At 46.6% G+C, this 288358-nt stretch overlaps 3 protein-coding genes, 1 long non-coding RNA gene and 1 other non-coding gene across 17 annotated transcripts; 2 read left to right on the top strand and 3 right to left on the bottom strand.

The window, feature by feature from the left end:
* Positions 1 to 72205: 72205 nt before the first annotated feature.
* CMPK2 (cytidine/uridine monophosphate kinase 2) lies at positions 72206 to 89476 on the bottom strand. Its single transcript, XM_002691489.6, has 5 exons — positions 88220 to 89476; positions 86553 to 86667; positions 85032 to 85233; positions 75626 to 75859; positions 72206 to 74220 (listed from the first exon to the last, which is right to left on the bottom strand). Exons 1-5 carry the CDS (start codon positions 89282 to 89284, stop codon positions 74097 to 74099), a joined length of 1740 nt encoding a protein of 579 aa, XP_002691535.4. The 5' UTR covers positions 89285 to 89476; the 3' UTR covers positions 72206 to 74096.
* Positions 89477 to 101317: 11841 nt separating this feature from the next.
* RSAD2 (radical S-adenosyl methionine domain containing 2) lies at positions 101318 to 118622 on the top strand. The gene is given in 6 exon segments (NM_001045941.1): positions 101318 to 101717; positions 105840 to 106001; positions 110055 to 110284; positions 112769 to 112918; positions 115080 to 115112; positions 117029 to 118622. Coding segments are annotated over 6 exon segments (1092 nt in total). The 5' UTR covers positions 101318 to 101365; the 3' UTR covers positions 117194 to 118622.
* A 12299-nt stretch (positions 118623 to 130921) lies between these two features.
* Positions 130922 to 260012, top strand: RNF144A (ring finger protein 144A). 13 transcript variants are annotated; one of them, XM_059891838.1, is made up of 11 exons: positions 131791 to 132767; positions 133654 to 137061; positions 140781 to 140990; positions 163415 to 163603; positions 222203 to 222351; positions 231673 to 231777; positions 231920 to 231980; positions 240179 to 240386; positions 241901 to 242048; positions 248991 to 249080; positions 255755 to 260012. In XM_059891838.1, exons 5-11 carry the CDS (start codon positions 222214 to 222216, stop codon positions 255884 to 255886), a joined length of 882 nt encoding a protein of 293 aa, XP_059747821.1. In that variant the 5' UTR covers positions 131791 to 132767; positions 133654 to 137061; positions 140781 to 140990; positions 163415 to 163603; positions 222203 to 222213; the 3' UTR covers positions 255887 to 260012. The 13 variants fall into 13 exon arrangements, with proteins under 13 accessions (XP_010808612.1, XP_015329060.1, XP_005213164.1 ...); XM_059891836.1 differs by adding an exon at positions 147857 to 149395 and having other exon boundaries at positions 131791 to 134153; XM_059891835.1 differs by adding an exon at positions 147857 to 149395 and having other exon boundaries at positions 131791 to 137061.
* On the bottom strand, positions 173898 to 173969 carry TRNAC-GCA (transfer RNA cysteine (anticodon GCA)). The gene has a single exon. It is a non-coding gene; the product is annotated as a tRNA-Cys (tRNA).
* Positions 260013 to 268710: 8698 nt separating the features above from the next.
* On the bottom strand, positions 268711 to 269710 carry LOC132346627 (uncharacterized). The gene is made up of 2 exons (XR_009496538.1): positions 269396 to 269710; positions 268711 to 268952 (listed from the first exon to the last, which is right to left on the bottom strand). It is a non-coding gene; the product is annotated as an uncharacterized lncRNA (long non-coding RNA).
* Between the last annotated feature and the right edge of the window lie 18648 nt (positions 269711 to 288358).

Raw genomic sequence — 288358 nt, 5'->3', positions numbered from 1 at the left:
ATTACTATATACACATAATATATATAATATATACATAATATATATAATAAAACTACCAAAAAATAGTAGAAATGAAAAGGAATAAAAGGGAAATAAATGTGGAGGCTGAAGTCAAATCCTTTCATCCTGTATAAAAACCATAAGCAACTTTGACCTCCTACTACTACCTCCCTTCCTGAGTGCCCTGAAATGATCTGCTCACACCAGCCTCCTGTCATGACCCACAAGACCACACTTCCTTCCCATCTCTTTTCCTTTGTAGACATTCTTCCCTCTGCCTCCATGGTCTATCTGTTCAAACTTCTCATCTTTTGAGATCCAGATTAATTATAAACAATGAAAATCACATACTCAGACAATAGGAAAACTTGCTACATTCTTCCAGAGCTTGAATAGATAACACTATACTGTTCTTTAAAATTAAAGGCATGTTTTAATGGCAAGATAAAAATACAAAGTAAGGGCTCAAGGATGGAAAAGTAAAACAATAAGAATTTTTATGAACATTGAGGATAGTTAAATATAAATCTAAGAGTTCTGGATCTGATTAAGTCACTGTAATTGTCCAGAATACTTAGAAAATATATTTCAAATTGTGATGCTGAGTAAGACTCTTGAGAGTCCCTTGGACAGTGAGGAGATCAAACCAGTCAATTCTAAAGGAAATCAACCCTGAGTATTCATTGGAAGGACTGATGCTGAAGCTGAAGCTGAAGCTCCAATGCTTTGGCCACCTGATGCAAAGAGCCAACTCAATGGAAAAAACCCTGATGTATCTCTTTATGGAAACTCCTGCCCTGAGAAAGCCCCCTCATTTTTTCCTGTGGGTATAGGATGCTCGGAGAAGGCAATGGCACCCCACTCCAGTACTCTTGCCTGGAAAATCCCATGGGCGGAGGAGCCTGGTAGGCTGCAGTCCATGGGGTTGCTAAGAGTCGGACATGACTGAGCGACTTCACTTTCACTTTTTCACTTTCATGCATTGGAGAAGGAAATGGCAACCCACTCCAGTGTTCTTGCCTGGAGAATCCCAGGGGCAGGAAAGCCTGGTGGGCTGACGTCTATGGGGTCACACAGAGTCGGACACGACTGAAGTGGCTTAGCAGCAGCAGCAGCATAGGATGCTAGTAATCAGATTGATTTTTAGGAAATACAACAACTGCTATTGGTCAAGATCATTATTAGGGTAAATGTTAATGCCAGTTTCATTAGCCATTCCCATCTTTACACCAAGATTAAAAAAAAATGTTTACTGTAGTAGAATTTATGGCATATAATCAATTGATAACTACATAACCAAAGACATATAAAAACTGGAAGAGAAAGTCGCTCAGTTGTGTCTGACTCTTTGTGACCCCATGGTCTGTACACAGTTCATGGAATTCTCCAGGCCAGAATATTAGAGTGGGTAACCTTTCCCTTCTGTAGGGGATCTTCCCAATCCAGGGATCAAACCCAGGTTTCCTGCATTGCAGGAGGATTCTCTACCAGCTGAGCCACAAGGGAAGCCCAAGAATACTGGAGTGGGTAGCCTATTCCTTCTCCAGTGGATCTTCCTGACCCAAAAATCGAACTGGGGTCTCCTGCATTGCAGGCGGATTCCTTACCAACTGGCTATCAGGGAAGCCCAAAGACATAAGTTGACATTTTTTTAAATGTTAAACATTTTGCACAACTGACTTCCAAAATCTTCAGAGTTAGAAAAATTGTAGAACAAAAATCAAAAGCAGATCATCTCCAGGAGGTCACAGATATGTTAACACCTTAGAACCCAAGGACCACAGATTCCCTAGGAGACTGGATCAAGATGAGAGGGAAATACCTATGGCCAAACTCTTTCCCATCCCAAACCTTTTGAAATGACAAAAATGTGGTACTTTAAAAGAACAGATTAGTGCTAGATAGTAAGAAAGAATGGTCCCTAAATTTGGATTGCCTGAAAGTTTGAAGAACTCTACAAACTCAAAAAAGAGTGGGGGCTGGATTTACGAGAAATTAGAGGCAGAAAGGGGCTTCCCTGGTGGTTCAGTGGTAAAGAATCCACTTGAAATGCAAGAGACAAATTTTCGATCCCTGTGTCAGGAAGATCCCCTGGAGAAGGGCATGGCAACCTACTCCAGTTTTCTTGCCTGGAGAATCCAAAGGACAGAGGAGCCGGGCGGGCTATAGTCCATGGGGTTACAAAGAGTTGGACACGACAGAGGAGCCGGGCGGGCTATAGTCCATGGGGTTACAAAGAGCTGGACATGACAGAGGAGCTGGGTGGGCTATAGTCCATGGGGTTACAAAGAGTTGGACATGACTGAAAGACTAACACAAGTGGCATAAAACCACAGTCCGTAACACAGCAGGGGACAGCTCGCTTGACTTATTGCAGACGCCATGGATAGAGATGCTTCCAGGGCTGCAGTGTGAGCTCCCAGTGTGGGTCGTATGGGACCTGGTGTCTCCTCTCCAGTTCTGAACCCCTCACCTGGTGCCTGCAGTAAGGCAGGGCCCCAAACACTTCTTCACATATTGCTCAAAGCTTCCCTGAGGACTAGCCTCTCCCCACTGGAAACTAACTTTCCAGTTTTCCCCATGGTCCATCCTAGGTCTACAGGGATCTCCTCCTGAGTCTGTACTTCCTAAGTACTCACTAACCTTGTCCCTGGCCTGGCTGCTGGAACTTTGGGTGTGAGATGTCTTGGAATCTAAAAGCTAATGAGAAAGTACAGTAGAGAGGTCAGCTCCCATCTCACAGGGGGGAAACCGTGGCACAGCCTCATTCAAGGCCACCAAACTCATGTGTGCCAAAGCCAGTGGTAGCCCACAGCTCCTCTGGCTCCCTGCCCTACTCTCTTTGCCTCCCCAATATTGTGCATTTCTCTCCATTTCCCTCTCATTCAGCATGCTTAGGAAAACCCTTAACCAGTTCATTCACGTGACAAAAGCCAGGAAGTCTAATGGAGTCTGTATCACTTTGTGGCTACTAAAACAAATAAAAGATGGAGTGCACAGATGAGAAGCCAGCCAGCAAAGAGAAAATATGCGTTTTGACTTCCCCCACACAGGACCATTTCCCCAGGGAGTGCAGGAGCTGGCTCCTGGACAGGATGCTGGCCCTTCCCATTGATGGATTCCTCCCATAGGCAATAAATAATCTTTCCAAGACATCCTGATAATATTTGAAGCGTGTGGCATGTCATTATGCATATTGTCACTGGTCTCCAAATGCTGGGATGGAAAGCAATGTGTAATTCCATTAATCGGAGATTTGCTGGTGCCTGTGGTTTGGTGTCATTTATTATCTGAGCAGGATTAGAACTGAGAAAAATGAATTTTTTACCCATAATCAAAAAGCACTGAATTGAAGGCCAAGCTATGCATAGAGCTAGACCAAGAACAGAATGGAAGTGAAAGAATATCTATGATCTTTAGCTTAGAAATTGTTCGGGATAAGCATCACTAATCCAAGTGACTGAAGAGAGGATTCATCAAGAACAAACACACATTTTGAATGCCAAACACAGTAGATAGTGACTCTGGATTCACTATACAACTAGGCGCATGTACAACAGATTGGGGAATGTCCCATAAATGTTTAATGGAGATGCCAAGTTCAGCCTTGGAAACAAATGTGTCCCCATGGCAGTGTCCATCGCTGGCCCAGCATATCTTAGCTCTACAGGGTACCTCTACATGTATTCCCCTGCTGGACTCTCATAACAGTCTTATCAACTTACTTGGCTGTGTTGGGTCTTATTGCAGGATCTTTTCAACGTGGGGCACCCACTCTCTAGCTATGGCATGTGGGCTCAGGAGCTGCGGTCTCTCTAGTTGTGGTGTGGACTCCACAACTCTCAGGCGTCAGTAGTTGCAGCACTTGGGCTGGGTAGTTGCAGAACACAGGCTTAGTTGATCCCTGGCCTGTGGGATCTTAGTTCCTTGACCAGGGATTGAACCTGTGTCCCTTGCACTGCAAGGCAGATTCTTTACCACTGGGCCACCAGGGAGGTCTCCATAACAGTCTTAAGATATAGGCAGCTAGAAAATAAATGCCAACCTGCTATTTTCAAGACCTGATGATAAAGCAGTGGAGGAAAAAAAAAGAAGAAGAAAAAGAAGACAGTAAATAAGAAAAAAAAGGAAGTGTTCTCTATCTCTATAGAGACAACCTGCTGGAAGGCTAATCTGAACTTCAAAGGGCATCACCAACCATTCATTAACTGTAAGGCTCTAGAGTCCAGGGCAGAACAGTAGAGCAGGAGAAAAAATGAATTCAAGTGAAATGCTCAGTGTGTATAACAATGGACAAGGAATAGTTGTCTGACCAGCAAATTCACAAGTCACTAAAGTTCTCCCCATGGAGAATTATTATGCCCGTGGGGAAGGTGTTGGGGATGGGTGATCCAGGAACGCCCACCTGCCTCCTGTCACCCCCACAGGTCTTGCTCACACTTACAGATTCACCAGCTCACCCATATCTGCCCTCATGTTCTCCACTGTTTGTTCAGAGTCAAGGCTTTAGACTCCGGCTTTCCTTTCACTCTGCTCAGACTTTGAACATCACCTGTCTCAACCCCCCGCATAACCGTAACTGTGAGTCCCGCCCTGCACGGCATTTCCTGAGCACTTTTGGGGAATGCACTTCGGGGAACTGAAAGGAGAAATGGGGATGGGGAACCTGTTTTCTTGAAAGAAACTTGAAAGAGAATATGCAAGTGCAAAAAGGAAAGAGAAGAAGGTTCAAGCTACCACCCGCCAGGTATAAGCCAGGGCTGTCTGCAGAAGCTACCTGGCTGGCTCTCCCAATCTGTATCCTCAGAACAAACCATGCCTCTTTGACAGATAAGGAAAATGAGGTTTAAAATGATTAACTGACTGCCCGTAAAGACACACAGCCAGAAAGTCAGGAGCCAGGGTTTGAGGTCATGGTTTATTCCTGGCTTCAAGTTCAGTGGCATTTCTAGAAGGATTTGGAGCCGATTCAGCATTAAGACATGTCTCCATCCAGCGCAGACTCCAACAGGAAAGGCCTCTGCACACAAGCAATGACGATTTCAGATCCATGCTGCTTCAACTACAGCAGCTAATTAGATCAAGACTGAAATCCTGACACAAGCCATAGTTCAAATCAGCTAATTAGATTAAGATCAATATAAAATCTTCTTTAGACAAAAAAGCCACTGGACATTTCTGGCGGATACATCTGCAGGTTGAGTCAATAAGATAAGGACAAAAAACACATGTTAAAGGGTGCTCGGGTGCCAGCATCTGTCCTCCGATCTCTAATGAAGTGAGCAGAAGTTCCCAGGGAAACAAAGACGAATCCAATAAGCAGGGGAGGCCGGGGGTTGGCTGCCAGGACCAGGGCTTCTAGAGGTGGAGGGCACAGGGCCTGGTGACAGAGCCTCTGACTCCAGTTTCCTCAAATCTAAATGGAAATTGAAAACCAAGACGATCCATAAGGTGATTCTTTCTTTGAGAGTTTGAAGCTCCGTGTTGGTTTTCACAGATCAGATCAGTCGCTCAGTCGTGTCCGACTCTTTGCGACCCCATGAATCACAGCACGCCAGGCCTCCCCGTCCATCACCAACTCCCAGAGTTCACTCAGACTCATGTCCATTGAGTCAGTGATGCCATCCAGCCATCTCATCCTCTGTCGTCCCCTTCTCCTCCTGCCCCCAATCCCTCCCAGCATCAGAGTCTTTTCCAATGAGTCAACTCTTCGCATCAGGTGGCCAAAGTACTGGAGTTTCAGCTTCAGCATCATTCCTTCCAAAGAAATCCTAGGGCTGATCTCCTTCAGAATGGACTGGTTGGATCTCCTTGCAGTCCAAGGGACTCTCAAGAGTCTTCTCCAACACCACAGTTCAAAAGCATCAATTCTTCAGCACTCAGCCTTCTTCACAGTCCAACTCTCACATCCATACATGACCACAGGAAAAACCATAGCCTTGACTAGATGGACCTTTGTTGGCAAAGTAATGTCTCTGCTTTTGAATATGCTATCTAGGTTTGTCATAACTTTCCTTCCAAGGAGTAAGCATCTTTTAATTTCATGGCTGCAGTCACCATCTGCAGTGATTTTTGAGCCCAGAAAAATAAAGTCTGACACTGTTTCCACTGTTTCCCCATCTATTTCCCATGAAGTGGTGGGACCAGATGCCATGATCTTCGTTTTCTGAATGTTGAGCTTTAAGCCAACTTCTTCACTCTCCACTTTCACTTTCATCAAGAGGCTTTTGAGTTCCTCTTCACTTTCTGCCATAAGGGTGGTGTCATCTGCATATCTGAGGTTATTGATATTTCTCCCAGCAATCTTGATTCCAGCTTGTGTTTCTTCCAGTCCAGCATTTCTCATGATGTACTCTGCATATAAGTTAAATAAACAGGGTGACAATATACAGCCTTGACGAACTCCTTTTCCTATTTGGAACCAGTTTGTTGTTCCATGTCCAGTTCTAACTGTTGCTTCCTGACCTGCATACAAATTTCTCAAGAGGCAGGTCAGGTGGTCTGGTATTCCCATCTTTTTCAGAATTTTCCACAGTTTCTTGTGATCCACACAGTCAAAGGCTTTGGCATAGTCAATAAAGCAGAAATAGATGTTTTTCTGGGACTCTCTTGCTTTTTCCATGATCCAGTGGATGTTGGCAATTTGATCTCTGGTTCCTCTGCCTTTTCTAAAACCAGCTTGAACATCAGAAAGTTCACGGTTCACATATTGCTGAAGCATGGCTTGGAGAATTTTGAGCATTACTTTACTAGCGTGTGAGATGAGTGCAATTGTGGGGTAGTTTGAGCATTCTTTGGCATTGCCTTGCTTTGGGATTGGAATGAAAACTGACCTTTTCCAGTCCTGTGGCCACTGCTGAGTTTTCCAAATTTGCTGGAATATTGAGTGCGGCACTTTCACAGCATCTTCTTTCAGGATTTGGAATAGCACAGACAGTATCTTTTTTATTTTCAGGATGGCTCTTTAAAAGGGATGTTATCATTATACCCTCATTTACAAAGTAAAGAGACTTGGGCTAAGGCTTTTGAATGAATTTGCCCAACATTGTGCACTTAAAATGGAAAGACTGAGCACAGATGGTTCTGCCTCCCGATGCTGTAGTTTTGCCCGTGGAGCACAGGTCCCTGGATCGATCGCATATTAACAAGCCCAGCCAGAGACCCCGGTCCTATCTCCACTTTACAGCTTCTGTGTCCCCAGAGACCTTGTCTGCAAGGACACAATTTTAGATCAGTGTACTTTTTAACTCTGTGGGTCACAGGTTGCTCTGAAATGCCAGTGAAAGTTGCGGATTTGACACCTGATGTGGGTAGGGGTTGCAGGGGCCTCTTACTCACACAACACATAACATCAGAGCATCGCTGATTCCCATGAACCTCTGGTGAGGGGTCTACCCTGGAGCTTGGCCCTTGGCATGGCTGTTCTAAGGCTGTTCTCACACTCAACATCTCAGGGTCCTAGGCAGTACTTTTCTCCTATGGAAGAAGAGCTTATGTCTTATTTAACTCTTCACTGTTAGGAAAACTGATGGTTAAATAAAAAGATATAAAGCAAAAATGAAGTAGTAAAATGTGCAAAAATGTACAGTAGATGTTTCCACATGTATGGATTGAAATTCAAATTTTCTTCCGTTTTTCCCCGCTCAATCTCTAAGCCCCAGTCTAGCCCTCCCGCCAAAAAAAAATAATACTGGGGTGGCCAAAAAGATTTTTCATCTTTTTCATGTTTTTCTGGACTGTTCGGCCAGTCCAATAGAGCTAAGCCTTGTGAAAGAGCTTATTAAAACAGAGATGAGAATATAAGGCTCAGTCTTAAGTTGATTTTGCTTTCCATCTTCCTGAATAACTTACTTGAAGGAAATGGACCCCAATCTCAAAGGGGAGCATAGCCAGAGAGTTCAAATAAGCTTAGCTTGTGAAAGGTGTTATCCAAGAACCAACATCTTCAAAAAGGTGATGGCATCCACCTGACTGAAGGATGTTGCCGTGAAGGGAGAGATTACATCACTTCCTATTTCACCTCCCTGTATACTTTCCACCCTCTGCTCGTCCTCTTGGGGCCAGCAAGGTCCCTGTCGAGAATCAAGAGATGAGTACTGTGGCTTAAAGGATATCCGTTCATCCATAGGGTAAAGCAAGCCAGAGCCTGGTTGATCAGGCTGAATTTCGAATCCTGGAAAAATGAGGTGCTGACAGTTACAGTGGTGGGAGAAGGAGCTGCAGGACCAGCGTCCCGAATCAGAAGGACACAGCAAGGGGGGCGAGAGCAGGACAAGGGTGAGAGGCTCCTCGGGTGCCCAGGAGGAGGTCTGAAGCCTGCCTCTAAAAGCTCAGGATGCCTGGTCAGGAGACTGGATGCTGTCAAAAACAGAGAATCGAGGTTGTACAATGGGGGTGGGAATGAGGAAGGGCAGTCAGATTTGGTTTCACCAGATCCTTCTGGCACCCCATGCTGGATCTCAGGTTATCTTCTCTGTGTCCTCATACAGAATCTCTTGCACATTTTTTCTGGAAGATCATACTTTGACTCAAGACAGGTGCAAGCCAGATGGTTTGCCCTCAAGCCCTCAATAACTTGATGTCTTTGCATTTCCAGTTAACCCGAAGGGATCCATGAGGCCCTGAATAGAATTACAATGCAAATTCCACATCAGCTTTTACAGGTGAAGTCTTAGGCAGAAACACTGTACAGTGGTTAGCCTCTATAGCAGAACAGGATTCAGTTCAGTTCAGTCACTCAGTCGTGTCCGACTCTTTGCAACCCCATGGACTGCAGCAAACCAGGCCTCCCTGTCCATCACCAACTCCCGGACATACTCAAACTCATGTCCACTGAGTCAGTGATGCCATCCAGCCATCTCGTCCTCTGTCGTCCCCTTCTCCTCCTGCCTTCAATCTTTCCCAGCATCAGAGTCTTTCAAATGAGTCAGTTCTTCGCATCAGGTGGCCAAAGTATTGGAGTTTCAGCTTCAGCATCAGTCCTTCCAATGAATATTCAGGACTGATTTTCTTTAGGATGGACTGGTTGGATCTCCTTGCAGTCCAAGGATTACTGAAATAAAATACGTGACTTACCTTTTAAGTTTGGATTTATCCTCTTTTCTAAAGCGAACTCTGAAATGCAAGTTTCCAGCCTCTTTACACTTTTGCTACTAACCTCTGCCTTTAAATTCTAACATGTTCCCCAGAGGGTTAAACCTCACAGTCATGACCCACCACCAAGAAGGGAGGGAAGTCTTAAATGGTGAAGAATATAAGGCAAAAATCAACGTGATACTTAAAGATGAAAAATAATTATAGGGACTGTTTGCCAAGACATTTCAATATTTCAAACATGCTTCAACTGAATGAAGTCACCATGTTCGTAGTTCAGAGGTAGCTGAGGGCAGGCAATTTCCTGCAGTTGAGAGAACAGAAGTTGCTGAGGAACGAACGAGTTGCCCCAGAAAGGTTCTGCACACCTGCCAGTATTGCTTCAAACAGTACATCCCCAGCATCCTGGGTGGGTGTCCAGATCTCCATGATAAGAACCTTTCCACACACATTCCACTTCCTGTCTTAATGCTCAAGTGAGGAGTTAAACCCCCTTAGAGACAGACGTCACTTGGACTGCCCCTCCTCTTATATCAGGCTTTCCATTCTGAGCTGGGGGCACCCCTGGAATGACACCCCTGAGATGACAGTCTGGGATCACGTCTATGACCTGGTAAGGATGAGACACAGGTGGGGCTGGCATCTCTCTTACCTCTTGGCTGTTCCCCTTCGCAGTGAGTGAGTAATTCCTTCCTGATCTTCCAGGACTCTGAGAGCCTTCTTGAGGTGCATTGTCACGGGGTGGGGAGGTGATCCCCGGAGAGCAGGACCCTCTGCAGGGCTGGCCCCGAACAAAGGGTCTCACATATGTGCCCCATCAACCCTCTAAGCAGCTCTAACTGCTCGTGTTCCATTAATTCAGAGACCGAGGCTTGAAAAAGCTAAATAACATCCCCAGGGGCGTAGAGCTTGGGAAGGTAGAACGGGGATGTGACCCAGCCATGTCTGATCCCACCAGCCCTCCCCTCACGTTTCCTGTCCCCTCCCTGACCCCTCGGCCACAAGCACGTGCACTGTCCTCAATCTCTACTTTGTCAGCTCGGAGCAGTTTGACCATTGGATCCATGCCTCTGGCATTTGAAATTCACTTAATGGTTGGTGGTACTTTAATAAACACGAAATGCATAAAAGTAGGACTTTTTCCTTATTTATGGAGGTGAGATGTTTTCAACCTTTAAACCAGAGAGTGTTGTCAACTGTTAATTAACTGTTGCTCAAGTAGCTTAACCTGAAAAGGGTGGGGGGGAAACACAGATAAGAGATAAACAACAGGGCCCTATTGTAGAGTGCAGGGAAATATACTCAGTATCCTGTGATAAACCATAATGGAAAAGAATCTGAAAAAGAATACACACACACACACACACACACATATATACACATATATATATGTAACTGAATCACTTTGCTGTATGCCAGAAACTAATACAGCATTGTAAATTAATTATACTTCAATTATTCAAAAAAGAGTGAAAAGGCAACCTGGAGAATGGGAAAAAAATATTTGGCAAACCATGATATATCTAAGAAGAGATCAATGAATAGCCAGAATACTTTTTTTAAAAATTCCTGCAATGGACAAAAATAAAAAACAAACAACCCAGCTTGAACATAGACAGAGGACTTGGATAAACATTTCTGCAAAGAAGATCTACAAATGGTCAATAAGCACATGAAAAAGATGTTCATTGTCACTAGTCTGTAGGGGAATGCAAATTAAAAAAGAAAATAGATAATATAGAGAGATTCCTTTCTCAGGGTATGATCGTGTTAATGACCAAGAGCAAACACGCTCTAAGTTCCGTATCCTAACTTTCACATAATAAATGCTCATTAGGTTACTATGTGCGAAACAGACGACTGGAAAATTTACATATTTTAGCAATCTCAATTGCACCTGTATTCATTTAACTTATCATTTAAGCCCCACGCTCTGTGACATGAACCACTCAGTTTCACAGATAGACAGGTAGCTTCTACAACCAGGTTGGTTCTATAAAGGGATGTTTCAAACCAGTCGGAGGCAGCGCTTTCCCCATCATCTTTTCTCTGCCCATCCTCTATCCCTGATTATTAATTTACTGTATCCTAAAGCCAGAAATAAACTGTTTCATGTTGAAGTCACCAATTAAGCTTGATTGTTTTATTGGTGCCAGGGAGAGAAAGGTCCTCAGCTACCCCATCTGTCATAAAACCCTTGCTTAAAAACTGCTTGGTGGAGACGTCATCCTCCAATACAGAGATAAAAGAAAGATTTAACATGCATGACATGAATCTGTGCTAGAGGCTAATCGCTTGCCGTGGGAGGGAGAGAAGCCTGGTCTGTTGGTGTTATCAGCTCTGTATTATCTCTCTCATCTATTTATCGTCAGGGCTATCATTAGGAAGATTAAACACCAGTGTCTACAAATAGTCCTGAAATTTTTGTCTTTCATTAGTGACTTATTATTATTATTACTCAAGACCTCCCTTTTTCCAGCAAAGACAATGATTTCTTAGTCTGTGTCAGGATTCAATCCACAGAGAATTCATCAGGACTGAGGAAATATTAAACGCTTTTTCCAACTACCGCATCCTATTGTCAGGGGCCATCTTGGATAATAATGGCCTTAATTTATAGAAATATAAATAATACAGCAGTGACACCAGATCTACGATCATATAAATCTGTCACAGAACAGTACAAATGAGCCTAGTAAAGTGAAACCGAACTATAAATATATCCATGCGTTAGCTTGTGATGGAAAAAAGTTTACCAAAAATAAAAGAAAGAAAAAAAAAAGCAAGAACCTCCACTGCAATAAAATGGGATCATCTGTATTCAACAGAGGACTTTCACCTTGAAATATGAGCCATTTTTGCATTTTATTCTTCTGAAATCTTAAGATATATTGAAAGTGTTTTTTTCTTTTTTTAAAGAAAACAGATGTCATGCATCTCATAGTTTCAGGCAATCCCCATGCATGATGGCCCATGCACCCTTTTATAACTTAAGTAGCAATAACACTTTATATTAGATTTCATGATGCTCAGTGGAATAACTAGAATTACTATCTTATGAATACCCTAGTGCTGTAGTGTTGTTGGCTTGGGTGGGTAATGTTATTTTTTTTTTTCCTTTTAAAAAATACCGCATTTGCTGTTTGAAATGAATGAAATCTGCTTCCAGGAATGTTCTCTTTACATAAGAAAAGTCATCTGCCTATAGCAGCTGAACAAAGAGATCTTCATAATTCATTTCTCTTATTTTTAGAGATTTCATTTTATCAATTACTCTGGGAAAATACCTAAATTGCTTTCTACAGTAAGAGAGAGAGCAGGCATGTATTAATAGAACTTTAATGCAGAAGGTAAGTTGGTTTGATCCTTTCCAGTATTCATATCAAATATTCATATCAAATTCATGACTTAATAGAAACACCTTCCATCAAAACAAACAGGCTCAAGAAGGAAATAAAATACACAGAAAAATAATGTTGTTCTGGGAGCATGGCATTTTCTTTTCATTATGGAATGTACATTCATACCGTGAGGTGGAAGAAGAAAGTACTCCACAGTTTTAAAATGTTACCTTGTGGATCTGCAATGTTGAGATTTTTAATTTGACATCCATGACAGAAATACAAGATTTTAAATAATTAAGTTCTGATTGTATCAAGATGGAAGTGAAGACGCAGGAGCTGGAGGTGATATTTACCCAGACAAATCACAGCTGGTAATTTCACAATGAATCAGGCCATGTTGAAAAATTATTCAGAGCTCTTCAATCAAAACTCATCTTTAATTGGTAAGCAGGATGCAATTTTATTAACATGGTGTGTGGTTGGAGGAGGTTGGTTGGGAACTTTAAATCTGTTTAGAGAAACATTGAAATATCCCCAAATTATCATAAGCGATTCGTACATTGCTACCGGGCTTCCCAGGTGGCACTAGTGGTAAAGAAACCACCTGTCAAGGCAGGAGACATAAGAGATGTAGATTGGATCCTTGGGTGAGGAAGATCCCCTGAAGGAAGACATGGCAGCCCACCCCAGTATTCTTGCCTGGAGAACCCCATGGACAGAGGAGCCCGGCGGGCTACAGTCCGTGGAGCTGCAGAGAACCGTCCTGAGCCATGAACACTATGGCTCAGAGCCGCAAACTGCCCCCAGTGATGCCTGGGCTGGTGGTTGCCCCATAGAGCCATTGAACTGGTTCCCCTTCTCACCATTTTTTCCCTTGGCCACTGCCACTGCACTGGAAATGGGAGCATTACATCCTTCCTATGCCTCTGAAAGTGAAAGTGAAGTCGCTCAGTCGTGTCCGACTCTTTGCGACCCCATGGACTGTAACCTACCAGGCTCCTCCATCCATGGGATTCTCCAGGCAAGAATACTGGAGTGGGGTGCCATTTCCTTCTCCAGGGGATCTTCCCTGGGTCTTCCAGCTTGCAGGCAGACGCTTTAACCTCTGAGCCACCAGGGAAGCCCTCTTCCTTTGCCTCTATCACACTCCAGATACTCTAACTGCACAAGAAGTGACCTTTCTCACACATTGACCATCTCATCCCACATCTCTGGGTCTGGCCATCACTCAGCATCTGTCTGTCTGCCTCAGGGCACTAGGTCTAGTGCTGGCAGCCTCCTTCTCTGTGTTAGCATAGTTGGCCGAGAGGACACACATGCCATGGCTACTAAGATGCAACCTGAATAAAGCTCTAGAATTCAGCTGCCTGGATTCCAACCGCAGCTCCAGAGCTCCTTAGTTAGTGAGCATGAACAGGTGCTCGGTCCCTCACCCGTGAGCGCAGGATGTCCTCCAGGTCCCTACCTGTGTCCCTCTGAGGTCCTCCGTGCCCCTGGCTCCTGGTAGGACTTGGCAGATCAGAGAGAAAGAGGGACAGAGATGTCTGGTTATTTGTTTCTCTAGCTCTTTCCAGAAGAAACTCAGGTCTCATTGGGTTAGATCATCTCTCCACAGAAAGTCCTTGTTGGACTCAACCCCTCTGTTGTAGTAAGACTTTCTGTCCTTACAACATTCAGTAGTCTGTCCCGAGCCCCACCACTTTTGAAAAAAAAATTACTGAAATACAGCTTGTTTACAATGTTTGTTAATTTCTGCTGTATAGCAAAGTGAATTATTTATATACATACATATACATATATATATATATATCCATTCTTTTTTAGATTCTTTCCCCACATAGGTCATTATAGAGTACTGAGAAGAGTTCCCTGTGCTGTTCAGTAGGCCCTTTTAGTTATCTAGTTTATATATAGGAGTGTGTGTATGTCACCTTTCAGGCGGTGCGTCAGGCTAGCTGCTTCTTGACCTGCAAGCTTCCACGCAACAGCAAATGTATGATCATTCCCTTTGTAAACATAAACTCACCTCAGAGATATCTCTGGTTCTGTGTCTCGGTTCCAGATCTCTGCAACAAAGTAAACAACACAATAAAAATATTCACACAAATATTTTGGTTTCCCAATGCATATAAAAGTTGTGTCTACGCTATATACATAAGTAGTCTCTAGTAAGTGTGCAATAGCATTGTGTCTAAAAAGACAATGTGCATACCTCTATTTAAAAATACTTTATTGTTGACAAATGCTAACCATCATCTGAGCCTTCAGTGAGTTATAATCTTCTTGAAACGTTAATAGTAGCAGCAAAGATCACTGATCACAGGTCACCCTAACAAATACAATGATAATGGAAAAGCTTGAAATATTGCGAGAATTATCAAAATGTGACACAAAGACAGCCATGCTGTTGGAAAAATGACACCAACAGACGCTCCACACAGGGTTGCCACATACCTTCAATCTGAAAAAACCCCAAAATGCAATAAACTTAAGCACAAAGAAATGAGAGCTGCTGTAAGTTCTCCTAATTTAAGCATCTCCATGTTTCCTCTGGGACCCTGACAAATAACCACTGCCTCATAGTTTGCTTTCTTGTGTTCTGTTTGTTTTTGCTTTGTTTTGTGTGTGTGAATGGGTGTCTGAAATAAAGTAGTAGAATGTACGCAAATTCTTGAGCACTGTGGCTGGCATATGGCGCTCAAATGCACCCCAGATGGTCCAAAGTGGAACCAGTCACTGGAAAAGCCAGTGTGGAGCTCGGGAAGGACGCCCTTCAGCTTCTGCTTCCCCACCCCCTCCCTGTAGACCAGCATCGTGTGTGGTCACCAGAAACCCACCCAAACACCCCACGTCAAGACTCCCAGAACCTGTCATCAAGCTGTGATCACATGGCAAAGCAGAAACACTGCTGCCGTTGGAATCAGGGGTGCTCATCAGATGACCTGAAAACCAGGGGATCTCGCCTGGATTATCTAAACGACTCCATTGTCATCACAAAGGCCCGTAAAAGTGAAAGAGGGAGACAGAAGAGAGGAATTAGAGGGAGATGAGCCCCCTCAAGAAAGGCAAGAGAGAGCAACTTTGTTGCTGAGGATCCCATGAGACAAGGGATGTGGGAAGCCTGGAGCAGCTGGAAAAGTCAGGAAAAAGGGTTCCCACCTCTCGAACTCCAGAAAGGAATGCTGCCCTGCCCACCCAATACTCAGTCCAGTGAGACTGGTGCCATGTTTCTGCCTACAGACTTGAAGATAATAAAGTTGTGTTGTTAACCTTCTAAATTTGTGGTAATCTGTTACAGTAGCAATAATGTATGCTATGTATGTATATACATATGTATGTATGCTATGTACAATATGTATGTGTATATATTGTATACACATTGTATATACACAATGTGTATACAATTCATATATATACACACACACATACATATATGTATGTGTGCGTGTGTGTGTGTATTCCTTTTACACGCATGCATCCTCAGTCACTTCAGTTGTGTCTGACTTTGCAACCCTATGGACTATAGCCCACCAAGCTCCTCTGTCCTGGGATTCTCCAGGCAAGAATACTAGAGTGGGTTGCCATTCCCTTCTCTAGGGGATCTTCCTGATCCAAGGATTGAACCCATGTTTTCTGCATTGCAGGCAAATTCTTTACCACTGAGCCACCAGGGAAGCCCATATACCTTGTATACACATATACAAACAATATATAATATCACATATGTGTATAGATATAAATATATATATATATATATGAAAATGGAGAAACTACATATTCACACTTCATCCCCTGAAAAACTTTATTTAATCTGAACTTGGGATCATTTATGCTGACTTTGAGCTTCATATAAATTTGAGTTTGAGCTGGACAATTGTTAAGGAATGGAACATACAAGCTGATGACAAGCCTAATTCTCATGTTTTCTCTGGGAGCATCTCCTGTCCAGTGATACAGGGACCACCATGCCAGGCCCAGAAGGACAATTCCCCAGCCCACAATCAAGGTTCTGTTCAACCTCTCATCTAATGACAAATCCAAGCACAGAGCTAGATAATTCGTCTCTGTTCATTTTTCAAATCTCACACAGTATCTCCTGCCTATGCTTCACGGTGCTCTAGGCAAGCTGGATGCATTTAGTATGTGTAATTTGGCTCATAAATCAATCTCTTTGGTCCCTTCATCCTGTGTCCTTCCTTAAGCCCTCTCCAACCTGTCAACAGATTGTGTGGTGCTGAGAAGCCCCTGGCTAGATGTATCACACCAGCAGTGGGACAAGAAAACAGTACAAAGACACAACTTCTCATTCTGATGAAGAAACGACAGATCCGTGTGAGTGTGTGTGCGTACACACACGTGTGTGTAATGTGTCGGTTTTTAGAGATCATTCAACTCCACAACTTCATTCCTTCCACTCATCCATCCATCCGCTCATTCACCTGTGCGTGTGAAAGCCAACCTCGTATCAGGCGGGGTTCCGAGATACAACACTGAGCAAGACAGACATGGATTCTGTGTTGACAGACCTTATATTTCTGTGAGAGAACAGAAAATGAACTCATACAGAAATAAATCAAGAAGGTTATTTCTTACATTGACAAATGAAAGCGTAACAAGTGGGGGTGGAGAAGACAGCATTAGACTGAATTAGAAATCGGGGTGGGGCATAGAGAACAAGGGAATCCTCTTGGCATTGGATTCTTTACCTGAGAACTGAAAAAAAAAATGTTGGTGTGGAGTTTGTTGGGCCAGCAGAACGTCTCCTCTAAAGGCCTGAGATGCTAACAAGCTTGGCCACTAAGGGCTTCCCTGATGACTCAGACAGTAAATAATCTTTCTGCAATACAGGAGATGTCGGTTCAATCCTGGGGTCAGGAAGATCCCCTGGAGGAGGAGATGCAACCCACTTCAGTATTCTTGCCTGGAGAATTCCATTGCCAGTGGAGCTTGGTGGGCTACAGTCTATGAGATCGCAAAGAGTAAGACATGACTAAGCCACTGACACTTTCACACTTTGGCCTATAAAGGGGTCCTGGAGGCAAGCAGGAGACCAGGAAGGAGGCAGAGGGTGGCCAAGAAGGCAGAAGGCAGAGTGTCCCTGGACCATGGCCAAGCATTCAGCTTTCAGTCAGACCGCAATGGAAGCCACCAGAGGGCTTGGACGGAAGTGGTGTCCGATGATTCTTTACATTGAAAAGAGATTATTTCATCTCATGTATCCAGGACAGTGAGGTCCAGAGGTTGGGAGTGAGAAAGAGTAGATACAAAGTAAAAATAGGGACAACTATGGGCTTCCCACATGGCTCAGCAGTAACGAATCTGCCTGCCGATTCAGGAGACCCGGGTTCGACCCCTGGGTTGAGAAGATCCCCTGGAGGAGGAAATGGCAAAACTCTCCAGCATTCTTGCCTGGGAAACCCAATGGGCAGAGGAGCTTGGCGGGCTACAGATCACCAGGTCGCAGCAAGTTGGACACGACTGAGCGGCTAAACTAGCACCTCCAGTTACGTGTGATTGCGGTCACCAGGCAGGAAATGACAGTGCCTTTGACTGGGATGCCTGCAGCAGACGTAGAGACGTGTTTATGATCTGAGATTCATTTCGATGGTGGAAGCAGCAGACCTTGGTTCTGAACTGGAGAAGATAATGACAAAAGAGAAATTCCAAGGAAGGTAACCGTCAAGTCTGGGGCCTGGGAAACTACAGCGTGCTGACCTTAGAGGCCCAAGGGGAGGAAGAGGTGTCAAGAAGGCAGCTGGAGGCGGTTGCCTGGAGTTCAAAGTGAGGTCTGGAGATGGGAGTGTGGGAGTTGTCATTTCAGCCCACTTAAAGGTTCAGTCTTGCGTGTGAATCACCAAACAGAAAGCAAGGGAGGAAGCTGCAGGGCCAATCTTGAGTGACTCCATCCTTTTTTTTTCCTACTTGGAGAAGTTTCTTTTTTTTTTATTATTGAGATATAACCGACATATAATATTAGGTTCAGGTGTACAACATAAAGATTTGATATTTGTTTACACTGAAAAATGATCACCACCACAAAGTCCAAGTTATCTTTTTTGGCCATACAAAGTTTCAAAGGATGCAATGCAATATTACTGACTATAGTCACCCTGCTGTATATTACATCTCCATGACTTCTATATTTTATGACTGGAAGTTTCTACCTCTTGAGCCCCTTCACTCATACCTACTGTCCCTCCCCTCTGGCAACTACCAATTTGTTCTCTGTATATATGAGTTTGGATTTATTTTATTTTGTTTGTTGTTTGTTTTGCTTTTTATATTCCACATATTAAGTGAAATCATATGGCATTTGTCTGCATCTGACTTATTTCACTTAGCATAATACTCTCAGGGTCCATCTGCATTGTTACAAATGTCAAGATGTCATTCTTTTTATGGTTGAGTATTCTTTCAATGTGTGTATGTGCGTATATATATATATATCACATCTTCTGTATCCATTCATCCACCTAAGAACACATTGGTTGTTTCCATATCTTGGCTATTGTGACTAATGCTGCAGTGAACATAGGAATGCATATTTCTTTTTGATTTTTTAAACTATTGCTTATTTAAATTAGTGTTTTTGTTTTCTTCATATAAATACCCATAAAAGTACTTGCTAGATGATACAGTAGCTCTATTTAGTTTTTTGAGGAACTTGCATACTGTTTTCCATGATAGCTGCACCAATTTATATTCCCACCGACAGTGTAAGAGGGTTCCTTTTTCTCCACAGCTTTGTCAATTGTTTTCCTTTTGATAATGAATGACTTCATCCTTTAAGAATGAGAGATGGAAGACAAAATAGCAAAGGAGGTGAAGAAGACCTTCCATGGAAAGGAAAGGACTGTCTGGAAAAAACGCTGTAAAAATAAAAAATTAGGGCCCCAGGAGAAAGGAAATAATGTCATCAAAGTAAAGAAGTAAAGTTTTGAAAGATTTAGGACTCACATTCAGTTGTAGGGCTTCCTTCAGGAGCAAAAGTGTGGGGGAACATTGCTATGGATCGCTTTTAAAGGTTTCCAGAAATTTCCATAATGTTTTAGAACTAAATAGGATTTAGCAATAATTAGGATCATAAATACTATATTCACGAAGATAATTGCCACTGTAAAGTAGATGATTGTTTCACACTATTTCAGTAACAAGTGACTGGCACATTTCAAAGTCACTTGTGCAAAAACTGGAATTTGTTCACTCATTTTCAGTGAGAAGTTTGGTGCTGAGTCCAGAATCCCAACAACTCAAGTTCAGATGCAGTCAGAATTCTCTCCCTTTGTCTCTCAGCATTAGTCCTTCCATCGGTCGATATAATTCCCTGGTAATGTACACTGTCATCCTCTCTCCTCCCTGTGGCAGGGTTCAGCGATGTACCACCCCAATAAGATGCAGGTTTCCAATATCTCAGCCTCGGGAGTCCAGAACAGGGACAAAATCTTTCTCCTGGAGCCCACATAGGAATCACAGGATTATCTCCCTGGGACCTATGCCATCTCTGTGTTGATCACAGAAAGGAGAACAAGGAGTGACCCATGTTGGACTCCTACAGAAAGGAGGAGATCATTGTTGTTGTTCACTCAGTCACGTCCAACTCTTTGCAACCCCATGGACTGCAGCACGCCAGGCTTCCCTGTCTTTCACCATCTCCCGGAGTTTGCTCAAACTCATGTCCGTTGAGTCGGTGATGCCATCCAACCAACTCATCCTCTGTCGTCCCCTACTCATTTTGTCTGATACCTTTCCTAGCATCAGGGTCTTTTCCACTGAGTAGGCTCTTTGCATGAGGTGGCCAAAGTATTGGAGCTTCAGCATCAGTCCTTCCAATGAATATTCAGGGTTGATTTCCTTTAAGATTGACTGGTTTGATCTCTTTGCAGTATGAGAGATGCTCTAGAATCTTCTCCAGCACCACAATTTGAAAGCATCAATTCTTCAGTGCTCAACTTTCTTTATGGTTAAACTCTCAGATGACTACTGGAAAAACCATAGCTTTGACTATACAGGCCTTTGTTGGCAAAATGATGTCTCTGCTTTTTAATAAGCTGTCCAGGTTTGCCATAGCTTTTCATATACTTCTTATAGGAAGGAGGCCCTCTTTCTGGGAAAAGATGGGAGGGATGGTGAGCAGAGGAAAGCACAAGCTGTCCACAGTAGACTGCCAGTAGACGCATTATCCTGTCAACAAATGCATGTCCAATTAAAGGACAGTTCAGTTTCCTCACTTGCTACTACATAAACTTTAATAGTGACAACTATTCCAGCTAAAAAATAGGTTCTCTTCTCCCGGGGCATTAATATGCGAAGACAGCATCTGATAGAGGCTGTTCGTGAGTTCATTTTGTTAGATGGAGGCAATGGGAGATAAGATTTGACTTAAAAAGTACCAAGGCTGATGAAGTAGTTTTGATATTTTCCTTCAGAACTGATAAATACAATTTAAGACATTCTACCAGAGGCCTCAGAGACAATATTGTTCATTAGTTCCCATTGCTATCCAAATGGGAAACCATTATTACAGTTACTACTGCATAAAGTGCATGATAAAATAAGAATTCCAGAATGTCATATTATTACATGACACACAGATACATACACATACACAAGTGAACAAAAGAGATTCTAGATCTTTGAAGAAAGTGGGGAAAACCACTAGACCATTCAGGTATGACCTGAATCAAATCCCTTATGATTATACAGTGGAAGTGAGAAATAGATTTAGGGGACTAGATCTGATAGAATCCCTGATGAACTATGGATGGAGGTTCGTGACATTGTACAGGAGACAGGGATCGAGACCATCTCCATGGAAAAGAAATGCAAAAAAACTACAATGGCTGTCTGGGGAGGCCTTACAAATAGCTGTGAAAAGAAGAGAAGAGAAAAGCAAAGGAGAAAAGGAAAGATATAAGCATCTGAATGCAGAGTTCCAAAGAATAGCAAGGAGAGATAAGAAAGCCTTCCTCAGTGATCAGTGCAAAGAAATAGAGGAAAACAACAGAATGGGAAAGACTAGAGATCTCTTCAAGAAAATTAGAGATACCAAGGGAACATTTCATGCAAAGATGGGCTCGATAAAGGACAGAAATGGTATGGACCTAACAGAAGCAGAAGATATTAAGAAGAGGTGGCAAGAATACACAGAGGAACTGTACAAAAAAAGAGCTTCACGACCCAGATAATCACGATGGTGTGATCACTCACCTAGAACCAGACATCCTGGAATGTGAAGTCAAGTGGGCCTTAGAAAGCATCACTACGAACAAAGCTAGTGGAGGTGATGGAATTCCAGTTGAGCTATTTCAAATCCTGGAAGATGATGCTGTGAAAGTGCTGCACTCAATATGTCAGCACATTTGGAAAACTCAGAAGTGGCCACAGGACTGGAAAAGGTCAGTTTTCATTCCAATCCCAAAGCAAGGCAATGCCAAAGAATGCTCAAACTACTGCACAATTGTACTCATCTCACAGGCTAGTAAAGTAATGCTCAAAGTTCTCCAAGCCAGGCTTCAGCAATACGTGAACCGTGAACTTCCTGATGTTCAAGCTGGTTTTAGAAAAGGCAGAGGAACCAGAGATCAAATTGCCAACATCCACTGGATCATGGAAAAAGCAAGAGAGTCCCAGAAAAACATCTATTTCTGCTTTATTGACTATGTCAAAGCCTTTGACTGTGTGGATCACAATAAACTGTGGAAAATTCTGAAAGAGATGGGAATACCAGACCACCTGACCTGCCTCTTGAGAAACCTATATGCAGGTCAGGAAGCAACAGTTCGAACTGGACATGGAACAAGAGACTGGTTCCAAATAGGAAAAGGAGTTCGTCAAGGCTGTATATTGTCACCCTGCTTATTTAACTTATATGCAGAGTACATCATGAGAAACGCTGGGCTAGAAGAAACAGAAGCTGGAATCAAGATTGCTGGGAGAAATATCAATAACCTCAGATATGCAGATGACACCACCCTTATGGCAGAAAGTGAAGAGCAACTAAAAAGCCTCTTGATGAAAGTGAAAGAGGAGAGTGAAAGAGTTGGCTTAAAGCTCGACATTCAGAAAACGAAGATCATGGCATCCAGTCCCATCACTTCACAGGAAATAGATGGGGAAACAGTGGAAACAGTGTCAGACTTAATTTTGGGGGCTCCAAAATCACTGCAGGTGGTGATTTCAGCCATGAAATTAAAAGATGCTTACTCCTTGGAAGGAAAGTTATGACCAACCTAGATAGTATATTGAAAAGAGGAGATATTACTTTGCCAACAAAGGTCCATCTAGTTGAGGCTATTGTTTTTCCAGTGGTCATGTATGGATGTGAGAGTTGGACTGTGAAGAAGGCTGAGTGCTGAAGAATTGATGCTTTTGAACTGTGGTGTTGGAGAAGACTCTTGAGAGTCCCTTGGACTGCAAGGAGATCCAACCAGTCCATTCTGAAGGAGATCAGCCCTAGGATTTCTTTGGAAGGAATGATGCTGAAGCTGAAACTCCAGTACTTTGGCCACCTGATGCGAAGAGTTGACTCATTGGAAAAGACCCTGATGCTGGGAGGGATTGGGGGCAGGAGGAGAAGGGGACGACAGAGGATGAAATGGCTGGATGGCATCACCGACTCAATGGACATGAGTTTGAGTGAACTCCGGGAGTTGGTGATGGACAGGGAGGCCTTGCATGGTGTGATTCATGAGGTGGCAAAGAGTCGTTCACGACTGAGCAGCTGAACTGAACTGAATACGTCTCTCTGTTTTTATTTGTTTGGGAGTTCAGACAAGAGCAAAGTGATCAAAGAGCCCTGGCCTGGCATTGACATGTAAATGAGCCAGCGATGGAACTGGATTGACTTCATCCCTGATCCATATGTCAATACTGGACTATTCTGTAATTGATGTACAGAGAAGGCACAAGTCTTATCACATGAACACATGTTAAAATTTTACTCCCTGAAATAGGCATGCTCAAATCCAACTTAGCAATATAGGCTAATGTACTTCACAAGTTTTTTCACATGCAAAGTATATTTTGAAGTTATGTATCTTTCCTTATAAAAAGAAATAACTCACTTAAAGACATCTTTGGAGTCCAGAGCCTCTGATTTCTGCATTCAATGGTCCAGCTGTGTGTCAGGGAGCAGAATCCATCAAGCCAACATGCACACCTGTAGACAAGGTTCCCCGGCATCCTGTTCATTCCCAGACACCCAAATATCACTGTTTATGTGCTGCTCAGATGACTGATATGTGAAGATCTGTGTTTCATGGCTTATACATTAGACCCGTTATGATGACAAATTCTGTTCCACAATGGCAATAAGGCTGTGCCCATCACAACTCCTGTCACTTCATAAAGGTCTGTCCCAAGAAGGCGTGGACCATTTTTCCTTCCAGGGCTAAGCCTTGGGCAGGCAGAGCAGCCCCTAAGCTCTCTTAAAATGCCTGCAAGTTCATGGCCTCTGCCCATCAAGGGTGCCTGCCTTTCCTGTTTCTCCATCACCTCCCGCAAGGGCAGGATCTAATAGAACCCAGTGGCTTCAGACTTCCTGTTGAAATGTTACAAAGCCTATTTTATTAGAGTCAGTTTTCAAACATCTATTCAAATTGGTGGTCCAAGGGTTAAGAATCTCCCTTGCAGTACAGGGATACACATTTGGTCCCTGGTCGGGGAAACACCTGCATTATTGTTAATAAATAGGCTTTTTCTTACTGATTGACAATAGTGGTATTTGCAGTCTGGCTATAATCACTCATGTTCATATATCCTCTGATGTGTAAATCAGCAGATTTAGTGCTGGACACCTCCAACCCCACCCCACCCAACTCCACCCCAGGGAAAGAAAAGGTTTCCAGAAAATCGGAAACAGAGAGTAGATTGTGCTCCCTAACTGCCCAACCTCAATTTCCCTTTCTTTTAAAAGAGCTGACGTGGTAATAAGAATCTTAATATGAGGGCTTCCCTGGAGGCTCAGTGGTAAAGAATCTGCTGGATCACTCATCTGGGAAGATCCCACGTGCTGTGGAGCAATGAAGCCCGATTGCCACAACTCCTGAGCCTGCGCTCTAGAGCCCCAGGATCTCAACTCCTGAGCCTGTGCTCTGGAGCCCCAGGGTCCCAACTCTGAGCCTGCACTCTAGAGCCTGTGTTCCACACCAAGAGAAGTCATCAACATGAGAAGACGGCTCGCCACAGTTAGAGAGTAGCCCCTGCTCACTGCAATTAGAGAAAAGCCTGCACAGTATTGAAGACCCATCACAGCCAAAAATAAAGACAGACAATTTTTTTTAAGAATACTAATTTGATCATAGTAAGATCTTCCTCCCAAGTTCTCAGGGAGGGATAAGTGAGTTCTTACACGTGTGATGCTGAGCACAGTCTGCTTGTTGTAAAGGCTGAGACTTTGGCTGCTCCAGTATTATTCTTACTATCCCTACTTTCACTCTTGTTATAAGAAGAGAGGGATTATATGGAGAAGGGTGGAAAACTGGGTTTGAATTCCAACTCTGAGATCTCCTCAGCCATTTAACAACAAAAAGTGAAAGATCACCTCCAGTCCTCTTTTCCCGTTGCAAATGGAGACAATGATGAATTCGTTCTCTAAGCACCAGGGTTGCATGCTTGTGTGCGCTCAGTCCTGTCTGACTCTTTGTGACCCCATGGACTGTAGCCCCCCAGGCTCCTGTCCATAGGATGTTCCAGACAAGAAGACTGGAGTGGGTTGCCATTTCCTACTCCGGGGGATCTTTCCGATGCTGGGATCGAACCCTCAGCTCTTGCATCTCCTGCATTTGTCAGGCAGGTTCTTTACCACTAGCGCCACCAGGGAAGCCCAAGCATCCGGAAGCCAGGGTCCCAACCCCAGCCTACTGGACCCCACAACTCCTGCTGCTTCACACCCGTAAAATCCAAGTGTTGGTGAATCTAGTCTTCAAGGCCACCTTGGAATTTAGAAGACACACAGATGACAAGACCATGTGGCAACACCTCTGAGTGATGAATTACGGAGTCCTGGAGTCCTAGATTTTCACACACAAAACAACTCAGGATGAACGTGGATTTGTATTCATTTGTATCTCCTTTCAGGGAGCTGACACCACTCCCAGAAAACTCCTCCTGAGCAGTGCCTGACCCACCATCTGCAGATCTGCCATCTACCTAGACAAACCTTCCTGTAGCAGGAAACGCAGGGCCGGGCAAGCATGACTCAGAGCTCCAATTAAAAGAGGAAATTTACATTAGGCGCTCTAACTGCCTGTACCAATTGAGACCAGCAGCTCTCTTCTCCTTTCTTCCTAAGGAGAGAGGAGTCTCAGGAGTGTGGGCCTAAATTTTTTTTTTTTGGGGGGGGGGCGGTGTATCCACATTCAACTGCTTACCCGTCGGGGAGGATGAGAGACCTGGCGAGGTTGGGCGGCGCCCACGTGGCAAAGACGGGCGGCCCTGCCCGTGGGCTCGGGCTGTCTCTTGAACTCCTCTCCAGCCGTTCTCCGTTCTCCGTGAGCCCCTGGCAGCCCCTCTCAGCTGTGACCTCTCTAAGCTGTCAACCTCAGATTAACCGATACTTCATCAATTTCGCCTGAACTGCATTTGCAGCCGGTTCTCAGGAGGATGGCCAAGTGCATCAAGTACCATGCATTAGCCCCCCCAGGGCCAGATTTCCTTCGGAACGGAGTGGGGCACTCCTCGGTATTCTTGCGGAGGCCTGGGCGACAAGCTGGGGCGGGGCGGGCGCTTTGCCCGGGGCGGGGAGAGGGGAGGACAGGAGCCTCTGCTGATTCCTTGTGAATTTTTCATGAGTACATCTGCTGATGCTCCGCTCCTCTGGGGCTGCACCCCCTACCCGCGCCCCCCTCTGCGTTCAGACCTCCTGACAAGGTATGAAAAACAAGGACTGGGCTCCGTCCCCCCCTAAACCCCCTCCACCCACCCAGCCAGGAAGTGGCTGTGGGAGCCTGGGATTTCAGTCTCTCTGGAGGGGCCCAGGCTGCTGGAAAGAGGTCTTTGAAACAAAAGATCAATGGGCGATGGATGATTCTAAGGTGAGTCGACAGGTCAAGGCCGCTGCTGGTCAGCGGGTAGGTGGCCTTGGGGCACAGGGGGTCCTGTGGACCCCACCGATCTGGACCTGGGGAACTGGGTCCTTACTCCCACCCTCCTTGCACTTCTTGGGGCACGCTCCAGGGATGGGGTGGACTGGGAGATTCCCTAAGCCCCATGTGTTCCTATCACCCAGATCACACCAGGAAGAACTGAAGTATAGGGAGGAGAAGGGGAGGGAGGTGCTTCCTTATTTAAGTCAGAAAAGGCATCTAACCATTGTTTTTGGAAGTAACCAGCAGCTCCAAGCTTCTAAATCTTCTCTCTGTCCAGACCGTTCAAGTCAGGAAGCCAGCAGCTCTTTCTCATTAACGCATCAAATCACGCCGATGTCCTTTCTGGGCTCCCTTTGAAGTGGCATGTGCTTCAATTTATTTTTAATCTTCTAAGTGATGTCGTCAGGGCCGCCGCCCCGGTGACACGTGAAGTCGGTTCTCGCGGGCTGCGGAGCTGGGCAGGCGGTTTGGACCCGCAGATGGACCCGTGTGCGCCACCGCGGCCAAGGTCGGAAATCGACCCCCAGCACCCGGGGCGGCGGGGCGGGGGGCTGGGAAGAGGAGATTGATGCAGAGCCCGCGCACGCCTTGGAAAGGCTACCTTTTGTGCGGGGCGGCGCTGGGCCAGGCCTCCGGGGGCCGGGCGGCCCCTCCGTGGAGCGACAGTGCCCCCCAGCGCCCGCCCCTCGCCATTCCCGCCCTTCGCTCCGGTCCCCGCCAACTGGGAGCTGACAGAGAGAGAAGAGGTTGTGCGAACTGCGCCCCTGAGCATCGCATCTTTAAATAGTTACCCACATGAAAGAAGGCCTGGGAGGGGTCCAAAGCCACCTTGATGGGAAAATATGAGAATGCTCATAAAAGGCAGTACTCACAGAACTGGGGGATTTTTAAAATTAATTTAATTGGAGATTAATTACTTTACCATATTGTGATGGTTTGGGACATACATTGACATGAGTCAGCCCTGGGTATCCATGTGTCCCCCATCCTGAACCCCCCCATTTCCATCCTCAGCCCATCTCTCAGGGTCCTCCCAGTGCACTGGCTTTGAATGCCCTGTTTCATGCATGGAACTTGGACTGTCATCTATTTCACATATGGTAATATACACATTTCAATGCTATTCTCTCAAATCATCCCACCCTCACCTTCTCCCACAGAGTCTTTCAAAAGTCTGTACTTTACATCTGTGTCTCTTTTGCTGTCTCACATATAGGGTCATCGTTACCATCTTTCTAAATTCCATATATACGAGTTAATATACTGTATTGATGTTTTTCTTTCTGACTTACTTTGCTCGTATAATAGGCTCTAGTTTCATCACCTCATTAGAACTGATTCAAATGCATTCTTTTTTAATAGCTGAGTAATATTCCATTGTGCATATGTACCACCACTTTCTTATCCATTCATCTGCTGATGGACATCTAGGTTGCTTCCATATCCTAGCTATTGTAAACAGTGCTGTGATGAACATTGGGGTACACGTGTCTCTTTAAATTCTGGTTTCCTCGGTGTATATACCCAGCAGTGGGATTGCAGTTGTTTTGTTTTGCATTTTTTCCCTCTGAGTAGCTATCCTGGTGATTACATATCCCACCAGAAAATTAAATACATTTACTTATTTGCTTAATTACTTTGTGGATAGCTAGCAAGATCCACGGAGAAGGCAATGGCACCCCACTCCAGTACTCTTACCTGGAAAATCCCATGGATGGAGGAGCCTGGTGTGCTGCAGTCCATGGGGTCGCTGAGGGTCGGACACGACTGAGCGACTTCACTTTCATGCATTGGAGAAGGAAATGGCAACCCACTCCAGTGTTCTTGCCTGGAGAATCCCAGGGATGGGGGAGCCTGGTGGGCTGCTGCCTATGGGGTCTCACAGAGTCGGTCACAACTGAAGTGACTTAGCAATAGCAGCAGCATGATGCAATCTAGGGCTTCCCTGGTGACTCAGCTGGCAAAGAATCCACCTGCAAGGCGGGAGACCTGGGTTTGATCCCTGGGTTGGGAAGATCCACTGGAGAAGGGAAAGCCTACCCATTCCAGTATTCTGGCCTGGAAAATTCCATGGACTGTATAGTCCATTGGGTCACAAAGAGTCGGACACGACTGAACCACTTTCACTTTGAGCATGATCCAATTCAAAGGTCTAAACAATGGAAGCTTCAGTGGATGGAGGTGGGGGGACCTCCTTCACCCCAAAGCAGGAAATGCAGACAGAAATGTCAGCGAACTGGGAGTTGGACAGATAGAGATGCAATTCCTAATGTGGATGGTACATGCTGATGACTTTCAGTTTGTTCCTTTACCGTTGGTGTCTTGGTTTTCTCATCTGTGAAATGAAATGGTTCAAAAAATCTAAATGATGCTCTCAGTACAAATGGGGGTTATCATTATGATGAAGCTTCCTTTTGTGTGGGGGGTTTTAATCATTGCCATTTTTTTTTTCATATTTATTTACTTGGCTGTGTTGGGGCTTCATCATGTCATGCCGAATCCTTCCTTTGGGCGAGCAGATCCTCTAATTGTGACCCACAGGCTTAGTTGCTCTGCCACCTGTTGGATCCTGGTTCCCTGACCAGGGATTGAACCTGCATCCCTTGCATTGCAAGGCAGATTCCTAACCACTGGGCCACCAGGGAGGTCTGCAAGCTTCCTTTGGAGTCCCTGCCGTGTTCCTGACATCCTTCTTCCTGCTCTGCCTCTCCTCCCACCTCGTCCTTTCTCTTCTTCACCTGAAGTCTCCAATCCTGCCCTTCTGCCAGGAAGCCCTTTCCAGCTCATCCCACAAGTGTTCATGATTCAGTTCATTTCTGATCATCTATGTCCTTGGGTCTGTCTCCTCTAACGTTCTCTTTGTTTTCCATCTCTTGGCTCCTCAACCACACCATGGATGCTTAAAAATCCTTATTGGTGGACAGATTGGTTCTCAAGTTAGAAGTGCCTGAATTTTGAGGCAGAAGGCACAATGACAAAATCTTTAGATCCAGAATCTAACTCCATGGCTGGTTTTATCTCTTTGTATCAATAAGCAATCACAACTTTTGAGCATGTTTTTCCATCTACAGAAGAAAAGTTTGCACTGGAAAAAAAAATTATAGTATTTTTTTCTTGGAAGTTTTCAACTAATTGGTGGTGGTGGTTTAGTTGCTAAGTTATGTCCAACTGTTCTGAGATTCCATGGACTGTAACCCGCCAGGCTCCTTTGTCCATGGGATTTCCCAGGCAAGAATACAGGAGTGGGTTGTTATTTCCATCTCCAGGGGAATCTTCCCAACCCAGGGGTCCAACCTGGGTGTCCTGCGTTTCAGGCAGATTATTTACCAACTGAGCCACCAGAGAAGCCCTTTCAGCTAATCACTTACTGATAATTATTTACCCATGCTGAGTGGTTTCAGGACTTAATGATTGCCAGGAATTGCTAGAATAAATCATGTAAAGTTGCAACTTTAATGGGCTAAAACCATCAAATATGGGAAATTTTTTAAGATATGCATAAAATGTCTTCTCCCAGAGAGTTAGATCACACTGTATTTCTACACTGTCAGGCAGTTTAGTACCAAGGCAACTGAGAAAACAGCCTTCCATAGTCTAATTTCTTGGATTATCAGGGTCTCTGAGGATTGAACAACGTCATCTCATTATTTGCCAGGCACATGAAACCATTTTAATTTTAAAATGCATTGAGAACAGAAAGGTAACAATGTTAGGCAAAGTTTTAACAAATGCTGGAGGTCAGAATTTGAGGCAGTGCAAATGTAATCTTCTCTAAGTACACACCTCAAAGGTTTCTTGGAAGCATCTGGCAGACAGCTAACACTTCCTGATTATTTCGTAGGGGTTTGTATGTTCAGAAAATCAGATTCATTAGTGGTGAGAATGTCCTGTGTCCTTCTGTGTTCTTCCCTCTTGACTGGCTCATTTTCCTCTCAATCTCCTGCTGTGTTCAGAGGTATTGTGCGAGCTCTCATACTGGAATGGGTTGCCATGCCCTCCTCCAGGGGATCTTCCCAATCCAAAGATCGAACCAGCATCTCTTGTGTCTCCTGCACTGACAAGCAGGTTCTTCACCACTAGCTCCACCTGTAGCCCCTCTTATCTGGAGCAGCATTGTGCAATTTTATTTTCCCTGATCATGCATCTGTGGGGTTGGCAAAAAAGTTCGTTCAGGTTTTTCCACAATCTGTAATGAAAAATCCAAATGATCTTTTCAGTCAACCCAATATTTAGTAAATCAGTTTGAGAAACTAAAAGCATTGTGTATATTTATGTACTCATTCATTATATTCACATACTTCTAAGAAGATGTGTGTAGTACAGGGTTAGATAAGAGAAAACGAATAATATTTTGGGTTAATTTTAATTTTTCATTTAAAAATAAACAGAAAATTTTGTACCACCATGAGAACTGTTTTATTAATAATATTTTAGGGAAAGAAATATGATTAAATAGGATTTTTTATGTTGGTTTGATACTTTATGATAAAGCTCTATGTTCAATTTACCTTTTATATTAAATTACTGTCATAGTTGAAAAATCTGTTTCACAGAAGTACATAAATCCAAATAGAAATGAAACATGAGCTGTGCTTTCTAAATGTGGATACCACGTTTCAATTCCATTCACCAATTATCTGGAGATTTGTAGCCGTTCTTAGAATCCAGGTACTAAATTTCCACTTTCCTGAATGTCAGTCAGTTGTTCTTTCAAGCTTACATTTTATCATTTTTATATTTTTATCCAAGGGGTTCAAAGCAATATACCTCATTTTAGAAAATATTTTAATGTATTTTTGTTAAGTTTTTATAACATATATATTTAGGAGTTTTGTTGTCATTGTTAGCATATAATATAACAAAAAAATCACACGAGGGTAGTAGCATCACTTCCAAATATCTAGTTCCAAGTTCCTCTCTCTCCGTAGCGTAAATTTCCCTCAGAAAGCAGTTACTTTCTCATCACTGTTTAAAAATTACCTATGGGTTGAAGTAAATACTTAAGATTACTCATTTAATTATTTATTTTCAATTTATTCATTAAAAGTATCTGATTGGTAGCAATGATGACAGCTATTTCTTATCACATACTCTTTCAAAGCATAACTTTTGAACAAATAATTCTCATAACTGTTTCATATTTGACACCTCTTAAGAACTTTGCAATGTAAGAAATATTAAACGTGTGTGGACTAAAGATTTTTATATTTACCTCCCATATCTTCAGGCTTCCCTTGTGGTTCAGATAGTAAAGAATCAGCCTGCAATGCAGGAGACCCTGGTTCGATTCCTGAGTGGGGAAGATCTGCTGGAGAAGGGATAGGCTACCCACTCCAGTATTCTTGGGCTTCCGTTGTGGCTCAACTGGTAAAGAATCCGCCTGCAATGTGGGAGACCTGAGTTCGATCCTGAGTTGAGAAGATAACCTGAAGAAGGGAAGGGAAAGGCTACCCATTCCAGTATTCTGGGCCTGGAGAATTCCATGGACCGTATAGTCCACGGGGTTGCAAAGAGTCGGACATGACTGAGCGACTTTCACTCACTCTCAAGTAAATTGTAGTCACCCCCTAAAAAGTGGGGGTTGGTGTGGTGTTGTCTTTGACCTTCTGCCCTGGAGACCAGCCCCTCCTCCATTGAGAAGACTGCCTGATGCCCACAGAGCCAGAGCCCTAGGGTCCCTGTACAGTCGTGGATGTGGGCACAGTCACTTCCCCTCCAATGTTTGTTCTGACATGCACATTTGTTTCAATGAGGCTGATACATTAGGAAACAATTTGAGAATCCAGCAGATGTTGTGTTTGCAAACACGTGATTTCATCTGCAAGAAACTCTAGGTGAGGGCAGTAAGCTGCATCCAGCTGGTGCAAGCCTGGAAACACGCACACACACACACACGGACACACACCTCCCTCCCTCGCCTCCCAGGTACCACCCATCACCAAGTGTGTCACGAGCCACACCCACTGTTTGTTAGAGCTTTCCTTCCACTTCCACCTCTTGTTCCTTCCTCCAAGTCACCAGAGCTCACAAGAGGACCCCTCAGCACGCACATCCTCAAGCAAGTTTCAGGCTTATCTCGAGGCTAAAGGCTATATTTCCTGCAGTACTGCTGTGTGTCTTCATCATTTAACAAGTGTAAAATTGTATGACTGTTTTTGTGAGGTTCTTATCCTTTTATATGTCACAGACGAAGATTTTGTTTGAGTGTTTTGCCCTTAGGTCCATTTTCCCCGTAATTGATTGATTGCCCAATTTTGCACAGTTCAGTGATTTTTTAGGGAGCTATGCTCAACATTCAGAAAACTAGGATCATGGCATTTGGTCCCATTACATCATGGCAAATAGATGGGGAAACAGTGGAAACAGCAGCAGATTTTATTTTTGGGGGCTCCAAAATCACTGCAGATGGTGACTGTGGCCATGAAATTAAAAGATGCTTACTCCCTGGAAGGAAAGTTATGACTAACCTAGACACCATATTAAAAAGCAGAGACGTTACTTTACCAACAAAGGTCCGTCTAGTCAAAGTATGGTTTTTCCAGTAGTCATGTATGGATATGAGAGTTGGACTATAAAGAAAGCTGAGCACCAAAGAATTGATGCTTTTGAACTGTAGTGCTGGAGAAGACTCTTGAGAGTCCCTTGGAGTGCAAAGAAATACAACCCTTCCATCCTAAAGGAAATCAGTCCTGAGTGTTCATTGGAAGGACTGATGCTGAAGCTGAAACTCCAATACTTTGGCCACCTCGTGCGAAGGACTGACTCATTTGAAAAGACCCTGATGCTGGGAAAGATTGAAGGCAGGAGAAGGGGACGACAGAGGATGAGATGGTTGGATGGCATCACTGACTCAATGGACATGAGTTTGGGTGGAGTCCGGGAGTTAGTGATTGGTGATGGACAGGGAGGCCTGGTGTGCTGTTGTCAATGGGATAGCAAAGAGTCAGACATGACTAAGCAACTGAACTGAACTGCTGCATCCTGTTACAGCAGAACTGATTGAATAACTTAGCTTCCTTCTTTCTTGTCTCTTCCATCCCTTGCAGCCAAAAACACCCCTAACACCTCCAGGCACCTAACCTGGATATAAGGAGCTAGGAGAGCTTAGTGTCATCCAAGTGGAAGGCAGGATTGGTAGGAAGAAGGTGCCAGACCAAGTGAACAGAAACTCTACTGATGGTCTCAGACACTTTACGTGCATCATTTCAGTTAGTCCTCACAACAGTCCTGTGAGCCGATATTCATATTCCCATTTTAGACACAGGGAGAGGAGCCTTGAGTTATCAAAGATCTACTGAAGGTCGTGCATCTTTTGCAGCTGATGGACACCAATACCCTCAACCTTTTCCATCACGGTTCCCCTCTGAGTGTCCTGGTCCTAACTCTGATTCACCAGATGTCCTAATGGGAATCCAGAGTCCTGGCTCCTCAGAGAAAAGCAGGACCAGTGAGCTGTCACCTCGTCCAGAGAGAGAAAGACCCACCAACAAAATCAAGGAAGGTGACGAAATGAAAACGTGTGAGCCATCTGGTCTACCCACCCTGCTGTCTTCCTCTCTGTGGCCAGTGGTGACCGTGAGGAGCTTGTGCCCTCACAGTGGGGAAGCTCCTGGTGGAGGCCCTTGTGTTTCACAGGCAACAGCTCCTGGCAGCCGCTCTTCCCGCTGTGGCTGTCTGGTGGCCACTATCAGAGTAGCTTCCATCAGAAGCAGCTCCTGAGGATGCTCAAGAGAGGCAGCGACACCTGGAAACAGCTGTTTCCAAGACGTGGCCCTGACAAGGACCCTCCGGCCCTGGCACTTGCCTGAAGCAGATGTCTGTCTCTGGCTGCCAGCCAGCTTGGGGTCATCTTCCCACTTGGAGGCAGGCACTGGCTTGTGCATTTGAAGAAGTCACTTCCACTTTCTCAGTTTTGGTTTCCTCTTGCATAAAATGAACTCAAAGCTTCTTGACATGGTTGTGAAGATGAATTGGGATAAGATACATAAAGGATGTAGCCATATCACCTCCTTCTCCTCCTTTCATGTTTGAGTGTGCATAGCGTGAGTCTTCTTATGGTATGTGGTATGGGTATCAGTGTGTGTGTTGTGTGTACAGCATGTGTATGTAGTGTGTGTATGGATGGTGTGTGGTGTGCAGTTGTGGGTGTGTATGTTGTGTGTATGCATGGTGTATAGTGTATGTATGGTGTATGCATGGTGTGTGGCGTGTATGGTGTGTGTGTGGTGTGTGGTGTGTAGGTATGGTATATGTATCTATGGTGTGGGTGTATCATGTGTGTGTGAAGGGTGTGTGTGTGGTGTGTGGTGTGTGTGTGGTGTGTGGTGTGTGTGTATGGTGTATGCATGGTGTATGGTGTGTGTGGTACATAACCTGTGTGTGCGCTGCACATCCTGTGTGCAGCACTCGTGTGCCTGTGCTCTCCCCTCTCCAGCACAGACATTGGAGGGTCCCAGTGGCATTGCTCTGCTTCACTGCAGCTCATAGACTAGGAGCCCTTTTCAGAACTGAGGATCACGGGCTGTGACAGAAGGGAAATACAGAGACAAGAGGAAAAGTCAGAAACAGGAAGAAAAATCAGAACCAGGGAGCCACTTGCCCAAACCAGGCCCTCGGTTTCTGCACCAGGGCAGAGACAAGAGCAGAGTCTGGAATCCTCTCAACCTGATCGGAGGTGCCCCTCCGCCGTCTCCCAGCCAGGTGACAGCAGCCTCAGCGTCCTTGCAGCCCACGACGAGGGACAGGCCGGAGGGCCTGATGGCAGCTCTGAGGGCTCTGGCTTCCTGGCAGCGGGCTGACCTGACCTGGTGCCTGGGCGGGAGCGGCAGCCCTGAGCTCAGGGCCCCACAGGATCAGGCAGGGGAGCAGGTAGGGGTGCGGTCTGAGCCCCATCTCAGAGGTCGGACTGCCCAGATCCCGAGCGCCCGTGATGCCAGCACCTTCCACCATGACCCCTGGACAGACCATGTGCAGGGCAGGCCACTCCCCAGGGCAGGTGACTGAGGCTGGTCTCTACTTCTTCCTTGCTCCTGCCTCTTGTACAGTTGCGGCAGGTCCCACACCGTTTGCTATGCTTTCTTCTCTTTGCTTGTTCCTTGGTGAATAAACACGTGGACACACTGATCTGATGGCAGGAACGTGCTGTGCATCACTGGACGTCTACACGGCCGGCACACTCCCCACCGGCCACAGGCCCCTGCACTCCCCACTCAGAAGCCACCTGAAATTACTCTCCTTGGCCAAAGGCCCAGCCAGGTCTTCCATCTCCAGGAAACTGTGGGCAGAGGATCAATAAGAGGGCAGAGAGTTTGCTGCATTCTTTGGTCAAAATTTTTAATAAAATTGCATCTTCTTGTATATTTAATTTTGCATACCTCATGAGGATATAATTCACGTCTTTCCATTTAAAAAATAAGACAAAAGGATTTATGGTACTTGTTTCTGCATATCTGAAGGAATCCCCAAAAGGTTAAGCATTTCATAAGTATCATTCAGTAGCAGGCAGCTTTTTAGAATGAAAATCGCACTGTAAGTCATCCTAGAGAGAAGTCTCTCTAGGAGGAACTTTATAGAGCACTTCCTTCCCCTCGTTTCCTGACCAAGGCCATCTCTGCCCTCTAACCAGCTTCATTCAGCCTCCTGGGCACCAGGGAGCACCACACAGGGAGCCAGAGACCCCAGCCGTGACCTTGAGTGAGACTCTGGGTTCTGGCCTCCTCCCTTGCAGAGGAAAAGTCCTCAGGGTGACACTTTAGAAGATGTCACCAGATCAAATCAGAACAGGAGAGCCAGACATGAAATATCTGTTGGATGAACAGTGAACTAATAGTAACCAACAGGAAAGTGATTTCTAAATGGTACGATATTTAACAAATGGAAGAAATCAGTAAGAACTGATTTTCTGTCTTTATATTTGGAATTAAGAACTGATTTTCTGTCTTTATGTTTGGATGAAACAGTAGCCCACGCTACTGGAAGAACTGATTTTTCTGTCTTTACCTTTGGATGAAATGGTAGCCCACACTACCATTATTCCTCAGATATGCAGAAGGAAGCTAATACAAACTGCAGAGAGAAAACAGTGAGGAAGTCTGCTGAACTCACGTCAGAGATAGGAGGTCAGCAGGTTCATGGACGGAGGTGGTGCCTGAATGAGTGCAACTTCACTTGGAGTTTGATGTTTAGCATCTCAGTTGAGATTGTGACTACAGATGAGGGCAGCAGAACTGTCTTACTTTAATTTTATACAGTTCTACTGCCCTCAACTGTAACCACCATCTCGACTGAGATGCTAAACATCAAACCCCAAGAGAAGTTACAGGGGGCTTCCCAGGTGGCTCAGTGGTACAGAACCTGCCTGCCAGTGCAGGAGACATAAGAGACGTGAGTTCAGTCCCTGGGTCAGGAAGACCCCCTGGAGAAGGGCATAGCAACCCACTCCAGTATTCTTGCCTGGAGAATCCCTCAGACAGGGGAGCCTGGAGGGCTACGGTCCATAGGGTTGCAAAGAGTTGGACATGACTGAAGCGACTTAGCATGCATGCAATTTGACACAGGAGGAAGGTGAAACCCAATCATGCCTGCACATTCACACAGATAGAGAAGCAAACAGAGCCCCCTGCCACAAGGCTCTCCCCACCCCCTTCAAAAAGCCCCTGCCCCAATTCTGTGTCCACCTCCATCCACCTCCACATCCCGCTTCCCAGGGAGAATTCTGTCACACTGACACGCACAGATGCTATGGGGTCCTTCCTCCCAGGCTGCAGTACCAGTAGGACCAGAGGAAGCTCGAAAGAGGGGCAAGGAATCACCTCCCCACGGGAACTCAACTCTAAAATGCAGACAAGGACTTACGGAAATGGCCTAAACCGCAAGGGGAATGGTCACCTTTGGAGAAGAAAATGAAGCCAGTGAGGTTGTGAATGTTTCCTCTGAAGAAACCTCCTGTAACAGAAAAGCTTATGAAACCACCCTTGAGGCACTAAGGAAAAAATGAGGAAGGAAGTTCAGAAGTCGTGGTCCTTGAACTTTGACAAATGCGGAGACCTGGACAGACGCCTGGTGATTACAAGGGTTCGCACTGGCTGAGCCCAGAGTGTCAGAAAGGGTGATTCTGGAAGTGGGGCAAGGTGGAGAGGAAAAGAGGGGCCCAAGTCTTGGGGTACAGGGCAAAGGCGTCTGCTCTTCCACAGCCTCTGCCCGGGATTCCCTCAGCCAGCACCGTCTGGCTGCCACCCCTCCAGGGTCTTTCTTCCCCAGGGACCAGCCCTGGGAGCACAGGCCAAACCCCGAGGGGCTCTGAAGCCAGGATGCCCCCACACCCACCCCCTACACACCCCACACCTGCTGCTCGTCCAGAAGCCTGAAGACCCTCCCTCGGGGAAGACTGTGTTTTCAGGAGACGCCGAGGGTGAAGCAAAACAGAAAATGGGAGAAAGGAGAGGCCAACTCCACCCACCACCACCTCTCGGGACCCCGACCCCCTCAACTGACCCCCAGGTGTCTGCAGACCCCCACCTGCCTCTGAGCTTTGCCACGACCGCCCCCAGCAGGGCCCAGTCCCCTCTCTCCACCCACCTCCCTGCTCGGCCAGACACTAAGGGGGCTGCAAGGCCAGATTCAAACGCTGCCTCTACCTCAAAGCTGAAGCCTTTCCCAAAAGAAAAGAGAGTGTGGGCTTTGACTCCCTCAGGGCATGGGTGCTTCCATCTGCTCCCTGAGCTCTCCAAGGTCAGCTCCTTCTCCATAGAGTTGCAGAGTGCAAGCTTGCCCTGTTCTCCACAAGACTCGTCGATGACTCCAAAAGACAAGGGGTTGAGGCAACGAAGAGACTTTATTTGGGGAGCTGGCTGACGGAGAAGACAGCAGGTTAGCACCTCAAAATAACCATCTTGTCAGAGTCTGGATGCCAGGTTCTTTTAGAGATCCCAGACAGGGGGAGGTGAGGAAGCCAAAGGCCATTAGTCTTGCAAACATCTCCTAGAATGGCAAGACACAGGCAGGGCATGTGTTCGTTTCTTCCTTCCTGCCATCCCCAGGTGGACAGGGTTCTGAACAAGGTACTAGTTTAACAGTCAAGCAGAGGGAGAGGATTCTCTGAGGCAGGCTATTCTGCATGATTATAATAAAAGCAAGTCAAAGAAACATTTCCAACTTGGAGTCAGAATTGGCTTCTTCTGTGCAGCAGTAAGATTGAAGGGACATGTGGAATGCCCCCTCCAAGGTTGAGGAGTGAAGGAGACCCGTGCCCAGCAGGGGGGAGCCCTCATATGTGCTGGCCCCTGATCTTTGTCATGAGAAGGGCCATTGGCCTGTCTTCCCTCTCATGGGGCAGACTAGGTGCAGACCTCCCTCCCCACCCTGCCCCCTCTTCCCTGGCACCCACATATCTCCTTCTGCCTTCAAGGGTGGTAGGGGCTATTTAGCTAACCACATATATGTCTATCTCTTTCTCCAGATCAAGTACCATCTGGATTTAATGAGGGGATAGGTATTTATACTGCTTCAAGAATCTCATGGGGACTTCCCTGGTGGTCCACTGGCTGAGACTCCACGCTCCCAATTCAGGTGGCCTGGTTGAGAAACCAGATCCCACATTTGTTGTTCATTTGCTCAATTCAGTTCAGTTCAGTTCAGTCGCTCAATCGTGTTCGACTCTTTGTGATCCCATGAATTGCAGCACGCCAAGCCTCCCTGTCCATCACCAACTCCCGGAGTTCACTCAGACTCACGTCCATTGAGTCAGTGATGCTATCCAGCCATCTCAGCCTCTGTTGTCCCCTTTTTCTCCTGCCCCCAATCCCTCCCAGCATCAGAGTCTTTTCCAATGAGTCAACTCTTGGCATGAGGTGGCCAAAGTACTGGAGTTTCAGCTTCAGCATCATTCCTTCCAAGGAACACCCAGGACTGATCTCCTTCAGAATGGACTGGTTGGATCTCCTTGCAGTCCAAGGAACTCTCAAGAGTCTTCTCCAACACCACAGTTTAAAAGCATCAATTTTTCGGCACTCAGCTTTCTTCACAGTCCAACTCTCACATCCATACATGACTACTGGAAAAACCATAGCCTTGACTAGACGGACCTTTGTTGGCAAAGTAATGTCTCTGCTTTTGAATATGCTATCTAGGTTGGTCATAACTTTCCTTCCAAGGAGTAGCATCTTTTAATTTCATGGCTGCAATCACCATCTGCAGTGATTTTGGAACCCCCCAAAATAAAGTCTGACACTGCTCAGTCATATCCACCTCTTTGCTACCCCATGGACTGCAGCATGCCAGGCTTCCCTGTCCTTTACCATTTTCGGAGTTTGCTGAAACTCATATCCATCCAACCATCTCATCCTATGTTGTCCCCTTCTCCTCCTGTCTTCAGTCTTTCCCAGCATCAGGGTCTTTTCCAGTGAGTCACCTCTTCGCATCAGGTGGCCAAAGTATTGGAGCTTCAGTTTCAGCATCAGTCCTTTCAATGAATATTCAGGGTTGATTTCCTTTAGGGTTGACTGGTTTGATCTCCTTGCAGTCCAAAGGACTCTCCCACATTCTGCAACTAAAGATCTCACCGGCCACAATGAAGATGGAAGATCCTGTGTCCTCAACTAAGACCTAGCATGCCAAATAAATAAATAAAAAAATTAAAAAAACAAAGAGTCTCATGAAAGCAACAGACTGTCTGCAGAAAAATGGATCCATTGATAACCAACATATGTAGTGATTACTAGGTGCCATCTTATCAACTCATTCACAATGATCTCAATAACACAATGAGGAAAGGATTGTTTAGACTTTGATTTAAAGATGAGGATATTAAGTCAGGAGGTTAAGTGAGTTATCCAGGATCACGTAGCCATGAAGAGACAGAGCCAGGAAGAGCATAGCTGTACCACCTCACAGGTCAGGCTCTTAATACACACATTATGCTACCCCAAAGCCCACTTGGAGTTCCAAGGGATTTTTGACCCCCTATTAAGAAATGTTGTTCTAGCTTATGTGACCTAAGATACTATTCCTTGAATGCACTGGGTTTCGAGAGCTATATGAAATCTTGCACGCAGAAATAGGTTGAAAATTATTACTGTTCTCCATCATAGCTTTTTTCCTACTGCCAGGCCCTCATGCAGCACCTTCATACCAAGTGTTCCCCAGAGGCTCATTCACTACCTTCACTCTTGACCTTGAACCACTCTCCCTGGTGGGTAGGGCATCTTGTGCTGCATGCTAAGTCACTTCAGTCATGTCCTACCCTTTGCAACCCCATGGACTATAGCATGCCAGGCTCCTCTATCCATGGGATTCTCCAAGCAAGAATACTGGAGTTGATTGCCATGCCCTTCTCCAGGTGATCTTCCCAACCCAGGGCTTGAACCCTCGTCTCTTATGTCTTGAGCAATGGCAGGTGGGTTCCTTACCACTAGCACCACCTGGCAAAAAGGCATCTTGGTGCCTCCTTTCTCCAACCCTGTCCTCCCCCATCCCTGCCCTGTGTTCTTTCAGCCTCACCCTGACTTACTGCCAGCCTTCACAGGAGCTTCTAGCTTGTACCTTGCCTCCTCCTGACAATGATCTTGGACCTGTTATAAAGCAACATGGTCCTGGCATGCTGCAGTCCATGGAGTCACAAAGAGTTGGACACAACTTAGTGAGCGAACAATACTGTGGCAAAAAAAAAGAAGGGGGCGGAGGGGTGGCTCTTAATAATGAATTAGATTAGATCGGGTGATCTGCTGAAGTGTGAATGCCTAGCTCATGGTTTCTTATCATTAATATAAATCTCATCACTAATAAAAACCCATTTTGAAAATGACACCATGGTATGATGACTGGGGAATGTCAATCTCCACTGATCACACTTCATCCCAGGAAGGCCCTTGGAGTGGTGGTCTTCACAGGCAGGATGGGAGTCCAGCAGTAGGCAGTGCTGTCAGGGAGCAGAGCATTCTAATACCATCTGAGAAGCTGGTGGACCCCACAGCACCCTCCGTTTCTCCACTGGCTTCAGTCTTTAGAGGGATCCCATTGAGAGCATCCTGCAGGGAAGTCAATGCAGACAAACCCATCAAACCATCCTGCACGTTAACTGGAGCCTGGAATTCCATGTTGCTTTCTCATGACATTAGCAGAGCACTCAGGCATCTCTCCGTGGAATTACAACCCTATTATGTACAATTGAGTATACATTACTCCTTATTTTCATGTCATTAGCTCGGATAAAGCTATTTCTAAAGCACTGAAGTATGTAAGAATTACTTAGGGGCAGAAAAGGCTGAACCAGGGAAGAAAGACACAAAACATCAGGCCATAGCGGCTATAGTTTTAGCGACACATTCACATGTTGACTGGAGCAATTAAACATAAACCGAGACAGATCGTTGTATTTATTCCCACTTTCACTATTTTTCCAGTCAATTCTGGACCTGAACTCACCTGTAAAAAAATATGTGTCACAACGGTCCCATACCTGAGAAGTGCTCTAAACATGACTCTGCCTCTTCTAATCCATGTCTACACAGATTTCCTTACAAGAAAGATACAAGCCCTGGGGCCAGATTAGGGGGAGGAGTGGAGTTCTTCCCAATACCCAGAACCCCCTTTTTTTTAAATGATGACAACTGCCAGTTATACTGAACCGTTTCAGTAGAATGTCTAGGAAGATGGATGATGCAGTGAGGTGAGCAGTTGTACGGTTGTCAAGAAGGTTCAAATCCTGACTTCACTGCAAGGTCATCGGCTCTTCTCTTTTGGCCTCACACTTCTCATCTGAAAAATGGGGCTAAAATTGTTCCTATTGCATGGATTTTCTCAAGAATTAACTGAGATAAAATACATAAGAATTAGCTCAGTGTAGCGTATATAGTGGGCTCCATTGATAGCATTAGTGGTAGAGAACCTGCTTGCCTGCCAATACAGGAGACATAGAGACTCAAGTTCGATCCCTGGGTCGGGAAGGTCCCCTGGCATGGCATGGCAACCCACTCTAGTATTCTTGCTTGGAGAATCCCATGGACAGAGGAGCCTGGCGGGCTACAGTTCATGGGGTCCCAAAGAGTCAGATGCGACTGAAGCAACTTAGCATACATGCAGGATGGATAGTAGACATTTGATGAATGCTTGCTATTTTTTATTATTACCAGGTTATAAATGTAGGCAACTCCTAACCATTTTGAGTTCAATCTTCTTATCCAGAGTAGAAGTAATAACAATGCCTGTGTCACAGCATTACTCTGAGGATGGAAAATGGTGATGGCTGTTGCTGTTGTTACCACTGTAGGTTAAGAGGTCCAGGCAGGCTTCTGGTGGATGGAAGATTCCAGTCTCACCTTGAAGAATGAGGAGGGTAATGAGGTTCATCCTGCAGGAGAGCAAAGCATAAGGGAGGACTTTGGATGCATCCATGTGATGCCATCCCCTGAGGGCAGAGAGAGCGCAGGGCCCGGGTGGTCAGCAGGGTAGGGCGTATGATGATATCCTCAGAGCAGCTTGGCAGGAGCAAGGAGATGTGGCCAGATGGAAGAGGACTTGACCTACAGGTGGCAGTCTACATGGACCCCTGTGCCAGCCACGTGCTCAGGTGTGAGCTGATCAGAAGAAAGGCAGTTGGAGGAAGAAAAGTGAGGCAGTCAGCTCTCCCTGAGGTTCTGCAAAGAAAATGCAGAGTGAGATGAGAACGACTCTCCCAGTGACTGTCACAGCTCCTCTTCTGCACCATCACTCCACTTGGTGACCTTGGAGAGAGAGTCATCAATGACTATCTTTGCCCATGAGGTCATTGACCCTTGGGTTATCCATAGACCTATGTCCTCCTGGCAGATCAAAGGCTCCAACTGAAGAACAAAGTCGTGTAGCTGCTGAGTCAACCTCCCAACCAAGGTCAAGACCAAACCTAGCATGGTGAAGAGGAACTGGCTGGCGGCCCCTGGTAGAGCCTGTGTGTGGGGTCCAGGGGTGTTGCGTGGGATCAAGGGAGTGGTATGCACCACCCGAGGGGTTGCTGTGGTTTCCAGGGTGGAATGAAGCCTTACGCTTTTGTGTTTCAATGATCTGAAAGGCCAAAATAAAACAGAATACAGTTACCTTAAGTTTCCATCATGGATCAAATCTTTGGATGACCAGCTAGCCAACTAAAAACTCGACTGGGGACATCTCTGCAAGCCCAGGACATGTGTCCTGCTTTTGGCTTGGCAATCACTACCCACACAGGGAAGGTCTGTGGATTTGGGAAGCATAGACTCCTCATGAGCCTGCTAAGAATGCTGCAGGGTGCAAACGAGAAACTGCATCCTCAGAAAACACCTGATCAAAGCGCAATCATCTGTTCCTCTCACCATCCTGCTAGCAGACCGACCACCTTGAAAGGATAGAAGGGGGAAAAAGAAAGCAAGAAAGATGGGGAAAGAGATCATGTTACATTGACACAAGCTTCCACGAAAATTACCTGATAATTTACCCTGGCAGTTAAAGAAAAGTGTCTGTTTTATGATCATCCTATCAAAATCCCCCCTGAGGTTCGTCAGCATGATTTCAGGAGATGAAAACAGGATACCCAGTTGAGGTTTCCATCAGCTGTCAGTCAAATGCTGTACATCGCCCACTTTGCACCCTGTAATTAAATCCGCAAGCCCTTCAGACGGTCTCTGCTTCTAAATTAAATGAGATGAGGATCTTTCCCATTGCTGCTGTCACTGTCTGCCTTGACGAATGGTGGGAAAAAAGTAGTCAGGTCCATCTGGGAATTGTCGTCAACCTGGGATACCATAGGTATGAGCCATAAGCAGCTAGGAGCAAGGTTTATAAATAGAGTCTCCTCTTGTGTCAAGTCCTACAGAGATTATTGATAGAAAGGCTTTGGCATGGCTCTTTAGAGCTCATATTTGTAATGAATGGGCTCCTAATTTACTTCTCATGTGGCAGATGTATCAGGAGACCATGAAGATTTGAGACTATTGATACCATGTATAAAACAGGTGACTAAAGGGAATCTACTGTAGAGTACAGGGACTGTGCTTAATGCTCTGTGGTGACCTGAATGGGAAAGAGTTCCAGAAAAGAGGGGACATGTGTACATGTACAGCTGATTCACTTTGCTGTGCAGTAGAAAGCAGCACAACGTCATAAAGCGACTATAATGGAGTGAAGTCGCTCAGTCGTGTCTGACTGTTTGCGACCCCCTGGACTATAGCCCACCAGGCTCCTCTGTCCATGGAATTTTCCAGGCAAGAATACTGGAGTGGGTTGCCATTTCCTTCTCCAGGGGATCTTCCCAACCCAGGGATCAAACTTGGGTCTCCCACATTGCAGCAGATGCTTTACCATCTGAGCCACCAGGAAAGCCCTATACTCCAAAGAAATTAATTTGAAAAGAAAAAAATCAAAGAAAAATCAAGAACTCCATAGCATCACAGTTAAAAAGATGAACCCATTCCCTGTTTCAAATGCTGACTTCCCCTCTGCTGAGCTGCTGTCTCAAGCAAGTTACTTAACTCAGCAACGGGCATCGTTCCATTATTGGTAAATAGGCATCACATTAGCGGTTTAGAAACCCTCCCTTGTGAGATTATCGAGGGACTGAAGTATACACAGAGAGTACAGGATGAAAACTCAATAAATAGTATCTATTCTTAGCATTTGCTTGCTTGTGAGCCAACGAGCAGGGTTTCACAGCCTGTGGAAAGGCTTTGCTGTGTGATGAATGAAGCACAGCATTTAAATGTCTCTCCCACCTCCTGACCTGTGTCTCTGGACCAGTCAAGTTTCTGAGTCTTAGTTTTCTCCGGGTCAGGTGCTGAGAATCATAATACCAGCCTCGTAGGAGCCGTTGTGGCAGCTGGACAGACTGATGAGAGTCTCCATGAGTGCCCACGGATGGTGCCACTCTGCTTCCTCCGCCATCGCAGAGCAAAGTGGGGAGAGTGAAAGCCCAGCTCAGTGAGTGGAGGGTGTGCGGTGTGTCCTTCCTGAAAGGCTCTGAGAAGCTTGGACTCCAGTCTGGATGCAGTGGCGCTTAAGGGGAACACTAATGAAAACACTCCAAACTCTCCTCCAGGGAAAACAATACCACGGACACTCTTGTCAAATCTTCTATATAATTTCAAGTGGTTTGCAGTCCCTCTGAGGCCCAGCCATGGACCCCTCATCCATAAAAATATGCAGTCGATAACATAAGACCAAAATTGACTGTGAGCAGGAAACAGACACATCTAAAGAGAAACAGCATTTATTCATAACTGTGTGAACAGAATTCCGTTATTGATATATGTTTATTAATACATGTCATGATTTTAAGTGGGCTTCCCCAGTGACTCAGGGGTAAAAAATCTGCCTCCGATGCAGGAGATGCTGGAGACATGGGTTCAATCCTTGGGTTGGGAAGATCCCCTGGAGAAGGAAATGGCAACCAGCTCCAGTATTCTTGCCTGGGAAATCCCATGGACAGAGAAGCCTGGAGGCCTAAAGTCCATGGAGTCTCAGAGAGTCAGACACAATTTAGTGACTGAGCACGCGCGCACACACACACACACAAACATGATTTTAAATATTATTAGTTCCCACATAAAATGAAACTAAGGAAGAATTCTATTCCTAATCATCTGAAGGGAAGGTCAAAAAAAAATGATTTTTTTTAATCTCACCCTCTCCTCCCCTCTCCCCATAAAAACTTGATTTTTACTTAATCTTCTATGTTCCATGATAACAACTGCACAAACATCATTAACCCTGAAAATCATGATTTCCGTGACTATAAAGCAATGAAAACAGTTATTACAGGAAGATGATGGGGTTATAGGAGATTTTAAAATCTTTATTCAGGGTATGAATTATTATACCACCAACTCAATGGACATGAATTTGAGCAAACTCTGGGAGATAGTGAAAGACAGGTAAGCCTCGAGTGTTGCAGTCCATGGGGTCACAAAGAGTCAGACAGCACTTGGCGACTGAACAACACACAGAATGAATTATTAGCTGTATACATAATATTTTAAATTGTGTTTCTCCCTAACTCAGAGTGGCTCTGTTTTCCTTGATAAAAATTAATAGAAAATGAAATAAATCTCCTGACACCTTGCCCTTTGACTGCTTCTCTTCCACTGAATGCTTCTAGAAAATAGTCATGGGATCTCAGAGTTCAAAGTAACATCTGAGGTCATCTTATCCAAAGACAACCACCCACAACGTACTTAGGACGTGATAGTCCAGTGATTGGTAACTCACTTCAAAACAGAATTCCCCGGTGTTGGATGAAATTTATACTGAGCTGAAGGTTGTACTCGCCTCAGTGCAAAACTAAGGTTGAGTTCTTCCCTTTAGAGCCACAGAGAACATGAGCATTCCCTGTATTTTTCTTAAAATAATAATCTATCAGCTCATTACAAACTGCTCTCAAAATACCTCTACCACACCATCTCAGAGCCCCCAATCCAGCACATGCCAAGGTTGATTCAAAGCCCAGCCATAGCGTCCTTCTGTCTTATCAGGCCATCCTTCTGTTTCCACCACATTGATTTTGCTATACTAATTACCACAATGGGTGTATGGAGGCAGGTACTCCGTAGGTAAAGATGATTGTCTTACTTACCGCTTGAAATTTCAAGAGGAGAACCTCCAGGCACATTTAACAAATAGCCCTGTATGAGTAGGAGCCAGACATCGCCAGGGGGAGTTCAGCCACTCATGGAGGTGAATCAGACAGCACTGGATAGAAGAAGACAAACGTGTCCTCCAGGGAGAGATCTGATGGAGAAGATAAACATACATTCAAAGCTGGGAAAACCTGGAAACTCAAGATGAGATCCCAATTTAAAAAGGTGAGATCAGTCAGCAACCCTGCTGTGAGGAGGGCTAGTATATCTGGAGCTGGTTCTTGTTGGATACAGACCACGCGGTCCTTAGAAGGGATGACCTGGACCAGGAATGGAACCAGGATGGCTCCCCACTCAGTAATGGTGTGACACGGGCCGGCTCTGTAACCCTCTCAAGCAGTCAGAGTGCTGCTTATCAGTTCCATCTGAAGACGATCACCCTTAGGCAATGAAGATCAGGTAACATACATGAGCCCCTTCGTATGCAAGTAGCATCTGGCACGGAGTGAGATGTTTGCATCTTGTCCATGTCATTGGCATTGTCTGAGAGCTTCTGGTGCCCAAACTTAGCCTGTTTTCTGAGTGTGTTTTAACCCACTTCCCTCCCGAGAGCAGAGTTCTCAGCTGCATCAACCCAGATTTCAGGATTTCTCAGGAGACCTCTAATTACAAACAGCCTGTCCCTTTGTCCCATCAGTAAATTCATCTGTCCAGGTTTCCTGATGGTTTGTTCAGAAAACAACTTGTTCATCTTCAAGGAACTCAGAGGACTCTGGAGCGCTGGGATCTTCAGAGCCTCCCAGATGCTGTAGTGTAGACAACACAGCATCCTGGGGACTTGTCTGCGGGTGCTGAGGCAGAGGGGAGACCCTGGGCGGTGATGCAGAGGACAGAGAGGAGTCTCGGCTGAGCTGAGAGCTGGGAGTGAAGCCGTAGCAGAGAGAGATGGTCACAAGTCTGCTCCCCGTCATGGTCAGGGGAAGAGCCAGGGAAAGATATAGATCTGTGCTTGACACTCCACGAGTCTGGACACAAGCAAAAGCCAGCACAGTATCAGTTAATCAAGGTTTGCACTCAGCAGGGGCAGGGTCATTCTTTAGCTTTGGGCTGGTTCCAGCACCTCACTGGCACACCCTCCATCTGGTGGGCTTTGGGACCACTGCACATGAGCCCAGGCTCTGGACTCCTCTCCACGGGGACTTGATATTTAAGGCAGCAACAGGGGTCCTCCAGACTGCTCTATGGTGGCAGATATCGCCCGTATGAGGCAAGCAGGCTAGAGGGACCGGGCACTTGGTCCTCCAGCAGTCCGAGCGGTTGGCTCGGTGGTCCAGTGGCCATGTGGGGAGAGGCGGCTGCAGTCACAGACTGCTGGAGAAGCAGATGGCAGAGACAGGAAGGAGACAGAGGAGGAGGAGGGTTGGTGACGCAGAGCACAGGGAGGCTCAGTGTCACAGACGGAGCATCCTGTTCACCCACTAGTCACAGGCTCTGCAAGATTTTACTCTTCATTCTACACAGACTATGTTTGAGCCCGTCTTCATGGCGTTCTATTGCTCCAGGGTCCAGGGACAGGGTTTGTGGAAATGGGAGGCAGGGGCTGACGCGGAGGACACTGTTCCTGCAAAGGGACAGAGAGAACAACAAGCCAAGCTCCATCCTGGAGGGAACACGGGGGGAACAGCCTGACCCAGGCCTCAGCCTAGCCCTGGACCACATGGAGACTCAGCTAGGCAGTGGAGTGGGGGAGAGAGGAGACCGCAACCAAGAGGGAGGAGGAGCATTTTAAGGAAGCTGGGGGGACACGGGGCCAGCTCACCCCCAGCATCCCATCACACTGCCCTCCCCTCACCCATGTTATATATATTGAGTATTTCATTACAGCCTAAACTGCTTGAGGCCCTGTGTTAAGATAACTCTAACCCAAAGAGGAAAGGCTAAAAAGCACGGACGTAAAAACTCCTCGTGGATCTCAGCACATGTGCTAGGAGCAGGGAGACCAGAACACACCCTGAGCCACGCTGCTGGGGCAGCCAGAGCACAGGTAAGAGGCAGCCAGTGTCTGGGAGCCTGCGAGCTGAAAATGGAAGGCAACGCAGAAGGGCCAGTACACACGGTGAAGAAGCCACACTCCTCGCTGATGAACACAAGCCATGTTTTAAGCAAAAAGAAAGATCTTCAGGTAAGAAAGTAGTATTGAATCCTGGCTCTCTCTCTTAATCTCTTGGCCTTGTCCAACTCTTCTGTGACCCCAGGGACTGCAGCCTGCCAGGCTCCTCTGTCCATCGGATTTCCCAGGCGGGAATACTGGAGTGGGTTGCCATTTTCTCTTCCAGAGCATCTTCCTGATCCAGGGATCAAACCTGCGTCTCCTGCACTGGCAGGCAGATTCTTTACCACTGAGCCATTGGGAAAGCCCATTGAATCTTTAGGAATTTAAAACAAAACATGGGATCTATGGTTAACCACTAGATAACTAAGGATTGACATGGAAAGGAAAAAAGTTATTAAAGAATGGAACTTGAGAGCTGTCAGGGTACAATAGGCAAGAATCTGATAAATTTTGTTCAGATGGCTGAGAACCAAATAATATATTTCTCAAATCACCTATCATTTGCCCCAAAATATAGGAAATATCACTGCCATTTACCAATTGACTTAACACTGCATCAGGTGACATAATGAATGGGGACTTCTTAGCCAAAAAGATGTCTTGTATTTCTCAGCAATGCTTTCAGACACTGCAAACTAACTAATTCAAAATCTGTTTTGTCTGGTCCCTTGTGTTCTCAATTAATGAGAGTTTCATGCAGTCCATCCAGGTAACAACTTCACATATCCTCTTCATTTCCTCCAGTGCTCAGAGCCAAAGGGCTTCCAACTAAAAAAAAAAAAAATATATATATATATATATATATATATATATATAAAATATTCATTTTTGAAAAAATATTAGATATACACATCCAAATATCATCAGAAAAAAATCTGAGAATGGGCTGCCACAAACCATTTCAACTCCAAAGGTCTCTTCATTTCTCCTTCAGTTATCAGACCAGGTCTCTGAATTTTAGTGTAGAAAAATTCAAGGTCTCAGAATGGGAGGAGAGAGTCGCAGAGCTTACCTGGGATGGAATGGGTTTCAGAACCAGGAAGTCCAACAGACTGGCTTTGCAGGACAAGAAACGCCAATCCAGACCAGAACTGGTGTCCAAAACCAGGGGAGACATGAATGATGGTTCTGGAGCTCACATTCAGGGGATGTCAATGTCTGACTTCTGCTCGATTTGGAAAGGTTTTGTGGGAAGGCTGGAATTTGGGTGGGAAAAGATAGTGAGAAAGGATGAGAATTTGAAGGTAGATGACTGCCTTTTCAGACAAACACCTCTATTAACTTTTTCTCCGTATTTGTTTTCTTTGACCTTTTTTAAGCAGCCCAGGAAAATGACAAGCTGACATGGCACCACATGTCTGTGGTGAGTTCTGTCTTTCTGGGAGGAACAGAGCACAATAAAATCATGATCACAGGGCCACACAGGTGAAGACAACGTCAGCGTTATTATGATCATTATGTTATGTTAACAGCGTTAACATCTATGTTAACCTATGCACCATTACAGCCACCATCTAGGAGCACGTTTTGGAAAGGTTAGACTAAGCAGGTTCTTTTCTAATAATTCTCAAAATAAATCTGCAAAGTAGATACTACTATTAGCTTTAGGAATCTAAAATTAATCTAAATCCCTGTGTAACAGTTGTGGAACATGACATTCAGACAGGCTAAGTCATTTGCTGATTTCCCACTAGCTCGTAAAAGATAGAAATGAGATTCCCATGGATTTTTCTGAGTTCATCAGTCCTTTCTCTCCCTCTCTGTCTTCCTCTCCCTGCTTCTCGTTCTCTATCTCTCTTCCTCTCCCTGGTCTGCCTCTCCTATAAAGTCCAGCTCTTTCAATCTTGTGGATTTCAGTCTGGCCCCAAGACAGTGAAATTCACAGTAGTAATATCAAGACTTCTTATGCAATTTTACTATGATTGGTGTGGAAATCTTAAGATCCCTGGGGTAATGAAAATCACATCTCAGTAGAACAGAGATGAGAGAGAGAGAGAGAGAGAAAGCGGGGTGGGGTGAGACTGAGACATGCAGAGAGATGAACTCATTGACATTTTAAGAAAGCAAAGGCTCAAGGTGCCAGTCTTTCTGAAAGTTTCATTTCACCTCTGTTTCTGGACTGTCTTGTATTCCTTTTCCTCGAGGCTCCTGGCCTGCTCTACCAGGCATCAGATGTCCTCCAGCCCAGGACAGTTGCCCCTGACTGCAGTTGGCATGGCCTGAAGCCGGCCAGCTGGGCCGGGCAGGTGGGCGCTCCACATGTCCTCAGCTCCTGCCAGCCCTGGGAGCACCTCATGGGGACACAGATGCCACAAGCCGCCCTCTGCTCCTCTCACAGGGATGGGCTGGCAGTGGCAGGCATCCGTCCCCCTGCTCCCTGGGGGCCGAGACTGACCCTGGTTACTTCCACTCTCTTTGTTGCCACCCTCCCTGCCCTCTCTTTGGCCCTGCCTGGTGCAGGGGTTCCTGGGAAACCACACAGGCAGTGTAGCAGGCTCTGTGCCTGCCACGCCAGCCTGCATCAGAGCACGAACACTGGAACAGAGTGGGGCTGTGGGAGGCGGGAGGGAAAAAATAAGATCTCAGGTTGTCAGCGCCAGAGCCTTCCCAGGGCAGCCTCGCTTCCCATGGTTGGAACGTTGCTCGCCTTGGAAACTTAAGATGTAAAAAGGGTGAAGCAGAGAGGCACAGGGCTGAGCGGAGCAGAGGATTCATCCATTCTAGCTCTAAGACCCCAGAGAAACTCTGCAGAGCACAGTTTGAAATGGCAGGTGTAACCAAGCTTCTCTGTTTTACTTATAAAAAAATTTTGTGCCTGTGGAGACGGAAGACTAGCCCAGGAGACACACTGACTTTGGCCCCAACCTTGCCTCTTCTGTTGGCCTCTGATTCCCAACGCCTGTTCTCCTAGCCATCCTTCCTCATCCAAAAAAGACTTCGTGGAAGGCGGGGGTCCACAGGCCACCTACTGCCCACTCAGTCACATCCTTCACCCCACCTGCCTCTCACCATGCCGTTTCTAGCATGAGTAAATGTGCATTTAGGTGGAGACCATGGTCCATTTGCTAAGGTACATTTCTGTAAGTGACAAATTCCAGAATGGTGGTGTATTAGTTACAACCAATTAGCAGGAAATTACCACTGTAAAGTGCATTCCCTGCACTGGGACAGAAGCCAACGCGTAGCATTTACCAAGTCTTACCTCATCGGGCTCAGTCGACAGTGAAGAGGTCTAAATCCAATTCAATAAAATATTTGATGCTGAGACGGAAGCTTTAGAACTATAAATTCCAGTTAGTGGACCAGAAAGAGGTTCCTCCATCCTTCCAAGCATCATTCGCCTCCCCTCTCCACTGTTACCGACAGGACTGGGAGCTGGAAGCTCTTGGCATTTTGAAGATATGCTGACTTGTGTTCAGGTCACAGCTTTGCCACTTTTAAGCTGTGTGATCTCAAAATCATCCATTCTCTTATGTATAAAATAGAGACAATAGTACATACCTTGCAGGATTGTTGGATTTTAAATGTGGGGGCTTCCCTGGTGGCTCAGTGGTAAAGATCCACTTGCCAAGCAGGAGATTTGGGCTTGATCCCTGGGTCAGGAAAATCCCCTGAAGTAGGAAGTGGCAACCCACTTCAGTATTCTTGCCTGGGAAATATCAGGGACAGAGGAGCCTGGCAGGCTACACTCCATGAGGTTGCAAAAGAGTTGGACAGGACTGAGCAACTAAAAAACAAAAACAACAAAGTTTATAGATTGACCCAGCCCATAAATCAGAGAAGGCGATGGCACCCCACTCCAGTACTCTTGCCTACAAAATCCCATGGACAGAGGAGCCTGGTAGGCTGCAGTCCATGGGGTCGCAAAGAGTCGGACACGACTGAGCGACTTCCCTTTCACTTTTCACTTTCATGCATTGGAGAAGGAAATGGCAACCCACTCCAGTGTTCTTGCCTGGAGAATCCCAGGGACAGGGGAGCCTGGTGGGCTGCCGTCTATGGGGTCTCACAGAGTCGGACACGACTGAAGCAACTTAGCAGCAGCAGCAGCAGTAGCAGCAGCCCATAAATGGTAGCTATTATTACTGTTAGCACTCCCAACATGTTAGCGGTACTGCTTAACATTTTTTAAAGCAAACAAGCATCATGACAGTAAGTACATACTCTCATGCGCATGCCAAACATTTTGCTACCTCTTAGGCAGAGTTCAAAGAAGGGCAAAATGTAACACTTGCCATTAAAAAAATCACTCAATAGACAGGTGGAGAAAAACATCACTATACATTCTAACACTAAAATAATTTCAAATGGGTTATAAAACAGAAGCAAAAAGTAAAATCCCAAACTAGAAGAAAATTGCAATATTAAATTTTGGAAATTTATCTTGGAAATAAAGAAAACTTTCAAAGCAAAACAAGAAAGGCAGAAGCACACAGATGTTTATAGCAACTTTATTCGTAATCGCAAAACCCTGGAAGCCACCAAGATGTCCTTTAGCAAGTAAGTAGATAAATAAACTGTGGTATATCCAGACAGTGAAATTTTCTTCAGCACTAAAAAGATATAATCTATCAAGCCATGAAAATACATGAAGGAAACTTAAATGCATTTTACCAAGTGAGAGAAGCCAATATGAACAGACCACACACTGTTTGATTCCAACTAGATGACATTCTGGAAAAGGCAAAACCATGGAGACAGAAAAAAACTGAGCAGTAGTTGTCAGGGGTTGAGGTAGAAGCTGGGTGGGGGTAATGAATAGGCAGAACACAGAGGATTTTTGTAAAACTGCAACTATTCTGATCGATACTATGATGGTTTATATGTGTCATTATACATTCATCCAAACCCACAGAATGTGTCTCCGAGAATGGAGCTGAATGTGGACTGTGGACTTCGGGTGGTTAAGAGATGTTGATGTAGGTCCATTGACTGTCATCCATGGACCACTCTGGTGAGGGATGTTGGTCAGGGAGAGGCTGTGAATGTCTGGGGACAAGAGGATTATGTGAGAAATCTCTGTACTTACCTCTCAATTTTGCTGTGAACCAAAAAATTCCCTGAAAATATAACATCTTAAAACAAACAAACAAAAAACAGAAGCCAGTAAGGAACAGATTTCAATACACTAAAATGTTAACAGTTTCAGGAAAAAAAAAAGCGTAAGACAAAACATATAACATAAGACACTTGCCTAAATATATAAAGAAATCTTATAAATCAATATTCTAAAAAGACAAAGACCCAGTAAAGTACCCAGCATTGTATGTGAACAGGCAGGAAAAGATAGAAAAGGCTTAGAAATACAAAGTGATCCTCAGACTCACTGATATTTTAAAAATACAAATTAAAACAATGTGATAGGATTGTTTAGCTATGCAACCTGAAAACATTAAAATGAGGGAATATTAAACATTGTTGGTGTGGCTAAACTGATGCAACATTTTTGGATGCCAAATTAACTGATTTTGAGCAAATTAAAAATGAATTAAATGAATGTATTCTTTGACTCAGTGACTACTTGTTATGCATTTATTCCACAGATATACTCACAGATATGCACAAATACATGTAAGTATTCACATATATTCACACACATATGTACATGCATATACACACTCACATACACATATACACATATGAAAACACACCCACTTATACACCCACTGGTGTTCATTTGAATCATCAGTTCGTATGGCTAATAACTGGGAACATCTGTCCATAAATCAACAGTTCATTAAATAAACTATGATATGTATATACATATATATATATGCATTGTGTGTATATATGGTGGCTCAGATGGTAAAGTGTCTGCCTACATTGTGGGAGACCCAGGTTCGATCCCTGGGTCAGGAAGATTTTCTGGAGAAGGCAATGGCAACCCACTCCAGTACTCTTGCCTAGAAAATCCCATGGACAGAGGAACATGGTAGGCTACAGACCATGGGGTCGCAAAGAGCTGGACACAACTGAGCGACTTCACTTTCTTTTCATATATTTATATATAAAATACAACACAATACAAACATGAAAAAGAAGCAACTAGATACCTGTGTCTTCATGTGAAAAAATTACCAGATGTAATTTTAAGTGAAAAGCAAGGTTAAAAAATATGCATTGTACACTGCTTTGTGTTTTAGCAAAAACAAAAAACACACAAACAGAAAACAGAATACAAATCTATGTTACTTAAGCCCGGAAAAAGAAAAGCAATTCGATGAGAGCTCTTAACTAGTGAGGTTTCTTCGGAGAGATTTACTCCAATAACTGAGATGAGGCTGCAGCAGCTTCGAGGACCAGCGTCACTGACAGGACCACAAAGGGGACAGACAGGGAGACACACCGCCGGGGTCACTTCCGAGGAGGGACGTCCGGCACCAGGGTCACGGAGATCCAGGACCACTCGGGCAGACCACCCGCATCCAAGGACTGGGGAGCCATTGACCACATGGACCCGAGTCGACCTGAGAGGAGGCGGGGATGTGAATTTCTCATGTCAGATCTGGGAGTGAAAGAGGCCGGCAGCACACAGCAAACTCAAAACCCACACCAGCTGCTTGGGAATAAGATGTATTTTTGTCTGAAAAAAAAAAATCTTAGAAGCCCAAGCATGGCCTCCAGAGGTGGCCCAGAGGAGGGTCAGAGTCTCCCGTGAACCCTTGAGAGGTGAACTGAAACAAGGGGTGGAGAGGAGCCCAAGCTAGCTCCTGCCTCCTGGTAGGGCCCAGCCTTCTGCACAGGGGCCCCTACTTCTTTATGGCAAGGGGGGTGCTGTGGGAAGTTTCCAACTTCCAGGGGACGTGAGAGGCCCAGTAGGCGGGCAGGGGAGGGGGTGTGATTGTGGCTCCTCCTTAACCTACTTAACTTTTCTATTCTTGCATACTCAGTCATGTCCAATTCTTTGCAACCCCATGGACTGCTGCCCACTCAGGATCCTCTGTCCATGGATTCTCCAGGCAAGAATACTGGAGTGGGTTGCCATGCCCTCCTCCAGCGGATCTTCCCAACCCAGGGATCAGATCCTCATCTCCTGCATTGCAGGTGGATTCTTCACCCACTGAGCCACTTAACCTTGAGGGGCATGGCTAAGGACAGTTTAGGGTCATCTCAGCAGAAGTCACTGGAACCCTCAGGGGAGCAAGTGACCTCAGGAGAAGGGAGAGGGCCCCCAGTCAGCCACCCCACTTACATCAGCATCTAGTTTTCCAATTTAAGAAGAGAGATCATTGGTGATGTCAGTGGACACCGAGGCCCTGAGTTCTCACCTCTTTGGAAGTGGCATCCAGGCCGATTCCCGCGGTGGATGCTCCCCAGGGCAGTGTCCCCCAGGTGAAGGCAGAATAAGAGACCAGAGCGTGCACCGCGATTTAACAGATTAGCACAAGAGCTCCCCATACGGGCTGAAATCTCGCCTCATACAATTACACTCATCAGATGTGAGGGCTGGGAGCGAACGTACAAACCCTGCACTGAGAGGCAGGGGGCTGGAGAGCTGAAAGCCGGACGACAGAGTCTGCCTGCGTGGGACTGAATCCCAGCTATGCCAGACACTCGCCGGTGGCCCTGAGCAGCCACTTCACCTTCCTGCGGCTTCCAATCAGTAAACTGGGGATAAGAGTAGGGCCGACCTCAGAGGACAGGCCTGCAGAATTAGAGTCAATGTCTCTAAAGTGCTCAGCAACAAGCCTGGCAGGAAATAAGAGCTATATAGAGATGCTACTTGGATAAATGAAACGTTCACTCCTATCCTTTACAGATGCGAGAAGGACAGGCTGGAGAGATGAGTGATTTCCCCATGGTTTGTTCAGCTAGCCAGTGACCCTCCCAGTCCTGATCCAGAACTCCAGATTCTTCCCCCACCCACCCATGGGTCCTGGTAGCCAACAGGGCCCCTCAGAGGGTCCTGCAGATCCAAGAAGTCGTCCCACCCCACGCCGTCACAGTCTGACCTGGTGCCCTGTCTCTTTCTGGTGAGATCTGACCAGACCACACAGAAGAATCTGCCGAGGTCTCTGGAGCTCCAGCACTTTCTATCACATCAAACACTGTGTGACTTCCCATCTCATCAAGGAAGGAAGGACAGAAGGGAGGGACAGAGAGAGAAAGAGACAGAGAAAGACATGATACTCTTCCACCCAACTACATCACAATTGTGCTGTGACAATAAAAAAGGATACTTTATGCAGAAAAGAGGGCTACAGAAATGTCAAGGAGGGAAAAAATGGGCTTGAGTGCTGCCTTTCCAGCAAGCACTTAGGCACCCTATTAATTAAACAGGCTCGTGTTGTGTGACTTTGCCACATTTGACTGCATGCTAGATCATTCATATATGCGGACCCAGAAGCCTGAGTTCTTCTGGGAAATGTGATACAAAAATGTGTGGTCTCTGCCAGGAAGGTTCCAGTCCATGGAGAGAGCTGGTCATGTCCTGCTGAGGGCTTTTCCTCCAAGCTCAGCAGGGATGCTCTTCTGACAGGTCTTCACCATCCTCAAGGGACGCTGCTCATGTTTACGAAACAGAATTGGCTCCTTCTAAGGCTGTAAATAAGCTGAATCACTTTTTTTTTTTTTGCTTCATTTTTATTGACTGATTTAAATATATTCATTGTATCTTCCAGTTGCTAAGACTTTTTTTTAATTTTTATTGGACTATAGTTGATTAACAATGTTTTGTTCATTTCAGGTGTACCACAAAGTGGTCTGGGTATGTAAATACATGTATCTATTCTTTTTCAAATTCTTTTCCCATTTAGGTTATTACAGAATGTTGAGCAGAGTTCCCTGTGCTATACAGTAGGTCCTTGTTAATTATCTATTTTAAATTTGTCAATAGCAAAGTCTCAATTTATCCCCTTCCCACCACCTTTTTCCCTTTGGTAATGATAAGTTTGTTTTCTAAGTCTGTGAGCCCACTTCTACTTTGTAAATACATTCATTTGTATTATTTAGTTTAGATTCTTCATCTAAGTGATGTCACGTGGTATTTGTCTTTTTCTGTGTGACTTGCTTCACTTATTGGAGAAGGCAATGGCACCCCACTCCAGTGTTCTTGCCTGGAAAATCCCATGGACGGAGGAGCCTGGTAGGCTGCAGTCCATGGGGTCGCTAAGAGTTGGACACGACTGAGCGACTTCACTTTCACTTTTCACTTTCATGCACTGGAGAAGGAAATGGCAACCCACTTCAGTGTTCTTGCCTGGAGAATCCCAGGGACGGAGGAGCTTGGTGGGCTGCCGTCTATGGGGTCGCACAGAGTCGGACACGACTGAAGCGACTTGGCAGCAGTAGCAGCAGTGTGCTAATCTCTAGGTCCATGTGTGTTGCTGAACGTGGCATTATTTCACTCTTTTCCATGGCTGAGTAATATTCCATTGTATATATTTACCACATCTCTTTATCCATTCCTCTATCAATGGACATGGAGGTTGTTTCCATGTCTTGGCTGGGGCTTCTCAGATGGCTCAGTGGCTAAAGAATCTGCCTGCAATGCAGGAGATGCAGGAGGCCCATGTTCAACCCCTAGGTTGGGAAGATCTCCCTGGAGGAGGGCATGGCAACCCTCTCCAGTATCCTTGCTTGGAGAATACCATGGACAGAGGAGACTGGTGGGCTATAGTCCACAGGGTCACAAAGAGTCAAACACAGCAAAAATGACTGAGCATGCATGCATGTTTCAGCTATTGTAAATAGTGCTGCAGTGAATCTTGGGGCACATGTATCCTTTTAAACCATGGTTTTCTCCTGATATGTGCCCAGGAGTGGGATTACTGGGTCATTTGATGGCTCTGTTTTTAGTTTTTGAGGGAACCTCCACACTGATCTCCATAGTTCTGCACCAATTTACATTCCCACCAACAGTGTAGGAGGGTTCCCTTTTCTCCACACTGTCTCCAGCATTTATTGTCTGTAGGCTTTTTGATGATGGACATTCTGATTGTGTGAGGTGATGTCTCATTGTAGTTTTGATCAGCATTTCTCTAATAATTATTGATGTTGAATATCTTCTCATGTGCCTCTTGGCCACCTGTATGTCTTCTTTGGAGAGATGTCTATTTAGGTCTTCTACCCATTTTTTGATTGGGTTCCTTGCTTTTTTGATATTGAGCTGCATGAGTTGTTTGTGCATTTTGGAGGTTAATCCTTTTCTGGTTGCATTGTTTACAAATATTTTCTCCCATTCTGTGGGTTGTCTTTTCATTTTGTTTATGATTTCCTTTGCTGTGCAGAAGCTTTTGAGTTTAATTAAGTCCCGTTTGTTTATTTTTCTTTTTATTTCCATGACTGTAGGAGACAGAAAATGATATTGTTGTGATTTATGTCAGAGTGTTCTGCCTAGGTTTTCCTCTGATTTCTCGCTACCTTAGGGCTCTTCTTTGCCTGCAGTGGGTGGTTCCCTCCACAGGCCTGTTGGCACCAAACCTTCAGATGCTGAACCTATAGGTCCTTGCCCTCCACGGCAGAAGACACAGCCCTCAGGATTGTAGACTCATCTGCTCCCTGGTTGATACAGCCCCTGTGTCCTCCTCCCTGTTCCTTGTATACATCAAGAGTCCTCCCATCACCTCAGGACCTTTGCACATGCAGTGGTGTCTGCCTATCCCTCCAGATAACCACGTGCTGGCTTTCTCCCCTCTTTTAGGTGCTAAAATATCTCTTTAGCAGAGCAGCCTCCCCACACAACCCAAGTTCAAATCTCAATCCTTTCCCCAACCTGGTTCTCCCAATCCCCTTCACGTATTTTAATTTTGTCTGTGGCACAAACACCACCATGGACCTAACATCGTCTGCATTTATATGCTTATTATCTGTCTCTCCCCCAAAGAGGAGGGATTATGTCTGTGTCTATCTAAGCCCTGTGTGCTCGTGACAGCTCCTAGAGTCACCGACACTTGGAAGATACTCTGTCAATGACTAAGTCTCTAAGGGTAGAAGAGGAATTTTCTCCTGGAAAGTCAAGGAGAGCAGGGGAAAGGACAAGGATCTACAATCAGAAGGTAGAGTCTAGGCTCTACCCCTTATTACCTGGGGGCATCAATGAAGTTCTATAACTTCTCCTCCTTCATCTATAAAGTGATATAAAATCTCACCCCATACTACATAGGATGGATTGTGATGACTTACAGAGGATGCGTACGCGTTCAGTTGCTCAGTCCTGTCTGACTCTTTGCAACACCATCGACTGTACCCTGCCAGGCTCCTCTGTCCATGGGATTTCCTGGCAAGAATACTGGAGTAGGTTGCCATTTTCTTCTCCAGGGGATCTTCCTGATCCAAAGATTGAACCAGCATCTCCTGCATCTCCTATACTGGCCAGCGGATTCCTTACCACTGAGCCACCCAGGAAGCCCAACTTGTAAATAGACCATTTGTAAACAACAAATAAAAACTTGATGTATTTGTTTTCCTTAGTTTTCATTTTTTTGGTGCTGATATATTTTTAGTTAGATGAAACTCTCACTGGGACCACTTTGCTGTCATCTCCGGGTGTAATAGCCAGGGACTCTTACTGGCTCCAGGGTCAGACAAATATAAGATGATTCCAGGCTCCATGGTTAACTAGCCTTGTGACCTTGGGCTGGTTAACTCACTTCGAAACAGATCGAAGATAATAATAGTAGCTGATTCATAGGTTTAATGTGAACAATGTGTGCAATAATGCATGTGAAACTCTTAACAGATGTTTAAGGTTAATATTTTTATTGACTAAAGTGGTTTCTCTTTCTAAAGGAGGTATTTCTCTGTTGGAAACCTATTTGTTTTTTTTTTTTTAAATACAAATGGAAAGAGGCCTTCTTGAAAGTGTTTTTCATATTTGAAACATGATCTCTTGTGTTGGGTGATGGGGTAAATGCTTAAGTTCATGTTACAAGATACTAATAGCAAAAGTATAGCTCTTAACTCAATTTTTGTCTTTTAATAAAATTTAAAAATAAGCTACCATTGCTCTTGACTTTATATATGTATATACATTTACCATCGCCTTGCTTGAACTTGTAGGCACACCAGCTCAGTGTTCTGTAATCTCTCCTGTGGAATACAGTGTTATAGTGTTTATGTTTATAATCTTCCTGAGCCGGGAAGTCTCATTTTGCCAACTCTAGATATGACTCAACAGTGGATACTAATCAACATGTTTCTCTTTGAGCTCAGATACTGGTGAATGTCAAGATGTGCTCAACAAGACAGAAGGAGGAAGAAGGGAACTAATCTTAACTTCATGCCTTTTCTGGGCCAGGCCTGGCAGCTTCTCTTCATTACAGCATCTAATCTCATTCTGACACCAGATCTTTGAGAGAAACGAGAAAATAAAGTCACGCTAAAGTAAGTGGTCCACAGAGCTAGTAAAACCCAGAACCCATATCCTGACAAGTGGGAGATTGGCTCATCCATTTGACAACACCTATTTTGTATGCATCAAACACCAGGCACTGTTCTAGACAGTGGGATTACAGCAACAAGAAAACACAGCATTTGCCTTCATGGAAGGTGTATTCTAGTGCAGAAGTACAGATAAACACACCCGCATACTGTAGACAGAGGTATAGCTCTAGGTGTCGACATGGACCTAGATAGCTAGCTGATTATGGGTACAGGCATACAGCTGTGGGTATGGACATAAATAGGGCTTCCCTGGTGGCTCAGACAGTAAAAAACCCACCTACAAGCAGGAGACCAGGGTTCCATCCCTGAGTTGGGAAGATCCCCTAGCAGAAGGGAATGGCAATCCACTCCGGTATTCTTGCCTGGAGAATCCCAGGGACAGAGGAGGCTGGTGGGCTTCAGTCCATGGGATCACAAAGAATCAGACGTGAACGACTAACACTTTCACTTTGGCTATAAATATGACCTGGAGAGAGACAGGCAGTCGTGAGTTAGCACTCAGGGGAAGAGAATGATGAAACGTGTTTCAGACTGTGTAATGGGGAAGGCCTTTCAGGAGAAATGCCAAAAAGAGAGTTGAAGGGAGACCCCTGAGTGTGATGAACAAGGGTGACTGTTAAGAATCAGGCTGGGTGCTGCACACAGAGCGGACTGTAGGGGGCGGTAGTGCCAGCAGTGTGGAGGTTACTGCCTGGGTCTCAGGAGGAGAGCAGGTCCCACTGAGTGGGAGTCACACCAGCAGCAAGAAGCGGCCCCTCATTAGTCACACTAAAAGTCACACCAGAGTCCCCTAAGGAACTTAAAGGCAGTTATTGTACAGAAGATTCATTTACCTAAAGGGTTTGTAGACACCAACATAGAATGTAACCCAACACCTGGCTTTCCCAAGTTATCACAACAGTGATAAAATGGTATAAAAACAACAGATCCCATGTTACAATCCACTCAAAAATTATAAGGGATCTAAGGGTCTCAGGCGAATTGCATTCATTACACAATCATGAAAGCGTGGCCACTGAAAGTGCAGGCCCTTTTTCCTCTCCAAGCCTGGTGGTCATCCTGTTTTGCAAACAGAGAGGATCTTACCCCGGATCACTGAGCCATCCAGCTGGGAATGACACCCACACCTACTTACAGCCAGAAGTGCTTTCGTTTGTTATTTCGTATTTATGCCCATAAAAGCGGAAGATGATTGGTCTCTTCATTGAAAGAATGGCCATGATCAGCTTTGTGGTTTCGGGGGCGGGGATGGGAGGGTAAGATAAAAGTGTTTTGGCACAAACTCCTAGTTATAAGATAAATACAGACGAAGTACGTGATGTACAACATGATAAATATAATTAACACTGCTATATGTTATGGGTGAACATTGTTTAAAGGGTAAATCCTAAGAGTTCTCATCACAAGGAAAAAAATCTATTTCTTTAATTTTAGATCTACGTAAGATGACGGATGGTCGCTCAACTCCTTGTGATAATCATTTCATGTTGTGTGTAAGTCCGGTTATTACGCTGTCCGCCTTAAATGTATAGTGCGGTGTGTCCACTGTTGTGTGCTCAGTTATGCCTGACTCTTTGTGACCCCGTGGACTGTAGCCCACCAGGCTCCTCTGTCCATGGGGCTCTCTAGGCAAGAATACTAAAGTGGGTTGACATTTCCTATTCCAGGGGATCTTCCTGACTCAGGGATTGAATGCACATCTCCCTTGTCTCCTGCATCAGCAAGCTAATTCTTTACCACTGGGTCACCTGGGAAGTGTATCCATTGTATCTCAACAAAAGTGGAAGGGAGAAAAATAGATGACCACAGTTCTTAAACATGTATCTCCACCTTCCATAACACTAAGCCTAACTTTTTTTTTTTCCCCCTACAAAATGTGAGCCCTTAGTTCTCTGACCAGGGATCAAACCCCTGCCCCTTACAGCAAAAGGGAGTCCTAACCACCGGACCATTAGGCAAGTCCTTTACCACTCACTTTTGATGAAGTTCCTCTCAGGTGGACACAGACCAGAGCGGCTAGTCAGAGTATTCAGAGGCAGAGAGAAAACTCCTTATCGGAGGTTCTGACTACAGAAAATGTAGAAATAAATCTTCTTTAATGACTTCCGAAAGCACACCCTGGTAATTTACTTTGGTCTTGCTGTGTTCTTGCTTTTTTGTTGTTGTTGTTGTTGTTTTTTTTAACAACTTCAGACTAGAAGATTTGGGTATTTGGAGGTTTGTTTGCTTTTCAGTTAGAACTCAGAAAATCATCTGTCTTACCTCAAAGATGAGCATAGAATGCATTACAGACCGAGTTTAGCCAGAAGTGAAATTTGAGAGCATCCTCAAATGCTTTGTTATGTTCTATGGAAACGAGACACCCTCAGTTATGGCAAAATAAGCACAACCTCTAATGTCATGCATGTTAATAAAAATTTTGGAGAGTTCACAGGAAAGTTTATGGTGTGTTCTTTAAACTAGGGGTATTTTGCTGATTGGTCAGTAATTACAAGATCTTGGACCTTGCTGGATTCATCAGCCATGTCCTACATAAGTACTGTCTTTTGCATCTAGAGTAATACGGAGAGGGGAGTTGGGATGGGGGGAGGATTAAGAGCAAACAAACAAGGTTGCATAAAAGCCCCAGAATGTTTCTTAATGCCAGACCCCAAAAGTCAGAGGGCAGAAAATACATGCATTCATATATGTGTACAAAAGCATATACATAGGTGTGTGTCTAAAATAGCCACAGCATTAGATTAGATATGCTGACCCCATCGACTGCATTCTAAAGAGCAGTAGAAAAAGAACTGGGCAGCATTTCTATTTTTGCATCTGCTATTAGAAAATTCTCCGATCTCAGGCAGGGCAACCCTCTCTCTGGGCCCCATTTTCCACAACCATTAAAGAAAGAGATGGCTTTCTCTGATCACTAAGATCTTCCTTTGAAAATGTTTTTGACCCCAGGGCTGTGTTTAGAACTCATGAAGCAAGAAATCAGCCACTTTTAAAGAACTGCTACTCTGACCTAGAAATGTTCCACGGTTTGTCCTCTGTTCTCCCTTTGGAGCAGACATTTAAATAAAAATGAAAGGAACCGCCACTGTTTTTCTAAGCACAGTGTGTAATGAAGGGAGTGATTATCTGGGCAAAAAGAACAGCTCATTCCTCAATTTTTAAAATTAGCACTTCTTCTCCCTCTAGTGGAAATGTGATGCATTTGCTGTAAATCAAATGGATATCCTTGTGATGGACAGGGAAGCCTGGCATGCTGCAGTCCATGGGGTCGCAGAGAGTCTGGACATGACTGAGCGACTGAACTGAACTGAAAAGTTAAGTGTTCATCAAACAAAATAGAGAAGAGTTAGCATGAATGAGTCGTAATATGGGATCAAACTAAACTCAATTTGTTACAATGTTTTCCTACATGAATATCTTAAATATTCTACTTGTTTAAAAACTTCAAGGTTAAAAATGAAAACCTGCAAAATAGATTTAGACACATAATCTGCAAATGAAATAAGCAGGTCCAAATGAGATGTTTTGTACTTAATTTATACTTTGTATTTAATTTTCTGGTAGTCATGTATGGATGGGAGAGTTGGACCATAAAGAAGACTGAGCACCAAAGAATTGATGCTTTTGAACTGTAGTGCTGGAGAAGACTCTTGAGAGTCCTTTGGACAGCAAGGAGATCAAACCAGTCAATCAACCCTGAATATTCATTGGAAGGACTGATGCTGAATACTTTGGCCACCTGAGACAAAGAGCTGACTCATGGAAAAGACCTTGATGCTGGGAAAGATTGAAGGCAAGAGGAGAAGGGGGTGACAGAGAATGAGATGGCTGGATGGCATCACCGACTCAATGGACATGAGTTTGGATGGCATCACTGACTCAATGGACATGAGTTTGCGCAAACTCAGGGAGATGGTGACGGACAGGGAAGCCTGGCATGCTGCAGTCAGTCCATGGGATCACAAAGAGTCCGACATAGCTGGGCGACTGAACAACGACGATTTAATTTATACCCTCAAAAATGCTACAATCAGTTCACTTATGAAAAGTACTGAGTCAAAGCAGTCACTGAATGGGACAAGACCGAAGGAAGGAGAGTTATAAGACAGAGTGTTTGGGCAAGAATTGTCCATTTCAACTCAGTTTAATGCATAGGTACTTATTCCATGTATCTTCTATCTTTCTGAAAACTTTCTTGACTCCCCAGGCAAAGTAAACTGTCCCCTGACTTGTAAGCACCTCCTGTGGCCATAGGACATATGTCAACAGTGGTTTGTGGGCACGTTCAAATTTCCACCTGGAGAATGCACTCCTTATGTGCCTCCTTCTCATGGCTGAAGAGTGGCATCGCTGGAGAGACTACGACTTCAAAAAGTGAAAGTGAAAGTCGCTCAGTCGTGTCTGACTCTTTGCGACCCCATGGACTATATAGTCCATGGAATTCTCCATGCCAGAATACTGGAGTGGGTAGCCTTTCCCTTCTCCAGGGGATCTTCCCAATCCAGGAATCAAACCCAGGTCTCCCACATTGCAGATGGATTCTTGGCCAGCTAAGCCACCAGGGAAGCCCAAGAATACTGGAGTGGGTAGCCTAACCCTTCTCTAGAGGATCCTCCCAACCCAGGAATTGAACCAGGGTCTCCTACATTGCAGGCAGATTCTTTAGCAACTGAGCTATGAGGGAAGCCCACAACTTCAAAGGCACCCACATTCAATTGCCTCAAAACCACTGTGCTGAAAAGTTCATTTTTCTTTAAAGTAAAATCAACTAACACTGTGCTTGCTGAATTCAGCCTGCAAGTCAGTCTGACCAGAGCCCTGGTTGGTCCTCTTTCTCCAGGGAAGAGTTGTAATAAGGTCTACACCTTAAAGAGTGCACAAGGTGAAGGCCGATCGCTCAGGAGTTTGGTTGAGGATCTAAAGCAATAACTCAGAAGAAGGAAGCTTCGCTCAATGAGACCAATGGCTACACACACAGTTGCTAACCTTTCACACCAGTCAGGAGCACTGCCAGGCATTACCAGAATCTAAGGGGAGCCTCCTACCTGGAAAGGGCAAATAAAACAAGCAAAGCAAGTCCAATGTCCATCAGCAGATGAACAGATAAAGCTGTGGTCTATACAGACAGTGGAATACTACTCAGTCACAGAAAATAATGAAATAAGGCAATTTGCAGCAACACGGACGGTCTTGTGGATGATCGTACTAAGTGAAGAAAGACAGAGAAGGAAAATACCATGTGATATCATTTACGTGTGGAATCTTAAAAAACGACACAAATGAACTTATTTACAAAACGAAAACAGACTCAGAGACATTGAACACCAAGGGAAGGTTACCAAAGCTGGAAAGGGTGGGGAAGGGACGAATTAGGAATTTGGGGTTAACAGATGCATACTACTGTACACTACTGTGTATAAAGTAGATAACCAACAAGGATCTACTGCAAGCACAGGGAACTATTTTCAGTATCTTGTAACAACTGATAATGGATAAGAATCTGAAATATATATATATATATGTATATATGTAGAGTAGTAGTTTAGTTGCTAAGTCATGTCCAACTCTGATTCCATGAACGGTAGCCCACCAGGCTCTTCTGTCCATGGGGACTGTCCAGGCAAGAATACTGGAATGGGTTGCCATTCCTTTCTCCAGAGGATGTTTCCAACCCATGGTTTGAACCCGGGTCTCCTGCATTGCAGGCAGATGCTTTACCAACTGAGCTATGAGGGCAGCCATATATATATCAGTTCAGTTCAGTTCAGTCACTCAGTCGTGTGTGACTTTTTGCGACCCCATGAACCGCAGCACGCCAGGCCTCACTGTCCATCACCAACTCCCAGAGTTTACTCAAACTCATGTCCATTGAGTTGGTGATGCCATCCATCCATCTCATCTTCTGTTGTCCCCTTCTCCTCCTGCCCTCAATCTTTCCCAGCATCAGAGTCTTTTCAAATGAGTCAGTTCTTCGCATCAGGTGGCCAAAGTTTCAGCTTTAGCATCAGTCCTTCCAATGAACACCCAGGACTGATCTCCTTTAGGATGGACTGGTTGGATCTCCTTGCAGTCCAAGGGACTCTCAAGAGTCTTCTCCAACACCACAATTCAAAAGCATCAATTCTCTGGTGCTCAGCTTTCTTTATAGTCCATACACACATATAAAATATATATATCTGAGAGATGGACAATTTCCTGCCCTATCAGTGTCAAGGGTGTCAGAGTCATCAGTGACTACAGCCCTCCAGTGTGAGCTGGTGAGCCTAAGGGCACTCAGGAAGGATGCTCAGACTTCAGCCACTCCCCTCGGGGAGCCCCAAGGGAGACAAGATGTGAAAATCGAGGAAGGAATACTGGCCCCTGACAGCTGAGATGCAAATAAAAGAAATGATTGCAGTGAACCCAGACTCTTGCATCTTCCCAGACATAGGAGAGCACTGAATTTTTGGCTGCTTTCAGGTACTCCCATTCATTCGTGACTCTGAAGACACCCTGAGAGGATATGGGCCCTGGGGAGGGAGCTCCAAGGCCTTTAACCAGAGCTAGAAGAGGACTGCAGGGCTGGATGGGAGACAAAGGCTCCAGAGACCTGAGCACTAAGGAGACCTACACCGAGGCCAGGTTCCTTAGAAACAGCCACAAAAGACAAATCTCAATTGCCTCCATGGGTGGGGCAATCCTCTTCCAACTAGAGAGAGGATGCTGTGACCCTCACCTACCCTTCCCCTGCCCCAGCTTTGCTGAAATGACACTTCTGGCCCCAGGCACCCAGATGCCATCCTGGGGAGAGGCCAGTGTGGGTCTTTGAAGACAGAAATCGGAGCTCCTGAGCTCCTCTCTAAAAAAGAGCCCACATTACCTAAGGGGGAGATCAAATACTAAGGAGGTTGAAACTCAATAGGACTAAAGACTTTTATGTCTAGTAACCAGTTATGCTGCTGGTGAAAAAGACCAGATTATTTTTAGGCATCATAAAGAAACAATATCTCCTCTTAGTTGTAGATCTCAGCGGCAGACTGAATGATTTTCATAAAGTTACTATGCTTAAGTGAGAGACAGGAGGAAAAAAAAGCTTTCCCGGGGCAGGGGGTGGGGTGGTGGTGGTGGGAAGGCCAACAACCATTTCTCCTCTCCCTGTTCATTCTAAGAAAATAAGTATATGAACAACACTGCATTTGCAGAGGTCTTCCCAGGTGGCTCACTGGTAAAGAATCCACCTGCCAATGCAGGAAACCCAGGTTCAATCCCTTGGGTTGGGAAGATCCCCTGGAGAAGGAAATGGCCACCCTACTCCAGTATTCTTGCCTGGAGAATCCCATGGACAGAGGAGCCTGGTGGGCTACAGTCCATAGGGTCACAGAGTCGGACACAACTGAGTGACTGAGCATGCATTTACAGAGCCCTGAAGATTAAATCAATTTGCTTGGGGATATATACGTCCATGTGAGGTACAGCTTAGTGTCTGACTCCTGGGTTCAAAATTTAAAGAAAAACAAGTTTGAATGGGAAGCAAACCAAAGACATAAAGACCCTTATCTCCTAGCATCCATGAAGCCATACTGCTGCTCAGCATGGAATTTCCATTCTGAATCAGCCAACCTTGCTTATAATTAAAAGGGTTTTAGCTATACCTTCATTTTTGCTGAAATTTAAATCATGGGCTATCTCTGGGGGGGAAAAAAAGTATTTTTGATATTTACATCTTAGGTGCAAGAAAATTTTTTTAAGATTTTTTAAAATATTTTTTAAGTCTTTTAAAAAGACTTAAAAAAATTTAAAGTCTTTATTAAATTTGTTACAATGTTGCCTCTATTTTATATTTTGTTTTTTTGGCCAGAGGTATGTGGGATCTTAGCTTACCAAGCAGGGATCAAACCCACACCTCCCGCATCGGAGGGCAAAGTCTTAACCACTGGACCACCAGAGAAGCCCCTTAGTGCATCCTGCTTAGCATTTCAGTAAAGGATTTACCCTAGTGTACTTAATCAATACCAGGACTTCCCAGGTGGCTCAGAGATAAAGAATCTGCCTCCCAATGCAGGAGACCTGGGTTCAATCCCTGGGTTGGGAAGATCCCCTGGAGAAGGAAATGGCAACCCCCTCCCAGTGTTCTTGCGTGGAGAATCCCATGGACAGAGGAGCCTGGTGGGCTGCAGTCGGACATGACTGAGCGACTAAACAATTTAATCAATGCACATTATACCTAAGCACACATTATGCATACAGGCACCCAAATGTTTGATAGCATTCCACCCACAGTAGAACTTCTCTCAAAATTGTAGTCGAGCCTCTCAAACCCTGCCACTGTTTTATCAGCTAACTTTATGTAATATTCTAAATCCTTGGTTGTCATTTCAACAATCTTTACAGCATCTTCACCGGGAGTAGAGTCCATCTCAAAAGCCACTTCCTTTGCTCGCCCATTAGAAGAAGCTCTTAATCCATTAAAGTTTTATCATAAGAGTGCAGTCATTCAGCCACATCTTCAAGCTTCACTTCTGATTATAGTTCTTTTTCTGTTTCCACCACACTGCAGTTCCTTCCTCCTCATGAATGTTCTTCTTAAAAAATATTTTTTTTTCTTTATATATTTGGGTACATCTGGCCTTAGCTGTGGCATGCAGGATCTTCATTGCACCACACAGGCTCTTTCATTGTGGCTCTCGGGAATGACAGAGGATGAGATGGTTGGATGGCATCACCGACTCAGTGGTGAGCAAGCTCTGGGAGATCATGAAGGACAGGGAAGCCTGGCGTGCTGCAGCCCATGGGGTCGCAAAGAGTCAGATACAACTTAGCAACTGAACAACCAGGACTCTCTAGTTGTGGTGCTATGGCTCAGTGCTAGCAGCACTCAGGCCCAGCTATTCTGTGGCAGGTAGGGTCTTAGTTCCCTGACCAGGGATCAGACCTGTGTCCCCAAAACTGCAAGGTGGACTCTCAACCACCAGGGAAGTTCCATGAATGTTCTTAATGCCATCTAGAATGGTGAGTCCCTTCCAGAAGATTCTCAGTTGACTTTGTCCAGATCCATCAGAGGAATCACAGTCTATGGCAGCTAAAGCTTGATGAAAGGTGAAGGTGAAGGTGAAGTTGCTCAGTCGTGTCCGACTCTGCAACCCCGTGGACTGTAGCCTACCAGATTTCTCCGTCATGGGATTCTCCAGGCAAGAATACTGGAGTGGGTTACCATTTCCTTCTCCAGGGGATCTTCCCGACCCAGGGATCAAACCCAGGTCTCCCACATTAGAGGCAGATGCTTTAACCTCTGAGCCACCAGGGAAGCCCAAGCTTTATGAAATGCATTCCTTAAATAATGACTTGAAAGTCTTCTTGACCCATGGGCTACAGTATGGGTGCCGTGTTAGCAGGCGTGACAACAGAATTCATCTCATCGTACATCCCCATCAGGCTCTCAGATAACCAGGTTTATGTGGGTTATCCCTGGTGAGGGAACTAAGATCCTGCATGCCAGCTCATTTGTCAATGAGCAGCACCAATAGACTTGCTCAACATAGGGTTGCCTCCAACCTTCAACTTGTAAGTAACACAGTATCTGTGAAGCACATTAAAGCAGAGGGCAATAAAACAAGTGTGCCCCTTAAGTAAATACATTCCACTTCCTTAAAGTACATTATGCAGATACAATGAAAAATTTTTATGTGAGTTACTGATCATTTCCTCGGTATATATTCCAAAAAGATAGCAGGGTCTAAACATTTTTTAAATGCTTCACAACTGTTGCTAGAGGAGAGAGACATTTCACAGAGAGAAGCGTCAGCAAAAAACGAGGATTCTAATGTAGAAAACAGAACAAAACAAGCAAAAAAACCCAGACACCTGCCTCTAAGAAGGGAAGCAAACGGAGAAGGTGGGCACTGAGGTTGTGTGCAGAAGCTGTGTCCCCAGATGGACACACCCTCCAGGTTGGCGCCCCAGACGCACACTCATACCCAGAGCTTACCCGTTCTCGTAAGTGACAGCCGCCCCACTCATTCTGCTTCCCCAGCTGTGTAGGGTCACTGTCCTGGCTGACCCCCAAATGCCTTACCACCATCCTGAAAAGCAAGTGGTGTGCAGGGTTAAAAGGGGAGGGGGGCCACCCTCCCCCTGACATTCCTAATCCCCTTCTGCTCATGGAAAGGACCTGTCACAGAGTGGTCACTTGGCCGCTCCAGGGGTAAGAAAGACTTGGAAATTCCTGGCAGTGACGATGAAGAATAAATATTTGCGACACTCGAGGTCTATTTCAGGAACAGAAACAAAAATGGTAACAAAACAAAGCCAAACAGATGATTCCTTGTCATCGTTTTCCAGGCAGGAGGTACTATCTCATACTCAGTGATCTTATCCCTTTCAGCATATAAAGACAAGTGGATGAAGAATTATTAGATTAGAGGACTAAATCTCTTTAACATCTGCAATGAGGAAGGGATCGCACTTTCTTGAAATGATGTTTAAAATGAAACAAAAATGCCTTCCTCTTCCTCTGAAAGCATTTTGACCACAAATTCACATCTTTTCACTTCTTTAACCCCAAATCCCCTCCCTTACAAGAGGCATACTAGGGGATCACCTTTAAGAAAACCCACACATTCTGTGACAACAGAATAGATTAGAAAACCACAGCAAGTTTATTCATTGGCAAGGTACATACAGAAAGCATTAAAGGTTTGTTTTTAGGTGCCACCATATGCTTTTGAAAATGTTTGAAGTCAATAACACCAACAGCATAATTAGATACCACATCTTCGCCCAAGCGTGATTTATCAGCTTTAAAAAATATTTACCTAAAATTAAATATTTATATACTTACATGTGTGCATGCTCAGTGACTTTAGTCCTGCCCAACTCTTCTTGACCCTATGGACTAGAGCCTGCCAGGCTCCTCTGTCCACAGGATTCTCCGAGCAAGAAGACTGGAGTGGGTTGTCATTTTTTCCTCCAGGGGATCTTTCTGACCCAGGGACTTAACTCGCATCTTCTGTGGCTTCTGTATTGCAGATGGAATCTTTACCACTGAGCCACTGAGGAAGCCCATATATGTATATATACTATGCATAAAATACCTACAGTTCTTTTGAAAAATAATATGATATAGCTAATATAAAGTTTATTAAAATTTAAGAGTGCATGTGATAAACCTAATAATGCCTTAAATTTTTCTGAGGAGATGTCTTCTTGAGCCATTCCCCTAAAGTAATTCACAGATTCAATCTATCTTAGAACTGGAAGGAATTTTAAGTAATCACCTAGTTCACCCAATGCCTTAAGAAAAATAAAGAATTACTGTCACTTTTTACATCAAGTTACATGATGTTAAATGACTCACCCAAGGCCACAAGACTATTAAGTTTCTGTTTTCTCAGCTATTTTTTTTTTCTTCTAGCCAAACAAATCTCAATACCATTGCATGTGCACTCATAAGACATTCAAGTGCAAGATAATTCATTGAGAAATCCCATTCCAGGATCCCATATCCTACTGCTTACTCAGTAGGATAAATTGCATCTGTCTAATAAAAACATATAGCAAGTGTTACATTCAGCTTCTTGGCTTCGATTCTGATTAGTAAAATGCATCCCCTATGCTGAGGACAGACAAGATGTAAACTTCAGTATAAATGCATGACTGGATTGGCTCTGTTTAATGCATCCGTCGCTTCAGTTGTGTCCGACTCTTGCAACCCCATGGACTGTAGCCCTCCAGGCTCCTCTGTCCATGGGATTCTCCAGGCAAGAATATAGGAGTGGGTTGCCATGCTCTCCTCCACAGGATCTTCCAGACCCAGGGACTGAACCAGCATCTTTTAAGTCTCCTGCATTGGCAGGTGAGTTCTTTACCACTAGCACCACTAGGGAAGCCCTTAATGCATCTAGCTCCATGCAGACCACTCCTTCCATCCAAAGCCATGTTTTCGGAGGAAGGGAGAGGAACATAAATCAGCAGAACAGAATCCAAGGACTCTCGGTGTGTTTGTATTCAGAGCCTCTCAGGCTGGCCTCCTCTGCGTATGACTTTGCAGTGCTAACCAAGAGGACCTGTTTAGGGGCCAGAAGCCTCAGACACAAGCCAGACGTTTCTTGCTCAGAGTTCGCCACACCAAGATGGGTCCTGACAGCTGGGACATGCAGACACGTTCTTCGGGACGCAAGCCTGCACAGACACAGGGAGCGCTGGGCGGGGGGGCTTCCATGGATCTGGATGACCTTCTCGGTTGCTTCTGTCCACCTTACGCTTTCTAGAGGAGACACACCTTGGAAGGACTCGGTGAGGGTGTAGTTTAAGAACTCGTTCCAACCAAACATTCGTTATACTTGGCAGATGGCAGCCACATGGGTCCTTTGGTCAGGAGAACAACAGTTTAGATAAAACTGAAATGTCCACTCTTCTGACACACAACACGCTCTATGCACCTGAAATCTGGGACTGCACGAGTCGTGGGCTTAGATGGATCAAACAGCATCAGGTTTAGTAAAATGTGTCGCCTGGCCCGGAGTAACTACAAGTAATTGCAATTATTTTGGATTACACTTAACACCATCTGGAGGACCTTTTCTCGTGACGGGCTGGCATCCACCACGTGGCAGCCGGGGTTCTCCATCCGCTGGTAGCACACTTCTACCCTGGAGACAGGCAGAATGAAAGAGTCAGCCCATGTGTTAACACAGCCCTTCGTGCAAATGTTGTTTTCCTACCATAATACAAACAGCTTGAAGCCAGGTCCCCATCTGGTTGAGCTCACTCCCCCCACCCCAGGCAACTTGCTGTGCACAGGAAACATTTGACACCTCTAGTTTAATAAATGAAAAATTAATAATATTTTATAACTAGCCTTTATTGAACGCCTAGTACTGCCAAGCCTTAGCATTCTGCATATTCTTCTCATTTTATACTCAAGAGTAACTTTAGGAGTAGAACCATTGTCATTTATCCCCATTTGGCAAAGAAAGGTGCCAACGCTCAAAGAGATTAAGTTTCCCAGTGGCAATTTTCTCAGGAGTCTGTACCCTGAAGGATTCTGCACAAGCCAGAGGTCCTTGGCGTGAGCACTGTTTTCACTTAGGACTCTTCTGCAATTGCACAGAATACCACCTCCCCTTCTGGTGTTAACCAGCCTCTGCATGTGCAGAATGCCCAGGGACAATCATGTGACCAAAACTCTAGAGCTTTGTGGTTAAAATGAGTACCCAGACTCAGTCATAAAAAGGAACGAAACAATGCCATCTGCAGTGACATGGACGGAGGGACCTAGAGACTGTCACACTGAGTGAAGCAAGTCAGACAGGGAAAGACAAATATCATATATCGCTTATATGTTGGATCTTAAAAAAAAAAAGTTCAAAGGAACCTATTTACAAAACAAAGAATCAGAGATGTGGAAAACAAACTTATGGTTAAGAAGGGAGTAACTGTTAGTCGCTCAGTTGTGCCCGACTTTTTGTGACCCCACAGACTTCGGCCTGCCTGCCAGGCTCCTCCATCCATGGGGATTCTCCAAGCAAGAATACTGGAGTGGGTTGCCATGCCCTCCTCCAGGGGATCTTCGCAACCCAGGGATTGAACCCATGTCTCTTATGCCTCCCATGCTAGACAAATCACTTAACGTTTTGAGCATCAGTTTCGGAAGCTGTAAAACATGGCTAATATTGTCCCTGCAAGGGTTTCAGAGCATCAGACGTAAACGCCCGACACACAGGGAGCCCCTAGCAGGTAAGACTCAGTGTGGTCATCATACAGAGCTCATGCGCATACGACGGCCCAGAAAGGCGTGTTGTCTCACTCAGATTCACCCTGCCGCTGACACAGCCAGGACTAGCAGGAAGGTATCCCCTGGCTACAGAACAACCTCGCTGGAGCCCCAGGGAACAGACCCAGGAGAAGGGGTGACTCTAACTAGGAGGATACTGCCTCGCTGGTTTGGAAAATGGGAGCCATGTCATCTCCTCCATTCTCCTGGAGTCAGTGCTGTTTCTGGGTCATCACCACAGCCAGAGACCCCTGTCCCTCACATCACATCAGGACACCTACTTTTGACGAAATATGCTGTTGGTCTCCAGCTCAGCCTCCTCTCTGGTCTTCTCCATGCCTCGGCCCTCAATCCTCTGCATCCTCTCCTCGGGGCTCACGGTGAGCAGCAGAATCAGGTCGGGTTTGAGCAGGTCCCTGGGCCACTGGTATATAGGGTGATGGATGGGGGGCAGGTGCTGGAGGCCCCCACTCACCTCAGTGGCTATGGCATAGGTGGCCGTGCTATGCCAGTACCTGAGAAGGAAAGAGGTAGTGAGTTCTCCATCTGCAGAGGAAATCAAGGCAGTACCTAAAAATCAGCCACTGAGGATGTCAAAATCAGGGATGGCTCTGCTGAACTTGTCCTAGTACTGTACCCATTAAAGAGATAAAACAAAATCTTATTTTTTAACATATTTATAACATATAAAAACTAGAATCAGTAACCACAATAAGAATCTGGTGCACACTTCTCAGAGCTCCATTTTCTCAGTTGAAATTGCATGTATAGCAAGATTACTCTATTGCTTTGGCCCTGCAGGATGCTTTCTTTTTTGAAGGCATGATGGCAGAGGATGTAGATCTATTTGGTTCAGTTCAGTCGCTCAGTCATGTCTGACTCTGCAACCCCATGGACTGCAGCATGCCAGGCTTCCTTGTTCATCACCAATTCCCAGAGCTTGCTCAAACTCAAGTCCATTGAGTTGGTGATGCCATCCAAGCATCTCATCCTCTGTTGTCCCCTTCTCCTCTCGCCTTCAATCTTTCCCAGCATTAGGGTCTTTTCAAGTCAGTCAGTTCTTCACATGAGGTAGCCAAAGTATTAGAGTTTCAGCTTTAGCATCAGTCCTTCCAGTGAGTATTCAGGACTGATTTCCTTTAGGATGGATTGGTTGGATCTCCCTGCAGTTCAAGGGACTCTCAAGAGTCTTCTCCAACACCACAGTTCAAAAACATCAATTCTTCAGGGCTCAGCTCTCTTTATAGTCCAACTCTCACATCCATACATGACTACTGGAAAAACCATAGCTTTGACTAAATAGACCTTTGTCAGTAAGGTAATGTCTCTGCTTTTTAATATGCTGTCTAGGATGGTCATAACTTTTCTTCCAAGGAGCAAGTGTCTTTTAATTTCATGGCTGCAGCCACCATCTGCAGTGATTTTGGAGCCCAAGAAAATAAAGTCTGTCACTGTTTCTATTGTTTCAGTAGATTTATTTGGTAGTCTGTTGGTATTTAATACTGTGTGCTGATCAAATAAAAATACACAGGCCCATTCGGTTCCTATGGTGTTTTAAAACAGAACTTGTTGAGAAGACATGGAAGCAACCTAAGTGTCCATCAACAGAGAAATGTATAAAGAAGATGGGGGTCCATATACATGATGGAATATTACTCAGCCATGAAAAAGAATGAAATAACGTCATTTGCAGCAACACGGATAACCTAGAGATTATTATACTAAGTGACACAAGTCAGAGATACACAAATGCGTATGATGTCACTTACTTTGTAGCATCTAAAATATGACACAACTGAATTGAAGATACTGAAACAAACACAGAGAACAGACTAGTGATTGCCAAGGGGGAGGGCAGTTGAGGGATGAATGGAGTGGGAGGTCGAGGTTAACAGATGTAAGCTATTATATATAGAATAGATAAACAACAATGTCCTGCTATATAGCGCAGAGAACTATATTCAACACCCTGCGATAAACCGTAACAGAAAAGGGAATCTCACTCCGAGGAGACCCTGAACAGAATTCACTGTTCCTCCCCTCCGGGCTATCAACCCTTTCCTACTCGACCCTGTTGAAGGATTCATTTCAAGTCAGACCTAGCCGTTTACAAGCTCTTTTTTGTCTCCTCCATTAGAGAATTCATTTTTTAGTCATCTCTACATCCTGAAGCCTGAAACGAGTGTCTGGCACACAATAAGTATGCAATGAATAATGTTTTATTGGATGTATGAAAGACTGTATTAGGATTAAATGAATCAATGCTAAAGAAAACCACCCCCTGGATATTCATTGGAAGGGCTGATTCTGATGCTGAAGCTCCAATACTCCAGCCACCTGATCTGAAGAGCTGACTCACTGGAAAAAGACCTTGATGCTGGGAAAGACTGAAGGCAGGAGGAGAAGGGGTCAGCAGAGGATGAGATTGGTTAGACAGCATCATCAACTCATTGGACATGAATCTGAGTAAACTCTGGGAGACAGTGAAAGTGTTAGTCACTCAGTTATGTCCAACTCTTTGAGAACCCATGAACTGTAGCCCACCAGTCTCCTCTGTCCATGGAATTCTCCTGGCAAGAATACTGGAATAGGTAGCCACGCCCTCCTCCAGGGGATCTTCCCAACCCAGGGACTGAACCCAGGTCTCCCGCATTGCAGGCAGATTCTTTACTGTCTAAGACACCAGGGAAGCCACTGCGAGATAGTGAAGGACGGGGAACTCTGGCATGCTGCAGTCCATGGGGCCGCAAAGAGTCAAACACAACTTAAAGGCTGAAAAACAACAATTAGAATCATTTTATTAATTGGCATCCTGTATTACACTCTTGCCCTGTTTTTGTCATATTCCAGTTTTAAGTGACAAAATGCAAAATTCCAAATCCAGTATCAAAGGACTACAAAAACATTTACACCTTTACAAATATTTATGAAACAGTTAATACACATCCCACTGTACAGAGCCCCACGGCCCCATCCTTGTCTGGGCTGTCCACTCACTGTATGCGATGTTTTAAAATCCCAGATTGTGAATCACTTTAGATCTGAACTACATTTCACAATGCAAAGGACGTGCTTGTCTTTTATCTACAAAATAGTCCACAGAGCTATCAAAGCTGTGTGTTGTTTTACTCTCCGCCACCTACTTGGTTTGTGGATGTAGATGAGTCTTAAATTCCTTGTCTGGAAAATGAAAATGAAAGCTTTGTTTTTTTCCCCATAGTTCTTACAAAAATAGTCAAGTGCTTATAAAAAATATATCACACTGTCATTATAAGAAAATATTTAATTCTTACTGGGCACCAGTTTAAACAAAAGCTGCATAATTTCAAATTATGACAATACCAAGAGTACTGAAAAGAATAAATGTAAAAAAATTAATTTGGGAGTTGATTAATTCTAATGTCATTCATCCTTCAGAGTCCCTTTCCACCTCCAAAAAGCTTGGCCACTGTAGCTGCTGCATGCTTGAATTCTGCCTGGGGCCATTCACGTGTGTCATTTTTTGTTGTTGTTGTTTAGTTGCCAAGTCACGTCTGACTCTTTGCAACCCCACTGATTTCCCAGGCAAGAATACTGGAGTGAGTTGCCATTTCCTCCTCCAGGGGATCTCGACCCAGGGATAGGACTCATGTATCTTATGTCTCCTCCATTGGCAGGAGGATTCTTTACCTTTGAGACACCAGTGAAGCCCTGTGTATCACTTACCAGACTCCTAATCACGTACAAACTTGTATTCTCACTTTTTCTATCAGATACATCTTGTCTCCCCAGCTGAATAAATCCACGCAGGTCCAGGTTTTCTCCTTCTTGGCAACAGAACTACAATTTGCACTGCATTTTGCACATTCTCCCTGTTCACCAAATTAAATACTCAGCTATGAATATAGAGGCTGATACCATCTAAATGTAAAAAGCCTTCTTTATTCTAGCAAAACCATCAGCAAGAATAGATTTTTAAAGGTAATAAGGGTGATTAAGTTGCCAACCTTAACCACAGTCACCATCAAAAATTACTCTGTCTCCCTTATTTTTTCAGCTAGATGATGGTATTGTCTAAAATGGATTTAGTTAAAATCTTTAAACATGAACAAAACCCACTCAGACAACAACTAACTGCTCTTTTCTTCTCATCTGACAAGGTGATCTAGTATTATCTCTTTAAAGACCAAAATTGCCCACAATTCACAGACACAAAGAAGAAAAATCAGGGAAGAATGGGGGCCCTGTTTTGCAAAGACAGAGGCCTCTCACTGACAACACTGCAGCTCATTTTAAATAATCAGCCTCTGGCCATCGATTTCAGACTCTTTATTATTTAGTTTTCTCCATTCCTGCCATCAGGGAAACCACATTAGTTCAAATCAAATGCAATTTGCTGACGTCTTATACATGTTTATATAATAATGCTTTATATTTTAAGAGCAATTTGTTGTTTGCAATGCGTGTCCGCCTACATCAACTCATTGGATATTCATCACGAGTCTTTTTTTTTTTTTATTTTATATTGGAGTAGAGTTAGTTAACTATGCTATGTTAGTTTCAGAAGTACAGCAAGGTGATTCAGTCACATGTATCTATTCTTTTTCAGATTCTGGTCAGCAGGGAACGGATAAGGAATTAGGGTGTCAAGAATAAGTGTCTGCCTCCATGCAGGAGCCAGTGCTGCTCGTTTGGGGACATCTCAGGAAATATTACACCTCGTGGAGCCACACTTCATTAGGAAAAGCCTAGTATTTCTCCACAAGATAAAGGGGACTGTATCACAAAAAAGATATCAGTGCGATAAATCCAGACACTTTAACAATAGGCCGAAAATATCTCACAGGTGGTGAAGTCCCACAATAGAAAGCAAAGCCTTACCCTTCCTCTAGGATCCTTTGTGACTTGCCAACTCTGCAATAACTATCTTGCTATCCCCACAGTCAAAAGTACCCATCGGTAATAGGGCTGAGATGACAGTGAAGGCCTTCTAACTAATTTCTACTGTTTTTATCTCTCCCCCTCAATCATCATGTCACACTTCATTCTCAGTGTACAGTGATCTCTTTATGAAATTTCAGATATGCAGGTATCTGTCTCTTTTGCATGCAGAAAGACATGTGAAGAGGTAGAAGTCCTATTTCTGGGTGTGGCGATTCGCTTTTATTTAAAATTACAGAACAGTTGTTTCAGAATACTATGCTAGCTTCTGCTGTACAAGGATGTGAATCAACTATACATATATAGACATATGTCCCCTCCCTTTTGGACCTCTCCCCCGTCTCACCCCTCTAGGTCATCACAGAGCACCGAGCTGAGCTCCCTGAGCTATAAAGCAGCTTCCCACTAGGCATCCGTTTTACACATGGTCGTGTTCACATGTACATGTCAATCGCAATTTCCCAATTCCTTCCACCCTTCTTCCCCCACTTTTTGTCCACACATCCATTCTCCACATCTGCAGGCCCTGCAAATTGGGCCGTCTGTACCATTTTTCTAGATGCATTAACATACAACATTTGTTTTTCTCTTTCTGACTTACTTCACTCTTTAGGTCCATCCACGTCTCTACAAATGACCCAATTCCGTTCCTTTTTATGGCTAAGTAATACTCTATTGTATATATGTGCTCATTTTCTTTATCTTTATGGTATCACCGACTCAACAGACCTGAGTTTGAGCAAGCTCCAGGAGTCAGTGATGGACAGGGAAGCCTAGCGTGCTACAGTCCATAGGGTCTCAAAGAGTTAGACGTGGCTGTGTGACTGAACTGAACTTCTTCATCCATTCCTCTGTTTGATGGACATTTGGGTCGCTTCCATGCTCTGGCTATAGCTTTTAAATGACTAACGTTCCCACCAAGAACAGTAGAAAAGTTGGACTAGTTACAGTGGAAGACCAGCAATGCTAAATGTTGACCAGGATGTGGGTCAAAGGGAATTCTTGGACACCACTGTGGGGGGTGGGTGGGGAGGGTGCTGTGAAGTTTCAACCACTTAAGCACTTTTTTGTGGCACCTCCTCCAGGTGAGTACATGTGAGCCCCCTGCATCCTTGCAATCCCACTCCTGGGATTCTAGGCAACAGAGGCATACACAGGAAACTGAGGCCCAGCATCAGTTAGGTCCCTTCAACTGTAACTTGCTTAACAAATAATAAACTGTAACCTGCCATGACTCATCAAGCCTGATTTAACTGTTTTCACAAACCCCTGCATATTCTACAAGCGTCACATAGCCTAAAGAGTAAGTAGCAAGATCCTTCTCCACCCCTATCGATAGTATCTTGGTCCTAAGAGTCTTAAGATGTTTACCCAAGTTGGAGTTCTTTCAGGAACTTGGAGTCAGTGGTGTGCATTTCAAGCTCCAGGCTTAGGACTGGCTGGGATCACTGACCCTCCCAGGGAGTGACGGGTCAGCTACCTTTTGGTGTCAGAGGGCCAAAAACGTCAACTGTGTAGCCCTTCTCCAGACGTGCTTGGCCGCACCTGCACTGTAGGATCACCTCACCTTTCCCCTACTTGCTACCACCTTTTCCCAGGCTGCCCACACCTCAAGACCACAGGGGCTTCCCTGGTGGCTCAGCTAGTAAAGAATCTGCCTGCAATGCGGGAGACCTGGGTTCGATCCCTGGGTTGGGAAGATCCCCTGGAGAAAGGAAAGGCTACCCACTCCAGTATTCTGGCCTGGAGAAGTCCATGGACTGTATAGTCCATGGGATCACAGAGTCGGACACGACTGAGTGACTTTCACTTCACTTCACTCACCACACCTCGACTACCATGCGTCTTTATCCCATAAATATCCAAGCCCCTCGCTTTGGAGAAGGTGGACCTGAGATGTTCTCCCATCTCCTAGCTTGGTGACCTTGTGAAAACAGCCTTTCTTTGCTGCAAACAGAGGCTCAGGGTTTGGCTTGGGGAGCTCTGGGCAAACCAACCAGGATTAGTAACACACGCGGGCAAACAAAGCTGTATGAAAGAATGGTTGTGGTAATAGCGACAAAGCTCACAGGTGGCATGAAGTCAGATGCAAATGGCACTTGAAGTCTATCTGCCTGGGTAGACTGTTCAAGAACAAGCAGAACAAATAAGATCCAGGAATGGATAATCAAGGCTGTGGTTCCCACCAGGGGAAGGACGGGTCGTGACTGAAAGGGAAGGACTTACAAGGTGAGTAAGGTTCTAAGTCACGATGTGGGTGCAGGTTGTCCTCGAATGTGTTCACTTTTTGAAATTCCTGGAGACCTCCATTTATAATAACTTCTCTCCCCTTAACACTTGTCAGACTTTAATGCAATCGCTCATCTTTCCAAAAATAAGAAAAATTGCAGCAGGAACAGTAAGATGTACATGGGAGAAAAGCTTAGGACGAATTCAGCTGCAATCGAAGTCTTGTGGCCCTCCCTGTCAATTGTATCTCTCTCCCTCCCAGGGGACAGCATTCTCCTAAATTGAATGGTCAACACCTTTCCAGCCCTTTTTAAATTTTTAATTGGAGGATAATTGCTTTACCATGTTGTGTTGGTTTCTGCCATACAACAGTGTGACTCAGCCATAAGTATTCATATATCCAGAACTTCCCAGTTGGCGCTAGTGGTAAAGAACCCTCTTGCCAATGTAGGAGACATAAGAGATGCAGGTCCTATCCCTGGGTCAGGAAGATCACACTGGAGGAGGGCATGGCAACTCACTCCAGTATTCTTGCCTGAAGAATCCCAGGGACAGAGGAGCCTGGCGGGTACAGTCCACAAGGTTGCCAAGAGTCAGACATGGCTGAAGCAACTTAGCATGCATGCATGCATACATGTGTCCCCTCCCTCTTGAACTTTCCTCCCACCCTCCACCCCTTTTTATGGTATGTTTTTCTATTATTTTGCATGTAGTCTACTAAACATCTTTCTGTAACAATTTCTTTCATTTGAAATGATGGTTTTGTAACTTAGGCACACTGACACATCGTACTCATGTACACAGCTACAGGACGCTCCATTCTATATCTACACCAGTATTTATGTACTTTCTTCTGCTGATGCCTATTGCTTTTTCAAGTTTTTCAGTATTATGAACAAAGCTGAAATAGACTCTCTTGGTCCAGGAGATACAAGAATCTGCTCAAATCTTCCACTTTGCTGCTGCTGCTGCTGCTGCTAAGTCGCTTCAGTCGTGTCCGACTCTGTGCAACCCAGAGACGGCAGTCCACCAGGCTCCTCCGTCCCTGGGATTCTCCAGGAAAGAACACTGGAGTGGGTCGCCATTTCCCTCTCCAATGTGTGAAAGTGAAAAGTGAAAGTGAAGTCGCTCAGTTGTGTCCGACTCCTAGCGACCCCATGGATTGCAGCCCACCAGGCTCCTCCGTCCATGGGATTTTTCAGGCAAGAGTACTGGAGTGGGGTGTCATTGCCTTCTCCATTTTGCTATGCTATGCTAAGTTACTTCAGTCGTGTCTGACTCTGTGTGACCCCATAGACGGCAGCCCACCAGGCTCCCCCGTCCCTGGGATTCTACATCTTCTCAAATTGCTCCCCAAGTCACCAGGCAGGTATGCACTCCCACCAGCACCACAAGGGTTTCTATTGATCCATAACATCTCTAGCTCAGACCTTCTCAATCAGGGCTTACTACCCCGATGAGAGGAAATTTGGACCTCATCATTGTTTTAATTTTCATTTCACCGATTCCTGGTGACTTTAACCCTAGTACGACTTGCTTGTCGTACCCGTTGTCTATTTTTGTGGCACTTTAAAGCCATTTTTTTAATTTATGGAATTTTAAAATATAACTCACCTTATGTCACTCTATTATCTGAAACCTTCCCAAGGCTCCCCTCTGCACTCAAAATAAAATCCGCACACTTTATCACAGCCACAGACACTGCCGATCTCTGTCTTTTTATCCATCCAGATAGCAGACACTTGTCCAGAAGTTTTCCTGGCCTGTTTCCAGCCCTGGAACATGTTCCCTTCTTCCTGTCTCTACACTTTACTCTTGCATCCCCCTCCAGCAAAGCTTTTGCTCCACAATTTTCCATGTCTGTCCTTCTAGGGTCATTCACAGCTCAGGCCAATGGCACCTCCTCGCACAGGCCTTATAAAACCACATCTAGTGGGGGGTCAGCCATCCTCCACCACACGACCTTGCACTCTCCTTCTCACGGTCCTTACCATTCTCTGATTATTATCTTATGTATCCATGTGCTTGACTATCATCTTCTCCTTCAGCACAACGTTTGCTCCACGAAAGCAAGGCGTTTTCTAGCTCATTCCCCTCTGAATCCCCTAAATCAAGAAGTCTTTGGCAAACAGTAAATGCCCAATATATGTTTGGTGAACAAACCAATAAACAAATGAGTCACTGAAAGCTCGATTTGTGAAGTAGGGACTTTTGTTAATATTCCCAACATGGTATTTCTAACTTTCTCACTTTGGCAAGCGACTTAACTTTTCTAAGACCTGTGTTTCTCATTAGCAATTTCAGGATCCAAGTAGTAGTAATTGTTCCAGAGGTTAGGATAGTCTGTGGAATGTTCTTGGCAAAATGCCAGCCAATGGTATAGGCTAATAAATCATAGACATTATTCCTATTATTATCATAATAGTTTGGCTTAAACACAATTGTACAATTGCATATACGTATGTACACTACATAGACACACACATACACTCATGCGTTAGGAAGAAAACGCCAAATTCAAGGCAACATTACACCTACCTGTCGACAACCACAGGCGATTTGGTAGATTCTTTAGCTATTTCAGAAGCCACGATATAATTGCCCAAAGAGTAAAAAGCTCTTCTAATGATAGTTGGTTCATCATCAAAGATTTTCCTCCACTGGCTGATGCAAGAGGGTGGTGACTTCAAGAGAACAGCCTTGAGTGAATCTGAAACTGACTGGGTCACGGTGGTTTTACCTGCAGGTCACACACAAAATACAGCAGATCTTAACCAAGGCCACAGTATCTCTCCCCAACAGTAACTCAGAAAGAGCAAAGGCAATTTTTCTACCTATAAAACTTACGAGTTGATTAAATAATATGATTCTTTATTTTTAAAAAAGTTGCTGACCCTTAGGAACTTGGGATTCCTCTATTGGTGTTATTAATAGTATCCTACCTCTGTCCTAAGTCACTTCAGTCGTGTCTGGCTCTAGAGACCCCAAAAACAGTAGCCCACCAGGCTCCTCTGTCCATGGCATTCTCCAAGCAAGAATACTGGGGTGGGTTCGATTCAGGGGATCTTACCGACCCACAGATTGAGCCCATGTCTCTCATGTCTCCTGTACTGGCAGGCGGATCCTTTACCACTAGCGCCACCTGGGAAGCACTATTAATAGAATGTATGTTGTGTTCAGTTGCTCAGTCCTATCCAACTCTTTTCAACCCCTTGGACTGTAGCCCGCCAGGCTCCTCTGACCATGGGGATTCTCCAGGCCAGAATACTGGAGTGGGTAGCCTTTCCCTCCTCCAGGGCATCTTCCCGACCCAGGGATGGAACCCAGGTCTCCCGCATTGCAGGCAAATTCTTTACAGTCTGAGCCAAAACAAAATGGTCACCTCGTTGGTTTATAAACTAACGATAAACTCTGGCATCAGCTCCCAGGGCCTCATTCCCCTCCTCAGTCAGCTGACACAGAAGGAGACAGCCTCCCATGGAGCCTCATGACACTGTGGCTGTCCCGGGTCTGCCCTGCCCTTGGGCCACCCTCCTCCTGTTGCTACGTTTTGGGCCAAGTGTGGGCGCATCTCTTGCATTCTGACACCTTGTGGCAGCTTTGAAGGCTTCTGCCCTCCACTCCCCAGTTTTCCCAAACTTTGCTCCTGTGGTTCCTGGCCACACGGGCCGCTTCAAGTCTCCAACTGCCTGCACGCTGCCATTTCTTCTGGAGGATCTGGAGGATCTCTCCCACCTTCCTCACCCGACCAGCGCCTGTCCCGCTGAAAACCCAATCCAGGGATCCACCCCTCCAAGCTCTGCCAGACCATGACCCACCCCTTCTCTCACACCAAGGGGGCTGCATTGCCTCGTGTTCACAGGGCCACCCAAGGCTCAGCTACCCCAGAAGTTATCCATTTTTCATCCCAAACCAGCTTCACTTCGTCCCTGGCACACAACAGAGGCTCATAGGAGGTTTAGGAGTTGAACCCTCAATACGTCTTGCTTGCAAGACCCGTCTATTTCTGCAACTGATGTTAATCTCATTGCCTAGAACCAGCAGGCGACAGTTTCTTACCTGTGGCATCCAGGCCCTCAATGACAATGACGGGGAACCTCCCCTTCTGGACCTGCTCTGGGCACTGGTCCACGAGGTCGAGCACCTCTCGGGCTTCAGGAATGAAGGACGTGCACTGGAAAGCAACATCCGCACATCAGCAGCGGAGCCACAGGGCCGGGGCAGAAGCTATGTCTAACTGCTGAGAAGACTGCATGGGGCTGATAAGGCAGAGTTGTGTTTGGCAGCAGGCCAAAGTGCAAAGCATTCTGAACCTCAGAAAGGGCAGGATTGGTTTATTTTAGGATGCAGCGGAGGCTCAAACAGGCAGTAAGTGTCAGGACTACTCAGCCTACAATTCTCACAGACCAGCTTCCCCCAGAGGAGGAAGGACGGGAGAGATGCCTGAGTGCAGAGCAGTGTCACGCGGCGGCAGCAGACCTGTGGACCGTGGGTCACAAACATGGGGAGTCAGCCCCACTGGAGGCTCCAAGGAAAGCAGTCAGCACCCTGTCCTTCCCTGAGCTCTCAGGGCTCAGCAGAGTGCCAACTACTGCGGGTCTCCTGGCTTCAAGGTTGTGAACTGTTCCTGACCTTGCTGTGTACTCACAGAATCTCTACAGAGAGGCCCGAACGTGATCTTTTCTTATGTACTTTCTCAGAGCAAGGCAATATTCTAAGTGCCGTTGGGAGTATCAACTTGGCCCCTCTTCAAGATAACTCTACGAGAGTGTTATTGTTATTAACCCCATCTACGGATTAGGGAAACCAAGGCAAAGAAACGCTTAAGAAATTCACTGAAAGTGACACAGGTCATAAATACCAGTGCCTGCTAAGTTGCTTCAGTGGTGTGCGACTCTGCGACCCTGTGGACTGTAGCCAGTCAGGCTCCTCTGTCCATGGGATTCTCCAGGTAAGAATACTGGAGTGGGTTGCTAAGCCCTCCTCCAGGGAATCTTCCCGACCCAGGGATCCAATCCGAGTCTCTCAAGTCTCCTGCATTGGCAGGTGAGTTCTTTACCAGCAGCACCACCTGGGAAGTTCAATAAATACCAGTGTCTGGATCCAAATCCAGGTTTTGCAATTGTAAGTGTTCAGAAATAAGCCCAAGTTCCTAAAATGTATCTAAGATACAAGAGTCCAGCCTCAGGACCTGCCTATAGGCTGGGGTCAGAATGTCAGCCATCCCGCACCAAGCACCTCTGTGTGTCACCTGATTCCTTGTCCTAACACAGGGAGGCAGGTGTGTTACACACGAAATAAGTAGCTGCCAGTAAGCAGGTGGGCACCACTTAAGTCTAAGTTTATCCAACCCCCAAACTCAAGCCCTCTTCTCCACACTCCAACCTCCCAGAACCAGATAACTGCTTCTGAGATGGCACAGCTCTTGCACACACCCAGCGGCCCCTCCCCTCCCCTCCCGGGGCACCCCACCGCTCCTGCTGGGATGTCAGCCTCCCATGTGGGGTTGGGGGTCCTGGCGGGCAAGAATCCGGAAAGAGCCCGGGGTCTAAACAGCGGCTGACACAGAGGCCGCCTTCACCACCCGATTTGCTAACAGGAGTAAGGAGGCAAAAGACATCGGGACAGGCCAGCACCACCCCACCACCCGCCCCGGGAAAGCCCACTGCCTCCACGTCCCTGCTCTGGGGGGTACCTGAGCGCTGGGAAGGGACCTGACTTCTTACCGCCTCCAAGACGGCGCAGGCGGCCTCCCGGTGCGGGAAGACCCCCGCGCTGGGCAGGTCGGGCACCACCGGGTGCAGCGCGGGCTCCGGCGCGGGCCCCACGCGCTCGCCGCCCAGCTGCCGCCAGCCCCGGCCGTCCCGCCGCTCCCAGGGGCGCTGCCACAGCTGGCAGAGCCGGTCCCCGGAGAACTCGGCCAGGAGCGGGCGCGGGGCCTCGGGGCAGGCGTCCAGCAGCTCCAGCAGCGCTTGCCGGGTGTCGGGGCTGTCGCGGGGGTCGCGGAGCAGGAAGCCGTGCTGCAGGGCCCCGGCGCCGCCGTCCGGGCGGTAGCCCAGCAGCCGGCGCAGCTCGCACCGCTGGAAGGGGCCGCGCCGCAGCTGCTGCCGCAGGTGCTGATGAAGCCGGGCCGCACGCACCCGGGCCCCCACGCCCCCGGTCTCCGGCACGCTCAGCGAGTAGCTGCGGCCTGGGGGGCCCAGGAGGGCGGCCACGCGGGGGTCGGGGCGCGCGCCCGGGGCCAGCTCGCCCACCGCGAAGTGCGCCAAGGTGCAGCCCGGCAGCTCCAGCGCGAAGCAGCGCGGCGGCTCCATGGCCCGAGCGCAGGCCCCGCGCCGCCGGCCCGATAGGCGCGCGAGCAGACGCCGCGCTCGCGGGTGGCGGCCGAAGGTCATGGGCGCCTCCCGGTGCCGCCCCGGACGCTGGGGAAACGAAACCTGGGAACCGGCGGGCGGCACCCCGGTGGAAACGAAAACGAAGCGGCGGCGGCGGCGGCGGCGGCGGCGGCGGCGGCGGCGGCGGCGGGAAGTGGGCGGGGCCCGGGTTGGGGCGACCTCCTCGGTTTCGCCTCCGCCTCCGCCCGACCGCGAGGTCGCGCCGCGAGCAGGCTGCCTCCAGGAGGGGCCGGAGGGGCAACCGCAGAGGCCCGGGCGCCGGGCCGCCTCCGATAGGGACCCACGATGGGAGGCGGGCCGGTGGCCCCAGGCCCCCGGTTGAATAATTCCTCCTGTGTTGCTTGTGCCCGGGTACGGAACGCGCGCGTGTGCGCGAGCGCGTGTGTATCTTTTCATCAGGGTCCCCCCCGCCGCGCGCCCCGCGCCACCACCCTCACCGGCTCTTCCCCGCCCGGCTGCAGCGCCGACGCCTCCCCCGGGCTCGCCCCGCAGACCCGGCGCTGCGCTCCGACCTCCTTCCCCCGCCGCGGCCGCGCCCAGACGCCGGTGCTGGGAGCTGCTGAGCGCTTTCCGTCCGCTATACACATGCTTTACCCTGTTTCAGGATTATCTCCCTCCTTTAGTTGCCTCTCAGACTGAGAGGTGTCTCCAGGTTGGCCCCTCCAAATTGCCTTACAGACGCCCAAGTCTTGCACGCAGGTCCAATGAGACAGCAGTGAGGTGACCTGACAGCGCCTTCTTCAGCCAGCACTGATTTCCATAGAAAAGCAGCAATTACCAGATTATTTGGATGTTTTCGTTTGTTTGTACGCCTTCGCTGGTATCTTTGAAAATAATTGCTAAGCAGACCCCAAAATTAGAAACAAAGATGGAAAACGGTAGATAAACAGAAAGCAAATAATTATGATTTAATCCGTGTGCATTTAGAGTGGGATTAGGTTTAATTCTGAAAGCAAACCCCTTTTTAATAAGTATGAGCTATTTCATGTGAAGTATGGGTTAATAGGGAAGGAATAATTCTGAGATTAAGATATTTTTAGTTCTGTATGAACAATTTGACTTTTGGACTTTGAGAGCAGGTTGTCAAGAGTGTGGAGGATAAGAAAACAGGAAAAGTACAAAGTTCTTTCTGTTCTTCAGGACTGTAGTGCATCCTCCAGAGAACCTCTCTGTTACCTCTTTCCCATGACCCGCCGCCGCCCCCCACCCGCCCCGACCCCGTCATATCTGCTCTTCACTCCGGTTTTCCTCTCCACTTTCCTACCAGGAGACTGTGACCTCAGTGACACTGTAGGATCTGGGCTCAGTCAGTGGTAACCTTGTGTTGAAGACCGGAGACACAATGTCTTCATTGATAAAGGGAAAAAAATCTTATTGTTTAGCTCAATTTCAAATGCCTAGGACAGAGAATGATGGATCCAGCTTGGGTGGATGTTTGACTGAATACACTTGCCTGCAGTGACCTGTCCCGTGACTGTAGAGAAGCTGGGAGCTGGGAAGACACCTCAGAGGGCTTTGAATAAACCAATATGCTCAGTCACTTCAGTGCTGTTGGATTCTGCCGCCCTATGGACTGTAGCCCACCAGGCTCTGTCCATGGGATTCTCTCTCAATCTCTCTGTCCATGGGATTCTCTGGGTAGGAATACTGGAGTGGGTTGCCATTTCCTACTCCAGAGTAAACAAATAGCATGGCCTTATTCATTTAAATAGTCAGATGATTTTATGGCTTCTTCTGTGACTTCAATATCTTTAGACCAAGAAATTTTGCACCTTGTTTTATGTCCCTGGATAAGTTTTAGTGTCTCCTAGTTTATGGGACGGAGAAGGCACTGGCACCCCACTCCAGTACTCTTGCCTGGAAAATCCCGTGGACGGAGGGGCCTGGTAGGCTGTGGTCCATGGGGTTGCTAGGAGTCGGACACGACTGAGCAACTTTACTTTCACTTTTCACTTTCATGCATTGGAGAAGGAAATGGCAACCCACTCCAGTGTTCTTGCCTGGAGAATCCCAGGGACAGGGGAGCCTAGTGGGCTGCCATCTATGGGGTTGCACAGAGTCGGTTACGACTGAAGCGACTTAGCAGCAGCAGCAGCAGCAGCGGCAGTTTATGGGAACCAGAATAGAATTTGTATCTTAAAAAAAAAAAAAAAAAGAATTTGTATCTTACAGTTGTGTGAAAATTGTATAAATCTTAATTATGTTGAATTGGTTCATGGTGTTTTTCAGGTCTACTATATCCTACATTGCTGTATATCATTCTGTTGTTAATTTTTGACAGTTTGATATTGAAACTCCAACTAAAAATCTTAATTTATCCACTTAATAATTGTAATATATAGTGGAACTAAATGTACCTTTGTTCTATATTTTCCAAGCCTCTTGTAAATGTGATATACTTTCATAATTTAAAAAACAAAAAAGAAAAATGAATAAGAAATAAAATTTTATGAGTTGTATAAATCAGAAAAAAATAAAAAGCCAGAGTCTTCAACGCAGCATCAATCAGGAAAACATTAAATATGAAATATTCTAGTCATTCTGTTAATAGGGGGAAAGCAGAGAGAATTAACTAACATAAATGCAGTAATTATTAATAATAATTAATAAAATGAAAAAATAGCTTTTATTTTGAAGAACAGATTGGTTTTTGAAAACCTGTTTAAACAGATTTGCTTCTAGGTAGACCATTCAAGTGCATAAAAAGAAAATGAAATCAGCATAATATTAATAGTAACACAAGAGAGGAAAGAACCACAGACTATAAAGGACACAAAAAAGACACATACAATCCTACGTCAATAAATCCAAATGTCACAAAATAAATAATGAACTGGGAAAATAAAATATATCAAAATAAATCCAAGAGAGTGGTGCTTCTATAATCCCAATCCCAGAAAAGTAGCTGAAGGTTCTGAGAAACACTGGGCCAGGTTTATAGGCAGCTGCTTTGTCAAGAAACAGGTAAACCCTCTAGTACATAAGCCATTAGTTTCTGGTTCATAAAAGTTCTTTGGGGCACATTTGTGGGCTTCTGGCCTTGAAGGGCATGCTATTATGTGGAGTTGATTTTCCCGCTAAGAAGGACAGTTTAGATAGATCTCTGTGAAAAGAAAGTTAACACGGCAAAGGCAGATACTTACTCCTGGCATCTTTCCAGGGAAGTCTAGAACCATGATTGATACTGCCCAAATCCTAGAAATATGCCCTCAACTCTTCTCAGTATTCCGTAATAACATGAATGGGAAAAGAATTTGAAAAAGAATAGATATTAATACATGTGTGCGTATAACTGAATCACTTTGTTGTACACGTGAAACTAACACAACATCATTAAGCAACTATAGTCCAGTATAAAATTAAAGATTTTTTAAAATAGTATTTTTGCTCTATGATGGATAAAATACAAATTAACTTAGAAACTTAAAAAAAAAAAAGTTTCTTGCTTCTCTTATCAATCACTGATGGTTCTGTTTTGTCTGAGTATCTTTGCACAACCATCAACATGGTGCCTCATTCCCAGGTGGGGTCCTGAGATTAGGCGGCTAAGGATGGACACAGGAGAATGTGTCTACAGGTCCAGCCCAGCACCATGTCACTGTAACAAAATCTGACTACATGTCAGATCCTTCCTGTTGCTTTTGTTCATTAATACGACGCTGTCCACCCATAATGGCCTCCCTCGGGGGACCCTGCCCCTCTGCCTGAATGTTAAACCGAAGTACATTTGTTCGGGGAAACACCCTGACCCTGTCCATCTGTGGATGGCTGTAAGAAAAAAGAAATATACACATTTTCTCTGAGGCTGGCATTCTAGGGATATTTGTAAGATTAATGGCCTTTTTACTTGCCTTCCTCCTCTCCTCCTGCTCTCTGTTCTATAGAAGAAAGTGGCCTCCAGTCCCTGAAAAGGTGGTTACTCTGAGACATTAGTTTGCCATCTTCTCTCAATATGCCACCTCATCTCTCAACGTGGCCTGTTGTGCAGTGAGCAGAGCGAGCTTGGACTGAACTCAGCAACATCAAGGCAGACCTGGGAGACTCCTCAGGCATCCCTGACCTGCTTTCTCACACCTGTCTTGGGCCGGGGAGGAAAAGGACATCTATCTGTGCAGCCCAGAAGGGAAAGACTCAGAAGCTGCGCCCACCTCTCCAAACTCCTCTGATGTCCCTCTTTGCTTTGTTGTCCTTGCTCTGCACCTCTTCCCTGGAATAAACCTCAGCTGTGAGTGTGACCTGCTCCAAAGACCTGCAAGTCCTTGTGGCCAATTAGCAAACATGTGGGTGGTCCTAAGACTCCTAAACACAATCCAACACACACACACACACACACACACACACACACATACAGAACTTAAAAGTTCAAGAACTCTTATTCTGAAGCACTTTCATATTCCTTTTTGTTTATTGAAATACTCATATGCACAAATACGGCTCTGCAAATTAGTGAAATGACACTCATCAGATGATCTAAATTACAACCAGTAAATCAGTGAACAGGAACGACAAAGAGTTAAATAAGTTTGCAATACATATAACCAAGAAAGCACATGGTACATGACTTCCTACGAATCAATAATAAAAATGCAGAAAACCTAACACAAAAAAAAACCAGGAATTTGAACAGGCACCTCACAAAACAGAATAACCGAATAGCTAACAAACATGTTGTTGTTGTTATTTAGTTGCTAAGTCATATCCAACTCTTTCATGACCCCATGGACTGTAGCCCGCCAAGCTCCTCTGACCATGGGATTTCCCAGGCAAGAATACTAGAGTGGGTTGCCATTTCCGTCTCCAAATAAACATATTAAAAAGATGCTTAACATCATTAGTCATCAGGAAACTGGGGACTAAAACCACAATGAGACACCACTCCACACCCACTGAGATGGCTAACATTAAACCAGGCAAAACAAAACTTTTACAATGACGATACCAAGTGAGAAGGAAGATAAGGAACAATGGGAACCCTTCTATTATTCTGGTTGGAGTGTAAATAGGTCCAGCACTCTGGAAAACTCTATGGAAATAAGTACTAAAGGGAAACATGTGCATATTGCATGAACCAACGAGCCCACTCCTGGGTGTATACCTAACACACATGCATACTGATGTCGACCGAAAGACAAGTACAAGAAAATTCATAGCATAATGAGAAAACAGTCCAAACGCTCCTCATAATGATGACGTGGTTTGTGATATATTAAGTGGATTGTGGTAAATCCGAGCAACGGAATCCTAGACAGCTACAAAAATGAACAGAGTACTCTAGACACAACCAAGTGGATAAATCTACAAAGATAACCTCAAGTGAAAGAAACTACACAGAAAAGAGTATGTATGGCGTGATTCCATTCATAACAACTCCAAAAGCAGGCTCACCTAGGATGTGGTCTTAGAAAACAGGACAGGGTTATCTTTGGGGCAGAGGTAGGGTTTAGGACCCTGGGGGGAGGTCCTGGACGTCTGAAGGTCTGGGAAAAGTTCTATCTCTTGATCAAGACGGTTGTTACACACATGTGTTCAGAGCATCCAAAATTTGTTCAGCTGCACATGTGTGAATTGTGCACTTTTCTTTATCCAGAAGATGCTCAACACAAGATTTACCAGAGAAATAATATGAAGACTTCAAGTAGCTAAATGGATTCCATAGTCTAACGTGTGGCAGTAGCTGTTTGATGTTGCTTCAAGGATGATGCACGTCTGGGAGCAGGGGCTACCTTAGGGACGTGCAGGTGTTCAAAGGGAAAAGTGCCTGGCTAAAGAAAAATGGCGGTGACATTTGGCTGTTACTCAGGCATTTAGAATCTGCCTGCCGATGCAGGGGACACAGGTTTGATCTCTCAGGTTTGATGTCCGCGAACATCACATGTGCTGTGGAGCAACTAAGCCCGTGCTCTTAAGCAACTAATCTGTACTCCACAACAGAAGAAGCCACTGCAATGAAAAGCCCACACACCATAACTAGACAGTAGCCACCGACCCGCTCGCCGCAACTAGAAAAACCCTGCATGCAACAACGAAGACCCAGTACAGCCAAAATAAAATAGATAAAATTAAAAAAAAAAAAAAGGAAGGAAATAAACAATCCCTGAATGATTCTCGAATGAATCATGAATCCCTGAATGAATGATTGAATGAGCAAATGAATGAATAAAAGAAACTGCCTTGAATAGGACAGACTAAAGAAGAAATCATAAAATAATTTGATAGTAATTATCAATTATTGAGCAGTATTGCAGGTGTTTAAGTCCTGGTTCAAACCCTCACTCCCTATGTGACATAGGTTTTACCAGCTGTAAGATAAGTTGGCTCAGTAGTAAAGAATCTGCCTGCCAGTGTAGGAGAAGTGAGTTCGATTCCTGGGCTGGGAAGATCCTTGGAGGAGGAAATGGCTCCCCACTACAGTATTCTTGCCTGGAAAATCCCATGGACAGTGGAGCCTGGTGGGCTGTAGTCCACAGGGTTGTAACAGTCAAATATGATTTTACAATAAAACAACAAGGTAAGTTAGTGACTTCAAAATATAACCCAGTGCCTGGTACACAATGTTAAATGTGCTGCTGCTGCTAAGTCGCTTCAGCCGTGTTTGACTCCGTGCAACCCCATAGACAGCAACCCACAAGGCTCCCCTGTCCCCGGGATTCTCCAGGCAAGAACACTGGAGTGGGTTGCCATTTCTTTCTCCAATGTATGAAAGTGAAAAGTGAAAGGGAAGTCACTCAGTCGTGTCCGACTCCCAGCGACCCCAAGGACTGCAGCCTACCAGGCTCCCCCGTCCGTGGGACTTTACAGGCTAGATATTTCTAATTGATTCTCTCTAGCTCTTTCTTCTGTGCTTAATAAACATCGTGTCATCTAATCCTTAAAATGCTCTAGGTGAGACAGACATTAACACCCATATTTCCCAGATGTGTTAACAATATCAGGCAGGTAAAGAAAGTTAGCCTGAACAAAACAATACTGACTGAACTGAGATTCAAACCTCTAAATGTTTGGCTTCAAAAGCCTGTATGGTTACCTTCTATTACATTACTCAATATTTGATTTGAAATGGAAACAGACTTGGTTTTTGTTTCTCCGTGCACACGTGACAGGCTTGATAATTTACTTTCAGTTTCAGTCACAGTGAATTTAGTTTCAGTTTCCTTCCCAATGAAATGAAAATCATCTCTGTTTCCACTCAAAATACAACACAAGTATGATAACAAAAGCTAACCCTAACTGAATGTTCTAAGTGATTCACACAAATTAGAATTTTCAGTCTCCTCAAGGATCCCTTGAGATATCTGGTCTTGCAGATGAGGAATTAAAGATCCAGAGAGATAAAGTAACCCAGTCAGCTCAGCTAGTAAGAGATGAGCTAGGCTGGTGGTTTCACAAACTTAACCACGAGGACTATCCCAACTTCCTACAAGTCTCTTGAAAGCCAGACCACACAGGAGCAATCAAACGCTATTCTGATCAAAGAGGGTTCAAGGAGAGAAAATCCCAATACACAGTTGAACAACATTTTCTAGGAAAAATGTGAAAAGGAAAAACCACAGTAATTCTTGACAACTAAGAAGCATGTTAGTTATTAGAAAAATGCATTTCAAAACTATAGTGAGGTACCACCTCACACCAGTCACACTGGTCACTTTTTAATGGCCATCATTAAAAAGTCTACAAATAATAAATGCTGGAGAGAATGTGGAGACAATTCCAACACCATTGGTGGGAAGGTAGGTTGGCACAGCCACTATGGAGAACATGTATTTGGTTCCTTAGAAAACTAAAAGTAGAACTACTATATGATCCAGCAACCCCACTCCTGAACATATATCCAAAGAAAACCATAATTTGTAAAGAAATATGCACCCCGATGCTCATAGCAGCACTATTCATAATAAATAAGACATAGGAGCAGCCTAAATATCCTTGACAGATGAATGGATAAAAAAGATGTGGTGTCCTTTCAGTTCAATCAGTGGTGTCCAGTTCATTTCAGTCAATCAGTCGTGTCTGACTCTTTGCAACCCCATGGACTGCAGCACACCAGGCTTCCCTGGCCATCACCAACTCTCAGAGCTTGTTCAAACTCATGTCCATCAAGTCAGTGATGCCATCCAATCACCTCATCCTCTGTTGCCCTCTTCTCCTCCCTTCAATACACACTGCTGCTGCTGCTGCTGCTGCTGCTGCGGCTAAGTCGCTTCAGTCGTGTCCGACTCTTTGCGACCCCATGGACTGCAGCCTACCAGGCTCCTTCATCCATGGGATTTTCTAGGCAAGAGTACTGGAGTGGGGTGCCATCGCCTTCTCTGTCAATACACACTACTATGTGTAAAACAGATAATCAACAAGGAGCTACTGAACAGCACAAAGAACCATATTCAATATCTTGTAATTACTTATAATGGAAAAGAATTATAAGAGAATAGATATATATGTATAAGTGAATCTATTTCTCACTTCCACTGTATAATCATAAAGAATTTGATTAGGGTCATACCTGAATGGTCTAGTGGTTTTCCCTCCTTTCTTCAATTTAAGTCTGAATTTGGTAATAAGGAGTTCATGATCTGAGCCACAGTCAGCTCCCGGTCTTGTTTTTGCTGACTGTATAGAGCTTCTCCATCTCTGGCTGCAAAGAATCTAATCTATCTGATTTCAGTATTGACCATCTGGTGATGTCCATGTGTAGACTTGTCTCTTGTGTTGTTGGAAGAGGGTGTTTGCTATGACCAGTGCGTTCTCTTGGCAAAACTCTGTTAGCTTTGGCCCTGCGTCATTCTGTACTCCAAAGCAAAACTTGCCTCTTACTCCAGGTATTTCTTGACCTCCTACTTTTGCATTCCAGTCCCCTATAATGAAAACAACATCTTTTTGAGGTGTTAGTTCTAGAAGGTCTTGTAGGTCTTCGTAGAACCATTCAACTCAGCTTCTTCAGCATTGCGTTCAGGGCATAGACTTACATTATTGTGGTATTGAATGGTTTGCCTTGGAAGGGAACAAAGATCATTCTGTCATTTTTGAGATTGCATTCAAGTAATGCATTTCAGACTCTTGTTGACTATTATGGCTACTCCTTTTTTTTTTTTTTTAGGGATTCTTGCCCACAGTAGTAAACATAATGGTCATCTGAGTTAAATTCACCCATTCCAGTCCATTTAGTTCACCAATTCCTAAAATGTTCATGTTCACTCATGCCATCTCCTGTTTGACCACTTCCAGTTTGGGAGAAGGAAATGGCAACCCACTCCAGTACTCTTGCCTGGAAAATCCCATGGATGGAGGAGCCTGGTAGGCTGCCATCCATGGGATCACACAGAGTCGGACATGACTGAAGCAACTTAGTAGCAGCAGTTTGCCTTGATTCATGAAACTAACATTCCAGGTTCCTATGCAATATTGCTCTTTACGGCATCGGACTTTACTTCTATCACCAGTCATATCCACAACTGGGTGTTGTTTTTCCTTTGGTTCTGTCTCTTCACTCTTTCTGGAGTTATTTCTCTACTGATCTCCAGTAGCATATTGGGCACCTACTGACCTGGGGAGTTCATCGTTCAGTATCCTATCTTTTTGCCTTTTCATACTGTTCATGGGGTTCTCAAGGCAAGAATGCTGAAGTGGTTTGCCATTCCCTTCTCCAGTGGACCACGTTTTGTCAGAACTCTCCACCATGACCCATCCTTTTTGGGTTCTTGAAGAACTATGGATGGAAGTTCATGACATTGTACAGGAGGCAGTGATCAAGACCATCCCCAAGAAAAAGAAATGCAAAAAGGCAAAATGGTTGTCTGAGGAGGCCTTACAAATAGCTGTGAAAAGAAGAGAAGTGAAAGGCAAAGGAGAAAAGGAAGGAGATACCCATTTGAATTCAGAGTTCCAAGAATAGTAAGGAGAGATAAGAAAGCCTTCCTCAGTGATCAATGCAAAGAAACAGAGGAAAACAATAGAATGGGAAAGACTAGAGATTGCCTCAAGAAAATTAGAGATGCCAAGGGAATATTTCATGCAAGGATAGGCGCAATAAAGGACAGAAATGGTATGACCTAACAGAAGCAGAAGATATTAAAAAGAGGTGGCAAGACTACACAGAAGAACTATACAAAAAAGATCTTCACGACCCAGATAATCATGATGGTGTGATCACTCACCTAGAGCCAGACATCCTGAAATGTGAAATCAAGTGGGCCTTAGGAAGCATCACTACGAACAAAGCTAGTGGAGGTGATGGAATTCCAGTTGAGCTATTTCAAATCCTGGAAGATGATGCTGTGAAAGTGCTGCACTCAATATGTCAGCACATTTGGAAAACTCAGAAGTGGCCACAGGACTGGAAAAGGTCAGTTTTCATTCCAATCCCAAAGAAAAGCAATGCCAAGGAATGTACAAACTACCGCACAATTGCACTCATCTCACACGCTAGTAAAGTAATCCTCAAAATTCTCCAAAGAGGCTTTAGCAATACGTGAACTGTGAACTTTCATATGATCAAGCTGGTTTTAGAAAAGGCAGAGGAACCAGAGATCAAATTGCCAACATCCATTGGATCATCAAAAAAGCAAGAGAGTTCCAGAAAAACATCTATTTCTGCTTTATTGACTATGCCAAAGCCTTTGACTGTGTGGATCACAATAAACTGTGGAAAATTCTGAAAGAGATGGGAATACCAGACCACCTCACCTGCTTCTTGAGAAATCTGCATGCTGGTCAGGAAGCAACAGTTAGCACTGGACATGGAACAACAGACTGGTTCCAAATAGGAAAAGGAGTACATCAAGGCTGTATACTGTCACCCTGCTTATTTAAATTATATGCAAAGAACACCATGAGAAATGCTGGGCTGGAGGAAGCGCAAGCTGGAATCAAGATATCCGGGAGAAATATCAATAACCTCAGATATGCAGATGACATGACCCTTATGACAGAAAGTGAAGAACTAAAGAGCCTCTTGATGAAAGTGAAAGAGGAGAGTGAAAAGGTTAGTTTAAAACTCAACATCCAGAAAGCTAAGATTATGGCATCTGGTCTCATCACTTCATGGCAAATAGATGGGGAAACAGTGGAAACAGTGAGAGAATTTATTTTGGGGGGCCCCAAAATCACTGCAGATGGTGATTGCAGCCATGAAATTAAGAGACGCTTGCTCCTTGGAAGAAAAGCTATGACCAACCTTGACAGCATATTAAAAAGCAGAGACATTATTACTTTGCCAACAAAGCTTGGTCTAGTCAAAGCTATGGTTTTTCTAGTAGTCATGTATGGATGTCAGAGTTGAACTATAAAGAAAGCTGAGTACCACAGCTTTTGAACTGTGGTGTTGCAGAAGACTCTTGAGAGTCCCTTGGACTGCAAGGACATCAAACCAGTCCATTCTAAAGAAGATCAGTCCTGAATATTAATTGGAAGGACTGATGCTAAAGCTGAAACTCCAATACTTTGGACACCTTATGCGAAGAAATGACTCATTGGAAAAGACCCTGATGCTGGGAAAGATTGAAGGTGGGAAGAGAAGGGGACAACAGAGGATAAGATGGTTGGATAGCATCACGGACTCAAAGGACATGAGTTTGAGTTAAATCCAGGAGTTGGTGATGGACACAGAGGCCTGGCGTGCTGCAGTCCATGCGGTCGCAAAGAGTCAGACATGACTGAGTGACTGAACTGTACTGATAAGTGAATCACTTTTTTGTACACCTGAAACTAATACAACCTTGTAAATTAACCATACTTCAATTTTTTTTTAAAAAAAAGAAGGATCTTAGAAAAGCATCTGATTCTTCTCTTGTCTTTTAAAAATGGTATAGACAAGCATAAACCTGCAGGCAAAGATAAATGGCTTAATTTCAACATTTGAAACTTTTCACCATGTGAAAATACATTCATTAAGATGAATCACTAAAGGAAGATTCAGGCATTGATGTTTTTATGTGCCTATACATTTCAACTGAGATCTGAAAGGGGTCCTGAGCTGATAGAGTCTGCTCTCATCGTTTACCAGGCAATCAGTCTTCACTGTTTGGCTCTCCAGACAAACTCTCACTGAGCCCTCGCAAGTAAAGGGCACTGGGGCAGATGCTTCTACAGGTTATGTCCTGCACTAGTAATGCAGCAGCTGTAGAGGTGGCTATGTCTCTGCCTAGTTCTATCACTACCTGCTGGATCCAAATAGAGATTCGAGAGCAGCATGTCCATCTACATCCAGTCTGAACTAGTACTGATTCCAGGAGACGGAGCTATGCCATGGGGCAGAGAAAACCAGATGTTGGTCCTACTCCTGAGACTTTAGTCTTGGCCCTGTTCCAACTTTCATTTTCACGAAGAAGGAAATCGAAACTTAACACTCAGCTGAGCGTTAGTCAAGGAAGGTGTGTTCCTCCTCCCGTATGACAGGGGGCCAGGCATGTATAAAAGCCAGCCTGCAGCTGCAACGCAGTCTCAGGGCACTTGCCACCACAGCGCAGCCTCAGGGCACCTGCCACCATGTGGATGCTGGTACCCATTGCGTTTGCTCTCAAGCTGCTGAATGTCTTCCTGCAGCCCCTGGGCTCTGTGTGGAGCAGCTTGGGGCCCCTGTTCCTCCAGCTCCGTGCAGCATCTTGGCTGGCAGGGGGCGAGAGGAGCCGGCCGCTCCAGGACAGGAGGGAAGCGGGGGAGCCCGGCAGGGCGGAGGGAGAGGACGGCGGCGACCTGCCCACCACCCCCACCAGCGTCAATTACCACTTCACCCGCCAGTGCAACTACAAGTGTGGCTTCTGCTTCCACACAGCCAAAACGTCCTTCGTGCTGCCGCTGGAGGAGGCCAAGAAAGGTCTGCTGATGCTGAAAGAAGCAGGTGAGTCCCCAGACCCAGGAAAACCCTCAGGTGCTCAGTCACTTCAAGAAGGGCGAAGAGGCTGGGTCAGGGAGCAGTCCCGGTCGGAGAGGTTCCCCAGGAACTCAGTCCTTCCCAGGACACAGTGGGGATGCACTCCGGCCAGAGGAGGTGGGGGTGAGCTGTGGATGGGTGCCGAGATCTTCCCAACTTGCAGAGTGGGCTGCATCAGGGAGCAAAGCATCACCGCTTCTTCTAAGTGAGCAGCATGGGGAAGGAGGCAGGTTGGGAAGTTGTGCCTCTCTCTGAGTTGATGTACTGAGTTCCCCAGAAACAGCTGATAAGAGCTACCAACAAATACAAAAACTTTTGACTTAAGAAATGCAATGTTTGGGTTTGTTGTTTGGGATTATTTACGTGCTCTTATCATGAATATTTAGAGAAGCTGTGTACCATTCAAGTAAGGCAGTGCTTTTGCTCTGGAGACTTGCTCACTGAGTGTCACCGTATCAGTAACAGGCAGGTATCTCAGAGACAGCCCAGCCAGTCCAGGTCTAAGGTGATCTGCCCTCCTCCTCTCCCATCTGCCTGTCTTCCCTAGAGCACTTCCTAAGCCAGCAACCTCAGCCACATCACCAGAGTCTTTCTCAACTTGCTTAACTCTGCTGCAGACATATAACACGTACTTGTCTTGCACACATACTGCACGTCACAGTGACCACATCCTGATAAAGAGCAGGCAGATCTGCACAGAGAACAGCAGGGTGCCCATAGCTCCTGCCACCTTCAGCCCCTGCCCTTTCTGCCTGAGGTAACCACTAGCTCCTATTCTGACACCAGCCTTGCCAAATTTGGTAATTTATATGCTGAGAATGCAGAGAAGGCAATGGCCCCCCACTCCACTACTCTTGCCTGGAAAATCCCATGGACAGAGGAGCCTGGTAGGCTGCAGTCCATGGGGTCTCTAGGAGTCGGACATGACTGAGTGACTTCCCTTTCACTTTTCACTTTCATACATTGGAGAAAGAAATGGCAACCCACTCCAGTGTTCTTGCCTGGAGAATCCCAGGCAAGATGGGGGAGCCTGGTGGGCTGCCGTCTCTGGGGTTGCACAGAGTCGGACACGACTGAAGCGACTTAGCAGCAGCAGCAGCAGCAGCATGCTGAGAATGTGCACCTGACCGTTACTGGATCTGACGTATTTCACTCCCCATATGTCTGCCCGGTCATCCGAAGCTCATCCAGCGTCTGACCCACCTCACCGCCGTTCCCAGTGGCGTCTAGTTCAGCATCTTGGTATTTCTCACCAGGACTGTTGCAGTTCATCTCATTGTCCCTTTGTCCCCACGGAAAGCACGTGATCATACGGAAATATATGTTGGATGCATAACTGCCCCTACTGAACTTTCTTCCCTGGCTTCCAAGCCCAAACTTATGAGCACAGGCTTCAAGTACCATGCTGCCGTCCTCACCCCACTTCCTGAAGGACCCCGTGCTATGGGCACATCACGTGACACAATTCTCCCCCAACACCTTCCTCGTGGACCCTGATCACACTGTTCTCTCTTTCTGGAATGCCAGGCACCCCAGGCTCTGTTAGTGAACTTTCAAAGCTCCTTAGAAATATTCCTGGTCTTCTTCATGCAAGATACTTTCCCAGGTGGCACTAGAGGTAAAGAACCCGCCTGCCAATTCAGGAAACCCAAGAGGCTGGGGTTCGATCCCTGGGTCAGGAAGATCCCCTGGAGAAAGGAATGGCAACCCACTCCAGTATTCGTGCCTGGAGACTTCCATGGACAGAGGAGCCTGGTGGGCCAAAATCCATGAGGTCGCAGAGGCAGACATGAATGAGCACCTAAGCACATGGCACAGTGCTATGTTCACAGCACACTACTTACATTGCCAAGGAATGGAAGCAGCCTAACTGCTTGTTATAGCATGTTTAAAATTGTGCTCTTTTGTTTTACTGTTCTGTTTTTAATACTTGGGTCCCCCCAAGAGTTTGAGTTCTAAGACTGAAACTTGACATTCTGTTAATCATTTTATCTAGCAAAATATCTAGCAGGTAATAGGAATCTAATGAATTTTTTGAATAGATGAATTAATGCATGAATGAACAAATGAGGAGAGGACTGAGGTGGTGGAAAGAACTTAGACTCTTGATTCATAAGGCCAGTATTTGAGCTCCTGCTCCAGCACTCATTAGATGTGCCAAGAAATTTGACTTTCTGACTATCAGTTTAATATTCTTTAAAATATAGAGCAAAATGATAGCTCATATATCAATCTTACAAAGTTTCTACAAGCCACAAATAAATGAATGCTCTTGTTTTTTCAGTAGAGCATAAACTATTATAGTTATGATTAATACATATTGTGACCTCTCAGTTTTAAGTAAAGAAAACCAAAGTTAGTTAAGATGGTTAGGGTATAGTATGGGCGGCATGTCCTATAAGTGAAATTTCTGGTAAATGAAGGAAAATCTATTTTGGTGACTGTTAAAATTTAAATTTCCTTTTAAATTTAAATTAAGAAAATAAATGTAAATATACATTACATTTAAAATTAAAATTGCTACACTGGAGGAAGAGGCTTCCTTCGTAGCTCAGTGGGTAAAGAATCTGCCTGCAATGCAGGAGACCTGGGTTTGACTCCTGGGTCAGGAAGGAATTCCCTGGAGAAGGAAATGGCAACCCACTCCAGAGTTCTTAGAGAATCCCATGGATGGAGGAGCCTGGCAGGCTACAGTCCATGAGGTCGAAAGAGTCTGACATGACTGAAGCAACGAAACCACCACCACTCTGGATGAAGATGCTTCCAAAATATATTATTTACTCCTCTGATTTTTACACAGCAGGTTGAATAGAACACAGCCATTATGAGCATCGTCACAGCTCTTGACCTGAGCTGTGACAGGATGGATTGTGTGTTGCCGCCACTGTGAATGAATGGCTCCTTTTCTAAGCTCTTAGCTGCATCTCTACATCCCGTTCCTTCAGTCTTCTCGTTCACTCATCCCCTCTGGCCTGCTCCTCAAACTCATCACGGGCTACACCACTGGCCAACACACTGTTTCACTTTCCCCAGTTACCTGTCCCTGCTTAATCACACTTTTAGGGAACAATATTTTATTTGGAATAATAATGCTTGTCACACAAGCTGCCTCCTAGCATGTTAGCTTATGAAGAGTGAGATGATATAATTTATCACTGTCCTACTGCAGAAACATTTGAGAGCAAAACAGGTCCTGGGAAGAACAACTGATGAGATGTGGTCTCTGTAAACCAGGACTGTCCTGGGAAAGCCAGGATGGAGGGCAAACTCACTTTAGAAAGATCAAAGGCTTTGGAGCTTGGACCTATGTCCTTGGATCTATGTCCTAGCTCCATTTCTCTCTGTTCAGTTCAGTTCAGTCCCTCAGTCGTGTCTGACTCTTTGCAACCCCATGGACTGTGGCACGCCAGGCCTCCCTGTCCATCACCGACTCCCGGAGTTTACCCAAACCCATGTCCATTGAGTCAGTGATACCATCCAACCATCTCACCCTCTGTTGTCCCCTTCTCCTCCTGCCCTCAATCTTTCCCAGCATCAGGGTCTTTTCAAATGAGTCAGTCCTTCACACGAGGTGGCCAAAGTATTGGAGTTTCAGCTTCAGCATCAGTCCTTCCAATTAATATTTAGGACTGATTTCCTTTAGAATGGACTGGTTGAATCTCCTCGCAGTCCAAAGGACTCTCAAGAGTCTTCTGCAACACCACAGTTCAAAAGCATCAATTCTTTGGTGCTCAGCTTTCTTTATAGTCCAATTCTCACATCCATACATGACTATTGGAAAAACCATAGCCTTGACTAGACCGACCTTTGTTGGCAAAGTAATGTCACTGCTTTTTAATATGCTGTCTAGGTTGGTCATAGCTCTTCTTCTAAGGAGCAAGCGTCTTTTAATTTCATGGCTGCAGTCATCATCTGTGGTGATTTTGGAGCCCCCCAACATAAAGTCTGTCACTGTTTCCCTATCTATTTGCCATTTCTCTCCAGTCTCATTCTATTACCTTGAGAAAACTCTACTTTTGCCATTAAAATGATAATGGATGTTAATGAAGTGCTAAAATAGAAGGAAACTCCATGTGCTGTCTGTCCCAGGTATGGAGAAGATCAACTTCTCAGGCGGGGAGCCATTCCTCCAGGACCGGGGCGAGTACCTGGGCAGGCTGGTGAAGTTCTGTAAGCAGGAGCTGCAGCTGCCCAGCGTCAGCATTGTCAGCAACGGGAGCCTGATCCGCGAGAGGTGGTTCCAGAAGTACGGTAAGCAGCCCCCACGGCATGTGACTCTGGCCTCTGTCACTGTTGGTCACTGTATTTCCTTCCATCCTGGGCCTCTGGCCTGGCCTGCTGGGGATCCGAAGGGAGGAAAAAAGCAAGTATGCTTGTTGTAATCTCTCTTCAGGCTGCACGCCAAGTTTCAGTAGGGCTCTCATAAACAAGTATGGCAAAGCAGATAGCAGGACCCACCAGCAGATGCTCCCGTCCATTATCAAAGTAGCTTTAGTTGAGTCATTAGTGGGGAAGATGAACACAGTGGACAGTTTGGCAAGCCCTGACCTTATTGTTTCCTATTCATGTTTAATTTTTAGAGTATTTATGTAAATGACTCTATTTTAGTAGTGTCCTGTATAAATTGAGGGATTGGACTAAAATAGTCATTCTCCCCTCTGGCTATGTATTTTTTGGCTACTGAGGAACTTTAAATAAGACATCACTGCTGGGACTGGCCTCCAGACTATTTATTTCAGAGCCTTGTGGTGTGTGGACATTCCAACTTGGGGTGCTCCAAAGGGATTCCACTCTGCAATCAGGGTTACGAACGCCTGGTCTTAAGACTGTTGATATTTTGCCACTAAGTCGTGTCCTACTCTTTTGTGACCTCATGAATAGTAACCTGCCAGGCTCCTCTGTCCATGGGATTCTCCAGGCAAAAATACTGGAGTAGGTTGCCATTTCCTTCTCCAGGGGCTCTTCCTGACTCAGGGATCAAACCTGTGTCTCCTACATTGGCAGGTGGATTCTTTACCACTAAGCCACCAGAGAAGCCTAAGACTGTAGAGGTCCCTTAGTGCTAATTTTTACATAGATATTAATATTCTTGGAGAAGTAAATGGCAACCCACTCCAGTATCCTTGCCTAGAAAATCTCTTGGACACAGGAGCCTGGTGGGCTGCAGTCCATGGGGTTGCAAAGAGTTGGGCATGACTGAGTGACTAACACTTACACTTATTAATATTCTTAGAGCATTACCTGGAATTTAGGAAGCATGTGAAAAATGTTAGCTATTATTACACTTTATTTGACTTATTTATTTAGTCTATTCTATTTATTTTGTTTTTTAACAGTTTTTTAAAATTAATTCTTATTGGAGTATAGCTGTTTACAATATTGTGTTAGTTTCTGCCGTACAGCAGAGTGGATCAGCTGTTTGTTTACATGTATCCCCTCTTTTTTTTGATTTCCACCCCATTTAGGTCAGCACAGAGCACTACTACCATTTTAGTAAACAGTTCTGATTGGACTCTTTGGGTAAATGTTCTGTGTTTGCTTTCTGTGAGTTGTTTGAGTCTTGAAATCACTCAAAGGGTAGTTGCATGTATGATTTATTGAGGATGTTCACGGGAATCTCTGATGAAACCCTCTTTCCTAAACAATGAAGAAATATGGACGTGGGGGAGGGGAGGGTGGGGTGTGGGGGAGGGTTGTACTTCCCATCTGGGAAAGGTTAACAGGAGGAGCACAGGGCCACAAGTCAGCAACAAAACACCCGTGAAGGTAGTCACTCAGTCAAAGGTGACCATCAGAAATTCAAAAGTAAGCTTTGGGAACTGGATTTAGAGAGATAAGACAGGGTTAGGGAGCCATGTAAGCAGAGAAGACTGAGTTGGGTTTGCTGGCTGTGTCCTGGGCAGTGCGTTCCCTCCAAGAGGTGTGGTGTGAGGAGTAAGGACCACGAGCAGTGTTGCACCTTAGGGCAAAAGCTCAGAAGCTGGTCTGGAAAGGCAGTGCAAAGTAGCAAATTTGGAAGTGTCTAAGAATGGCACCCCACTCCAGTACTCTTGCCTGGAAAATCCCATGGACGGAGGAGCCTGGTAGGCCGAAGTCCATGGGGTTGTGAAGAGTTGGACATGACTGAGCGACTTAACTTTCACTTTTTACTTTCATGAGTTAGAGAAGGAAATGGCAACCCACTCCAATGTTCTTGCCTGGAGAATCCCAGGTGCAGCGGAGCCTGGTGGGCTGCCGTCTATGGGGTCGGTCACACAGAGTCGGACACGACTGAAGTGACTTAGCAGTAGCAGCAAGAAAAAGGATGATGCTGAAGATCCAATACTTTGACCACCTGATGCGAAAAGTCGACTCAATGGAAAAGACCCTGATGCTGGGAAAGACTGAAGGCAGGAGGAGAAGTGGGAGGCAGAGGATGAGATGGTTAGATAGCATCACCAACTCAATGGACATGAATTTGACCAAACTCCTGGAGTTAGTGGAGGACAGGAGAGCCTGGCATGCTGCTGTCCATGGGGTCACAAAGAATCAGACATGAATGACTTAGTGACTGAAAAACAGCAAAGAAAAAAGATCACTGGAGAAAACAAGAAAGTGCAAGGACTATTCATAGCAGACACTTTGACAGCCAATTGTGAACAGCCATTGATTTTTGTCCTATATCAGAGATCAGGGTTAGTGTTGCCATACCCTCAGACTATTAAAGATACATCCTAAATCTACACTCTATTTTTTTACACCTTTTATTTTGTATTAGAGTGTGTTCCACGTGCTCAGTCGCTCAGTCGTGTCAGACTCTGCAACCCCATGGACTATATAGCCGGCCAAGCCCCTCTGTCCATAGAATTTCCCAGGCAAGAATACTGGAGTGGGTTGCCATTTCCTCCTCCAATTTAGTTATACATAAATCTACTCTTTCTCAAATTCTTTTTCCCATTAAGGTTATTAAAGAGTATTGAGCAGAGTTCCCTTTGCTCCATAGTAGGTGCTTGTTGGTTGTCTGTTTTAAACATAACAGTTTAGACCGCTATGGTCAGTCTATGGTCATAGACTGTCCAGGTCAGTCCCAAGTGCTTCCACTTGGTTAGTCGCAGACCCGAGGCTGTCACTGCCCTGCTCCCTCCCGGTGATCATGCATTCATTCTCTAAGTCAGAGAGTCTGTTTCCATTTGTAAATAAGTTCCTGTGTATCATTTTTAAGATTCTGCAATACAAGCCCTATCATTCCATGTTTCTCTTTTTCTGCCCAACTTCACTCAATATGACAATTTCCTGGTCCATCCATATTGCTGTGGTTGCATTATTTCATTCTTTTTAATGACTATGTTCAATCTCCCAAATAAAACTCTTTGAAAACAGCATGAAATATTTTTGTTACCAAGTCGAAGCTGGCTCTGCTCACCACACGACAAGCCTTAAAACTGGGAGAGGAGGTGTTGAGACAAGGAATAAGGACTTGACTCCAAAAGCTGGCAGAAGGACCAGATCGCAGACTGTCTCAAAAAAAGCATCTCATTGGGGTCTGGAGCAGATGAGGAATAAAGTAAAAAGGCCCCAGGTTTTGCAATTATTCCCTCAAGGGCCCTCAGGAAGGATATGTATGTTTCTTTTCTCTTGCAGGTGGACAAGTTCAGGGTGTTTCTCTGAACAAAAGCATTTTGGTTTAACATTCAGGCAGAGGGCCAGGGTTCTCTGAGGCAGGCCATTGTGTATGGACAGTATTCTTTTAGTGAACAATAGCAAAGGGAAGCAAAGGTCAAAGTAACAGACACAGAGCTGACATGTAGTCAGATTTAGCTCCTGTAACATTTTTAAATGTCTGGAGGAACAAACAAAACGTTTTTGCCTACTTCTGTGGTCCTTAAGGCTCCAGTTCTCCACCTCTGGCTTGAAAGCCTATGCTCTTTTATATATATATATAATTTTATTTCTTTGTTTTTGGCTGTGCTGACTTCCCTGCTGTGAGGGCTTTTCTCTAGTTTTGGGCACAAGAGGCAACTCTTCCTTGTAGAGGCTTCTCGTGTTGCGAAGCACAGGCTCAGGGGCATGTAGGCTTCTGTCGCTGTGGCTCCTGGGCTTGGAGCCCAAGCTCAGTAGTGGTACTCGGGCTTGGTTGCTCTGAGGCATGTGGGCATCTTCCTAGATCAGGGAGTGAACCCGTGTCTCCTGCGTTGGCAGGCCGATTTTTTCCCCGTCAGCCACCAGGGAAGCCCCAAATCCTATGCTTTCATCCTTGGATGGAAAAGCTTAACCTAAGTTTTCCTCCTTGGACAGAAAAGCCTAACGGTGATCGTTTTCCCTCAGGTGAATATTTGGACATTCTCGCCATCTCCTGTGACAGCTTTGACGAGCAGGTCAATGTCCTTATTGGCCGTGGTCAAGGAAAGAAGAACCACGTGGAAAATCTCCAGAAACTGAGGACATGGTGTAAGGAATACAGAGTGGCCTTCAAGATAAACTCAGTCATCAATCGATTCAACGTGGACGAGGATATGAAGGAACAGATAACCGCGCTCAACCCCGTCCGCTGGAAGGTACCAACCGCATTGCTTTTGTGATTGTAATGCAGTGAGCGTTCAGGAGAGATTTGCTTCAGGGACACCAAAAATGATAAGGATACAGAGAGCTCTGGACTCAGAGAGCCAGCTGGGTTTGGTCCTTCTTGCTGCTAGACTTAGAATTGACTTCTGGGGACTCATCCCATACGCACTGTCCTGAAACAGATTAGCAGGAGGACTTGTGTGAATATGTCGGTTTTTGTTTTGTTTTGTTTTTGGTAAAGATTTATTCATTTTTGACTGTGCTGGGTCTTCACTGCCACATGAACTTTTTTCTAATTGCAGCAATGAGGGTCTATTCTCTAGGTGCAGGGTGTGAGCTTCTCATTATGGTGACTTCTCTTGATGCAGAGCACAAGCTTTAGACTTCAGTAGTTAACAGCATGTGGACTCAGGATTTGCAGCTCCTGGGCTCAGTAGTTGTGGTGCATGGGCTTAGTGGCTCCGAGGCATGTGGGATCTTCCCAGTTCAGGGATTGAACTTGTGTCCTTTGCATTGCAAGGAGATTTCTTAATCACTGGACCGCCAAGGAAGCCCCTGAATATGTATTCTTAACAATTTGCCCTGGTCATTGTCATGCAAGAATCCATCAAAGTCTGTGGCTGGATCCCAGACTAATACAACTGAAGATAGTATGTAGAATTCAATTCTAGGAAGGAAAAGAGAGGAAGAAAACTCATGGAATATGAAGCTATGTCTGCTGGGATAAAGTGGGAAGGCAAAATGGGAAAGGTTTAATTCTGCCAAAAAACCAGGAAGACTTCATGTAGGAGGCGGTATTTGACTCCTTCTCTAGCAGATGAGTCTTCCTTGACTCAGATGGTAAAAAATCCTCCTGCAGTGGATTAAATCCAGTGCAGGTGACCTGGATTTGATCCCTAGGTCTGGAAGATCCTCTGGAGAAGGAATGACAACCCACTCCATATTCTTGCCTGGAGAATCCCATGGACAGAGGAGCCTGGCGGGCTATGGTTCATGGGGTCTCAAAGAGTCGGACATGACTGAAGCAACTTAGCAGGCATGCATGCACATAATGGCTTAAAACCTAAAGGGACTACCTCAAAATTAAAGTGTTAAATATTTTAGGAAGCCTATTTCAACTGGTATATTTCATCACTTAAATCTAAAATGTAGTAAGAAACAATATGCATTTCTATAAAGGTTTAAAAACTACTTTTAAAAATACCACAGTATAAATACTAACAATAAAATGCTGATCTAAAAAATTGAAAATTTATAGGCAGATGTATTATAAATGGCTTCCCAGGTGGCACTAGTTATAAAGAATGTGCCTGCCAATGCAGGAGATGCAGGAGGTGTGCATCTCAGGAAGATTCCTGGGTCAGGAAGAGCCCCTGTTAAGAGGGCATGGCAACCCACTCCCCACTCCAGTATTCTTATCTGGAGAAACCCATGGACAGAGGAGCCTGGTGGGCTACAGTCCATGGAGTCGCAAAGAGTTGGACACAACTGAGTGACTGAGCACGCGTATTATAAACCTGATTATTTTGTATCAAAGAACTATGACATAGATATATACATAAAAATCACTTCTATTCCTCAAGTCCCCCAAAACTGTTCATCTCAATAGGTATAACTAGCTGATGTTCCAAACCCAAAGGCTAGAGATGACCCCAAAAGTAATAGTAAAGGAGTTCCTCTCCTATACTTTCCAATTCCAATTCTGTTCATCTCATGAAGATTATTTTCAGAACACTAAGAGAGATTTCTAGATATATAAAATATTCTTATGAATTTACATTGATTTCAGCTGAAGTTTCTAATTTTGTAAAAGATGCCCAATTACCCAATGTTGATCCCCTGGAGAAGGAAATAGCAACCTACTCCAGTATCCTTGCCTGGAAAATTCCATGGATGGAGAAGCCTGGCAGACTACAGTCCACAGGGTTGAAAATAGTTGGACACGACTGAGCAACTTCAATTCATTTAACTCATATTATGAAAAAAAAAAAAAAAAGACTAAATCAAATATAACCTAGATCAGTTTTTTAAAACATTATATTTTGGGAATATTTGGGCTTTTAGTACCATATTCCTAAATTTCAGGTCACATTTTCATTTTGCCAGAGCAGTGTCTTTCTAGAATGTTCCTCAGTTGAACAAGTTTTCTCTGCTGAGCTTCCCTGGTGACGCAGATGGTAAAGAATCCGCCTGCAATGCGGGAGACGTGGGTTCGATCCCTGGGTCAGGAAGATCTCCTGGAGAAGGAAATGTGTGCTCACTCCAGTATGCTTGCCTGGGAAATCCCATGGACAGAGGAGCATGGTGGGCTGCAGTCCACAGTCCACGGGGTCGCAAAGAGCCGGACACAACTGAGCGACTAACAATTTCACTTTCTCTGCTCAGGAGGGATGAAGCTTGGTTCAGAGGGAAATGCAATTTGGGATAAAAAGTGGTGGAAAGCTCGTTAGGAGGCCAACACCACCCTTGTGTTTCAGGTCTTCCAGTGTCTCATAATTGAGGGTGAGAACTCTGGAGAAGATGCTCTGAGAGAAGCGGAACGGTTCGTGATCAGCGACGAGGAGTTTGAAGCGTTCTTGGATCGCCACAAGGATGTGTCCTGCTTGGTGCCCGAGTCTAACCAGAAGGTCAGAAAGTGAACTTTCTAAGTGTATTAAAGTGTATTAATAGAAAGTGAACATCATTTTGTTTCCCATCACACACGTAGCTCCAAAGAGAAAAGTGTCTCCACCAAGGGCTGCCCATGCTGGGATGTGGGAGGGTTTCGTGGAGAAAGGGGAGGAGTCTCATGGTAGATATAGAAGCTGTACTAAATCTTTAGGTTTCCAGTGAGAACAGTGGATATGTCTTGTTAGCACAAATGCGTATGTCCTGTAGATTAAACCATGTCAGCCAAAGCATGTCTACCCTGCAGAGATTCCACAGAGTAAATAATCAGAGTGTTCTCTGAAGCCAAAGGAAAAAAGAACTTCTTGTTCAAAGCTATGTTCCTGCAGTGTTAAGGAGAGGAGTAAAAAAAAAAAAAATTGAAGGTAGTCTGATACTCAGCATACAGAGAACAGGTAAACTCATGTTGTCAGTATGGAATGTTATACTGACTAAGTACATTAGGGAGCCAGGATAAATTTGCATGATATGATATTGGGTGGAAATAAAGAACAACAGGCAAAATCCATTCTACCTTTAATCCTAGTGTGCACGGGTGTGTATGTACGCATCCTGTGGTCGTCTTGGGGTAATGGATTATCAATCATTTTTGTCTACCTTGATAACTCTTCAGACTTTAAATTTTTCTAAAATAGGTAGTTTTATTATTTTTCAATTATTTAAAAATCAAAAGCTTTCCCCATCTTCCCCCGAAGAATAAACATGCAGCAAAATCTCTCCCTCACATGCTTATATCATATTGGAAATTCCAGAACAAGGACTCATTCCTTATGCTTTAGACTCCTAAGTCATGTTGACCAGAGCATGAATAAGAAAATTCCCAGATGGGGTCAGAGCAGCTTTCAAAAAGAGGACAGAAAACAGAGGAGAATACTCATATGTCCACACTGTTGTATTTGACTTTATAAAAGTTGTCTTAATTATGCAGTTAATGTGAGATCAAAGAACATATAAGTTATAATAAGCATTACTATTAATACTTGGGTGAGTTCTTCACAGAGGGACCATGAACCAGAAATCACTCCCCCATTTCAGAAACACAGGGGCCTGAGTCATAGAATTAACTGACCTCACCATGTCAGAGGCAGGATTAACTGACCTCACCTACATCAGAAAAAGGGTTAACTGACCTCACCCACATCAGAGATAAAGTTAGCTGACCTCAGCTGTGTGAGAGGCAAGGTTGGGCTGACTTCACCTATGTCAAAGGTAAAGAAAGGTGAACTAAAGTTGCCGTAGAGACCAACAGCCTACAAGACTGAAAAATATTTACAATCTGGCCTTTATGCAAACACATGTGCAGACCCCAACCTCTGTGGGTACGTAGGGAGGGTACAACTTCCTACAGAAGTACAGATACACCCTCCGCCTACCTCTGAAAGACGTCACTAGTTACGAGGAATGAAAGCAATGTTCAAGTCCTCAGTAAGCTCCCAGGTAATAGCATTAAAGGGCTTCCCAGGTGGCTCTAGTGGTAAAGTACCCGCCTGACAATCCAGGAGACATAAGAGACACAGGTTCGATCCCTGGGTTGGGAAGATCCCCTGGAGAAAGAACTGGCAACCCACTCCAGTATTCATGCCTGGAGAATCCCATAGACAGAGGAGCCTGGGGGACTACAGTCCACGGGGTGGCGAAGAGTTGGACACGGCTGAAGCAACTTAGTACACAGGCAGTAGCATTAGAGATTCTGCTTTATTCACTGAAAAGGGGGTCCGTTAGAGGCATGTCACACACATGAGGAACACTGAACAGGGAAGGACGGGGCACTCCAAGATCTGGAGGGCATGGAGAGTTAGCCTGGGTGTTTCCTTGTCAGAGGCGCTTTCAGAGCGCCCTGTGACCCTTCCAGCAGGACGCAGAGGCCAGCTTGCTGGAATCTGTTAGAATCTGAATGGACACAGACAGCTTGCCCGGGTGGGGGGCATTTTGGGTGGGGGCGGGGTCCTGGCAGGTGGCTTACCTTGTGGAGATGAATCCAAAGATGCTCAGGAGATTTGAGAAATGGTGACTCCAGAGATAAGGTGAAGCAAACACACGAACATTGTAAGGCAGACAGCTGAGTGTACGTACTGAAAAATATGCCTGAAACTAAATTTGTCTGTAATTTCTCCTTTGCAGATGAGAGATTCCTACCTTATTCTGGATGAATATGTGAGTATTTCTAGTGCATCATAAAATGATCCCTTAAAAATAAGCTAAGCAGCAAGGCCAGAGTTGAGTTACAATCAGCATAACCGTTTAACCCATATTCGTTCTTTTTAGCCAGCATTTCCTATTTTTATTGTCACTGATTAGCATCAACACTATAGAGCCCTGACTTCATCCACTGTGCCCACATTGGAGCTAAGGCGTTGGGCAGGTGTTGGCTTGAACCCAGTGCCCATGTTTGCATGACCACCCTGCCCCCTCCGCCACTACACGGTGTCTTCTCCGTGGCCATGGATCCACGGAGGTTGTGTGGAGCTGACATCACACAAAGCAGACTCCCTCTGTTATGCCATCTTTGGCTGGCTTCTCTGGTCATGGGGTACCAGGGGTTCTTTGCAGGAAGGATGTGTCACAAGTCACATTATTGCCTTTAATTCCTCAGATGCTGCCGGCTTATCTCTAACAGATTGCCGTCAGCTTTGGGGTGAAGAGGTTGCAGAGTCCCCTAAAGCCACCAATACATTCCTATGCCACTGCCTTCCGAGGGAAAAGATAACCCAGCATTCTCAAAACTGAAAAATCACTTTCCCTTTCTCTCTCTGTCTCTTCTGTTTTTGTCCCAATTCAGAAACGTTTGCCAATATTTCTAGCACAGGACAAATACTTCCATTCAAAGACCTGTGTTTAAGAAATGAGTTCCAAGAACAGTGGCTTTTCCATATTTAAGTTGGATTTGGTGTTTCAAGAAATGCTTACTGTGACTTTTGACACTTTATTATTTTCAAGTTAATCAGTGATACTTCACAGTCATTCACTTTTTTGTCAATATGAGCTTTCTTTACAGAGCAGAGGGGTGAGGGTGATAACACAAGTGTTTAGTTTATGGGTTCAAGGTAGAGAGGAAAAGTCAAACGGAATTTATTTTTGGAGTATCCTTACTGCCTGGGGATTTTTACCAATGTTCCTTCAAAATTCTCTGGTATCTGCATAGTTGGAATAAACAGAGTGGGAACAAAATTTACTTTTGACAATTTAAGAGCATTTTGATTCAGTAAGAATTACTATAAAATGCTCTGTGCCATGGTAGGTCATAAGGTATGAAGATCTGGTTCCTCGCTCCAGGATGCTTAATTTAGGATAAAAACCAAGACCCCTGGACTTCCCTGGTGGCTCAGTGGCAAAGAACCTGACTGCCAATGCAGGAGATGTGGGTTCAATCCCTGATCCAGGAAGATCCCCTGGAGGAGGAAATGGCAACCCACTCCAGTGTTCCTGCCTGGGAAATCCCAGGGACAGAGGAGCTTGGCGGGCTACAGTCCATGGGGGTAGCAAAGAGTCGGACAGGCTGAGTGAGTGAATACCACCACCAAGACCCTTAACAGGGCACGTGACACTTCTTGATGTGGGACCTGCCTGGCTTTGAAGTGCCTTTTCGTACAACCTTCTCTCCCTTTCTTAAAAGAACATTTTATTATTCTTCACTTGCTTGTGCACACACAGTTTTCACACCAGCAATATCATCTACCTGAAATTTCGCAAATTTACTGTATTGTTTCTGGGCTTTAACAATACTACTCTCTCCGGCTTACAATTTCAAAACACAACTCAGATGTCAGCATCTTTTGGAAGACTTTCCAAATTATCCTACCCTCCAATGGAGGGATACGTACATGTATACAATTCTGGTTATCCTGCACTTACCTGGCCTAACGTGTTCAGGTGGGTGAAGAGAGCTGGTTGAGAGCAGAAATGCTGTCCAATGGGCTCAGCATCCCCAGGGGAGCATCTCACTTATAGGTCTCCACAAACATTTGTTGGAATGATTGGAATATCCAGAATCATTTTGAGTTGATCCCTCTAGTTGAGTTTTATAGGAAAATTATATGGAAATATTCTAACTTTTGTCCTGAATTTCCTAGATGCGCTTCCTGAACTGTAGAAATGGGCGGAAGGATCCTTCCAAGTCCATCTTGGACGTGGGTGTAGAAGAAGCTATAAAATTCAGTGGCTTTGATGAGAAGATGTTTCTAAAGCGAGGAGGGAAATATGTATGGAGCAAAGCAGACCTGAAGTTAGACTGGTGAAGTTGAACTGGTGAAGCTGGAAGCTGGACCACCCTCTGCCCACCCGTGGGGACCACCTTGGGACTCTGTGTGTGGCTGCCCCCCTTCTGATGGGCACTTCTCAGGGGCCCCAAATCCTGTTTTCATCGCATGTGGAATCTGCTTGTCTGTGGTAACTGAACCCACACAAATAACATAGATAATTGAAATCCGTAGCTCATACAAGACAATTAACCTTAGTTAAGTAGCTCATTTTGCATTTAATGCTCAAGTAGTGTCTACTGTGGCTCCTGTGCTTCCGTTTTGGAGTTGTTTTCCCAGTCCTTTCAGTTTATAGTTATTTTCCCATCTGGAAAAATTAGGAAGTCTCTCCACCTGTGGGGAGGCTTTTTATTTCTCAGCCTTTATATCATTGCAACCTTGGATACTTAACTAGACGTTGATAAATAGTCCATACATATTTCAAAAAATAAGAAATGTTCATCTTATCAGGCTTTGGTGAGACCCAGAAAGAGAAAATCTGCAGCCCATACTGACTATGCCAGGAATGTGAGCCATCTCCCTTTTGTTTTCCAAGAGTCTTAACAAAACCCAGGTATGCTTTACGTTTCATGATGGAGTTGACACGGGGTCGGGGCTTGGGTTGCCGTGCGGATCTTCTGAGCCTGCAGGCAACAACATTGTTTATTTGCTCGGTTGTCTGCACATCACCAGGAAGTGACAGTTTCCTGGATCGGCACGATCCCGTTGGCAAAAGCACCAGGTGACAGCGGAGCAGGGGGCTGCGACTGGACCTGGCTTTTCTGTGAATAAGGCTGTGGCACAAAGCTACTCTTTCCCATTTAACTCTGAACCACTTGAAATAAGGATGTAATCTAGGGCAACGTGAGAAAGTTCCAGAGCCTTCTCTTACTGCTAAGAAAGAGCTCGAAGAAAAACGTCATTTGAATTGGGTCAAGGAACAAAACCCTCTTCTGGTGGAAATACCACCTGAACTTTATTCGTGTAATTTTATTCATGTAACACTATCCCATTGCCTGGGAAGTAATAGTTTCCTATCATTGCTCTAAAACAGCAAAATCACAGACAATTTTTTGCTCAAAGAACTCTTTAATTAATAATCCAGCTGCCGTTTTGGCCACTAGATGGCATCTAAATGTTGCCTGATTCTGTTAAGCCTCCACGTAGATATTCTACTTCAGAATCTTTTTTTCAAGACTTGCAGATTTTAAAAGTTCGGTTTAAGTGATTTTTTTTTTCCTCAGAAAAGATATCCTTACTTCAAATGTTAAGTCACTGTGATTCAAATGAAATATGAAGTGAATTTCTCTCAACCTGAGGGAAACTACATTTCTCTTTCCCCAAAGAGAAATAATATAAAGTAAAACATTGCACTTAGAAAAATGAAAAAAATATGTATATAAAGATAAAAACAATAAAATTAAAAAAATGAAAAAAAAGAAAAATGAAAAATAAGCTATTTTAAATACACTTTCCAGCTGTTTTTACACCACCACCCACTTCCTTATGCACTGACAGAATTTTCAATTCCTTAATGTTTAAAATATTCAAGTGTTCATTTTTCTTTAGCTGAAGAAGTAGCATTACAGTAAATTTCAAGTTTGGATTATATAACATTTTGCTTTATATTTTGTTTTTAAATATTTGGGTCTATTTTGTGAGATGTATTTCTTTTTATTAGGAAAATAAAAGATAATTTCAGTGAGGTATCGCCATTAAAGTATTAAAGGCAAGTATTTTTGTGGTGCTTTCAATTACTTCTTGGTTAGGTTGTGACAATAGGAATGGAATTTTGTCTTAGGAAACCTGGAAAGACTGGGCATTAGTAACAGCATGCTGGTATACAAAGTATGAATCTGAAACATCTGATATGTCAGCTCCTCTTCTATGACAATCTGGAGTTTGGAGTCTAGTTCTTCGATCAATAAAGAGAATCATGATAAAAAACAGGTGGACAAATTCTCCATGAGGTTCTATCAGAAAGTAATTCATTGCACAGGCCGCTCTCTTGTTGAAAGGACTAATTCATTCCTCGTGATTAGATGAAGGCTACTCACGCCATAAGCTTTTAAGACTTTGTCTTGAGTGTGTTTTGGACATCTCAGTTTTAGGGAAATATATGTATATATGTTTATTTTTTTCTATATGTGGGATGCTCTTGACTGCTGGTCTGTTGTTTTGTAAGATGTTGTAATAAAGTAATTTTTGTACACTACCTTCATTCTCAGTGGGTCAATGTAATGAAGTCTCTCCTTGGTGTGTGTTTAAGTAATTGCGGGCTTTTACAAACCACTATTGCTAAGGCAAGTACGCTTTAAAAATCAACAAAGTTACCAACAATTAATGAGCACATTTCAGACAGCCCCACTGGCAACAAGATGGAGCAGAGAAGAGCCACTGGGGAAAGGACTCCTCTTGTTTTAAATGAAAGCCAGCATCTGGGGGGCCTGGTGTCCTGAACTTGATCCCTTTGGAAGGAATGAATTCCTGTAGACAGGCAGCAGGAATAGCAGCAGCCCAGGATTAGCGTGGTCGCAGAGCAGCTGTTTCGCTGTTCTGAATATCACAGGGTCTGCAGTCTGCAGAGCGGGAGCCTGGCACCCAGAGTCCCAGGTGGCACGGAACCGTTCGGAGCACCCGGTTCTGAGCTGCCCATTCAGTCCCTGCCCCTCAGATGCCTCAGGCCAGGCCTGCCTTTCCCAGCCCTTGGAGTCAAGAGTTCTACAACCCCAGCTCCAATGCCCACCCCATACCCTCCAGACTCAGACTGGCCCTTCTTGGACATGGGGCATTTTCTCAGACATTTCATTGCATTTAATCTTCAGTTGTAAATACTCACTTCCTGAGCTTCCCTGGTGGCTCAGATGGTAAAGGTGTCTTCTTGCAATGTGGGAGACCTGGGTTCGATCCCTGGGTGGGGAAGATCCTCTGGAGAAGGAAATGGCAACTCACTCCAGTACTCTTGCCTGGAAAATTCCATGGACAGAGGAGCTTCGTAGGCTACAGTCCATGGGGTTGCAAAGAGTTGGACACGACTGAATGACTTTACTTTCACTTTACTCACTTCTTCAGGAAGGATATGGCCTCATTATTTTTGCCCACACTGGACTAGTCAGGCCAACCCTGGGCTCTAGCCCCCAGGACAGGGATCAGATCCAGGGGCTTGAGGACAGTGAAGGGGACTCAGAAGGCAGCCCAGGTTGTCTAGCCTTGTGGCCGGGACACAGGCAGCCATGTCTGGGGTGCATAACCCAGCGTCAAGTCTCTGCTGGCGTCTGCTGTTCCAGTCAGTGGCAAAGAATGGGAAATTCCACAGAAAGCCCACATAGCAAGTTCAACTCAGATGCCATTGAGTTGGGTTTGAAAGATGAGAAAGGCTTTTTAACCACATGCTCCCCCCATGATTCTAAGACAAATAAGCATTTGGAGAATATTTGAGAAACAGAACACAGCAAAATGAAGAAAATAAAAATTACCCATAATTACAGTGGCCCAGAGGCAACTGCTAGTTCATTTCATGCATATTTCCAGGAGTGCATATTTTTAATAGAATTGAGTTCTTACTCAATTTTATTTTCCACATAGCTTCTGAAGGATTTTAAAACCAACGGGCATTCTTATACTTTAATGAGAACAGCCAGTTCTTGACAATTCACATGAAAAGATGAGAAGAGATTCAATGGTATCCTAAAAGCCTCAGTTAATTTGGAAAAAAAAAAACACACCAGATTTGGGTTTTGAATTGTTTACAAATTTGATTACGAATGTGAGTACAACTCGTGTTCTGGGAATTCACTTTATCTAGAAAATATACATATAATAATAAAAACAAAAGTTCTCTGGGCAAACTCATTCCTGGAGGATCTGGGGAAATGAACAAAAAAGTGATTTATTATTTTAATCCGGGCCATCTCGGCTTGTCCTTGTCTGATTCTACCCTCAATTCCCATGTGTGAGTTTTTTCCACCCCAGCAAGCAATTTTCCCATATCAGCGTGATGTCCTGCTGCTGCTGCTGCTGCTAAGTCACTTCAGTCATGTCCGACTCTGTGTGACCCCATAGACAGCAGCCCTTCTGCTTCAGCTCAGTTCTGACACTCTTTACTTGGAGGTAGCATCAGACCCAAGTGGCACTAGTGGTAAAGAACTCGCCTGCCAATACAAGAGATATAAGAGACTCAGGTTCAATTCCTGGGTCAGGAAGATCCCCTGGAGGAAAGCATTGCAACCCACTCCAGTATTTCTGCCTGGAGAATCCAACGGACAGAGGAGCCTGGTGGGCTACAGTCCATGGGGTAGTAAAGAGTCAGATACGATAGCACAGCACACACCCAGCATCAGATCCTATGGGTTAGGGGCTCAGTACCACCAGAGGGCACCTTACTTCCCCATCCCCAGTACAGATGCCCATCACAACTGCAGGTTATCATCTGTGCTTCTCACTGACTGACCAGCTATGTCGAAGGGTCCAAGAACTCCCTCCTAGGGTTGGATTAATCTGCTAGATGAGCTCACAGAACTCAGAGAAACACCGTACTTACTAGGTTACCTGTTTATTATGAAAGGATGCAGTTTAGGAATAGCCGCTGGAAGAAAGAATTGCAGAGGGCGAGGTGTGGGGGAAGGGTACAAAGCATTCATGCCCTGTGGAGGGGCACCAGTCACTCTGAATCTGCACCTGTTCACCAACCCAGAGGCACTTTGAACCTGGTCCCTTTGGGTTTTATGGAGGACTCATTCTGTAGCATGACATCACTGGTCACTGGTGATTGCACTCCCCCTTCTGGAGGTCTGAGGTTGGGACTGAAAGTTCTAACGCTCCAATCTCATGCCCTGGCAATCACCCTCCACCATAGGTGGCCTAGAGCCTGCCCAAAGTCTGCTTTGTATCATAGTAAAAGACCTCTGTATTCATGTCACTGAGAGAGGCTGGGACCTGGGACCAGGAACCCTTTGTCCCCCTCCTGGAGGGCTTGCACTCGGACCAATGTCTCCTAGGGCAACAGGATGTGAAGAAACTAGAAGGGGCTAAAAGCAACTGTGACTTGCACAACTGGGGCAAACGACGGACACAATACACAAAGGCCAAAGTCCAGCTGCTGCTTCCGTAGCTGGGAGAAAACAGGAGTGTCCTGTGCGTGACCCCTGCAGGCAGCACCCCCAAGGGGTGCACTGCCCATCCAAGCCACCCCCTCCTTCCTGACCCACCCGTCTGCCCCCATCCTCATCCTATTTAAGAGACCAGCTCATCCCCTTTGGGGAGTGAACGAGGGAACTTGTTACTTGTCTTCACTCCCTCCTGCTGCAGCATGAGTCCCCGTAAAGCCCCACCTGAATTCCTCATCTGGCCTCTCAGCAATTTTTATCGACTAGAATCTTGGAACCCAGGGCAGTACCATCATCACTTAGGAAATTCCATGGGTTTTTGGAGCTCTGTACTAGGAAGGAGGGTGAAGACCAAATAATCATTTCTTATAAGAGTGCCAGAGAATTGATGCTTTTGAACTGTGGTGTTGGAGAAGACTCTTTGAGAGTCCCTTGGACAGCAAGGAGATCCAACCAGTCCATCCTAAAGGAAATCAGTCCTGAATATTCATTGGAAGGACTGATGCTGAAGCTGAAGCTCCAATACTTTGGCTACCTGATGTGAAGAGCTGACTCATTAGAAAAGACCCTGATGCTGGGAAAGATTGAAGGCAGGAGGAGACGGGGATGACAGAGGATAAGATGGTTGGATGGCATCACTGACTTGATGGACATGAGTTTGAGCAAGCTCCAGGAGTTGGTGATGGACAGGGAGGCCTGGCATGCTGCAGTCCATGGGGTTGCAAAGAGTCAGACATGACTGAAAGATTGAACTGAATTGATAAAGCATAATATCTCACCTTGAATCCCCATTTGTTCTGTGTCTGAGTAGACTGGCCTCTACTAGTCAATTCTTTCTTGGGGTTTGCTTTGTAGTGAACTTTGCTAGAACTCCTTCCCATAAGATGTTACAAGACATGTGTGTGTGTGTGTGTGTGTGTGTGTGTGTATGTGTGTGCGTGAAGGGGGAGCTGTGTATTTTTACAAGGTAAAAAATACACCTTGTCACTCCTTCCAGCATAACTCAGATGTCACTTGACTGCAGTCTTGTCTGCACCGCCCTGACCTGTGGCATGTCAGCTCTGGTGGCCTTATTAATTCACCACTGACTGGGGGCCCCGCAAACAACAGGCATTCATTTCTGAAGGCTGGAAGCCCAAGATCAAGGTGACAGCTGAGCCAGCTCCAGGTAATGAGTTCCTGCTGGCCTGCCCTCACGTGGCAGAGAGACTGCCAGTCAGTAACACTGGGGAGGGTGCCCAGGGCTCCAGGCTCTGAGAGGGGCTGCTCCCCATGCCTCTCCACTCCCAGGAGACCCCGACTCTGCATCTTTGGGTTTTGCTCGGTTGGTGTGTGCTTGTTTGCTGGAGTCTGTGGCACCTTCTCTTGATAAGATGTTGTGATTGTGTGTCTTCTTTCGGGGAAATGAGACAAGGCCTTACCCCGAGATCCTGTGATAACACGAGATTCTCAGAAATACAGCCTGATATCTAACATTCATCAACACATATGACATGGGAGAGGAAGGAAAAGGGGAGATAGAGAATTGATACAGATCTTCATACACATGCCAGAGGGCAGAAGAGGGAGAAGGAAGCTGAGTTCTTCCATCCTAACTTGGCGATCAGTCCTGGTGCCAGGGCCACAGACATGGAGAGTGCGGGGAGTTTGAGAGCTCAGGTCAGGCACCCACCCTGATCCAGACGGAGTCATGGAGGAGACACCAAAGCAACAGCCGGGAACCGAGTTCCAAAATATTAGAAGAGGACCCCAGACTGTCCAGGGATAGAGCACTTCACGGGATTGAATAAGCTCCTTAAAATAAAGTAGCTTTAAAAATCATAGCAGAGTAAGAGTTAAATACGAGGAGGTCAGGGCTTTTCAGGATGCACAGTGGTAAAGAACCCACCTGCCAATGCAGGAAACATGGGTTTGATCCTGGGTCGGGAAGATCCCCTGGAGAGGAGGGCAAGACAACCCACTCCAGTATCCTTGCCTGGAGAATCCCATGGACAGAAGAGCCTGGTGGGCTACAGAGAGTCCATGGGGTCACAAAGAGTCAGGCACGACTGAGCGACTAAGCATGCACGCACAAAGAAGTCAAATGGTTCTTGCTGCTGCTGCTGCTAAGTCGCTTCAGTCGTGTCCGACTCTGTGCGACCCCATAGACAGCAGCTCACCAGGCTCTCCGTCCCTGGGATTCTCCAGGCAAGAACACTGGAGTGGGTTTCCATTTCCTTCTCCAGTGCATGAAAGTGAAAAGTGAAAGTGAAGTCCCTCGGTCATGTCCGACTCTGTGCGACCCCACGACCCCATGGACTGCAGCCTACCAGGCCCCTCTGTCCATGGGATTTTCCAGGCAAGAGTACTGGAGTGGGTTGCCATTGCCTTCTCCGAAATGGTTCTTAGAAGCAAACAAACAAAAGTCTCCAAAGGTCTCTCACCAGTGACATTACTGGTCACTGGTGATTGTACTGCCCCTTCTGGAGGTCTGAGGTTGGGACTGAAAGTTCTAACGCTCCAATCACATGACTGGGCGCCCTGGCAATCACCCTCCACCATAGGGGCCTTCCCACCTCCCACCAGTTCTATTCTTACTCCCAGGTTCCCCAGAACTGTCCATCCACAGGTGGTACCCAAGGCCCCGTGGATCCTGGCTCCCGGGACCCACTTCCACCCTCATTTCCAGTCCTCACCAAACCAGATGAACCTCCTGATGAGCCCTGGCTCCGTCGGTGTGGCTGTGCTGGGCTCCTCCCGCACGGCCCTGTGTCCAGGGGTCAGCCCCCCAGGGAAGCAGATCTGACACCTGGTGTTTGCTGGCAGGATGCTCTCCAAGGGGTTCCCAGGGAGAGTGGGGAGTAGAGGGCCTGGGATGAGGCTGAAGAGAGCTGCAGCTGCTGGGACTCTTCAGGACTGTCTGGAGTTAAGGCAGCTGGGCAGGCCTTTAATTCCCAGTGGACCAATGATCAGAAGCACTGCCTCCAGAAATCTGGCTGAGGTAGCCTCCTCTGGCAAAAGATGATTCCCAGGAAGTGAACTGTTGGTACCTGGCATGCCAGCAGCCCGGGGTGAGCCTCTGGTTCTGTAGGCAGGTCTGGTCAACAAACCACAGCATCAATCTGCCGAACCTCACCCAAGCCCTGTGCAGAGGACGGAGCAGCCATTCCGTGCACCCTCAGCCTATATTTTAATGACCTGTAAGACTTTACAGATGGCTTTCCTGGTGGTTCAGCTGGCAAAGAATCTGCCTGCCATGCAGGAGACCTGGGTTCAATCCCTGGGTTGGGAAGATCCCCTGGAGAAGGGAAAGGCTACCCACTCCAGTATTCTGGCCTGGAGAATTCAATGGACTGTATAGTCCATGGGGTCACAAACAGAATGGACATGTGGACACAACTGAGTGACTTACACAACAAAAAAAAAGACGTTACAGCACATGGTCACACCCCAGATAAAGGAGCTCCTCCTAATGTTGCCTTCTGCCTCTCTGATCCTCAGTTCCTTTCAGGTTTTCATGTTCACCGACAGCTGGCCATTTGCTTCAAACAGAGGTTCATCTAAGACTTGATGACTTACTTTCCTTCCCTGACACTGCGTTTTGACTTTCCCTAAGACCCAGGAGAGTGACTGTGACTCGACAGCTCAGTGGGTCCAGAAGCTGCCTATCAACGCAGGAGACGTAGGTTTGATCCCTGGGTGGGGAAGATCCCCTGGAGGAGGAAATGGCAACCCACTCCAGTATTCTTGCCTGGAGAATCCCCATGGACAGAGGAACCTGGTGGGCTACAGTCCATGGGGTCGTAAAGAGTTGGACATGACTTAGGGCTTCCCTCATAGCTGAGTTGGTAAAGAACCTGCCTGCAATGCAGGAGACTTGGTTTTGATTCCTGGGTCAGGAAGATCCCCTGGAGAAGGAAATGGCAACCCACTCCAGTATTCTTTCCTGGAGAATCCCCATGGACTGAGGAGCCTGGCAGGCTATAGTCCATGGGGTTGCAAGAGTTGGACACAACTGAGTGACTTTCACTACACGTCACTAGTGACTAAACAACAGCAAAAGCAGTATGGAGCAAATGCATGAGTAAGTATAGATTAGACTCCCATAGCTTAACACGGGCGTGTATGTCTCCTGGGAATTGTCCCCACAGGAGACAATCCAAGGACTCAGGCTGACCTCGCTGTAGAGTCCAACCATCGCAGTGGGTGGCTGTGTGGTTACTGTAATGGGGACCGGCCAGGCCAGTTAGAGGTCTTGAAATTCCTCTCTCTGTCTCAGCCCAGAAGTGACAGTCTTGCTGATTGTCTAGTGAACAAAACGAGTCACATGCCCCTTCCTAACTGCAAGGGGCTGGGACCTGTGCAGTAGCACATGGGTGTTCAGTGAGCATCAACTTTCTGCCCATAGTTAAGTTCATCTAATGTTGAATATAACTTAATCACTCCTTGAGAGTTGGGGAAACCTTTTAAAATTCTGTCAAGCCACAAGGGTCATATCCTATTGATTATTCCAGAAAAGCAATATAGTAAAACTGAATTGGCCAAGAACCTGGAGTAACAGCAAGTAACAGCACCGTGTATGTCACTAGTTGGCAGTGAACTTGGGAACTTCAAGGACCACTTTCAACCTCAGTGTTTCTATGTGTGACATGAAAAGATGAGATGAAACTTTCTCTCTGGTCTAAATGTTTATGTAGCATCCATGGCCTTTGCATCGGAGCCACGTAGAAGGACAAGTTAGCAGAGAACACTAGAAGACAAGATACACCTATTTTATTCAACAAATATGTATTAAGTGCCCAGAACCTGTTCTTACTGTGCTGGGCTTAGTGGTGAATAAGAGAGAAAATGTCTCTATTTCCTGAGAGGTGTCTGGAAAATATTTTTGCTCTTTTACTAGCATGGAAATCTTATGAGCACATACTCTACGAACTTTAAAGAAGGCAATGGCAACCCACTCTAGTACTCTTGCCTGGAGAATCCCAGGGACAGAGCAGCCTGTTGGGTTGCTGTCTACGGGGTTGTACAGAGTCGGACATGGCTGACGTGACTTAGCAGCAGCAGCAGCAGCAGCTATGACCTTTGATGATGTTTTTATTTTTGTTATGAAATTATTCTCTAAATTGTAGTCACACATGGGCACTGCCTAGCTGTTTGTTTAGTGAGCTGGGGGGTGCTGAAACAAAATACTATTGGCCCAGTGGCTTAAACGATGGAAGTTTACTATCTCACAGTTATGGAGGCTAGAAGTCTGAGATTAGGGCGCCAGCAAGGTTTGTTCCTCCTGAGGGCTGAGAGGAACCTGAAAGCTGTTCCAGGTCTTCTCCTAGCTTCCAGGGGTCAGGTGGAATCTTCAGTGATGCTTAATTTATCTCCATAAATTAATTTATCTCCATCCCTTCATGTTCCCAGAGTGCCCCCTTTATGTATCTGTTTTGAAATTTACCCTTTGTTTTTTTAATATTTGTTTCTAACTTATTTATTCAGCTATGCCAGTTCTTAGTTGCACAACTCAGGATGAGTTGTGGCATGAAAACTCTTATTTATTTTTTTTTATGAAAACTCTTTGTTGTGGCTTGTGGTACCTAGTTCCCTGACCAGAGGTGGAACCCAGGCTCCCTGCATTGGGAGCATGGAGTCTTAGCCTCTGGACCCCCAGGGAAGTCCCTTGAAATTTACCCTTTGTGTGAAGACACCCGTCATAGTGGATTAGGGCCCACTCTTCTCCAGTACGTCCTCAGTTCAGTTCAGTTCAGTTGCTCGGTCGTGTCCGACTCTTTGCAACCCCGTGGACTGCAGCAAGCCAGGCCTCCCTGTCCATCACCAACTCCCAGAGTTTCTCAAACTGATGTTCATTGAGTCTATGTCCTCACTGAGTCAGAATGTCCTCATCTGAACTAATTCCATCTGCGAGGACCCTATTTCCATACAAGTTCATGTCAGGAGGTGGGGTAGGCTAACACTTTAACCTGTGAATCTGGAGACAATTCACCCCTGAAAGTGAAAGTCGTTCAGTCGTGTCCAACTCTTTGCAACCCCATGGACTATACAGTCCATGGAATTCTCCAGGCCAGAATACTGGAGTGGATAGCCTTTCCCTTCTCCAGGGGATCTTCCCAACCCAGGGATTGAACCCAGGTCTCCTGCATTGCAGGCAGATTCTTTACCAGCTGAGCCACCAGGGAAGCCCAAGAATACTGGAGTGGGTAGCCTATCCCTTCTCCAGGGGATCTTCCCAACCTAGGAATTGAACCAGGGTCTCATGCACTGCAGGTGGATTCTTTACTGAATGAGCTATGAGGGAAGCCCAATTCACCCCTAGCAGCGCTCTTTCTACGTGTTTATAAGGATGAATTTCCCCCTTTCCATGTGTTATCTTTCCTAAATTTTATTTTTTCTTCCTTAAGAATTGTGGGCAGATTCTTTACCATCTGAGCCCACCAGCGAAGTCCTATGAAAGGCTGAGGGCAGGAGGAGAAGGGGGCAGTGGAGGATGAGATTGTTGGATGGCATCACCGACTCAATGGATATGTTACAGCAGACTTCGGGAGACAGTGAAGGACAGGGAAACCTGGCATGCTGCAGTCCATAGAATCACAAAGAGTCAGACTCGACTTAGCAACTGAACAACAACAAGGCTGGGAAAGAAAGAGGGGAGGTGTTTGTGGGAATGGAGGCAGGGGTTGGACAAGAAAAGCTTTCCCAAGAGTCCCTGAGAGCAGCAGAGACTTTGCATCACTCTGAGAGGTGAGGAAACTTGCAGCTTTCTAGCCCACCTGGGAAGCTGGGCCCCTGGAAGAGAAACTGAGCGTAGCCTGCTTGGAAGGGACCCAGGACTCAGGGAAGGAGCTGCTAGATATATAGGGAGATGGGCTGAGCATGAAGGGTTACACCCTGGATCCCAACACCGTAAAACCCCCAGGGACCTGTGGGCCTCCAGGGAGAGACAATCAGAGCAATAGTTGACATTTAATTGCCTGCTTCTCTCCAGAAATAAGGAACTGAATTTAAGGCAATTTTAAAAATTAAAGAAATGTGAATGTTTTGGACTTTCAGAATGTGTGATTATGAACCCATGCAAACTCCACTGCCTGAAAAGGTTTAAACTTAAGCCACCGAATGAATCTTGATCTTCACTCAGTTTTGTAGCTAGAGAAGGAACTTCCTGATGGACTTCCATTTCTCCAGCCTCTGGACCATTTGCTGGGGCATTGATTCCCTGGCAACAACCTAGCACAAAACCTTGCCCTCAGTAGATAATCAACAAGGGGCTTCTTCAGAACGATGAGTCATGTTGCCTACAGGCACAAGCGCTTAGCAACAGTGGGTATTTTTAAAAATGAGCTTGACACAACAAACGTCTGGGTGAGACGGTTGACAGCCATGAGAGGAATGGACTGAAAATCAATCAGTGATGGGTGGATGTGACCTTGAGAGATGCAGGCAGCTCATTGGAGAGAACTAGGAAGGACACAGCTCAGGGCAGAGGACTCATCTACATTTACTGAGCACTTACTATGCCCAAGACCCTCTGGAAACTCAATAGAAAATTTACTTCATTTCTCATCTACAGACTCTTATGACCTAATAATCAGACAGTAAATATCCAAAACATGAAGTCTAACAGATGCCATGGAGACAAATGAACTATTTACACAACTCCAGACATCTGGAGATGGGGAGCAGTGATGGGTTAGGAAGACTTCATAGAGAAAAGTCTTGAGACATGAAATTCAGGGCATGGCCTGCTGCAAACTGTGTTATCAATGATGATGTCGTCTTTCCCCGTCGCCCCAACAACAAGCAGGTTAACAAAGACAAACAAACATGGGAATGACCTCACACACACAGTCACACACAGTCACATCACTGCTTAAGCACTTGCAAGAGACACAAAGGCTCAATGACACAACTGGATAAGAGGTTGGTTTTGTACATCAACCCTCTCCTTGCCAACCTCCCCCCTTCCCCCTCCCCCAGGCTTGATTCCCACGCCCCTGGTAATCTACAGAAGCATCTGCATCCGTGTGGACACATTCATCACTTCCCCGGATACTTGCTCTCATCCATCCATCCCTTCATTCATAAGCAGTATCGCACAGTGCTTTCCTGGCTCCACAACCCCTGTACAGAAGGGCCGAATATATTTTCTGTGAAGCTCAGGCCTTTATGCAGAACCATTTTCATCTTCTGGTGAGAGGCTGGGGTAACCAAGTGTCGTTAGAATTCTTCCCATTGTGCCTTCTTTCTTGAATGATGACATTTATACAAAGAATTTGACAGAGACATCAGAAGCGCTCATTCATATTTGGGAGGAATTCATATTTAAGAAGTTACCAGAATAACTTCTCAGTGTAGATGAGACAGATTTATTATTATTATTATTTTTAAAGATGTGTATGTAGTAGGGGAAGATAAATTATGCAGTGTCACGATAGCTAGTATTGTAGTTTGGGGGGAAATGAGACAAAATACAGCTAAGGATTATGAAATCCTTAAAATTTTCCAGTTATGTTGAGATTGCTCTTTGCTTATTTTCCTTATTTAATCCCTGACAAGATCTCTATGACCTCTATGACCATTAGTAGTTTTCAGATAAGAAAATCAAAACACAAAGAAGTTAACTAACTTGCTCAGTTAAGGTCACTGGACCCATTAGGTGATGGTACTAGACTGCAGAGTCAACACTGGAGGGTGTGGTGTTAAGGACGAAAGCGGTGAGGGTGGGTTTTCCCATACTTCGGGAGAAGAATCTATGTATTGAAGGGGGCATTCTTTCATACCCATCTTGTTCAGGTACGCATGCTGGAGACAGAATTAAATACCTGTGTAACTTCTAGTTATTAGGGGGAGTGGCAAGGAGAAATCTTACAGGAAAATTATACCTTCAAATACCTTTGGCTCTAACAAGCTCGAAACCGTAAGGCAGAGGAAGTCAACAGCCCAGAACTGGAACTCGGGAATCCACAGAGCCGAAGGACCAGACGAGCCTGGGGCTCCATCCGTCCAGCACGTCAGGTACGGGGAGGCAAAGACCTTTGGCGCGTTGATGAGATGCTAGCTTAGAAAGGCCCTCAGCCTTTAGGCACGGTCCCCACCGCCAGGGCATGGAGCCCGGGTTCCGGGAGCCCGGATCTGGTCCGAAGCGGCCCGGCCGGTTCTCTTTCTATCGCCGCGCTAAGACTGTTTTGGGTCCCCCATTCCTCTCCCAGCTTGCCGGTCTTTGTGCCCCCGAGCGTCGACATCAGGGCCCTCGTCTTCTGGCTGCCACCTAACCGAGGCCGCGGCGTTCCTCCGGGCAGCTTGGGGTCCGGGAGGTCCTGGCGGAGCCTGGGTCCCCGCGGGCCTCGCGCGGGCGGCAGGGGGCGCTGCGCGCCGGGCGGGGCGGGGGCCGAGCCCGTGCGCCCCGCGTCTTTGTGCCGCGCGGCGCCGCCGCCCAGTCTCCCCCCGCGGGCCGCGCGCCCCGGCTGGAGGGCGGGCGGGAATAAAGGGCGGCTCCGCGCGGGGCGGCGCGGACAGCCAGCCTCGGACCGCGGACCTCGGTGCTCGGAGCCCCGCCCGCGGCCGAGCAGGAGCGGCGGCCCCCACCCCTCGGGCCCCGGACGCGCGGGATCAGGTGGGTGACGCGCGGCCCCTTTGTGTCGGCCTCGCCGGGGCGGGCGCGCCCGAGGGCCCCGGGGGAGGTGGCCGTGCCGAGCGGATCCGGCGGCGGCGACGGCCAATCCATCCCCGCCAGGGGCGCCTTCCCGGCCCTGCCCTTGGGTGGCCCGGGTGCCGCCGCGTCCCGGAGCTCCGGCGGGTCCCCGGGGCGGCGGGGGCGGCCTATGGGGTCCGGCCGGGGCGATCCGGCGGGGCGCGGGCAGGAGGCGGGCAGGTCAGCCCGGCCGCGGTGGGCCGGCGCCGCGTCCTCCGGGGTGCACATCCCGGCTCCCGGGACCGCGGCCGCCCGCGTCCCTCCAAGCCGTCCCCTCCCCAGGGGCGCGCAGAAAGTTGTCTGCCGCCCCCCACCCCCCATCCTACCCTCCAGCAGGCTCCCCAGCTCCCCTGCACTGTCCTGGGCACCCAGCTCTGGGCCTCCTGCGAATCTGGACGATCAGGTCCCGAGGAGGAAGGGGTTACTCACTGCGCCCTCATCATCTCGTAGATGTCCAGCTCCAAAAGTTCTCTCTCCCTGCCCTCTTCCCAGCGAACAGGCACAATCATCATAAAAAGCCCAGTCAACAAATAGCCTGTGCTGGCCTCCTGCCAGGCCTTAAGGCTGGGTGAGGGAACCCAGGGGACTATCCCCAGGGGGTCCTGTCCTCCGTGAGGTGAGGGGGATCTGGTCTCCGAACTGGAAACAGACTCAATTCTTGCTTTGATGGTGGGAAGGAAGCCCTTTCCCAGGAGTGGGGCCTGGGGATCTGATAAGGACGCATTCCAGGCAATCTGGCCAGGGGCAGGGCAGATTAGCCCTGTGGATAAAGAAAGTGTGAGATCCAGAGAGCAAGGTGAGGACTGCCTGCCTGAGAACCCTGGGACTTCCCAGGAGGGAGAGGCCGGGGAAGGAGGGTCTGGACTGCTGGTGAAGACGAATTGAGTCAGAGCTTGGAGGTGGGACAGGTTCTGGGTGGCCAGAGGGAACTGGCCAGAGGAGGAAGGGAGAAGGGACACAGGTGTGTACCTTGACCTTACCCTCGGACGTGCAGCCCGTGTGCTCCTTGGATGTGGTCCCTTTGGGATGGTGCCGAGAGCAGGTTCTCAGGAGAGGGAACTGAGATCCCCTTTTCCTAGTCTTCTAAGGGTTTCTAGTGCCTTTTCAAATCTTACTTTTATTATTTTCTAGAGAGTGCAAAGGAATTATGACTAGTGTGGTCAGATAGGGGTAGATGGTGAAATGTTGAATTCCAGGCCAACCTATGGCCTTGATCCTGTGGCAGTGGGAGCCATAGATGGTTCTGGATGGTTCAGAGAGTGGGCTGGACCCCCACTGAGAGTGGGGAAGGTGGCTGTGAGGGGTGGTCTGTTGTGGAAGGTGTGGCTTGTAGTCCCCCTGGTACTTCTCATCAAAGGTCAGGCAGGGCTTGAGAACCTCAGGAAAAAGCAAGATGCAAACAACCTGATTTTAATGGGAGGGGAGTTTTCCAGATCCAGCACCATTGGAGTTCGGAAGTTTGTGTAAAACGAAGCTCTGGTTCAAATGTCAGGATCCTTGGAAGGGAAACAGGTGAACCAGTCAGATGCTGGGGGTAGAGCTGTGGCCAGTGGGTGATGGTGTGGGCTCCCAGGGGCCTGAAAGATGTGGGTGTTGAGACCTGCACGAGCACTTTCAAACTCCTGTGCTTTATAAGCTTGTCTAGCGCCCTGGTTTTAATCAAGTGTGCTCATCGCACCCAGATCCTTGCCCAAGTACAGGGCTTGGCCTGTGGACTCCATGTGGTTTGGGACTCGGAAGGGACCTCCCACACTTCAGTGGACGCTGCTGGCATTCAGCGGGATGAACGTGCCATTCGGCCAGACGCCGGGAGCCACGTCGCCTGTGTTTTCCACTGTGGTTCATGGTTTGGCCCCACTGCCTTCTTTTGTGCAAATTTCACCTCCCTCTTAGGAGCCTCTCTCTTTCTGGTGTGGAAACAGGGAAAGTCTGTCCACACAGAGAGTGAGCATCACAGGTCACTGGTCATCACAAATCCCCAGCCCAGCCGCCCATTGTGACTGAGGACACTGTGGACTGGAGGGGGAGGTCAGGGGCGTGGCCACAAAGAGAGCCGTGGCCAGCTTGGGCCCAGCACCAGCCCTCCTGATGGTCTGCTGTTCTTTCTCTGGCTCCATGCTTAAACTGGAGGATGGAGACGTGTCTGCTGCCCTTGGGGTCTGCTGGTCTGGAGCCACTCCAGGTGATTCTTCCAGGGGATCTGGTCAAGCGAGGACCTGCCCTGGGTCCCTGGGGTGTGGACAGTCAGGGGCAGCCAGGAGGCTGTGAGTAGAATGGAATACTTCAACGGAAGATGGACCCTGTCGACACTCACTTGGACCTTTGAGGTCCAAGGATTGAGTTGAAGGTTCTTTTCTTTGAGATGAAAAGTCATCCGAGGTCATCATTTCTGGAAGCAGTCTCCTCTCTCCTTTGTTTCTGCATCACTGACACTCATGGACACCTTTTCTTAATTAGATGAAGAAATTAAATGGAAGCAACTGTTCATATACCTGCTGGGGAGTTCGGCTGAAGGACAGAGCCTGTACAACTTTCGAACCCAGCTCTGTGACCTTGAGCAAGTGTCTTAACTACCTCGTGTGGCCCCAGTTGACCCCCACTGTGGAACTAAGATGTTGGTCTAAATGATCGTCCAGATCTGGATATAAGAATGTGCTGCTTTAAAGGTCTCTTCCAGGAGCATCAGTCTTTACAATGCAACCATCTTTAAGAAATTTTGCAAGATAAAAAATTATATATATGTAAATATTTATATATATGTATCAGTTTCAGACAAATGGTTTTCTTCAGAGATGATAAGTTGAGAGATGGGGCTTTGAAGAGGGTCATTCCTTGATGATGAGAGTCTGTATCTTCTTTCTTTCCTGGAGTTTAAAGCCTGGATCTGATGGTGTTTCCTGATTAGCCTGTAGGTACAGAGAGAGCAGGACTTTCTCTAAGGAGCAAACTGATGAGCTGGATAGAGTGTTACGAGAAAAATAAGTTCCTGGCTGGCGTGATGAACTGTGCCAACTAGGTGATATGCAGTCTCTTGGGGTCTAACTTTGGAAAACCAGGAAGCAGTGGATGTTCATTTAGCCTTTCCATCACCAGGTGCTGATGGGAAGTGCTCTGAGTGCTGTGGACCCAATTTTCAGGTGGTCCCTAGAAAGGACAGGCATCACTATCTTACCCGATCTACAGGGGAGGGGAGAGGCTTAAGGAGCCCTTATGGAGTCCAAGGCCAGGCACTTGGTACATGCTAAAGCCAGCGTGGAACTCAGAGCCCCTTGGAAAAAGGGTATATTCCCTGTCCTTGAGGAGGCTACGATCTGGGCGTTGGGAAGCAGCCAGTCACAGATTGTTCTGGCTCTGGGGTCGGTACGCACAGTGCAGGGGGGCATGGTGAGGAGTTTGCCCGCTGGAGCTGGTGAGGCAGGCTGGGTCTTGAAGACGAGTCCCTGTTGGCAGGCAGATGAGGTCAGGGTCACAGGCTGGGCCCAAGAGCAGCAAGAAGCTGCCTGGGGGTGCAGGGAACTTCGGGCTGGTGTAGTGGGGCTGTGCTGGATTTGTCCTGCTGGGGGGTGACCCTGTCTCTGAATCCTGTTCAAAGCAAGACCCCCCAGCTGCAGCAGCATTGCTGTCACTTCTGGAACCTTCTGGATGGTCCCATCAGCAAGAGTTCTTTGGTTTTAGTGCCTCTGTCCTTTTTTGTCTCTCTCCCACCCCCCACCCCCCACTCTGCCAGTTTGCTTGTAGAGGAGAGGGTGTCCCGGGAAGATGAGAGGAAGCCCAGCTGCAGCCCAGGGTCTGCTTGCTCTGTCTGCAAGGTCACCTGAGCGAGGCTGCCGTGATTCCCCAGAGGGTGGCAGCCCGACCTGGTGGGCAAGCACCGAGCTGGAAGTGCAGCCTCTGAAGGATGCCAGTGCAGCTGGGGTCATGCCTGTTCCTGCCAGCTCTGCTCTGCAGGCCAGGACACGGCAGACCTGCTGGGGCAGAGGATTCCAAACCAAAATACTGACTCTATCTCTCAGGCTAGGTTATCGGTTAAACAGGGCTTCACGTCTGTCCTTGGAACGCCTCCCCCACAGTGGTTGACCTGGGACATATTTTAATTTCCAGAGGGTCAGTTTTCAAGCAGTCCTTTGAAACGGGGCATGTTTGATGTTGGGGTACCAGCGTCTAAAGGTGATCTGGAGGGAGGTGGGACTGTGCCAGCTGCACCCAAGGAGCAGCAAAGACTGCCTCTCAGATTCCCACTGACCTGCTAGCCTCACAGGCAGGCAGGGAGCCGTTCCGTGATGCTCTGTCTCTTGCATCTGGGAAGTGGTTCCCGGACCGTGGCAGGTGATATGTGTGTCCTGCTACCCACCCTCCATGCTTGGCTCCTCTGCAGTTGCTCCGTCATTCCAGAGTAGCCCTGCCAGCCAGCCCCTGCGTCCCCCCTCCCTGGTGAGGCTTGTCCATGGAGGGGTAGCCTTCAGGACAGAGAGGCTCTTTGCTCCCCTAGCTCGTGGGTGGAAAGTGTGCAGACCTTTGTGTTAGGGGCCTCTTCCACCTGAAGGTAAATCATCTCTTCATTGGGTGTCCCAAAGCCAGAATTATTCAGGCGTGTGTCACATCCTGGGACAATCTTTGTTCCTTCTCTGTGGTGTCTCTCCTCCACTCCCTGCCCCCCTCTAGGCTCACCACTGACCCAGAAAGTTGACAACTTTCTGGCTGAGACACCGCTGCTCATGAAGTCACAGCTGTGCCTCTGGAGTGAGGCTCTGTAAGTTTCTCCTGGGTTCCAGCCCGTCTTTCCATGCTGATCTCTTCGCAGCCTCCACACTTAGACCCTGAAACATTCTCCCTCCGCCTCCAGGTGTCAAATTCCTAATGATCCTTCCAGGCTCCGCAGGCATATTGCCTTTTTCTTAAAGCTGTGGAATCACCGATGTGGGGGCCGTGGAGGCTGACTCCTCCAGCAGTGGCGTCTTACAGAGGAGGAAATGCAGGCGTGGAGCAGAGAGGGAAGAACGCAGGCCCGGGAGCCCCGTCAGGCCCCTTCCCTTTCCAGCCCGAGCATCTGTCTTCCTCCTGCCATGAGCCGGGAGCCTCTTCTCTACCAGGTGTTTCTATGGCGACTTTTTTTCAGAACCTGCAATTGCACTTAAGCTCTCTAATCTAATTTTTCTGTAACTTTATCCTTCCTTTACTAAATTGCAAGCCCTACAAATGTAGGGACCTATTCATTTTAACATTCCCTCAGTGCCCGTCATGGTGTCTCTAAATGCATTTTTGCTCCATGATTGAATCCATGGGAAAGAAACCGGGTCCAGAAGGGAACGTGGGGTAGGTTATTGACGAGGAGATGGGATCCCGGCTCGTGTTCTGGTCTCCAGCAGGATCTGAACAAATAGAGACGTGCTCTGTCTTTGGGGAGGTCCAGCCACAGAGCGGGACACCGCAGGACTGTGTGGGGCCGAAGTGGGTGGGGTGTTGGCTTGTGGTGCAGGGATGCACCACAAGACCCAGCCCACGGGTGGGCCTTCTGGGATGTCGGGGGGCGGGCTGGACAGTCCCAAGCCACCTGGACATGGGGGCAGGCACCCCAGTTCCAGAGTTAGGTGGCAAGCCTTGCATGGACCAGTTGGAGGGGGCCAGGGGGCCTGAGCTCCGTAGCGCAGGGAGGTCGAGACAGGGAAGGGGTTGTGCAGGGCCCAGCCAGGGAGACTTGATGGGGGGACAGTGACCCCACTAGGGCCCACCCAGGTGGGTGTTATGGGAACTCCAGTGAGGAAATGACTGCTGGGAAGTGGGGTGAAGGTGGGTAGACCTTGAAGAGGGGTCACTGGAGAAGGGGGCGCCCTGTGCTGGTGTGGGAGGGGGCAAAGAGGATGTGTTCATGAGGATATCGGGGAGCCTGGGCTGGGGGTGAGTTTCCATTGGCGTCATGAGTCTGAATCTTTCTAACGAGAGGGAGAGGTGCTCTAGGTAAAGAGGTGGTTAGATTTTCTGGAAAGAGTGTTTTGCAGAGAACGTGGTGGGGACCCTCGCTTCACATGGATGTGCAGAGTGGTCAGAGGGTTGGTGCAGCCAGGGTGTGTGATATGACCCGTGGCAGTGATCCTGTTCTCTGTCCCCAGGGAGTCTGTTTCTTGGGTGTCTTCCCCTCTCCTTTTGTGCACGGGGCCAGTTTGCATCCAGAAGCTGGTGGTAGGCTGTGTATTCCAGGAACAGCTTTGCTCTGGCAAGTTTTGAAAGTCTGCAGAGACCCTGGGCAGGGGGGCGGGGGGCAGCTGTTTGTTATGCCATTGAGAACAGAAAGAAACAAACAGTCCCATAAATTAATTTTCCCTGACACCCTGATTGCCACACAGTGCTTCTTGGTACCACACGCCCTGCTCAGAACAGTCCTAGGAAATGGAACAAAAGAGCTCCCTGCAGACTTTCAGAGCTGGGCGCCTTGGGATAATTTAAATTTGTTGGCGGGAACTGTGTATTTCTTCCTAATCGCTTGGCAGGGTGAGGCGGTCCCAGGGCTCCTGCGGACCAGACAGAGCTGGCTGTCCCTGCTGGGAGCTCAGTCTCTTCTTTCTTCTTTATGTCTCCACTGAGCCTTAGCTGGGGGCCTTGAGAACTGAGATGGGCTGGTTGTGGGAGGCAGATATGGGTGGGCCAGATGTATTAGAAGGAAGAAAAATAGGATCTTTATTACGTCAGCTCCTGGGACCCTAAGAAATTACCTCCGTTTCCAAGTTTATTTTCCGTCTAACACTCTCAGTCTCACTCACTGCTTCCTTCCTAACTTCTCTCTTGTCTCCAGGCAGGGAGTGATGCTATAGACCCAGGGTTTGTGTGCCCCCAAATTCGTGTGTTGAAACGTAATCCTCAGTGGGATGTTGCTAGGAGGTGGGGACTTTGGGAGGTGATGAGGGCGGGGACTTCACGAATAGGGTTGTTGTTCAGTCACAAAGTCATGTCTGACTCTTTGCGACCCCATGAACTGCAGCACACCAGGCTCCTCTGCCCTCCGCTATCTCCTGGAGTTTGCTCAAACTCATGTCCATCGAGTCGGTGATGCTGTTTAACCATCTCATCCTCTGCTACTCCATTGTCCTTTTTGCCCTCAATCTTTCCCAGCATCAGAATCTTTTCCAATGGGTCGGCTCTTCCTATCAGATGGCACAGGACTGGAACTTATTAGCACCCATCACTTCGTAGTAAATAGAAGGGAGAAAACTAGAAGCAAGAAGCAGTGACAGATTTTATTTTCTTGGTCTCCAAAATCACTGTGGACAGTGACTGCAGCCACGAAATTAAAAGACGCTTGCTCCTTGGAAGGAAAGCTATGATCAACCTAGACAGCATATTAAAAAGCAGAGACATCGCTTTGCTGACAAGGGTGGGTATAGTCAAAGCTGTGGGTTTTCCAGTAGTCACGAACAGGGTTAGTGGCCTTATAAAATAGACCCCAGGGAGCTCTCTAGCCCCTTCTCCGTGGGAGGACACGGCGACAGAACAACTGTCTTGGGCGGGAAAGTGGCTGTCACCGGACATTGAATCCACTGGCATCTTGATCTTGGATTCCCAGGCTCCTGATCTGTGAGAGGTGGGTGTCTGTGTTTACAAGCTGCTCCATCTGTGGGATTTTTTATTAGGGAAGTCCGGATGGACTAAGATAGGCAAAAGTGTTTCATCACCAGTCACATTGGGGGTGAGACCCCCCACTGCTGATCATCCTCTGAGACCCAGGTAAGGTCACATTCCCAGATGCCAGGGCCTCAGAGTTCAGCATGTATTTTGGAGACACAGTTCAGCCCATAGCACGCATCTCCCAGTACCACGGAGTACATGTGCGTATGTCCTTGTACGTTACTGTGTGTTTGGCCAGCAACGGAATACTCCTTGTGTTTGGTGACACGCCCCAGAAGGGGCCAGTTGCTGGCCTTGGGTCAGCTGCCCCGAGGACTGGGGTCTTTTTGAGGCAGCCCCGTTCTGTGCCAGGCCCTGGGGCAGTCGCTGGAGAGGGGCAGTTGGTGTCGGATCCATTTGTCTGCTTTTTAATCATGGAAGCCACTTTTTCTGAAAGTGCGTGGCTGTCTGTGTTCCTGTCTCATTGCTCTGGGCTGGGTGGCTCCTGGTGGGAGTGAGAGAAGACAAGGAAGCGAGAGATGGCAGGAGCAGGGAGGGTGGGACAGGACAGGACTGAGCTCCTGGCATTCCGCGTGGCTGGACTGCCATCTAATAATCGTCTTTGCTGCTCTTACCTGATCTTCTTTGAAAGACAGAAATCCAAACAGGGTGACATCCAGGCTATTGTGCACGGGGCTTAAATGTTCTTGGTATCTCTCCAGTGTGGTGCCAGCACACCCGAACCTCTGTGGGTATTTGTGGTTTTGGGTGCTGTGAGGGCCAGATGGCATCACTGACTCGATGGACATGAATTTAAGCAAGCTCTGGAAAGCTGGTGATGGACAGAGAAGCCTGGCGTGCTGCAGCCCATGGGGTCGTAAAGAGTCGGACACAACTGAGTGAACTGAACTGAACTGAACTGAGGGCCAGAAAAGCAAAGCCCTGTCCTGTTCTTTTCTGATTCCCTCTAACACCTGGCACGTGGTGCCTGCTACACAGTAGGTGCTCAGTGAATGTTTGTTGAACTTAGTAGGCATCTGTTCCCTTTAGAGACATTCAGGTCCAGAAACAATCTCATCCATTCATTCATTCTTTGGGGGTTCAAAGGCAGATTAAGGAGTAGACTGAAGGTGAGGGCATGGGGAGCGGGCAGGTAGGGGGCTGATGAGGCTTTCCTAGAACGTGAGAAATGGAATATTTCTTGCCTTATCAGTAAACAAGGATGCCACGGTCATCAGCGATTACAGCCCTCCCGTGTGAGCTGGTGAGCCCTAAGGGTACTCAGGAAGGAGAAGAATACGTACAATCTAACAGCCGTCGGATCGCAGCCACTCCACACGGGGAGCTCCCCCAGGGAACCAGAATGTGAAAACACAGGATACTGGCCCCAGTAGCTGAGATGCAAATGAAAGGAATGATTGCGGTAAGCCCAGACTCTTGCATCTTCCCAGACGTGCACGAGCGCCCTGTATGCCTTCGTGCTCAGTCGTGTCCGACTGTTTGTGACCCCATGAACTGCAGGCTACCAGGCGTCTCTGTCCATGGGATTTCTCAGGTAAGAATACTGGAGTGGGTTGCCATTTCTTCCTTCAGGGCATCTTCCCAAACCAGGGATTGAACCTGTGTGTCCCGCATTAGAAAAACACTAAAACCCTTAACTTGGGATGTGTGGTTTTCTTTAATGAACAATAATCTTTTGATGTTTGGACTACCTGCCCTTTGTCGCAAAATTTCTGTGTAACCTGGCCCCTCCCCTTGCCTCCTCATAGCAGTTCTCTCAGGGTCACGTGAGATGCTGTCTCTCTGGCTTAAAGTCCTAATAATTCCCACTGAATAAAACATGACTCTCAACTCTTAGGTTGTGAGAGCTTCCCTGGTGGCTCAGATGATAAAGAATCTACCTGTAATGCAGGAGATCCAGGTTCGATCCCTGGGTTGGGAAGATCTGTTGGAGAAGGGAATGGCTACCCACTCCAGTATTCTTGCCTGGAGAATGCCATGAACAGAGGACTCTGGTGGGCTACAGTCTGTGGGGTCACAAAGAGTCAGACACGACTGAGCAACTAACACTTAAGTTGACAAGCAAGATCAGTGATCAGCAAGACAGGTATCAATCTCTTACACTTTTGCAGTTTTGTAAATTTCAGTAACTTATATGTAGACTACATCATGTGAAGTAACAGGTTGGATGACCTCAGAGGCTGGGATCAAGATTGCTAGAAGAAATAGCAACAACCTCAGATAGGCAGATGATACTACTTTAATGGCAGAAAGTGAAGAGGAACTAAAGAGCTTCTTGAAGAGGGTAAAAAAGAGTGAAAAAGCTGGTTTTAAACTGAACATTCAAAAAACTAAGGTCATGGTATCTGGTTCTATCACTTCATGGCAAATAAATGGGGGAAAGGTGAAAACAGTGACAGATTTTTATCTTCTTGGGCTCCAAAATCACTGTGGACAGAGACTGCAGCCATGAAATTAGAATATGCTTGTTGCTTGGAAGAAAAGCTATGAGAAACCTAGACAGTGTATTAAAAAGCAGAGACATCACTTTACCGACAAAGGTTCATATAGTCAAAGTTATGGTTTTTCCAGTAGTCATGTACAGATGTGAAAGCTGGACCATAAAGATGGCTGAGTGCTAAAGAATTGATGCTTTTGAACTGTGGTGTTGGAGAACAGCAAGGGGATCCAACCAGTCCATCCTAAAGGAAATCAGTCCTGAATATTCACTGGAAGGACTAATGTTAAAGCTGAAGCTCCAATACTTTGGCCACTTGATGCCAAGAGCCAACTCATTGGAAAAGACCCTGATTGAGGGCAGGAGAAGAAGGGGGTGACAAAGGTTGGATGGTTGGATGGCATCTCTGACTCAATGGACATGAATTTGAACAAACTCCAGGAGATGGTGAAGGACAGGGAAGCCTGGCGTGCTGCAGTCCGTGGGGTCTCAAAGAGTGGGACACGACTTAGTGACTGAACAATAACAAGAAGTGTCAGTTTCATTCTAGTGAAAACAACTAGTTGGGATAGCTAGGAATTTCCATCCAGCGACATTGCTCACTCTCCATTTCTCCTCTCTGTGAAATAACTCCAGCTTAAAGGGCATGCTTTTTAATATGCTCAGTAAATATTTATCCAGCCCCCTTCCTTTGCTGGGTCCTGTGCTATGGAATGTGCAAGCGGGAGTCTTTGTCCTGAAATGAATGTGTCCTTCCTTCAGCAGAGTGGCTGGGAACGGTCTTATCTGTTAATACTTTAATCGCTCCTAGGATTCCTTTCCTTGGGCCTGCAGCCATGCTTCCTTGCTGGTGACCTTGTTTTCTTCCCCTCTCCAGCCACGTGCAGCTGGCCCAGACTTTCTCCAGGAGGACCTTGCCCACTGCAGAGTGCTGGTGGGAGGCCGTGGGCTGTGTCCCGGGGCCTTGCAGATAAGCCTTCTTCCTGGGGGGGCAGGCTCTCTTGCTGGTGCAGTAGGAGCAAACCAAAGGGGCTGGGGGTAGAGGGGAGAGTGGGCAGAGGGCGGGGCTCTCCAGCCCTTGCACTGCAGCCAGTCCCATGTGAACTGTGCCCCGAGTGTGTAAAGTGTCTGGTTTCCAAAATCTAGTGTGAAAAACAGAATGCAGATTATCTCAATAATAACGTTGAAGTTGATCACACGTTGAAATGATTTTAGTTTGGCTACAGTGAGTTAAATACTAAAATGAATTTCCTTTGCTTCCTTTTCCTTTTTTTTTTTTTAATGTGGCTCAGGGGTTAAAGTGTCTGCCTGCAATGCGGGAGACCCAGGTTCGATCCCTGGATCGGGAAGATCCCCTGGAGAAGGAAATGGCAACCCACTCCAGTATTCTTGCCTGGAGAATCCCATGGACGGAGAAGCCTGGTAGGCTACAATCCACGGGGTCGCAAAGAGTCGGACACGACTGAGTGACTTCACTTCATTCACTTCACTTCACCAGGACATTTAAAATTACAGATGCGGCTCTCAAGTTTCCTAGACTGACGATCTGAAGAAGGGACTTGGGGAGGTGCTTTTCTTTCGTGGTTCACAGACCCTGCGGCCAGTCCTGCCTGTTCTTGAGGCTGGCTGCATGGGGACTTGATGCAGCCAGCCCTGGTGGGCCAGCCAGGAGCGGGTCCAGGCCTGACTTGTGCAGAGTTCGTTGTCACCGGGACTGTTCTCTCTTGGGTTTAGTCCCAGATGCTTGACATTCCTGCTCAGCGGGGCCCATCCTCTTCTCAGCAGCCTGTGTTACTCAGATTCAACCATTCTGCTGGCTCCATTCAGTCCCAACACAGATGCAAGAGTCTGTAGATTTTTATGTCTAATGTGTAAAATGAGGGGCATGCTTTAGAGGAACTTAACATTTTTCTTTACCAAACTCTTTAGTCCTTGAAATCTGCCTGGACCCTGACCTTTTTTTGGTCCAGTCTCTAGGTCATGTCCTACTCTTTGTGACCCCATGGACTGCAGCACGCCAGGCTTCCCTGTCCTTCACTGTCTCCCAGAGTTTGCTCAAACTCATGTCCATTGATTTTGACCTTTGGCCTCAGGTTAATTGTCACGAGCCCTCCTGATTTTCCCATCCAAGTCCCACGTGTCTCACAGCATCCACACTGCTGGCCTTTGAACCTCAGCTCCGGCCGCCCGCTGTCCAGGGTCCAGTCCAGCCGCACCCACCCCTGAATGCCCAATGGAGGCTGATTGAGAGAATCCTCTCCCACACCCGTGCCATCGTGGTGAATCCTGCTACCTGCTCCCGGCCCAGGGCCACACATCTTGCCCAGGGATGCAGGAGGGTGTTGCCTGCAGCTGATCAACTGCCCACCCAGGTGTCCGGCTCCAGCTGACCTCTTAAAGCTGCTGCCCTCATTCCTGGCCGTGGTGCCAGCCCTGTTTGCATCCTGGCTTCAGAGCCACCTGCTCTTTGCTCCTGCATCTTTGAGATGTGTCTTTTCGCCCACCTGTCCCTTCTCCGGCCTGCTGTCCTTGGCTGGCTGCCGTCGCTGGACAGCAGTGGTGGTCCAGGGCACTGCAGGGTCCTCCGCCCCCGAATCACCTGCTTTCCTCTGCATCCCAGGCTCGTCTCAGCTCCCCCGATTTGGCACTGTGCCTGCTCCTGAGATCCTCCTGGCTCATCCCCCTGCTCCTCTTCCTGCCTGTTCCTGGGAGCACTGCGTGGCTCCCTCAGACCCCATCACATTCCTGATCTGCCCTGGCATTCATGGTAACGTGGAGTTGAGTCAGCTTGTACTCCTAGGGACAGCAGGCACAGTGCCTAGGGCCCGTGAGCTTTGCAATATTGAATATTTTAAAAATCCTGGAAATAAGCATTAGCTCCAAAGTATTAAAAAAAAAAAAAAAGACAAAAACCAAAAGCCTTCGCCAAAGAGAATTGATGGTAGCACCTGTGTTGTGTTATGTTGACGAGATATAACCATGGTTTAGTCAACTGAAAGTTAAGACACAGTTATGTAGAAAATCGTGTTTACCCTGAAATAAGCGTGCTTTTTAGTGTTTGGCTTGATTCGCTGAGGCCTCTGGGAACGAAACCTCCCCAAGTTAAGCACTACCCTCCACACTTCTTGCTTTCCCACCTCTGCCTGGCACCAGAAATGAGACGCAGACTTCCACATTTATTTGTCGCTCTCTTGGCTTAGTGACCCTGGCCTGTCACTCCATTTTGAATTCCCAGCCCAGGGCCTGGTACATTCTGCTTCACTATACTGAACTTTTAACTCATCTCAGTACATTAAATGGAGAAGGCAATGGCACCCCACTCCAGTACTCTTGCCTGGAAAATCCCATGGATGGAGGAGCCTGGTAGGCTGCAGTCCATGGGGTCACTAGGAGTTGGACACGACTGGGCGACTTCACTTTCACTTTTCACTTTCATGCATTGGAGAAGGAAATGGCAACCCACTCCAGTGTTCTTGCCTGGAGAATCCCAGGGACGGGGGAGCCTGGCGGGCTGCCGTCTCTGGGGTCGCGGGCTGCCGTCTCTGGGGTCACACAGAGTAGGACGGGACTGAAGCGACTTAGCAGCAGCAGCAGCAGCAGCAGTACATTAAAAACATAAATAAGTACAGGACATTAAGATCCTGCTTGAAGATTTACATTTTGTTATTCTCTGAAACACTGCCCATATGGTAGTTTTTAAAACCACTGACATTTATAAACTGACTCCACATGACAAAAACCCTTAGATGAGCTGCTAATAAAAATAATCATTCAGAAGCTGAAAATGCAGTTTGTATGATTTTAGCTTAAATTGTATGTGGAGTTTTCCTTCCGTGGACCCTATGTGCTTAATCTGCACCACGCTGCTTGCTTAGACATTGATCTTGTTATTGTTTAGCTGCTAAATCGTGTCCACCTCTTTTGTGATCATATGGACTGTAGCCTGCCAGGATCCTCTGTCCATGGCATTTTCCAGGCAAGAATACTGGAGTGGGTTGCCATTTCCTTCTCCAGCGGTCCTTCCCCACTCAGGGATCGAACCGGCATCTCTTATGTCTCCTGCATTTGCAGGCAGAGTCTTTGCCACTGAGCCACCGGGGAAGTCTAGACAATGTAACTACCATTTTGTTGTTGTTTGGTCACTAAGTCGTGCCCGACTCTTTGCAACCCCATAGACTATAACACACTAGACTCCTCTGTCCTCCAGTATCTCCTGGAGTTTGCTCAAGTTCATGTCCTTGAGTCAGTGGTGCTATCTAACCCTCTCATCCTCTGTTGTCCACTTCTCCTTTTGCCTTCAATCTTTCCCAGCATCAGGCTCTTTTTCAATGAGTCAGTTCTTTTCATCAGGTGGCCAAAGTACCAGAGCTTCAGCTTCAGCATCAGTCCTTCCAGTGAATGAATATTCAGGGTTGATTTCCTTTAGGATTGACATGTTTGATCTCCTTGCAGTCCAAGGGTCTCTCAAGAGTCTTCTCTAGCACCTAAGATTATATGATAGCAAATATATATCTTGCTGGTTAAGATAAAGGATATTTCTGGGTTAAAAATTTTTTAAATTGAAAAACAATTCAAAGATAAACTAGCTACAGGGAACGTTTGCTAATACGATGAAGTGGGCTCTTCTGCAGAGCAGGAACCTTTGAAATATAAATTGTGTTGCCTCAGCAGAGGAAAGGAATTTCTAGGTCTAGGCTGGGGGAAGGGGTGACTGAAGGATAAAGGCATGACTTTTGTTTGCAGCTGCATAATTACTTCAAACAGTCGTACTTTGGAGAATTTTGCTTGGGAAAACGATACTGAATGTGGAGAAAAAGAAATGCTTTAGGCCCAAAGGCTCTTCATTTGTTTGTTCATTTTAAATAATAGCCCCAAATGGAGAACATCTAAATTTGGACAAGCAAATATCCTGCTCTAATTTCATAAGATTTTTGGAGATGGTGGGCATAGGAAAATGTTTGTAATATATCACTAAGTGAAAACAGTTATGAGACTGAATTGTATGTACACCATGTGTACAGATATGGAAAATATACTGAAGACGGGAGTCCAGGCTCCTCCTATGGACTTTTTCATTTTCCTACTTTTGATTTTTAAAATTGTGGTTCTAATTTAATTTTATAGTGAAATTATTTCAGTTTAAAAGTGGTCTTACTTGTAAATTCTGCCCAATTTACAATGTGCAGACTCTTGCGACGCCATGGACTGTAGCCTGCCAGGCTCCTCTGTCCATGGAATTCACCAGGCCAGAATACTGGAGTGGGTAGCCGTTGCCTTCTCCAGAGGATCTTCCCAACCTAGAAATCGAATCGGGGTCTCCTGCATTGCAGGTGGATTCTTTACCAGCTGAGCTACCAGGGAAGCCTTAAATTCTGCACACCCTCCCCCAGCAGTTTATTGTTTCATACACAGCAAATATATTTCAGCAAATAACCTTGTATGTCAAGTGGATATTTTGCTGCCGGGGCTTAAAGAGAAGTGAGGGCGAATTAGTAAACACCTGTCCAGTCAGTTAAAGAGATAAAGCAATGTGAACACTGACATTTTCCCTGAAAGGGGACTCTTTGAGGCTTGCTTTTAGCTCACGTGCTTGCATCTGAGCAGTGGCGGTCAAAGTCAGGACCGTGACACTGGCCTCATGAAGTCCAGGCATCTGTGGCTGTTGTCACTGCTGAGCAGAGCAGAGCAGTACCACAAGGACAGTGGCTTGGAATCCTTCTCCAGACTTCACGTCCCATTGGAAACTTCTGGAAAGACCCTTAGCCTCTCTGTAAATGGTCCCAGTTTGTTCACGAAAACTGAGGCTAGTACTAGGGCTGCTTCTTTTACAGGCTCCTCTGAGGACTGCATACATTGCCAGTGAGAAGCTCTGAAGGAGAACATTCAACATCCATCAGAAGGCAGATGCACAAATAACCCTTCCGAGTTTCGAGAGCAAGGAGGCAGTCAGATGTAAGATGTGAGGCAGTGGTGAGGCATCTGGGAACTCGGACAGACACTGCCTAATGCACTTGTATCCCATTTTGAAAGCTCCTCCTGGTTGAATAAAATATTGCCATTCTGGTCCACAAAAATGGAAAGTATTAGACCCATTAAGCCTGTTATTTTCTCTAGCTTTTCAGCTCTTTCTGTTTAGCACAGCCTAAATGAAATAGTGCCATATTTCTTCCTTTACAAAAGTTTTCTCTTTTGATTGTTGTTTTGCTTTAATTTTTTGGTGAAAATGCCCCAAGGTACTGCATTGCTGATAGATATGGTAGAGACTATAGCTATGGACTGAGGTTAGTCATTCATGCATTTTTATGTCCAGAGTTCACAACCCTTGTGTTTTATGTATCCATCTTAACCAATACAATTTTAGCTTAACTAAATATTTATCAATTTCATTGATCTTTCAGAGAATCAGCTCTTGATTCTGTTGCTTTTCTGTTTATGATTTCATTGATTTTTGCTCTAGTTTTTACAGTGTCTTCCTCTGCTTGTTTTAGGCCTAAAAAAGCAAGTTTTGGTTATTAATTTCAGATCTTTCTTCTTTTGGAATGTATGCATTTGATGCTATGAATTTCCCTATAAGCAGTGTATTTGCTCCAGTCTGCTCATCTTGATAAGTTATGGTTTTATTTTCATTCAGTTCAAAATACTTTTAAATTTCTCTTGAGACTTCTTTGACCAGCGTGTTATTTAGAAGTGTGCTGCTTCATCTCCAGATCGTTGGGAATTTTCCAGCTACTGTCCTGTTACTGACTCCCAGTTTCATTCCATCCTGATGTAAAGCATACTTGGTATGATTTCTGCTGCTTTTGTTAATTTGATAAAATGTTTTATAGTCTTGAATGTTCCATATGAACCTCAAGAATGTGTATTCTGCTGCTGTTGAATGGACAGTTCTGTGTGTCAAATAGATCAAGTTGATTGTTTAGTCCTGTTCAGGTCAGCCATGTACTTAACTGTATTTCTTCTTGTTGAATCTTGTCCATTGCTGCTGCTGCTGCTAAGTCGCTTCAGTCGTGTCCAACTCTGTGCGACCCCATGGACTGCAGCCTACCAGGCTCCTCCGTCCATGGGATTTTCCATGGCAAGAGTATTGGAGTGGGGTGCCATTGCCTTCTCCGTGTCCATTACTGAAAGGAGTGGAAATTCTCTAACTATAATAGTGCTTGTGTACTTAGTCACTCAGTCCAGTCCCATTCTTTGCAACCCCCGTGGACTGTAGCCCACCAGACTCTTCTGTCCATGGAATTCTCCAGGCAAGAATACTAGAGTGGTTGCCATGCCGTCCTGCAGGGAATCTTTCCAAACCAGGATGGAACCTAGGTCTCCCATATTGCAGGCAGATTCTTTACCATCTCAGCCACCGTTTCTCCTTGCAGGTCTGTTAATTTTTGCTTCCATATGTTGACACTATGCTGCTCATGCATATATATTTAGTACTTTCATGTCTTCTTGGAGAACTGACTCCTGTATCTTACACAGTGTCCCTTACCCTTGATGGTTTTCCTTGGTCTGAAGTCGGCTTTGTTTGAAATTAACATAGTTGCTCCAGCTTTCTTTTCTTTAGCATTGACATACGGGTCTTTCTCCATTCCTTTATATTTAACCTGAGTCTTTTTATTTAAAATTGGTTTCTTTAAACAACATATCATTGAATCTTACTTTTTTTATCCACCCTGGAAATCTCTGACTTTTAACTGGTGCAGTTAGACTTTTCACATTTAAAGTGACTACTGATATAGTTGGATTAGTATCCACCATATTTGAAATTGTTTTCTATTCATGACATCTGTTCTTTGATTTTTTTTTTCTCCTCTATTTTTCTGACTTCTCTGGTTTTGAGTATTTTGTATCATTCTATTTTATCTCCTCTATTAGCATATCAGTTAAACTTCTTTTTAATATCTTTCTGTGGTTGCCATAGAGTTTGTGCTATATATATATATATATATATTTTTTAATACTAAACTAACTCCACTTTCAGATAACACTGTTCCACTTGATGCGTACATAGTAAAGATTCTTAGCCGAATTTTTCTTAGCCGAAAAATTTCGGATTATTCTCTACCTGCCTTTATGATTTTATTGACATTTTTTTCATTTATCCATATTCTGATGTTGCTATTTCTGCTTTAAATAATTTCTTTTAGATCAATTAAGAAAGGGAAAATGGATATTTTCATTCATTCCTTCTCTAACTTTTCCTGTGTTTATGTTGATCTGAGTTTCTGACGTATCATCTTCTTTCTCTCTGAAGAACTTTACACTTTTTGTGAGGCAGGACACCTGGTGATAGATTCCTTCAATTTTCGCTTCTCTAAAGAAACATTGGGTTGGCCAAAAGGTTCGTTCAGGAAGCTGAACGAACCTTTTGGCCAACCCAATATTTATTTTTCTTTCACTTTTGAGGGATATTTTTCTTGGAAGTAGAATTTTAGTGTGGTGATGTTTTTCTTTCAACATTTTAAATATTTCACTCCACTTTTTACGTGTGGAGAGACTTCTCTTTTTCTGAAGAGAAGTCAGATCTAATTTCTTATTCCTGCTCTTCTACAGGTAGAGTGTTTTTTTCTCCTTCATTTCTGCTTTCTTTCATGATTTTAATTCAGTCTTTGATTTCTGCAATTGAATATGACGTGCTAAGAAGCGCCTATTTTGGTATTTATCCTGTTTGATGTTCTTTAAGCTTACTGAACCTGTGGTTTGGTGTCTGTAATTGATTATGGAAAATTCTCAGCCATTCTTGCTTCAAATATTTTCCTCCTCTGTTTTCTCTTTTTTCTTTTTCTGACATTCTAATTATGCATATGCCATACTTTTTGAAATTTTCCTACCATTCTTGGATGTTCTTGTTTTTTTTTTTTTTAATTATTATTATTTTTTTTTTCTGTTTGCATTTTAGTTTGGCAACTTTCAATTGACCTCTCTTCAAACTTACTGACTTTTGTCTTGGCTGTACTTACTCTGTTGATGAGCCTGACTTAGACATTTTTCATTCTTTAAAATGTTTTTGTTTTCTAGCATTTCCTTTGATTCTTAAAAAAAAAAAATCCATCTTTCTGCTTATATAACTGTGGATGGAAAATATCGCCTGCCAGTAAATGAAGGATGTTATGGACATCAAGCCAGCATCTACAGAAGCTGACCCCAACTGCACACCATGAGGGTATTCAGGATGGAGAAAGTAGGACCCTGGCCCCAGGTAGCCGAAGTGCTCATCAAAAGAGTGATTTCAATTAGCCCAGGCTCTTGCATTTCATCTTCCCATACATAGAAAAGTGCTAAATTCATTAACATGAGATATTGTTTGTTTGTTTTAATTAACTGTAATCTGGCTTAAAGCTCAACATTCAGAAAACTAAGATCATGGCATCCGGTCCCATCACTTCATGGCAAATAGATGGGGAAACAGTGGCTGACTTTATTTTTTGGGGCTCCAAAAATCACTGCAGATGGTGATCGAAGCCATGAAATTAAAAGACACTTACTCCTTGGAAGGAAAGTTATGACCAACCTAGATAGCATATTCAAAAGCAGAGACATTACTTTGCCAACAAAGGTCCGTCTGGTCAAGGCTCTGGTTTTTCCAGTAGTCATGTATGGATGTGAGAGTTGGACTGTGAAGAAAGCTGAGCACTGAAGAATTGATGCTCTTGAACCGTGGTGTCGGAGAAGACTCTTGAGAGTCCCTTGGACTGCAAGGAGATCCAACCAGTCCATCTTAAAGGAAATCAGCCCTGAATATTCATTGGAAGGACTGATGTTGAAGCCGAAGCTCCAATACTTTGGCCACCTGATGCGAAGAGCTGACTCAATTGAAAAGACCCTGATGTGGGAAAGATTGAAGGCAGGAGGAAAAGGGGATGACAGAGGATGAGATGGTTAGATGGCATCACCGACTCAATGGACATGAGTTTGGGTGAACTCCGGGAGTTGGTGATGGACAGGGAGGCCTGGCGTGCTGTGGTTCATGGCGTCGCAGAGTCGGACTTGACTAAACGACTGAACTGAACTGAATCTGTTACTGAACTGAACTGACCTGTTTTTTGGTTTTTTTTGCTAAACTTCTATATATCCTGGCTCCTCCCTTACCTCTTCGGAGCAGTCCCTCACAGCTATCTGAAAAACTGTCTTCTGGGCTTAAGTCCTCAGAAAATCTGCCAAATCAAATGTAATTCTCAACTTCTGGGTCGTGCATTTTTGTCACTTGACATATCCCATTGGCTCTTATATTTTGTCTGCGTTCCCACAAAGAGCCCTTAATGTATTAACCACAGCTATTTTAATCCCCTGTGTGATAATTCCAGTATCTATGTCATGTCTGAGTTTGGGCTTGCTCTGTCTCTTCAGATTGTAATTTCTCTTGCCAGCGGTATGCTTTGGGGGTTTTTTGTTGATAGCGGAGAATGATGTGTTTGTTAGTAGGAACTGAGGTAAAAGGCCTGTAGGGTGAGGTTTTGTGTTAATGTCATAGGAGCTGAACTGTGTTTAATGTGTGTGGTAGCTGTAGGTGCTAGAGGCCTCAGAGTCCTCTCGTGACCTTTTTTGTCTTCCCTGATGCCTTTGGGGTTTCCTGAGAACTCTTCGTTAGAGAGTGTCTGTTTCTCGCAGCTCTCTGAGCTGTGATTCACTGTCATCAAACACACACACACACGGGCGCCTTATTAGCGGGGCTGTTAGCTGAGGGGCAGGGGAACATTGTGCGTGCTGAACATTAAACCTCAGTCTTTTAAAAAACGGTTCTCTTATTTATTTGTCTGCATCAGGACTTAGTTGAGGCCTGCAGGATCTTCGCTGGTCACTGCCCTGTGGGGTGCAGACTCTAGTTGTAATGTGAGCCCGATAGTTGAGGTGGGCGGGCTTAGCCGGGTTTCCCAGGTGGCTCGGTGGTAAAGAATCTACCTGCCAGCGCAGGAGACACAGGAGACGTGGGTTTGATCCCTGGGTCAGGAGGATCCCCTGGAGGAGGAAATGGCAACCCACTCCAGTGTTCTTGCCTGGAAAATTCCATGGACAGTGGAGCCTGGGGGGACATGCCTGAGCGCACACACACTGTTCGCACTAGGTGGGCTTAGTTGGTCCCTAGCATGTGGGATTTTAGTTCCCCACACAGGGTTTGAACCTGTGTCTCTTGCATTGCAAGGTGGATTCTTAACTAGCCCACTAGAGAGCACCAGGTAAAGTTCCATACCTGACTTCGAAGGCAGGGTACCTGGGCTGAGTTCTTCACAAGAGTCCCTTGGGTATCCTGCTCCTCCTTGGGTGAGCAGGACTGGAGTGGGATCATTACGGCTCCTCAGGTTCACTGAGGCCTGAAGACTGGGCCTTTGTTATGTAGACAGTCCTGGGCCTATCTCAGTTGGTTTTTCTTCCCCTCTCCTAGCCAGAGCCAGGAATGAATTTTCTTGACTCCTCGCTGTGACAACCTGGTGGACTTCCTGGAGGTCAGACCCACCAAAGTGTGGGGCCCCCTAAGATGGTGGCCCCAGGGAGTTTCCTTTCTCACTCAGGCTAGCACATCCTCAATCCAGCAGTTCATGAAAATGAACACGTGCGTGATCCCATCTGTCCTGACCCTGGCGGAGTCTCCTTCCCGTGAGCAGATCTTGGCTCTGACTTGCTGACCTCTCCAGATTTCAGACGGGTCCTTTGCCCTGTACTCTCAGTTTTCTGATGAGTCAACAAAATAGCAGATTGTGGGTTTGTTCAGGCCTTTATGCAAGAATGGGAGTCACAGCTCGTTCTGTGTCAGCGCTGAGACCTCAGATCTCCACGCTCACAGTTTTCTGCCCACGTGTGCTGTTCTGCCTCACTCTCGTTCATTCAATAACAGACCTCCTGAGAGTGTCGGCCATGGTAGTGTAGAGGACACCAGTGGAGACCAAGGCACTCAGAACTGTGGCATGAGCCTGGGGAATTTTGTAGGTCCAGGCCTTGACTTTCTAACCTGTGTGCTTAGTCACTCAGTCGTGTCTGACTCTTTGGGACCCCCTGGACTGTAGCCTGCCAGGCTCCTCTGTCCTGGGAATTCTCCAGGCAAAAATACTGGAGTGGGTTGCCATGCCTGCCTCCAGGGACAGGGATCGAACCCAGGTTTCCCAAATTGCACGCAGATTCTTTACTGTCTGAGCCAGCAGGGAAGCCCATAAGTAAAGGAAATTTCTGTTCTCTTCCAGCTATAAATCTAACCATCTCTTTCTTCTAAATTACTCATGGTATTTTGCAGGATATTTTGCATAGGGTGGGTGTTCAAACTTTCCTTCATTAGCCTCATAACTTTTTGCCCTTTGAAGCAGGATATAATTATCTGGATAATCTTTTCTTGTCTAATTTCATCATTCTGTCATTTATGGGACATGCTATCATGGATTTACAGACATGAGGCATTTATATATTTTTGAAAAATATAATGAATGACTTCAATAGAATTTTTCCAGGAAATATTTTATTTAAATTTTGCCTTTTAAATTGAAGTGCACAAGAACCCAGACACAAGAGGTCACATATTGTATATTCCATTTGTCTAAAGTGTCTGGAATAGTAGAACCGTAGGGACAGCTAATTTCTGGTTACCAGGGACCGGGTGGAATGAGAGTGGAGATTAACTGCTTTAATAGGTTCTGTTTTGGGGTGATGAGGATGTCTTGCAACCTGACTGAGGTTCTGCTTGTGCAGCATTGCGTGCGTGCATGTTTAGTCCTGTCTGACTCTTTGCGACCTCATGGACTGTAGCCCAAGCTCCTCTGTCCGTGGAATTCTCCAGGGCAGAATACTGGAGTGGGTAGCCATGCCCTCCTCCAGGGGATCTTCCTGACCCAGGGACTGAACCCAAGTTTCCTGCATTGCAGGCAGATTCTTTACCATCTGAGCCACCCCACTGTGATGCATGGAACACACTGAATTGTTAACTTTAAAATGGTTGAATTTATGTTATGTGAATTTCACCTCAGTAAGAGTTACATATAGTACATTAGCCATTCAACAGTGCAAAACCTTTTATCATGCAAAGCGATTCTTCCTTCTGCCCCAGGCCCTTAGTCTTCTGAGCCAGAGGCATCTGCTGTCGGTGCTTACTGGCACTTTGACACCAGCCCCCGACCTCCCTTTTTGCATGGCAGATGCTGCATGCAGCTTTTCTTCTACTTAATTGGAGCTTTTCCCTATCAGCATGTGAAAAATCTACCTTTCTCTTTTTCAGAGCTACATAGTCAAAGGAATTATTTTCTAAGTTCTTAAAAGGTACACGTTTCATGTCACCATTCTAAATAAACTGTTCTTTCCTGTTGTAATGCCTCTACTATAACAAGCCGCTTAATTTGTGCCTAATTCGGTATCCAGTTGGGGAAAGCAATCTGTTCTTTGTGAGCAGGTTTAAGCCTAAGGATTAGCTTCATTTTTATGAGTCATTTCTTAGAATCAGGAAGGATGATGGTATCAGCCCAGTGCCTTTTATCACAACAAGAGAATTGAAAAGAAAACTCATTTAATTAATTGATAGTTAATGAGCCCATGAATCTGTTCCATAGCTATAATTTGACAAATATCTCCATTGCTGAAGAATGAGTTATATTTTCCCGAGAAGATCGATGTGAAGTAACAAGTAAGTGCAGGACAGCTCTAGAGGGCTGACTGTGGGGCCCTCTGTCTCTCCATGTGCAAGACTATTAGTATACGATGTCCGGAGACAGAGCTCGCTTTATAGACGCAGGACAAGACCTCTATTCATATCACAGTCAAACACATCACACATAGGAAAGCCTCCGCTTGTGGGACTGCAGAAGCTGAGCTTCGTGGAGTCGCATGGATTTTTGAATTAGGAACTTGCAAGCCCAGCAGCAGCCCAAAGACAATTCTTGATCTGCAAATTGAAAGACTGGGAAAAGGTAGAGGGATTGTTTTTGAATCTCTTGTGTGTACTTGGGTGTGTGGAACTGTAGGTAAGTGGGAAGCTTTCTCTCTGTGAGCTGTGTTCTACACTGATGTCTAGTTGAGTCTTAAAGCCCATTCATTAGGGAGACAGAGAGACAGGAAGAAGGAAGACCTCCCACTAACTAATCCCTGTGCCCAATTCGGGTAGCCTGTTGCTCTCTAAGGATTTGCTTCAGGGAGCCTGGAATGCAAAGCAGTGGGCCTTTTTGTGGGATTTTAATTCAGAGTTTGCAAAATAAGATCCTTGGAGAGGCCAAAGAATGTATAGCATTCATGTGTAGCATCTCATGGTTAATACACTACATAAAAAAATAAAAAATCTGTGGTTCTAAAAACTTGAGTTACAAATGCAGAAAGCAAAAAAAAAAAAAAAATTTAGGAATAAAATGAAGGATAAAATTCCCTATAGTATAAAAGTGATTATTAACAGGTTTTTTTTCTACATTCTTCTAGAAAAATTTTGTGTGTGTGTAACTTAAGCTATGTCTCTGAATGGGATTATTATATACGTTGTTTTGTATTATGTGTTTGTCCTTGTTCTTATTGTTGTAGCCACGAGTTCCGGGAAACAAACTCACTCAGAAGGACAATGCAGATAGTAGAGTGCAGTTTATCACACCAGTGGGCCCAAGGCAGAGTCTCCTCTTAGCCAAGGACCCTGACCAGTTTTTGTGAAAACCTTATATACCCTAAGTGTACATGCCCAAATCCACCTCCCCAAATTCCCTGAAACTAGTCTGAACAACGGAGAAGGCAATGGCAACCCACTCCAGTACTCTTGCCTGGAAAATCCCATGGGGGGAGGAGCCTGGTAGGCTGCGGTCCATGGGGTCTTTAAGAGCGGGACACGACTGAGCGACTTCACTTTCACTCTTCACTTTCACGCATTGGAGAAGGAAATGGCAACCCACTCCAGTGTTCTTGCTTGGAGAATCCTAGGGATGGGGGAGCCTGGTGGTCTGCCATCTATGGGGTCGCACAGAGTCGGACACGACTGAAGTGACTTAGCAGCAGCAGCAGCAGCAGCAGTCTGAACAAAGGAAAAGCAAGATACAATCAAAGTTAACCTGTGATTCATACGCCTTAAGCCTAGGTAGGTAACAGTGGACAGTTATCAATAGGCCTGTGGTCATACCCCAATAAGCATAATAGAATGTATGATTCTATTCGGTTACACAGATAATTAGGGTATTCTTTTAGGCGGCAGAGAGTCTAGGTGTGAGCCCCAGGGCTCTTCCTTCTGGGGGCCTGGTTTTCCAGTGGGTTTATCGTTTCCATAGATATTGGGCATATAGCTCAAAGTCTACAGTCCGGCCCAAGATGGAGTCCTGCTTTAAAGATGGAACCTGTTCTGTCTGTTTCCTCCTTCATTATGACTCTGACATCTCTTCATACCAGTATCATCAGATCCAGCTCCTTCTCTTGTGTGAAGGACATCATCCTAATCCTTCAGCTTGTTCCTGTTGATGGACATTTAAGTCATTTTGCAGTCTTTATCTTGCAAGGAATGCTGCGAGGCCTTCTGTTGCCTTCGCATTTCCTGAGTGGTGCCTGATCATTCTGACCCTGACGTCCAGCACCCTCTCTGATCACTGTCGTCCTTCGTTGCAGCTAGTCCTCGTCCTTCTGCTCCTGGGCTTCAGAAATGCCCCATCCTCCCGGGACCCTCAGCCCCACTTCCTTTCCAGTGTTCCCTGCCACCCTTGTGTTGTCAGTCCTCTTCTTTCTAAAACGTGGCCCTTTCTCCCACTTTCACAGTCACCTGGTAAAACCCAGCTTTAGCTAAGTCCAGTTTCCTGCTACTGTGCGCTTGCACTTGAGCTGCGGTATGGGGCTGGGCAGGTGCTCGGTCTGGCCCCCTGCTGCTGTGGTTCTGACCATAGTGCTCCTTTAGCAGGGCGCCCAGTTCTGCAGTATGTGTCTGAGTATATATTTGTGTATGTATATATGTATGTGTGTGTGTGTGTGGAGAAGGCAATGGCACCCCACTCCAGTATTCTTGCCTGGAAAATCCCATGGACAGAGGAGCCTGGTAGGCTGCAATCCATGGGGTCGCTAAAAGTCAGACATGACTGAGCGACTTCACTTTCACTTTTTACTTCCATGCATTGGAGAAGGAAATGGCAACCCACTCCAGTGTTCTTGCCTTGAGAATCCCAGGGACGGGGGAGCCTGGTTGGCTGCCGTCTCTGGGGTTGCACAGAGTCGGACATGACTGAAGCGACTTAGCAGCAGCAGCAGTGTGTGTATGTATGTATCTACACACATACATAGATATATATTGTCACTAAGTACTGTCTGACTCTTTGCGACTCCATGGACTGTAGCCCACCAGGCTCTTCTCTCCATGGGATTTCCCAGGCAAGAATACTGGACTGGGTTGCCATTTCCTTTTTCAGGGCATCTTCCTAACCGAGGGATCAGATCCACGCACATCTCCTGCATTGGCAGGTGGATTCTTTGCCACTGAGCCATCTGGAAAGCCCATGTATAAATATTGCACACATATATGTGTGATGTGTTTGTGTGTGTGTGTTACAAAGTTTGAAGGTTTTGAGTGGTTATCCCTACCACCAGTTTTTTTCTTATATTTTAGTGATTCCAGCTGTCCTTTGGTGAGTTAATTTAACAGGGAATAATCTTATAATAACTCACTGAGTGAGGGAAAGTCTGTCAGTCGTGTCTGAGTTTTTGCAACCCTGTGGTCTGTCCATGGAATTCTCTAGGCAAGAATACGTTCCCTTCTCCAGGAGATCTTCCTGACTCAGTGGTTGAACTGGGATCTCCTGCATTGCAGGCAGATTCTTTACAGTCTGAGTCACCAGGGAAGTCTTTGTAACTCACTGCTAGGACTCATTTATATATTGATGTACACCCAGTTGGGGTTTCCCACGTGGCTCAGTGGGTAAAGAATCTGCCCGTGATGTAGGAGACGTGGGTTCAATTCCCTAAGTCAGGAAGATTCCCTGGAGGAGGGCATGTCAACCCACTCTAGTATTCTTGCCTGGAGAATCCCATGGACAGAGAAGTCTGGAGGGCTACAATCCATGGGGTTGCAAAAAGTCAGACACAACTGAGTGAGCACACACGCATGCACATATGATACAGTTGGTGAAATAATTTCTTCAATGCATATCTTTGTGCCAGGTTGACTTCCTCAGGCTGAGACCTTCATTGTTTGATGTAGCAGCACGTACACTTAGGGTATATAAGGTTTTCACAAAACTGGTCAGGGTCCTTGGCTAAGAGGAGACTCTGCCTTGGGCCCGCTGGTGTGATAAACTGCACTCTACTATCTGCATTGTCCTTCTGAGTGAATTGATTAAATTTATATTGGAATGGCATTGAGATTCCCGAGGAGCGCAGACTGAGGAAACAAGAAGCCTCATCTTAGGCTGCGGTTTGTTGTCTTTGCTTCCAGTGACAAACAGTAGTGTGTTTTATGTTTAATGAGTCTGAAGAGTCTTGCGTGGGCATCAGGGTTCCTACTGAGTCTGATCTCCTTGAGATCAGGATATCAACATTTTATCAGCATTTTTTTGGATCATTCCTACCCATCATCTCAGCACAAGGTAGGACTGCTGCAAAACAAGGTTAATAGCTGATGAATATTTACTACACATTTCTGCTAAAAACTTAGTGCATATATTCCTAGTTCTTCCCTGGCTCAGATGGTAAAAGCGTCTGCCTACAATGTGGGAGACCTGAGTTCGATCCCTGCGTTGGGAAGATACCCCTGGAGAAGGAAATGGCAACCCATTCCAGTATTCTTGCCTGGAAAATCCCATGGGTGGATGGAGGAGCCTGGTAGGCTACAGTCCATGGGGTCGAAAACAGTTGGACACGACTGAGCAACGTCACTTTCATTTTTCTTTCTGTACATACAGCATAGCACGTGAAAACTCACAGGGCTGGTGGGAAACTAGCATGGCCACTGACCCATCACGACCTGTGCAGCTTTGTCAGCTGAGCTCTGCGGAGGCCCGTGGTTCATACCTGGGCGACTGAGCTGAGGCTGGAGGTGGCCGCCACTTCCGTGACCCGTGTGGAAAAGGAGCCACCCCAGGAAACGGGAAACCCCATGGTGCTCTAAAACTTTAATTCACGCCTGTTTGTGGGGGCCAGGCGATGCCAGCGCAAAGCCGCCCCCTGAGCGGGGCTCTGGAAAGTTGGCAGGGGGGCCCCGCAACCTGCTGGCGGCCTGAAAACACCCGGGATCCCAGCACAGCCTCTGGGCAGAGAGCCCTGCATGCAGCCTCTCTTCATAAACCTCCTCCTCGTGCGGCTCGATTGCTTGTTGTCCCTGTACCAGCTCAGTATGAGCCGTTCTTTCTGGCTGAAGACTATAGTTTTATTTACTGGCTCTTTGTACACGGGAAAAATGGCCGAAACTGGTGGTAGAGCAGACTGTTTTGTAGTGCCTTTTGTTTGAAGGGTTCAGATGGATTGCCAAGTAGAGGCAGAGAAAGGAGGCGCAAAACACAGGGCACGTTTTCTGGAGTTGGAACCTTGATGCTTCGGGGGTGTAGGATGAGCTTCCTGCAGGAGAAGGGGTTTGCTCTGTGCAGGGACCAGGCAAGGGGCAAGGGTTGCTCAGAACTCTCAGCCTCTATGTCGAAGGCTGTAGACTTCGGGAGCTGGTCCCGAGCATTGCGGGAGAACTCACTTGCTCCGGCCTCCTGGGGGGCCAAACTTATTATCTTAGTAAAAGAGCAGGGAGGGAGGGCTGGCCCCCGAGGAGATGTGGGTCTGTCCATTGGGATGTATCTCAGGTGTGCTGGGAGTTTAGTCACTAAGTCGTGTCCGACTCTTGCGACCCTGTGGAAGTAGCCCACTACTACTCTTTTTAAACAGAAGTTTCCTGGAGATGTAATTCATGTAGTATAAAATTCACCATTTTGAAGTACACAATTCAGGGATTTTCTGGATACTCCCAGAGTTGTACATATGTCACGCCTGTCCCAGTACTAGAAGAGTTTTAGCTCCCTCCCAAACCCCAGTCCAGTAGCTGTCCCTGCTTACTCTTGCATGCCCCAGCCCCCTAGAGACCATCAGTCTGCTTTCTGTCTCTGGATTTGCCTGTTCCGGACATTTCATGTATACATTTTCTTGCATTTTGTAGCTTTTTTGCTTGACTTTCTTTTTTTTTTTTTTTTTTTTTTACTTAGCATGATGCATTCATGTGTGTGTTTAGTTGCTAAGTCGTGTCCAACTCTTCGAAACCCTGTGGACTGGTCTGCCAGGCTCCTCATCTGTAGGATTTCCCAGGCAAGAACACTGGAGTGGGTTACCATTTCCTTCTCTAGGAGACCTTCCTGACCCAGAGATCGAACCCAGGTCTCCTGCATGGTAGGCAGATTCTTTACCGCTGAGCCACCTGGGATGCTCATAGTTCCTCCTTATTGTAGCATTCCAACTCCATGTGTGGACAAACCACATTCCCCAGTGGATGGACATTTGGGTTGTTTCCACTTATTGACTATTTTGAGTGATGCTGCTGCGAACGTTCACATACAGGTTTTTGTTGCAGACATTTGTTTTCCATCCTCTTGGGTGCATACCTAGGTGTGAAATTGCTGGGTTATACGTGACTGTCTGTTTCACACTTGGACGAACTGCCAATTTCTCAAGGTAGCTGTACCACTAAGTTCCCAGTAGCAATGTGTAATGTAAGGGTTCAGAATTCACATTTGCACTTACACTTGTTGTCTTTTGTCTTTGATTCTAGTCATCCTAGTGGGTATGACATGATATCTCATTTGATTTGCCTTTCCTAAGCTGAATAATCATGTTGAGCATTTTTTAAATATGCTTGTTGGCCAATTGGATATCTTGTTTTTGGAGAAATGTCTATTTACATCTTTTGCCCATTATTTATTTGGGTTATTTCTCTTTTTATTGTTGATTTGAATGTGTTCATTATATAATTTGAATACATCTTTATCAGGTATGTATAATATCTATATCAGATAGATGGATTTGTGTGTATTTTCTCCCCTTCTGTGGGTTGATTTTACTTTATTGATGGTTGTCAGTAGTACACAAAATTTTAAAATTTTGATTGAGTTCCAACTTACCGCTTTTTCTTTGGTTGTATGTGCTTTTGGAGATATATCTAAGAAACTAGTATGTAAAGATTACAAAGATTTACTGCTATGATTTCTTCCAGGAGTTTTGTAATTTTCGGTTCTTACATTTAGGTCTATAATCCATTTTGAGTTAATTTTTGTGGAAGGTATAAAGTCTGTGTAGAGATTCATTTTTTGAATGTCAGTACTATTTTTTGAAAAGCTCTCATTTACTCTCTGGATTGTCATGGCGCTCTTGTCAAAAATCAGTTAAACATAAATATGTGGGTTTATTTCTGAACGTCAGTTCTAAGCCATTTTCCTTTTCTGTGTGTCCTTATACCACTATTGCACTATCTTGATTATGGTAGCTTTTTTTTTTTTTTTTTTTTTGACATCAGTAAATGTGAATTCTCCAACTTTGCTTTTCCTTTTTAAGGTTGTTTTGTCTCTATGTGTCTTGGATTTCTATATGAATTTTAGGAACAACTTGTCAATTTTTGTGAAAAAGAAAGCTGAAATTTTAACAGAGATTGCATTGAACCTGAAGATCAATATGGGAAGTACTGCTGTCTTAACGGTATTGTCTTTCGGTCCTTGAGCACAGGATGTCTATTTACTTAGTTTTTAATTTCTTGTAATGATGTTTTGGTAATTTTCAACATACAAATATTGTATAGCTTATTGAATTTATAAGGGTTTTACTCTTGGATGCTGTTCTGAAGTGGGTCTCCTTTGACAGCATATGTTCTTTATCCATTGTACCCATTTCTGCCATTTGATTAGAGTGTTTAGACTATTTAGTACAATTACTGATGAGATAGAATTTATGTCTGCGGTTTTGCTGTTTTTCCCTATGGATATGTGTCATTGGCGTTCCTTTATTCCTCTATTTTGCCTTCTTTAGTGTTAGTTTCTAATCTGCCTTTTTAATTCTGTAGTTCATTCTTCATTCATTTTTCAGTTATCTCCTTAGTAGTTACATTGGGGACTGCAGTTCATGCAATCTTGCTTTATGTTGCTATTCTATGGACCTAAACCTCTCCCTGTAGGAGTCCAGTTAGGGCAAACCTGTATAGCTGTGATTGGGGAAAGAGGGGGTGGAAAGGAAGACCAGGGACACTTAGTCGTCTGAAAATTGTCTTTGTTGGCAAATGTATCTGTTAACCTCGTGGTGGAGTTTGGTTACTTACACCATAAGCCTCAGCTCCTCTTCCAGTGAACTGTAATACTTTCATAGATTAATCTGCCTAGATTTCAGTGGTTATTTCACAGGCTTTCCCTCTTGGGTTGGAGATTGGAAAGGCTGATGCTGGGAGGGTGCTGAGTGGGCATGTTCATGTTTGCCGCCCCCCGCCCAGACCTGCTCACTAAGCTCCTGCACCCTTCTCCTGTCCCCAGGTGGTCAGCATTCGGCGGAGTCTGGTGTTGTCCCCATCCCCCAGGTCTGCAGGGACCCCAGTGCCAGAGACCTCCTCCCCCTTCTCCAGGAGGGCGTCCTGTCATGAGAGGGCGAGCCAGCTGAGCCTCCGGGGACCCTGGAATTTGGCCGGAAGACCGTTCCTCTCCTCCCATTAGGACATTTCAGAGGTAACTTTGAATTTGGAAAAGGAAAGCTTGAAAACTTTGATTTATGTCTTTTAGGTGGAATCTCAGGCAGTTGTTGGGAAAGACCCTGAATGAGTTTTTCTAAATCTCTTAAACCACACCATGTAAGCTGTTGCCTAGTTTGCTTCCCCTTAATGAATTTTGAGGATGGTCCTTAGCATATTATGTTAAGTGATTATAGTAATTAATATTTTATGAAGATTTCCACCCAGGTCCTCATTTACTGCTTTTAACAACCTCATGAGGTTGATATTGCCAGTCTGGTTTTGTAGACTGGGAAACAGGTTTAGAAAATCAAAGTGGTGTCTCCAGGGTTTCCATGATTCATGGATTCACCTAGAAGAGATGCATTGAGCCACTTGCATTGTGCCCGGTGCTGCTCCAACCCTTCTGCTTTCTTGGAAGTTCCCGGATGGCGGGATGTGAGTGGAACGTGAGGGTGGGGACAGGCACCAAGAGACAGACCGTGTCTGCTCCACCGCGTGAGGGAGTGAATTTTATGTTTCATTCCCAGGCGTAAGTGTCATGGAGAAAATAAAAAGCTGCCAGCTCTAGAGGGGTGGAGTTTTAAATGGAGTGCTCTGGGAGGTCTCGTTAAAAAGCTGACATTTAAACAGGGATTTAAGGAACTGTGGGACTTTGCCAACGAAGGTCCGTCTGGTCAAGGCTATGGTTTTTCCAGTAGTCATGTATGGATGTGAGAGTTGGACTATAAAGAAAGCTGAGCACCGAAGAATTAATGCTTTTGAACTGTGGTATTGGAGAAGACTCTTGAGAGTCCCTTGGACTGCAAGGAGATCCAACCAGTCCATCCTAAAGAGATCAGTCCTGGGTGTTCATTGGAAGGACTGATGTTGAAGCTGAAGCTCCAATACTTTGGCCACCTGATGGGAAGAGCTGACCCATTTGAAAAGGAATAAGGTCAGGAGAAGGGGATGACAGAGGATGAGATGGTTGGATGGTATCACCGGCTCAATGGGCATGTGTTTGAGTAAACTCCGAGAGTTGGTGATGGACAGGGAGGCTTGACGTGGTATAGTCCATGGGGCGCAAAGAGTCGGACATGACTGAGTGACTGAACTGAACTGGGAATTAGCCAGTTAGCATCTGGGACAAGAGAAATGGAGTTAGAAGAAGATGTATGTGTGAAGGCCCAGAGTCCAGGAACACCGAGAGGCAGTCAGGTGGTGTGGGGTGGTCAGGAGACAGTGGAGAACTGACCATGTTTTAGCATCGTGGACCGTTGGAGGAATTCTAGGTTTGAAAATCAGTGCAGGGTTTTAAGCAGAGAAGGGACAGGATCTGTTTTAATCGGCTCATTCTGGCACTGATGTTAGAGGATAGGGGAAGACCAGGAGGCCACTTAGAGGTCATTAGAGAAATCCTTTAGTAATTCAGCAAGAGATAATTCAGTGGCCTGCTCCATTGGTAGTCATGAAAAGCAGGAAGTGGTCACATTCTGGATTTATTTTGAAGAAAGAGCCCTTAAGGTGTCCTGGCAGAATGGATGTAGGGCTTGAGAAGAAGTGAAAGTCCATCATGATAGCAACAATTTTAGCTTGCATAACTGGAGAGTTGTCACCACCTGAGATGGGGAACTCCGCCAGGGTAGTGGCAAGGGGGTGGTGCCACAAGGGGTTCAATTTTGAACAGATTGCGTTTGAGATTATAAGACCCCCAAATGGAGAGGCTGAGTGACAGGTATATCCAGATCTGGTAGTTGAAGACGGTGGTCTGAGCTGGAGATACAACGGAGATCTTTGGTCTGTGGGTATTAAAGGAATAAGGTCAGATAAGATCCTGGGGATAGAAGAGTTTTCAAGATTGGGTCCTGGGACTTTCCAGCTTTCGGAGCACCAAGAAGCAAGCCCCAGGCAGAAAGGGGGAAATCCAGGGGGGAGTCTGCCTGAAAGCCACATGCAGTCATTTCAGAAGGAGGGAATGATGAGCTGTGCCCAGTGTGTGCACAGGCCAAGTGAGGTGGAGACGGAGAACTGACTCTTGAACCAGTGCCATGCGGGTCATTGGTGGCGTCAGTAAAAACAGCAAAATGTCATGTGGGTCTGGTGGCTATGGCAACCAAGGCCAAGGAGAATGGGTTTGGAGGGAAAGATGGAGGGAAGAATCTGAGACAGAGATTGTTGACAACAATTTGGAGGAGGTTTGCTGCCAAGGGGAGCAGAATATGGGGTGGTAGCTGGTGGGGTAAGTCAGGCTGAGAGAATTTGTTTTTAGTTAGATGCATTAGCTTTGTTTATACATCCGTGGGGATGGTCTAGTAGAGAGGAAAAAATGTTACTATAGGACAGAGGGTTGCTGGGACTGTGTCTTGAGTAGGTGAGGGAGAGGTGTTTGTGTACAGGTGGGGTTGTTTAGAGAGGAACACAGATAGTTACTGGTGGGGATGGACTACATGACAGACACGTGTGGTGCTCAGAAGAGGCATTTTGTTGTGATTGCTTCTATTTTCTTTGTGAAATTGGAAGTGAAGTCTTCAGGTGAGACTTCCGTGGTGCAGGAGGTCTTGTTAGTTTGGGGAAAAAGAGAAAGAGTGAGGAGACCTCCAGGGAGAGACAGATGCGGCGTGATCCCCTGGTGTGAATCCACGTGGAGCTCATGGCCACAGATGGAAAGACCCCCATCCGTGTGATTGTGTGTTTATCTAGACAGTTCAGCTGGGGACTTGAAAGCATGCACGGTAGCTTCCCTGGTAGCTGAGTTGGTAAAGAATCCACCTGCAATGTAGGAGACCCCGGTTTGATTCCTGGGTCGGGAAGATCCTCTGGAGAAGGGATAGGCCACCCGCTCCAGTCTTCTTGGGCTTCCCTGGTGGCTCAGACGGTAAGGAATCCGCCTTACCGTCTGAGGAAGACCTGGGTTCGATCCCTGGTTTGGGAAGATCCCCTGGAGGAGCTTATGGCAGCCGACTCCAGTCTTCTTGCCTGGAGAATCCCATGGACAGAAAAGCCTGGCAGGCTACAGTCCATGGGGCCGCAAAGAGTCGGACATGACTGAGCAACTACGCACACAGTAGCTCAAGACTTAAAATATCAAGATCTGTGAGTCTGTTTCTCTTTGTAAAAAGGTTCATTTGTATCATTTTAAAATTAGATCCCACATATAAGTGATATCATGTGCTATTTGTCTTTTTGTGACTCACTCCACTTAGTATTATAATTTCTAGGTTCATACACACTACTATAAATAAAATAGATAATGAAAAAGGGCCTACTATATAGCAATATATATGAACTCTACTCAATATTTTCTAATAAGCTATATAGGAAAAGACTCTGAAAAAGAATGGAGATATATATATATATATATATATATATATATATATAAAACTGATTCATTTTGCTGTGCACCTTAAACTAATATAACACTGTAAATTAACTATACTCCAATGAAAATTTAAAAAAAAACAGAATATTGTTTGGCTGAGCAGAAGGGAAAAATGAAAGGACATCCTGAACAACAGTGTCTGCAGGAGAGAGATGACCCAGGTCACTGGGAGGTTACCATGGTGACTTGAGGAGAGAGCATGTGGGTTGTGAGGAGGAGGTCAGGCTGGGTGATGGATGGCCTGGAGGGGCAGGGGAAGGGCCAGTGCTGTCTGTACCAGGACACTGGAGGGCTTGGCTGGGAAGACAGGAGCAGTGGGTTGTCAGTGTGCCTGGACCTGGGGATATGGGGCACTTTCAGTTCCATTCAGTAGCTCAATCGTGTCTGACTCTGCTACAGCATGAATGGCAGCACGCCAGGCTTCCCTGTCCATCACCAAGTCCCTGAGTTGTTCAAACTCTTGCCCACTGAGTCCGCGATGCCATCCAACCATCTCATCCTCTGTCGTCCCCTTCTCCTCCCTCCCTCAGTCTTTCTCAGCATCAAGGTCTTTTCCAATGAGTCAGTTCTTCGCATCAGGTGGCCAAACTATTGGAGCTTCAGCTTCAGCATCAGTCTTTCCAATGAATACTCAGGACTGATTTCCTTTAGGATGGACTGGTTGGATCTCCTTGTAGTCCAAGGGACTCTCAAGAGTCTTCTCCCACACCACAGTTAAAAAGCATCAATTCTTTGGCACTTAGCTTTCTTTATGGTCCAACTCTCACATCCATATACGACTACTAGAAAAACCATAGCTTTGACTAGACAGACCTTTGTCAGCAAAGTAATGTCTCTGCTTTTTAATATGCTGTCTATGTTGGTCATAACTTTTCTTCCAGGGAGCAAGTGTCTTTTAATTTCATGGCTGCAGTCACCATCTACAGTGATTTTGGAGACCAAGAAAATAAAGTCTCTCACTGTATCCATTCTTTCTCCATCTATTTGCCATGAAGTGATGGGACTGCATGTCATGATCTTCATTTTTTAAATGTTGAGTTTTAAGCCAGCTTTTTCACTCTCCTCTTTCACTTTCATCAAGAGACTCTTTAATTCTGCTATAAGGGTGGTGTCATTTGCATATCTGAGGTTATTGATATTTCTCCCAGCAATCTTGATTCCGGCTTGTACTTTATCTAGCCCAGCATTTCCCATGATGTACTCTACATATATATTAAATGAGGAGGGTGACAATATCCATCCTTGATATACTTCTTTCCCAATTTGGAACCAGTCCGTTGTTCCATGTCCAGTTCTAACTGTTGCTTCTTGACCTGCATATAGATTTCTCAGGAATACCTGGTATTCTCATCTCTTTAAGATTTTTCTAGTTAGTTGTGATCCACACAGTCAAAGGCTTTAACATAGTCAACAAAGCAGAAGTAGATGATTTTATGGAACTCTCTTGGTTTTTCTATAACCCAACAGATGTTGGCAATTTGATCTCTGGTTCCTCTGCCTTTTCTAAATCCAGCTTGAACATCTGGAAGTTCTCAATTCATGTATTGCTGAAGCCTGACTGGGAAAATTTTGAGCATTACTTTGCTAGCATGTGAGATGAGTGCAATTGTGAGGTAGTCTGAGTATTCTTTGGCATTGCCTTTCTTTGAGATTGGAATGAAAACTGACCTTTTCCAGTCCTGTAGCCACTGCTGAGTTTTCCAAATTTGCTGGCATATTGAGTGCAGCACTTTCACAGCATCTTCTTTTAGGATTTGAAATAGCTTGGCTGGAATTCCATCACCTCCCCTAGCTTTGTTCATAGTGATGCTTACTAAGGCCCACTTGATTTCTCATTCCAGGATGTCTGGCTCTAGGTGAGTGATCACACCATTGTGGTTATGTGGTTCATGAAGATCTTCTTTGTATAGTTCTTCTGTGAATTCTTGCCACCTGTTCTTAATATCTTCTACTTCTGTTAGGTCCATACCGTTTCTGTCTTTTGTTGTGCCCATCTTTGCATGAAATGTTCCTGTGATATCTAATTTTCTTGAAGAGATCTCAAGAGTCTTTCCCTTTTATTGTTTTCCTCTGTTTCTTTGCATTGGTCACTTATAAAAGTTTTCTTATCTCTCCTTGCTATTCTTTGGACCTCTGCATGCAGATGGATACAGCTTTCCTTTTCTCCTTTGCCTTTTGCTTCTCTTCTCTTCTCAGCTATTTTTGAGGCCTCCTCAGACAACCATTTTGCCTTTTTGCATTTCTTTTTCATGAGGATGGTTTTGATCACCACCTCCTGTACAGTGTTACATACCTATGTCCCTAGTTTTTCAGGCACTCTGTCTATCAAATCTAATTCCTTGAACCTATTTGTCACTTCTACTGTATAATCATAAGGGCTTTGATTTAGGTCATATCCTGGGCTTCCCTTGTGGCTCAGCCGGTGAAGAATCCACCTGCAATGCGGGAGACCGGGGTTTGATCCCTGGGTTGGGAAGATTCCCTTAAGAAGGGAAAGGCTACCTACTCTACTGTTCTGACCTGGAGAATTCCATGGACTATATAGTCCATGGGGTCGCAGAGAGTCAGACACGACTGAGCGACTTTTCACTCACACTCATGATTGATCTATTGGTTTTCCCTACTTTCTTCATTTTAAGTCTAAAATTTGCAATAAGGTGTTCATGATCTGAGCCACAGTCAACTCCCGGTCTTGTTTTTGCTGACTGTATAGAACTTCTCCATCTTCGGCTGCAAAGAATATAATCAATCTGAATTTGGCGATCTGGTGATGCCCATGTGTAGAGTCATCTCTTGTGTTGTTGGGGCAGTTTAGGGAAGCTAAATTCCAACATTCCCTCCCCAACAGCCTCAAGTCCTCATTAGCTGGCCTTGCCTTTTCACCACCTGCACTTTATTTTTAAATTTTTTTGGCAAGTAGCATGTTTGTTCCCTGACCAGGGATTGAACCCTCAGTGGGAGTGTGGAGTCCTAACCACTAGGCCAGCCTTGTCGCTTGCACTCTCAAAGGGCCTGCTTGAGAATCCCTGTGGAATCCCTGACAGTGTACCATGTACTGACATTACCAGCGTTTCTCCAGTAATCCTGGGAATCTGTTGCTAATTTCTCACTGACACATTTTTTTTTGCTGAGGCCAAGGGAGGTCTCCAGCTGGCTCATCAGCACTGCAAGGAAACAGGAAGTGTGACCTTTCAAGCATGGCCCCCTACTTCTTCACAGGCCTTGGGTACTGAGTGAGTGCGTGTGTGTATTTTGACCTCAGCTGCAATGATTTAGGGTTTTTGCAGCTATCTCTGCAGTACCCTGACTGGTTCAGACACAGTCTCCCCGGGTATGAGGGGAACGTGAAAGCACCCTGGGAAAGAAGGCGTTGTGAAGCAGAGTGGAATTGTGTTTTCTCCCTGCATTGACCCACTCCCACCTCCCAGGACGCTGTGTTTGGGAATCGGTCTCCAGCAAATTCCAAGAACTGAAATGGCTTCATAGTCACAAAAAGATTCGTGTGGAAGAAGCCCAAATACCAGAAAATGACATTCCAGCACAGGCAAAGCTATTTTTAAATGTTTAGGATTTATAAAGAGAAACAGCCTCCAGAGGATATAAGCCACCCCCAGGTCTCACTTCTGTGATTGAAGTAGCTAAATCTGAAACAAGAGTTTTTTTCCTTTTCCTTCCCCCCTCCCCGCCAATTGGAGAATGTCATCGATAAGAAAAGAAATCTTCTGTAAAGAAAGTTTAGCTGAGCCTTGGCCTTAGCACGGCCTTGGGAACGGCCGGCATTCTGAGAGCTGCAGCTGGGACACGGGGCTCAGTCTTGGCTGGTGAAGCTTTAAGGCAAAGGTTGCTTAAAAGATTAACTAGAATCGAAAATATCAATACCTGGCTTTAGTTCTCTTGGTTTCAGAGTGGCTGAGGCGGTTAGGCCAGCAGTATTTTTGGAAACAGAAACACGTAAAGATGCTCTTCTGAGATCCCGTGGCTGAGGGTCTCGGTAAAAGAAATGGTGATGGTGTCACATTTTCCACATTTGTCTCCATTGCAGTTTCTTGAGCTTTTGCTGTTGTTCTGTTTGTTTTGAGAGCTACATGTGCTGTGGTCTAGGCTGTGCTGTCAAGTCAGCATTTGCTGGGCAAGTCTGCTAATCATTCTCACTGTCTGCATGTCCCAGGGCCCAGCGGCAGCGAGGACCTCTGGTCAGAGACAAGCAAGTGCCAGGATGCTGTGAGTTTCTCTGGACATCCAGGCAGCAGACAGTTGATGAGCATCTATTGTGTGCAAAGTCCCAGAGGGATGGAGGAGGAGCCGTGGGTGGGTTTTCTGCTCTGACGTTTTCCTCTGATGCACGTTGGCCAGCAGGTGTGGGATGCCAGTTCCCAAAACTTGAGTGCAGGATGAAGCAGAACTGAGACTGAGAAAGAGGTGCTGAGTACTAGGTCCCTTCACGGCTGAAGGGATGTGTCTTGAGTGGAGAGAAGGGAGGGACAGAGGGTGGAAGGCAATAGGGCCCCTTGGGCTGGACCCTGCAGGTCTGGATTAGACCGCCTCCTGTGGCTGGTCGGGAACCATCAGGATTTGTTAGCATAGTGATAGAATTTTTTTAAAGTAATTTGGACAGATTCATTGGGCACTGTTGCAAAGAAAAGATGGAAAACAGGGAATAATGGAAAATTTTTCCCCTTCTCAATTTAAAAAATGCACAGTGAGTGCGTGCTCAGTCGTTCAGTTGTGTCCAGCCCTTTGTGGCCCTGTGGACAGCAGCCTGCCAGGCTCCCTGGTCCATGGGATTTTCCAGGCAAGGAAAGTGGAGTGGGTTGCCATTTCCTCCTGCATACAGTACTTTTTTTTTCTTTTTTTAATTACCCAAAGCTTAACAACCGAGCTTCACAAACACATGCAAGCCCTTTTACCAAAGAAATACCATCCTTTATGATACTTAATGGTTTCTGCTACAGTTAACATGCTTGATTAATGTCAGTGAGTAAATCTTTAGTATCTGGTCATTATCATTTATTGAAAACTGCATAACATAATTGACTTACCTCAATCTCATTTTAGTCCTGAATTTACTTATTTTAATGACTTATTTTATAAGCATATTCCATAATTTATTCTATGTATCAACTGTGTATAAACACACTTATCTGAATTTAAAATAAGGTAAAATCTTCCTGATAGAAAGGAATTCTTATCGGTTCATTGGCTTAACAGTGAAAACTGTTCTCATCTGTTAAACTATTGGAAGGAGATAAATATGCAAATAATATGGACAAACATAAAATTGAAACATGGTTATGATAAAATCATGTATTAAGGTATTTTCTGTGGAGAGGTGTATTGAAGTGAATATATTTTTCCTGAAATTTTTTCTGAATGTATTGGTTTAAACCAGAGGCCTGTATAGTCACCATTTATAGGTTAGATCCTTAGATCTTATTCATCGTATAACTGAAAGTTTTCACACTTTTACCAACCGCTCCCTATTTCCCCCACCCCTCCACCCCCGCACTTGACAGCCACCTTTCTTCTCTCTGTTTCTATGAGTTTTCCTTTGTTTGTTTTTTTTTTTAGATTTCAATATAAATGATACCATGTGGTCTGGTTTATTTCACCTGCATAATGCCACCAGTTCATCCATGTCAGGACTTCGTCTTTTTTTAAAGCTGAATAATAATCCATTGTATTTATACCATATATATGCCATATATATATATATTTATCCATTCATCTGTCAACAGACACTGAGATTGTTTCTAACATCTTGCCTGCGGAGGGTAGAGCTGAACATGGGACTTCAGTCATCTCTTTGAGTTAATGATTTTGTTTCCTCCAGATGTATACCCAGAAATGGGACTGCTGGATCGTGTGTTATATTTTTAATAATCTGAGGACCCTCCATACTGTTTTCCACAGGGCTGTTCCAGTTTACACTTTCCATCATCAGTGTCTACCGGTACCCTCTTCTCCACCCCCGTCAGCATTTATCTCTGGTCTCCTTGATAACAGACATTCTAACAGGTGTGAGGTGACATCTTGTGGTTTGATTTGCCTTTCCATGATGTGTAGTGATGTTGAGCATATATCTTCATCTACCTGTTGGCCATTTGTACATCTCCTTTGGAAAAATATCTGTTTCAGTTCTTTGCCCATTTCAAAATTGGATTATTTGTACTTTTACTATTGAGTGATATGAGTTCTTTCTATATTTTGAATGTTAACCCCTTCCTTATCAGATAGGGGGTTTACAAATATTTTTTTCCCATACTACAAGTTGCCTTTTCATTTTGTTGATGATCTCTTTGCCATGCAGAAACTTTTAGGATTTTTATTATGTTCTATTGATTGGTGTGTCTGTTTTATGCCAATACTATACTGTTTTGATTATTGTAGCTTCATCATATAGTGTGAAATCAGGACGTGTTCAGCTTTGTTCTTCTTTCTCAGGATTGCTTTAGCTATTCATGGATATTAAAAGAATAAATGATATACTAGAAATTACACTTCTTTCAACTGTTGCTACTTTATTTTAAAAAGACAATATTTCCAGTATGCCAGAAGTTGTATCTTCTGCAACTATTTAAAATTCTTCTGTAATTTTATGACAACCGAGGAATGTGCTAAAGTCCTGTGTACTTGTAAAATGTTATTGTTGGCTGTAGCTCAGTTCTTCCCTACGAAAACCAGAAAATCTCTCCTTTGGGGCACATAGAGCAGATTCAAAGCTCTGTGTTGTGGTGGAAAGAGGTGGACACAGGGAGTCAGAAGGCAGGTCCAGGACCAGCTTCACCCCTTCCTGCCCAGGAGCTGGGGAAAGTGAAGGTGAAGTTGCTCAATCCTGTCCTTCTCTTTGCAATCCCATAGACTGTAGCCCACCAGGCTTCTCCATCCATGGAATTTTCCAGGCAAGAATACTGGAGTGGGTTGCTAGGGGATCTTCCTGACCCAGGGATTGAACCTGGGTCTCCTGCATTGCAGGCAGATGCTTTACCATCTGAGCCACCCAGAAATCGGAGCTGGAGAAAGTCACTGGCATCTCTGAGCCTGGATTTCTTCTTTGTTAAAATGGGAATGACAGCCGTGCCTCCCTACCTACCCGGAAGTCCCAGCTGTGCCAGAAGGGTGGGCAGGATTCTCATGATGTGTAAACCACATTCAGCTATTTGTTATGATCAGAAACCAAATGCAAATAGAATGACCACCTGCAGCCTCCTCTGGGACCTAAGGGCGGGGTGGAGAGGGCAGACCTTGGGGGCACAGAAGATGCAAACAAGATGACAGGAAGCACCCTGCGCACAGCTGTGAGGAGGGCTAAGCATTCCCATGGTCATGTGTGTTTTGTGTTCAGGGGAGGGATGGTCCGGTTACTAGGGAGGGCTGTAGGAATTTGGAGGATGGGGCTGAGGGATGCCTTCCAGCACAGCAGGAAGAAGCCATAATCTTGATTTATTCTCGGGCTCCTGAAGCCACTGTCCACGTGCCTAGGGAGAGATTAAATAACAAAGGATGTCTGCTCACAGCTGTAGTTGGTGTAGGCCTTGGAGTTTATACTTGAACCTCCATGTGTGCTCTGCACTGTTCGCTTACACAGCTCTCCTGTGATGATAGCTACTGTTGTTCCCACGGTCCAGCTGAGAAAACTAAGACCAAAAGCGACTTCAGGATGATGCAGCTGGGAAATGGTGGAGCCCAGCTAACCCAGCACACCCAGCTTCCACATCTCACTTGACCTTCTGCCTGTAAAGAAGGTTTTGGATGGACTTACAGCACCAGGAAAGCAGGGAGGAATAGGAAGTCTTGGAAAAGAGCTTGGTTAAAAATGGACATTATTTAGGTTTGCGAGATGTCTACAAGCAAGAAGTTGGTGGCAGTGGGATGGTGTCCTCTCTGGGCTGGAATTTTGAAAGAGCCTCTTTAATAAAGAGGGGTTAGCCTGTGCTTTATGGAAATATAAAGATATCTTGAGTAGTCACTACCCAGCTGAGGGAGGGGCCATATATATTGAACTTGATGAATTATTTGCAGAGTTCAGGAGCATCACTTTAAATCCATTAGTGGGCAGGATTGGCGTGGGGAGAGACGAGGCTGACATGAGGCCAGCGGGCTCTGGGGCAGCCATCCCTAGATGTGTTAGGAAGTGTCGGCCCTACCAGATACTTTGCAAGTAGTGTCAGCCCTACAAGATACTTTGCAATTTTGTTCTAGATCCTCTCTGCCCAATTCAAGTTTAACATTGTGGGGCAAGCTGAAGTGAACATCAGAGAGTGTAATCTTATCACCAGCACCCCCTAGAAAGAAAATCAGATGCACTGTGGGGTTTTGAAACATCAGAATGAAGAGCATACTGTGTGAGTGAGTGAACTGAATGTGAGAACTAACAAGAAGCAGGATGTTTCATGTATAAATTGTTCCAAGCTGGGGGTGAAAAATCATATTTCACAATCTCTGAAGAGGGGCCTAGCCAAGGGAAAGCATTTCATAGTCCTTTTTTTTTTTTTTTCTTTTCTTTTTAAGAGAATCGAAAAGTTTCCATTGACATAGAGAAGAAATTATAAGTACATGACCCTGTTCTTTTATAGGACAGGACCTAAAGGACGTCTTGTTAATTAAAAAGGATCATGAAATCCATAGACCTTAAGACCTGGTATTGGAGTTGAATCTGACTTCTTGATTCCTTGAACTTCTTGACTTCTTGAACCCAGAGCTGTCTCCCTGGCCAGGGAGATGGATGGAGGCTTTGGGTGGGGGTGGCGTGTGGACATGGTCTAAGACATCCATTCAGAGATCTGGCTACCAGCTCAGCCCGGACATCCCTGTTTTCTTTAAATTCATTGACAGTAAATTAACAGTGGTCCATTGGAATCCTCTGAGGAGCTCTTGTTGCTCTCAGCCTCTGTGTTTCTGAAGGTCACCAATTTAAGCTGGTTACTTAATATTTTTAATACATATATGAATGTAGTGGGCTTCCCTTGTGGCTCAGCTGGTAAAGAATCCGCTTGCAAAGTGGGAGACCTGGGTTCAATCCCTGGGTTGGGAAGATCCCCTGGAGAAGGAAAAGGCTACCCACTCCAGTATTCTGGCCTGGAGAATCCCATGGACTACCATCCATGGGGTCGCAGAGTCAGACACAACTAAGCGAGTTTAACTTTCACTTCACATGAATGTAGTAAAATTATTAAAATACAGAAAAATCATTAAACACAAGTGTAAATGCTTCATCTCTTTGTCCTCCCCAGAAAAATAACACTAATAATTTTTAGTTTGTTTTTTAGTTTCACCATCTAAAGATGGTGAGATACCATTTCACTGGAGAGAGACCCATTTTAAATCTGAACCAGATTAGACAATACCATTCTAATCATATCTTTTAAAAAACATCTGATAGGTTGGATCTGATATATATAACACTTTATATACGTGAGTTATGAAGTATAATTAATGAACCTGTCTCAAACAAATCATTGCCAACACGGTGACCCCGATGTGGACATTTTCATCTATCTGACTGCCCTTCCCTGCGCTATCCTTTCATCTTTCCTTGCTGTTTTTGGTAGTCTGTATCCCTAAAAATATATATAATACTACTCATTAAAAGTTGTGTCATGATGTTGTTCAGTGTTTTGTTTCTAGGATTTAACAGCCTTGTTCTGTGCAGCTATATTTATTCATCTCACTTATATAATATCTGATAAGGTTAACATCCATGCTTCCTCCTGTCAGTGGGTGTTTGAGTTATTTTCAGTCTTTTGCTGTCACAAAATACCCTGCTATTTATATTCTTGCACATATCTCTGCTGCACATATGCCATTTCTTTTTCTTTTGGTTACGTACCAAGGAGGAGAGTTTGGGACTAAAGAAAGGCTAATTTATGACCAACTTTACAAGAAAACGCCTTGTTAATTTACCAACACACATTGTTATCAGCAGTGAATAAAAGTGTCCTTTAAGATTCACGCTTGTCTTATCCCAACACTTGGTGTCATTGGCCTTCTTAATTTTTGACAAATTAATAGTAGAGTGAACTTAATGTACCAGCAGTTTTGAGCTTCTTTCACATTTTTAGTTATCATCTGTTTCATTTACTGTAAAAAGACTGTTCATCTCCTTGATGTCGGTTCTCGTTGGGTTATGTTTTTTCATCGACTTGAAAGCATTCTTTACATATTCAGAAGACTCACAATGGTGGTTTCATGTGTTAAAAAAGATCACCTTCTAGTTTGTGCTGTATGTTTTCACAAGGTGCTTTTCTTGATTTTAGTGTATTTTATGTAGACAACCTTGCCCATTTATGGTTAGAGCTTTTCCTTCAAGATTTTCTTCTGTGTCCCAAGGTTATAAGTTACTCCCTTATCTTCTTTTACCTATTTTAAAATTCAGTTTAGTTCAGTTCAGTTCAGTCGCTCAGTTGTGTCCGACTCTTTGCGACCCCATGAATCACAGCACACCAGGCCTCCCTGTCCATCACCAACTCCCGGAGCTCACTCAAACTCATGTCCATTGAGTCAGTGATGCCATCCAGCCGTCTCATCCTCTGTCATCCCCTTTTCCTCCTGCCCCCAATCCCTCCCAGCATCAGAGTCTTTTCCAATGAGTCAACTCTGCATGAGGTGGCCAAAATACTGGAGTTTCAGCTTTAGCATCATTCCTTCCAAAGAAATCCCAGGGCTGATCTCCTTCAGAATTTTAAAACTACTTGGAGTTAATTTTTGTGTGTGATATAGGAATCCAGTGTTGGTTTTATGCATAATGAATAGTGATTCTCCTAGTACCATTTATTGAACAGTCCGTTTTTCCCATGTATCTGGGACACCCAGCCTGTGACGTCTTGTTTCCCCAGGTACATGGGTTTGTTTCTGCGTCTTTTCTCTCTGTCTTGCTTAATTTGCCCACTTCTGAATCAGTGTTGCCTGCTCTTAATTACCGTAATTCTCTGTGACACCTTTATATTTGGTCTTTCACCTTTTTCCTCTTATGGGGTGATATTTGGCTGTCCTTGACTTTTGCCATTCTATAGAAATTTTAGAGTTAATTTATGAAACAAGAAGAGCAATGACAAAGACAACAACAAAACCAGTGGGGGATTTGCCAGGATTGCTTTCAATCTATAGGTCAGTTGAGAAAGGATTGAGTTTATTGTTTATGTTGAGTTCTCCTATGCATGAATATTGTATCACTATCCATATATTTGTGTTTTATCCATATATTTGGGGAAAGTTGTATACTTTTGTGACTAGGTCTTACTCATTTTCTGTATGCTCCTAGGTACATGTACATGTTTGTTTCCAGCCACTTTAGTTTCAGGATGCCCTAAAAGATGTCATATTTGCAAAGGATAAAAGTCTAATTGATGTTTATACATATCTTGCATCCAGACACTTTATTAAACTTTTAGTAATTCTAATATTTTTGTCTACAGATCCTCCTAGAAGTAAAGTCATTTGTGAATAATTGAAATATGGTTTATTTCTTTTCATTTCTGGCGTTTTCTTTTTCCTGTCTTCTTTGTTTGAGTTAGAGCTCTAATATAATAGTGAACTGAAGCAATAAAGGATAGCCCTTCATTGTTCCTCATCTTTATAAGAAATGTTCTTATTTGATTAAGACTGATGTTTGCTGTCACTTTTTTCCAGTTACCCTTTATTAGGTTAAGGAGGTTCCTTATGGTTCTGTTTTGCAGAGTTTTGTTTTCTGCTTTAATCACGAGTGTAGGTTGAGTTTTATCAAAGACTGCTCTGTATCTATTAGGATGAACGTATGATTTCCACCGTTTTCTTCTTACTATGTTATCTGACACATATGACTTATTTCAATGGTAAACCCTCTTCTATGACTACAATAAATCTAGCTTGTTTGACTTTACTTTCCCCCCTAAATATGTGCCTGATGCACATCTGGATTCTATTTGCTTTTATTTTGTTTTAAATTTTTGTTTCTTTGCTCATGAGTGACTTTGGCTTATATTTTTCCTTTCCTTAACTGCTTTTGTCTGATTTAGAGAGAGGTTTTTATTTCCTATTTTCCCTTTTTTTCCCCCTATTTCTTGCAAGAATTTGTGTATGATTTGAGTTAATCTGCTCGTTAAATTTTGGTAGTACTCAACTAAAAACAAGAACTCGTGGTTTCCTTGTTGCTAGATTTTTATCTAATTTTTTCAAGCTGTTTAAAATGATCTGAACTCCTATTTCTTTTTAAACTGGACTTCTTTCAGTTTTCTTATATTATATTTTTCTAGGAGTATATTCATAGTTACCTGTTTTTCAGGTTAAAATTAGCATAAAATTATTCATTTTGCTTGAAATCCCTGCTATCTTTTTTTCATTATGAATATGTTAATTGGGCTATATTTTTCATTTTTTTCTTGACCAACCTGCCAGACAGTGTATGTTTTATTATTATTTTAAAAGAAAAATACTTTTGACTCTGTGACTGTCTTTAATTTTGCATTTTATTTTTGTTTTTATTTGTTAACAGATCTTTCCTTCTACTTACTGTGTGTTCATTCTGCAAGTTGCTCTTTAACTTCTTAGACTAGAGACAGCTTAGTGATTTTCAGATTTCTTTTTAAGTAAATGCATTTAAGATGACAAATTTCTCTGTAGCTGCCAGGCTTCTCTGTCCATGGGATTTCCCAGGCAAGAACACTGGGGTGGGTTGCCATTTCCTTCTCTGGGTGATCTTTCCCACCCAGGAATTGAACCGGGGTCTCCTGCATTGCAGGCAGATTCTTTACCAACTGACTCCTGCATAGATGGGCAGTGAAATGGGAGCAACAAGTGTTAGTGTAAAGAAATATTTGTTGGTCAGTTTGGATTAGATGACGGGTCCAAATTTAATCTGTATGTAACACAGGGGCTTCCTTCATCCATTACAGAGAAAGAACACAAAAGCATTAACATTAGTTATCAACATGATGTTCTGCTGCTGCTGCTAAGTCACTTCAGTCGTGTCCGACTCTGTGCGACCCCATAGACGGCAGCCCACCAGGCTCCCCCGTCTGGATTCTCCAAGCAAGAACACTGGAGTGGGTTGCCATTTCCTTCTCCAATGCATGAAAGTGAAAAGTGAAAGTGAAGTCGCTCAGTCATGCCTGACCCTCAGCGACCCCATGGACTGCAGCCTTCCAGGCTCCTCCATCCATGGGATTTTCCAGGCAAGAGTACTGGAGTGGGTTGCCATTGCCTTCTCCAACATGATGTTCTAGATTTTCTTATCGTATAATTTCATTTTGCCCTTACTTTCTAATGTATTTATAAAGAAACTCACACCATCTTCTCTCAAAAAAAAAAAAAAAAAAAGAAGAAATAAAAGTCCAGGCAGGAGTGTATTTGTTTGAAAAGAAACCTGTCTGTCCCACATTTTTCTCAATGACTTGAAATTCTGGGACATACGAGGGTTTCATCGTCAAAAGCGTGTATTAGGTGGCCGGTGCCATGCCAGATCCTATGGGGCAAGATCTCCATGCCCTCTTCTCCTGCACACATTCCTGCCAGGCAGCACCCATGAGTCTGGATGTAGAATTGAAGAGTGCTTAAAGGAAGTCATGTTGCTAACATCGCATGGATTTCCAGACTTATTTTGGGGAGGTAGTTGAGTTACCAGTTCTTCAAAGAAGTCTTCTGGAAGCCTGATGTCTTAAAAATAAATAGGCTCAGATTGGAATAAACTTGGGGCACTTGTGGCCCATACCAGCTAAGATCTCCCCACTCTGAAGCCCTGGGAGAGAACAGGGGATGTGCAAGAACTCCAAGGTTAAAGGCCATTCCTTTGAAACCCTAGTTCAGCAGAGGAGAACCTGGTGACCTCAGAGCATCCCCAGGATGCTGGCAGCTGGACCCGAGTTCAGATTTTGCAGTCTTTTCTAAGCCCTTCTGCCACCAGGAGTTCATCTCCACAAGCAGGAGAGCTGCTCTTTCAGGCAAAGCCCGTTAGAAAGCGATTTCCATGTTTCCACTTTCATCATTTTCTTTGTATTCAGATCATGTCTAGATGTGTTGCTTGGGTGACCCCAGTTCACCAGCTAGACTTGCTGTGTCCTAGGTCTTCTTAAACCCCGGCCCTGGGGCTGCTGCCTGCTTCTTCGGGGGACTCTCCCAGACTATAGTAACAGGGTGTGCTGTGTACTAAGTCACTTCAGTTGTGTCTGACTCTTTGAGACCCTATTGACTGTAGCCCACCAGGCTCCTCTGTCCATGGGATTCTCCAGGCAAGAATACTGGAGTGGGTTGCCAATTCCTCCTCCAGAGGATCTTCCTGACCCAGGGATTGAACCTACGTCTCTTAGGTCTCCTTTTTTGGCAGGCGGCTTCTTTACCGCTAGCGCCACTTGGGAAGCCCCTGGTAACAGGGATATGGTGACAAAAAGCCTCATTTCATTGTCTTGTCTTTGCTTCAGGCCCTTTGCTGGCCTTCTTGTTGATGCTCATGGAAGGATTGGTTCCTTCAAGCGGACAGACCACATGCTATTTCTGTGCTGTAAATTTCCAAGGCTTCTTCCCCGGCCACCTCTCCAACCACAAACTGGAATAAAAAGTGTATTTGCAGCTATAATCAGCACACTTAAATACTAGTTAAATTCAGAATGAGTATAAAATCTGCACTGCTCTTGACTCCAAGAGAGGCTATAAAAATATCCCATGGCCACGAGCACTCTAAGACCTTGACAATGAGGTGGTCCCTCTGAATCTTCTTAAGGCTATTCCAAAATAGCCCAGATTACATGGTAAGGGGGTCTGATTCATGGAGGATTGCATGTTGGCTGTGGATTGGCAAACTCCTTTCTTGTTTCTGTTTTCCTAGGACAAGATGCCCAGTCACGGCCATTTATTTTCTTATACACTCTTTGAGGATGGCGCTTTCCTTAACTGCCTTGGTAACTTTGGTGTCTGGCATACGGGTATACCTGAAATAGTTGTGAAGTGGCTGAACTAGAGAGTCAGAGGTGCCGAGAGCAGAAGGGGCCAGCAGCTCCCTGTCTTCATGCTCCTGTGTGAACACCCCTGATGCTTTCCTGTTTCATTTATGTCATCTCCATGACCCCCCCTCGAGAAGCACGGCATTTATTATTCACCTCAAATTATAGATGATGGTGCTGAGGCTTCCAAGGGGTTGTGGAAGTGTCTGAGAGCTCGTGAATCTAAGGTGCAGTCGAGTCTTAAGTCTGGGTCTCCTGAACCTTAGAGAAGTGTTCTTTCTGTTACACTACTGGTATGTATTCAAAGATGCTATGTTTTAATCTGATGGCACGTGGGCTTACTGCACAGCTGTAGCACCATGTTCTGGAAGGCTTGCTGGTTTAGGGTCCATGCCCTCACACCTGATAGCCTTTCGCTGCGGATATACACTATGAAAAACAGGGAGGCCACTTCCAAATCATTAGTGGTCTTCAGCTATGTTCTCACTGGTTTCTCCGCCCCTAGCTATCTTAGCCGGAGAAGGCAATGGCACCCCACTCCAGTACTCTTGCCTGGAAAATCCCATGGACGGAGGAGCCTGGTAGGCTGCAGTCCGTGGGGTCTCGCAGAGTCGGACACGACTGAAGCGACTTAGCAGCAGCAGCAGCAGCAGCAGCTATCTTAGCAAAGCTCTCACTGGTTTCTCTAACCTAACTGGATCTCTGAAACGGAGTGATTGTTCTAAAGTGATAAACATGCTCTGATCAAAGCTCCATCACTGGAGCTCCAAAGACCAAGTTCTGAGGCTTTATCTGAACCTGCAAGGTCAGCTTCTGGCCTCCCTGCAGCCTGGTGCACTCTGAGGTCCCCATGCATGCCTGACTGGTGTCTGAGGAGGGAGTTCTCCGTGGTTGTTCCCTCCCCTCGGTCAGGTGTCTGCAGGAAGCTGGTCCTAAGATCCAGGTCCGTGGAGATGGATGCCCCTCCCCATCCCCGCCCTAGCCCCTTCGGAGACTGCATCCCTCCTCCCCGTGATTACTGGGGTTTACCCAGCTGAGTCACAGTGAGCTTGGCAGGGAGGGCTGTGGATCTCCTGGACTCTGACATCCCCTGGAGGGCCGTGCCCTTAGTCAGTCAATGAAGGAGCTGCATTTACAAAAATTCCCTTTTGAATTCCCTGACGTGTGCGCATGCTCTGTGGGTGTTTAGAGGCTGTGACGGTTGGGAGGGAGCTGGCTGCGGGGTCCTTCAGAGGGACCCGGCTCAACCTGATGTCCAGCTTGGCCTTGGTCCTGAGCTCATGGTGTCTGATGTATGGAGATCACTGTGACCTCTGCCAGGGAAGGTCCCCCCGCCCCTGGGGTGGGGTCTCCGTGCGCTCCCAGGCAGCTCTGCACGGCACTGGCTCTCAGCGTGCTTGTGGGATAGATCAGCAGTGTAACTCCTCTTAATGCTTAGACTTTTTGAACCTTTTTCAGTTCTGGGCCTCCATAGATCCCAGAGAACACTAGAGGGGTGCTCAGAGAGTTGGTTCTGCCAATGCTTTCCATGAAAGCAGAGTCCCTTCTCCCACCCTTACCACTCTTTGAGCTGTCTTGCCCTGTGTGTTACCTTGTAGGCACCCCGTGTGTCACCCTGTAGGCCCCTGTGTGTTCCCCTGTGTATCACCTTGTAGGCACTGTGTGTCACCCCAGGTGTCACCCCATGCGTGTGTCACCCTGGAGGCACCCCGGATGTCACCCCATGTGTGTGTCACCCTGGAGGACCCTGGGGATCTGGCACCCACTCCCTTCTCAGCATCCAGCCTCGACTTGTCTGTTTTGAGATGCCCACTCTGGCTTCTCAGCTTTTCTCCTGGACTTAGGCCACATAATCTTGGATGAGCCTGCCAGGCACCGACACGCTGGTGGGGCTGCAGGGGCCACTGCGCCCGTGGTGGACACCCTGTCTGTGATGGATGCCCACAGAGGGCCGGCCCATGGCCTGTGGCCTGGCTGCAGCGTGGCTCTTGGGCCCTCGTTCCCGGGATGCGCAGCCGGTTCCGTCAGCTCTGCCCTGTGCAGGCCCCCTGCCCTGGATGGATGCTCCCGTCGATCCAGGAAAGGCCCAGAAAGCACAAAAGGCAGGATGGAAAGCTGAAGCCGAGCCAGCTCACTCGCTGCTGTGATGGACATAATGCACACAGACAGACGGACACAAAACGGACAAGCCGTGCTTGCTCTCCTTCCATCACTCAGTGGGAGGAAATAGGGAGAAAGAAAAAGAAAAAGTAGAAAGTCCTGGCTCAGGTAGAGCAGCCTGCCGAGATGCCGAGAAGGAAGGTCCTGAGTTCCCTGCAGACTGCTCAGCACAGACCTTGAGAAAGTGGTCAGGGCACCCGTCGGAGGTGCTGAGGGAGCCCCCAGCTCCTTTGGGCATCACACAGACGGGCCAAGACCCACACCTTCAGCTGATGGCGTGGCGGCCTTTCCTCAGTCACAGTGGCGAGTTCCTGGGCCTGTGATGTGGCTTTTGGGGCCAGGCCAAGGCCTCCCGCGTCCACTCTTCTGGGATCATCCGTGTGACCACAGTGGACTTCCCAGAAGGTCCATGCTGGCCGATCGATGTTCCTGAGTCTCGGCAGAGGGTGGCAGGGGCTTGGCCCACACGCGGGCACAGGTGTCCTTGACCCTGGGTTCCCCGTGGTAGTGCCTGACAACGTGGGAGTCAAAGGAAGATGGGGCCTTTCAGTCTTTGTTTTTGTTGTCAGGCCTAAAGCCTGTCCACAGCTGGGGTTTAAGTCTGAAGATCTCAGACCTGCGGGGCCTTGGCAGGGAGTACAGGCCGCATGCTGACAAAGTGCTTTCGTTCTGGCAGGGAGACTTTCCTCTGAATCAGCTGTTGTGTGTGATCTGTGCTGGGGTGGAGAGTGCACAACCCCCTCCCTACTACCCGGAGGGAGTGAGGCCCTTCCTGGAGGCCCTCCTGGTTCTAGGCCAGTCCACTTGCCTTACAGATGCAGAGACACGCAGGTGGACAGACACACAGGCACACAGATGTACAAACGCACAGATACATAGGTGGACAGACGCACACACACACAGTGGACAGACACAGATGCACAGACGCACGGACACACAGATGGACAGACACACAAATGCACAGATAGATGGACAGACGCACAGACACACCGGTGGACAGACACACAGACACACAAATGCATAGACACACAGATACACAGGTGGACAGACGCATAGACACACAGGTGGACAGACACACAAACGCACAGATACACAGATGGACAGACGCACAGACACACAGGTGGACAGACTCACAGATACACAGATGCATAGACACACAGATGGACAGACACACAAACGCACAGACACACAGGTGGACAGACACACAGACACACAGATACATAGGTGGACAGACACACACACGGGGGACAGACACACAAATGCACAGATACACAGGGGGACAGACACACAGATGCACAGACACACAGACAGTCGGGTTTGAGGGGCCTGGCTGGCTGTCCAGGCACAGATGGCTGTCGGGCAGAGAGAGGAGGAAGGCCAAGGTGCTGTCTCCCTGCCCTGATCCTGGCGCCCGGCTTCCCTGTGAGCACTCAGCACCCCCACGCCTCTTACTGAGCTCGGCTCAGGTGGCGGAGGCGGCAGGGGCGGGCTGTCTGGGGGCTGTGGCTTCACCTTTGTCCTTCTGGACTGCGGCCGCCGTGGGTGCCGAGGAGGACTCACTTGGTCAGCACCGGGGACAGTGCAGCACGTGGCCACCCCCTCCCCCTGACCACTTCTTAAAAACACTTGCAGTTAGGATGTGGTGCATTTATATTAAACATCAGGGAGCTCAGGGTTTTGTTTTATTTTCTCTAAGAGTCACTTCAAAGCCAGGTTGCCTTCAGTTGGGTGTTGACCGTGTCATGAAGCATCCGATCCAGGCAGTGGTCATTTGCAGGTTTCCTCTGTCCAGGCCCCGATGGGGGTTCACCCCTCGTGGAAACCTCACGAGATAGGCCTTATCGCCCTGATCCTGACGAAACAGAGACCCAGGGAGGTCAGGCCGTGCTCCAGGCCTCCAGTGCTGACCCCACCTCAGTGGCTGGCTTTGCCCGGCTCCACGGCTGCCCCCTTTGCCTTGCCCACCGCACTCCACTCATTCTGCTGTCTGGGCGCATTGTCTTTATTTCTGTATATTTTTGTACACCTGTGCCCATTCTCTTGCAACCAGTTCAACTCAGCATACACATCCCAAGCTTGTACTTGGGGGAAGGCAAATGTTATAAGACCTAAAAAGTGAAAACACTATGTAGAAATGGCCACGTGTCTCCCAAAACCTTAACGAGAGAAGTGGAGGGGAGGACGGGGGTCATGACATGGGTTGAGTGTCCAGGGTTCAGGGTGACACTGGGGTGAGTTGTGCAAAGATCAAGGTCTGGAGTGGGGTCCGGGGGCATCTCAGAGGCCCTTGGACACTAAACGAAGAATTATACTTTACCCAGTGGGCAGCCTCCCTAAATACTACTAAAATTTATTTTTTAATCTATGTATATTTTTTGATGTGGGCCATTTAAAAACTCTTCACTGAATTTGTTAAGATACTGATTCTGTTGTTTATGTGCTGTTTTTTTTTTTTTTTTTTTGGCTATGAGGCATGTGCAACTTAGCTCCCCTAGTGGGGATTGAACCTGCAATCCCTGCAGTGGAAGGCAAAGGCTTAACCACTGGACCACCACGGAAGTCCTCCTAAATTCTACTTTAGATGAGCCAGAGCAGGGCTCCCGGTCCCCATGGGGCAGGGCTGGCTTCTCCTCTGATCGCTCTTTCCTCCCCATAGAGCAGGGATGTGGAAGTCCCCAGAGACTTATCACTTCTTCCTACACACATCACAGACTACACAGACTTCCTAGACTACATACCTCTTCCTCCCCACCCTATCCCTGTAAAATGTGCTGTCGCATTCGAGTCATAGCCTGGGGCCAGGTTGGCCATTTATACAGCACAGGTACCCCAGGCTGAAACCTGGGGGATGCTCAAAGTCCACATCCCTGGAGTAAGTCTACATCTTAGGACACCCTGAGATATTCCCAACATGCTCTCCTCGTGAGAGGGCTGGGGTTGCCAGGAGTTGGGAAAGGTGAGGGGAAGTAGTTGAGAGCTGGTAAGCACAGAACCTCTGCACAGTCTGATGGTTAATTATGAGGCCTGGGTCCCTTTGAACACTCAGATGCAGGCAGGAGAATTGCAGTCGCAACAGCTCATGGAGCCCCAAGCCCGTGGGTCCCCCGAGACTTTTGTGGCACCAAATAGGACTTTGATCTCACCTTCCCGCAGGTTCCGAGACACAGTTTTCTGCTCTCAGCCACTTCCTCTCTTGGCTTTTCACGGCACCCTCGTCCCCGGCCCCCACATTCTGTGATTCTAATAATTAGTTTTTCTTTGGAAACATACAGACTGCCTCTGCTACTTGAGAGGATGCTTTATGACAGTGAAGGCCTTTGGAAAACTACGTGGAAACATGGGAGGAGGAAAAGTTAACTGTGTGTTGTTTTGGTTTCTTGCTCATTGAAACCTTTTAATTTAATTTAATTTTTTTTTTCTGTTTCTCCCCTGGGATGGGCTTGGGAAGATGTTCAGCGTAGATGGTGACGTTTGTATCTTTGGAATACAGTCTTTATAGCAGAGCCAAAGCCTCTGAGGTTTCCAGATAAATGCTGGCTGTGTTCTTATTTTTTGAAGCTTAGTCTAGCGAGAGTCTGCTCCGATGCTCGGAAGACAGAGTGGGAAGAGGGAGCCTTTTCTTCTGTGCTGTTAGTGGGTCGCATGGGGGCGAGTCCACCCAGATCCCTGCGTTCTCTGGTGACCGCTCCTCGAGGGGAGCTGCCAGGCGCGCGTGACAGAGTGGTGATCAAACCGTAACCAGACATTTAACCCAGTCTTGAATATGAAGACAAAGCGTTCGTAGCTCAGACTTGTCGCGTGCAGGGAGAGAACTCCTGAAGTCAGAGGAACCACAGGCGTGCTCTCTGCTGGGTGTTTTTCATACCCCTGCCCTTCGCCTCCTCGCCTGTAAGAGGCAGAGGGGTTGGCAGTCGTGCCTGCCGATCACCCACTGTGTGTCTGTGTGTACTCGCCCCCCTTGGCCTGGAAGGACGAGGAGCTGCAGGCAGGGTGTCGGGATCTCCGCTGTGTTCACATTCACAAGTGGTTTGTTTACTTCCTTCAGCGTGAAGGGAAGAACAGAGGAAAGTACTGTCTGCCTTTGCTTTTGAACTTGGCAGTATGGGATTGTGTGAAGCCATTGGTCAGTATAACGCCACTTTGGGGGGTGTGTGTGTATATGTGTGTGTGCACGCACACGTGCGTGTGTGTGCATGTGTGTGGTGGGGAGGAGGGCTTTTGGAGAGAGCTTTAAAACAGGCTGCCTAGATGTTTGGGATAAACTTGGCCCCCTTCATTTTTTCCTTTGTTTGTAGATGTATCACTTGTCTGCTTTATGCCTTTTCTTGTATTTTTCTCTTTAAGATGTCCAGCCATTCTTTTGTAATTGGAAAAAGAAGTAATAAATGCATTTCTCTCTTTATGTCTGATGTTAAAACATTCTGTGAATTTCTTACTGCCTCTTATTGTGTTACAGAGAGGTTGGTTGCTTCATAGGTATTTGATATATATTTAGATTACGTTTTATTTCTGTCATTGTACTCAGATGTTCAAATGATAATGCTCAGCACAGATCAGACCAGGAAAAAAAAACCGAAGTATTTCTAAGGGGTGGGGGTATGTCATTTTTGCGGTTGAATTCCTGTAAAAGTACACTATGTCTCAGGATGCTATCTGTTCCTGTAAGCGCCGACTTTACGCGCTGTTGAGCACTTACCACGCTGTGGTAAGCGTCGACTACACTGGCGGCTCTGTGAGTAGAGCTTCTGGGGATCCGAAGATGTTAGGCAGAGATCCAGCCTTCACGGAGACGTCAGCACGTTTGGAGAGATGAGGTGTGCGTGATAAGAAGCTGGTTAATACTTTGTTTCAAAAGACACATGTCACTAAGAAATGGGAGTTCCAACTAGGGTGGTCTTCCAGGTGAAGTGGCTCCTTCTCACAACCTAGTGAGGTCAGGCTTTCCTTTCCAGCACCTGGTTTGTGACCTCCCATCACTCCCTGGTCCCTCTGCCCGGCACCTCTTTCCTGTCACTTAACAGTATCCCACCAGTCTCTCAGAGCCACACAAACAGCTCCTCTGTTGTGAAGCATGATTGATGAGTTCACCAGGAAATCTGGATCTCTTCTGGGAACTGCGAGCAGTGGACGGCATTAGCTCTGGCGTCTGGTTGGCATTTGGAAATCTCCCATCAGTCACCAAATACACATAAGATTTTGTGAGAACTCCTTAACCCACTAATGATCGGTTTCCTCATATGTAAGGTTAGGATAAAAATATCCCATTGGACTACAGTCATGGCTAAATCCATGTAAACAGATAAAACTCTGAACACTTACTGGGCAGCCCATAAAACCTCACGTCTTTTCCTTTCTGTGGTGTAGTTATTTGTGCATATGTCTGCATTGATCACCTGCATCGCAAACCTCCAGAGGGTGAACCCCCCAGTGCCTGGCACAGACCCTCTCACACAGCCTGGACAATCCTCTGCCTTCATCGTGGTCTGTGCCATTGTGAGGCCAATGCTGGACCTTTGGGGTCTTTGGTTGGTCTTGGCCTTGGGAGACCTCCTAATCATAATGGTGATTTTGATAGATGGATGAATAAGGAGGCCGTCTCCAACACAGAGTCACGGAGGACAGGGGAACAGGTACATGGGGTCTGGAATCAGGCAGCAAGTTTGAGGGCAGCAGGTTGATGGGGGAGATCCATGACCATAAAGAAGGTTGAACTGATAATTGATGCTTTTGTGTTGTGGTGCTGGAGAAGACTCTCGAGAGTCCCTTAGACTGCAAAGTGATCAAATCAGTCAATCCTAAAGGAAATCAGTCCTGAATATTCATTGGAAGGACTGATGCTGAAGCTGAAGCTCCAGTACTTTGGCCACCTGACGCAAAGAGCTGACTCATTAGAAAAGACCCTGATGCTGGGAAAGATTGAAGGCAGGAGGAGAAGGGGATGGCAGAGGATGAGATGGGTGCATGGCATCACTGACTTGATGGACATGAGTTTGAGCAAATTCCAGGAGATAGTGAGGGACAGATGAGCCTGGTGTGCTGCAGTCTGTGGGCTCACAAAGAGTCGGACACGATTGAGCCGCTGAACAGCAATGAATAAGCTTTCTATGTCTGAGGTCTGCAAGGACGTTTTTCCTGAGCCATCCCTTCCACAGAGCATCCCTGGGGCCTGGAGAGGCGGGATCAAAGGGCACTGCGGTTTTCCGATGACACAGACTCTAAATATCTGACAAGGCGAGCCCGACTAATTGCATGAGTGTATTTTTCACCTTCACTGGCCAAGCAAGGGGTCTTTGGGTCGAAATATGTCCATGCATTTTACAGAAGAAAGAATTTCTCCAGAGTTAGCATGCAGCACATTCTGATCAGATGCATCGCCCTGTTGGTTTTGTCCTGTTCCCAGAGGCGTTGACTGAGCTCAGCACCCTCCACACCCCACCTTCCTCCTCCCATCTTACACAGCTTCTCAGTGCCTTGTTCTCCTGTTAAGCCTTTTGTTTTTCGTCCTTTCCTTCTCAGAATCCTTAGAGTTGAACATGTGATGTCCACTTAGGTGTCAACTGCCTGAACCCCATGTCCGAAGAGAAAATGACAGAATGAAAGAACATTAGAAGCTGCTGCTGCTGCTGCTAAGTCGCTTCAGTTGTGTCAGACTCTGTGCGACCCCATAGACCGCAGCCTGCCAGGCTCCCCCGTCCCTGGGATTCTCCAGGCAGGAACACTGGAGTGGGTTGCCATTGCCTTCTCCAAACATTAGAAGAGGACCAGATAAACCACGTGGTTTCAACAACTCCCTCTCCTCTTCCTTCCTTTTCTTCCTCCTCTTCTCTTCTTTTTTCCATTTTCCCTTCTTTTCCCCTTCCTTCCCTCCCTCCCTTCCTTCCCTTCTTTTGATGGGTAAAAGTCTTCCAACTGGTTCTTGGAACATCTAGGGTGAGACTCAGGGTTTTTGGCTCATTCCCTCATACCACCATAAGTTCTAGTCCCTGGGTGAGGAAGTGGGGTTACTGGGATGCATTTGATCCAGGCCCTGGTCCCCACCTGGAGGAGGGCATGGGGTACACAGTTCGCATCCAATGAGGGGGTTTGTCCCTGGAGCAGGATCTCTTGGGTAGCTGTGCTAACACGTGGTTGGTCTAGTCTAGAACTGTCCTTGTTCACCGACTGGCCCACCAGCTCAAGTAGTACAGTAGAAGAATGAGTGAAGTGGCCCAGAAAAAAGGAATAACGTTAAAGAAGAACCTTTGAGAGAGGAGCGGAGGTGGAAAGGAAGAACACCGCCACCACCAACAAAAACTGGGACAAAGAACACATTAGTTCTGGTCTGAATTCTCCTTCATTGGAGCCAGGCTCAGTTTGAGATCAAGGAGGCAGTGAAGAGAGATTAGGTAGAAAAGCTGTGTTTCTGCCTAGGAAGGAGTCCCGCGTGCGTGCTTCTGCAGGGCACTCGTTTAGAGTTGCACGTAGACACGTGGGCTCAGGTGGGGGATGGTTCCTTCACCTTGGCTGGTGAGGCTGCCCTGAGGATGTTATTAATGCAAGAAGCGTACCTCTGCAGACAGATGGGTTGTGATGGGGCCGTTGGGGGAATGGGACGTGTCCGTGGTTGTTGGAGACGGTTGTCTGAGGCAATGACACGAGACAGGTTTCTGACCCTCTTGGAGAGGCTGAGGCTCTCAGAGGGTTCTGCAGGTTCCCTGCTGGCCCTCCCTGCCCCCCACTATGACTGTCAAGGCTGACAGGAGCCCTGGGGTCTGCGGGTGGGCAGCACCAGGCTCCCTTCCATGGGGAAACTAGGTTTCTCTAGATTATAGAAAGGTCTGTACATCATAGCTCAGTAGGTAAAGAATCTGCCTCCAATGCAGGAGACCTGGGTTCAACCCCTGGGTCGGGAAGATCCCCTGGAGAAGCAAATGGCAACCCACTTCAGTATTTTTGCCTGGAGAATCACATGGATGGAGGAGCCTGGTGGGCGACAGTCCATGGGGTCACAAAGAGTCGGACATGACTGAGCGACTTCACTTTCACTTTCTGTACATTTAGGACCTTGATAAAGTTTTGGGGTCCAGTGTCTTGTAAGAGAGAGAATCTCCCAAAGTCTTGGACAAGGATGTGAGATGTAATCACAGGTGGCTGATCCATACGCCTGACTTCCTTGGATGCACAAGGCTGACGGGCCAGTGGCCCTGCTTCTTGGAAAATACGTTAGAATTCTATCGTTAGGGTTTCCTGTATGAAGCCTTTTCCCTGTGCTCTCCAGATCAACAGTGAAACAGACACAGCCTTTTTCTTTTTGTGCAAGTAATTCTGTAATTGTAGAAGAGAATCTTTGAACTACCGGGTATATGTTTATTGGAGTTTTCATTTATTACATTTCCAGTTTTTAAACAGGATTTGCATTTTAGCTTTAAGAGAATTGAAGCTTTAATGTTAACTTTAAAAAGGAAAACAAAGAAAAGGGAAGAAAACAGAAAATTCCCCCCAAACCCAAACTCCAAGATCAGAATTAGGAGAGCCTCCATCACCAAGCACTTGCTGTGCCTAGTCTCATGTGGCCATGAGTTTACCTTGTTTTTATTTCATGTATAGTAAGAAAAGAGGAGATTTATTATAACTGACGGTGTGAGTCTCATGGTGACAAATTGGCCAGAAGCATTCTGGAATATTTTAAACTTAGGGGCATCTTCTCAAAGTGTATGTTTTCTCTCCTTGCTGGGGTACAGGATCCAGCCAGCAAGCACAGTGGTCAGATTACAAGGTCTCCAGTCAACATCCCTCCTCCCCGCCCTGCCCCGTCTTCCCAGAGTCTGGAAGGGCTGTGCTTTGAGGTTTGTTTTGGGAGAAGGGTAAATTGCCACTGGAGAAATCCCCAATCCCCAAAATATCCCAAAGAGTCTATTATGAAAAGATTTTTTTTCAGATAGAGGCTAATAGTAGCTAAATTCCTTTCCCATAACAGGCCTCTTCCCTTGCATTTGGGAGGTACAGTCAATATTGGTCTGAAAGGGTGAGTGAGCAGAGGCTATTTTGGGGTGGTCTGAAGAACCTCAAGGTTGTCTTGTAGAGTAACAACTGAGGAGCTTGTTCTGTGAACAGGATAGTTGGGAGGTGAGTGTTGGGGCTGCTGAGCAGCTTGCAGCATGGCACGGGCTCCTTGGACCGTGGGTGCCCAGATGTGTATATGAGCTACCCAGTTCCCTATTGATAGACCTCAGTTGCCTCTCCCGGGGTTTGTGTCCACTTGGAAGTTCATTTGTCCTTGAAATGCCCATGCTTCTGCCCTGCACAGACTTATGTTCTCAAATCAACCCTGATTTCTTAACTCATGTTACTGCATCCTGAGTTTCTTCAGGACCTTCTGGGGGGCTGTAGGAGGACACTTTCTGGCTCCTCCCCTGCCCCCCACCCTCCACCATTCCTGTAGCATCTTCTCTCACCGACTGTCCCGTCTACCCTCTACTCCTTCATTTTGCCATCAGCTTTCATCAGTTCATACACATGGACTAATAAATTCCAACCCATCTCTGTGCATTTAGGTTGTTCCGCCTCCAATTAGAGTTTAATTTACCTGACAGATCATCCCAAATCAAGCTTTGAAAATGTTATATGAAACATGGAATTCCTCATGTTCAGGAAGACACAGCCATTTGTCATCTGCCCCAGGGAATCTTCCTGAAGCGCAGAGCCGGGCTGTCACAACGAGGGGGTGAGACAGATACCCCCAGGGAGTGGTGCCTCCTATGGTCTGTGCCTGCCCCCATCCTGAAGTGCCCACCCCCGGGTGCCTGCTTCTCCCCACCTGAGACATTCCTCGGAGGAGCCTGCAGGTGTAGAGATGAGCCCTATCTCCTTCTGGGTGGGAGCCTCCCTGGCCAGCGAGTGACCTAAGAGGGGCAGCTGTCCCAGCGCCTGCCTCCAGGATGGGGGCACACTGAGGGGGTGTGACAGTGGCCCCTCACTTTCCCCGAGGGATAGGGCTCCCGTGAACCCCAGTGTCAACCCCTCAGTGATGAATCCCTCGCTTCCCGCCTCCCTCTGCTCCTTTACAACTGTGTCTCCGGGATCACTACCCCAGTAGACTGCCTCTCAGGGAGGCCAAGCTAAAATGCTCTCATTGGCGGTTTCCCTGCGAGCTGGGAGAATCAGATGGATTAAAAGCCAGGAATGTACTTTTAAACTCAAAGCTCTAACTTATTTGACTTTGGCCTCTTGTGTGTTGATGGACCTCCTGTGAGCGTTTCAGGGGAACCCTGATGCTTTGCAGAGTCGGGTCATGTCTGCAGAGAGTCGTGTGGGGTCTGAGAAACGATTCCTCTTGAAAAGAATGAGTTCTGTGGGATTTGCTGTTAGGTTTTTTTTTCTAATTTTTTAATTTTTTTCTAATGTTTTTATTTGTTTTTGGCTGTGCTGGAATTTTGTTGCTGCCTGTGGGCTTTTTTCTAGTTGTGGTGAGCAGGGGGTGGGTGGGCTACTCTCCTGTTGCCGTGCGTGGGCTTCTCATTGCGGTGACTTGTCTTGCTGCAAAGCCCAGACTCTAGGCACGTGGGGGCTCAGTAGTTGTGGCTCCGAGGCTCTAGAACACAGACTCTTAGCACAGCAGTTGTGACTTAGCTGCTCCGAGGCACGTGGGATCTTCCCGGACCAGCAGTGGAACCCGTGTCTCGTGCACTGGCAGGTGGGTTCTTTACCACTCAGCCACCAGGGCAAGCCCCTGCTGGTTGCTGTTAAACTGTGTCTCCTCCCGCACCTCCCTGCTGTTCCCTGGGTATTGCAGCTGTGGCAGGGATCGGAGGGAACTTCTGTGTGAAGACAGGATGTTACAGCCTGGGACGGGGTGGTGCACAGACAGACAGCAGGCGGGGCAGACGCGCTGGACTTGCAGTCTGCAGACAGCGTGGCCCTGCCAGCCCCCAGGCTGTGCTTTGTGTGGCCCCTTCCGCTCTCCGGGCCACTGTCCTGAAGGCTGGCACAGAGACGCTCCTGGGCCCTCCCGCTCTCCATATTTGCGGGAGAAAATACAGGATCACAAGATCCTCCGGGATGATTCACAAGTTGAAATATGTTGGCAGAGTGCATTTCATTTTATTTTGGTTGAAGGAGGAGTGTGGGGGAACTTTCGGGGCACTGAAGGAAGCCAGGTTGGAATTAAGGCTTGCTCCTGGCTGGCAGGACCTGCCGTGCCAGTTGCTATTCCCTCCTCGGTTGGACACACATTGGTTTATTCTGGGAACACACCAGCCTGGCCAGTAATTCAAACGTGTCCTATGGCAGCGGCTGGAAGGGGGGCCTCCTGACCTTGAAGACCCGTCTCAAGTTCTCCAGTTTAGCCTGCTCTCATCACCAAAAATGAACACGCTTGACAAAAAAGTCATTCTCTCCCACCATGCAAAATAACATCCAGAATTCCTTGCACGTTTGTTCGTTACAAGTCAGCTGAGCCGTAATGTCTAAAAAAATTAATTCACACTTCTTCAAGACTAAGGAGGCACTTTGAACTTGGGGGGCCATGGGCAACACCTCCACGAGTCTTCCTCCTTCCAGCATCAGAAGGGGTGATGGTGGCCATGCTATGTCTCTGAGCCTGGCCTTTCCAGGCCAGCCTGTCCCCTGCAGAGAAAGTGTGAGGCTGGCAGAGCATGACTCACCCTGTCGGACAGATGGGGTCATCTGCCTCCTGCCTCTGGTCCAGGGGGTGGACATGGCCATGGTGACAGCCTGTCACCAGGGATGGAGCTCTGGGCATGATGATGACAATGACAATCATTCTATATAGAACCCTAGCTGAGTTCAGGCCCCTCAGCAGAATCAAGCCATGACAAACCTTGACAGCGTATGAAAAAGCAGAGACATCACTTTGCCGACAAGGGTCCGTGTAGTCAAAGCTGTGGTTCTTCCAGTAGTCAGGTACAGATGTGAGACTTGACCATAAAGAAGGCTGAGCCCGGAAGAATTGATGCTTTTGAACCGTGGTGTTGGAGAAGGCTCTTTTGAGAGTCCTTGGACTGCAAGGAGATCAAACCAGTCAATCCTAAGAGAAACCAATCCTGAATATTCATTGAAAGAACTGATGCCGAAGCTGAAGCTCCAGTGCTTTGGCTACTTTCCCTGATTCTGGGAAAGATTAAGGACAGGAGGAGAAGGGAATGGCAGAGGATGAGATGGTGGGATGGCATCACCGATTCTATGGACATGAGTTTGAGCAAACTCCAGGAGAGAGTGAAAGACAGGGGAGCCTAGCGTGCTACAGTCCAGGATTGCAAAGAGTTGGACACAACTCTTAGCGACTGAACAATAACAACAGCAATCGTCATACTGATGACTTGACGTGATTCTTTAGGCTTCTTAAAAGCTCTTGTTTTCTAAACATGAGGGTTCTTTAAGAGTTCCCAGATCTTTAACAACAATAGCAAAGCTCTGACATAAGTATTGTGGGGGCTGAAGTGTGTCCCCAGAGCCAAGTGTCGGATCCCTAAACTCCAGTACCACAGAATTGCACCTGTTTGGATTTGGTCTCTACAGATGGAATTAGGTTGAAATGAGGTCCTTATGGTGGACCTTAACCCAGTATCATGAATGTCCTCATCCAAAGGGGAAATGGAGACAAATAAATACCTCGAAAGGGAAGAAACACAGGGAGAAGGCAACTATCAACAAGCTGAGGATGGAGGCTGCAGAGGAACCAGCCTGGCACCACTTCATCCTTGACTTCCAGCCCCCAGACTGTGACACAAAGAATTGCTTTTGTGGGGCTTCCCAGGTGGTTTAGTGGTAAAGAAGCTGCCTGAAAGGCAGGAGATGCAGGTTCGATCCCTGGGTTGGGAAAGTCCACTGGAGAAGGGAATGGCAACTTCCTCCAGTATTCTTGCCTGGGAAATTCCATGGACAGAGGTGCCTGGTGGGCTACAGTCCATGGGGTCGCACAGAGTCAGACGCGACAGAGCCACTAACACTTTTCAAGCTGCAGTCTGTGGTGTGGTGTTAAGGCAGCCTCAGCTAACTAATGCAAGTCTCATTATCCTCCTCCTGAAGATGGGAAAACTGAGGCTGGGTGGGTTAAGTAGCTCGGTCAAGGTCCCCGGAGAGCAGGGGCTGCAGGTGGGTGTGACCCAAGGTCATCTGGTTCCAGCCTGTGTTCTCAGCCCGCAGGTTCCGGGGACAGGTGACGTGACCTTCTCCATGTAACCTCAGGGGCTGAGTTTTGTCATGCTGCAGTGACTTCTCAAGTGGCCCTGGGCTCTCTCCCTTCCTTCCAAGATCTTGTTTCTGTTTGAACTTTTGAGCCAAATGTATTGCCCCTGAAGCATGGCCTGCAGAAAACCTACTGCACAGCAACATTTGTGAAAAACAAACAAACAAAAAGCCAGAAAGACAAGCAGAAGCCTTGAGGCCATGAATTCTGTGCTCACTCCTGAACTTTTTTGTCTTTGCCGCGTTTCTTGTTTTTCTTCCCACATGACATGACACGCACTTTGTGAAGTATCTGGCAGGCCTAGAGAAAGGATCACTGATTCGCACCTCATTCGACTTTGTTGCTGGTGTCACTGGATTTCCCACCATCCTTGTCTGTCGTCCTGGCCACAGACGCTGCAGCTGGTTTGAGGTTCACGGTGACCGGGAAGTATCCGGGGGCCCCTGGGAGGGCTGTGCAGTGTTCTCTCAACTCCCCGATTTCAGTTTGTGAACTGGTCTGAATATTCCTCCAGTTTTCTGGTTTCCCCAGTTGGCCTCATTTCTTTGGTTCTGTGAGCCTGGGACGGGTGGGTGGTGGGGGTGGCTGGAAAGCAGGTCCCACTGGTTGGCATCCGGTACACATGGTAATTCTTATCTTGTTCCATGTAAATGCCCGGAAGATGGTGAATGTTGCAAAATGAAACCACCTCTGAGATGTGATGCTGAAGACTGGAAAACAAACAGAGATCTTGGGTGGGTCTGGTTAAGACAAGATACAGTGTCAGGGTTACTGAGCATTTCCCTGACCCTTCTCTGGGAGACCCCGAGCCTTCGACTCACTGCAGCCCTGCGGAGAGCTCGCTGTAAGTGGTAACAGCCCTCCAGTCTGTCCTGGCACCTACGCTGACCTGGGGATTAGGAGTGAGTCTGGTCTTCTGATTAGATTCTGCCACTCTGTGGCCTTGGAGGTCACTTGTCCCTGAAAAGGGCTTGGACACTGGGATTCCCAAAGCTCTCCCTGTTCTTTTATGGTGTTTACATCATGGACTCAGCTCTACTTAACTGCAGCTTTGCTTTTGAATAAGGCCTAGCATGTTCTCTGGAGGTTAAGACAGTGCAGAATGGTTCGCATCCACCCAACCCCAAACTCCCAGTCCCTCTCCTTCTCCCCTCCCCTCTGGCAACCACAAGTCTGTTGTCTATGTCTGTGAGTGTATTTCTGTTTTGTAGACAGTTTCGTTTGTGTCATATTTTAGATTCCACATATGAGTGATGCAAGCTATGACATTTAGAATGGATAAACAAGGAGGTCTTACTGCATAGCACAGGGAACTATACACAGTAGCCTGTGATAAACCATATAGAAAAGAATTTAAGCAAAGAATATATATATGTATGTGTGTGTATAAATGTATAACTGAGTCACATTGCTGTATACAGCAGAGATTGGCACCACTGTGAATCAACTCTGCGTATGTGAGTGCTTAGTCCCTTCAGCCGTGTCTGACTCTTTGTCACCCCATGGACTGTAGCCTGACAGGCTCCTCTTTCCATGGAACTTTTCAGGCAAGAATATTGGAGTGGGTTTTCATTTCCTCCTCCAGGGGATCTTCCCCATCCAGAGATCGAACCTGTGTCTCTTGCATCTCCTGTATTGCAGGCAGATTCTTTACCCACTACTTTAATAAAAAAAGAAATATATATATATATATGAAAAGAAAAAGTACAGAAAGTATATTTCTAGATTCCTCATTTGCTTCTTTTGAACTTAATGCAGTTTTCTTTCTGGTCTGTTCTTACTTGTTTGTGCCCAAGAGAGACTGCAGCCTGGTTCATGAGCCCTGGGTCCTGGAGGAGGAGTCTCATTTCTTTGTGTCCGGGCACCTGGGGAGGAATGGCTCCCACCCCCAGCCCACAGCCTTATGCAATAACCGCAAATCAGGCTGGAGCCGCTGCACCCACCCACTCTCCTGGAAGGCCCAGCATGGCACACCGCTGACAGGATGCTAAATTTACGTGGTCTGCCTCCCCCGCCCCGCCACCCCCTCCTCTTCATCCCAAGGCCGGGTTTGGGCTGAGCTTGCTCGTGGGCACGTCAGCTCCGCAGCAAGACTGGGTGGCAGTCTCAAATGCTGCCCTGTTTCTTTGTTCACTTGTCAAACTCTGGGAGACAGCTTTCCCAGCCTACAGAAGTGATGTTATGTAACTTCTGGCATTCACCCCACCCCTCACCTTCTTCAGCTGCACGTCTTCCTATGTGTGTAACTGATTTTTCCCTTTTAGACAAGCTCCTATGTGTGTGGCTGATTTTTCCCTTTTAGACAAGCTCCTATGTTTGTAGCTGATTTTTCCCTTTTAGACAAGTTCCGAGTGGGTCGGGCTAAGCGGACACAGCCCCAGGTGGTTCCTTCTGTGGGCTGATTGCTCTTTCTTGGGACGAGAACGTGGGATCAGGCTCCTTGGCAACGCTTTCCCGCTCTGTGCCCCCTCCTGCCACTTGCTGGCCTTTCTAGCTTACTCACCATCTTACCATATTGCTGTGCCCTTGGTTGAAAAGGCAGCCAGCTGTGTCTCTGGGCATGTCCGACTCTCTGTGGGCGTGCTGTCCACATCTCCCTGGCTGAAGGGGTCCCGTCCCTGGGCTATGTCCAGGCCCAGACTCCAGAGGAAGACCTCTCGTAGATGCTTGTGGCTGGCAGAGCAGATGATAGGGCAGAAAAGAGATGGTGGGGTCGGTTCTCCAACCGCCCTTGGCTAGAGTGATGTGTCTCCTGAACCAGTCCGGAGAGAACAATCATAATAACAGCATCTGTTTTTTTTTGTTGTTGTTTTTTTGAGGGCTATCAGTTCAGTTCAGTCGCTCAGTCATGTCTGACTCTTTGTGACCCCATGAATTGCAGCACGTCAGGCCTCCCTGTCCATCACCAACTCCCGAAGTTTACCCGAACTCATTTCCATCCAGTCGGTGATGCCATCCAGCCATTGCATCCTCTGTCATCCCCTTCTCCTCCTGTCCCCAATCCCTCCCAGCATCAGGGTCTTTTCCAATGAGTCAACTCTTCGCATGAGGTGGCCAAAGTATTGGAGTTGAGGGCTATACTTATTATTAAATCTACTTATTTTTAATTGGAGGATAGCTGCTTTACAATATCGTGTTGGTTTCTGCCGTATATCAGCATGAAGCAGCGTATGCTGAATAACCAGTGACCGCAGACACCATTGCTGGCAGTGCTCATAGGACCCTAGAGTTTATGGGTTGGAAGAGTGGGGTTCTGGAGCCAGGGTACCTCGGTTTGGAACTAGGCTCTGACCCTTAATATTGAACCAGTTGTGGAGCGTCAGTGCCTCAGTTTCCTTTTCTGTAAAATGGGAAGAAGAGTGCATGTACGTCATGGTTGGTGGAAGTACTGAGTGAAGCAATATGCATATTATGTAGCCTAAGATCGTGCCCTGGGAACTGTGAACTGATGTTCAGCTTCACTGATTTGCCGCCATCCCGTGGTTGGGGGGCTGAACTGGGATTCAAACCTGATGGCCTCGGGTCCTGGACACTGTCTGCTTTCCAGGAAAGGCTGCTGTCTGGCATAAGAGGTGCCCATGGTCCCTCGGGCCCCTTGGATAAAGAGACTTGGGATCTTTTCTTAGAAGTGCCACCAGCTGTTCAACCACAGCCTGCCGGGTCTTCGGGCTGCACTTGCTTAGCTCATCCCACGTGTACGGGACCCAGCACATCCAAAAATAAGTAAATAAATAAAATGATAAAAAAAGAGGGAGGGGTTATATGCATAATTATGGCTGATTAGAGTTGTATGACAGAGACCAACACAATATTGTAAAAATGAAAAAAGCAAAGTAAAACCATGACAGCTTTGTTACAATCTTTAACCATGTTTAGAGAAGGCCAGGGGTCAGAAACGGGGGAGGAGGGGACAGGATGCTCCCATAGGTGCCTGCACCAGGGCCAGGATATAGTCCTTGGTCTCCCTGATGCCCGGCCCGCCCATGGGTGAGGAGCTGCTTCTGTCTGATTTGGGGATGTAGCAGTGGAGTCTAGCCTTTGCTGTGGAGACACTTAAAACAAAACCCAGAGCAGGAACTGTCTGATCCCCTGTGGGGAACATCTTCCGGCATCTGGTCTACACCTTTGCTGGGCTTTTGTAGTATGCCATTAGTTAGTAGAAGGGAGGATGTCGGACTTAGCTGTGTGAGAACCTTGATCCCACAGCTTCCAGGCCACTGTCATGCTCCTGTGTTGAGGGCAGCTCATTTGTCAGCTCCATCTCATTGACACTCTGTGGGATGGCCTGGCGCAGTTCACTCACCCCTGTTCACCAGGAGTGTCTTAACTGAACACACAGGGTTCGTAAGAAGCAAGAACGGCGGTTGGAGTGTGGCCTTCGTGCCGCTGAGGTTATAGCTGCCTCAGGACAACCTGAGCTACACTCAGTCCAGTTTTGTTCAGAAAATAAGGAAGTGGACCCTTATAGTTAGAGAGCAGGATTGAGGCTACCCCTGCCTCCGTCACTCAGCCTCCTGGACCCCAGCCCTCCTGCAAAGGAGGCGCAGTGTTTCTTGGAGCTGTTGTATGATTAAGTGGCGCATGAATGTGTACACCTCGGAAGTTCTCAGTCGGTGTTAGCTGTTATTGGTATTTCTTAATCTTTGTTTGGGACTTCCCAGGTGACACAGTGGTAAAGAATCTACCTGCCAATGCAGGAGACACACATTTGATCCCTGGGTCTGGGAGATCCCCCGGAGGAGGAAATGGCAACCCACTCCAGGATTCTTGCTTGGGAAATCCCACGGACAGAGGAGCCTGGCAGGCTACAGTCCCAAAGAGTCTGACACGACTGAACAGGCACACGCACAATCTTTGTTTGATGTTGCTTTGTTTTCTTTATGGGAAAAATAAGAGCCTTCCCCAGGGGCTGACTGTGAACACTGTGAAAGTCCTGTTCCTCTGTGAGCTGACAGGTCTCTGTCTAAAACCTTAGCTCTGACAGGCAGAGGATCAGAGAATGTTGACAATAAGTGGCAGATTTTAAATTTGTAGTAGAGCAGATATACACTGACATTTTGGGAACTCTGAGCTAGCTCAGAGAAGAAAAACACTCTTAAAACCATTTGAAACTTTTCTCTTATATAATTTTAAAATGCATCCCCTGACCTTGACATCCCCAATGTGTAGAATGAACAAGTTTTATCCCTTGATTGAATTAACACTGAGCAAGAGATCCTCTGTTTATGCTAAATGACTATGATAGTTCAGTCTGTTTTATTAAAGTCTCTGTAAGCTTATCCATGTAGTTCACAGCCAGTTCTATTTAAAGGTAATAATTGAGGAGTCTTGTTTGCCAGCTGGGCCTTTTCAGTCTCTCCACCCTCTGCCCAGTCCACCCTGTTTGGTAACTGTTTTAATTAGGATTTGGGTATTCCTAAGGAGTTCTTTTTTTTTTTTTTAATTGAAGTATAGTTGAGTTACAGTGTTATGTTAGTTTCAGGTGTATAGCAAAGTGATTCAGTTACACACACACACACACACGTTACACACACACACACACACACACACACACACACATTCTGTATCAGATTCTTTTCCCATTATAGGTTAAGAAATTGAGTATAGGTCCGAGTGCTATACAATAGCTCCTTGTTGATTATCTATTAATATTTTTTATATAGTAGTGTATATGTGTTAATCCCAAACTCCTAGTTTCCCCTTTTTCCCCTTTGATAACCGTACGTTCTTTTTCTATGTCTGTGAGTCTGTATGTTTTGTAAGTAAGTTCATTTGTATAATTTTTTTTTTTTTTAGATTGCACATATAATCGATATCTTGTAAGAGTTGTCCTTCTCAATCTGGCTTAACTTCATTTATTATGACAGAATTTAGGTCTATTCATGCTGCTGCAAATGGCATTACTTCATTTTTTATGGCTGAGCAATATTCCATTGTATACATATAAGGTGTCTTCTTTATCCAGTCATCTGCTGATGGACATTTAAGTTGCTTCCATGTCTTGGCTAATTTTGAAGAGTGCTGTGGAGAACACTGGGGTGCTTGTATCTTTTCAAATTGTAAATTTTTCTCTGTATATACCCAAGAGTGGGATATGATAGCTCTATTTTAATTTTTTTAAGGGACCTTTATACTGTTCTCCATGGTGGCTACACCTGTACATCTAGTGTTTCTTTATGCAAATATAAATAAGTGCAAATATACAGAAAATTCAGCATATAATATACATATTCTATACTTCGCATTTTTAATCTACTGCATCATGCAGATCTTCCCTTTTTAACTTGTAGAATATTTCTCCTCCTTTCTGCTATCACCTAGTACTGCATTCCAGGGTTGTTTTCCTTGGTTTATTTAACCTGTCTCCTACCTGGAATGTTTTCCATCTTTCGGTATTTCAAACAACACCACAGTGACAAACTTCATACTCTGGTCACATGCCCTAGAAGTAGGATTTCTGGATCAATGGGCAAATATAGATAAAGTGTTGGTAAATTTTAAAAACAAAACAAAACAAAAAAACCTTTTGATGTGTTGTATCATTTTGAACTCCAGTGGATCAGGAGAGCAGTTATTGACCTACAGCCTCATGGATGAGTGTTTTGCAAAACGTTTGAATGTTTGCTGGGTAGAAAATTGAGAAATGGCATCTTATGTCGTGAATTTGCATGTCTTCTTAGGACTGGGTCCCTCTGGAGGATACTTGTCTTTCTTGCCTGTGAACTGTCTCTTGTTCTTTGATCATTTTCTATTACTGTTGTTCTTTCATCTCTCAGTTTCTAAAACTCTGTATAAAGGAGATTAACTGTTTGGGATAAGTTTTGCAACTGTTCACTGAAACAATTTATTTTGACTTGCCTTGGGCTTGTAGAAGTTTTTGAGATCATATAATTATATGTATGACTTTCCGGGTGGCTCAACACTTAAGAATCTACCTGCCAATGCAGCAGAAATAGGTTTGATCCCTGGGTCGGGAAGATCCCCTGGAGGAGGAAATGGCAGCCCACTCCAATATGCTTGCCTGGAGAATCCCACGGACAGAGGAGCCTGGAGGGCTACAGACCATGGGGTTGTAAAGGTTTCCTCAGTGTCTCATTGGTAAAGACTCCACCTGCAATGCAGGAACCACAGGAGATGTGGGGTCAGTCCCTGTGTCTGGAAGATCCCCTGGAGGAGGGCATGCATGGCAACCCACTCCAGTATTCTTGCCTGGAGAATCCCATGGACAGAGAAATCTGGCAGGCTATGGTCCATGGGGTCACAAAGCGTCAGACATGACTGAGTGACTAACACTTCACACTTCACTTCATCTTCACTTTGGTGGCTCAGTGGTAAAGAATCTGTCGGCCAATGCACGAGACACAGGAGATAATGGGTTTGATCCTTGCGTTCTGAAGATACCCTGGAGAAGGAAATGGCAGCCCACTACAGTGTTCTTGCCTGGAGAATCACATGGACAGAGGAGCCTGGTGGGACTATTTCAGGAAGAGCAGAATGTCTCCTCATTGTAATGATGCAATGACTCCACCTGTGTGAGTGTGTATCCTTTCTTTGTCTCTAGAGGCTCACACAGCATATGATTTTTATACTCCTTTTCCATTCACCAAAATTACATTAAGGCATTGGTTAAGACTGCAGAATATCATCCTGTGGCTCATAGTCTTACACTCTTCTGCTTTTACTGGTTTGATATTTCTTTTTAAAAATTACATTTATGGGAAATGCTATGACAAATATTTTCATGCCCATAGTTTATTTTCATGCTTTATGGATGGATTCCCAGAAATGGGATTACTTGATCAAAGGGGTTGAATGTTTTTAAGGTCCTTAATAAACACTGCCTGCTGCCTCTCAGTAGCATGCTATCATTGTGTGTTACATTAGTCACATGTGTTTTGCTGTTGGCTCCATGACTGTAGAGTTTGGGCTTCCCGGGTGGCTCAGTGGTAAAGAATCTTCCTGCCAATATAGGAGACATGGGTTCGATCCCCTGGTTGGGAAGATCCTCTGGAGAAGGAAATGGCAACCCACTGCAGTAGTCCAACTTGGGAAATCCCGTGGACAGAGGAGCCTGGTGGGCTACAGTCCGGGAGGTCTCAAAAGAGTTGGACATGGATGAGCAGCTCAACGACAACCATGACTGTAATCAGATTATTATAGTTAAAAACAATGCAGTTGATTTCATAGGTGGAAAATCCACCGTTATCATTTTCCATGTGAGTAACAAGCTGCAGAGAGCTTAGCAGATGTGCCAGAGTTGCAGAGCTGGCTATTGCCCGTGTCCTGGTCCCCAGGAAGAAAGAGAAAGCTGGCACGTTTCTACATGAATTCACACCAAAGCACAGGTGACTAGAATTGGTTCTTTGGACAGTTTTCACATACATTGAGTTGGGCCAAAACGAGAAATTTTATTTCCCAGAAGAGAATATCACACCTAATTGCTAATAGTAGTTACTGATACATCCACTCAGTAAATATTTCCTTTCCACATACAGCCTGTAATACCAGGCAGTGATACGATGTGGACATAGCATCCTGCCTGTCCTGGTGACATCTCTGGTAGAGCAGTGATCCTTCCCACATGCCCACCCTCTGCCCCCAGCCCCCTCCCCGCTGGCTTTCTCCCAGGGGTGAGTTCATCAGATAGATTGTGCCTACCCATTTTTATGGAGCACCTCCTTTGTGCCAGGGCCGTGGAACCTGAGAGAGAGCAAAGCCAGTGAAAATCAGTTTCCTCGAGGAATGTGTCTTCCCGACAGGGCGACAGAATAAACGAGATAAGCAAATTACGCTGCAGACACTGATGGGCGCTGGCAGGAAGAGAAGATGGAAGCGTGTGTGTGCAGGTGGGCTTGAGGGGCTCGTATGTCTCCTGCACCGCTGGGGTGGTCAGAAGTTTTCAAGCAGGAGAGCGAGACCTGATGAAGCAGCGTCCTGCAGACACAAGGTTGCTGCGGAGCCCAGAAAAACAGTCCCCCCGCCCCAGCCCCTCATCCCTCAGCATCTCTGGATAAGTGGTGAGCAGACCCAGAAAGAAGACCTGGGTGCCTGCGGGTGAGGGTGTCAGTGGTCTTCCACGGCCCCGGGGTCACCCGGACCTGCTCATTCCTGGACTGTCAGGAAGCTGACAGGTGGCCCTGGATGCCAGGCCCTGGAGTCCTGTGATAACCTAAGAAAGAGGAAAACATTGGCTGGACCTGGTGGGTCTTATTATTGTTGGTGCTGTAGTTCTATACTAACGATTCTCAAGTGGCCAAAGTTTTACATCCTTGAGGGAACGTAGTCCCTTTAGACCCATTATCATGTCAACAACTTGGTCCTTCCCTGAAACAGACTCCTCCACGTCTGTTCTCCATGAAGGAAGGCTCCACGCACAGGGACACTGGGCGCCGGTCCTGGGAGTCCAAGTCAGGCTTCCACCCAGGGCTGGAAGTAAATACACTGTTTAGACTTGCTCTATTGTGGGTATTCCCAGCAGGAATGCTCCCCACCTTGGAAGCTGGTGTTTTCTTGGGAATAATTGGAAGTTTGCATCTGTTTCCCCGCAGGGAAGTTTGCATCAGTTTATTTGATTATCTCCTATTCCCTCACGGGTGGGCTTCCAACAAAGCTGCGTGTTCGGGAGACAGTGAGCTAGGTCTGCAGGCAGAGCCCTGGCCCTGTTGGTCTGGGGCCTTCTCTCTGTGTGAATCTTCTCTAAATGAAAACTCTTGTGTCTGCACCTGCGGGGGATCTTTGTTGCTATGTCAGAACTAATATTGAGTAAGTTTTGTGGCTTTTCTATCTAACGGAGCCCCCAGTGGTGTCTCGTTATTGGGCTGGAGAGAGGGGATGGGCGAACTGTTGGAACAAAGGAACGAAAAGGGGTTTGTGGCATTGCCTTGATCCCATCTCTGTCATGATTTGGGTTTCTCTCTCCATCAAGTAAGCCCATCGGCGTGTGGGGTCTGCTTATAGCCAGAGTCAGAAAAGTGAGACTAGAGCGGTCGTGGTGTGCTCTGAGTCCCTGCTGGAATGTGAACTCTAGACTGGTGGGTGAGGGCTGAGAAGGCGGCTTGACGTGGGGGAGTGAGGGGGCTCAGGGCTGGGTGGGATGGAGCATGACCCTTCCTGACCTCCTAATCTTGGCCACAGCCCTGGACGCCCTGGACCCCGGGTTTTCAGTCCTGTCCAAGTCCAAGGACATACCGATGACCCAGCCTTCCTTACAGAGACTTTGGGAGACCGGGAGGATGATAGACTTTTTTTCCCCAATTATTAGAAAGTACACTGTCTCGGCACTCAGCCTGCGGAGGACAGAGAAGGTTGTGAGATTGTGACTCGTTGTCTCATCAAGGAAGCTGAGCTCTGGATTGATTTCGGCGTCTCGGCCAACTCGATAGACTGTCCTTCCCCTCGTGGGGGCCAGACACCTCATTTCGTAACCAGAGGACTCTCATTGATGAAAAACATGTTTTTAGGTAAAAAATACGACATTTTCAACATTCTTAGGTTAAAACATCAGTGGCTTCCCTCCCGCCCCCAGACAGTGGCTGGCCTCTTTTGTCATAAGAAGGTGGAAGAGCCAGGTTAGCAATTGGCTTTTTAAAAACCACTTTATTTTTGTTTTGTTTATTCATTTTTGGCTGCACTGGTCTTCGTTGCTGCACGCACAGACCGTCTCCAGTTGCGGCGAGTGGAGACACACTTTGTTGTGGTGCGCGGGCTTCTTTCTCGTTGTGGAGGCTTCTCTTGTTTCGGACTGCAGGGCTCTAGACTGCGGGCTTCAGTAGTTGCGATGCACGGGCTTAGTTGCCCACGGCACTTGGGATCTTCCTGGACCGGGAAGCGAACCTGTGTCCCCTGCATTGGCAGGTGGACTCTTAACCACTGGACCACCAGGGAAGCCCCTGGCATTTGGCGTTTCTGTGCAGCAGACAAAGGCTCTTGGGAGCCCCCACCAGCCCATCAACTGTCCAAGCCATGGGCATGTGAGAGCCTTCGGTGGACCCGAGGGCAGTGTGGATGTTGGTGCAGGAAGAGAACATGGCTCGGGAAGTCAGGAGACTGGGTGTGAAGCCTGGATTTACCATTTGAGACTTTGGGCAAATGGTCTTACCCTTCTTGAGCCTCTTCTCTTCATCTGTTACGTGAAGATAATTGAGCTGACTTCCTGTCTCTGATATGTTGGTTACTAGCTACAAAATAGAAAGCAGTTTTGAATAGATATTCAGAAACATCGCAGTTAATCACAAGGTTATCCGGAGATGATAGTCAGCCTTGTTTGATCAGAAAATAGGTCTGTCCTCTTCTCCCCAGTGAAATAGATAACGCCCCACAGAAGCTAGTATTTTTGTTTTTGTTTTTGTTTTTTCTACGTAGTTAAGTTGGCAGTAAAGGAAAGAACAAAATGCAGCCATATATTTCTTTGGGTAGGTATTTTAAACTCTAGCTTGATAGTAACCCACTGTTCTCATGCAACTTATGTTCTAGGGGGAAGGAAATGATAAATAAATGAAGAAGTGCTTGTAGACAGTTCCTGGGGTAACATCAAGAGGGGCAGGGGACCAGAGGGGATGGGAGGCAGGCAGTTTTACTTAGGTGATCAGATGACTGAAAGATGGTGAATGATGTGTTGATCTATAGGTCATGGGTTTTGGAAAACAAAGATTTGTGATATTAGTGTCATAATTGTCATACAGATGAACTGACATGGGATTCTTTAGGCTTGTTACAAGTTCTTGTTTTCTAAACACAGGGGCCCTTTAAGAGTTCCCAGACCTTTAATAGCTCCCAGTGATGAAAAAGATGTTTTTAGGTGCAAAAAATGACACTTTCAACATTCTTAGGTTGAAACATCAGTTTTACATTACTCAATTATTACACTGAGAGTGTAGCTGAGCCCACATGGAATAGAATGACGTGGATTCTGCCTGTCTCGGGGCACAGCGGGTTATAATTTACTCGTGATTAAGAGTGAACCCTGAGTATACCCAAAGGTATAAATGAGAGTGTGGGGACAGCCTAGAGAGGATACTTGTCATCAGCGTGTTACAGTGGCCCCTGCAGTGAGGACCACTCCAGCTCTTCCCATGGGAGGTATGTGTCTCTCCCACGTCTGTGCTGCTAGATGTCAGAGGTCACTTCTTCCAGATCTAAGGACACAGAGGCTCAGACCATGAGCTGATTGCACTTGTGTATGTCTGGTCCTTGTGTGAGCTACTTGCTTGGCATGCTTCTAACAGGAGAGGTGGAATTTAAAGCTTCCTGTTTACTTTTCCACAAGAAGTCTCCTGGACACTGAGGGTGTGTTGCTGGGCCCCCTCACTTGCTCCTGCTACCGTCTTTCTAGAAGAAATCCTTAGAAGCCCGTGGGTGTCCATGAGCTGGAACACCAAGGATGGGGCACTCAGAGCTGACTTGTCCAGGCAGCGCCCAGCCTCTGGACATCATATGTTGCTGTCACGTGTGAAGGCAGAGACAGGGCCCAAACCTCTAGTTCTGTCTCTTCCTGTCTTTGAATCTCAGGAGGTTTTGGAGGGCTGCTCGTGGTTACGCATGTTTGAAGTGACATTTCCAAGATGTGGTTGTCAGGCCCTGGCCTTGGTCCTGACCTTGAACCCGCTCTCCTGGATGATACTGGCAGGATTTCCTGTTTCTGAGCCTCACCCAGGAGTCCTCACTGGCATGTCACCAGTCATCCTGGTTTTGTCTTTAGAGAACCTGGCGGATATTTGTCCTCACTGTCATCAACTCTTACCACCTGTGTGGAGTTTATTGTATCCACTTCTGTGTTTTTAGAAATACTCCCTTCTCTCATCTGGTCTTAAAAAGCAAAGACCTTAAAAAGCAAATAAATCTGTTAGAAGAAACTTAGATCTTGGAGTGGTGCAGTAAGAAATCTGCTGTATGTATTTGGAAGTCCCAGATTTTGCTTAATTTTCTGACTAAAGTATGTCAGGGAAGCTAAAGCCATCTGCAACTCAGTATTGATAAAAGGGTGATTCCACTTGTCTTTAAACAGATTCCCTGTCATTTTATACCTTTTGTATGTGTGCTGTGCTAAGTCGATTCAGTTGTGTCCAACTCTTTGCAACCCCATGGAGTGTAGCCCACCAGGTTCCTCTGTCCATGGGATTCTTCAGGCAGGAATACTAGAGTGGGTAGCCATGCCCTCCTTCAGGGGATCTTCCCGACCCAGGGATTGAACCCATATGTCTCCTGCATTGACAGGTGAGTTCTTCACCACTAGCACCAGCTTTATTGAATCTTTTTCCTTTCATGATGAGATCCTTAAAGGCAGGTGCTTGCCCAGAGAAAAGGCTCTGGTTGTTTTCCAACATGCTGTGTGGGTAGTGCCTCTGACTCTTGTAATCCGGAGTCTAGAGCAGTCTTTAGAGCCTTAGGGGAACCTAATGCCAGCTGGCTCACTGCTGCTCCTGAGTAGGTGGAGGGATTTGAGTGTAAACAGGCGTGGCCATGGGAAGGACTGGAGGTGGAATTGCGGGGAGTTCTTAGAAAGGGAGGGCGGAGAGTGTTTAGATGGTTTCATGGACAGACAGGGCTCCCAGCCACAGGCATGCCTGAGCTCCCAGGTGGATCTGTGGCTTCAGGGCTGCTCCTTCAAGAGATTATTTTATCCTCTAGCTCGCTCTCTGAGATGTATCCTCACTGCCCTGAAGCCCCTCTCTGCCGCTGTAGACACGGAAGCCAGGCTTCTCACTGAGAGCTGGGTGACACCTTCCCGGGTGGGTGGAGAAGGGAGGGGTAAAAGCTTGGGGAATCCTGGGGCCAGGTCCCAGCCAGAGCTCAGATGAGGATTGTTGGCCCGGGAAGTTCCAGAACAGGCCCTGGGGTGGGTGGGGGGGGGGGGTGTCCAGTGGTCAGTGGGCAGCGGTGCTGACATCAGAGCCCTGGCTTCTAGAATCTTCCCAGAGGCCTGTGTCCATGCCACCGCACAGTCCCTACTCCGTGATGTCCTGCTCTGTTAAACCAAAGGATTGACAAGCTCCACACCCAGGACTTTCCCAGGCTCGTTGTCATAGCAACAAGAACTCCGCCTGGCCGCCTGCAAGGAAACAGCCCTGTGTCTTTCCTCCTCCCATCTGAACTGGCCAGAGCTGCTCCCCGACCACCTGCCATCACCCGGGACTGACTAAAGGGTCCAGAGGACGCAGGTGACACGCCTGTGCCCCAAAGACTGCCCTTTGATTGGCAGAAGGTGCTCGGGATGCGTAAGAGCAGGGGGTGGCCCATGCTGGTCATGCTCTATCATACATGCATTGACATGTGCTGTTGCTCTTGTCTGTGTGTCCTTGTCTGAAAAACAGGAGTGGAGACAAGGGGTCACTGTGTCCCTGGCAAAATGCGGTGCACTCAGGGTGGTATATGACCACGTAGAAGGTTCTGGGTGGGGTGGGGCGGGGTGGGGTGGCCACTCGACCTCTGAGCAGACCCCTAAGCAGCGGGGAGTAAGGAAATCATCCCTAACAGGACACATGATGCTGACCCCCATCAGCCTTGAAACACAGTGACTTTGTGTCTGGCTTTTAAAGCGTTGCTTGCTGCTGGCCAGAGTGTGCCATCCGCAGTGGGGGTGATCGTTTCTTTGGGTGTGCTGCTGCACCCCGTTCTGGGACGGAGGTCAGAAGGGCAGAATGTTTGCGGGAAACAGACTATGAGCAGGAAGCCGCGGGGACCCTTTGAGCTCTCCTGCAGAGGGTTTGTCCGACTTAGAAGGGAAAGATTGTGCTCATGGCCACTTATTTCCAAAGACGAGCCTCTGGTGAAGAGATACAGCTCCCGGGAGCAAGTCCGCAGGTCTGCCCAGGCTTGGAGGGAGGGTGTCCAGGCCCAAGCCTGGCTGGTGTTGGAAATGTTCCTGAGGCCTTCTTCAGCCGGATTTCTGTCGTGTCCGTGAGGGGCTCCCTCTCTGTCACAGCCCCGGCGGCGGCAGGAAGGTGCGCTCTGTTGGCTTCAGACCAGCCCAGACTTTTTCTGGCAGGAGAAGTGCAGACTCAGGGCCCTGAGAGGGGCTGGAGGAGGGGCGGGCTGCTCTGTGGAAGGAAGCGGCTCCTTCAAGTCCCCTTTCTGCTCACCCCCGAGCCTTTACCCTTCCCCTGCCCGCCCCCACCCCACGCCGTGAACTTCGGTGCCCAGTAATAGATGCTCCAGGAAGGGACTCCTCTCCCCATCACCTGTGCAGGGGCCTTTGAAAGGGACAGAGCTCCCATTCCTGGGTCGGCTTTTTAAACCCACTTTGGTCACTTTTATTAATTAATTGTAAGTAATACAGGTATTTTAAAAACATAGTTCAGTTCAGTCACTCAGTCCTGTCCAACTCTTTGTGACCCCATGGACTGCAGCACACTAGACTTCCCTGTCCATCACCAACTCCCAGAGTTTACTCAAACTTATCTCTATCGCATCAGTGAGGCCATCCAACCATCTCATCCTCTGCCGTCCCCTTCTCCTGCCTTGAATCTTCCCCAGCATCAGGATCAGTTTCCCAGGAAATGAGTCAGTTCTTCACATCAGGTGGCCAAAGTATTGGAGTTTCAGCTTCAGCATCAGTCCTTCCAATGAATATTCAAGATTGATTTCCTTTAGGATGGACTGGTTGGATCTCCTTGCAGTCCCAGGGACTCTCAAGAGTCTTCTCCAACCTTACCTTCCTCAAACACAGGGTCTTGCAGGGACATGGGTAATGGGGCAGCCTGGCAAGAGAGTGGCCCCGCCGGGTGAGGCTTCAGGACAGGGTTGGGGCAGCGAATGAAGTGGGAGGGGCTCTGCTTCCCGGGGAATGACTGGCTCCCTTCAGCCATCCACGCTTTAGCACAAAGAAGCTTCTGAGCCGCTGTTAACAGAGGTGAATTCATAGTGCTTGTAAAATGGTCAGAATCTCTCAGAGGCAGGAGGGAGCTAGACAGAAGATCCCAGGGTAGATGAAGGCAAGTGTCCTCACCCTGAGTGCAGTGAGGGACCCGTGGACCATGGAGTGTCCCCTCAGCAGTGTGCAGCCTGGACACCCTTCCCTCTGCGCAGGACAGTCTGCGGCTGTTTCTTCAATGAATCTAAGACCTCGTTCTGTGCCGAGTGCACTTGGACAGGCCAGCACGCTCCCTGCTCCATGGGCCCCTTGTCCTTTGTCTGAATACTGGGGAGCCTGTGACAGTGAAATGATTTAAAAGTTGTTTTTATTTTCTTTTTAACCTTGATGCTGTGTGGTTGTGCTTATGTGTTGATGATGTGTGGACAAAACAAAACGTGGCTTGTGTTTTGTCCAGTGGAGACAGCCTGTAGTACAGCTTCTTGGAGTGTTAACTGCGTTCATTAGCATCTCAAGACCCACATGGGGTTGGATGGTTAAAAATATACACACTAATCTGCCCAGTTAATCCCATGGCCTCTGATTTTTAGTATCACAATTAATTGTACTGTTGGAGGTAGAGTCTTAAAAGAAAAAGATACAAATGAATTTATTTACAAAACAGAAATAGGCTCACAGACATAGAAAACAAACTATGGTTACCAAAGAGAAAAGGGGGTGGAGAAGGATAATTTAGGAGTTTGGGATTAACATACACACACTTGTCATAATAGATAACCAGCAAGGAGCTACTGCATAGCACAGGTTACTAGACTCAATGTCTTATAATAACCTGTAATGGAAAAGAATTTGAAAAAAGAATATATATCCATATATATGAATCACTTTGCTGCAGACCCAAAACCTACACAACATTGTAGATCAACTGTATTCCAATTAAAAAAAAAAGTTAAAAACAAAAATATTGCTGCTTGGGGAAAATACAATCTTAAAACAGATTAAAAATTTAGACTCTTGAAATATTCCCAGTTGACTCTGCGTTTTACTAATAATAGGGTTGTCGTGTCTGACTCTTGCAACCCCATGGACTGTAGCCCTTCAGTCTCTTCTGTGCATGGATTTCCCAGGCAAGAATTTTACTGGACTGGGTTGCCATTTCCTCCCCAGGGGATCTTCCCAACCCAGGGATCGAACCTACATCTCTCTTATCTCTGGCATTGGCAGGCAGATTCTTTACCAACTGTACCACCAGGGAAACCCTTTAATTCTATTAAAGGGCTGCTGCTGCTGCTGCTAAGTCGCTTCAGTAGTGTCCGACTCTGTGCGACCCCATAGACAGAAGCCCACCAGGCTCCCCTGTCCCTGGGATTCTCCAGGCAAGAACACTGGAGTGGGTTGCCATTTCCTTCTCCAATGCATGAAAGTGAAAAGTGAAAGGGAAGTTGCTCAGTCGTGTTCGACTCTTAGCAACCCCATGGACTACAGCCTACCAGGCTCCTCCATCCATGGGATTTTCCAGGCAAGAGTACTGGAGTGGGGTGCCATTGCCTTCTCCGTTAATAGGGTTATTTGGGTTTAAATAAAAACAAATTTTTAAAATAAATGTTTTATTTTAGGGCAAGTCAGATGAACACATTCGGTTTTTAAATTTAGATTTAGATTAACAGATTTGACTTTTTAGATTTATAAAACTGATACAGATCTCTAGGGACTTACCATACAGAAAAGTTTTAGGTTCACAGCAAAATCGAGATAAAAATGCAGAGTTCCTGCATAGCCCTCGCCCTCTCCTCCTCCCCCAACGCACAGCCTCCACCAGTGCTGACTTCCGGCCCCCACCAGAGGCACGTGTGTTACACCTACGAACTGACACATCATCTTTGTGGCTTTCAGAGGGGGCTCCTCCTCCCTGATCCTCGTTTGCCTCCCCAGAGAGGGTGATGGCAAAGAATAAAGGCAGGTCCGTACACGGAGTCTAACATAGTGCCTGGCAGACACAGATTGCCCAGTGCCACGGTTTTCAGAGTCGATCGTGTGTTAAGCTTCTACCTCCATGGACTTCTGGCTGGGAGGTGCCTGAGGCGATGCCATCCTGTGGAACCTCAGCCCAGTGCTTCTCAGATTCACTGCGATGGGAACTCCCTGGAAGACTCAGGTTGCTATGTCTTCTCCTGCTCCCTCTGCCGGGGAAGAACATGGACACACCCCAGTCGGCTTTAGGGCAGCAGGGCTTGTTGGAGGGGGTCCTGAGAGTAAAGGGTGGGTGTGACTGGCTGGCTCCTGGTTTGGTTTCCCTTTCACTGCTGTGCTTTGAAGGGGTGACAGAGGGTAAAGAGGGACGTGCAGAATCCATAGCCCCAAAGCCTGAGGCTGGGATGTGTGTTAGTCGCTCAGTCATGTCAGACTCTTTGGGACCCCTTGGACTGTAGCCTGCCAGGCTCCTCTGTCCATGGGATTCTCCAGGCAAGAATACTGCAGTGGTTTGCCATTTCCTCCTCCAGGGGATATTCCCAACCCAGGGATCGAACCTGAGACTCTCTTGTCTCCTGCATTGGCAGGCAGATTCTTAACCACTGAGTCACCTGGAATGCCCCAGGGCTAGGAAGGTTCTGGCCAAAAAACCACATCATACCTTTACAACTGTCTCCCTCAAGAGGGGTTCTTTTCCCTTCTGGCTGTTTCTCATCCTTGTAGACCTCACCATGTACCCTCTTTGCATAACCCCATGGTGCTTAATGAGTGACTTGCCTTATAAACATTTTGAGTTGCTCAGATTGAATAATACTTATAATCGACCAGATGTTCTTAAAATAGTTTGTTGTTTCATTCGACTTGACATTCACATTAGGAAAACAAAGACTGTTTTTTTCTCGCATTGTGCATTGTGAGTTTCTTTGCCAACTCCTATTTCAAGTTTGCAGCTGCTCAATGTTTGCAAGGTCATATTCAGCCCATCCTGAGGTCGTGATGGGCTTAGACAATGTAACTTTTTTTTTTTTTTTTTGGTAAAATATGCCCAATTGTTGTTCCCTCTTAATCGTTATGATGAGCTCACCTCAGAGAGGGTCTACTCTGGAGGAAAGAGTACTGATCAGGTACCAGGAAATCATGTCTGACCTGCTCCAAGGCTAAATTGGAAGACACGGAGGTGAGGGGCGGCAGCTGACCTGTGCCCAGGGCAGCAGAAGGCTGTGCTGTCTCAGGTCAAGTGGAAATCGTGGTCCAGGAAGAAAGGAAGCAAGAGGTCAAGCCCTGCACGCTGGACTGAGAGTCATATATTTGGCCAGGCTGTAAACAGGAAAGGCACCAAGCTGCAGGAGAGTGAGTCGTCTAGGAAGGGACCAGTTAGGGGCAACCTGCAGTCCAGGGTGAGAGGCAGTGTGTGGGGCCGGGGCTGTGGGCTTCAAGACAGTGTACAAGGGTTAAGCTCCCGATTTCTGCCAGTTGGGGTGATCTCCAGCCTTACCGCAGCCTGCGCAGCAGATGATAAAGCTGGAGGCCTCTGAGGTTGGGTTGTTTCCTTCTTCCAAAGTAATCTGGGCCCATCAGCGTGAACTTCCTGACCCTGAGTCAATCTTATTTTTCGGTTCAGCTTCTCTCCTCATTTTCGTTCGCACCGGTTCATGTTCAGGCTCTTCAGTCTGACGTAGCACGATGACCTCTGCTTTCCAAGGAGGTACTGCTGCTGCTGCTGCTAAGTCGCTTCAGTCGTGTCCGACTCTGTCCGACCCCATGGACGGCCTCCTACCAGGCTCCTCTGTCCCTGGGATTCTCCAGGCACTATGTCCCAGGAATTTTAAATATATTATTTCTCACTCACTCTTCACAGCTGTACATGGGAGGTGATGATGTATAGGTTTTACAGAGAGAGAAAAAAAAAAACTTAGCTAAAGTTCATAGAGGTTGAGTAATTTCTCCAAAATCACATGACCAAGTGGCAGGACAGGAATTTGAACCCGGGTCTCTGGGTGACATACCGTGTCATCTGATGCTTGGCAGGTGACATCTCTGCAGAATCTGGGCCCCAGACCTCGCAGACAGTGTCCACTGCTGCCTGTCCGCAGCTCTCCAGGACAGAAAAGCCAATTAAACAATCTCTGCCCCCTTGGGGACACTTCCAGTCTTAAGTGATTTCTCAATGCTTCCAATAAAGTTTTGTGATCCCTATTAGGGCCTAGCTAACATTCTTACACCAAATAATTGATGCCTTTGAACTGCGGTGTTAGAGAAGACTCTTGAGAGTCCCTTGGACAGCAAGGTGATCAAACCCATCAATCCTAAAGGAAATTAATTCTGAATATTCATTGGAAGGACTGATGCTGAAGCTGAAGCTCCAGTACTTTGGCCACCGGATGCGAATAGCCGACTCATTAGAAAAGACCCTGATGCTGAGAAAGATTGAAGACAGGAGGAGAAGGGGACAACAGAGGATGAGATAGTTGGATGGCATCACTGATTCAATGGACATTAAGCAAGCCTCGGGAGATGGTGAAGGACAGGGAGGCCTGGCATGCTGCAGTCCATGGGGTCACAAAGAGTCAGACACAACTGAGCAACTGAGCTACTGGACAACAACTTAATCAAAATATAGTTGGTGCTCCATCCTGTGAGCTTTAAGAGACATTACAGAAGAAGCTACTGGGCAATATAAACAAAATAATCTTGGCCCATGATCCCGGGATCCAAATAACAGTGGACATTTAAAATAATAATAATCATAGATTCAAGGTTCAGGGAAATGTTACAAAAGAAAATAGACTCAGGGAGTGGGGGAGTCTTGACTCTGGTACCCTCTGCACCCTCCAGATTGCTGAATGACCCCTCAAATCAACTAAATGTTCTGGCGCCTTTGACTTAAGTTCAAATTATCATGTTTGTTTTAATTATCTGGAAGACTCCAACCCTTCCAAAAGCTACTTGAATTTGTATCAGAGTTCTCTTCTTCTTCTACTTTTTAATGTTTTCTTCTACAATTTTATTTATTTATGTTTGGCTGCACTGGGTCTTCATAGCTGCATGCGGCTTTCCTCTCCTTACCGGGAAGGAGGGGCACTGCTCTGGGGTCGCGGTGTGCGGGCTCCTCGAGGCAGTGGCTTCTCTTGTTGCACAGCAGGGGCACGTGCACTCAGCAGTCGCAGCCCCGGCTCTAGAGCACCAGCTCAGTAGTTGTGGTGCACGGGCTTGGTTGCTCTGTGGCATGTGGGATCTTCCCTGATCAGGGATCAAACCCGTGTCCCCTGGATCAGCAGGCAGATTCTTAGCCACAGACCACCTCAGAGTTCTCGTCTAACAATGGAAGTTACACTTCACACTAAGTTGCTCTCGGATATTAACTGACCTGGGAAGAGGCCACTGCTCTGAATTCTAATTTCTGTCCTCCCCGCCAAGCCCATTCCAGCTGGGATTCGGTAATTCCCCTTGCCTGTCTGAGCTCTCACAGGTCAGGGTCCCCTCTGCTGCTCCGTCAGCCTGACGTCACTCACACCCTGGGTCTTGTGTCCTTGTGTCTTATCTTCTCTGAGTTTCCAAGATCATCCTGTGGTCTCTTCCCGAGTCCCAGTGCCTTCCGTCCACCAGTGCCCTGCCTGGAACCCACAGTGCTTCATCCTAACTCAATATTTGCTTAGTGATACCCAGTGAACTATGACTGTCAAAACACAAGAAGAGGATGTGTTTTTTTTGTTTGTTTTGTTTTTTTTTTCAGAAAAGTATCGTAACCCTTGGACTTACCACGTGGCACAGTGGTAAAGAATCTGCCTGCCCGTGCAGGAGATGCAAAAGACGTGGGTTTGGTCCCTGGGTCAGGAAGATCCTGAGAGAGTCAATTCCTAGGCAGGTTGATAAGAAGTCCAGGGTCCCCAAGGAGGACAAAGCAGTATGAAGCTCCCCGAGGAGGAGAAAACTACAAATGTTTTTTTTTTTTTTTCTTCCTACATTGCTTTGCCTTAGTCAGTATAACAAAGTACCTTGCTCTAGGACATGTTTCTCCTTAACAAGAACCTTCTGACTAATCCTGTTATCTTAAAATGTATATTATGGGAGTGGGTCTGGTAAGACCTTTCTATTGTTAGTTCTAGTCCTGTTAAGATGTAGGTTGTGGAGTGAGTCTGGTGAGACCTTTCTACTGTTAGTTCTAATCTGGTTATTTAAGATGTATGTTGTGGGAATGGGTCTGGCAAAAGTATATAAGGCCTTGATAAGACTAGCTAGCGGGCACTCTCTGTCCGCCTTCTGATGTCTTTGTCAGAAGCTTTCTCTGTTATCTTTCACTTTAATAAAACTCTGCTACATAAAAGCTCTTGAGTGATCAAGCCTGGTCCCTGGTCCTGAATCTAAATCTTCTTCTTCGGAGATCACAAATCTGACCTCGTTCATCATAAACTCTCAGTCTTGTGGAGGGGGAAATGGCAACCCACTCCACTATTCTTCCCTTGAAACTCCCACGGACAGAGGAGGTTGGCAGGCCACAGTTTATCGGATTGCAGAGTCAGACATGACTGAGCCACCGAACATACGCATGCACACATCGTGACCTTGAGAATGACTCACCCAGGTGGTGGTCACGCCCAGGCCCTGACTGTAGGAAGGACTGGTGTTACCAGTGTTTCTCACAGGTGGGTGAGCTGTGACTACATGAGGCATCATGTGGGAAGGGGAGAGGGCTTTACTGAGCCTTGCCAGGTGTGCCAGTTCTTTTATACGCTCTCTCCTAATGCTGCACCAGCCCTGGGAGATGGAGATTATGGCCCCATCACACAGATGGGCAGACTGAGGCTGACTGTGGTCAGGTAACCCAGCACCCAACTAGCTATGGGTGTTCTATTGGCCCCGGAAGCATAGAGTCCCTGTGGTGTCACCTCTGGTGTCTGGTGAAAGATGCTCAGACACTTCTCTCTCCTATTTTGATATCCACCCCCTTTTCACAACTATAGGTAATGGAACTTGGCCTTAAAACTCAAGCCTCTCCCCTGCAAAGTTCTCCTCTTCTGAGAATTCTAACCCAGGCTGGTTTCTAGTTTTTCCAAAGTTCCTGAGCACTGATTTCACACGTAATCCTAAACTCTCCCTTGTGTTATCAGTTAGCTTTTTATTTGGCCGATAATGTTCCTGAGTTGAAACTGAATACCCCAAGGTGGAGAACTCTGTCTCATATACCTTTGAGACTTTCTAAGATCCAAGAGCCGTCCTGCGTACATTCCGGCCATTGGTTGGTGCTGTTTTGTCTTCTTCTCTCCCCGGATGTGCTGTGTCTTTGTCACTATGCACACAGTCTTCTGGCTTCCCAGGCGGTGCTAGTGGTAAAGAACTCAGCTGCAAATGCAGGAGACACAAGAGATGTGGGTTCGATCCCTGGATCCAGAAGATCCTCTGGAGAAGGGAAATGACAGCCCACTCCAGTATTCTTGCCTGGAGAATCCCATGAACAGAGGAGCTTGGTGGGCTACAGTCTGTGGGGTTGCAAAGAGTCAGACACGACTGATGCAACTTAGCATGCACACATGCAAACAGTCTTCTGCGTATGTGTGGAGTTAAATGAGACAAACCCTCTTTTCATGACCTCACAGACTGGGGGCAATGCAGATGTATCTTGCTCTCCAAATCTTTTCGTTCCTCACTTCAGACAGTGAGGTTCCGTAGGAAAGGATGCCAGCTGTCTAAATCAATTTAGGTCTTAAGATTAGGATAGCAAGTGGTAAGAGTTCAGATGGCCAGGAATTTTATGTGAAATTTATATGAGTCTTTCTCGGTTCTGAATTTGGGGAGCAAGGGGTGCTGGTAGAATAAAGCACATACTTACCAACGCAGGTACAAAATAAATGTCTTTAAGGCTTAAATCCAGTGCCAGGGGCAGGATGAGAGAAGCCACATCCCTGGATGCAAGCATCTGATCCATCAGCAGGCAGTTATGGAGGCCACGTGGGTCAGAGCTGAGCTGAGAGCTGGAGGCTGACCCTTTCTCTGCCCCCTCTAGCCATAGACAGTGGAGATCAGTGTGTGAACATATTAATAGGAAGATGCATACTGTCAGGGGAGCACAGACCAGGGGGGACATGGCCGGAGAATGTCAGGGAGGCTGGGGAGGTGAGGACTGTTCATCCATGTCTCTGTGTAGTGTCCACTTCACCCAAGACACTGCTGGATGCACTTGACCCACAGAAGTGAATAAGGCTGCCCAAGGTCCCGCCTCCCTGAAGCTCATGGTTTAGACAATCTTCCAGGATTTTCTTAGGAGGCAGTGGTGCATGTTTCGGGAAGGTCAGTTGACACCTGGGCAGTGAAGACAGAGACGGTGTGGGAAGACCATTCCACCTGGAGGACACAGAGCACTGAGGCCAGAGCTTCACACACTGGCTTCCCTGTGATGTTCCTACAGCAGAGAACAGCGTGACCCAATCAACAACTATGTTAACAAAAGCTTCTCTCGATGGCTTGCTAAGGTCCTGCCCTCCTGGGCTGGGTGCTTGATTGGTGGGGTTGTGTCTTCCTCAAGACCCATCGGAGGGATGGAAGGAAGGATGCGGGTGGGTGGATCCCTCGGTACCCGTCAATACGGGGAAGGAATATTACTATCAATACAAGAAAGGAATACTACCATCAATACGGGGAAGGTATATTACCATCAGTACAGGAAAGGAATATTACCATCAATACGGGAAAGGAATATTACCATCAATATGGGGAAGGAATATTACTATCATTATGGGGAAGGTATATTACCATCAATACGGGAAAGGAATATTACCATCAATATGAGGAAGGAATATTACTATCATTATGGGGAAGGTATATTACCATCAATATGGGAAAAGAATATTACTATCAATATGGGCAAGGTATATTACCATCAATATGGGAAAGGAATGTTACCATCAATATGGGGAAGGAATATTAATATCAATATGGGGAAGGTATATTACCATCAATACGGGAAAGGAATGTTACCATCAATATGGGAAACAAATATTACCGTCAATACAGGAGAGGAAGCATCACCCACAGACCAGGTCAGGGGCCTCTGGCTAAAACTTCTCGGAGGACCCAATGAGGCCTATGAAATTCTGGCCCCTCAGTGGTCACTCGGCCAGCCCCGGGACCCCAGGTTCAGCCAGGAGTGGCCCTGCCTGGGTTCCGTGGAGGCCATGCGGATCTGACGGCCTGTGCTTCTCTCGTTTCAGACTGCTCTGCCATGAGCGCTGCGCGCGCGTGCCGGCCATCCTGGGACTTGGCCCTGGACCCACTGGTGTCCTGCAAGCTGTGTCTGGGGGAGTACCCTGTGGAGCAGATGACGACCATCGCCCAGTGCCAGTGCGTCTTCTGCACCCTGGTTGGTCTCGCCGGGAACGCCGGCTTAAAAGGATTTCGGGATGAGCCTTTTGCTTTTGTTTTAGAGACAGCATGCAGGGTCACCCTCACTTTTACGCAGCTTTATTGGAAGGATTCTCTTCTGAGTCCATCGGGCTCCCCAGGCAGGTTCCTTTGCAGGTGCTCGTGGTGCAGAAGCGATCAGTTACACAGAGGCTTGGAAGCTGGGAACGCAGCTGAGAAACCCTGCCATGGTGTGCACGCTCCTTTCTGGAAAAGAAATCTCCGCCATAGCTTGTGTCCAATTTAATTAAACAGTGGTGTGCCTGAGATGGCCAGGGTGCCATCCTGGCGAGTGTGCACACAGCAGAGTTGGCTCTGTGTGTCAGCTGGCACTGCCTTAGCGCTAAACTGGAAAGGATGTATTTTTTTTTAACTGAGTGATGTATAGTCTATTAACAATGTTGTGATAGTTATACATGTCAGTATACTTAGTCACTCAGTCGTGTCTGACACTTTGCGACTCTTTGGAATGTAGCCCCTCTGTCCATGGGATTTTTCAGACAGGAACACTGGAGTGGGTCGCTGTTTTCTTCTCCAGGGGATCTTCCTGACCCAGAGATAGAATCCACGTCTCCCGCATTGTCGGTAGATTCTTTCCCCGCTGAGCCATCGGGGAAGCCTCTGTGATAAGATTCAGGTGCACAGCCAAGCAGCCCATCCATACCTGCACGTGTATCCATTCTCCCCCGAACTCCCCTCCATAGAGAGTGTTGAAATCACACCTGAATCTCCTGAAGACGCCACCAGCATCATTCTGAGCCAAAGGCTATACAGGACTTAAGGGCTGCAGGTCTTCTGTTCCCATCAGGCCTCACTCAGACCCAACATTTTACTCATCAGAAAAGAAAAATGAGGGTGTAGGATTTATTTTGTCTCATTGAATTTTATTTTTTTTTCCCATTCAAGGAATTCCAAAATTTTAAAAAGTCCAGAAAAAATATTTTTCTTTAAATTGTGAAAAACTAAAAAAGTTTCTGTTACAAGTAAACTCTCCGGACGGCCTGCCTGTGTGTTGCTCAGATGTCCTGGTTAGCTTCTGTCGCCTCACAGCCACCTCCCCAGAGGCTTCTTCCTTCCTGCCCCTTGCTCTGTTTATCTCTTGATCTCCTTGAAATGTAGGCTTATTTGGTAGCGTCATCTACATTTTACGGATAAGGAAACGGAGGTTGCAGTCATTTAAGTCTGTGTATCCAACTTCCTTTTATGCTAGACCCTGGCTTCTTGAGGGCACGGTTCTGCTCCCAAGTACCTGGTTTACAGCAGTACCTGTGACTGCTGTTGTTCAGGCGCCCAGTCATGTCCCACTTTCTGCAACCTCACGGACCTCAGCATGCCAGGCTCTTCTGTTCTCTTAGCATCTCCCAGACTGCTCATATTCATGTCCATTGAGTCAGTGATGCTATCTAATCATCCTGATAGATGGATTGAACTGCAGAGAGTCGGCCTCAGCTGCATGGTTGGTGGCCAAGCAATGTTGCCTCACTGAGGCCCCAAGAAAGGAAATTCAGCCTGGAGCACAGGAAGCTGTTTTGGGACATTTTCTGAGCTGGGGAAGGACGAGAGGCAGAGGGTAACTGGGGGAGGTGGATGGACAGACAGACCTCCAGCCCAAGAAGAACACAGAGCGTTTTCATTTCTGAAGGGTGAACTGGAATGGTCCAGACGCGTCTGGCTGGATTAAAGAATCCCCTTTATGCAAAATCGCCTCTTTTCTTGCCCGAAGGGAAGTTTTCCAGCCTCAGCTAACTGGCTGGCTTCCCTGTGCAGCTGTGCCCGGGAGCGAGCTCCCAGCCCCTCCCTGTCGCCCCCATGTGCCATCGTGGGGAGGGCCTCCCAAGACCACAGCTCTCCTCCCCTGTAAGGTCGCTCATTCACCCCACCGTGGCTTCACCCAGCCTTGCGTTTGTCGTCCTTGCCGTTTTAGTTTCCTATTTCTCCCGGAGAGCAGCTCTAATTCAGATCAGACACTTAATTCAAGTCAGGGCTTGTGAACAGAGGAAAAGAGCACTGTTTTCTCGCAGGGGGCTTGCTGGGAGCACGAAGAAACAGGGGATGGTTGTGATTTTTTTTTTTCACAACCATTTATTAAAAATTAAGATGTTGAGACCAGGCCTGCTTGTGTCTGCAGCTCCGTGAGGCTTGAAGCACAGGAAACACCTGCGTGTCCACAGACTGGGTGGGCGGCGGAAGGCCCCGTCCCCTCGTGGAGGCCCCAGGGCCCCCCACCAGCAGAAGTGCCTGTGTCTTTTTCTTGGGGACAGACCTGAGAAGAGAAGAGCGAAGAGAGGAAGTTGTGCAAGGCTGCAGGAAGGCTCTCTTCAGATAAAAAAAATGGCCAGAGAATTACAGGCTTTGGGTCAGACGAAGAAGATTGACCTCGAGGAGGAAGGGGGCCCAGAGAAAGCCTGGAGCTGGGCTCGGGCATCAGCGCCCTGAAATGCAGGCTGTTTCTGACCCCGCCGCCCTTGTGGGCCTCACCCGTGTAATGGAGATGAACGGAGTTCACCCCGAGGCTCAGGGCACGTGTGTGGAGGAGCTGCTCTGTGGCAGGCTGTCTGCACGCTCTTAACCCCTTCAGCTCACTTCTGAGTTCGGGGTTAGAATTGCAGGAATCCAAAAGAGCAGCTTTCCCCAGCCGTGCGTCCCGGGGAACATCTGTCCTGAAAGATGCACTCAGATGACCATCGCGGTTTGGTGGATTTGCTGAGCACCACGTACCATGTCCCTCTCTGTACCCTCCCTGGGACACTCTGGGTGCCCAAGAACACAGAGGAAGCCCCAGAAATCCACATGAGGGACAACTGTTGATTTAACTTGCAGCTCCCTGAATTATTGTATGTTAACCCCTCCTACTTGTGGCTCAGACGGCAAAGCATCTGTCCGCCATGTGAGAGATCTGGGTTTGATCCCTGGGTCAGGAAGATTCCCTGGAGAAGGAAATGGCAACCTGCTCCGGTAGTCTTGCCTGGGAAATTTCATGGACAGAGGAGCCTGGCGGGCAACAGTCCGAAGGATCTCAAAGAGTTGGACACGACCGAGCGACTTCACTTTCTCACAACCCCTCCTGTCTTCCCTTCCCCCGGGATGTCTTCATGATGAAGATGTAGTCGGGTTACCTGCTCATTCTTGATCCTGCACGACTCTGGAGCAGACAGACAGTGTCCTGCATGCAGGGCTTCTCCTGCAGCTTTGTCAGAAGCCCCAGGAGAGCACCCTCCCTGCGGAGGTGGGGGGCGGATGGCGCCTGCCCACTAGGAGCGCCGCCTCTCGGCCAGCACACTGGGGACGGGCAGCGTCGGACGGGCGTTGGTCTCTGCGGATGAGCAGAAGGTGTAGCTTCAGCTTCATGTTCTTCTGTGAGGCTGGGGGAGCAAGGGGAAGGCCCGGCTCAGTCCCGGAGTGCTCCTGGGTCATCAGAGCTAGCCTGAGTCATCCATAGAACATCCCTGCTGTCACCTCCTGGTCACCTCCCAACATCACCCTGAGTCTGGCCCCCAGGGTCAGGCATCACCCGTCCTCTGGGTCCCTGTGGCCATGGCCCAGTTCTCAGAACAGGGCAGTTCTTTCCAGAACAAAGGGCATCCTCCTGCGTTTTTATCAGCAGGTGTGTGACCGCACCAGCAGGGCTTCCCAAGGCAGATCCACGTTTGATGGCTGGTTTTTCAGATCCTGGTAGCTGTAGGATAGGCGGAGGCTGGGCCCGGTTCCCTACCCACAGCCAGGGCCACTCCGGTGCCCTGATTGGCGCTGGTCATCCTGCCCCGTCATGTTCATCTTCACACATGGAGAGCAGGTTCTTATAGAACATCTTTTGGTGATAAGGATCAACTCTGGGTACCCTGGAACCCACGGCCTCCATAGACCACACCTGCTACTCGGCTCAGCTCTGGGGCGCTTTTGCGTCTCCCCTGCCCCCCGGGCTTCGTAGTCCCCCAGGACCACCTGCTCTGTTTCTCGACTCCACGTGCTATCACACCTGTGCACCATCTCCTGGAGTTTCTCTGCCGTGGGCGGACCCAGCCCTGGGATGGACAACTTCCTCTCTGGGCGGCGATATTGAATGAGCAGCATCCGCACCTCAGGCCGGCCGGTCTGCCTCTTTGCGCTCATTGTGGTGAGGCGGGGACGGCCACCCAGGTCCTCCTGCCACCATCACAGCTCCCCGCGCTGCCCTCCGGAGAAGCGAGTGTCCAATGCCTGCTAGTTTAACTGACCTGGAAAATCCCAGCAAGTGACAGACTCGCAGCTGAGAACTGTCAACTCCGTGCTCTTGAAGGAGAGCATTGCCCATCAGACGGGCTCAGCCCGTATCTTTCTCTGCACCTGTGGTCACATGCTCTCCCACAAGGGTGGGGCATTTCAGGGTGACAGGGACTCAGAAGGAGTCGCGTCTGCCCCCGCCGGCTGTGGGGTCAGCTGTGCATGGACACCAGGCTGCAGGTCGGGGGGCCAGTGGAAAGGATGGGCACCCCAGTATGGACTGGTGGGCTGGCAGGGTTTTGGTGGGAAGACGTCCATGTGGACAGAGAGGGGCTGGTGGTGCAGGCTAGCAGGGTCAGAGTAGCAGGAACTGGTGTTACTGAGGCCTTCTTTGTGTGTCCTTCACCAGGGGCACTGCCTGCAGGGAAAGTCATTTTCCTGGTCCAGTTGTTGACTGGGTTTTGACTCAGAAACCCTGAGGTACCCTGAGGGAAAGGCCCAGGGGACACACGGGGAACTGAGCATCGACATTACCCAGTGCCCCCCAACTGTGGGGCCCACCTGGGCTTTCAGCGCCCGAGGGGTCAGAGATCTCAGGGGAGATGAGTCCAGGAGACAGCTTGCTGGTGGTTTGGCAAGACCCCTGGACCAAGAGTACCCGTAGATGAGAGGTTTTCATTTTTTCAGTAGAAAGTAAATCTGATTTTTTTTTTTTCCTCTAAACATTTTATTAATACAAAAGCAGCCTTCATCTCTTGGAGTCCCTGGTTCGGGTGAAGTCAATCCCTGCAGCCTGGAGTGGTGTTGCTGCCAGAACATACACGGCGGGGCTTGCTGGGTGGTCTGCTCAGGTTTCCAGCCCCTGGCAGCAGTTGGGGGGCGGGGGGGCGGTTTGCATGAAGCATCCTTGTCTCGCCCGCTGTGCCAGGCAGTGGCTCCAGCTGCCTGAGGACAGCCCTGTAGGAAGTGTCTGCCCTCCTTGCCTGCCAAGGGGCCCGGGGTGCCCATCCAGCTAGCTCTCTGGCAGTGACCTGAGGTCCCTACCCCAGGTCTCCCCTCCTTTGCATGGATGCATGTCTGTGTTCACATCTGTGTGGGTGTTGGCTTGGTCTGTGTGCGGACCACTCACTCCCCTAGCTGTCGGCCTCTGTCTCTCCTGCCGAGTTGTTAAAGCTCTGCTTTTCAGCAGCACTCCATCAAGCCCAGGGCCTAGGAGGATAAACAGTCTGGGTTTCAAAGAGCCTGCCTCCTAGCAGAGGAGGGGGTAAGCAGACCCTCCCTGAGTGAGGCCGTGGGGGCTGGGCAGAACTCGTGGTACACGTGCAGGCACCTAGCCGCCGAAGCATCCTCTTTTGTCCTTGGGGTTTGTTCCTTCCACACTATGGGGCGCTGGGGGCCTCAGAGGGGTGCAGGCTCACATCTGGCACGTCGGTTCGCTGGCATTCCCACCAGGGCGATGGTCCCAGGGTCTTGGCTGCCTGAACCCGGTCCACAGGAGTCCCACAGCCGTCGTTCAGATCTGCCTGTGTGGGCCATTTGTAAACATGGACCCCTGATAAGCAGAAGCCACTCAGGCACCTTTGAGCACGGTTTCTGGGGGTTTCTCCCAGCTGTTAGCATCATCAGTAACTGATGGGCCTCCCAGGGAGAAAGCAGACCAAGTTATGGCTTGTTGCAGACTCCGCACCAGGCGGCCGTCTCTCTGCAGCCCCTTCTCCTTAGCGAAGGATTCCAAAGCAACGGGGGTCCCAGCAGATCAGTAGCCCCCCCTCCGCATCTTTGGACCCGGGTTTCAAAGGGTTGGGCGAGAAAGTGGAGAATGAACAGTCTGGAACTTTCTGCAGCTCTCCATACATTGCCTCTCGGCTCCCAGACCCTCCTGTGTTTTATGCAGTGGACGCCCCTTTCCAGAGAGGCCTTGTCCCTCTGGCCAGCTTTCCATCTCTGGTACTTTCCTGACCCCCCTCCCCAGGATGGGACCCCCCCCACCCCGAAACCTTAGCATGGTGCGTCTTTGGGGGTGGGGGTTGGGGGTCTTGATGGACAGGGAGGCCTGGCATGCTACAGTCCATGGGGTTGCAAAGAGTCGGACATGACTGAACGACTGAATTGAACTGGATGTCTTGATGTCCTGGAGGGTCCCAGCACCCAAGCATCAGGGACACACTGTGGGGTGACTCAGACTTTGCTGGTCTGAAATGCATATGATTCTTTGTACTCATTAGAAAACTTACGCGGTAACAGAAAATAAGTAAGCAATGATTGCTTATGGAAGAATTCTTGACTGGGGAGGAAGGAGGCGAGAGTTTAAAAAACAATACCACCACCTCTTCGGAGTCAGGCACACAAGGGTTTGAGCCAAGCTCCTCCACTTGCGGACCCCGACTTTGTCCTGTTTCTGACTTCCCTGAGCTTTGTCCTCTCCTCTGTCTAAGGGAGCGATTAACACCTCCTAAGAGTCTTGTTTGTTTAGTTGGCTGACACAGGTGGTGATTAACGCGGAGTCCTGAGGCCTTTGGTTACGGAGAGCTGTAATTAATACAATAGTCGGGAATACATCAGTGTCTGCCTCTGTCCTGTATATTTATTTTCACCGAGGTTTCTGTGGCATTTTCGGGTGCTCATTTCAAGACATCTTTTTGCTATTAGATTGAAAAACACAGCTTGTGAGTCATGGCCCGGTTTCTATCTGGAAGAAGACTGGACTTGTTTTCCGTGGATGTTTGGTCAGATACAGATCCTCATTGCTCTCGCCTTTAAAGGGGCTTTCATGCTCTGCTAGTCTCTGTTTGTTTTTTTTTTTTTTCAATTTAACTAATGAATCGATTTTTAACTGTGCTGAGTCTTTGTTGCTGCACAAGCTTTTCTCTAGTTGTGGTGTCCCAGCTTCTCGCTGTGGTCACTTCTGTTGTTGTGGAGCACGACCAGAGGGCACGTGGGCTTCAGGAGTTACAGCCCCCGGCCTCTAGAGCACAAGCTCAGGAGTGTGGCTCACTGGCTTAGCTGCTCCGTGGCACGTGGGGTCTTCCCGGATCAGGAATCAGACTGGTGTCTCCTGCGTTGGTCGTCGGGTTCTTCTCCACTGAGCCACCAGGGAAGTCCCCATCCCTTTTATATAGTATGCAAATAAGTTGCTTCCAGAAACAGTCGTTTTGCAGATTGTGCAGAGCCTGCTGGCGGCATAGAATGTTCACCCCCCAGGTAGCCCTCCCCAGGTGTGACGCACTGCTTGTTGAAATGTGCAAGTCCTTGCACAACGATGTTTAGAGTCAGAAATGTCCCTTGAGTGTACCTATCACACCAGCTTTAACTGTTGTATTTTGTCCACTTTCTCTCATTGTGTACTTCTCTGCACAATATTGTGAAAGTTTTCAGCGTTTTATCACTTTATGGCATTCTAGTATCCCCCAGAGACTTGATTTGCTGCTGCTGCTAAGTTGTTTCAGTCATGTCCAACCCTGTGCGACCCCATAGATGGCGGCCCACCAGGCTCCGCCACACCTGGGATTCTCCAGGCAAGAACACTGGAGTGGGTTGCCACTTCCTTCTCCAATGCATGAAATTGAAGTGAAAGTGAAGTCGCTCAGTCGTGTCCGACTCTTAGCGACCTCATGGACTACAGCCTACCAGGCTCCTCCGTCCATGGGATTTTCCAGGCAAAAGTACTGGAGTGGGGTGCCATTGCCTTCTCCACACATTGTACTTCTCTGCACAATATTCTGAGAGTTTTCAGCGTTTAATCACTTTATGGCATTCTAGTGTCCCCCCAGAGACTCGGTTTAGACAGACTTAATTATAAAAAAGTAAAAGAATGATCTTGCTGCTAAGGTTGTGATATTTTTTACCCCCATGACTGTAAGACACCAATCACCAAGATACACATGCATCGGATACCAGCTACCACTCTTACTTAGCTGGTCGGTGAATCAGGAATCACGCCAGGTGACTTTCCATACTTTCTTTCTTACTGTCTCAGAAGCCCAGCAGGATGGGCATCTCCGGTCTCTTGTCCAGAGAGCTGTGGCCCAAGGCCATCATGAGACCGATCCTCAGCTCTGCCTGGATGGACCCGGGTTCCAGGTGTCTCTGTAGCTCTGCAGCCTGGGCTGTGACAGGAAGTGGACTTGGAGATGATGCTGAGACATTTAACTTTGTGCTCCCATCACTGAGAGGTCCTGTTTCTTATCCTCTTTGAGTTCTGATGTCTGATGTAAGTGCTTCAGTGTCTGTCTCAGTCACATTGGGCAGGGACCTTGCCTAGAGAAGGCCATCACTTTTCTTCTACTTGTTGTTTAAAAAGTGCTTTTCAGGGAGCATTGGATTTTCAAGACCAGCAGACAGTAATGCACGAGTGGACCGGTCCTGGGAAAGGCCGCTTCACTTTGGCATGAGCTCTGGGTTGCATCTCCTACTTACTTTTCTGACTTACTTCGGATGTTCAGCCAGACGGCCAAGTCGAGGGGTGGGGAGTGGCGGCCAGTCATTGCCCGTTGTGTGAGAGGTCACTGAAGGAGGATGGGCAGCTCGACCTGGGTTCTCGGTCGGGGCGCAGGGGCGGCCTAGAGGCAGGTGAGGCTGTTCTGGAGTCTGGGCTCTGCCCTTGCTGTCTGGGGAAGCTGGCGGTTGCTTGTTTGGGTCTCAGTTTTCACACCTGATTGATGGCATGGTCATAACTTTCCTGCGAAAACAGTCTAAGTGCCACGTGAAACAGTGGCATACAGGGGACTGAGCAGAACCCTGATGTCTGCTGTGTTTTTGAGGCGTGGGGGTCCTCAGCCTCCCTTGCCTCCCTGCTCCTCCCACCGAGCACACTGGCGTGGTGTTGGCTGAGGTCGGGCACAGGGACCCAACCGCATCCTCAGCCCTGGTGCAGCAGAGGTACCCCACAAATATTTGTCGAGTGAATATAACCTCTAATTTGGTCGTTGCTATGGACTACAGGGCAAAAATACAAAAAAAAACTGTACTGGAACAATGTGCTTGATTTGTCTTTTTTTTTTATTTATTTTTAATGCGTCACTGCTCCTTCAGCCTTAAGGAAGATGTTTACAGATACTTTTCTGTGTTTTGTTTTTTTCAGTGCCTGAAACAGTATGTGGAGCTCTTGATCAAAGAAGGATTAGAAACTGCGATTAGCTGTCCAGATGCTGCCTGCCCCAAACAGGGCCACCTGCAGGAGAACGAGGCACGTACGGCTGGGGAAATCGAGGTGCACGTGCGGGGGCTCCCCAGTGAGTCGGGGGTCACAGGCTCTGTCCAGGATGACCCGGCACTGTGTGCTAGCCCTCAGATGTTTAGACTCCTTTTTCTTCTGTTTCTTCCCTTAGATTGAGTGCATGGTGGCGGCTGAAATTATGCAAAGATACAAGAAGCTACAGTTTGAAAGAGGTAGGTGCCCCAGTGTCCCAGCCGCTTACGACTCCTGTGATTGAATCCAGTGTATAAACTGGGTGGGGGGGGGTGCTTCGGGTGGGTGCCACTCTGCATCATTTGGATGCAGTGGACCTGAAAACATTGATGTAAATTAGCCTTCTGAAGTTTGGCTGTCCTTTGAGTTTTCTGCAGAGCTCACAGTTGAATGGCCTCTGTTGAGGGGGGTCTAGTTGGTAGCAGGAAAGATCCATGGAACAGCTTGCTTCTAGGGATCTGGAATTATGGGAGTGGTTTAAAGAGACCCTCACGGGACATTGTTCTCCAGCCCGGTTAAGGCCTAACAGTCTGAGGACTAATTCTTAGGTTGTCACAGAATTTAAAAGATAGGAATCCTTGGAAAGAAGGTTGGAAGGAAGTCCCGAGGTCGGACAGGGTGGAATGGTGATGGTCACCACCCTGACCACAGGTGTGTTGCCCACATTGTCTACTGCACGCCGACGGGGCCAGTGGGTGCTGGGGACTTGTCTCACTAAGCCTCACAGCAGCCCAACAGGGTTGCCTGTTAGCTGACACCCACAGAGGCTAACTAATGTGCCCTGGTTTCCGTCTCTGGTGGGTGGAAGGGCATGGACCAGGTCCCCCTCGCCCCTGCAGGGTCCCACCTACTCTTCCTGGCTGCAGCCAGGCCGCTCCAGTGTTAAGACACGTTGATTGTCCAGGATGGATCTTTGTCTTTGCTGTCTGAAATATGCCATGTTCATGTGTGTGTGGTCGAGCAGTCATGTCTGACTCTTTGTGACCCCATGGACTGTAGCCCTCCAGGCTCCTCTGTCTATGGGATTCTCTATGTAAGAATACTGGAGTGGGTTGCCATTGCCATCTCTAGGGGATCGTCCCAACCCAGGGATTGAACCCAGGTCTTCCACATTGCAGGCAGATTCTTTACTTGTCTGAGCCACTAGGGAAGCCCCATGCTGGATTCATAAGATGGTATTATACCGTGGAGTTTGTTTGATCTTATTTTCATATCTCTTCTGGACCTTGGGCTCATCTGAAAAGAAGCAGAACAGACGTGTGTAGATGGCACTCTGTATGTAAAACTTTATTGTGAAGATGCTGTATCTGGATTCTGTAATTTCCGGGTGGGTTATTGAGCAACTGCTGTCTGCTCCCCACTCTTCCTGGATGGGTTCTTAGTGGTCTCCTGAATCAGGCATTCATGAGAAATGAACACAACCCCGGGCTTCGTGTTTACAGGAAAACACTGTCAGGATGGGAATGGAATGCGGAATAGACCAGAGCAGTGTGTCCAGAGACTCCTTGTTTAGCTGAATGTGGAAAGTTTTTTTCTCCTTTTTTTTTTTTTTTTAAAGAAATACTAAAGATAGCTGCATTTCCTCTTGAGACTCACTTTTCAAGGCAAAAAAAAAAAAGGTAATGTGTGGCCATCCTAAAAAATATCATACAGGAGTTCTGATGACATTGAAATTTGTTTTCAAGAGCTTATTTATTGAAATGCCATATAGTCTTTGGTTTGGGGCAGTTTATAGCTTAAATATATGGCCATGTGACACAAGAGTTGGTATGTAGAGCTATAAATTTGATTAATTTGGATTTCTGAGGCTGTGAGCCTCTTCTGAAAACATTTTCCAGAGGGAATCTCAACAGAAACTGGCAGTTATTTGGGTTAGAAAAAAATGAACTTTCTATGACATTGAATTTTAAAATGCAGCTGGGTAAATGTTCCTACCTAATAATTTTAACTGTTGCTATTTCTTCTGTACTTTGACTTAGTCAAAGAAGATTTTTTTTTTCTTTTGCATAGTAATGAACCCAACTTGACTTAGGTTAAAAAAATATCTCTCAAAACTATCACTTTAGAATATTTTGCTAGCGTTGTGTTCAAAGCAGCAAAAAAATAAAAAAAAGGACTCAGACTTAATAGGAGCAGAGACCTGTCTGAATGGAATATGAAAATGTTAGACCTGAAACACGGCTATTAATTATAGCCAGTCACTGAGCAAATGCTGGGAGGGATTGGGGGCAGGAGGAGAAGGGGACGACAGAAGATGAGATGCCTGGATGGCATCACTGACTAGATGGACATGAGTCTGAGTGAACTCTGGGAGTTGGTGATGGACAGGGAGGCCCGGAGTGCTGGGATTCATGGGGTTGCAAAGAGTCGGACATGACTGAGCAACTGAACTGAACTGAACTGAGCAAATGCACTGGTCATAGAAAACACCCTCTTCCAACAACACAAGAGAAGACTCTACACATGGACATCACCAGATGGGCAATACTGAAATCAGATTGATTATAGTCTTTGCAGCCAAAGATGGAGAAGCTGTATACAGTCAGCAAAAACAAGACTGGGAGCTGACTATGGCTCAGATCGTGAACTCCGTATTGCCAAATTCAACTTAAATTGAAGAAAGTAGGGAAAACCACTAGACCATTCAGGTATGACCTGAATCAAATCCCTTATGATTATATGGTGGAAGTGACAAATAGATTAAAGGGATTAGATCTGATTGAGTGCCTGAAGATCTATGGACGGAGGCTTGTGACATTGTACAGGAGGCAGTGATCAAGACCATTCCCAAGAAAAAGAAATGCAAAAAGGCAAAATGGTTGCCTGAGGAGGCCTTACAAATAGCTGTGAAAAGAAGAGAAGCGAAAGACAAAGGAGAAAAGGAAAGAGATACCCATTTGAATGCAGAGTTCCAAAGAATAGCAAGGAGAGATAAGAAAGCCTTCCTCAGCGATCAATGCAAAGAAATAGAGGAAAGCAATAGAATGGGAAAGACTACAGATCTTTTCAAGAAGATTAGAGATAGCAAGGGAAAATTTCATACAAAGATGGGCACAATAAAGGACAGAAATGGTATGGACCTAACAGAAGCAGAAGATATTAAGAAGAGATGGCAAGAATACAGAAGAACTATACAAAAAAGATCTTCATGACCCAGATAATCACAATGGTGCGATCACTCACCTAGAGCCAGACATCCTGGAATGTGAAGTCAAGTGGGCCTTAGGAAGCATCACTATGAACAAAGCTAGTGAGCTATTGAGCTATTTCAGATCCTAAAAGATGATACTGTGAAAGTGCAGCACTCAATATGCCAGCAAATTTGGAAAACTCAGCAGTGGCCACAGGACTGGAAAAGGTCACTTTCCATTCCAATCCCAAAGAAAGGCAATGCCAAGGAATGCTCAAACTACTGCACAACTGCACTCATTTCACACACTAGTAATGTAATCCTCATAAATATCCAAGCTAGGCTTCAACACTACATGAACAGTGAACTTCCAGATGTTCATGCTGGATTTAGAAAAGGCAGAAGATCAGAGATCAAGTTGCCAACACCCGCTGGGTCATCGAAAAAGTGAGAGACTTCCAGAAAAACATCTATTTCTGCTTTATTGACTATGTCGAAGCCTTTGACTGAGTGTATCACAACAAACTGTGGAAAGTTGTTAAAGAGATGGAAATACCAGACCACCTGACCTGCCTCTTGAGAAATCTGTAGGCAGGTCAGGAAGCAACAGTTAGAACTAGACATGGAACAACAGACAGGTTCCAAATAGGAAAAGGAGTACGTCAAGGCTGCATATTGTCACCGTGCTTACTTAACTTATATGCAGAGTCCATCATGTGAAATGCTAGACTGGATGAAGCACAAACTGGAATCAAGATTGCTGGGAGAAATATCAATAATCTCAGATATGCAGATGACACCACACTTATGGCAGAAAGTAAAGAAGAACTAAAGAGCCTCTTGATGAAAGTGAAAGATGAGAGTGCAAAAGTTGGCTTAAAGCTCAACATTCAGAAAACTATGATCATAACATCTGGCCCCATCACTTCATGGGAAGTAGATGGGGAAACAGTGAGAGACTTTATTATTGGAGGCCCCCAAATCACTGCAGATGGTGACTGCAGCCATGAAATTAAAAGATGCTTGCTCCTTGGAAGAAAAGTTATGACCAAACTAGACAGCATATTAAAAAGCAGAGATATTACTTTGCCAACAAAGGTCCATCTAGTCAAGGCTATGGTGTTTCCAGTGTCATGTGTGGATGTGAGAGTTGGACTGTAAAGAAAGCTGAGCGCAGAATTGATGCTTTTGAACTGTGGTGTTGGAGAAGACTCTTGAGAGTGCCTTGGACTGCAAGGAGATCCAACCAGTACATTCTGAAGGAGATCAGTCCTTAATATTCATTGGAAGGACTGATGCTGAAGCTGAAACTGCAGTACTTTGGCCACCTGATGCAAAGAACTGACTCATTTGAAAAGAGCCTGATACTGGAAAAGATTGAAGGCAGGAGAAGGGGATGACAGAGGATGAGATGGTTGGATGGCATCACCAACTCATCAGATACGAGTTTGAATAAACTCTGGGAGTTAGTGATGGACACGGAGGCCTGGCGTGCTACATACAGTCCATGAGGTTGCTAAGAGTTGGACTCGACTGAGTGACTAAATTGAACTGAACTGAGCAAATTCTAGATGAGATCAGTGAAGCAGGTTTCAATTTGCTCTCTCCCTTCGAAGTCACCTTCAAATGAGGATGGTGACTGGTGGAAAAGTGGCAGTCTACATCATCTTCTGACAGCATTTAGTTACTAAAAAGTGCTATGGTCACAGTTCCAATACTCTATCCATTTGCACCTCTCATATCAGAGCCTTATTTTAACCTGAGTGTCCCCAGTCTTCCAGCCAGGGTCCTTGGAGATCAGGACGCTGGGAGGGAGGTTCTGGGAGGAGGTCTCTTCTGAGCACTTCGTTTGCCAGCTGTAAGACCCCCAAAGCTGGGAGCTACAGGCTTCCCAGGAAGGTCACGCCCTGTGGCGTTACACACGAGTTCCTTTTTGGGCACTGACCGGGCCATGCTACAGTGCTTGCTTACATTTCTGGGTCAGTGGGAGCTGGAGCAGCATAAGGGACGAGGACCCACCGCCCTGCACAGCATGTTTCTCAAAGGACAATTTTGCACAGCATGTTTCTCAAAGGACAATTGTGTTTAAGAAAGAAGAACACCTTTTACAAGAGTCTTGGGCTTTTTGATAAGTATGGCTGTTAGGGACTTACTTTATTTCTCTTTATGTATCTATCTCGGGGAGATAGATACATAAGGTACATAGAGGTAGATTTGTTTCTTCATCTTGTGCCAGAAAATATACTTCTTGCTTTGTTTGAAAATATATTAGGTACAAATATGTTCATGTATACATACTAGATACAATGTGTATAATATTTATAACATATCGGCTATAATGTATCTAATGTATAGTATATAGATGTGATAGTATGGTATATATAGTATATATAAATATATAGATGTGATGGATAGATAAATAGGTAGATAGGCAGATAGACATCGATATATATGCATAAACATTCTGGAAAGAAAAGCTGTGCTGGTGCCTAGTGTGGATCTTCCTGTTGGTTGTGTCCCATCTTGCACACCCAGCGGGCAGACTCCAGCAGCAGAGGGATCTTGTAGAATTTTAATAGACGTCCGAGAGCAGAGCTGGGTTGTGCTCTTGGGGTGGGGGGTGCTGGCAGCACTGAGAGAAGGGGGCTCTGAGCTGGCAGCTCAGTGGGGCGGGGTGTTTGCCCTCCGTCTGCCACAGGGAGTCTCTTCCATGGGGATGGGCAGTGCCCTCTCACAGCTCCAAGAGGACACAAGTCACACGATGCAAGTAGTTACCATGGAAACACTAACTAGGTCTCCTCTGCTGCGCACTGCATCCTATAATCAGGGCTACATGTGCGGTGCTGAGAGGAGTGACCGGGAGATGCCGCCCAATGGTGAGAGGCAGGAAGAGACCTTGGAAAAGCCGGTCCCCTCCTCATGTCACAGGCTGCTGAGAGCAGGAAGGGAGCGCCGTGGAGACTGGAAGGACCTGAACTGGGCAGTGGTGTCTCCTTAGGGGCTCAGGTGGACCCGCACTGAGCACTGTCAAGTCAGCCAGAAAGCTGACTCAGCGGAGGATGTAGCTTATCTGCACGTGTCCTGCCGTCTTTGCAGGCTGAGTGCCCACATCCTGCAATGCCGTCCTTGGGGGGGCCGTGCCTGTGGGGGGCCCTGTGATGTAGGTGAGGCAGGTCCGGGTCCACCCAGCCTGGAGCCAGAACTGCTGGTAGAGAAATCCAGATGGGGGCAGGGGAGGGTCGCCAGGTAAAAGGCACAGCACTCTGGGAGAACAGCCTTTGGCATTTCCTCCCCGCTCCCCCCTGTGCCCCAGGGCACCGTTCATCCCTCCGTCCTTCTTTCTCCTGCCCCCTCAGCGTGGGAACCCGCAGACCGCTGTCCCCACATGCGTGCATTTTCCCCACAAAACCACCTCCTCGGATCTGGCAGCCAGAAACAGTCTTACAAAAGCAAACACTCTCAGCTGATGAAAAGACCTCGTTTTACACATTCACTCACCACTGAGGCCTCAGGAAATTTTACCTTATTATCATAAACATCGATGAGAAAGTATCACATTTTCCTGGATGCCAGAGTTCCTTTGTATTAGCAAGTCTTCTAAACCTTCTGCTGGACCTACCGGTTTGATAGTTTTTGTGCTATTGATTGTGTTCAGCTGCTTTAGTCGTATCTAACTCTTTGCGACCCTAGGGACCATAGCCCACCAGGCTCCTCTGTCCATGGGATTCTCCAGGCAAGAATACTGGAGTGGGTTGCCATACCCTCCTCTGGGTGCTCTTCCTGACTCAGCGATCAAATTTGCATCTGCTTGTATCTCCTGCATTGCAGGCAGATTCTTTACCCACTGAGCCACCTGGGAAGCCCCTAGGTGCTATTGATTAATTCACCTTTTTAAAATAGTTAGGGTAGGAGTCAGCTAACCATGGCTGTTGGGCCAAATCTGCCCGGCCCCTGGCTTGGTGTTGTAAATAAAGTTTTATTGAAACACTCCTTTACAGATCAACACAGATGCCTTTGTCCTTCCGAAGTAGAGCTGAGTAGTTGGATAGAGACCTCATGGCCCTTAAAGACTGAAATACTCACCATCAGAATTAGATGATAAGGTGGTTTTCAGTCTGTTGGTACCTGACAGGAACTTGAGGGCTGAATCTGGCTTCCAGTTCAGGGAACGTGGCAAACACATGCTTGTTGAGGGGCAGCCCAGCCCGCCTGCAGCCCATGACAGCTGCAGCCTGCTGGGGGTCCCGGTGTCTACATATTCCGTCTCTGATGTGGGTGAACCAGCCCACTCCGGCATTGGCCAGTCATATGGCCTAGAAGAGCCTTTCATTGCTTCTAGGTTCACAGCGAAATACAGTCCGTTCCTTCTCAAGAGTGACCCTGGGAACAGCTTGCAAATCAGTGGCCGACTTGGAGCCCTTTGCAAACACCCTGTAATCCTTTGGCCTCCTCGCCTTTTGGCCTGGCATCAGCATCCGTGTGGGTTCTGGTTGGGTGCTCCCTCCCGCGGCCCAGCACTGAGAGTCCAGTCACACTTGACAGAGGGCCCATAGGACCCATCATCAGGCTCACTGTGGTGGTGGTGGGGTAGCTCAGGACCCTTTATTTAAAGAAACGTGAGATGTGGACGCAGATGTGAAGGCATGTGACTGTCACGGGTCCTGTTTTTCAAAATTAGCTTTCTCACTAATTTCATTAAATCAGGCTCCACTTCAGAGGGAAAACCGGCTGTCGAAGAATGAATTTCACACAGTCCTTAGCTCAGGGTTTTGATGTGAATTTGGGATGGAAACCGTTGTAGGCGGATACGCCCTTTGATGAAAAGAAGAGCCAGCCATCTCCTTTTCATCTTATCCTTCCATCCTTACCCAACGTTTCAGGGTGCCCACAGCACACCCCGCCCAAGGCTGTGAGCCTTCAGACGGGTTGCTGTGGCAACCCCGTGTCTCAGGGCAGGCAGGTGGGGGCAGGAGGTGCTGGCTGGACCACGGGGTTTCCAGGATGGGGCTCTTGAGCCTTGAGGACTCGGGGGGTAATTGGGGATTTGCTCTCCCACCATGCGAGTGGGCTAGGGAGTGGGGAGTGGCTGAAGGGAGGAGGCACCCCCAGGTGGGTCCCAGATCCTAAAGGGCATGTTATATCTGACCTTGATTTTCTTTTCTCCCTTAAATATGAAAAGCTGTGTGCTGGTGTGTCCGTCTGTCCTAAGCCCTGTCAGTTTCCTGGTCCTGCAGACCCTGACTCGCCTGTTTTTTCTCTTTGTGTCAGAGGTGCTCCTGGACCCCTGTCGGACTTGGTGCCCGGCGTCTACGTGCCAGGCGGTGTGCCAACTCCAGGAGATGGGGCTGCACACCCCCCAGCTGGTCCAGTGCAAAGCCTGTGACACGGAGTTCTGTTCTGCCTGCAAAGCCAGCTGGCACCCTGGCCAGGGTTGCCCGGAGACCATGCCCATCACCTTCCTTCCCGGGGAGACCAGGTACCTTCCAGTGTGTCTTTCCTGGTCACCTTGTACTAATGAATGAAACAGAACCTGTTAAACTGGTGCACACCTCACAGTGGAAGAGTCTCGAGCTTAGGAAGACCCCAAGGGTATAATCGTTTGTTGTTGGTGGTGGTTTAGTCACTGTGTCTGACTCTTTTGTGACCCCGTGGACTGTATTCCGCCAGGCTCCTCTGTCCATGGGATTTCCCAGGCAAGAATCCTGGAGTAGGTTGCCATTTCCTTTTTCAGGGGATCTTCCCGACCCAGGGATCAAACCTGCGTCTTCTGCATTGCAGGTGGTCTCCTGTCTTGCAGGCAGATGCTTTACTGTTGCGCCACCAGGGAAACCTGTGTAATTGTTTGGAAGCTCACCGGTCCTCAGATAACCATGTAAAGTGATGACATATTTAACCCTTACAGTCATTATGATGCTCGTGGAAGGTCCTGCAGTCAGAATGTATTCAAAATGCCAGAATTGGCTCTCAATTTCAGTGAATCTCTACTCATAAATTCTTTAGGTTTTGCACAATCTGCTCAGTTCTGTGGAGAATCACGTTCCCCTTGGTAAATGCAATGAGTTCATAACGATATAGCAAATTCACCCCATGATCGGTGAATTTGAACCACTTCTTCAGATGACTCTGCATTTTCAGCTGACATAAAATTTAACAGCATGGGCTGGGCGTCCTTCTACAGTTAAACCTAGAAAGATACCTAGGTTGTCATTTTGTGAGCAGCATAGAACCCTCGCTGCCACTTACTGGGCACTTCACCCAGGCTTGCCCTGCCCAGTGCCCTTCATGCATAATCCCGTCTGCCATACTCACACCAACCAGAAGCTGGGGCTCAGAGAGGTTGCCACCCAGCCCATGTGCAGAAGAGCTGCACTTGAACTTGGGCTTCAGTCCGTCTATGCTCACCCCTGTGGCCTGCCCAGACCTCTCAGGAAAACAATTTTGTACAGACACCAAATAGATCTAAGTAAATGATTAGCATGTGTGTGTTTTTAACATTTCTTTCCTTGATAATAACAAAGAGCATACTATGTATTATCAACCTTTTGTAAAGTATATGAATATATGAATAAAGATATAAAATTAGACCTCCCTTCTAAGCCTCTGCCCTGTTTTCTTTGGTTTGTCTGTACACATCTAAATTTAGATCTGTGCTGACCTTGCTCATTTTTTCCCCCCATAGTTGCTGATTCAGTTTTTTCTTTTTTTTTTGGTGATTATTTTCCAGAGTTTGAGATTCTTTGGTTTTGAGTTATTTCACTTAATAACAAGTGACTTCATAACAACCCACTCCAGTATCCTTGTTTGGGAAATCCCCTGGACAGAGGGGCCTGGTGGGTGACAGTCCCTGGGGTCTTAGAGGGTCAGACACGACTGAGCACACACACAACCTCAGCCCCTCAGCTACTTGAGCTCATGATTCCGGGGTGGCCCCTGCTGGCAGGTCACCCCGGAGCCTCCGAGCACAGCCTGACAGGGTCTCTTCTGCTTCAGCTCTGCTTTCAAGCTGGACGAGGACGACGCACCAATCAAGCGCTGCCCCAAGTGCAAGGTCTACATCGAGCGGGACGAAGGCTGTGCCCAGATGATGTGTAAGAACTGCAAACACGCCTTCTGCTGGTACTGCCTCGAGTCCCTGGATGTGAGTACCAGTTGGGTGGTGGGGTGCTTCGTGGGGCAGGCTGAGCAGGAGGCATGGCCCAGCCACTGCACGGCGACTAAGGGGGCGCTCCTGGGCCATGGAAGTCATGCCGTCAGGTGCTTATTCTGTGCCTGTGAAAATACAAGCTCATGAGATGCAGTGGTGTCAGAAGACGGGAGTTGGTGCAGGAGCTCCAAGAGGGCAGGGTGGGCTTCAGCCTGGGTTTTCAGGGAGTGGGTAGATCTCAGCATCTTAGGTTTCTGCCTGTGGGGCTGTCTTAGCTCAGGCTTGAAACCGAATCATCCCCACCACCAGGGAGCTTAAACTGGTTGCTGATCTCTTGCTTGTGGGGGCTGGATGTCTGAGAGCCGGCGGGCTTGGGTTCAGGACCCTCTTCCTGGTGTGCAGGCGGCCACCTTCTTCCCGTGGCCTCACCTGGCAGAGAGAGGACCCTCTGGACCCTTTCCTATTCCTCCAAGGACACGAATTCCATCAAGGGGGCTGCAGCTCATGACCTCATCTGAACCTGATCACCTCCCAGAGGCCCTGCTTCCAAATCCCATCACACTGGACATTAGGGCTTCCGCATAGGAGTTTTGGATAGGGGGGAACACAAGCAGTCCATCGCAGGGACCATTCCTGGAAGAGCAAGGATGAGAGGGCCACGGATGCCAGGGACAGAGCAGTTGCTTCAGTGACAGTCGTGTCGCCTGCAGGGCCGAGGAACATATGGATCCTCTGCCATCTGGCCTCATACGGCCTCTTCTCCCAGATGTACCTTGTGCTGTCTGTCTCACAGGGAGAGCCTGCCAGGGGTGCCAGGCCCACCCCATCTCAAGTCCCTGCCTTTTCTGGAGTTCCCAGGCCTAAGGCAGACCATACTTCTTTCCAGCTTCCTGTTCACTTTCTCATCTGTATTGGGAGTGGGCATCTTGCCAACATGATGACATTATGACTCCAATTTTATAAGAGTTTATTTGTGCATCTGTTTCTACAGTGTGTTAGTGGCTTAGTCACGTCTGACTCTTTGTGACCACATGGACTATGGCTTCTGGAGAATGGGATTCTCCATGCCAGAATACTGGAGTGGGTTTCCATTCCCTTCTCCAGGGGATCTTCCTGACCCAGGGATCAAACTCCAGTCTCCCGCATTGCAGGCAGATCCTTTACCGTCTGAGCCACCTATGATCAAACAGAACTAATCATCTATTAAAATCGTTATAGTTGGTGACAGTCAAAGCCTATTGAGTCATATGTCATAAAGGGATGGCTTTATATTTATCTGTCCTTTGCAGCAAAGGTGTGTCCTGGATGGATCCAGCCCACCCCATAATAGTATTAAGATTTAATTAGAATAAAAGGAGGTCAGAACGGCCCCATGTTTACCTTAATGGGAGCTCACCTGTCTGACAGCTGCTCCTTCTCATCCCGACCACCTGCAGTCAGAGCACCGTGTTTGGGTGAGTCTCCTGTTGAGAGGTTATCGCAAGTGATTCAGCTTTATACATACTTGCAGAGAAGGGTCAACTCAGGCCGCACAGGTGAAGGAAAAAGCATTCTTAACAGTGTGCAAAGTGGCAGAACTTTGAAAGCTTGCCTGTCCCAAGATGGACAGGTCTAGAGACTGTCGAGAAGAAAATTAATGTCTGTTTGAGATGGACGCTTGAATAAGCTAACAGGTCTGTAATTCAAAGGCCACCTATAAAAATATTACACAGATTGCTTCTTTCTGTTTTTTTCTTTCGAAAAGCCTGTTGTCCCTTTGTTAACTTAAAATCACTAAATGTATAGGAGATCTTTGTGTAACTGAACAAATCTGGGGAGTATATTGCCGTCTTTCTGTCTTGGAGGTTTCCTTTTCCTTTCCTAAGCAAGTTGAATAAATCACTTTGGCAAGGTTAATTTTCTTTAACTTAAAACCAATAATAGGTTTGTTCACTGACTTTGTGCAATGGGAAGGGGATATTTAGAATGATATTTGAAGCATTACCAAGTCCGTATGGTCTTCAAAGTCTATATGTATATGGTTTCTCTATGTATCACATATATACACATACATACACACATACATACATATACATATACATATATATATATGTATATGGGGCTTCCCTAATGTCTCAGTTGTGGAGAATCTGCCTGCAATGCAGAACTGGGTTTGATCCCTGGGTCAGGAAGATCCTCTGGGGAACGGAATGGATACCCATTCCAGTATTCTTCCCTGGAGAATTCCATGGACAGAGGAGCCTGAAATGCTTCCAGTCCATGGGGTTGCAAAAAGCCAGAAATGCCTTAGCGACTAACACTTTTCAGTCCATACACAGTCTTTCTGTATATCGGAAAGATCCCCGGGAGGAAGACATGGCAACCGGCTCCAGTATTCTGGCCTGGAGAATCCTATGGACAAAGGAGCCTGTCGGGCTACAGTCCATGGCATTGCAAAGAGTCAGACACGACTGAAGCGACTCGGCACATAGTCTTCTATGTTATATAATCCTATATATCATACATAGTCTCTCTATATTATATAAATATGTATAATTTTACACTTCACTGTATTTTTTTTTGAAAACTGATCATTAATTTATATTATATTATCTATTCTCTGTCCCGCAATTTCCCATTCCTTATCAACTTTTCCTAAAAGGGAAAGGAAGTGAAACACCGGTTTTAACTACATGTTATCAAACTTCCCAGTGGATTCTGGGGGGAAGTCTTAGACGTGGACAGACACAGAACCTGACTTCCAGAGAGACCATAGCTTTGCTGTGACCTCTCCTGCGACCTTGACATCCCCTTGACCTATCTCCTTTGAGCCCAAGGTTGTTCTCTCTCTGCTCTGGTCTCTGGAGAGACACCCTGTCTGTACGTCCGTGTGTCTGTCTGACTCAGTTCTAAAGCACACTTCCTGCCAGCAAGAGACACCATTGTTTCCAGGCTCCAAGGGACCAAGGCAGCAATTTCCTCCTTGAAAGCCGGCATCCTTGGGGCCAGGAGTGTCCTGTTTTTCTCTGTAGATGAGCAGTTGCTGCCTAGTGACCCTGTGGCCACAGAAAGCAGACCCTGAAGGACAGGGAGTCTGCTCTGGGACGGTCAATCAAGGACAGTAGCCATGACTCAAAGTAAGTGTGTGAACCAGGTCTGGAAGCAACAGCGTGTCCGGAGTGGAGACAGAGCTGGTAGGTCTTCCATCTCTCCCGGGGAATTTTCCTTCCCCTCACCAGCTCCTGAGCGTCCCTGCGCCTCACGGAGTTAGCCCTCATCTTCTGGCGCTGCCTTCCATCTTGGTCCTCAACCGCCCACCCAGCTGGGCCCGGCCCCCAGTCCTCACAGGGGAGGCCCTGGACCGCACCCGCTCATCTGCTGCACTGCTGGCCCCACAGTCACTACTTACAATCAGGGGGGACCCACTCACTCTCTTTCTTTTGGGGTGAGTAAATAGTTACTACGTATGAAGTGATGGTCATATGCAGCCTCTGTGCCTTGCTCTGCATACCTGTTACTTCATCCAGCCATCCCCAACCTTTTTGGCTCCAGGGACCAGTTCCATGCACTGTGGTGGGAGGGTGGATGGTTTGGGGATGATTCAAGGGCATTATATTTGTCGTGCATCTTATGGTTATTGCATCAGCTCCCCCGTAGATCATCAGGCATCAGATTCCGGCGTGAGAGGTATTTCCTGTTTTTAAGAAGCCCACGAAGGTTAGGGATCTTTTCCCAAAGCCCCGAAGGAGTGAGGAACAGACCCAGCATCCATTCTCCAGTCTTTCAGACTCCAAACCCCACCACGTGGGTTAGACCAGCCTCCGTCAGGCAGACCCGACTCAGAGTGGGACAGGAAGTCTCAGGCCTTCTGTGGTGGGGCTGCTCTGAGTTCATTCATTCGTCTCTGAGCATCTGGCCGCCCGAGCTCTGTAGCCAGCTCCATTGTTTCTATGTCCACCCAGGAGCTTGGTGTGGCTCCTCTGAACAATGTGAAGGAAACGTTCATGCTCACCGTCCACCTGGGTTCCTGGCAGGCTCTGCGGTGGTTATTCCCCAGGCCTTCATTCAGGAACTTAAGGTCACAATGAAATCACTGTTACATTGTGAAAGCATCTTCCAGCGCTTTTGTCAGGGGGAAAACTTTCGTTTTGTTCAGGAAATGTGCCGTGAGTGTCAGCAGCTCTGCTCTGCATGAAGAGGGGCACTGCCAAGTTGAGGCCGGCAGAGTCTGTGACCCCGAGGAGCTGGTGACCCCGCAATCAAGAAGCCCCTGGTAGCACTAGGTCCCTGTGGGCGGAGCCACAAGCCGGTGCGTGTGGGGTCTCCGGCAGCCCCTCCAGGGGTGGGGTTGGTCCCTGGGTCCAGGGGCGTCAACGGTGTGGGCATAGCTGATGGAGAGTTCACTGACCAGGCAGAGGGCAGAGTGTGGGAGGCGGGCCACCTCCAAAGAACAGGATGTGGTGAGGAAGCTGTGAGCTGTTCGTGGCCTGGGCCTGGCCAAGGTGCGGGCCGTGACTGGGGTCTCTGGGCCAAGATGGAGGTTGACCTCCATCACAGGGGCTCATAGCCCCCAAGCACTGGTCCACGGCAGGTTGATGACAGCCACGTGGGGCATCTGGACCCCGAGTCAGGAGCTGCAGTCCCAAAGGCTCCCAGTGACTGTAACGAGTAACAGGGTTTGTGCAGCTTTGCTGGAGGAGATCCCTGCAGACTTCATAGCTGGGTGAGATAGCACAGTTAGCCTTGTGTTTCAGAAGACAAATCCAGAGAGTATCCGTGAGCCTCCGGAGCAAGACTTTGTGAAGAGCAGCCTGGCAAAATGAGACCCTGGATGAAAAGTTAACCTCCATGGTATGTGAGTGAAAGAACATAGAATGAGGAGTTCAAGGAAGAGAGAGTGCCCAGTGGACACAAGTCATCAGAAACGGCTTTGAGAAGACATCCCCGGCTGGCTGAGCTGTGTGTTCATCTCTGCCCGTGTTCTCCTGGACAGCTGAGGGGCTGGTACTGGGGGGTGAAGTGAGAGGTGGCAAGCTGGGACCGCCCACCTCCCTGGAAGGCAGCTCACTACCCCAAAACCAGAATTTCCTGCTGTTCCAGGACCCAGTCAGGCTCCAGGAGGCTGACCTGTGAGGTCATCAGACCAGAGGCTGGCGGTTCCCAGGACCAGAGGAGGGCTCCCAGGCAGTGCCACCTGTGGGGATGCTAAGGGACATCACCATGACCAGCTCTGCCCGGCTCCAAGAGGAATGGCCTCCTGTCTCAGACACGCTGGGCTGGGCTTATTTCCTCTTCTCTCTGAAAGAGGCTCTGTTCATACTCTCGGTTACATGAAGAAACAGCATGGGCCTCCCTTCTGTGCTGCTTGCTGAGCTGGTTCTCTTTGTGGGTGATAGGAGAGAAAACAGCCCCTCCTGTTAATGGAGGAGCAGAGGGATTTGTACAGAAGATGCCCTCCTGCACCTCAGTTCCTGCTTGCTGAGGTCTGGGTGCCAAGCTCCGAGCTGGTGATGTAGTTACCAAGGCTGACATTGCTTCAGGGGTCCAACTCCAGGAGCCCCTGCCAGTCTGGTGAAGACTCCCAGGTGATGGAGGTGAAGGTGGGGGTGTGGTGGGGGGTGGGCAGGACGTTTCCGCCAAATCGGAAGGGAGTCGCCTCTCCGTTCTAGACAGTCGGGTGAAGTGTGGACGGAAGACTGGTCTCCTGCCAGCTCTTGAGCCATGAGAACGTTTTCTGGTCTGAGCAGAGAAGAAGCACTTTCCGGGCAAGAAGGCTGGTGCTACAGGCCGAGGATGGACCGTACACACACCGGAAGTCATCTCATCTGGGAGTAATTCTGCCAGGGCAGCAGGAAGCCGGGAAGGCAGGGACTCCGGGGAAGAAAGCTCAGCCCCAGGGCTGCTGGCGGCTCCCAGAGCAGCCCAGCCTCTGACCTACTTCTTCAGAAGCCCTGCATCAGCGCGGATTCCTGGAGCCGGAGCCAGGCTTGGACGGGGGCCGAAGTGGGAGCAGGGCTCCCTCTCGTGGCCTGTGAGCCTTCGGTCACGGAGAAGGGAGGCAGGCCAGGAGGCTGGGTTGACTGCAGCCCCTTCCCATGAACTCGCTTCCTCTGCTGTTGTCCGTGTTCCCTCGTTTTGAGTGTTTTTTTCTTTTTTTTTTTTTCATTTAAAAATACGGTTTATTTGGAATGCTGCTGCTGTTGCTGCTGCTAAGTCACTTCAGTCGTGTCCGACTCTGTGCGACCCCATAGACGGCAGCCCACCAGGCTGCTCTGTCCCTGGGATTCTCCAGGCAAGAATACTAAAGTGGGTTGCCATTTCCCCCTCCATTATTTGGAATAACTTTCTTTAATAATTCTACATTTTTATTCTGGGGAATGCACAGGTATAGACGACACTGTCTGCACCATTTATTGAAAAGGTTTAGTCTTTGTAGTAATTTTTGTATTAATTAGTTTTTTGTATTAGTTTTTGTATTAATTAATTCTTTGTTTTAATAATTCTACATTTTTATTCTGGGGAATGCACAGGTATAAACAACATGGTCTTTACCATTTATTGATAAAGTGTAGTCTTTGTATTTTTGTATTAATTATTTTTTGTATTTTTGTATTAATTAGTTTTTTGTATTCATTTTTGTATTAAGTAATTTTTTGTATTAATTAGTCTTTGTATTAATTCAAAAAGATAAGCAGCTCCTTTCCTGTAAAGAATTCTCACTGCACTTGAACTCAGACTCTGGAGCACTCAGCAGAGAGGAGTCTGGGATGGCCAGCCAGAATCAGTCAGTCGGTTTTCTTTCTTCTCAATCGGATATGTGAGATAGGAACTCTAGTTCTAAATATTAGGAAAGGAAAGAGGGAATATGACAGTCTGCTGCAAACCTCAGGAGCAGGCAGGACGCACTGAGTGGAGCGTGCCATCCCATCCACCTCTGTTCTTTCTCTCCCTCTGCAGGACGACTTCCTCCTGATCCATTATGATAAAGGGCCCTGCAGGAACAAGCTGGGCCACTCCAGGGCGTCTGTCATCTGGCATCGGACACAGGTAGGAGGCGGCGCACCTGGGGTTTTGATCTTGGGGACAGAGACACAGAGAGAGAGAGAGAAACAGGACCTGTGTGTGTCATTTCCAGAAGACTTGCCAGCTGATCAAAGATCTCCCATATAGAAAAACAGCTAGTAAATGCGGTAGCTGCCAGAGTTTTTCCTGGACTGAGATTATGCTTTTGATAGGCCTGCCTAACATGAATGGTGGTGGTGGTGGTTTAGTCGCTAAGTCATGTCCAACTCTTGCAACCCCATGGACTATAGCCTGCCAGGCTCCTCTGTTCATAGGATTCTCCAGGCAGGAATACCGGAGTGGGTTGCTATTTCCTTCTCTAGGGGATCTTCCTGATTGAGGAATCGAACCCAGGTCTCCTGCATTGCAGGTAGATTCTTTACCTAACATGAATACGCCCCACGTTTTAACACACGGTGGTTCTTCAACATCAGACATCCGATTGCTTGTGCCTACTCCTGGCCTTGGTCATGACCTACTGCACATGGTCCGTCCTTGCTGGCTCTTATTGAAGAGCTTCCCATAGAGGCCCCCGGGTGAGTGCGTTAGCCATAGGGAGGGATGAGAGGGAAGGGATGGAAAGGTCCCCGCACGGTGATGTCTAGGCAGCTGGTCGGTGGGGTTATTCATACTTTCAGCAGATGTTTACTTCCTCCTGTGTGCCTGGAGCTGTTCTAAGAGTTGGAAACACGCTGGTGAAGGAGATCAATGGAGCTTTCCCTTATGGCTGCACATCTCCTGTAGGGACAGTGAGCCAGGAGCAGTATAGGGTGTGAATTGAGCTGTAGGGGAGGGGTGATTGGGAGGGGTCTTTAGATGGTGCGGCCCGGAAGGCTTCTTGGAGGTGGTGCCTATGGCCAAGGACTGAGTGATGGGGAGCTGGTGGTGGGAGTAGGTGGGACAGGGGAGAGGGGACTGTTCAGCCAGAGGAGGGACAGTTCATACAGGGGGACAGTCTAGGCAGAGGGGATAGCGTTGGGCCGAAGGGCAGAAGTGTGGCATGGAGGTCCATGCGGACAGAGCAGGAGGAGGTAGCAGTGGTCAGAGATGATCAGGGTGGACCCCATGGGCATTGCAGGCCATGGTATGATGTTCAGGTGTGCTGTGGGCGTGGAGGGAAGCCCCTGAGGGGACCGGCAGGCAGGCGTCAGTGCAGGCCAGCTCCTGGGGTAGGGAAGAACCTCAGTGGGCTCCAGCCTTGTTCTCAGCACGTCTCAGCACAGCCCCCGAGGCAGGCCATCTAGGAGTCGCAGGAACTGAGTCTCAGGGGTTTCCTAGGAACAGAGACAGGCTGCCTGTAACTGTGCTTCTCCCGTGATCTCCACTGCAGACCCCCTGGCAGGGCCAACGGGTCTCTGGCCGGCCAATGGTAGACAGTCCGGCTTTGCAGCTGTCCTCTCCGCCTAGTATCGAGGCCAGTGCTACAGACAGTGTGTCAAAAAGGCCCGTGGCTGCATTCCAGAAAATCGCTTTTAAAAAGCAGCAGGTGGCATTGACTGGGGTGCAAGTTGGGCAGTTCTGAGTGCACTAAAACCCATAAATTGGGCATTAAGTGGCTGAGTTGTAAGGTATGTAAGTTATAGCTCCATAAAGTTGTAAGAACAAAAAAAAGCACAATGGACTGTGAACTCCATCCAGCCCGAGGGCCAGTCTGTTGACCTCTACGTGAGAGCGGATTTGAGCTGCATTTTATTTTGCCTTCCGGGCCAGCACGGCCAGCTCCAGGGCTCCCCCACCCCCTCTACACTGGAATAAGACACCAAACAACAGAAACAGACTCTCGAGCAGTTCTAAAGGCCAGGAGGCTGAAGTCGAGGTGTGGGCAGGGCCTCTCTCCCTTGGAACCTGCAGGAGGGTCCCCCTGCCTCTTCCAGCTCCAGGTGGTGCCCTGCGATCCTGGCTCCTTGGTTCACAGGTGTGTCCCTCCGGCACTTCACCTTGTCTCTGTGTCCAGACGTCCCTCTTAGTGAAGACACCGGTTGTAATGGATTAGGGTCCCTCCTGGGAATGTCATCTTAACCTGATTCCTTCTGTAAAGAACTGAAGAGCCTCTTGATGAAAGTGAAAGAGGGGCGTGAAAAAGCTGGCTTCAAACTCAACTGTCAAAAAACTAAGATCATGGCATCCAATCCCCTCCCTTCATGGCAAATAGATGGGGAGAAAGTGGAAACAGTGATAGATTTTATTTTCTTGGGCTCCAAAATCACTTTAGAGACTGTTGGACAGAAAGGAGATCCAGCCAGTCAATCCTAAAGGAAATCAACCCTGAATATTCATTGGAAGGACTGATGCTGAAGTCCCAATACTTTGGCCACCTGATGTGAAGAGCTGACTCATTTTAAAAGACCCTGATGCTGGGAAAGATTGAAGGCAGGAGGAGAAGGAGACGACAGAGGATGAGATGGTTGGATGGCATCACTGACTCTAAAGACATGAGTTTGAACAAGCTCCAGGAGTTGGTGATGGACAGGAAAGCCTGCTGTGCTGCAGTTCATGGGGTCGCAAAGAGTCAGACTGAACAACAACAACAGCAATCTCTGTAAAGACCCTGTTTCTGAACAAGGAGCTGTTTTCTCTCCTTCCCGTGTCTCCACGTGGCTGGAGTCACAGCGAGCTTCCCAGGAGTGCCTGAGTGCCGGTGGAAACTGTCACCCTGTCCGATAACAAGGCTAGGCTGTGTGGTCACACCTCAGCCCTCATGCCTTTTAATTCTCAGGAGTGAGTCTTGTGTTTCTGGGGTCGTGAGCGGAGGTGGTAACAGGTACTTGGATAACAGGCCCTGAAGAAATGCAGAAACCCGGACAGGGCTTCCCGGCCTCCATCATTGTTGAGGAAGAAGCCTGTGGACACCTCCCACCAGCTCCTCTTGGCCTCATCAGTCAGCACCTTCTAGGGACAAATGCTCACTGCCAGCTCTGAGCAACCCCTGGAGCCACGGGGACAAGGGATGTGCCCCTGATCTCAGGCCCCTCTCAGGGCTGGTGAAATTGAGCAGAGGCACCTTCAGTGTAAAGCAGGCAGGCTGCTGGCCCTCTGAACTCATCCATCCCCTGCCTTGAAGCACACACACGTGCAGCCAGTGTTCTGAGAAGTGTTATCAGTTGGCCATGGGGTGGGGGCAGTGGGCAGGCTACATTGTAGTTTTGGTCTCTTCTGCGGTGTCAACTCTCCTGGGATAGGCGTTTCAAGCTGCCAAGGTGATGATGCCATTGCATGCAGAGCTGGGAAGAGACGTGGGAGCCACCCCCTGTATCCCCAGACACAGCCTCTCTGACCTGACCTCCGAGCATTCAGGCTATGATGCGGCCGACATTCACGCCATGTTCAGTGCCCAGTTTCAATGAACATAATGTGTTCTGATTGTTCTACCATCGCTTTGACTTGGTTTACTGCTACCAAGCCCTGGAGTTGTGTTGAAGAACTCTCTCTAGGGGAGAGGACTCAGATCCTCCTGGACTCCACTGGCCCGGTTCATCCCATATGCCCATACTGGACATTTGTGAAGGCAGAGACCCTGGGCTGTGCTTGGGGGCTGGTGATGGTCACACAGACCAGGCTCTGCCCTGATGAGTGGGTGCCTTGAGAAACAGTCTGAGTGGTTAACCGCTCCTTTAAATCAGGGTTTGTCTGGGGTGAAGGGTCCTTGTTTCACGTGATTCCCTCTTTATCCTCTGTCCCCACAGTATATCATTTCTGTCTGACATGTTTATAAGATGCTCACTAAGTGGTGATTTTTGTTGTGAGTTATTTGCTTCCTGTCTTATTCTTTTCTGACTTCTTTCTGACTATACCTCTTTCCTCCTTTTAATAATGGAAGTGGATCCTGGCTGCTCGCTGCTCAAAAGCCGATAAAGAGGCCAGGTTGGTTGGAAAGAAAGTTTGCTTTATTTTGGAAGCTGGCAATAGGGTGGGGTGGGAGGGCGAAGGGTGAACACCTGTCCAAAAGCTGACTTTCCCCCCACCCTCGGCAATCAGGGGACAAGAGCTTTTATAGACAGAAGGAGGGGGCAAAAACAGCACAGTCAGCTCGGTCTGTCACCTTCACATTGGTCATCGGTGGTCTGACCAGCGTCATCTTGATTGTCCTAAGTACAGTTAATCTTTAGTTCCAGGGTTGGTTTGTTCCCATCTCCTTGAGGACAGTTGTCAGAACTGTGGCAGCTCATGTCGTGACTGCAGTCCAGTCATCATGTAATTAACTCCTCCGCCAGGTGGGGGGTTCAGTATCTACAGGACAGCTCACAGGACTTGGCTCGGAATGTTATCTCTAGCCCTTGAGGAGGAACTGAAGGTCCTTGACTTTGCTTAATGACTTAAACTGTTGTTATTTGGTCTCCTTTGATTGTTTCCCTTTGTTTCTGTGTATTCTCACTTCTCTGATCAAACTTGTTCTTTGGCTAAAGTATTTCTGCAGACAAAAGGCAGACAAAGGACATAGGGCGGGGGCGAGGACCTTTAGGGTCCTGCTTTGTTTCACTATCACAATTGGAAACGAACGGGTAACCTAGCTGGTTCGACAGCACTCCAAGAAAGAGACAGGGTAGACTGAGTGAAAGCGAAGGCATCTTATTGACCAAGGATGTGAGCATCTGGTCAAGGGTTTTGGTCTGTTTTTAATTCAAGAGTCCTTGGCTCCCTGGAGAATGAGAGTGTGTTCCTAGTGGCTGAGGTGGTTCAAGGTGCCCTGCAGATCAGCAATGCCTTCCTGTGGGTTTTACGTATTCTGAAATAGCCGTGTGTGTGATTTTATGAGTGTGATCTGAATTCAGACCTCACAATTGCACTACTGACGTTAAGTTCAGACAAATGGACATAGCCAGCTCGTCAGAAAGCATGGACTCTTAGCATAAGCACAGTCTAATTTATAAACACCATGTGATGTGTGTGTGTGTGTGTGCACGTGTGTGTGTGCAGCTGTGTGCATGCACCTGTGATAGTTTTCAGGTAAAATCAGAAGTCAAGGGACACTTTCGTTCACCCCGCTGTGATGCTGTAGCATATTATCATATTTCAGAGCTGATACTAACCCTCAGAGATGTTTTACTTCATTTGTTTATCACTGAGAAATCTGCTTCCTAGGTGGCGCTAGTAGTAAAGAACCTGCCTGCCAAGGCAGGAGACATAAGAGACACAGGTTCGATTCTTGGGTCGGGAAGATCCCCCAGAGGAGGAAATGGCAGCCCACTCCAGTATTCTTGCCTGGAGAATCTCCACGGACAGCGGAGCCTCGCGGGCTTCAGTCCATGGGGTCGCAAAGAGTCCGACATGACTGAAGTGACTTAGCACGAAGCCCAGAGATGTGAACACAGAGTCAGAATTAGAACCACAAGCCCCTGGGTTTGCGTACTTACCACTCTGAACACTAGGTGGCAGATGAACTCCACCTTCAGTTCAGATTACTGCTGTAGCAGCTGATGGAGGGAGCCAGGTAAGGGGTAGCCTCCCAGCTTCTTTGTCCAGCTTCCCTCCCTGATTTGAATGACAGCATACGTACACTTGAGGCTTATTTCCTTTGCTATGTACTCAACTCTCGGGGTAAACGTATGTTTTAAACCAAATCAAAATTTCTAACAGTACATGTTGGACTTTAAACTCCAGGAATAACACAAGTCTTGTTGTTCAGTCACTGTTGTCTGACTCTTGGCGACCCCATGGACTGCCGCACACCAGGCTCCCCTGTCCTTCACCATCTACTGGAGTGTGTTCAAACTCACGTCCACTGGGTCGGTGATGCTGCACCATTTCTAGTCCCTCCCTAATGCACCTGTGTATGCCTTTCTGCTCTCCCACATGGAGTGCCTTATCCCAGTCATTCCTGTTACCACCCGTCTCCTCGTAAGCCTTATAATCTCAGCCGTTTCCTGTTGCACATTCTCCTGCCCATGGCTCATGTACGTGTCCGGCTGCGGGTCTCCTTTACACCCGGAACCTGATAGCAGTTTTTGTAAACTATATTATTATCAGCTGTAATCATGCTGTCTTTCCCCCAGACTGGGTGGTAGCTGAGAACCGAGGTCTTATGTGCCTCTGTGTTCGCAGCACCTAATACAGTGCTGGGCTCAGAGGATGCTTGATGGCTAACTGAATCTATAATTGAATGGATGTTTGGTTACTTTGATGAAAGGAGGGAAAGGGAAAGGAAGAAGAAAAGGGGGAAAGAGAGGGAGAATGAAAGGAAGGAAGTGAAGGGAAATAACTATGGGCAGATGGATGGATGGGTGAGTGGATGATGAGTGGGTGAATGAATGGGTTGATGGATGAATGGATGGATGATACAGGTTGTAGATAGATGGATAGATGGATGGACAAGTGGAAGGAGAGATGATGGATGTATGGAAAGATGGATGGATGTTGTGCGTATAATGCATGGATGGATGAGTGGATGCATGGATGGATGGCTGGATAGATGGTGGATATACGTGGGTGGATAATGGATAGATGGGTGGGTGTAGGTGAATGTATACATGGATGGATGATGGATGGATGGATGGATAGATGAATGGATATAGGTGGATATAGGTGGATGGATGGATATAGGTGGGTGGATGGATGGCTGGGTAGGTGGATGATGGCTGAATGGGTGGTTGTGTGGCTCGTACTTACACTGTGGAACCTATGGACCAGCCCCCTTACCCTCTGCTCCTGTTTCCTTCTTGCAGGTCGTGGGCATCTTTGCTGGATTTGGGCTCCTGCTCCTGGTGGCCTCCCCTTTCCTGCTCCTGGCCACTCCGTTTGTACTTTGCTGCAAGTGCAAGTGCAGTAAAGGTGACGACGACCCTCTGCCCACCTAGAGAATGGTGCGATGCTGGAGCAGGACCCCCGCCTGCGGGAAGCGTGGTTCCCCCACCCCACCCCGCTGTCCCCCTCTCACTAAACATCTCTCTTGCCTTATGTGCCCCATTGAGCTTCACAGTGTCACGCCAGGACGCCGTGATTACAGGGACTGATGTCAGGTCGTCGGCCGAGGCCCCAGGTGTGGTCACCCCCGGCATGGGGGAGGCAAGGCTGGCGTGGGTGGGGCGCGTCGCACAGGGTGGGTCTCTGCAGACTCACCGAGGGAGGTGCTGTGCGGAGCGCCCCCCACCCCGGCGACGTTCTCCCTGTCCCGCTGGACCGGGACCCTCCGATGTTGCCCAGGGGACTTTGTCATGCAGAGTGCAGTCTGTCTCCTCCCTGGCTTCGAGCTGGCGCCTCCTCGTGGCTGAGAGAAGTCCTTTAAGGATCGCGTTCCACTTCAGACAGAATCCGAGTGTTCTGACTTGAGAAAAGCACTCTGTTTATGACAACTCTTTTTATTACTAATGGCATTTAGTAAAATCCTTTTTAGAAGGCGTTTCCCCACACCGCCCCCCCACCCCCAACCGAGTAGTGAAAAATCAACACGGTGCATCAAAACCATTGTATGCCTTCTCTTGAGATGTGCGATTTTAAGAAGTTATGGTTAAATGGCCTTTCTGGCTCGGCCACTTTGCAGGAGATTTAGGAAGCCTTGTGTGCTCTTTGTGTCTTTTCTTGACGCTTGTGGAGACTTTTGGGATTGCTGTACGCTGTATACTGTTATCAGCGTGTTTCCCGTGTCTTTAAACAGTTGCATTTCTTTAAACATACCGATGCATTTAAAGGAACATCTCCCCCCTAGGTTTGCCTTTTGTTTTCCTCTCTCTGGTGATTCAACTCGACTCACAGGGCTCCTCTCTGTTCACCCAAGGATCAGCAAATATTTTTTCATGTCTTCAGAAACCAAATGTTTTACTTGGTAATAGTTTTGTCGAGAATCCCTGTGGTTTGGCTGCAGCGTCAGTCCCCTCAAGCAGATGAAACCAATCAAATAGTGACCCTGAAGTCCGGGGGAAGGGCTTACTGGCAGGGGGCTGGGGCACAAGCTTCTGGATGTTCAGTTTTTGAAATGACTGAGTTATTCTGGAGAAATCATCTCTCTTACACAGTTCCAAGTCTCGCTGCTTACCCTACTGCCCCTGCTGAAAAAAATCTTCCGCTTCACTGAGTTGTTTTGATTGAGGGGGTATTACCACTCGATCTTTTACAGCTGTGTGTGACCGTGACCAGGGCAGGCGGATGCCCGGATCAGTAACACATACCGGGCTCCATAAGTTAACTCTGGGCAATGTGTGCTTTACAGACAGTGGACTTTACTGTGGCTTTTAAAGAGCACGCTGATTTCATCCAGCTTAGGACTTCTAAACACAGTAGGCGATCGTTGTGGATTTATCATGGTGGAACTTTTTAAAACTTATTAAGCATTCCACGAAAGAGTAAAATGAAAATGAAGTCTTTTATCTCTGCTGTTTGCCTATGTCAGGCACATTTGTACAGCGTGGTGGTGTTTTGTATCCTTGACTTCTGCGTTTGTGTATCCATCTCAGGTCCTCGATTACCTTCTGGTAGAGAAATGACTTTTATTTGTTAACATTTAATCAGCTTAGGAGAAACAGGATCACTCTTTCGCTCTAGGATTCATTTTCTTTTTGAAACTGAAGCCATTTTAAGGAGCCAGTCTGTGTCAAAATTATGTGCAGAACAGCCTCCAATATAACTACAGTTTGAAAACTCACTAACGATAAGAACATGCCCGGGGCCATCTGCCTGGATGAAGCCGGGGCACTGAGTCTCTGTAGCTGGAGGTGCTGCCATCAGGGTCAGGCCTGGGGGTGGGGAATGGCTTTTCTGGAGAGAGCGACAGCGCCCTGGGCCTGAAGATGAGCTTGGTGGCCCAGGCTTGAGAGCTCACTGCAATTTGTGAATGCCCTTTAAAGTCCTCATGGAAGACAGCAGGCTCGCGGCCTGTGTCCAGTGGTCCACGGGGCAAAGCTCCCCATCCCAGGTCAGCCTGTCTGTACTTGCTGCTGCCCATCGCCTCCAGGGGTCCAGGCAGTAGTGCCCCTTCCTTCAAGGTGGGGACCAGAGCTGTTGGAAACGCCCCCTTCCCTGGGCCAGAGCTCAGGCCCTTTCATTCCTAGCAGGCTGGGCCGCCTGTTCTCCTGGGGGAGTCCACGGGTAGACCGTGCACACCCAGAGCCCCTGCCAGCCCTTTGCCTTTAGCCCTGATAGTTCAACGCACATGGTGCGACCCAGGTAGGACACACCGGGATTCTGGGGTCACCCAGGGTCTGAGTCACATCTGCTTGCTCTGAGTTTTTACATCAAGCCTGCCTGAGAGTGGTCGGTGTGATCAGGAAAAGCAAAAATAAAGCTGTCTGTTCGCTAGAAAGACACCAGCAGGGTCTCGTTGAGATCCTTTCGGAGACATGCAGCATCACCATCCGACTCCTCTCCTTTCAGCGAGGAACGCCATCCCTGTTGTTCGTGGGGACGCAGGATGGACTGGGCCTGATGTCAGGTGTGCACAGGACGTGGGAAGATGGCCCGTGTTGTGGGTTCTGACCTTGCCATCACTCCCAGGAAAGCCTGGGTGTTTGACACTGTGGATGTGGTTGTAATTGAAGATGACCTTTGACAGGTGGTGTTCACACTGACCCTGTGGAAGCACACGTCTGTTGATTCATTTAGAGGCCTTTAATTCTGGAGGGGGTGGGGAGGGGAAGGAGAACACAGAGATGGACCGTGGCTGAGTGCCCCTGGCCAGGTGGGGGTGACGGAGGGTGTGGTAATATGAGTCCTTTGGGAACGGACGGCGCAGTGAGGTTTCACTGGCCATGCCTGGGCTCTGAGCCTGGCTCCACCCTGCGTCCTGTAGCCTGGCCAGCCCAGCTTTACCATCGTCACCGAGGACCAGCGCCTTCAGGGGCATCGTTGTAGATGATCACTCAGCAGAGACCGACCCAGGACCTGAGCATAAAGAGAACATTTTAAGGCCCGAATGCTGGCCCATCAGTGTTTCCTCCACCCCCGGGGGGAGCTAAGGAACCACGTCTGCTCCCTCTGGCATCTTTTTAAAGGGGAACAGATTCTCTTTACAGCATACTGTTTCTTAAAACCAGTTTAAGAACCAGACCAATTCCTGATTAGCACATAGGACCCGGGGAAAGGGGCTTATCAGATATGCAGAAATTACTCCAAGATGATTTTATCTTTCTCACCTGTTTTCCAAAAGTTACAAATTATTTTGCAAATTAGAAGAGAGTATTTTCCCTTGGTTGTCTTTAAAAATAAGAGTACTGGAAAGAACCAGGGTGGGTTTTTTTTTTGGTCTATTTCTCAGATTCTCATTGATTAATAAATACCTGTCTATGTATATATAAATCACAGTGAAATCATCAAGAGAAAACATTTGCATGTATAAAGCTTCCTGAAGGTCTCTCAAAAATACCAAAGCTTGTTTATTCCTTATCATTAACCCAAGCCCTTATGAAAGGAAACAAAATGAAGAGTTGTGACTGGTGTTATCAAAAAATGCCAGCTGGAAAGAAGGGGGTGCATGAAAGCAGAATGACTGCTGCGTCCCGACCCGGAGAGCCTGCTGTTTGGGGGCACCAAGCCCATGCTCACCCCTCCTTAGTTTGCACAATTCTGTCTTCCGAGATTCCAGCAGCCTTCAGGGAGGGGTAGGTACCCAACCTTTCCCTCATCTCGTGCTCATTTTACCATGGGTGTATTCTACTCTTGTGTAAGAACATGCATGAATGAGTCATGCACATGTATACATTATGCATTTGACAAGTGGTGGTAAAAACAAACAAAAAAAAAACCAAAACAAGTTTGGTTCGTGTTTCTGAAATGTCAGTACATTTCGTGCCACTCACACTGTGATGTATAAAAGAGCTGTTCGAACGCCTTTTAATGTCGTGTTTTGTACTTTGGAATCGTATAGACAAGTTTGATTTGTAATTTCAATACATATTTTAAGTGTATTGTGTCTTATGTAGTTTGTCCCCCACCCCTTTCGAAGGGATTTCTTTTTAAAGATATTTTGGCTGGAATACAGGTTACTTTTGTAAATCCTGTCTGGCTCCATCTTTCTTACACTCTTAGTTGACTGCTGGCTTGAAGATTGAAAATATTGTGAGGATTGGAGGTGGACGGGAGAGGGTCCTTATGCCACTGGGAACACAGCTTTTAAAAAAATTGAGTTATAATTAACATGCAGTAGGATAATGTTATGGGTGTACTTCATTGTGGTTCAGTGTTTTTATACATTATGGAATGATCACCAACAGTAAGACCAGCAATCATTTGTCACATGGTAGCTGTGACTGTATAAAGGTGTTTCAGTCTTACTGACTATATTCTCTATGTTACATTACATCCCAGAACTTGTCTCACAGCTGGAAGTGTGTGCCTCTTCATCTCCTTCTCAGGTTTTATCTATCCCCCAGCCCCCTCCCTCTGACAACCAAGATTGTTGTCTGTAACTATGTCTATTTCTGCTTTGTTTTCTTTGCTCATTGCTTTTGTTTCGTAGATTCCACGAGAAGTGAAATCACACAGTCTTTGGGTCTCAATGTCCATGACTCATTTCACTTAGCGTGATACCCTTGAGGCACATCTGTATATGCTGAGGTTTTCTCTCTTGGGAAGTTCTCAACTCTCTCGAAGCCAAAATCATGTTGGGTGCTGGGTAAGTGGGCCCCACACTTGTGCCTTCTCCAGGAAAATGACATCAGAAAGCACCTCAGCCTCCTTTCTCTGCCTCCATCCATGGAAACAAGTACTTAAAAAACTACCGAAGTTTATGGGAGCGTCATAAGAATCAGTGATCATCCTGTCATTGCTAGAAAAAAAGAGGAAACGTGGATGCTGAGTTTAATAGGCGAAAAAATTAGTAACTCTTGAGTATTCCACCTTGATTTTCATTTGCTTCATCTAAATTTCCTGGAAGAATATATATACTTCACTTATTAACATAAAATGAAAGGCTAGGAAAAGGCGGTTAGTTACCTGTCCTGTGGCTACAGTTTAAAACCCATCCTCAGCTTCCCTGGTGGCTCAGTGATAAAGAATCCGCCACCAATGCAGGAGATGCAGGTTCGATTCCTGGTCCGGGAGGATCCACATGCCGCGGAGCATCTAAGACACAACTGCTGAGCCCGAACTCTGAGCCGAGGAGACACAACGAATGAACCCAGGCGCCCTGGAGCCCACGTTCCACCACAAGAGGAGCCACCGTGATGAGCAGCCCTTCCACCACAGCCAGTCAGTGTCCCCCGCTTGCTGCTACCAGAAAAAAGCCAGCACAGCAACGAAGACCCAGCACGACCAAAAATAAGTAATTAAAAAATAAATACTAGCCATCCTTAGACTCTGGGGATGCGGGTGCTGGCATTGCAGACACGGTGTCCCTGCTCACGGGGGCTCCTCGTCTGGAGGGAGGCCGATCTGAGGGTCAGAGACCAGGGCCAGGTGTGGCCAGGGTCCTGGCGGCTGCCCTGTGGCACTGGGGCCAGGACGGGTGGTCAGGGAGGGCTGTAGGGAGAGTGAGGTGTGTGGACTGGGTCTAGAGTTGAGGAAGCATCGGCCAAGCAGAAATGAGGGAGTGGCCCAGTCCAGCAAGCGCAAGGACTTTGATGGGCACGCTGGGGCTGGACGGCCACTCAGGGGTCCCCCCTTGGGAGGCACAGCCCACAAAGTTCCGGGGCTTCATTCTGAAGCTGTGTGTGTCGGGGGTGCATCAGCTTTCTAGGGCTGCCACGACAGAGCCCCGCAAACGACTGAAGCAACGGGAATGTCTTCCCCCTTGCTTCTGGAGGCCAGGGGCCCACGGTCCACAGGAAGCAAGGTGGCTCCTGAGAACCCCGAGCGTGGGCCCGTGCCAGCCTCCCTCCCAGCTGGGCTTTGCCAGCCTCCCGGGCAGCCCTGGGCTTGTGCGGGCCGCCCCCTGGTCTCTGTCTTCATCTTCTCATGCTCTTTCCCCTGTCTGCCTCTCCGTCTCTGTGTCCACATTTGCTTCTGTGAAGACTCCAGCCATTGGATTAGCCCCCTCCCCAAGTCCAGGGTGACCTCAAGCTGACCATTTTCAAAAGCCCTGTTTCCAGATGAGATCACAGTCATGGGCACTAGGGATGCAGATTCCAGCATGTTCTGGGGTCAATAGCTCAGCAGGTTCGTGGGAGCAACCCACTCCTCCCTTTCTGGGAGCATGGTCCGTGGGTGGGACAATCCTGCCCCAGTGGAGGCCAATCCAAGGAGGCAGACAAGAGTCAAAGGCAGGGGGTTGCCGAGCTTCCCCAACCCTGAAAACAGCCCTGCCCCACTCCGGTTGGACCTCAGGTCTTCAAGCTGACCTGGAAGGTGGGAATCACCCCAGAGGATACTCTGCTGAGGAGCAACTGCTTTTAAGCAAAATATCTCTGTATGTGTGTGTGTGTATACACATGGTGTGTGTGTGTGTGTACACATGATTTGTGTGCATGTACATGGTTTGTGTGTGTGTGTGTACACATTGGTGCATGGATTTGTTCTCCCTGCAAAGAATACTCTTCTCTCTGCCTGCACTCGCCCATATCACAGACTCTTAGGGAACTCAAATTACGGGGAGTAGGCAGGTGTGCATACTGACTGCAGGCTTGTGTGTCTGTGTGTGTGTGTGGAAGATTGCTGTGGCCGGGTCCTGGGAGAGAGAGTAGCTGTTGATGTGGCCAGACCCCAGACAGCATCAAATCCTCCTGTTTCCTGGGCTCTCAGTCATTTTTAAATGGCCATTCCCACTCATTACTGGAGCTTTCACAACCCACTCCTCCCTTTCTGGCATCACGCAGCCGTGTGTTTAGGGGTGAAGCTGATGTCCAGTGGGAAGCCGAGCATCATGGTCAGGAGTGTGGCCACTGCCCACAGGGTGCCCTGGGCCCTGGTCTCCGGTGGGTGAATTCTTAGGCCTGTGTCTTACCAGGGCATCCTTTTCTTCATTTGAAAGGGAGGGTTAAAATCCTTCATGGGACTTTTTTATCTTGCTTCTTTAATATGTATTTATTTAAGATTTTTATACAAAAGAAATCAGTTTTGGAAGTTTCAGAAAAGTAGACTCAATTGTTTTACCCAGGAATTTTTATCTTGCCTTTTTCAGTATTTATCTAAACTTTTTATACAAAAGAAATCAGTTTTGGAAGTTTCAGAAGAGTAAACTCAATTGTTAGTTTTATCCAGGACTTTAGGACATTAATATTATAAATACAGATTTTTTTCTTGTTTGCATCAAGTCTGACATAGTAGAGACTGTTAGGAGCTTGTCAAATGGAGGAATAAATTGCCCTCTGTGTGTGTGTGTGTGTGTGTGTGTGTGTGTGTGTTTATTAGAGGAGTGTCAGTTGCTTGGGTCATTCAATTAAGAAATCAGCCATTAAATTTGAACTGGAGATGGACAGACCGTCTAGAGGCGGAAGTCTCACTCTAGATGTGCTATGAACTGGGCCCCTTGGGTTACGAATAGGCCAGGCAGTTTGCTCTCTCCATGCAGGCGTTGATTCGAGTGCTCCCAAGTCTGCCTGGACTGTGATCCCCACAGCGCAGTGGGAAAGGGGCTCTGGGAGAACTGGCCATCCCATAGGACGTGGCAGCCGGTGGGGGACAGGTCTGCCCTGCTGGACTCCTGTGTTGCCCATCACGCCGTTTTTGTATATTTCCTTTCTTGATCCACTCTAAACAAAAGTATTATGTATATATTGTGTATTGTAACATACTGCAAATATATTACCATAAATCACACTGCATAGTTTATTATAATATACCTGGTAAAAGTGTTAGAAACAGTGCACATCAGATCCACAAAGTCAGTTACTTTCTAGGAAAGTGGGGGGCAGGGCGAGGGAAGGAAGGGGACACCCTTGGGAGATGCCTCAGCCCTGCCTGTGATGTTTATTTCGCACACTAGGTATATAACTGAGCTCTATAGCATTCAGGTTTTATTTTTATTTTTGACTTAGCTGAAAAGTGCGTGGGTGTTCATTACACTATCCTTTTTACTCTTTTTTTGGATTTTTAATTTCTTAAGAGTTAGATTTTGACCCCAGCCCTCCCACACTGCTCCTTATTTATGCTTTTAAAATTCTAAGATACTATCATCTCCCAGGAGTGTGGATTGGTGTAGCTTTAGGCAGAGACAGAAGAACTTGCCTTTGAAGGACTAACAGATTCTTGACTCCTCTGACCTCATGGGGGGAATCCCTAGGGTTGGGGGGGGGCGGGGGGAGACACTCCCAGCCTGCAGCATCTTCTCAGCAGATCTCTGTCTCTCCTCAGCACCTGAATTCTGCACACAGACCAAAGCACAGGAGCAGGTTTCTGTCCTCAGGTATTGCAGTCACGGGGTGCAGAGATGTGAAGGTTACACCTGCCCCGAAGCTCAGTGAGAGCACAGAGTAGCAGCTTCCTGTTTGAGCAAACTCCTGGAAGAGATGGGATTGTGGGGGGCTAGGTCAGCACAGACAGGGAGAGAAGAACCTCCTCCCATCCCCATGGTGATCAGAGCCACAGAAGCAGGCTTCTACTGAAACAGGTTACGTGCTGCATAAGGACCCACGCGTACCATTGTGTATGGAATATCTAGTTAGAGCTAGCACTTTTCTGTAATCTTCTCTTTCCAACATTTATTTCATCATTAGTCTTTTCATTTCTCTTGTAGGGCCTTAAGAATTTCTCGAAAATGACTTCTGTGAAATAATTCCATATGCCTTTAAACTTGTTCAACATACTTTTTCAATGTTTAGTGAAATTGCAAAAGTCAGTTTAGATATTTGCAAACGGTGATAACTTCTTTTCTTTGATGCCCATGTGATTCTTTCCAGCTGGTATAGTCCCGGAGTTGGAAGGAATCTCAGTAGGCGTCTATCTCCTTTACACTGAAAAGGTGGTTTTTTAGGCCAGACGCATGACAGGAGCTTGAGAACTGCTAGAAACAAAATCTCAGGCCTCACCCCAGATCTACTGAGTTAGGGTCTGGATTTTAGGGCGATTTCTAAATGACTCTTTAGGTGGGTAAATAATCCACCTGCAATGCAAGAGACACAGGAGACGCAGGTTCCATCTCTGAGTTAGGAAGATCCCCTGGAAAAGAGAATGGCAATCCACCCAGCATTCTTGCCTGGGAAATCCCATGGACAGAGGAGCCTGATGGACTATAGTCCATGGGGTCGCGAAGAGTTGGACATGACTTAGTGACTAAACAACAGCATATGTGTATAAATATATGTATGTGTGTGTGAGTTTGTGTGTGAGTGTGTAGATTAATCATGGGAATGACGTCTTTGTCTTGCTTAGAAGCAAGTTCCAGGTGTTGAATTATACGTGATGTGAGCGTGAGCACTACCCTAGGGTAGTACTTTCTTCCATGTCAACAGAAACTTGAGCAGCAATGATCAGACCTCATCTGTGACCACATTCTCACAGATGCAAGGACCTAAAGCTTGGCACCTGAACCACTCCATAAGTGACAGAGCTGGGTCTCCAGTCCTCTCATCTGCTTTCACACCACACTCACCAGCTTCTGCACCCACTTGTTGTTCAGTCACTTTTCCTCTCCAACTCTTTGCAACCCCATGGACAGCAGCATGCCAGGCTTCCCTGTCCATTACCATCGCCAGAGCTTGCTTAAACTCATGTCCATTGAGTCAGTGATGTCATACAACCATCTCATCCTCTATCATCCTCTTCTCCTCCTGCCTTCAATCTTTCCCAGCATCAGGGTCTTGTCCAAGGAGTTGGCTCTTTTCATTAGATGGCCAAAGTATAGGACCTTCAGCTTCAGCATCAGTCCTTCCAATGAATATTCAGGGTTGATTTCCTTTAGGATGCACTGGTTTGATCTCCTTGATGTCCAAGGGACTCTCAAGAGTCTTCTCCAACACCACAGCTCAAAAGCATCAATTCTTTGGCACTCAGCTTTCTTTATGGTCCAACTCTCATATCCATACATGATTACTGGAAAAACCATAGCTTTGACTAGATGGACCTTTGTCAGCAAAGTAATGTCTCTGATTTTTTTCTGCTTTTTTTCAACACCCACTGCTCCATCCAAAAATATCTTGCTGAAGGCACCAGTAACCACTCAGTCCAGGCAGTCTCCACTTGGCCTTATTTATGCTGGCATTCTGCTTTCCCAGACACAGGTCTGTCCCTGAAAGAGCTTCACAAAGGAAGCTTGGTGGTGTCCCCAGTGGATGCAGGGGTCTGTAGGACCTTCAGTTCAGTTGCTAAGTCGTGTCTGAGTTTTGGAAAACCCATGGACTGCAGCATGTCAGACTTCCTTGTCTATCACCAATTCCTGGAGTTAACTCAAACTCATGTCCATTGAGTAGGTGATGCCATCCAGCCATTTCATCCTCTGTTGTCCTCTTCTCCTCCTGCCTTCAATCTTTCCCAGCATCAGGGTCTTTTCAAATGAGTCTGTTCTTCGCATCAGGTGGCCAAAGTATTGGAGTTTCTGCTTCAACATCAGTCCTTCCAATGAATATTCAGGACTGATTTCCTTTAGGATGGACTGGTTGGATCTCCTTGCAGTCCAAGGGACTCTCAAGAGTCTTCTCCAACACCACAGTTCAAAAGCATCAATTCTTTGGTGCTCAGCTTTCTTTATAGGACCTTCAGTCATTCTCAAAGCCCATGGTAACCAAGGGTGCTGCATGACTCTTTTGTTCCCTGCGAATTACAAAGGATTCGGCCAAATACTCTAAGACCCTCTAGAGCCTTTCCCTTGTGTAGAAACTTCAGCCAGAATAAACCAACAGTGAGACAGAGGGAGAAAGGTCACAGCGTTTTTCTGGGACTCCAAATGGGTGCTACAGATTTAGCTCTGATTTTTCCAGCTCTCGCTCTCTAACCACAACCTCCCTGTCCTTCACTGTTTCCCAAGCCACACCGGCGACGCCAGGAATCTCCTGCTCTGTCCTCTCACCTGGAAGAACTGTTGACCTCCTCTAGGCGACCATACTCAGACATCCCATCCTATATAAGGGCTTTCCGTCAATCCAGCTACCAGCCCATTCCCACACCCTTGACCAGCACCTGGAGCCCCTCCACGTCCCTGCCCTTTGTATTGGATCAAGATGGCACTTAAGATGCATTGCAATGGCCTATTTGGCCTGAATGAAGATTCCTTTCTGGGATGTAGTTTCCAGGGGAGAACTCAGGGCCTGGGTTTACACTTTGTTTTTCCTAATGTCTAGTATGTGGGCACCAAGTGATTTTTAAAAGAGTGGCTGCAAAAGAAAGAACCCAAAGACAAATAAAACAATATTTTGTTGACCCGGGCTCTACTAACATAGAGGCCTGAGTAGCCCTGTTCTATTCACCCCTGACAGCCATGTGAGCTGGTCACAGAAATAAAGAGGCTGCCAGCATTTCAGACCTCAGTTTCATCATCAGGTCCAAATAAATTCCCAATGTCCAGGCAAAAGCAGAGCGTGGTACTCGGACAAGTCATACCAGGCTCACTTATGTAAATATTTTTCTGCACAGTTTAATGTCTCTGAGTTGGGGGTCTAACTTCCAATGTCAGCACAGAGCCCTGGTGGGAGTATAACATTCCCACCAGGCTTCAGTTGAATATTTATGAATATTCTGTAGTAGCTGCCTTCTTTTGTTCCTGGAAGGCTTTTATTGTTTAGAGAGTAATTAATCATATTTTGAGGGAAAATGCAGGAGCCAAGTTCCATGGTGAGGTTTATGATGGCTTTTCCTCCCCAGATGAGCAAGATAATAACCTCAGCCAAAGTTTTCTCCCCAAGTTGCTTATCTCCTGTATGAATCTGTACCCATTTCCGTGGGCCAAGATGGGAACCCATGACCACTCAGCCAGCTGAAGAAGAGAGTTCAGGTGTGAGTGTTCTCCTGTGGATTTTGTGAGCCTACTCTTCGGAGTTCATGTGTGTGCTAGGTCACTTCAGTCGTGTCTGACATTTTTTGACCCCATGGACTGTAGCCCGCCAGGTTCCTCTGTCCATGGGATTCTCCAGGCAAGAATACTAGAGGGGGTTTCCATATCCTCCTCCAGGGGATCTTCTCAACCCAGGGATCGTACCCGGGTCTCATGTTTCCTGCATTGGCAGGAGGATTCTTTACACTAGTGCCACCTATAATTTCCCTGGTGGCTCAGATGGTAAAGAATCTGCCTGCGATGCAGGAGACCTGGGTTTGATCCCTGGGTCAAGAAGATCCCCTGGAGGAGGAAATGGCAACCCACTCCAGTATTCTTGGCTGGAGAATTCCATGGACAGAGGAGCCTGGTGGGCTACAGTCCGGGGTCCCAAAGAGATAAACCTGAGTACTTTGGAGTTCATGATTTAGGCCAGATGCTGAACCTAGACTTGTATCTCACACTTATTTCTGGTTAGGCTGGTATAGCTCTTCATACATTACCCAACCCCAGAATGAGAACCGTTTATAGAGTTTCAAAGGTTGATATGGGGGAGCTCCAGGAGATGTATTTGATAGGTGGTTCTTGTTGTTCAGTCACTCAGTTGTGTCTGACTCTTTGTGACCCCATGGACTACAGCACACCAGGCTTCCCTGTCCTACACCATCTCCTGGAGCTCGCTCAGACTCATGTCCATTGAGTCTGTGATGGGATCCAACATCTCATCCTCTGCCATCCCCTTTTCCTTTTGCCTTCAATCTTCCCCAGCATCAGGATAATGCCTGCCAAATGCTAGCTCTAATGCACAGAGCTTTTTCTCCATTTGACTGTGTAACATAAAAAAGAGATACTGTATCTGTTTGCTATTGATAATCATTCCTGAATTTAGTGGTTTAAAACAAGGTACATTCATCTTTGTTGTGAGTCTAGTGGTCATGCAGGAGGCTCTTCTTCCTGTCTCTCCAGAGCTCAGTCAAGCGCTGTGATTGGCTCGGGTCACCTGGTACGAGGTTCTGCTGGTCGATGACCAGCTTGGCTGTGCCTCATGCCATCTTCCCATTTCTGCCAAGTTTGGCAAGTCTTGTCCTCAGGCCGACCTGAATAGAGGTTGAACAAAGAGAATAAACAGGCAGGGTGTCTGGAGGTCTAGGCTTGAAAGAATTTCACCTTAATTCTGCTGCATATTTTTGGTATTCTTTTTTATCCTTTTTGTTTTTTACCAGGGCAAATCTCAAAAATGTTCCAGAGTTAAGAAGTAGGGAAATATTTTCTGCTTCCTGATGTCAGTGGCTGTAAAATCACATTGTAAAGGGGGATCAGGGGGCAGCCCCTGAGTAATCAGTCACAGATGTGTTCTTAGTTGATGACGTGGGAAACACAGCAAAAAAAGAGATTAGCAAGGGGCTTTCACTTTCAAGGAAGAAAGGCCACGAAAGGCATTGCCTCCGTGGTAGGAAGGACATTATGGTCCCAAGTTCAAACAAGTTGATTACAGACAACTCAGGCAGAGAGTGAGATAAAGAGACGAAATCACACTCACCGTGATGTCAGCCTGCAATGGTGTGCAGTGAGACGGACCGGAGGAGGGAGGAGAGGCGCACACCCACTTCCTTGGTCTGGATCTCTGCTAACCTGGAGGCGAACCCTGTCCTCTTGCCGAAGGACTGATCATGGTGAAGCCCCGTCAACAGCCTCCTCAATCCCAAACCAGCTCAGACATGGCGTTTCTGATCCCGCCACCTATCGAAGAGGTTATGATAGGGATGGGACAGTTTCTGGTAAGTCCCTGTGTGTGTATGAATCCTCTCCTTTGTCTAGAAGTTCTTCTTTGGGGCTGGCAAAAATATACTCATATACTAATGAAAGTGAAAGTCGCTCAGTCATGTCTGACTCTTTGTGACCCCACAGACTATACAGTCCATGGAATTCTCCAGGCCAGAATACTGGAGTGGGTTGCTGTTCCCTTCTCCAGGGGAATCTCCCCAACCCAGGGATCGAACCGAGGTCTCCAGCATTGCAGGCAGATTCTTTACCAGCTAAGTCACCGGGGAAGCCCAATATACTAATTATATTTTAAAAAATGAAAAAAATTCAGTTGGAATTATTTGTAGTTCAAGTGCTGAGCAGAAAGAAAAGCTGAAAATGTTTGACATTTATTCTATGGTTAAGTTGTAAGCAGGAGAGAGGCCTGATAAGCTTTGTAGTTTAGGAAGGGCATTTCTATCTGTAGTGAATGCTCACAGGGGACTTGAGAACACAAACCTGGGTTTTTATTGTATTTCATTAAGCTCACAGAAAACACTTGAGAAATTAATTTAGAAATCCATTTTAACAGCAGCAAAAATACAAAATACTTAGAAATATATTTCTCAAAATCTATGTAAGACACTTGACTCTGAAAACCTTAACTCGTTGGTAAGAGAAGTGGAAGGAGACTTGAATGAGAGGGAGATGTGCAGTGTTTGTGAATCAGGGAACTCAGCAGCGCTATGATGTCAATTCTCCCCAAATTGCTCCATAGATTCAGTGTTCTCAAAGTCCCATCAGATGTTTTATATAGAAATTGAAAGTTGGTTCAAAAATTTATATGGGAATGCAAGGAACCTAGAATAGCCAAAACAATCTTGAAAAAGAAAAAGCAAAGTTGGACTACTCACATCATGATTTCAAAATTTCTCATAAAACTACAGTAATCAAGACCCTGTGGTTTGGGAATAAGGCCGGACCAAAATGGGCTGACAAACCACAGCTGTGAGCCAAAAACAGCCTGCTGCCTGCTGTTGTACAGTTACAAGAGAGACTTTCACATTTTTAAAAGTTTGACAAAATCGAAAGAAGAATGGTATATTGTGACACACAGAAATAACATGAAATTCACCTTTCTGTGTCCATTACGGAAGTTTCAGAACACAGCCATACCTCACACCACATGGAGAGATGTGAGTCTTTGCAACCGAGACCACGTGGCCAGCAAAACCTAAAATACTCTCTGGCTGGCCCTTTACAGAGTAAGTTTATTCATCTTTGGACAAAGAGATCAGAAGAATGCAATAGAGAGCCTCCAGACTGTTGTTGTTGTTCAGCTGCTAAGTCACATCCAACTCGTTGCTACCTCTATGGACTGTAACCCGCCAGGCAACTCTGTCCATGGAGTTCTCCAGACAAGAATACTGGAGTGGGTTGCCATTTCCTCCTCCAAGGGATCTTCCTGACCCAAGGATCAAACCTGCATCTACTGCATTGCAGGTGGATTCTTCACCACTGAGCCGCCAGGGAAGCCCTAAATATGTTAATACACTGGCTTTTACTAAGAGTTCCCAGGCAATTTGATGGAGAGTTTTCCTAACAACTCCACGTGGAAGCCCTGAGCCTCAGTACCAACCCCACAACCTGCACAAAAATGACCTGAGGTTGATCACAGATTGAACATTACAGTTATTGGAAGAAAACAGAGGCACATATCTTAGTGGCTCTGGGGTAAGCAAATACATTTTCTTTTTTTTGAGAGGACGCAAAAACTTTAATTGTAAGAGAACAAGATGGATAGACTGGTTTTATCGTAACTAAAGCTCAAGTGAGGAAGCTATGAAGAAAATGAAAAGACAAGCCACATGTTGGGAGAAAATAATCACGATATAGTATCTAACAAAGAACTTAAATCCAAAATACAGAAAGAACTCCTTTAGATCAATAACGAAAGGGGAAAATAATGAAAAACTCAGTTTTCAGTTTTAAAACTCAGTTTTAAAGATGGACACAGACTTCTATAGCCATGTCACCAAAGAAAATACGTGATTAGTTAACAATCTCATGAAAAGGTGTTCAGCATCTCTGCTGCTGCTGCTGCTGCTAAGTCGCTTCAGTCGTGTCCGACTCTGTGCGACCCCATAGACGGCAGCCCACCAGGCTCCCCTGTCCCTGGGATTCTCCAGGCAAGAACACTGGAGTGGGTTGCCATTTCCTTCTCCAATGCATGAAAGTGAAAAGTCAAAGTGAAGTTGCTCAGTTGTGTCCAACTCTTAGCGACCCCATGGACTACAGGCTACCAGGCTCCTCTGTCCAAGGGATTTTCCAGGCAAGAGTACTGGAGTGGGGTGCCATTGCCTTCTCCAGTCATCAGGAAATTACAAACCAAACCCATAATGGAATGTGATCACACACCCATTAGAAAAGCTAAAATTAAACACACTGACCACATCTTTCTCCTAACAAAAAGACTTCTCCTCATGATTAAGTCAGCTGAGGCAAAGATGCAATCCTTTTGAAGAAAGCAACATATATATTAATGACTATTGCCAAGAGTTTTGCTCCTGCACAGCTTTTGAAAGATTTAGAAACAGATATGGGTGGATATTTTTCAAGAGAAAGCTTTATGTCTCTAATTCCCAGATCTATTCTCAAATCTGATTCAATGGACATGAGTCTGAGTAAACTCTGGGAGTTGGTGATGGACAGGGAGGCCTGGCGTGCTGCAGTCCATGGGGTCGCAAAGAGTCAGACATGACTGAGTGACTGAACTGAACTGATTCTCAAATCATAGCCCCAGCCCTGAGTATGAACATTTTGTTTGCTTACATGACCATGCCTTAAAATGAGTGTATTTATTCTGGTTTGCAGAGTTTGGAAGGAGCGAGTCGGGCCAGTTGGATTTGAAGGTGTGTGGTCCATGCACTCAGACTGGATTCCAAACAGTGTGAGCATTTGGGGAGAGTGACAGGAACTTGTCTTTACTTGTTGGTCACTTATTCCCTGGCTCTGAGCACATGGGTGGGTGGAAGGGAGGCCGAAGGACTGACCACAGGCGCCCCTGTGAGGACATAGCTCAGTGGACTTTCCAAGCATCTACTCGAGGCCAAGGGCCTCTCCAGGGCTGCAGAGCGTGGCCAGCATCTTGTATCAAGAAGACATTCCACATCCTCCTGTCCACTTAAAATATGCGTGCAGTGGGCAGGAACCCATGGCAGGCCATTAAGAGTCTCAAGGAAGTCCCATGCCATACTAATGCTCATATGGCCAGATAGACTTGGGTATCCCCACCTGAGGAGCAGAGAGAGGGCTGGGGAGATGGGATCGAAGGACCAACCCACAGAAAATAGAGGAGAGGATGGAAGGGATGAGACCCAAATTTGCAGGGGCGTCTGGTCCTAGGGAGCTTCCTGCACTTGGACATTGAGGCCCTTTCTGGTTATGAAGTGGAATAACAAGGATCAAATGCTTTCAGGAGACTCCTTCTCTATGGAGCATTGCTATATTTTTTTTAGAAAAATTGTCTTTGATGAACTTCTTTAAGGTACAAGCTGAAGATCAGACCTGGCTGCCCCTAACCCCAGAGGCCTGGAGAGGAGTGGCTGGTTCTTGCCAGAGACATGGAAGCAGAAAGATGAGAGAGAAGCAAGGACGTGGTCCTGGGGCATCTCCTTGATGTGCTTATTTCTGGGCCATTAATTAACTTCACAAAGTGTTTGCAGAAAGTGAAAGGTGTGCACGCGTGTACACATTCTCGGGACTTACCTGGTGCAGGGTCTGGACTGGATGGAGGGAAACACGAGGTAAATCTGAAGAGGAAGAACCACCGAGGACTATAGAAATTTTTCAGGGGAAAGAAAAGGTGGCAGAGAGCGTGGAGCTCCCAGCCGGTGAAATTGAGGTTTGAGTCCCTAACTTCCAAGTCGACCAGCATGCAGTGCCAAGGGACAGCCAGGAGGTGGCGCTGCAGCGCTTCATTTATCCAGGTTCCTCCGAGGTCTGTGCTTTGAGGTCTTTTGTTATGTTTTATTTTGGTGTTTTGCTTGCCATGTGTGTGTGAATTTTGTGTCTGCACTCCAGTATTCTGGCTTGGAGAATCCCATGGACTGTCTAGTCCAAGGGGTCGCAAAGAGTCGCGGACTAGACTGAGCAACTTTCATTTTCACTTTCCTGTCCTTGAACAACCTGTACCCGCCTACCTTCTTTTCAGCTTCTTTTAGGACACTTTTCTTTTTTTCCTTTGAAATTAATCAAAATAAGAAGGGCTGCAAGGAAAGAGTAAGCAAGTGCTAGGTTCAGGAAGGACAGGGTGGTATTGGGAGCAGCTGATCAGGCCCATGCTTGATGGAGACCTGGCGTCTGTGGCCACTGCCCCGCCTGGTCCCTGGGGGTCATCCTGCTGGCAGGAGAGACCTCAGGTGGGTGGAATCCCGGGGTCCAGAGGCTGGTGATGGACAGGTACCCCTTCCCCATGCACACAGCCTTCCTCATCCCTCGTCCCAGGTGGACACACCGTTTAAAGAGGTCTCCTTTCAAGACGATATAAATATCCACCTTCTCCTGAGGAGTTCTCCAGTCACTTTCTCTCTGAGATCTTCAGGCAAGAGGTTTGTTCTTAACCCTGACAATGACTTCTCCCCATAGACCCCCTTCTTCCTTAAGAGACTGAGAGGGACCCCAAAGACACAGCCACTCAGCGGGATCTCACCCCTGGTCTGCCAGTCGTCTGGGGTCTGCCAGTCGTCACGTAACACCCCCATCCTCAGTGTGCCCTCGCCCCCAGGACGTGAGGATAAGAGCAAAATGCAGCAGGCTTTGCTGTCTCCCTTCGAAAGGGTTTTCAACCACATTTAACCCTTTGAAGTAGGCTTTGCCAGCCCATCTTCTCTGCCCCTTAATGCCTCGGACACCCGATGCTCTGTCTCTGAACTTCAGGTTCCACCTCTGTTCTCCATCAAGTGTGAACAAGAGTACAAACTCCCTAAAGGTCCCATTCATTGACATAAACATGTAAATGTTAACCGGGTTTAGTTATTGCACTGATCAGCCTTGTGTCTTGGGATCTCGCCTGATTACTCACCCGCCTGGACGACAAGGAGATCTATTTAAAACTTTAATGAAGGGACCTAAGATTTTTCATTCTACTGCTAGAACCTACTCCTAATATGGCGTCAGAAACATTGGCTCACCTGTCTTAAGGATGAGATGTTTGAGTCGTGACACAAGCTCTTTGTTTCACAAGTAAAAAGACCTCCTTGCGTAGCCAGGAGAGTGATTCCAGGTCTCCCTCGTTCACTCTGAACGGCTCCGTCGAGTCTGGGTGCAGATGCAGTGTGTTGGCTTATTGCCAGCTGGACATTAGCAGGAGAAAGTCAGAGGACCCCACGTTCCGCTGCTGCATTGAAACCATTGACCCACTGTGTCTGGGGCCTCACTTCATGACTTTGGCCACCATTTCTTCACTTGAAATCAAGACTACCCCTTCATAAAACACCTCTGAAGGCTGTTGAGAAGACCAAACAGAGATGGGGGATTGTGAGAATACTTCTAAAACTACAGCGAGCTCTGTAGCTGGAGCTGCTAATAGTGGGTCATTTAATGTTCAGCCTGTTGAGAACCTTTGTATCCTGGTCGTGTGCCAGGGCGCCTGGCAGGAAGCAGCCTGTGATGGAGCCTTAGGAACGGACAAGGCGTGTTTTCCTCCCTCAACCCACTGCTGTGGAGCCCCTTGAACTTGAAAAATTTGAAGACCATTTATTTATTTTAAAAAAAGTGATTGGGCAGGGATTAAAGTTCTGTTTCCCAGAGGTAATTCCACCAAACAGGAGTGTGATTTCATTTTAAAAGCTTTAAAAAAAAAAGCATATTGATGACTCTCTCTGGGCTTCATTTTTCTAAATAAGTAGGTTTATTTGCCTTGAAAATCTCAATGAGTATTGCCGTGAACTTCTTTCTAGCTACCAAAGTGAGTGTTTTCCCTATTTTTATCTCAGTGTTTTACTGATTTGAAAGAGTGCTGAGCCCATGAAATTATTTGTGATTTTTCAACTTTGGGAACATTCCTGGCCCTCTTCTGACACACGGCAGTCTAGAACATATACAAAGTTGGTGCTATTAATGTTTCCTAGTTGTTGTCCACTGACTAGGCGTCTTTCAGGTTGGTTTGTTTTACTCTTTTGCTATGCCATGAAACACGTGGGATCTAAGTTCCCCGACCAGGGATTGAACCCATGCCTCCTGCATTGAAAGCCCAGAGTCCTAACCAATGTACTGCCAGGGAAGTCTCAAGACATCTTTAATATAGGTATTGTCCCTTCTTCATTTTTAAGAATCATTCCCCATTTATGTTTTCCTTCTATCTGTGTGCACAAATTTGCCATTTTTCTCACAATTTCATTTTGAGTTACCTTTTCTTTCCCCCGCATCATAATTATGACTGTTTTTGTATCACTACCTTGGAAGCTCACCTTTCTTGCATTTATAAGGCCCCGTGAGGTTTGGTATACATTTATAAAGCGCTTCAAATCTGAGCACCTCACCACAGCCACACCTGCAATATGCAGCAGAGTGGAGGGAATTTTGTCCTAGAACATAACTCTCATCCAGTCTCAGAAAGGTCTTAAGTTTGTAAGCGGAAAAAGTTTTACACTCTTGCTCAATCTTATTTCGTTAAGAATTTTAAGTCAAGAATGGAATTTTAATTTTATCAAAAGCTCTTCCAAACTTATAGAAAAGATAATAAGCATTTTTTTCCTTTTGGTCTATTTAAATGGAAGATTGTGTGGCTGTTATTGCTCAGTCACTCAGTCGTGTCTGACTCTCTGTGACCCCATGGACTGCAACATGCCAGGTTCCCCTGTACTTCACTATCTCCCGGAGTTTGCTCAAATTCACATCCATTGAGTCAGTGATGCCATCCAACCATCTCATCCTCTGTCACCGCCTTCCCATCTACCCTCAAACTTTCCCAGCATCAGGGTCTTTCCCAATGAGTCGGATCTTGGCATCAGGTGGCCAAAGTATTGGAATTTCAGCATCAGTCTTTACAATGAATATTCAAGGTTGATTTCCTTTAGGATTGACTGGCTTGATCTTGAAGTCCAGGGGAATCTTAAGAGTCTTCTCCAGCACCACATATCAAAAGCATCAATTCTTTTCTGCTCAGCATTCTTTATAGTCCAACTCTCACATCTGTACATGACTACTAGGAAAACCATAGCTTTGACTCTACGGACCTTTGTTGGCATCTAGACAATACACTGTCTAGATTGTCATAGCTTTCCTTCCAAGGAACAAGAGTCTTGTAATTTCCTGGCTGCAGTCACTGTCCAAAGTGACTTGGGAGCCCAAGAAAATAAAATCTGTCACTGTTTCTACTTTTTTCCCATCTATTTGCCATAAATTGATGGGACCAGATACCACAATCCTAGTTCTTTGAATGTTGAGTTTTAAGCCAGCATTTTTACTTTCCTCTTTCACCCTCATCAAGAGGCTCTTTAGTTCCTCTTCGCTTTCTGCATTAAAGTGGTATCATCTGCTTATCTGAGGTTGTTGGTATTTCTCCCAGCAATCTTAATTCCAGTTTGTGAGTCATCCAGCCAGGCATTTCGCATGATGTACTCTGCATGTAAATTAAATAAGCAAGGTGACAATATATAGCCTTGGCGTACTCCTTTCCCAGTTTGGAACTAGTCTGTTGTTGCATGTCTCGTTCTAACTGTTGCTTCTTAACTCACATACAGGTTTCTCAGGAGACAGATAAGGTGATCTGGACATTCACATCTCTTTAAGAATTTTCCACAGTTTGTTGTGATCCACACAGTAAAAGGCTTTAGTGTAGTTAATGAAGCAGAAGTAGATGTTTTCTGGAATTGCCTTGCTTTCTCTATGATCCAACAAATGTTGGCCATTTGATCTCTGGTTCTTCTGCATTTTCTAAATCCAGCTTGTATAGCCGGAAGTTCTCAGTTCATGTACTGCTGAAGCCTAGCTTGAAGGATTTTGAGCATTACTCTGTTAGCATGTGAAATGAGCGCAATTGTATGGTAGTTTGAACATTCTTTGTCATTTCCTTTCTATGGGATTGGAATGAAACTTGACTTTTTCCAGTCCTGTGGTCACTGCTAATTTTTCCAAAATTGCTGGCATGTTGCGTGCAGCCCTGTAACAGCATCTTCTTTTAGGATTTGAAATAGCTCAACTGGAATTCCATCACCTCCACTAGCTTTGTTCATAGTGATGTTTCCTAAGGCCCACTTGACTTCACATTCCAGGATGTCTGGCTCTAGATGAGTCACCATACCACTGCGGTTATCCAGGTCATTAGGACTTTTTTTGTATAGTTCTTTTGTATATTCTTGCCACCTCTTCTTAATCTCTTCTGCTTCTGTTAAGTCCTTGCCGTTTTTGTCCTTTATCATGCCCATCTTTCATGAAACATTCCCTTGATAGCTCCGACTTTCTTGAAGAGATCTCTAGTCTTTCCCATCGTATTATTTCCTTCTATTTCTTTGTGTTGTTCACTTAAAAAGGCTTTCTTTTCTCTCCTTGCCCTTCTCTGGAACTCTGCATTCAGTTGCCTATCATTCCCTTTCTCCCTTGTCTTCCACTTCTCTTCTTCCTTAGCTGTTTGTAAAGCCTCCTCAGAGGCTTAGCAAGTATAATGAGCAGCTTTACTCATGGAGGTGTGATGGGTGACGCACTTTTCTAGTGGTTTCTCTAGTTCTTTGGAAGTTGTTTATGTAAATACTTCCATACAAAGGCGACTGTCAGTGTGACTCACACTGTTCGCTGCCGTTGCTCTCGTAGCACTGCTGGTCCTTCAGCTCCTGCCGCTCCTTCAGCTCCTGCCGCTCCTGTTCACGCCTGGGCTGCAGTTGTTTCAGTGTTTCAGTGATTTGACCTCTGCTGCTGCTGCTGCTATGTGTATGTCTTCCAGTGCAACTGCTTCTCCCCATGTTATTACCATACCGGTGTTATCACCTCTACCGCTGTTTGGGATTTCAATGATTTTGGAGCATTTTAGAGTAAAAGAACCTCCAGGACAAGAAGCCAGAGGTCAAGGCGTGATTCTAGTTTGGCCACAAATCCGGAGAAGCTCGCGCACCATCTGAATAGATTTCTCCACCTGACAAATGCGGTGCCACCTTTTTCCAAGTCCCCTCAGAGAGTCACCCTGAGATTCAAATGAGGTAATGCTCTGCAAAGGCGCTGACCCCTGAGAGGTTACTTGGGAAGTTCTGATGTCCTGGCTTCGTTCTTCATTTGTCCCAGAAAGACTCGGCCCTGTGTGTGTATGTGTCATGTGTTGTGTGTGTGTGTTATGTGTGTGTATGTGTTGTGTGTGTCCATGTGTTGTGTGTGTATGCGCTGTGTGTTGTGTGTATGTGTTGTGTGTTTTGTGTGTGTATGCGTTATGTGTGTGAGTTGTGTGTGTGGTGTGTTGTGTGTATGGGTTGTGTGTGTGTTGTGTGTATGTGTTGTGTGTGTATGTGTTGCATGCGTATGTGTTGTGTGTTGTGTGTATATGTGTCATGTGTGTATGTGTTGTGTATGTGTATGTATGTTGTGTGTGTTATGTGTGTGTTGTGTGTGTGTGTATATGTTGTGTGTGTATGTGTTGTGTGTGTGTGTTGTGTGTGTGTGTTGTGTGTGTGTGGGGGGGATGTGTGTATGTATGTTGTGTGTGTGTTGTATGTGTGTTATGTGTGTGTGTTGTGTGTGTATATGGTGTGTGTGTATATGTTGTGTGTGTGTGTGCGTTTGTATAAGAGCACAGGACCCAGTGCCTCAGTTTCCACATTTAGTCGCAGGTTGATTCTGGAACCACGTCGATTCTACGCCGTTCCCAGAGAGAAGGAAGATGCTCAGGGGACACGATAAGTAACTTTGCCCTTTAGATGCGGAAACTCACATTTCTAGCATTTCTTCTCCTTCCAAGCTAAATGTATGTGCCCATAGATATAATAATCTAGTTTAAGGTCTCAAGGTTTATTATCTCCTAATGAGGCCAGAAAGAGTGCTGCTGTCGAGGTTCCCAGAGACTAGCCCACACGGCAGGATGAGGCTTTTCTGGAAGAAAGAACCCCGTGGGGATTTCACTGGGCCTGGAAGTTCCAAGGTCACAGACAAGCCTGTTGCATCTCAGAGAAAAGCCTCCAGAATTCAAGCTATGGCACATAGAATGGGTAAGTAACAAGGTCTATAGTATATATATATATAGTAACAAGGTTTATAGTACAGGGAACTGTAGTCAGAATCTTGTGATAAACCTAATGGAAAAGAAGATAAAAAGAATGTATATATATGCATGTATAAGTGAGTCACTTTGCAATACAGCAGAAATTGGCACAACATTGTAAATCAACTAAACTTCAATTTTAAAAAATAATGAAAAAATTAAAAGCCCCCCAGGCCTTCCAAGCAGCAGGATAGGCGTGGTCTCAAGTCTGTGCCCTTCAGTGGCGGGATGTGATGTCATGCACAAGTTAGGCCCTCCAGGCCCTGCAGGATCCCTCCTACTTGAGCTGCTCCGGCGCCCTCAGTCCCTCTCTGAACGTCCATCAGTGGTATTTGTTCAAAGAGACCAGGCAGGCAGGCAAAGGTGTTTGAAATAGCGCGTGCTCACAGTAAACACTCAAGGGATGTTCTGATTACAATGAGGATCGAGGTCTGTACCCTGCAAAGTCCACAGCTATAAAAGGGAGTGACCATATGCCTGCATATTTTGGGTGTTTTGGAAATGTTCCCATTTCCCCTTAGGTGTTCTGTTAGGAGAGATAAGGATTGAGCACCAGAAGAGAAGATGATGAACCTGGAGCCGACAAGAATCAGACAGAGCACTGGAATTTTGGAGGACTGATCAAGAGAGAGCTGAACAGCTTTCATTTCACATAGACACTGACACAGGTGTGTGTACACAATCACACGCTCACGTACACACACACACACACACACACACACACACACACACAGTGTGATGGCTATCGTACTGAAGATGAAAGGTGAGCAGTTTGTGTACCTGGAGTTGGCTTGGATGAGAAGCCTGCTGGTTTCTGGAACAGCCATGCTCTCTCACAGAGCCAGGCTTCCCTGACTGCTGGCTGGGCCAGAGGAGTCTCGACTGGAGCTGGAGTCTGTGTGGGTGATGCTGGGTCACCTGCTTTGATGGTCTAGTCAAGGGAAGTGATCTAAGATGGCAGAGTTCAGAGAAGCCAGACCAGACGGGCAGATGGACTGTCCAGGCTGTCTGCGGTTGTAAGGATCAGAGTCCGCTGGGGTGGAGGCGAGGTGAGCTAAAGAGAGTTGAAAGCACAAAGTGCAGGTGGGAGAACCCACCTGGGGAAACTATGAGCTCTGGTAGACATTGCGAAGCCAGGTTTTTACCAGGAGCCCAGACATTGTGCAGGGTTTTGCACAATGGGAGGTGGTTCATGACCTCATGAGCAGTCTGGATACAGGCTAGGAGGCCACACAGACCAAAGTGAGAGGGAAGAGGCAAGGCTGGCTGGGGGAGGTGCCTTCCCCCTGAGTCTGAGGCCACCCGCTCCCCCTGCACGCCCTGGAGCACAGGTCAGTGCAGCCCTGCCCAGGCAGGAGCACCCTGGATCCACAAGGGTGACTCTGGAAAACTGATGAAGAACTAGGTACGGGTGCCTGAGGGCTCCCTTGTGAAAGGAGAAAACAGGCAATAAGATGGAAGAGAGAGAACTTTATCATGACTCATAAGCTCCTGGGTCACTTGAAAACCTTTCTAGGGTTCACCTGCTTTAAATGATGGCTTCCCTGGTGGCTCAGACAGTAAAGTGTCTGCCTGCAATGCGAACAGACCCAGGTTTGATCCCTTGGTCAGGAAGATCCCCTAAAAGATGATGGTGTTTCACAGCTCAGCAATCCATAGGTTGAACTTTTTAGGTATTATAATATTTGCCCATCAAATTCCACACAAAAGATTAGAGCCTCGAGATAAATGATGCCTGGCCTTCTGCGGCTCACAACGTGGGGAGCCCAGGTGTGACTGACTGCAGACTTTGTTCTTTTCCTCGGGAACCCTTGACTGACTGCACACCATGTATCCAAGCTTCCAGTCTCAGCAGCGGGTTGGTTCCTTTTTGAAAGTCCTTCATGGCGCTGTGTTTATTTAACTGTCGCCTGCGGGCAGCCTGGGCCCTTGTTGGGTGCGCATGCACACATACAAGACAGGTGTGTATTTGTGAGTGTGTGAGGTTTAGCTGAGCAAGCTCTGGACGCAACCTAAGTGAGCCAGGGACCATTCGCACCCGGCCAGCGACATTGTTTGAGCACTTTATGATGCATGCTGAGGCGGGGCTGGGTTCTGTCATACGACGATGGTGCGTGATTCCCCTTCATTAAGCCCTGGAAACATCTGCCTCTCTCCAGCCTGTGTACAGGTCTCATTGTATGAGATATTGGTTAGTGATCACAGAGTCATTGGCTGTAACACTTGTGCTCCTCTTTGTGATTAAGCCTGGTGTCTGGGTTCATGAGCAGGTGACTGTGTGTGTACACAAGGGTGAAATGTGGGAGTCCTCGAGAGAAACCCCAAAGCACACAAGCAGTAGAATGCTCCACTGACACCCCTGGGCTTGCACTATCTTATTACTAGTCCAGTGGACTCAGCATCATTATCGTCATTTCCTTGGGTGGGCACTGGGTCTGGCCTTGTGAGATGTCCTGTCCAGATGCATAAAAGCGCATGCACACGGGGGTCAGTCTGCAGACCTGCACTGTCGCGCTGACTGCTGTGTTGTGTGCCGTGTGCTCAGTCACTTCCACTGTATCCGACTCTGTGCGATTCTACATACCTTAGCCTATTAAGATTCTCTGTCCATGCAATTCTCCAGGCAAGAATACTGCAGTGGGTTGCCATTTCCTTCTCCAGGTGATCTTCCTGACCCAGGAATTGAACCTGTGTCTGTTAAGTCTCCTGTATTGGCAGGCAGGTTCTTTACCACTAGCACCACCTGGGAAGCTCATGATCTCCTTTATACCAACGCTGTTGATTGCCTGCCCTGGGATGCTGAGAAAATAGTGACTTTTGATAACTGCACGTCTGATTCTCCAGGAGCCCTAAACCGTTCCCTTGCTGGAGACAAACAATGGGAAGAGTCTCATAGCTAAACTGCAACTACCAAGCTCCCGAGCTGACCAGTGTGATTTTTTTTTTAAATTTTTTTTTTTTTAATGGAAGTATCAAGGATATAGTCCAACAAAGGTCCATATAGTCAAAGCTATGGTTTTCTCAGTCATAGTGTACAGACATGAGAGTTGGACCATAAAGAAGGCTGGGCATTCAGGAATTGATACTTTCAGACTGTGGTATTGGAGAAGACTCTTGAGAGTCCTTTGGACAGCAAGGAAATCAAACCAGTCAATCCTAAAGGAAATAAACCCTGAATATTCATTGTAAGGACTGATGCTAAAGCTGAAGCTCCAGTACTTTGGCCACCTGTGTGAAGAACTGACTCATTGGGAAAGACCCCGATTCTAGGAAAGATTGAGGGTAAGAGGAGAAGGGGGTGACAGAGAAAGAGATGATTAGATAACATCACCAATTCAATGGACTTGAGTTTGAGCAAACTCTGTGAGAGAGTGAAGGACAGAAAAGCCTGGCATGCTGCAGCCCATGGGTCAAAAAGAGTCAGACACAACTAAGAGACTGAGCAACATAGGTATAGTTGTTTAACAGTGTTGTATTAATTTCAGATGTAGAACACAGTGATTCAGTTATACATGTATATACATATCTATTCTTTTTCAACTTCTTTTCTCTTATAGATCATTACAAAATATTATCATACTAAATGAAGTAAGTCAGAGAAAGACAAATACCGTACGATATCAGTTATATGTGGATGGGGTTCCCAGGTGGCGCTAGTGGTGAAGAATCCACCTGCCAATGCAGGAGACTTAAGAGGCATGGGTTCAATCCTCAGATTGGGAAGATCCCCTGGAGGAGGGCATGGCAACTCATTCTAGTATTCTTGCCCAGAGAATCCCATGGACAGAGGAGCCTGGTGGGCTACAGTCCATAGGGTCACAGTTGGACACAATTGAAGAGACTTAGCCTGCACATCAGGTTACATGTGGAATCTAAAAAATTGATACAAGTGAGCTTATTTACAAAACAGACCCACGTGCATAGAAAATTAGCTTATGGTTACCAAAAGGGAAAGGTTGGGGGGAGGGATAAATTAAGAAGTTGGGATTAACACATACACACTACTCCAATACTTTGGCCACTTCATGCGAAGAGTTGACTCATTGGAAAAGACCCTGATGCTGGGAGGGATTGGGGGCAGGAGGAGAAGGGGACAACAGAGGATGAGATGACTGGATGGCATCACTGACTAGATGGACATGAGTTTGGGTAAACTCTGCGAGTTGGTGATGGACAGGGAGGCCTGGCGTGCTGCGATTCATGGGGTCACAAAGAGTCGGACACGACTGAGCGACTGAACTGAACTGAACTGAACTATTGTATACAAGGTTAATTACCAACAACACCTACTGTATAGCACAGGGAACTCACCTAAGTAGGTCTTTATTTCATGACTCTGGTCCATGGGTTCATATTAGGGAATTTGGGCACTTATGCTGTATATATGACATATCATTATTTTTGAGGATTTTTGTTTTTGTTTAGCCACTCAGTCCTGTCTAGGTATTTTTTACAGTAGTTATTTTTAAAAACTAGATAAAGAGTAATGGTATTTATTGGGAGGTTGAGCTCTACTTTCTGTTCTCCCTCGAAGTCATTGGGTGAGGTTGGGCAGCTGTTGGAATCTCATGGCCTTGGTTTTCTCACCTGTGAAATGGAAGGGTGGAGTTCCACCCCAGACCTAGTTTGAGATTTTTAGCTTTATATCAGGTATAATGTGAAACCATAAAAAAATCCATCTGAGTCTCAGTGAAAGACAACTGAAGCATCAACAATTCAATGGCTTATTCTGAAGTCTTGTAAAGACGTTCTAGGACTCTAGAAAGTTCTAGAACTTTCTTTTCAAAACAAACTTGTGGTTACCAAATAGGAAAGGGGAGAGGGATGAATTAGGAGTTTGGGATTAATCCATACGTACTACTATATGTAAAACAGATAACCAACAAGGACTTACTGTATAGCATAGAGAACCGTACTTGATATCTTATAATAATCTGTATGGGAAAATAATCTAAAAAAGAATATATATATATATATATATATATATATATATATATAAGCATATATAACCATAAAAAGCAGCTCTTAGATACCAATGAGGAGCATCTCTGAGCTATATAAACCTGAGAGCAACCTCAGCGTTCCTTAATCTTTTATCTCCAAATATCACTTGGTGATTCAGTGTATTGTAGAAATCCATCAGCTCAGAGTGGGTACATGGTAAACGTGACTACTGTCTCCCAACTGTTCCTAGACCCCAGTGACGGGAAACTGTGAGGACTTGGACGTTCCTAACAGCATCTGCACACGATGCTGTCCCCTGGGTCCAAGGTGTTGGCTTCCTGACACCTGCAGGTGACGGACATTTGCCTGTGTTAGTGGCTAAGAACAGTGCTAGGTGCGTTGGCTTTAAGAAAAAAAAGAAGAGCAGTTGCGCTTTTTGTCTTTAGCTTTTTTTGGCTGGCTGCTTCCTGCTTCATAAATCTGGGGAGGGAGATGGGGGAGCCTGGGGGGGGGTGCAAGCCCAGCACCTCTCCGGCCAGCTGCCGGGTCCATCTGCAGCTGGGGCTGGTGCCGTGATCTATGGCCAGAGAGCTGCATCAGGGGGCCTTTACTGCTGCTTCATGGCAGCTGGTGTGAATGGCAGTGGAAAAATAAGCCCTTCTTTTCCCTAACATCAGGAAAATGCTCCCCCGACCTCCCCACACACACACCCCTCAGGTCTTCCATGCTGGTTGCAGTTCTCAGACTTGCCGCACCAGCCCCAAGATTTGAGATTTTTACTTGCAAAGATATGTCTTTTCACTTGGGAGCCTTTGAACCCCCATAATATATCAAAGTTGCTTGATATTCAAGTTTCCAGCTTCCAAGGGACTTAGAAGTCCCAAGAGAAAGAGCTAGGGTTTGAATTAAGAGGCAAAACACCTTCATTTCCACTTACATTAGATTTTAATTTCAAAAACATTCTTTGAAATGACAGATTAGAAGCAGCACTTGTCAGTTATTGGAAACTCTGTGTTCTTCTGGCCCAGTGTGGTAACTCCAGAGGCTGGAAACGGACCTCAGCCCTTCACCTCAGCAGGGATTCTGATAGGAGCTGAGCTAATGGCCAGAACACGCTTGCATTTTCATTCAGCAAGTATTTTTAATAGAGGTTCATAAATGCCAAGCAGCCTTTAGTCTTTGGTTAAGACGAATCCCAACCCCTGAGGGACTCAGAGCCCGACAGTGCCATGGGTGTTTAGGTTACCTGCAGAGGGCACAGGGCTCAGGGCAGGGAGCTCACAGACCTGCCTTGGGGATGGGTGTCAGGATGAGACAGGATGGAGGCATTTCACGGTGTGGGAATTCAGGGACATGACTGAAACTGCCTGTTCAATAGAGCCCAGATTAAATGCTTCTCTTGCCATGGAGCCTTTTCTGAGGTTTCAGCCAAAAGGGATATTTCCTTCCATGCTCAGTTGCTCAGTCATGTCCAACTCTTTGTGATCCCATGGTCTGTAGCCCACCAGGCTCCTCTGTCCATGAGAGTCTCTAGGCATGAATACTGGAGTGGGTTGCCATTTCCTTCTCCAAGGGATCTTCCCAAATCAGTGATCGAACCACATCTGTGTCTCTTGAATTATACATAGCTTCTTTACCCACTGAGCCATCAGGAAAGCCCCTTTCCTTCTTCTGAGTACCACAGTTCTATCTTCTAATATACGTTCTCTTTAGCTCTCAATGGATGTCTAGTTTCTCCTGTTGGACGTCTTGAGGGCATGGATGGGACATGACTCACCTTGTACTCTCACTTCGTCTACTCAGCAGAGCAGAGGAAGAGGACCTGTGTCTTCTTTGCCTGAATAGACAACCTGGTGGGAATCAGGCTCACTCAAGGTCAGGCTCAGGTCTGTGTGCCACTGGCCCTGCCTTCAGTCTCAGAAACTGGTCAGCCCAGGACCCATCTGGACAGATGGAAGGTGGAGGTTGAGTTCACTGCCTGCAAAGCATCTTTGAGAACGCTGGCCGTCCTGTTGAAGTTAGTATCTGCACATGTCCCTTATCCTCATACCGTGAAGTGGAGAAAGTGTGTGTAATGGGAGGAGAGCAAGCTCATAGGGATCAAGAGAAAGAGGTCTGTCTTGCTGCACAGAGCTCAGATCAAGGAGACCTGGATTGACAGGACACCATACATCGTGCTAGAAGATCATGGGTCATTGGCTTCCTGATTCTACCACCTTGGGTATCAGACCTCATTTCTCCAAACTTTGGTTTCTTCATCTTTAATTGTCATTGGCCAGCTACATTTTGTCAGTGTAGAGAGAAACATATGCATATGTATATAAATACCTAGCACAATTACTGTCATGTAGAAACTGGATTAGGCCTCTCTTTGTAGAGAGAAGGCCCATGGATTTTTTCCTTTTTTCAAAAAACTCATAGTAAAAAGTGTGTATGGCTTACAAAAATCAAAGTAATAAATACTTAGGAAAAACTGGGACCTGGGCCCCAGAACCAATTGCTTCAAATTCTCCTAGTTATTTCTGGTTTCAAGATTCAGAATTCTACATCATACTTATTCTATTCTTAAAATCTAAAATCTTCTCTATTGATTTGAATCATGAAGGTGAGGGTTCAGGTGTCATAGTCTAAGCCTACCACATCCACCTTTGATTTAAATCTTCTTCTTCTATTAAGCCATCAATAATTCTTTTTGAAAGGAGGGTTAGAATCCCACGCAGTGTCATCCAACGTGTAGAAAATATATGGATTCCACTGTGGGATTGTTGTCGAGACGCCCTGTGAGAACTTTCATCTTCCTGCTCTAACACAGACAATTCTGCCTTCAGTCTGTGGCCCAGCTGTTGTTTTGGAACCTGCCTTCACCAATTTCCTGGGGTCTCATTTTTGTTACCCCTAATTCGGCTTACCTTCCTTCACTTCATGATTTCCTCTTTTTTGTTGTTTTTGTTTGTTTTCTGAGTTTCCATCTTCATTTCAGTGTATCTTCCAGGATCTTCCCAAGAAAATGTGCAAGAAGAGATTCATCCAGTGAGATACTACATGCCAAAACATAATTAATGGGGACACTATTTTGTTTTGGTTGGATATAGAATTCTAGATCAGAAATTATTTTAATCTCAAAATGCTATATTCTGCAGGTATTGCTGCATTGGTTTGTAGTAATTATTAGGGTTCTTATCTGAGTCTTTTTCCTTTGAAGATATTTGTTCCTTCTCCCTGGAGGCTTTGACTCTTTAGTCTTTCAGCTTGCAGTTGCATCCCTCCAGTCTCTGCCTCTGTAGTCATAACACTTTTCTTCTGTGTGTGTCAGGCGTTCTGCCTCTCTCTGATAGATGCACAAGAGACAGCATTTAGGGCCACCTAGAAAATCCAGGATAATCTCCCCAACTCATGGTCCTTAACTCAGTCACATTTCAAACACTTAAAAGCAAAACAAACCAAAACATGTTTTAAGTATTGGGATACAGATACTGTTTGGGGAGTTCAGTTCTGTTCAGTTCAGTCACTCAGTCATGTCCAACTCTGCAACCCCATGGACTGAAGCACACCAGGCCTCCCTGTCCATCACCA

This window comes from Bos taurus, chromosome 11, assembly GCF_002263795.3.
Source record: "Bos taurus isolate L1 Dominette 01449 registration number 42190680 breed Hereford chromosome 11, ARS-UCD2.0, whole genome shotgun sequence".
Classification (NCBI taxonomy): Eukaryota; Metazoa; Chordata; class Mammalia; order Artiodactyla; family Bovidae; genus Bos; species Bos taurus.
The sequence above is the reverse complement of the archived record's forward strand: the minus strand, read 5'-3'. Positions and strand labels throughout refer to the sequence as shown.

What these genes read in the sequence shown, in the direction of transcription:
- CMPK2 (XM_002691489.6), bottom strand. Translation starts at nt 89,284, where the DNA reads ATGAAAAGATACACACGCGCTCGCGCACACGCGCGCGTTCCGTACCCG. An exon ending in CCTGCGCCGTCTTGGAGGCG is followed by an intron (nt 86,668 to 88,219) that starts GTAAGAAGTCAG and finishes GTTGCTTTCCAG; the next exon opens with TGCACGTCCTTCATTCCTGA. An exon ending in AACAGCATATTTCGTCAAAA is followed by an intron (nt 74,221 to 75,625) that starts GTAGGTGTCCTG and finishes GCCTGTCTCCAG; the next exon opens with GGTAGAAGTGTGCTACCAGC.
- RNF144A (XM_010810310.4), top strand. Translation starts at nt 222,214, where the DNA reads ATGAGCGCTGCGCGCGCGTGCCGGCCATCCTGGGACTTGGCCCTGGAC. An exon ending in TTCCTTCCCGGGGAGACCAG is followed by an intron (nt 240,387 to 241,900) that starts GTACCTTCCAGT and finishes CTTCTGCTTCAG; the next exon opens with CTCTGCTTTCAAGCTGGACG. An exon ending in ACTGCCTCGAGTCCCTGGAT is followed by an intron (nt 242,049 to 248,990) that starts GTGAGTACCAGT and finishes CTCCCTCTGCAG; the next exon opens with GACGACTTCCTCCTGATCCA.